The sequence below is a fragment of the Halichoerus grypus genome, chromosome 8, assembly GCF_964656455.1.
Source record: "Halichoerus grypus chromosome 8, mHalGry1.hap1.1, whole genome shotgun sequence".
NCBI classification, from domain to species: Eukaryota; Metazoa; Chordata; class Mammalia; order Carnivora; family Phocidae; genus Halichoerus; species Halichoerus grypus.
In genome coordinates, this window is record NC_135719.1 from 126821924 (window position 1) to 127110281 (window position 288358).

At 47.2% G+C, this 288358-nt stretch overlaps 3 protein-coding genes and 1 long non-coding RNA gene across 5 annotated transcripts; 2 read left to right on the forward strand and 2 right to left on the reverse strand.

Moving 5' to 3' along the window:
- Positions 1-106386: 106386 nt before the first annotated feature.
- LOC118530699 (uncharacterized) lies at positions 106387-191771 on the reverse strand. The gene is made up of 5 exons (XR_004914777.2): positions 191320-191771; positions 189735-190019; positions 173078-173210; positions 118909-119030; positions 106387-106542 (listed from the first exon to the last, which is right to left on the reverse strand). It is a non-coding gene; the product is annotated as an uncharacterized LOC118530699 (long non-coding RNA).
- A 64-nt stretch (positions 191772-191835) lies between these two features.
- On the forward strand, positions 191836-211468 carry VASH1 (vasohibin 1). Of its 2 annotated transcripts, none has more exons than XM_036084333.2 (7): positions 191836-193407; positions 199086-199174; positions 200316-200375; positions 201824-201898; positions 204586-204967; positions 206538-206650; positions 207548-211468. In XM_036084333.2, the coding sequence occupies exons 1-7, from the start codon at positions 193105-193107 to the stop codon at positions 207618-207620; spliced, it is 1095 nt and encodes a 364-aa protein (XP_035940226.1). In that variant the 5' UTR covers positions 191836-193104; the 3' UTR covers positions 207621-211468. The 2 variants fall into 2 exon arrangements, with proteins under 2 accessions (XP_035940226.1, XP_035940227.1); XM_036084334.2 differs by having other exon boundaries at positions 200319-200375.
- Positions 211469-214019: 2551 nt separating this feature from the next.
- On the reverse strand, positions 214020-239261 carry ANGEL1 (angel homolog 1). Its single transcript, XM_036084331.2, has 10 exons — positions 239122-239261; positions 235540-236115; positions 234419-234645; positions 233888-233957; positions 232835-233268; positions 230497-230623; positions 230077-230187; positions 218454-218523; positions 217779-217942; positions 214020-217018 (listed from the first exon to the last, which is right to left on the reverse strand). The coding sequence occupies exons 1-10, from the start codon at positions 239183-239185 to the stop codon at positions 216858-216860; spliced, it is 2004 nt and encodes a 667-aa protein (XP_035940224.1). The 5' UTR covers positions 239186-239261; the 3' UTR covers positions 214020-216857.
- A 12375-nt stretch (positions 239262-251636) lies between these two features.
- LRRC74A (leucine rich repeat containing 74A) lies at positions 251637-282136 on the forward strand. Its single transcript, XM_078054336.1, has 14 exons — positions 251637-251785; positions 253338-253466; positions 256333-256505; positions 258964-259071; positions 260064-260160; positions 264886-264935; positions 265310-265391; positions 270683-270768; positions 271217-271411; positions 274691-274786; positions 277784-277930; positions 281421-281528; positions 281914-281996; positions 282088-282136. Exons 1-14 carry the CDS (start codon positions 251749-251751, stop codon positions 282134-282136), a joined length of 1440 nt encoding a protein of 479 aa, XP_077910462.1. The 5' UTR covers positions 251637-251748.
- The last annotated feature ends 6222 nt before the right edge of the window (positions 282137-288358 follow it).

The following is a 288358-nucleotide window of genomic DNA, read 5'->3' on the forward strand; positions in this document are numbered from 1 at the left end:
AGTGAGAATGTTATATGTAACAGTAAGGTGAAGAAAGTGAGGGCCACGTGGGTGTCTGGAGAAAAAGGTCTCCAAGCAGCAGGACCGGCATGTGCAAAGGCCCTGAGGTAGCAGTATGCCATGTGTGTTCAGTGAACATCAAGGAAACAAGTGTGGCTGAAGTGGAATGGGTGAGGCAAGCGGGGAGTGGGGCAAGTCATGCAGGGAACATGAGGCCATAGTAAGTGAGGCTTTCACTTAGAGTGAAGTGGAAGTGGAAGTGGGAGTGGAAGATTTTGAATAGAGGAGCGCCATGATCACACATCTCAACAGGAGCCTTTGCTGTATGGATATCAAGCTGTAGGAGGACCTGGGTGGAAGACCAACTAGGAGACCACTGATGAGGTGACTGGCTTGGACCAGAGTCAGAGCAGAGCAGGTATGAAGAAGCATTTGGGTCCTGGGTCTAATTTGAAGCCACCAGGGTTGTCATCCATTGAGGTGGAAAGACGCGGAGAAGGCAAGCCTGGGGGCTAGGTGGGAGAATCAACCACGTTAAGTTAGAGATGCTGTTGAATGTCCAGGCAGAGATGCCAGGAAGGCAGCAGGCCACAGGGACAGCGTAATAGGGAGCAGCGAACGAACTTCATTGGTAACAGATGTTCAGACAGGCTCTTCACCAGCCCTGAATTCCTTCTCACACCCAGCCAACGCCCTCCGTTGCTCTCTAGCCTCAAAAGCAGTAAAGTAAAACTCATCTTAGAAACACAGGTTTCCAGGGGCGCCTGGGTGGCTCAGTTGTTGGGCGTCTGCCTTTGGCTCAGGTCATGATCCCAGGGTCCTGGGGTCAAGCCCCGCATCGGGCTCCCCGCTTGGCGGGAAGCCTGCTTCTCCCTCTCCCGCTCCCCCTGCTTGTGTTCCCTCTCTCACTATCTGTCTGTCAAATAAGTAAAATCGAAAGGAAGGAAGGAAGGAGAAAGAAAGAAAGAAGAAAGAAACACAGGTTTCTGGAGCAGAAGGGGCTTAGGGATCGTCTTTTTATGCCATTATTTGACAGTTGCGAGAACTGAGCCTGGACTCTAGCCTTGCCCTCAATTCTCGAAAACAGTGCAGGGTGTGGACTGGGAGGTGCACAGCTGCTTTCTTGGTTTGGACCAGCAGTTCTCAAATGGGGTGACTGTGCCCCCAAGGGCATGCTTGGCAATGTCTAAAGATGTCTTTCGTTGTCCTGCTAGAGGTGCTGCGGGCATTTAGTGGGTAAGGCCAGGGGATGCTGCTATAGCCCACAGGACGGCCCCACACACAGGCTCACCTGACCCACAGCGTCAACAGGGCTGAGGCAGAGACACCCTGATTTACACCTATTCTGGGCATCATCAAGGTAAAAACACTCAGGATTCCACAGAACAGAATTTGGGGGTGTCAACTCATTACTAAGCTCTTCCTGGTACTAGATGCCACCTCTACCCTGCCTGGTCTGGCTCTGACCCCAAAACATGTGTCCAGGGCAAACCCCCATGCTCTCCATGAGTGGCTCCTGTTCAGATCCAAGCGAAGGAAGGGAAGGGCAGGGGAGGGGAGGGGAGGGAAGTGCCCGGGTCCTACCATCCTTAAGCGGTCAGGTCACGACCAGTTTCCTTTTGCTCAGAAACTTGAGGTTGGGGGAAACACCCATGGCTTCCTATCTGGAAGAAGGGGGGACCCCTCTGGCAGACCTATGTGCTCCCTGTTTAAGGGTGCTCAGAACAGAGGTGACCACATCCGCCTCCTCTTAGCCCCACATGGCTCGCACCCATGACTGTCCCCACATTCTGCTCCATCTGTGGGTTTTCTCTTGTTACTCTCTTCCCTCGCCTGGGCTGGGCAGAGAGCCTGTGTCCAGTGGTCAGAAGCCAGCCTTCTTCTCTACAGGGGGCTGAGAGGCGGGGGAGAGATGGGGTTAGGAATCTTCAGAGACCTTTTCTCTGGGAAACTGGCCTCACTTCTGCAGACATCCCTCCCTTGTCAGCCAAATGCCCAGCCCATCTGTGCCAAGAGCCCTTCGGCAGCTGTCACAAGGCAAAGCGAAGGCCCTGGGGCTCTCACTTGGGTCCTGAAGAGTCTCTCCCCACGTCCCCTGTGGAGAATAGGGACAACCAGACCCTCCCGTCCCCTCTTCCCACAGGCAGACATGACAAGCCCCCACAATCAAGCTTGGAGCGAGGCCAAAATAGGGTGTGAAGGAGGGGGCCAGCCAGGCTCCCCAGCTGGCCCAGGATGACTTGAGAATGGACTGCACTTCCACCCCCGGGGCTCATCCTCAAGACCCCTCATTAAACACAAGTCCTAGACAAAGCCCCAATGCCCAGCCAGTCACTGCCAAAGAAACAACAATCCAGCAAGCCACAAAATAACCCGAAGTGACCCAAATCTCTACCCTAAGCATTGTCCACACCGTTCATGGGATGTTGCATTATTAATGCACTGCAAAACCCCATCAGAGACTTCTTTTCTTCATCTCCCTGCCCCACGCAAAGCCGCTCCTGCAAATCTCTCTTGCGCACCTCCGAACTGCCCCCAGCTTCCCCAGCTCAGCCTCCTGGGCGCCCCTCCTCAGACCTTCATCGGCTCTTCATTACCTAGGCCAGCTAAGCCTCTCGAGCTTCCTTCCACTCTCGTGCGTGAGCTGAAGGAGAGCCAGAAGCTGATCCAGGGAGCAAAACCTCCTCGCTCGCAGAGGGTGTGGGGTGGGGGCAGCGGAGGAAGACTGAAAACCTAGCCACCTCACATACTTTATTCTGCCTCTGTCGCAAATTCACTTTGCTCCCAAAGAACAGAAGCCCCCGGAATCCCAGAGAGCTATCCTTCCCCTGCCCGCAGGCTTGGCCACACACATGGGAGCTGCACAGAACCGGGATGTGCCCTTCCGGGGACCCACCTCCAGGCTCACAGGCTGGCAGACGTGTCTTCTTTCAGCAAACACCCAGAAAGGAAAATCTTTTCCGATCCAGGGTGTGCTGCCCTCATTTTTCCTGAGTGATTCTGGTCACTTTGGCCTGCTCTCTTTGCTCATTCATTCATCACGTGGCAGAGAGCGAGATCTGGGGAGCATGGTGGGGGCTCCTGCTCTGGCAGAAAAGACAAACTTCAAACTAGTGGTTCACAAGGGTATCTTATGCAGGAGACTTTCGGCGACATGTGGGAGCAGGAGTGGGTAACAAGGGGACCAGTGCAGCCTTTTGATGGGGGAGGGCTGGCCAAGGAAACCATATTGCAGAAGCGGGCGGCGGCTGAGATCTGAAGTGGAGGGAGCTAGGGGAGGCCACGGGGGGTGTTTCAGGGAGAGGGGGAGCTGTCCAGGCCGAGACAAGAGAAAGAGGGGCTGATGTGTTCCAGGCTTGCTCAAGAGACCGGAAGAAAAGACCATCTGATTGGTTGGTGGGTGGCAGAAGAGAGGCAAAGAAGAGGGGCCAGATTGCACGGGACTTGGTTAGCCTTGTTCAGGACATTGTTGTCTACCTCAGAACAAAGGGGGAAACCCTGGCAAGTTTTAAGCAAGGGAGGAACATCATCAGATCTGTCTCTCCCACTGAGAGTGGGTCAAGCTTTCTGTCCTCAATGGATTGGCCCCCTGGCGAAGCATGAGCTTTGGATTCAAACTGGCCTCAGCTCAGAAGTCCCTGGTCTGCTCTTACTGGTGGTGTGGCCCTGGTCCTGCCAACTCCCTCCACATCTGTGCAGTGAAGCTGATCAGACCCTGTAACGATGCTAACAGGCTACATGAATGGGATGTTAGCTGTATCCCAGACACTTTACACATATTGTCCCCTTCATTCCCAAGTGACATAAATGCTGCTGTCTTCATTTTATGGGAACTTAAAGCTTCAGAAAGCTTAACCAACTTGCTTATGGTCATAGAGCCCAGATTTGAATCCAGATCTGTATAGGCTCAGTTCAAGTCCCTTCTCTTAACTGCCATGCTGAGTTTCAGACTAACCATTTAAAGGGGCAGACATACAGTAGGCACTCAACACGTGTCGATTCCTTTCGCCCTCTCCTCCCAAGGCAGGGAAGCACCCAGCCTCACAGACGCCACCCCCAGCTATAGATGTCTACCCCCACCCCCGCCAAGGACAGCTTGCCGCCCATCCAGCTCAGCTCCCTCATATTTGCAGCTGGATAGGAAGGGAAGGAGGGGACACGAACAAGCATTCTCGGCAGGCTTCTGTGCCCTGCTGCTTATGCCCTATGCCCCTTAGTCGTTAGACTTTCCCCCAAGTCATGCCCCTTGTAAGTAACTGAGCCGGGATGACGCTGCTGGGCCTGGGACCACATTACTGGGGACAAAATTCCAGGGACTTCCTACCTTATTCTTTCCTGCTTGTCTTTGGAGAGAAAAAAAAATTCAGCCTAACATTATGGACCAATATTATGGTGACATTTTTATCATCAACATTAAAAGTCCCTAGGGGGAAGGCTTAGACTTGTGAAGAGGAAAAGTCTCAGCTGTGTGGAATCAGAGGTCAGAGCTTCGAGAAGGAATCCAGTGCTCCCAGACAGAATACTGAGGACATTAGGGGCGACCGCTGGCTTGCATCTTGGGAGGGGGAGGTGGACATGGATGTCTGGAGGGAGTATTTTGTGTCCTCCCAACCATGTTGCGCAGGTGGTTGGCCCTGGCTAAGGTTACTCTTCTAGGGACGGGTCTCCTGCAGGGTGGGCTTGGGAGAGGGTGCCGATGTCAGGCACAGATGAGGGGGCCAGGCGATCCCTGCTTGGCCCTGGCCAGGGACCTATGTCCTTCTTCATGCGATGGGACATGCAACCCATCCCTGCTCCACACCGGGGTCCCTGCTGGGGATGGGGTGGGATGTGGAGAGTGAGCAGGAGGCCAGTAGAGGAGAGGGACTGGGGACAGATGCGGTAGAAAATGCCGGAGATTTTGGCTCAGAGGAAATATTCCTGGAAGGAGACAAAGCTCCCCCAGCTTCCTCTGGAAATTGCTTTGTTTAAAATGCAAAGTGCAGATGTGTTTAGATGACATCTCTGCATCCATCACCCTATGCAAATGCCGACCCTGGGGAAGAGGAGCCCCTGTAAGTCACTTGGATCCCCCTAATCGAGTGTGTGTGGTGACGGCAGGCCGAGAGGGCAGCGCAGGGGCGGGTGACAGCTCGCCACCCAGGAGAAGCGCTTGATAAGGGGTGGGGGGAGGGAGCCAAGCCCTGGGGAGTGGGTCGGTGGGGCCCCATCTGTGCCCAGCCCAGCAGTAGGAATGAGCTCGGCCCCCTGCACCACCACCCCCTCCCCAGGCTAGCTGCTCATGGGTGCGGACGCAGAGGTGGATGCGGGATGGGGGGTGGGGGATGCAAGCCACTGAAGGACAGAGCTCTAAACAAGGAACTGCCAGGCTCAGAGACAGTGAATTAAGTCCTCTGGGGGAGCCCAGGATGCCCCTTGCCTGAACACTCTGCCCCAGGGAGAGAGACTGCAGAAATTGAATCCTGGTTGGGGGTGGGGTGGGGCTCTTCAACTTAAGCTCGGCATCTGATATCTCAATCAATCACCATACCAGAGGCTTCCGTGCGGTGTTCCAGACTCGGCTTGTATGCCTTCAGTGACAGAACCGTACCGTCCTGGTAGGATTCCCAGAGAAAATCCACGATGCCCAGTTACGTCTGAATGTCAGATAAACAAGGAATGATCTTGTAGTCTAAGCATGTCCCAGATATTGCATGGGATTATTTGTTGTTTGTCTGACATTTAAATGTAACTGGGTGCCCCATATTTTCTTTTGCTAAATCTGGCAAGCCTACATTCCTGGACAATCCATCCCATTTTCTGCAAACATCTGATCACTAACTCGTGGGTTGAGCTTACCTCTGCTTTTCTTTTGTTTCTACCCAGCTCCCCACGCCCCCGCTCCCCCCACCAAATACCCCCGCCTCACCCCCCTGCATCCCCCCACTCCATCCCAGTTCTGCCTTCTGGGCCACATGCTATGATTTTGCCTCCTTTTATCTGTCACAGATTATCTCCTAACTCCCATCACCCATAAATTTCTTGCACTCCCATCTCCTTCTTAGCTTCTGCCTACAGCCCTCAACCCTGGGGAGCTCTGCTCAGCCTGGCTGCTAGCTCCCCTAGCAACACACGTTCTTCAATATGCATTCCTGGACTCAACAGGTATTCGTTGAGTTCCTGCTATGTGTCTGACCCGTGGCTAGACACTGAGGATACAGTAGTAAACCAGACAGGAGGGTCTCTGCTCCCCTGGGGCTTCCATACTAGTTGGGTGAAAAAGAGGCAGCAGCTAATGAAGTAATTACAAGTGTGAGCGCTAGAAAGGACAAAAGGAACTGAGATGGAGAATAATGGGATGGGGAGGCAACATTAAAACCAAGATCTGAAAGAGGAGACAATGCTAACCATGTAAAGAGTGGGTGGCAGCATGCTCCCAGTAGAGGAAGCAGCATGTGCAAAGGCCCAGGGGGCGAGAATGAATCTCTGCAGCAGTCTTAATGTTAAACAGCTCTTTTATTCCTCAGACTTTTAAATTTTGTATTCTCACCTATATTTTTATTTTATCCTCCGTGGATATTCCAATTTCCAGCATTCTTAAGGTCTCAAATCAATCCTGTCCTTTAGCAGGTGACATCACTTCCTGATTCACCTTGAAGATGGAGCCAATACAGCTCCCTTCTATCACCCAGTTTTCCCCCCACGATCACAGACCAGTGTCTTCCTTTCCTTTGCTCTTGAAATAAGATGTTTTGTTATTTCTTTAAATAAGGTGTTTCCCTCCGTAGCCAGCCTGACTTGGCCCGCCTCACCAGCCCCTTTTGGGTCTTTGCGCCATCGATGATGTCCTCTCTCTTGTCTCCTCAACCTTGCCCATTCCACCGGCCCCTCCTCCCCCACCTTCAAACCAGCTCAGCTATGACAGCTCATCTTCCGGCTGTGACTTGATCTTTTTCTTTGTGTTCTCAGCCATCTTTTGCTGAAGATCTCCCCACTCAGTCTTTATCCACGCCTTCTGTCTTCCACCGTCTTCCACCCAGCTGCCTTCCACCGTCTTCCACCCAGCTGCCTCTGCTCTTTAAAAGGCTCTTGGTGCCACCTTTCCCAGACTCTCCGGATGTGTGATCCTTCTCCCTCACTCCCCGTGCATGCCTGTGTTTTGCTGCCAGGGCCTTCATAGTTATTTCCTTACTGGAATGCAAGGTACCTGAAGTCAGTGTCTTTTACCATCCAAAGCACAGTAGTTTGCCCACAGGAATTGCTCAGCAAATGTTTGAGTTGAATTCAATTGGGGTGTCTCTTGGGCTTCTGGAAACCAATGTGGGAGCATTCTCCCTAGGGTGAAATACGAGAGGGCTCCCCTCAGTGGCAGGGGATACAGGCAGGATGGGGAGGTTGGATTGGAGGTGGGGATTAGGAGACGGCGAGAAGGAAGCGGGGACAGGTGGAGGGTGCCAGCTTTTACAAAAGGATGATAAATGATAACAGCACTGGGAACAAAACCAAACATCCTTCATGTTGTCAGAGCGATGAAACCAGCACATTCCAAGACGCGGGCACCAGGCAGTGCCTTGTTTTGGAAGAGGCATAGGCTCTCGGTCTCCTTCTGCTCAGAGTCAACAGCCCAATTCATCTTCCTTGGGGTGTCTTCTGGAACTTGGGGGGGAAATGGGTACCCTGGGGTTAGTGAGAAGGAGGGAAGTCAACCTGAGCCATCTGTCCTCTTCAATGTCCCCTTGCTGGGTCAGTAGTGGTCTCAAGTCACCCTACTGGACCATTTGATGCCTGGGGTCAACTAGATGGTGTTGGCTTCTAGTTGTGGGGCCTTTGTCCTGCCCTCTTTTATGGAGCACTGAAATATTAAAGTAAAGATGCTCTAAGAATAAGCAAATGGAAATACACCTGCTGGGAGTGATGAGACGATCCCAGCAACTTAACTGTCACACATTTTCTTTCTTTGTCCACAGACAGAGAGTGTGAAGTAGAAGAAACCCTGCACTGAGAGTCAGGGAACCTGCCTGGATTTGGGGCCCAGCTTTGCCGTGGAAGAACCAGGGACCCCAGACAATTATTTTACCTCTCTGCGTCTGATTTCTTAATCTCCAACTTGTTGGGTTGAGTAAAGGAGCCCTACATTACCTTCCAGTTTTCTCATTCTGTTATTCCTTGTGCAACTCAGCAGCAGACATCTGGGTTTTCTCAAACTTAGCATTCCTTTTTTCTTTTTATGATAACAGCATCCCACTTCTCTGTTCCCTTTCCAGAGTCCTGTCAACCATACTGTCCTCCCCCCATAAGGGGTGGGGCCACGATCTGAGCTCAGCCAATCAGACTCTGAGATGGGGTCACATGATGGCAGCCCCCTAAGGATCCTGCTATGGTTTCCAACAACCTGTCTGCTCAGGTTCCTGCCTACCTGCAGTCGTATTGCCCATCTCCTCCCTAGTTCTGCAAACTCTCCAGTGTTGCTTTAATAAAATCCCCCTTTCTCCAGGGTCAGTGCCTGGTGCTTGCAATCAACGACCTTAACGACATATTGTTAGACTCCTGAATCCAGGATCAGAAAGTGACTGCAGAAGACGTGGGCCAATTTGTCAGTGAAGCCGCCTCCTGACTAAGAAGGCTTTTAGTAAAGAAACGGAGTAACCTGGCTGAGCTTCACTGCCTACCTCCTGGGAGAAAAAGGCCCATGTCCAGCAATCGGGGAGCTCTTGGAGAAGAGAACTTCGAGGCCCCAAGAACATGCCGTATATGTCAGTTATTCCTGGCATTTCACACCAAGTGAATTCCTCCATACCCATGCCCAAACGGGGGCACCCCTGCGATCTGAATGATGCTTCCTGTCTCAGCATGGGGCCGGGTAAATCAACAGTGTGCAAAACCTCAGCAACTGCCCTTGACCAGACACTGTCCAGTAGCACTTAACAAGTCAGCAAGGAAGTAGCCACTGGCACCCTCCATGGGCTTATAGAGTGGGCCTTGCCCACAGGAAGCCCTTAACACATGTACTATTGAATGTCTAAAGCTTGGGCCCCTGGAAAGAGGTTGAGCAAGAGCAGAGGTCAGGGACTGCATCTTTGCCAAAAGGACTTGAGTCTAAAAATGCTGAATAAAGGTCATTTGGCCACCTAAGGAGTAAGCCTAAAAAAAACCCGTAACCTTAGACTTATCTAGGTCCTTCCTTATAGGACAGTGTTTCTCAAAGTGTGGTTGCAAGATATTTTCTGGTGGCACTTGGACATTTAAAAAATTTTATTTTTAAATTTCTTTTGTTTTATTTTATTTCAATGTGTATTACATAAAATATCACTAGTGTATCCAAACATATTATCTACAGATATTTTGCTTAGGAAGAAGCTAAAGTAGATACATAAGGCTAAAAAGGCGAGTTGGTTTCAATAAAGATATTCAGGAAATAACAATATAAGGGGGAGATGGGTTTGGTGAACTTCATGAAGGTGGAACTAGAAGAAATGAATTTGGACAGCAGCTGGGCAAGGGAAGTCTAGCACCCCCGGCCCCACTCCTGCCTCCAGCCAGCCCTGTCCCCCCGCAGCATGGCTGGGTGAGGATCCTATCACAAGACTGTGAGATGCTCCAAGCACGGGCCGGGCTCCTTCACGTTGAATCCTCTGTGTCTAGTGCACCGCCAGCAAATAGGAAGTACTGACAGATTGAATAATAGTTTTATGCTCTGCCTTATTCTAGAAAACAGTTAAAGCAGACAACACAGAACAGACTTGCACAGAAGGAAAACAGGACACAACTCCTGGCCCCTCTTTCACAACAGGTGTACCCTGTCCAACTGGTCAACCAATCCTATCCATTTGATAGGCAGCTTTAAGCTACGCACTTCTGTCTGCTACCGTCCATCCTCATTTGCTACTGCCTGGGTCAGGCCACCACCATCACTCACCGGACTTACTATCTGCTACCATCTCCCAACTGTTCTTCCTGACTTTATTCTCGTCCCAGTAAGTGATTTTTTTTTTCATACAACAGCCGAAGAGTTGTCCAAAATGCAGCTCAACATCTGATGTCTTCTTGTTACACACAGGGTGAAGGCCACAGTCTTCAGGAAGGCAGGAAATGCCTTTCATGGCCTGGCCTCTGCTTACCCCTCCGACGTCATCTCTCACCAATTGTATTCCATACCCCACGTGCCAGCCATATTTTAGTTTTTCCGGAAAGCATCTTACCTCTAGGCTTTTGCATATACCATTCCCACTGCTTGAAATGCCCTTCCCTTTCTTCTTCTGCCTCACTCCTCCTTAATCCTCAGGATCCGCTCAAGCATCATCTCCTTTAAGAAGCCAGCTCAGACTTCTCAGTGTAGATCTTATGTTCCCATAGCAGCTGCATTTACTTATAGCACTTACAATAATGGGTCCCAGTTGTTTGTTCGCCTGTCTACCTGCCACATAAAGTCCTTATGGTCTTTGAAGGCAGAGGCCATACTTACTCACCTTTGTATTCCCAGAACCTAGCCCAGCAATGGATTGAGAATAGGCTCTCAGCAAATATTTGATGACTGAGTAGCTGATGGCTACAGGTCTGGGAAACTGCCTGGGCAATGGGTTTGGGACCATGGGCCTCTTAAACTCATTCGTGCTGTTCACCATATATTTCTAACTCCCCACCTGCTTGGCACACAGTAGGTTTGCACTCTCTGGCCTCCTTGTGGTTGGGTAGGGACCATGTGATCATTCTGGTCAATGAGTTATGAGCAGAATTACCATGTGTCACTTCTAGGCTGAAGCATTTAATTGCTAGCGTTCTCTTTCCTTCTGCTTTGACAACCTGCAATAACCCAGATGGCAGCTTCTCTATCAATCGGGGTCCTGGAGTGATGACAACACTGAGTAGAGCCCCCAGCTGACCTGTGAATAACATGTAAGATAAATGAGAATAAGCCTTTGTTATAGGAAACTCCTGAATTTTTTTAACCGACATAACTTAAGCTGTCCCAGCTGGCACACCCATGCAGCCCGCAGGGCTCAAAGGACCTAATCTAAACTATATTCTACCCTTCTGTCCTCATTCTGGTCTGGATCATGGCCTATGTTGCCCTCAGTCTGAATAGTCCCCTTTTCACCCCAAACAAGAAGGAAGGCCTTCATACTAGTAACCAGGAATCCAGCTGAACAGCTCTTGGGAGACATGGCCTCAAAAACCTCAAAGTCCATGGTGAGTTCATTATCATGAAGGCAGACCAGCCCTACCTCAGACAGCAAAGGGAGGGCTGGGTAGATTTCCCCTCTGTCTTCTCTGTAGCCAGTTATTTGGGGATCCTGAAACCTCCCACTAAATGTGACCCTTGCTCCATTCCTAACTCATATGTATCCTGAGATACCCTTTATACATAGGTATATGGGGGGAGGGGGTCACAACTCACACAGTATCACACCTGTGCCACCTATCCCTGCCTTCTATAGCAAGGGTGCTGTTGAGCTACATTAACACATGTACTATTGAATGTCTAAAGCTTGGGCCCCTGGAAAGAGGTTGAGCAAGAGCAGAGGTCAGGGACTGCATCTTTGCCAAAAGGACTTGAGTCTAAAAATGCTGAATAGAGGTCATTTGGCCACCTAAGGAGTAAGCCTAAAAAAAACCCATAACCTTAGACTTATCTAGGTCCTCCCTTATAGGACAGTGTTTCTCAAAGTGTGGTTGCAAGATATTTTCTGGCACCAGTTATGGAACATGGCATCAAATGTTGCCAATGGAGATGGGCATCAAACAGAGAGGAGGAGAATAACCATGATGGGGTGTATACATTGGGAGGTGCTCCCCTGGATGTTTGCTCACTTAATGTTTCACCCAAGTTTCCATACTACTCACAGCTCACAAAGTGTCCTTCTGCTAGTCCCCACCCCTCACCTGCCAAGGGCTGTCTATTCTTTGACATACTGAGTGAACATGGTTCCCTGAATACCAATCCTGTCAACCACACCCACTAGAAGTTATGGATGGACACTAGCTGGCCTAGGTTGCATCTTGCTCTAGCCTCTGAGTCCTTGGGTCCTGATATAGGGTCCTTGTGCTTCCCTGCTGGGGGATGGGGGGAGTCGTACGTATACCACATAAAACTATGTATGTTCCAGGCCTTCTCTCACACCCATTTCTCTTCATTAAGCCTAATTAGAATGCCACTGAATAATCATATTATTCTAATGCGCCATGTAATGATTAAGAATAATGGCAATTTCCATTTCTCTTCCCATCTCTCCCCCTACCTCCTTTTTCTCTCCTCCCACAGAAAAGCTACATGTTTGCTTCTTTATGATGTTTTCCTTGACTATTTCTTCCACTGGGGACTGGGAGAATGTTGGCTAGGTAAAACCATAATGGTCATCCCATTCTGGCATTTTTGTCACTGGATTCTTAGGACCAGTTATGGAACATGGCATCAAATGTTGCCAATGGAGATGGGCATCAAACAGAGAGGAGGAGAATAACCATGATGGGGTGTATACATTGGGAGGTGCTCCCCTGGATGTTTGCTCACTTAATGTTTTCATGACAACCATGCAGGGTAAATGATGACAACTATCATGGAAGGATTGTCCAAACTAGAGAACATGGAGCATGCAAGTTCAGGGTGGGTGTAAGAGGACAAAGCAGAGGAAAGAAAAGGCAGGAGAATGGATTAGGTTGCTCTTCCCAGAACCCTGGCCCCATGGCACCGTGCAGGACATCACCACATGTAGAAAGCTCCTCCTCCCCAAACCCTGATCCCTTGTTTGCACGGTTTTATCCAGATTTGCTGGATGGAAGTGGTAAACTCTTGAGATCTGGGAGTTTGAAGCTACCTCTCCTCAAATATGGAGGCTTGTCTTCAAAATGTGCATCCTGAATCCAGCCTTGAAATAGGATCCTGGAAAAACCACTGTCAATCTAAGATGCATCTCCTTGATATAGGGTAAAGGGCATGGACCCTGGAATCAGAGGGATCTGGGCAAGTCTCTTAGTTTCTCTGAGCCTCAGTTTTCCCATACATAAAATGGGAATTATGATGCTTACCTCATAAGACTGTGATGGTTCATACAGCATGCTCAGCCTATAGCAGGCACTTAATAAAATATTTACTGGAAGTAAACTTAGTCTTTAATCATGAGAAAATGTATTACTTAACTTTAGATCTGAAAAGATAGTTTCACTGGGTATAGATTTTAGGTTGACATATTGAAGATAGTATCATCACTGTCTTCTAACTTCCATTATTGCTACTGGTAAGTGAACCATCACCCAGTTGCTGTCCTTCTGTAAGTGATCTGTCTTCTTGCTGGCTTTTTGAAAAAATCTCTTTTTCGCTGATGTTTTGCAATTTTATTGTGCTGCATTTTATATGAATTTCTTTTAATTTATTGTACTTAGAATTTGTTGGACCTCCAGTATGTAGGATTGATGTCTTTCAACAGCTTTGGGAAGTCCTTCAAACATAATCTCTTCAAACATTGTTTCTTCCTCCTTCCCTTCTCTCCTTTTTTGACTCCAAGTCAGGCTTATCTTAGACCCTCTCACTCTGCCCTCCATGCCTCTGTAACATCTATTTTCCATTTCTGTCTTTTTGAGCTAAATTCTAGGAAATGTTTGAATCTGTCTTACTAGTATTTTTCTCCACAGTTGTATCTAATCTGCTGTTTAATCCTTTCATTGAGACTTTAATTATTATGTCTTCCATGTTTACAACTTCCACTTGTTTTCTCTTGGTCTTATTTTTTTATTATTTTTATTTTTAAAGAAAGGCAGACTGCCATATGCAATGCCTCATTTGGATGTGTCTGGAGTCTTGGAAGCTTGACTAGCCTACATTCTCCTACAAATGGACCTTGAGAGCCTGTTTGCAGATTCTAGCAGGGGAGCTCAGCTATTCATACACGCTTGACCTAAGATGGTCCTCCTCTCTATTGGGGAAGGTTGTCCTTTTCGACCAAGCACGCTTCAGGAGGGACGCACATGGAGCAATGAGGGAGGAAGGGGATACCTGACGAGTCAACCAGATCAGCCGAATCAACCCTGGCGATCAATGGGGTGACAGATGTCGCAGCCAGATGGCCCTTACATCCTCCTTGGTCTTATTTTAAAACTTTGATTTCCTTGGATATATTTGTGGCAGGTGGAATAATGGCCTTTCAAAGATGTCTATGTCCTAATCCTTGGAGCCTAGAATATGTTAGAAATCATAACAAAGGGGAATTAAGGTTGGGCATGTTTGTTTGGAGTTCTATTTCTGGGTTTTTCTGTTCTTGTCTCTTGATCTATGTGTTGGTCCCTCTGCCATTTCCACAGTTTTGATTACGACAGAATTGGTACTAATTTCTCTTTAAACATTTGGTAGAATTCTCCAGTGAAACTATCTGGGCCTAGAGCGTTCTGTTTTGGGAGTTTTTAAATTAGTGTCAATTTTCTCAAAAGTTATAGGGCTATTCATATCTTGAGTGTTTTAAATAATGCTGCAATAAACATATGGATGCATACATCTTTTTGAATTAGCACTTTTGTTTTCTTTGGGTAAAACCCCAGTAGTAGAATTACTGGATATGCAATAATTCTATTTTTAATTTTGCCATTTGCAACAACATGGATGGACTTAGAGGGTATAATGCTAAGTCAAATAAGTCAGACAGAAAAAGACAAATACCATATGATCTCACTCATATGTGGAATTTAAGAAATAAAACAAACAAAGGAAAAAAGACAAAACAACAGGCACTTAACTACAGAGAACAAACTGGTGGTTGCCAGAAGGGAGATGGGTGGAGGAATGGGTGAAATAGATAAAGGGGATTAAGAGCACACTGAGGAAATGTATAGAATCATTGAATCATTATATTGTACACCTGAAAGTAATGTAACACTGTATGTTAATATATTTCAATAAAAAATAAGAGAAAAAAGGTATATGGCCATTCAAATTATTTCATATTAGGTGATTTGTGGTGGTTTGTGTTTTTTAAGGAACAGGTGCATTTCATCTAAGTTGTCAAATTTATGTGCATAGAATTGCTTGTCCTATTCTTTACTTATTCTGTTGATATCCACAGCATCCATAGTGGTATTCCTTGTTTCATTCCTGTATTAGTCATATGCATTTTCTCTTTTTTTCTTTGTCAGCCTTGTTAGATGTTTGTCAATTTTGTTGATATTTTCAAAGAATTAGCTCTTTTTCCCATTGATTAATTTTTTTTTCTGTTTTTAATTTCACTAATTTCTGTTCTTACCTTTCTGAATTCCTTCTTTATGCTTACTTTGGGTTTATTTTGATCTTATTTTTCTAAGATCTTGAGGTGGGAGCTTAGATGGTTAAGACTTTTCCTCTTCTCTTTTTTAAAGATTTTATTTATTTATTTAACAGAGAGAGAGTTAGCGAGAGCAGGAACACAAGCAGGGGAAGTGGGAGAAGGAGAAGCAGGCTTCCCGCTGAGCAGGGAGCCTGATGCGGGGCTCAATCCCAGGACCCTGGGATCATGACCTGAGGCGAAGGCAGACGCTTAACGACTGAGCCACCCAGGTGCCCCTTCCTCTTTTCTAATATAAGCATTAATGTTACACATTTCCCTGTTGGCATGGCTTTAGCAACAAAATCACAAATTTTAATATGCTATATTTTCATTTTAATTCAGTTCAATATATTTTTTAAAATTTCCCATGGAAATTTCCTCTTTGACCCATAGATTATGTGGAAGTGTACTGTTTAGTTTCCAAATTAGTTGGAGACTTTTCTGTTATGCTTCTGTTTTGATTTCTACCTTGATTCCATTTTTGTCAGATACCTTCTGAATGATCCCAACTTTTGTCAATTTGTTGAGATTTATTTTATGGTCCAGGATGATCTGTCTTGGTATATGTTCCATGGGCACTTGAGAAGAATGTGTTTTCTGCTTTGTGGAGTATTCTATAAATGTTGGTCAGATTCTGATGGTTTAGATTTCTGTTTATAGTTGTTCTATCAATTGTTGAGAGAGGGGTATTGAAGTCTCCAAGCATATTATGAATTTCCCTATTCCTCTGCTCATTTTTGTCAGATTTTGCTTTATGTGTTTTGCAGCTCTGTTGTCTGGTCTGTACACATTGAGGATTGCCATGTCTTCTTGGTGGGTTGACATTTGTCATTTTGTAATGTACCACTTTTTGTCTGGTAATTTTCTTTGCTCTGAAATCTAATTTATCTGATATTAATATAGATACTTCTGTTTTCTTCAGATTAATATTTGCAAGGCACATCTTTTTCACCCTTTTACTTTCAACCTTCTTGTACTGTTATATATAAAGTGAATTTCTTGTAGCTAGCACACAGTTGGTGTTATGGGCTGAATGTTTGTGTCCCCTCCCAATGATATTTGTTTTTTGTTTCTTTGTCTGTTTTGTTTTGTGTTTTTTTTAAGTAGGCTCAAAGTCCAGCATGGAGCCCAACACGGGTCTTGAACTCATGACCCTGAGATCAAAACTGGAGCTGAGATCAAGAGCTGTACACTTAACCAACTGAGCCGCCCAGGTGCCCCCAGAGTGTTGGTATTTGCAGGGCGTAATCACCTTTGGAGGTGATTAGGTCATGAGGGTGGAGCCTCATGAATTTGATTAGTATCCTTAGGAGAAGAAGCCAGAGAGCCAGCTAGCTCTGTTTCCATCATGTGAAAATATAAAAAGTCAGTTGTCTGCAACTCATAAGAGGGTTGTCACCAGAACCAGACCATGCTGGCACCTAATCTGGGATTTCCAACCTCCAGAACTGTGAGAAATAAATTTCTGTTGTTTAAGCTGCCTGGGTTATGTCATTTTGTTATAGTAGCCTGAGCTAAGATAGTTGGGTCATTTTTAAAAATCTATTCTCTGTCTTTTAAATGGTGCTGTGGGCCATTTACATTTAATGTTATTATTGACGTGTGAGGCCTTAAGTTTTAGTTTTGTTTGTTCTCTCTCTGTTTTGTTTCTCTGTTCTCTTTTTCCTGCCCTCCTTCTCTGTTCTCTTTTTCCTGCCCTCCTCTGGGTTATTGACATATTTTAGAATCTCACTTTTAGGGGCACCTGGGTGGCTCAGTTGGTTGGGCAGCTGCCTTCGGCTTGGGTCGTGATCCCAGGGTCTTGGGGTTGAGCTCAGCGTTGGGCTTCCTGCTCAGCGGGGAGCCTGCTTCTCCCTCTCCCTCTCCCTCTGGTGCTCCCCCTGCTTGTTCTCTCTCTCTCTGTGTCAAATAAATAAATAAATAAATAAATAAATAAATAAATAAAAGAATTTCATCTGTAATTTTTTATTCATCCATAGTTTTTTTTTAGTGTATCTCTTGGTATAGCTTTGTTAGTGGTTGCTCTAGTTATTACATTATATATACATAACTTATCACAGTTTACTGGTGTCATCATTTTATCGGTATAAAAACTTTACCTCCCTTTATGTTCCTTTACCTTCCTCTATTTATTATATAATTGTCTTAAATATTTTTTTCTATACACATTTAGAGCCACATCAGAACATGTTATAATTTTTGTTTCAACTATCAAACATAATTTAGAAAACCCAAGAGGAGAAATAAAGTCTATGGTATTTACCCATAATTCTGCATACCATGTTTTTTCTTCATGGTGTTCCAGAATTCCTTCTTTTATTCTTTCCTTTTCTGTTTAGAGAACTTTTCTTAGCCATTCTTTTAGGTTAGGTCTAATGGCAACAAGATATCTCAGTTTTCCTTCATCTTCAAATGCCTTGACTGCCCCTCTTATTTTTGCTGGAAATAGGATTCTTGGTCAGTGGTTCTTTGAGCACTTTGAAAACTATTGTGTTATCTCCTCTGGCCCCGTGGTTTCTGATGAGAAATCTGCTGTCATTTAAGCTGGTTTTCCCCTATAGATGCCATTTCTCTATTGTTGCTTGCAAGTTTTTTCTTTGTCTTTAGGTTTCAGAAGTTGACTATGTTGTATTGATGTGAATTTCTTTAGGTTCATCCCATTTGTGGTTCGGTCAACTTTTGAATCTGTAGGTTTATGTCTTTTGCCAAATTTGGGGAGCTTTCTGTCTTTATTTCTTTGAGTACTTTTTCAGTCCCACCCCCCTTCTTCTCTCCTTCTAGAACTCTGATGACACACGTTAGCTCTTTCGTTATGGTCACCAAAGTCCTTGAGGCTCTGTTCCTTTTTTTTTTTTTTTTTTAGGCATATTGTTCAGATTGGGTGATTTTCACTGTTTTATCTTCAAGTTTATTGGTTCTTTCCTTTGTCCCCCCCATTCTGCTATGTCCCTTCCCATCTCTTGAGTGGTTTGTTGTTGTTGCTGCTGTTATTGTACATTTTGGTTCTAAAATTTCTACTTTTTTTCCTTGCTATTTTTACTATTACTTTATTGAGACTTTCTATTTCTTAGCTGAGACTTTCTTTCTTTCTTTTTTTTTTCCATTTGTTTCAAGCAGGTTTGTTGCTTGTTGCGGCTTTTTTTTTTTTTCTGATGGTTCCTTTAAAATCTTTGTCAGCTAATTCTAACATCTCTGTCATTTTGGTGCTGGCATCTGTTGACTATCTTTTTCTATCCAGTTTGAGATCTTCCTGGATCTTGGTATGATAAATTTTAAAAATCTTTAAAAAACAAAAAAGTATTTTAGGGGCACCTGGGTGGCTCAGTCGGTTAAGCATCTGCTTTCACTCAGGTCATGATCCCGGGGTCCTGGGATCGAGTCCCATGTTGGGCTCCCTGCTCAGCGGAGAGCCTGCTTCTCCCTCTCCCTCTGCCACTTCCCAGCCCCCCTCCCCCGATCCTGCTCTCTCTCAAATAAATAAATAAAAATTTTTAAAGAAAAGTATTTTAGATAGAAAGAGAGCAAGAGAGCGAGCGGTGGGAGGGTGGGGAGGAGCAGAGGGAGAGGGACAAGCAGACACCACACTGAATGTGGAGCCCAATGTGGGGCTTGATCTCAGGACTCTGAGATTATGACCTGAGCCAAAATTGAGAGCTCAACCAACTAAGCCACCCAGGCACCCATGTATGATAACTTTTTATTGAAACCTGGACATTGTTGGTCTTATAAGACTCTGGATCTTGTTTGTGACTTCTTTTAACTACTTTTTTCTCAAACTCCTCTGGCAGGGGAAGAGGGGGTGTTGCCTTACACTGCCAGATGTGGGTAGAAGATGGTGTTCTTCATCACTTCTGAGTGGGGATGAGAGCTTGGTGTCCCAACAGTCCTCCACTGATACCTCCCTGGCTGGGAGGAGTAGGTGTACCTCACTACTGCTCTTCACCTTGACTCTATGGCATGAGGGGTCTCATTACAACTGGGGATGAAAGTCCTAGCTCCCTATGTGCCTTTTCTGACACCACCCGGCTGGAGGGGTTAGGGTGCCTTGTCATAACCTGGCAGGGATAGAAATCTAGGCTCCCCACTTGGTCTTCATTGCTGGGGTTGGGGGGGTGGCCTCAGCTTTTTCTATAGCATTTGGCTAGAATAGAGTAGTTATAGTCTAAAAGCTTTCTGTCTTGCTAGGCTCCCCTTTCCTGATCCTTTCGCTGGAAAGAGCAGGCTTTTGTTTGGGCTTTTTAAAATCCATGCCCATTGGCGTTTCCAGTTGCCAGCCATTTCAGCTTCAAGTCTGGGGGATGAGGCAAATAGAAAACATAGTGAACTCACCACTATGTCATTCTTTGGGTCTTAACATCCCTACCTAGTCTGGTCTGCCTTCTTCTTCCACATTTCAGGATCTTTTTATGTTTTATATATACTGTCCAGAATTTCTAGTTATTGTTGGAAGTACTACGGAAATGTATGTCTAGCCCATCTTCCCAGAAGCAAATGTCCTACTATAACTTGTATAATTAGGAAAAAAGTATGAGAGTGTGTTTGTGTGTGTGTGAGCATTAAGATATAGGCACATCATGGCTGTCAGCCTTCAGGTTAGGTGCCAGGCACTGTACTGGAACAGCAGAGACAAAATAAAATAAGGCACAAATCCAGCCTCAGGAGGCTCACCCTGGAGAGATAATGCAGGTAAATAAGTGCAATTATATTTATTTTACCTGTTACATTTGTAATGCCTGGTCAGATGCTCCTGGAGCCCAGCTTCATGGAGAAGGAGATGAGTCCACGGGAGTTCCCAATCCATCCCCAGAAAAGGTCCTTTTTTAGTGTGTCAAGGTGAGGACATCAAGGTGGTAGGAATGGGGAGTGGAAAAGAATAGAGCATGCTGGTTTAGAGTAGCACTTCTTAAACTTGACTCTGTTCAAGAATCACCTGGGTCTCTCATTAAAAAATGCAGATTTGATTCAGCAGGTCTGAGCTGGAGCCCAAGATTCTGTATTTCCAAGGAGCTCCCAGGTGATGCCCATGATGTTACTGGTCCGGGGACCACACTTTGAGTAGCAAGAGTAGAGTGTGTGTGTGTGTGTGTGTGGACTTTGGAGTCAGGCAGTGCTCCAGTGCCAGGGGAGGCACAAATGACTGGGAAAGTCACTTAACCACCCTTGGTTCTACATTTGTAAAATGAAGACATTAATGGTTCCTGCCCCATCAGGGTGTAGAGAGGACAGACGAGGCAATGTATGAAAGGTGCCTGGCACACAAGCAGCACACCGTGAAGTCCTGCCTCTCTCTGCCTTTCTCCAGCTGCTCCCTGGCCCCGATCACGGACTGCACGTGGCTGCAAGGAACGTATGGGCCTGGCGACGGCACACGCAGGGTTAACGCTCCTGCTCTTGCCCAGAGACAAATGTTTTGTGTTGAGAAGTTGCTGCTGGGAAGGAAAAGGAGGGGGAAGAAGGCCCCTTTTTTATTATTCTGAGGTGCATTTTAATTTGCACAAGCGACGTTGTGTCTGTGATGGATGATACAGAGGGAAAAATTACAGCCCAGGAAGCCCAGCAAAGGGGGAAAAAAATAAAAGAGATCTAGCAAGGATTAAAAACAGCCCATTGTGATGCTGCCTCCTGGTCAGGGGCTGGGGGCTGGGAGGCTGGGGAGGCTGGGGAGGGGCTGCCTGGAAAGGAAGGTGCAAGCAGAGCCAATCTTTAGCAAACAGAATTTGTGGGAAGTTTGCTTTCTTGCATCCGCTTCCTCTTTCTGCATTTGATCCTCCCCTCCATGGCATCACCACCGTCGCTGGGTTGCCCAACTGGGAACCTTTTTGGGAACTCCTTTGATCTCTTCTCCCATTAACAAAACTCAGGAACCTTGGAGCTCCTGCTCTCCTGGGGCTTCCTACATCATAACCATCACAAAAGGGCAGAATCAGAGTAGCCAAGAGTTAGGGATCTCAGAGCGGAAGCTCAGGTCCTGATTGCTCAGGAGCAGATCACTGATGGCCGCTGAGGGCATCACAGACATTCTTCTCTTTGGCTACTGATTAGCAGGAGTTCAGAGCATGGGTTCTGGAACTGGATGCACAGACCTGGGTTTGCTTCCTGACTTTTCTATTTAATAGCTGTGTGACCTTGGGCAAGTTACTTAACTTCTCTGTGTTTCTGTTTCTTTAACTCTAGAATGGAGATAAAATAGTACCCACCTCAGGACGGCTATTGTAAAGATCAAATAAAGTAGCGAGATTCTTCTGCCCTGAAAGAAAATAGGCCAAGCAAGATTCAGAAGGATGGGTAGAGATAGGAAGAGCGATGACCCCCCAAATATAACTGGCTGGCCCCAGTGGAGATGGGTGGCCTCCATGCTTATCCTCAAGACTCTCAGGGAAGGAGACTTCAAAACATGCCTGACCAATAGCTAACCTAAGTCCTGCCCTCAGCTCAGAGCACTTTCCTCTCCACAAGTTCTTGGAGGTAGAAGAATAGGGGCTGTCGTCTGCTGTCCAATGAGCCCAGCCAAACTACAGGAGGCTGCCCACCCTCTTTCCTTTTGGGGGTGAAATGTAAGCAAATCTAAAACTTCTCTACACAAGACACTCACTCCACAGCCTGGCATCTCTTAGCCACAGCTGGGCAGGGAAACTGCAATGAAATGATACAGCACTGCGGCCAGTTCACCAAATGTTGATGGAATACAATCAACCAATGAGTCTCAAGGGGCCTCTCCTCTAGAGCTGGGCACCTTTCACACAATCTCTCGTTAATCATCCACATAGCTAACATTTATGGACTACTTCCTATGCGCCAGTTTTAAGGACTTTATATATATTCATTTAATTCTCAAAACCATCCAAGAGATAGGTACTGTTATTATTTGCTTTCTACAGATGAGTAAGCAAAGGCACAAGGGAGGTTAAGAGTCTTGTCCAAGATCATAAAACCTGGGGGCGCCTGGGTGGCTCAGATGGTTAAGCGTCTGCCTTCGGCTCGGGTCATGATCCCGGGGTCCTGGGATCAAGCCCCGCATCGGCTCCTGGCTCGGCAGGGAGCCTGCTTCTCCCTCTCCCTCTGCCTCTCTCCCTGCTCATGCTCTCTCTCTCTCTCTCTCTCAAATGAATAAATAAAAAATCTTAAAAAAAAAAAAAAAAAAGATCATAAAACCTGGGTGTCCCAGAGCCAGGACTCATACTCAGATAGCCTGACTTCCGAGCCAGACTTCACTGGCCACTGTGAACGCACACAAGGAGATCGCAGCCCCTCATGGGCACGGACAGGTGTTCTGAGTCCTTTCTCTCCCCTTGGGTGCGGCTATCCTCTGGACAGCAACACTGGAGAATTGACTGGAGCTGACTGGGTGGTGTGTTTGAGGGTGACGCACAGTTTGCCAGCATGAGTGCCCAGAGGTGCAGTGACCCAGAAAGATCCTGTTTTCTGGGACGTGTGGGACCTTTACCTTGTGCATATATAAGAGGGCACAGAGGGGGCAGACATACTCTATCAAGTGGCTGCCAAGTCAACAATGAGATGCTTTTAGAGACTGAGATACTTGTGGTCCTGTTTCCCTAGTGACTGCTTGGCCATTATTACTAGTAGTGTTCTTTTGAACTTGGCTTCTGGGACCCCATGCTTTCCTCTCACTCTGCCCCTTACCGTTTTGACAGCGGCCCCTGGGTGGGATCTGGATTTAAGGGAAGGCTTAGGGCCACAGTAAAGTCTTAAAGGAATGTGCTCTGAGTTGGAGGGATTAAGTCCCACCACGCAGTACTCTCCTGCCAAAGCCTTTTGTCACATGTGGGATGACAACAGGGGAATCTCGCTGCAGTTAAATAAGCCAGATTCAAGGCTTGTTCTGCTGTGTGACCACTTTGAACCTCAAACAAAGTGGGATGATACTTATTCATCCTGCCTTACAGATTATTTATTAAAAGATCTAAAGTTGGCAATGTTTCTTATTAGCTGTGGTCCCATCATCTTATATGTCATTGGTCATAGAGGATGACTCTCTGTAGGATATCAAAGCCAGGTAAGGTCCCTCTTCCCAAGAATCTCTACCCTGTGAACACCTCTTGCGGAGCCTGCGATTCTACCATTAGTGATTAGTGACCAGTGTTTGGCTCTATCATCATTCCTTATTAGTATGAGTCCTTCCATTTTATCCGGTCATTCCTTAGAGAAATGGTTCTTAATATTTCCGGAACTAAGATCCAATCTTGTTTGAGTGTCCAATGAAGCCTCTAGATACTCTGTTCAGAAACATGCACAAATTTGGGGGGTGGGGTCAGAAATCAGCTTCCCCGTCTGGTCCAGGTGCATTCTGTCAGGAGCTTGGCGGCCGTAGACGTCAGTTCTTCACGCCTGCCCTGCATTCCTGCCCTCTGCTTTTGGTAATCACCTCTTATTTTCCCTTGGGGACTATCTACAGCAGGAGCGCATCAATGGCCTGCCCGTTTTCCCTCAGCACTCAGTCTCGAAGCACATCGGCGACTTCCTATGGTGCACAGCTGCCAGAAGGCTCTCTCTGGCCACAGGAGCATGCTTGGTCCCTGGCCCATCATGAGGCCTTAATAAATCCTAGCTATCACTATTACTATGATTATTTCCATGGCCCTCTTTGGGTCAGGTCCTGTTCACTCTTACTTGGACTTTGGCAACAGCCTTCTGAATTTATCTGGGCACCTGTATTCCCTCTGCTTCACATGCCAACGGTACTGGAGAGCCACTGTCCCTCGCTGGCGGGCCCTGCTCTTCTTCCCAGCAATTTTTTCCTCATTCACAGCCACGTCTTTCCCAGAACAGGCTGTCCCCACATCTCTCGCTCATGCAGTTCTGCCCGCCTGGACTGTCACTCGTACCTTCCTGTCAAAATACTGCCATCCCTCCAGATCACACAGTGATCTGTGTATTAGTCAGGGAGGCCTGAGTAACAACCAGCCCCCGGATCTCAGTGGTACCTGGATACGGAGGAAGGGATCCTTTCTCGCTCACGTTGCACGTTTACCACAGAGGCTGGTAGGCTCCACCCCACCTCACCGTCACAGGGGACGCGGGCCGTGAAGCTCCGCTACCTGCAGGGTAACCACAGGCTGCCGGGTGATGAGTGGAAGCCACGCAATGGGGTCTCCACCCCCTTGCTCGTGACGGATTTGGGGGCAAGGCTGGGCTAATGTTAGTCAATGAGATGTGACTAGAGGCTTACTTGGGGCTTATGGGAAAGTAAATCCTTCACTCTTACCAGAGAGCCACACAACGCTGGTCTGCCTGAGCGTGAGGAAGCACACAGCTCCCTAGCAGACATTGTATTCATTTCCTGAAACTTCTGTGACAAATTACCACAGGCGGGTTAAAAGAACAGAAACTTACTCTCTTACAGTGCCAAGGCCCGAAGTCCAAAATCAAGGTATTGGCGGGTTATGCTACCTCCGAAGGCTCTGGGAGAAGAGCCTTCTTGCCCCTTGAGCTTCTGGCAGCTCCAGGTGCCCCTCAGCTGCATGACTCCAGTGTCTGCCTCTGCCCTCATGTCGTCTCCTCCTCTGTCTTCTCCTCGTCCGTCTGTCTTAAGGACAGTTGTCACTGACCAGGATGATCTCATCTCAAGATCCTTACCTTCATTACATCTGCAAAGACCCTTTTTCCAAATAAGATCATATTCACAGGTCCCAGGACAGGGACATATCTTTTTGGGAACCGCCACTCACCCCTTGCAATCTTGAGCAAAGCCAGCCTGAGGACAACACTAACGTGGGAGAGGGCAGAGTCAGCAAATGGCAAGGAAACTAAGTCAGAGCCCTGATCATTCTGTGCCTGAAGCCAACCCCATGTCTCTAATTTCTACATGTGAGACACATTTCTTCATTGTTCAGGCAGATTTGCTGTGACTTGTACCCCCTTCCAGCATGGACTACTTGTGTGTGTCCTCATCCCTTGAAGATCTTACTAGAAACTTACCTGGACTCAATTTCTCCTGCCAGGCGGACCTTGGGTCTTCAGGTCTCAGGCACCTGCTACATAGCACACCCCATTCCTGGAAATAATTCTGTCCTTTTCGTGTCGCTCAGGGCTCCCTTCCTCCACCTCGCCAACCCCGTTTGTGTCACCCTGGTTAAATTATACATGCAGATTTAATTGATCAGTCATTAACCTCATCTTCAGGGAGACCATCAGTGTGATGGGGTACCTGCTTCTGCTCAACTGAAGCTGCCCATGGCAGCCGGGCCCGCCCCTTCGCCCCTTCAGTTTGTGACTCCCATTCATCACACCTTTGTTTATAGCCTTTCAGCCAAACCCCATCCCTGAGACGGTCCCTGTCCATGCCAATTTAAATTAATTTTGCCAGTCAGATTTCATGAGACACTGAATCAAAGGCTTTTCTAAAAATCAAAAAGCACTAAATCTTCGGTGGACCCTCTTCCCACTAATATTACAAATTAGTTAGAATAAAACAGCATTATGGTTTCCCGGCATGACTTCTGCGTAAACCTGCCAGTTCAGTTTATGGCTCAGGCCTCTGTTGCCCTCCAGCCGCTTACTGGATTTTCTACTCATAAGATTTATCGTAAATTTTTAATCATAAAATTTGTTCTATGGCTTGCCTACAAACGGAACTTATGGCTTCCCTGGGGGGAAATTGCTGGAATCGGTTTTCTTCCTGTTTTTCAAGTCCAGTCCCGCGTTTTCCTTCTCTGTGCCGCCCCCCGTGGTTCACTCTCACTTCTGAAAGTAGACGTCAAGGGTCCCTAAAGTTCATTAGCTAATTCTGTCCAGACCTTTCAGTTTGCACGCCATAGGACCCCCTGATTTATGTATCTCCCTAGCATTTAATTTTTCTAAGTGACCCTTTACCTGTTTTTTATTATGACTTACTAATTGCACCCATTTCCTAACTTTATTTTTCTTATTAAAGACAGGTTTTAATAGGTAGTTAATTTCTTGGCCACTTAAGGACCCTGATTAATGTCACTCACCTCCTAGTCATTCAGGAATGGATCACCTTTCTCGTTAATACTTCTTTGTCCCTGACCTGACGGGTCTGGCGTCTGAACTTGAGAGGCAGGTGAATGCCTGGTTAAGCGCACAGGTTTTGGTTCAGATCCTGCCTCTGCCATGTCCTGGTTGCATGACGTTACTTAAATTGCCTGTGCCTTAGTTTCCTCATCTAGAGGGAGGATGATAGAACCTACTCTCACACCTTACGGCGGGACTCAGTGAGACAGTGCAAGCAGGTCAGGTTCTGGCATGTAGCAAGTGCTCACGGGACATTTCCCATGCTTGGTAAGCGCTAACTATGCTTGGAGAAAGGCTCTTTTCCATCCAAATGCTCTCGTGTAATTGATTATTTTCCTGAGCAACTTCAATGTTCATAGCATTGAGCCAGGTCAAAGGGGATGGTTACAGGGCTGAGTACTATTATCTGGTCCCCAACCCATGGAACTCTCTTCTTGGTGAGAGACAGCGAGCAAACAATGGCCTATGATTCCAGGCAGAATGAAAGAAATGCTAGAACAGATGAAAGCAAGGTGCTGGTGGAAAGAATATTTCATTCTCAGGAGAAGTAGGAGAACAGATCACAGAAAAGAAGGCTGAGCTTTCAAGGACAAGTAGCATTTGGCTGCAGAAGAACAGGAAGAAGGGGCATTGCAAGGTGAGGGACTGGCCTGGGCAAAGGCTTGGAAGGGTGAGCAAGTGTGGGTGCCTGGGGGAATTTTCCAGCCTGGTGTGGCTGGGGAATAGGGCACTTTGGGGACTGAGGCGGGGAGCCAGAGAGACAGTGCTGGAGGAGCAGTTGGGGTCAGATTGATAAGGGCCCTAAAGTGACAGTTTAAGCCCCATTCTGTATGGTGGTGATTCTCAAAGTGTGGTCCCCACACCGGTAGCCTCGGCATTGCCTGGGGGCTTGTTAGCAATGCAACGCCAATTCCCAGGCCCCGCGCCAGTCCTATGGAATCAGAATCTCTCGGGGTAGGGCCCAGCAACCAAGTTCTTATAAGCCCTCCGGGTGATTCTGCTGCACACTCACATTTAAGGACACTGCTGTTGGTAATAGTGAACTATTATGACCGACCATTAAGGTGAACCTATAAGGATGCATGATCCTCTGTGTTTATTGGTACAGCATTTGGCTGCATATAACAGAAGCCAAAATGCAGTTGCTCAGCTAATTAAGGCTTTTATCTTCCTCTTGTAACAAGAAGCCCAGAGGAAGGTAATCCAGGGCTAGTGCAGCTACCAAGGACATCATCAAAACCCAGGCTATAATTCTCTTAATGTGTGACTTTCATCCTCATGGTTGTAAAATGGCTGCCACACCTCCAGATTTCTCTACCATGTTCCAGGGAGAAAGAATGAAAAAGAGCAAAGGCAGAAAGGCTTGTGCTTAGCTGACTCTGTTCCCATTTAGTCTTGCTGGGCATCTTTCTGGATAGAAAAAGTCTCCCTCAAAGCCCTATCCCGTAGCTTATATCTCATTACGTAGAACCTGGTCACCATGCCCCATTCCAAGCAAGCCACCTGGCAGAAACAAAAGGATGGTTGAAGGAGGTTTAGTAGAGTGGTTAAAAACTAAGCTTCAAAGCCAGACAGTCTGAATTTGAATCTCTGATCTGCCCAGCTATGAAATCCTGGGCAGTTATTTAATCTTTCTTTGTCTCAGTTTCCTTATCTATAAAATGGACATAATAACAGTCCCTATGCACAAAGGTTTGTAAGGATTGAACAAATTAATACCTGTAAAGCCAATAGAACAGAACCAGGCTTGTGGTGAATTCATACAGCACAGAGATGATACTCATGAAGGCTATAAATAGGTCATTCAATGAATGATGAGAGCCTGAACTTGACATCGGAAATGGGAACGGACAGAAGGGGACAGGGAGTGTAAGGCTCTCCTAACATTTCCCTTGGAAAAGCACTTAGAAATGTCAATGGCCTGACCCTTTCCCCCAGGTTCCACTGCCCTGAGCACAGGGGGCCTGTGTGAGGGGGCTCAGCCTCCCGGAGCACCCCCTGAACCAGCAGGTCCCCTGTGGCTTGCCTGCCCATTTCCGGCTTGCCTCCCATCTCGGAGAGAGAGCAGTTCCCTCCTGGATCACCCAAGACCCGGCACCTCCATCCTTTCCCAGCCCTCACTTACACCCGCCAGGTTCAGAATAATTTTCACTGACTCTAATGAATTGTAATGACTCACTTGGCAATTTGTATCCACATCCTATGGTCTAGTTTTACAAGGGTTTTTGGGAAATACCAAGGAACAGCCCAAGAAAGAGTCAAGAAATCCTCCTGGTGGAAGTGAAGTTCGAGCAGACTCTTTAAGATGGCAGGAGTCAATTGGAAGAAGAGGAAGGAAGTAATGCATGGGGTGGGAAGGCATACCATATGGCTGAGACATCCCAAACCAAGGCATAGAGATGGGAAGAGCATGGAATGGGCCAAGAACCCCAGGAAGTCTGGGGACCGGACTGTGACTTCCAAGGCGAATGGTGGGAGAGGATGGAGGTGGGCTTGTGAGCCATGGGAAAGAGCTGGGCTCACAGTCACTGCGCATGTTCGTGGCTCAGCCAGCTCTTACAGCATGGAGGAGGCTCTGGAGTGGGCCCCAGCTGGTCAGGGAGAAAGTGTCTGGAGCCAGAACACCAGCTCAGGACCAGACTGGCAGCAGGACTATCTGTTGGGCTGCAGCTGACCATCTGACCATCTGACCATCTGAGCTGTGAGCACCTGACATTGGCCCTGCCCAAACACAGTCTTGATCCCAGAGCCCAGGGCACAGCTAAGTGGCCCCAGCAGGGGTGAGACAGCCAGGGGTGCAGTCAGCTAGGAAGCACTTTAGGCATACCACTGCCCTTGGTGCTTTATCGATAGCGGTGGAAGCAGGTGTTAATCCCACTATTTTGCAGATCAGAAACAGGCTGGCAGGGGTCACATAGCTAATCAGTGGTGAATGTAGGGTTTGCATTAGGCTCCAAAGTCTTTCCAATTCCAGATTCTTTTCTTGATAGCATACTACCTCCTTACTCCCAGTCCCTTAACTCTAAACCTTCAAGCTGAGAAGAATTTCAGAGCCAAGAGACAACTTCGAACGCTTGAGACCATGGGAGCCCCCCATATCCTGTCACTGGGGGGCACCAATCCGGGGTGAAGTCTAGGGTCCTCTGACCGCTAAACCAGGGCTTTTCAATCTTGGCAGCACTCTAGAATCACCCGGGGAACTTAAAAAAACTCCCTCGTGGGAGCTCTCCCCCGACAGCTCCATGCAACCCAAATACACAGGAAGAGCGGACTTTAATAAACTGGGGACATGAAGAAATTCTGCCTTCCATCAACAAGGTTGATTATGAAATAAAAGGGCAGGGGGTGAAACAGTGAATTAACAATGTTTGTATCGCTTATTTAATATTTCCCTTCAGTAGTTAGAGGTGATTTTCCTCCTGTGACCAGCAGATGGATAGAATTGACAGATGAATTGTAATGACTCACTTGGCAATTTGTATCCACATCCTATGGTCTAGTTTTACAAGGGTTCTTGGGAAATGCCAAGGAACAGCCCAAGAAAGAGTCTGTGAGCCCTATCTGTGACCAGATAGATGGAGCGGCCAAGGGAGACTGGCCACTTTGGAAAAACCTGCTTTCCATCCCACCTGCCACTTCTGACCATAGGATCGTGGCCAAGTTGCTGGATGGCTCAGTTTCCCACTCTTACAGGGTTACAATAATGCTCATAGTGTAACTGTGAGGATTCGATTAGGTCACATTTGGAAGTACCTATTCAATAAATGGTAGCTATTATTATTACTACTTTATTATTGTTTTTGGCTTTGCTGCTCTCAATGTCCCCTATGTAAAGATTCTCAGCCCTAGCTAATTTTGTCTCCCAACTGGCTTCTCAGGTCCCCAAAAAGAAGCTTCCACAATTTTCTGTGTCTGCATGGATGCCTACTCGGTCCTGTTCAATGGGCGGATGGAGGTGAGGGGTCTAAATGAGCACCAGTGATCTAAAACCCTATTGGGCAGTGAGTGATTTAGAAGTGGTAAATTATTAAATGCAGAGAAAACATGAGGGGTCTGGGTCTTGTCTGCCTCATCTGTGAGGTGGAATCAATTCAATTTTAACTAACACGGGGTGAGAAAGGGAAAGTCGAAAGAACATAGGCAGTTCTGAGTTCGAATTCCAGATCTATCAGTTCCTTCCTTCCTCTCCTTTTACTGGGCAGGTTCTTCCACCTCGCTAAGACCCGAGGTCCTCGGGTGTAACATGAAGTAATGATGCCGCCCCAGAGACCAAAGGCTCTGATGTGCACCTGGCATAGTTCAGTTCGCTATGGGTTCTTTCTCCTGACTTCACCCTGCCTTGCAAGGACTCACATCAGCAACACTGTGGCTTCTGCAAAGGCAGGCAGACACCAGGGCACAGCATTTAAAGAAGGCTTCACCTTGGATTTGTGCAAGAGCAGGGCCGGCCCCTGAGAGTGGGTGCCTCTTTAAATGTCGCTCACTAGATCCTTGTATGGCAGCACTCTGGTGCCCAGCCTGGGCTTCCGGGTGGTTTTCGATATCTCCATACCCCATACACAACTGGACTTAAATGACCATCATGAAACTGGCTTGGAATCCACTTTTGGGGTTCTCAAGCCTGCGGGAATCTGTGGTTTTCAAAGCCGATGAACACAGATGGCCACGTGGGGATGCGAGGCCAGCACGCAGAAGCCCAGGGCAGGCAGGGCTGGGTCTGGTCCCGATGCAGCTGCAGCCGCTGTAGGAAGCAAGCCATGCCTCCCTATCCCACCTGAGCAGAGCTGGGCACCTTTCAAAATCCATCCTGTACTTAGTTTGTCCAGCTGGGGTCTTCTCTGACCTCCATACGGTAGGAAGGACAGCTAGGGTTCTCCCAGCTGAAGCAATTAGGATATGGAGAAAGAAGTGATTTTCCTAAGGTCACAAAGCAAATTAGGCTTGAAGTACAGCTAGACTCGTATTTCTTAAAAGCAGGGGCAAAGGCTCCCAGGGGAACTTTTCCAACTCCAGGTTTCTGGACCTGTGCCATGCCTCCTGATTCGGTCCCTAGAGGTGGGCCTGAAATGGGCAGTGACATTCTCGGAGGCCCAAGCTGCTCTGACTTCTGTGTCTTGGTCACGGCACGTATCTGAGCGAACAGGAGAGGGTGAAGCTCTAATGTGTAGTATGCGGGCAGGTGCTGCTTGATAGAGTGACGTTCGTTGGTTAGTAGCTAAGCATTTATTTTCATAGGTACTGGGGAAAATAGACCTATCACTTCAAACACACGAGTTCGTGAATTTTTGCTTAGGTCAAAGTTAGGTTTCAAAATCAATGGACAGTTGATTTTAAGAACACACGGTCCATGTGGCAAAGAACGAGAAAGTGCCCCAGTCATAGTGAAGCCTGGGGGTCGCAGTGCTGGGTCGTTCTGGGTTAGGAGCGGAAGCTGAGCTAGAAGGCAGAGCCTCTTCTAAGGGATTTCGGAGCCCTGCAGAGACTTCACCTCTGTGCCCCCACATAGCTGGCAGCCAACACAGATCACAGTAAATATTCACAGTGACCATTGTCCTCACTGGCAGGTGCCGGGATGGGGGGGTGGCGGGGTGTAAAGCGGCCCGTAGGGACAATTGAAAGCCCTTTCCAACAGGTTGTCAGAATCAAAGACTCAAACTCCATCCGGGTCTGCAGACCAAGAAGCAGGCCGGGGATGGATGCGACATGTCCCCCTCCCACGCCTTCCCCAGGCCTTCCAGGGGCCACTGTTACCCAAGGTGGCTTTCCCTCCCTTCCCAAGTGACCACTGCAGATGGCCAGGTGGGCAGGGGCCCCGGGAGGAGGGGAGGAGGGGCCTTATGCAAGTAAGAGATGACAGAGGACAGGGAGAGGAGGAGAGGGGGAGAGAATGGTAGGCTGGGGGAGGGGAGAGACTAGAGGAGAAAGAAGAAAGAGAAAGTGGGGGGAAGAAAGGCATTTGTAAAATTAAAAGGCAGGGCCCCATCAGATGGTGTTGGGCAAGGAATGCGTGTTACAGGCAGGAGTAATTGGTAATCGGAGCTGATGTGAAGAAGGGATGATTTATGGGAGCATGCAGACAGGGGTGGAATAATTTTTGGAGCAGAACGGGGAACTTACTGAACGCCTGAAACTCAGCTACTTATCCACTCGTTCTTGTGATGAATTAGCTCTTGTTTAAAGTAACCACGGCTCCATTTTTCATTCTGATTACTACACTTGATATCTTTCTCTCCCTCTGTTTCCCTCTGACCACTGCCCCCGTACCAGGCTCTGGGTGCAGAGGCACTGGGTTTGCAGGAACTCATCACCCCTCCTCACACCCTCCCTCCCCCCAGAGCAACATTAACTCTCAAGAGCCAAGCCTAAAACCCAGCTGCTTGAAATATTGCTAAGATTAGGAACATGCAGAATTAGTGAAGACTGTGGATGCAAGACCGGCAGGCTTATGCATATCCAGAATGGCTGCGATGCGTTTGCCAATGTGATGAGGGAACTCCCTCTCCAAGCCTGCCTCTGCATTCTTAAAGGTGGGAAGTAGGGAACGCACTTCCTACCAGGTTGTAGCACTCCTTTTGGAGATGGAGAGACTCTTGAGGACCCTGGCAAGCATGATGAAAGGTAAATTGAGGATAAATGATACCCTATACCATGCACCCCTCCTTAGCAACATTTTAAAAAATCAGTTTTACATTTACATTATGCAGAGAGGGAGCTCTAGTAGTATTACGTCCTTTTATTCTCTTCGATTTTTTTTTCTTGATTTCAAATACAGCCCTTAAAAATTCAAGCTCCCGTGTGGTCTAGTCTCAACATAAATTTCCATTAAAAAAAAAAAAAAAAAAGTCTGACAAAAATGTGATCAATACAAGTTAAATATTTACAACAGTTGGGGAAATAACAGAGAGAAAATATTTATCTGGCGCTAAGAAAAGACCTCTGAGATGCTCTGGACATCTTCTTCCTTCCCAACTCTCACCTGGAAACCAAGAAGCCCTCCAAGCCCCCCAGCACGCAAGACTCCAGCTGGCCGTGCGACGAAGCGCCCCCCACTTTTTCTCCCGTAGTAACTAGGACACACGCCTCCTTTCACCACCGGGCCTTGCTGCCCCCAAACCTCTGCCTTTGCCCTGTCGCCGGCACCTTTTTCCTTGGGCGGTTCTAACTCAAGCCCGTTGGGATCTTTCCTGCCTCAGCAAACCCTGGGCCCTGTCAGCTTCTGTTCCAAAGTGTCCTCAACCCGTGGGCCCGATGGCCGCTGCCTTCACCAATTTCTTGAAGCCTGACCTCCCTGGGCCCTCGGGTCCCTGTACACTCCCTTTGTCCCGCTGCTCTTTTGGCTCCGCAAACCAGCTTCCTGGAGCTCCCAGGGGCTCCGGGCAATGCCTGCTGGTTTGTTTGGCAACATTTTGTTCATATCCCGACCCCAGCTCTCCTGGCTCTGGGTTCTCTCTCTGCCTTCATGATCCCCCTCGGCCTGGGAGGGACAGGGGAGGGGAAGGGAGAGCCATTCCTAGTGAACAGGGGGCGCAGTAGAGAAAAGCTTTGGATTTGGAATTAGGGTACTCAGAATCCAGTCCCTGCCCTGCCAGGTTCTAGGCAATGGGTTTCCCTCTCTGGAGAGTAAGGACATAAAAGTTCCCTTGTGTAAGAGATGGAGTGGCTAGTCACGAAGATCCTTCCCACAGTAATGCTTAAGAGACTCGGGATCAGACCCCATTTCTGCCTCTCACCGCTGATCCCTCTGAGCCTCTGTAACCAGCTTCCTGGGTTTTTATGAAGATTTAAACGAGAGACTGAACACAAAATGCCTATCACAGTGCCTGGCACATAGTGGACACTCCGTGTTAGCTGCTCTTCTAATCCTGTGATGATGATTTATTATAACTCTATCATTGAGCTAATCTTAGAGGGCGTTTCTTTTCACTTCACTTTACACAATCTTCTTTTTAGAGCAGCATCTCAGCCTTTATTCTGCCTCGTCACACTTGTGGAATAAGACCCACTCTCAGCAGTGTGCGGCAATGACTCTGTGTGACCAACAGAGTATGTCGCATGGGGAAGAAGAGAAAACAGCTCGCAACAGGGGCTGGGAGTCCCCGGTTCAGACTTGTGTTTCCCCGGATAAGAAAACCCCCATCGAGAAGGAGCTCGTTCAGCCTGGCAACTAAATCCTCAAAGAAGCCAGACAGGTGCTGGCAGTCTTGGAAATGCCCCAAGTTCATCCAACGTCAGGGGCCAGGCATCCTTCCTGGACTCTGGGAAGCGTGGCTGGGTGCAGGGGTGCGGCTGGTCCTGGTTGGCACGGAATGGAATTGGGAGACTTGGAAGGACAGCCAGCAAGGCTGAAGCCAAAAATGAGAAGCAGTCAGATAGTCCCACCCAAGTTCAAGTGTGCAGGCTAGGGACCCGGAGAGACTGGAGAGGTGCCGGCCAGGTTAGTAGAGCGAGACTACTCCTCCAGCACCCACCTGGCCTCTGCAATGGGCCACCTCCCAGGCCTCCTCCGGCACCCACCTGGCCTCTGCAATGGGCCACCTCCCAGGCCTCCTCCGGCACCCACCTGGCCTCTGCAATGGGCCACCTCCCAGGCCTCCTCCGGCACCCACCTGGCCTCTGCAATGGGTCACCTCCCAGGCCTCCTCCGGCACCCACCGGGCCTCTGCAATGGGTCACCTCCCAGGCCTCCTCCGGCACCCACCGGGCCTCTGCAATGGGCCACCTCCCAGGCCTCCTCCGGCACCCACCTGGCCTCTGCAATGGGCCACCTCCCAGGCCTCCTCCGGCACCCACCGGGCCTCTGCAATGGGCCACCTCCCAGGCCTCCTCCGGCACCCACCGGGCCTCTGCAATGGGCCACCTCCCAGGCCTCCTCCGGCACCCACCTGGCCTCTGCAATGGGCCACCTCCCAGGCCTCCTCCGGCACCCACCGGGCCTCTGCAATGGGCCACCTCCCAGGCCTCCTCCGGCACCCACCGGGCCTCTGCAATGGGCCACCTCCCAGGCCTCCTCCGGCACCCACCTGGCCTCTGCAATGGGCCACCTCCCAGGCCTCCTCCGGCACCCACCTGGCCTCTGCAATGGGCCACCTCCCAGGCCTCCTCCGGCACCCACCTGGCCTCTGCAATGGGCCACCTCCCAGGCCTCCTCCGGCACCCACCGGGCCTCTGCAATGGGCCACCTCCCAGGCCTCCTCCGGCACCCACCGGGCCTCTGCAATGGGCCACCTCCCAGGCCTCCTCCGGCACCCACCTGGCCTCTGCAATGGGCCACCTCCCAGGCCTCCTCCGGCACCCACCTGGCCTCTGCAATGGGCCACCTCCCAGGCCTCCTCCGGCACCCACCGGGCCTCTGCAATGGGCCACCTCCCAGACTGAGTGGGAAGCTGGGCCCAGAGGGAGTGTGTGTCCTGGGGTGACTTTCCCCTCCCCCTCCTGCTGGGTGGTAGGTACCATGGACGTCTGGTCACCAGGCAGAAATTCCAGAAAGAAGACAATCTCTCTGACTCCATAGGCAGCAGTAGGGACTGCAGTGCCTGGCTTACACCCGGCAACCATGGGCGATCTCCTTCTCGCTAGAGGTCGTTTTGCCTGCCTGGGGCTCTGAGATGGCCCACTGCCCTGAGCTGAGCTGGCAGCGTTTGCTAGAAAGCAGAGCTGACTATACCTTGGGCCCAGTGAGACCCAGCCAGCCTATGCCTGTCCCCCCGGGGGTTGGCACTGGCCACTCTGGCCATCCATCGTCCATTCCAAAGACAGTGAGCACTGACTGTGTGCTGCGCACTTGATGAGGCCGACAGACCCAGGCCTGGGAGGCCAGCGGGCCAGCCTACCCCTGGGGACAAAATCATCCCGAGCACTTGCTTTTCCCCTCTGGAGAACAGCGGGCCAATTCCGTCAGATGTAAACAGCTGAAGAGCAGGAGCTCGGTCTGTTATGTTCATTCTTTTTTTTTTTTTTTAAAGATTTTATTTATTTATTTATTTATTAGAGGTTGAGCAAGAGAGAAACAGCGTGAGAGGGGAGAGGGTCAGAGGGAGCTGAGCCGGGAGCCCGATGTGGGGCTCGATCCCAGGACTCCGGGATCATGACCTGAGCCAAAGGCAGTCGTTTAACCAACTGAGCCACCCAGGCGCCCCTGTTATGTTCATTCTTGTCTAGTCAGCACTTAGCACAGTGCCTGGAAGACAAAGGCACTTGGCAAACATTTCTAGAAGGAAGGTTTTTTCCAAAAGGGAAAGTGGGTGGATGACCCCTGAGTGCTCCAAACCAAATGGCCCATATCGGCAGCTGATACTCCGCGTGGCATGGCGTCCGCCACGTATGTCACCCCACAACCTCGCACACAGCACCCACAAGGCCCCACACCGACGCCCAGCCAGCCCTGCCGTGACCCTTTATAACGGCGACCCCGGGAGGTCAGCGGTACTGTTACACTCCTGCTTCGGCTGAGGCCACGGCGACTCGGAACGTTTAAATGACTTGCCTACAGTCAACCCGCATTTCCTGGAACTGTTAGCACAGACGACTCTACGAAGGAGTCTGGGGTGAGGGTGTGGAGGTCGGAAAGGGGGAAGGAAGGGCGGAGCAGAGATTACCAGCTCGGGAACTCCGCAGCCAGAGGCAGTGGCTTCTGAGGATGAACCTTTGCTGCGTCTGTTTTGGGAAGGGGCTGCAGGTGAGGACCTCCAGGCCTCCGTCCCTTCCCACAGCCAACACTCAGCAACAACTCTGATTGGTTGCCTGCTGTCGGAATGGGTGGGGAGGGCTCTGGGGAGCCTGGCACTGGCTGTTCTGATTTCCTCCCAGTGACGTGGGCAGGACACCAGGTGGGACCACGGTAGGTCCGCCGCCCCTCCCCCACCTCGTGATTGTTCAATAACCCAGCCTCCCTCTTCCCCAGGAGCCCCTGCCCCTTTTAAGGTGAAGTGTGTATCTCTAGTTAATAATTAACTTGTCACAGGCCCACCAATCCCCCCGCGAGGGAAAGCCAGAGGGAGAGGGAGGAGGGGTGGGGGAGGGAAAGGGGGTCCAGCCCACACCCCTGCCCGCACCCTTGCTGGCCGCAATCCCATGCTCACCTGGCCCATAATAAATAAGATGAAAGGCACTCCTGATAAATGCCCGTGTCAGGGAGAGATTTTACCTTCACTCAGAAACAATGTAATATCTCGGCTATTACCCCAAATAATTTATCAATGTGTAATAGCTTTGTGCAGACCTCAGATAGGAGGGGAGCTGCGCTATCAGAGATGGATGTAGCCTACCTTCGGCTTTTAATTTTTAATGTTCGCAGCCAGCTTTGCATTAAAGGCCAGGTGTCATATAAAGACTTAATGTGAGAAAGGAGTTCATGAATTCTAATCAAGGGAGGAGCACTCCCCAGCTCCCCGGCTGGTGGCTGTCACTTCCTGATGGTCCTTATTGATCTTTTGTTTTCTCCCCTCCTGTTCTTCCTGCTCTTCCGTCTCCTCTCCACCCCCTCCGCCTCACCCCACCCCATCCCACCGCACCCTCCGAACCTTCTGGCCCAGCCCAACCCTCCCCCACCCCACCCTGGGCTCTCCCCTTCCCAAGACACGTCCTTTTCTTCCCGCCAGCAGAGGGAGGGTCTCTGCCTGGCTGGGCCGGGGCGATGCACGCAGAGACTCTCTAACATCTGGCCTAGACGCCCAAATTCAAGACAGCGGGACACCAGGGCCCTTTTTCTATTTCTTTCATTCATTCATTCCATTTTTGTTTATGTATTCATTTCTTTTTAATTTGCTCATCCAGAAAGTATTTTTGAATACTCATGAAGGGCCCAAACCTGTGCTAGGTCCTGTGGACAATGTCAGAGACAAGATAGTCGCTGCCCCTGGAGGAGTTTACGGTGGGAAAAAACCCACTCATACAAGCAATGAAAAAACTCATACAAACATACACGTGTAAACACGACTTGAGACAGGTATGTGAGATTTCAAAGAGAAGCCTTCCCTGACAACCTTTTAAAATTCGTGCAGCTAAGCACGCACCCTCATGCACGCACACTTAGCGACATTCATTGTCACCCTCTAGACTAGGCTCTCCTCCAGTGGACTTACCACCTTCTGCTACACTATGTAAACTGCCTGTTGATTTTGCGTATGATCTTTCTCCTACAAGAATGTAGGCATCAGGAGGGCAGGAATTTTGGTCTGTTTCGTTCCCTGATGTGGTCCTGGCACATAGAGCAATGCTCAACACATAGTAGACTCTCAATAGATACTGACTTCAGCTGCCAAGAGTCATGCTCCGAGGACAAGAACAGCGGAACGGGAAGGGACGGTTGTGGCTTCCGGTGGCAGGCCGCTCTAACCCTCCCGCCCATTGTCTGTTCTCTGCTCTGGAGGCCTCCTGAAAATGCCCATGTCGCTCCCCCAGCCACCCATCCTATCCTGTCCCCACCTGGCCCCAGACTGCCTCTCTTTGCCAGGCTCCTCCTAGCATCCTCCACCTGCCTTCCCCACCTGCCCCCAACTGACTCATATCAAAGGTTTCCACAGGGTGGGGAGGAAGACTGGGGACATGCATCGGGCCCTGAGCTCCTTCAGGATGGGGCAGGGCCTTATGCTTCTCTGGAACCCAGAGCAGGGGTGGGGGGCTGCGTGCCGCAGGTGCTCACTTCCAAGCAGGCCAGGTTTTATATGAGAGATGCATTCCTGAAAACCTCTCCTAATTCCAAACTCACAGAATTCAAGACTAATTTTCCTATAGAAATAGATACAAAGCAGGATCTGCATTATTTCAAATTTTGGACAAACGAGACTTCACGCATATTGCTTGCATTACCCAGTTTCAAAGATGCTTGAAAATGCAGCTATGCCGTGCAGCTATATCGAATGCTGAGTCAGGGGAGGGCAAGTTCCCTCCCATCCTCTTTCTGGACCTGCTGCCTCTTCTGTCTGCCAAGAGACCTCCTTCTACTGTTTTGTGCAGTCAAGAATGCAGGTTTTCCTCCCTCCGGTTCAGTCTCCTCCTTTAAGACCCACTTCGGAAGTCAGCCTCCTCCTTGAAGCCCTCAGGCACAGTGGGTCCCTCCCTCCTCTGTGCTCTCAAAGAATTTTGCTCCTACCTTTGTCACAGGCAGTTGAATTGCTAATGAGTTGTTAGTAACCCTGCAGGTGGACTCTGTGTCTATCTCATCTCTTTAATGCTAGCGACTCGAATATAAATGAACGAATGAATGAATGAATGAGTGCCCAGGCAACTCCCACAGATAGCTCCCAGGCAGAATCACTTTTGGAGCTTCAACAAACAACAAAACTACCCAGATTCCAGGACCTTACCCCCAACCTTACTTAGAAAGCCCCTGGGGGATTCTGATAGTGAGCTAGTAAGACCCCCCACCCCCCCCACCTTAGTTTTCATTAGACTCACTTTGTGCACTTGTCTGGGCCCCGCCCTGAACCCACTGGGCAGGACTCTCCTGGGAGAGTCTGTGGTTAACAAGTATCCCTAGCCATTGGAGGAGTCAGAACGGTTAACAAAGACCCTCTGTGCTCTGGCCTATCCTCCTCACGGGCTCCCAAGGTGGGGTGAGGACCCCTCCTCCAAAACTGTTCAAACAGTTAGTCGCTCCAGAAGTCTCCAGGAATCTTCAGGGCCCAAAGGCACATTAGTGATCATTCTATTCCAGGGTTTCTAATCTCCCACTACTGACATTTTGGATCCTGAAAATTCTCTGTTGTGGGGGCTGTCCTGGGTATAATAGGATGTTTAGCAGCATCCTTGGTTTCTACCCACTGGGTGCCTGCAGCAGCCTCTCTCCCTCCTCCAGTTGTGACAGCCAAAAATGTCTCCAGACTTTGCCAGATGGTCCCTGAGGGACAAAATCGCCCCTGGTTAGAACGGATTCCAACCCTGCCTGGGGCTCAGAAAGGCTAAAGTCTTTGCCCGAGGGAAGTTACACAGCTAAGATTTCAGGACATAATTGTGGGGCAGGCAAGTGTTACCTTTACTTTGGGTTCTTTTTGGCCAGGCTTGAGAATTAAGTTGACATAAGACAGGTCAAGAGGAGAAACGCATACAGAGTTATTTAATGCACATTTTACGTGAGGTGGGAGCCTTCATAAGGAGTGAAGGCCCCAAGAAATGGCAAAACCTACTTGCTTTTATATTAGGTTGAACAAAGAGAGGCGAGTGTGGAAAAGTGACTTAACTATGTGGGCAGGTGAATGAAAGCTAAGAGTTATTTTAACAAGAATGTTTCCTTCCTACTGGTTCGGCTCAGGTCATGATCTCAGGGTCCTGGGATGGGGCTCTGCACTCAGCGGGGAGTCTGCTTGTCCCTCTCCCTCCACACACTCATACACACTCTCTCTCTCTCTCAAATAGATAAAATCTTAAAAAAAAAAAACAATACAGAGAAAGTGAAAGCTTCCCCTATACATTCTACTCCCCAGGCAAAGGTGTAAGGGCTCCCCGGTCAGAGAAAGATATCTTTCATATGAGAATACATCTCCTGCTTTTAAGAAAAGAGGGAAAGTTAGAATGTTTTTCTCGTATTTGCTGTTTTTCAAGTGCCTTTAATTTAAAATAGTTGACATGCCAGAGTAGCATATTTTGCAGTGCTAACTCCTTCATAATCAAAAGTCAAGATGACCTATGTACAACCGAGATGTATCACAATATTGTTTATAATAGCAAAACACTGGAAGCAGCCAAAGTGAATAAAAACACAAGAACGATTTTTCAAAACTTACAACACTTTGTATAGTGGAATATTAAGTAGCCAGGGAAATAGTGATATTGAAAATTAACTAATGACGCAGAAAAAATCATTCAGGGTCTAATGAGAAATATCAGTCTCCACAGTGAAATGATGAGTATGGTCTCAATACTATTTTAAAAGTGAAAATAGACATAACTTTTTTCTGTTTTCCAGTGGAAACATAAATTTAATTTTTTTCCCGATAAAACATTACTATCGTAAAAAGTTAAAAGGATGCAGACAGTGGCCCCCGGCTGGCTCAGTCGGTAGAGCATGTGACTTGACTTCAGGGTCACGAGTTGGAGCCCCATTTGGGGCGTAGAGTTTAATTTAAAAAACATACACACACAAGGCGCTTGGGTGGCTCAGTTGGTTAAGCGTCTGACTTCTTTCGGCTCAGGTCATGATCTCAGGGTCCTGGGATGGGGCTCTGCACTCAGCGGGGAGTCTGCTTGTCCCTCTCCCTCCATCCACTTATACACACTCTCTCTCTCAAATAAATAGATAAAATCTTTTAAAAAACCATACAGAGAAAGTGAAAGCTTCCCCTATACATCCTACTCCTCAATTGTATGGCCAGGCAAAGGTGTAAGGGCTCCCCAGTCGGAGAAAGAATAACACAGGTTATGCTGACAGTCTTTAAGTACACATTTAACCCTGATTTAGTGTGAGCAGGGAGCAACTGGTACTTATGGAACAAAATTATCCACCTCTATTCTGAAATAAATCATGTATTGAAAAGAAGAAAGATTTTTTGTTTTCTATTGCAAAATATTTGAAACATACAGAGAATTATGGAAAACAATATAAACAAATTCTTATGCCCTTTAACTCATTTGCTTTAGAACTTTCAGTTTTTAAGAAATTTTGTAACATTATAGAGTATAAACCTCACTCTTAGGTTTTTCTCTCTTACTTGTACTCAGAGAAGTCTCTGTCTTGAAGGTGATGTAAATCATTCCCATGCATTTGTTTTGAAGTAGGCTCCATGCCCAACATGGGGCTCGAACTCATGACCCTGAGATCAAGAGTCACATGCTCTACCACCTGAGTCGGTCAGATGCACCACCCATGCTTTTTTTTTTTTTTTGAGAGAGAGAGAGAGACAGAAAAAGCTCCTGCATGGGTGGGGGGAGGGGCTGAGGGAGAGGGAGAGAGAAAATCCCAATCAGGTTCCACACCCAGCGTGGAGCCCCACGGGAGGCTCGATCTCACCACCCTGAGATCATGACCTGAGCCGAAATCAAGAGTCAGCTGCTTAACCAACTGAGCCACCCAGGAGCACCCCCCCCCCATATTTTTAATACATTTATTACATATGTCTCCACCAATAATTTTGTCTTGCAATTAAAAATTATATAAATAGTATCAAAGTGTTTTGATAGTCTCTTGCAACTCCCTTTTTAAACCTTGTGATTTTTTTTAACTTGTCCATGTTTATATATACAGATTTAATTCATTCGTTTCAGCTGCTAATTCATATGCTATTATATCACTGGACCACAGTTTATCCATTCTCCTACCGGAAGACGGTTCTTTCCAAGTTTTCCACTATTTCACACATTGCCACATGAACTTCCTTCTACACTTTTCCTTGTACTTGTAGAAGCGACTGATTTCTAGGGTAGCACTTCTCAAATTTTTTGATCTCAGAATGCCTTTATATTCTTAATAATTACTGAGGACCCCAAAGACCTTTTGCTTAAGGGGATTATATCTATCAATAAGTATCATAGTTACCATTTTATAAATGAAAACTGAATTTGAAAAATCATTATTTATTAATTAATTTAAAACAATAATAACAAACCCATTGCATGTTAATATAAATAACATATTTTTATGAAAAATACTGTTTTCCATGATAAATATGGTAAGATAAATAATGTTCATTTTTGCAAATCTCTTTAGCATCTGCTGCACTACATTGTTTTGGTAGAAATCTATGAGGAAAACTTGTCCTCTTATAAACACATAATTGGAAAAGGGGTTAGTAATGTTCAGATAATTGTGGGTATTCTCTGATAATACACCAAAACTCAACAAGTGATTATTTCTTAAAGATCAGCTGCAATGTGAAATCTCAAACCCTATCAGTGAACTTTCTGTACTCTTATGTTAAGATGCATTGATCTTTCTTGTACTTTGAATGGATCTTTAACTCATAATTTTTGTAACATCTTACACTAACCATTTGGGAGAATATTGGTTCACCGAGTCCTATAGCTCTTCCAGGTGTTAGTACACTTCATTAGACAACATCAAAACTTTTCGTTCACTGATATCACCTCTGATCTTGGAAAAGCCTGAGTAGTGGGCAGCTGGGCCACTCACAGTGGCAGACATAAGTGCCCTAACTTTTGAAAGTTAAAATATTATTGGCAACAAATATTATCAGTTGTTTCTCCTTGACGTGACAGTCTCCCTTCAGTTTGGTGAAAAGAGCTGCTAGAGATCCCAAAACCCACACAACCATCGTTTGTGGGTTGTTCTTTCAAGGAAGAATTATGTTCTGTGGACAAAGCGGCCAGTTCATCTTTTAGCTGAGACAGTGACACACGTGCGTTCCCTGGAGACCCTCGTGCCTGAGCATTCGGCAGGAGGGCTTTATGCGCAATTCCCACTTCATCACACGGACTATCATAAAGACAGGGACTCTGGGTCAAGATTTTTAAAAATTTTACTGTCCATTGAGAGTATTCTTCAGGAGAACCGGTCTTCTCCCTACGAAGTGCATGGCAGTGGGAATACAAGGACGCTGGTAGAGTTTAGGGCCCCCGCCTTGCTTTGTGCTAAGGTACCAGCACTTTTATCCACCATTGCTTCTATGCCACCGGTACCAATGTCAACACAGCAGAACAGACGAATAGCGTCTCAGTATCGTTCTGAAAATACCTTTGACCTTGCAGGTGCCCTGGCAGCCCCTCAAGGATCCCCAGGAGTCTGGGACCCCACTTTGAGAACTGCTGCTCTGGGGTGTCTAGCCACAAGACAAATTGCTGGGTAACCGGTTGCGTGGGCACATTTCATCTTTACTGGTCACTCCCAAATCGCTCCTCAGGGCGTTTATTAACTTTAATCCCACCAGCGATGGATTAGCATTCTCGACTCCTCATATCCTGGTCATCACGCATAATCCAACTTATATTGTGCCAATCCAATGGGTGTGAAATAGTGCCTCGTCCCTGTATTAATCGGGGCGTGGAATTTCAAACATATTTGGAATGGTCTTTCAAATCAGTTTTCTAATCACTCATAGTTAGATGGTGTTTATTGCGCTCACTAATAATTGAGGTAATTTGCAAAGACACAGATATAAAATATAACGTCTCTTTCAACATATGTTCAAGAGGGCTTTTTTTTCTAGCTAAAATGTTGGCAAAACATTTTCCACTTCTCTTCAATTTCCTTTTGCAATTTTCCAAATGAGAGCGCTTCTGGGGAATGCTATTCTAGGGTTTTTAATCATTTATTCCCTGTAAACACTGCCAGCCCCTATGTGATTTGGTTTCAGAATGGCAGCTGATTACGCTGCAGATTCGAGCCTGCTGGGCTCAGGGCTGGCGATGCTGCCGAGAGCAGCTCCATGCACCTTGCGGCGTATTCGTTGTCCAAATGTTCCACGCGGATTTGTAGATGCTGGTGTCTGTGCTGGACTTCATGAGCAAGAGGGGATCAGTCTCCAACATGGCAACTTTCGGGAGCCTTTCCAGGGTGAGTTTGACTGTGTGTGTGATTTTCACTTTACATGTTGACTTCACAAGCTGTCTCCCGTGGAAGAAGCAAGGCTCTTCTAAGCATTCGCATGTGGGAGCCCGAATTCATAGGCATTGAGGTCCTCATTTATTTCAGCAATGTTTAGCTCTTCTTATTGGTTTGGATTCTCAACATCTGTTCATCTAGACGAGGGGCTGGCAAACATTTTTTGTAGAAACCCAGATAGTAAGTATTTGAAGCTTTGTGGGCCACACAGCCTGTTGTAACTACTCTACTCCATGGAGCAGGGTGAAAGCGGCCACCAATAATAGGTAACCCGACAAGTATGGCTGTATTCAATAAAACTTTACTTACAAAAACAGGAGAAGGTTGTAGTTTGCTGACCCCCTGCTCTAGACTGCTTCTTCATCTGGTTCTCTGGAGGAAGACTTTGCTAATCCTTCAGTGTCTATTCTTGCAGTATGATGGTCTGTGGTTTACATTTCATATCATTGTGTGTGTGTGTGTTTGAATCTTTAACAAAGAAAGTAAACACAAGAAGTCAAAAATGAAAATAATGTAGATAATAAATAAGATGATTATTATTACTATATATTATTAAACCACAAATGCCATGAGAGAGCTTAATACAACACATGCCAACTGGACCACGGTGACAATGACAGATGCATGACAGTGGTTCTTTTGAGGTCCACCATTGCTCTTCAGATAAGTGAACTCGAACGGGGCCTGGAAGCCTCCTTGGAGAAAAAGCTGATTCCAGCTGTGGAACAAGGGAAGTACCAGAAGGGCCCAAAACATCTGGTTGTACCAGACCATAAGGAGTGCTCGAAGAATAATGGAGACACAGAAACCATCTTGAAGGGCTGGCCAAATCTGGGACAATCTGATCATCAAAATTAATAATTGCAATGAATCATAGCTCAATGAATAAAATAAGAATCCCCCAACCCATACTGATTTAAATAGATAAACAAGTAAATGAGAAAGAAAGAAAGAAAAGTGTTTCCCCGTAGTGGCAAGCCAAGTAATAACCACGGAAGGGATGATGGAGTTAGAAACCATCAGTGAATGCTAAAACCCGTTGGTGAAAGTTTGAGGAGGAACAGGATATTTTCATAACCTCAAAGCGCCTTCCCATAGATTACTGATTCATTCCAGAGGGAATTGTAGTGACTTTGCAATGGTGTAACCTGGGGGACATCCCCTTACCAAATGATCAGTCAATATCGCTAACATTGGGGCAAATCAACATCACGTGCCTAGTGGATGCACTAGAAGAAGGTGGTACCACTTCAGTGAAGTTCTTGTCCAAATGCATCCACTACATCTAATCATGAAAAAACATCAGACAAACCCAAAATGAGGCACTACAAAATAACTGGTCTACTCTCTTAAAAAATAGTGTTAAGATCAAGAAATGCAAGGAAAGGCTGAAGAAGATCAGCCTTTTAGTTACAGATCAAAGGAGAGGGAAAGAAACATGACAGTTGAATGCACTATGTAATCCTAGAGTCCTGGGTCCTGGGCCAAGGAGACAGATAGCTAGAAAGGTACTGAAGGGACCACTGATGAAATGCGAATATGAACTGGGAATTAGAGACTGGTGTCATATCAATGTTAAATGAATTGATAATTATGATGTTATTTAATTTTAATAATTATACTAAGGTTATGTAAGAGAATGTCTTTGTTCTTAGAAAAAAAAACACAACAGTATTTAGGATTAAAGAAAAAAAATGGTTCTGGTAATAGGAAATACCTCATAAGCCAAAGTTGGGCTTTAAAATCAAGCTCTCCATAGGGCTGAATTCTAAAGTGAGGTTATATGGGGCTGTGGGGGCATTTTCTGGGTAATATCATGCCTTGGATTAATAGACCCCACATATTTTATTGGCCATTTACTATAATTTCTATATATTTTATAATCAGAAAAAAAATTAACTTTTTTAAAGCTTGGGAGGGTATTCCAGGTAGAAAGGGGAAAAAATGAATAAACATACAGAGGTGAGATATGCAAGTGGTTTGAGGTTTAAACGTGTCAAGGTTGTAGCAAATAAGTCGTGGAAAATAAGACTTAAAAGGTAGTTATGGTCAGATTACAAAGGACCTTAAATGCCATAGTAAGGAGTGTCAATTTTGTTCAAGGGCAAAGGGAAGCCATTGAGAGCTATTGAGCAGGAAAGTGACATAGAGCTGAACTTTGGGACGATGACTCTGGCTACATGTTCAGGTTGTATTAGAAGGTACGGAACCTAGATTTGGAGAGATTTTTGCAAAAGTAGGGTGGCAACACACATATTTTGTGAATCTGGAACCAGGAAAATAGGAAGAGATGGACATAGAGTCATCTGCTTTGAGTTGCTCTTTGAAGCTATGGGAGCAAGTGGACTTACGTTATGAACTGAATGTTTGTGCCCCCCGCCTGAAATTCAAATGTTGAAGCCCAAATCCCCAAAGCAATGGTATGAGCAGGTAGAGCCTTTGGGAGGTAATTAGGGTTAGATGAGGTCATGAAAGTACAGCCCCCAGGATGGGATTAGTGTCCTTATAAGAAGAGGATGAGCCCTCTCTCTCTGCACAGGTGAGGACACAACAAGAAGGCAGCCATCTGCAAACCAGGAAGAGAACCCTCACCCAATGCCGAATCTGTTGGCATCTCGATCCTGAACTTCCAGCCTCCAGAACTGTGAGAAATAAGTGTTTATTGTTGAAGCCCCCAGTCTACGGTACTTTGTTATCTCAGCCCCAGCAGATTAAGAAAACTCGTCAAGGGGAAGAAGTAGAAATGGTCAGGAAACAGATGAACTTTGGTAAGTACCTGAATTTAGGGGGCAGGAGGAGAAAGAAGAGCCGGGGCAGGAGACATGAGTGATTAGGGATGGAGGAGGAGAGCTAGAAGGGGGCAAGGTCCTAGAGACCTGTGGGGAGAAGCATCACAAATGAGGAGCAGGAAGTGGCCAGCAGGTGTGGGTGCTGCTGGGAGGCTGGGTCCGGTTTTTGGGACATGGTAGTCATGTTCTTACTGATGCTGTAGCATCCCGTTCCGTGGAGCAGGGGAGGGGAAGCCAAGCTGGAAGGAAGAAATCGAGGTAGTGGGTGAAGGCTACTGGAGAAGTTTGGAGAGGTTTGGTGGAATGATGAGAGGAAGGTGAGGAAGTAAAACTTGAGGAAAATGGGGCCGAGGGATATTTTAATTCCCTTTTGGGGCTGGAGCAGACCCTTTCCTTGCTGCTCTGTAAGACTTTCAGAGGACAGGCACACTGCCCTGGGTCGGGGGGGTCCCCAGGTGCGCACAGCCGTCCTACTGTCTGGCCCCCACAGCAGCTGCATTCTGCCTGAGGGAATGGCGGGGTGGTGCTATGGGCATGGCCAATGTCTCCTTGTACTTGGTCACCAATATGGATACTTGAACTCACCAGAGCTCTAGATTATGGACAAAGAGATGATGTCTTTACAAGAAGACATTAATGAGAGAAGAAAATAACAGGTATCTCAGCCAGAAGCAGAAAAATAGTGACAAATACGCATCATACATAGGCAGTGACAAGGAACAAGTTGTTTCCTCATCTCCTCACCCAGGACTCTGTTGGTCAAAGATGTCTTCCATTAGTCTCGAATTCTATGTTCCTTTAAAAATCCCACGACCTGATTGTGATAATAATGACAATGTACTGAGGGTGTGAGGCCTGCCTGGCTGTGCCTGCAGGTCCCTGGAACTACCAAGAGGAAAAAGAAAGGTCTTCATGACATAAGAAGCAGCACAATGTAGAGCTGGGGAGCACTTGGAGTCCCACAGACCTGGGCTCAAGTTCCAGCTCTACCACTTATTAGCCTTGTGACTGTGGGCACCATGCATGGGTAACATCTATAGCCTCAGTATCTCCACCTGTGAAATGGGAATGACAACGATAGAATCCATTTTACAGGGTTGTTGAAAATGAGATAAAGTGTCCAAAAATACTTAGCAATGTGCCCAGCCCACTGTACATGACTTAGAGCAATTATTCTACATAATAAGTGATTATTGTTATTCCCAAATCCCGATGAGGAGGAAAAGCCCTAAGGAAGATTCTTGAATGTAAGGCACTGGACTCTTTCTTCCCTTTGAAAGCCAGAAGGTGTAGCTAGAGGGAATGAGGTGCTCTTCTGGGGTGATGAGAAAGGTTTGAAGCTGGAGAGAGGTGGTGACTGTAGAATATCATAACTGTGCTACACGCCACTTTCAAATGGCCAATTGTGTGTTGTATGAGTTTCACCTCAATTAAAAATAAAAAAAGAAAGAATCCTCGCTAACCTATGGAGGGAGCGGGGGGACTTCTGTCCTTCCCTGGTGCCCTAGGGTTTCCCTGAGCAGACCCAGGAAGAATGCCTCCTTGAGACCCGGCCCCACTGCAGCTAAATGAGTCTATAGGAATTCCTGTTTGCAGAGAGAGAGAGGGAACAAGGCCTCCCCACCCCTGCCAGCTCCTGGCTCCCCAGCCTCTGGGCTGGCTGTGTGCCAGCCGGGGTCCTCCTCCGCCGGGGGCGGATAGTGCAGCCCTGGACAGTTGACAGGCTGCGTGGGCCCGAGCTCAACGAAGGTCCTTCCCAGGTCAGGCCCCCGAGGAAGACACCTCCCAGGGACCCACAAGGTGCGCCCTGGTCCCGGCTCCTCTAATCAGGGTCTCTGGCTGCGGAGTCCGTTGCTAACATGGTGACTCTAACTGCCGTGTACTACAAATTAATTCATTCCTTTAGGCCTTGCTGTTCGGTAACTGCTGTCACAGCGATCGCCCCGGGAGCTAATTGAGAGTCGCGATCCGTGGCAGTATTTCCATTAGCAGCATAATGACAGCAACCACCGCGCACACACAAATACACATGGAAGCAAAAAACATAGGTACGTGTACACGCACACACACACGGAAGCGGAACACCTACACACGCGCACACAAGTGTCAGGTACACAGACACGCGTTCACCTGCTCTGCCCCAGCTTGTTAGCACGGAAACAACCAGCAGATCGGGCTGCCGGGGCTGCCCACAGCTTGGGAGCCCCTGGAAGAGGATGTGGACGCGAAATCCCGGGGGTGGGCCCGCAGGCCACTGCCAAGGACACAAGAGCCCTGCTCTACTGGCCCCAGCCCCCGCTGCTGGGCCCAGTGCGGAGGTGCTCCGTGGGCCACGGGGACCTGGTTCCTCAGTTGGATTCCTTTGAAGGTCATCAGGGAGAGTCAAGGGTTGGTCCCAGGGGAGTCAGCTCCCTGGTACTTCCAGCCTAACCCAGTGCCGACCAAGCATGCTTCCTCGGCCAATCAGGTCCTCAGCAAGTACCCGCGGGGTGAGCACAAAGGGGGCGCAGAGGGTAGGCCACACCAGCATCCTTCTCCTCAGGAGTGCACAAGACAGACCCGGTCCTTTTCGCTAAGAAGCTTATTTCAGATGAGTAAGACCAGGGAGTCAAGGGGAGGAGTCAGGACAGTAGCCGCTCAGAGCCAGCCCTCCATCCGGTGGAGCAGGGTAGGGCATGGCTCTGGCTGTGAGCCCCTCCTCCTGCTGGTGCTCTTGCAAGGCCCCACCCAACCCAAGGCCTCTGTGTCTCATTCTGTAGCATCTCCAGCCACTCCCCTGCACCCCGAGCTTCGGCTGCATCCGTAGGTCAGAGCCTGACCACTCAGGTAACTCTAGCCCAGCCTCTCTTCCACGCCCCAGTGTTGGGTGTCTGGCTCCTTTTTTTTTTTTTTAAAGATTTTATTTATTTATTTGACAGAGAGAGAGATAGCGAGAGCAGGAACACAAGCAGGGGGAGTGGGAGAGGGAGAAGCAGGCTTCCCGCCGAACAGGGAGCCCGATGTGGGACTCGATCCCAGGACCCTGGGATCATGACCTGAGCCGAAGGCAGACGCTTAACGACTGAGCCACCCAGGCGCCCGGGTGTCTGGCTCCTTATCCGACACCGCTACTTGGAAGTTGGGAAGGCATGAGACACTAAACACGGTTGAAACCACCCTCGTCCCCAGACACCTGGTCATCTGTAACGTCCCCCATCTCAGACCAAGGCAGCCATTCCATTCGCAAACCGGAAGCCTAAGACCCAGCCAGGACACCTCCTTTCCCACATCACTGATGGCCAATCTAGACCAAATTCTGTTGGTTTTATCTACCACTGCCCTCTGTTGTATCTCCACCGCCACCACCCTAATCTAAGCCCCTCCCCAGCCGAATACAAGATGGGCACTCAAAAAATATCTGATGAAGGCATCATGCAGACGGGCTTGCCCTTCTTTAAGGACTCTTGAGACTAGCTACTCTGCCAGGGGCCTGCAGGGACACTCCCCCATCCATGGCCATTTTGAGGGTCAGAGCAGATGGACATATTGTGGGATCTCAAGAGTCCATCTCGTGAGGAAACAGAGGCCCAAGAGGAGGGGGACTTGCCTGGGGCCACCCAGCAGATGGCAAAGCAGCTGAGACCAGAACAGGGTCTCTTGCCTCTTCCAGCCCCATCTGCAGTGGTGAGACTCGGGAGGGGGTATAGCAGACCCTGCTTACAGCACCGAGCATGCCGTCCGGCTGTTCAAAAGCACTTTCTTTGCCTGTTTGCTAAGGTTTTCACAAAATTCCCCATTTAAACTTGATCTCAGACTGTCTCCAGTGGGCTCTGGTTAAAATGGACACACAGTGCCTCAAAGGTAGCATACTGTCAGCATTTGGCAATATAATAATAATACTTCCTTACAAGAAGGACACCTTACACATTTAGATTTACAGAATGCTTTTCCATATAACTCAACCAGCACCGATTTCGTCCCCCAGAGGATGGCAATGTCTGAAAACACTTTTTGATTATCACAACTGGGAGTTGCTACTGGCATCTAGTGGGTAGAAGCCAGAGACACTGCTAAACATTGTACAAAGTCTAGAACAATACCCACGACAAAGAACTTTCTAGCTTAAAAATGTCAGTAGTGCAGCAGTTAAGAGACACGACCTTGGATCATGTCTTTCTAGTCCGGGTGCCAGGGGCACAAATGGGTTACAGACAGTGAAACCTCTGCTTCCCCCTTGAGGTAGACATGGAGGTCTGGGAAGGCCCCTGGGCTCACTTACCCCTGGCTGTTTACAGATCCCTCCTGGGCTCTTGCCAAAGTGGCCGGAGCTGAGCATAAAAGTGTTTAGCAAGCGTTCCTTCAGTCTCTAAAATCTCTCCTGCTGGGAGTGATATCCCTATTACAAAGATAGGTAAACTGAGACCCAGGAGGTCTGGCAGTTACAAAGCCCACAATTAAGTGCTGGTTCCAGGATTAGGGAATAATTAAAGCAGATTGATGCTCACCATGTAATAGAAAGAATTAATGACAATTACTATTTTATGAATGAAGAAATTATCATTGAGATTAATTTTCCCAGGGTCATATAGCTAGTAAGTAGAAAAAGTGGATTCAGACTCAATGCCTGTCCTATTCCAAAGCTTGTGCCTCTTTTCCAACGTATAGTATGCGCCTTCCAGGAGGCTCTCCCCTAGGTGGGTGTTGGGTCTTACTCCTCTCGTGGCTGAGCTCAGCACAACACTCAGTACACACGAGGTATTCAATAAATATTTGTAAACTGAACAGAACCATCACTCCTTCCGTCCTTGGCTTTGGTATACAGATGGAGGACTATTTGGAAACTCCTTAGTGAACTGGTATTTCCCACTGCTCCTCCTGCTAAGACTCTGTCCCTACCAAGCATTGCCCCTCCTTTCCAGGGTAGTAGGTAGGATGGAAAGAGGATGAGGCTGCATGCCAGGAGACCTCTTTGAACCTCTGTCTTCTCTTTTTCTATAATGTTAAGAAAGCTGAAAAGATTATTTATTTATAATTATTTATAAGATCCCTTCTGAGGTAGGCTGAATAATGGTACCCCAAAGATGTCCTGTCTTAATCCCCAGAGGATGACTAATTCCTCTAAGAGCTACTTATTGGACACCCACCAAGGCTGGCACTGATATAAACACAGGAGGAACAGTGGTGAACAAGGTAAGATAAACTCCTGCTCTGGGCAGCTTGTACCCTAGTGCGGAGGTGGCATCGGTACTGCTGACAATGCACACAAGGCTTCGTGGTCTTTGGCATTCCTCAATAACCACGTGGGGTGGATGGGGGACCCAGGCAGGGGAACCACCGATTCCCTCACTGGACCCTGTGGGTCGGGTTCCCCTCTGAAGGGATACACCCTCTATCCACTCGATAGAGGATTTTCACACATAAAGCCTCACGAAAGATAAGCTCACAATCCAAAATCACAAAACGCATGTGGAAATAATCCACCATGCAGGAATGATGGCAGATATAAGACAAGATCAGATCAGATCCTCAAGAAATTCAGGTAAAGAGACTATAGGCACAACTTTGTGAATATACTAAAATCCACTGAATTGTACTCTTCAAAAGGGTGAATTTTAGGGCATGTGAATTAGATCTCAATAAAGCTGTTATGAAAGAAAAAGTCTACAGTTTGGAGACTATAATCTACATATGTTTAAAATGATTAAAGTCACATTATCTTCTTGTGGGGATTATTTAAGAATTAGAGAAAATGTATAATTGGCATAAAATAAGCACCCCAGTAAGTAGTATCAATTATGATTATTCAGTGCTTATTAATTTATCCTCATTTCCACATTTCCTAAGCTCCTGACCATCTATCAAAATGTACCTGTGCTGTGTGTGTCCCATTCTAGTAGAGCCTTAATGCCATATTCTCTCAACTCCAAGATGCCATCAATTGTAACATGCACCATCAATTCAATACAAGTTTTTAAAAATAAAAACAATACATCAAAGTTACTTACCTTTTGTAAGTTGCACTCTAATTTTGGAAATACTAAAATGAGAAAAACACATTTAAATATACAGTACTTGATAGAGTTATTTGTGGTAATATAATAATGGATGCTATTGAGTAGCTGATGTAATGTTTTTTGGCTCTAAATCCTACATCATCGAAAGGCTGGCAGCCAGAGGCTGGCAATGGTAGAGGTTGGAGCATGAGACTAGTGTCACAGCCGTGCATGTTTGCCCCCAAGGCAGTGGGGCCCACAAGCCTGAGCAGAAAAGGAGAGACAACACCCAGGTTCAACAACGGAAATTGTTTTTGTAGCATGTAGGCATTATCTAGCCCAACACCGCATCTTCCTATCAAGGACCTGATACCACCCAGTGTTTGGTGTCATCAGTTTATATGGGGCCTCTCCTCCCTCCCGGGCCTCAGTTTCCCAAACTATATGACTCTATTTTTCAATGAACCACAATAAGTAAAGACTTATTTGACTCAAAGTTTGGCAGGATAGAGTTCTCTTTTTTCCTCACTCTCTTTGTTCTTCCCCATGAGAGGGGATCAACTCTTCAAGAGAGTATCATGGCCAAGGACAGTGCCCAATCTGAAGGTTTCAAGGATCCATTATTGGCCAGGACTACAAAGCTGGGACCTGTAGGGAGGGCAGAGGGAGAAAAAGTAAAGGGGCAGGGAAACAAAGAAAGGATTTGCAGGTGCCCATCCATGGCTGATTCAGACCACCTCAAACAATCATATAATGGTGGTGATTTAACAATGGGATTTAATGATGCATGGCATAAAGCAGTATCGCAGAAGTAAATGTGAAATTCAACCTCCCTTCACCCATGATGATGAAGCAAGAAAGCTTGGGTCATCAAGACAAAGGGTCTTATATATATGCCAATGTCTCTCAAACTTTGGTATGCATATGAATCACCTGGGGAGCTTGTTGAAATGCACATTCTGATTCAGGAGGTCTGGGGTGATACCTGAGATTCTGCATTCCTAATAAGCTCCCAGCTGATGCCAATGCTACTGGTCTATGAACCATACTTTAGGTACCATATTGGACTGGACCAATAGTCATTCATTCATTCAACCATTGAACAAATATATTTTCTTTAAGATTTTATTTATTTATTTTTCAGAGAGAAAGAGCATACAAGCAGGGGGAGCGTCAGGCAGAGGGAGAAGCAGGCTTCTCACTGAGCAAGGAGCCTGATGAGGGACTCGATCCCAGGACCTCAGGATCATGACCTGAGCTGAAGGCAGATGCTTAACAGACTGAGCCACCCAGGCATCCCTCAACAAATATTTATTGAGCACCTATTATATGCCAGGCAATGAATGTTCCAAGTGCTAGAGATACCGAATAGAAAAAAACGAACAGAACATAGAGCTTACATTCTAAATGAAACAATATAGGACTGAATTAATGATGGCCGCTTATGGTTTGGTGCAACATAGTAATGAAGATGCAACAAAACCAAATTTCTCCTGCGACAATTTATCTTGCCAACCGAAACTCCAATACTTGTTCATTGAAAGAGAGGGCAGGAAGGGGTTGGTGGAGAGAGGGGATCCTGGCCACTCACCAGCAGGGTGACCCGAGGCATGTTTCTTAACCCCTCTGGCCTTCAGGTTCTTTTAAAGAAGGAGACTGTTCGAACTTTACATGATCATCATGAGGCATTTGATATATGGTGGCTGCTCTCATTATATTATTACTGGCCAAATTGTGAAAGTGCAGCTGCCGGGGCCTGTGTCTCCCCCTTCCACCCCCACCTGGAGCTCTCCATCCCCCACCCACCACCACCACCACCCTTGCCTCCTGGAGCCACAAGGCTACCCTGATGAGCTGTGCAGCTTACTGTGAAATGCGTTGCATTTTCTCCCCAGCTGCCTCCTGATTGCAGTATTTACTTTTAATCTCCTGTGCCTCAATGCCCGATAAAAACTTTGTCACATTAGATGGTGACAGATGGGGGAGAGAAGGGGGGGAGCCCTGCGAGGGAGCGTCGGGGCTGCGCGACAATCCTTCACCACGCCAATTACGTCCTTCGGTGCTCCCCGGCGTGGGCACCCATGTCAGTGCAGAGGGAAATGGAAAAGCATAAATAAAGACAAAACCAGGCTCGGCGAGGCTTTAATCTGCAGAATAACATTTCTCATTTGTGTGAAATATCACTGGATCCTCTCCCTATGCTCCGGGGGCACACATGAGTGCACACGCACACACCCGGAGGGAGACAGGGGTTCCCAGCCCCCTGCAGGGAGTGGTAACTGTGCGCCGCCTGCCTCGGAGCTGGGTTAACCCGTCCCGTGTCCCTAACTGGGCTGTCAGGGACGATTGCGTCTTCCTGCTTGCGAGGCATTCAAGAGGAAGAAGGGAGACAGAAACAGGCAGAGAGAGGAATGTCAATGGTTAAGAAATTATCAGAAGCCTGTGCACAGGGAGAAAAGGCCAGTAATCAGAATCGGTTCTGCTTTCACAATAACAGGATAATTATTTCATAATAATATCTGTGATCGGTGCTTAACACTTTCCAAATCTCCTCTTTCACAGGTAAAAACTTCTCAGTCCTCAACAATGCCATGAAGCAATTAAAAACAACCTCCCCCCCCCCCCCCCCCCCGTGTGTGGAGAACTTTTCTATTTTCAAAATACGTCCATTTTCTCTCTCTTTATGGAGGTGTAGTGTGGAGGAGGGCATAGGTTGTCCTAGGGTTGGGGGAGCCACGGAGGGTTCCTTGGACTGGGCCCCTCTTTGTTCTCCATAACCTGGGTGTCTGCATGAGAAGATGAGGGGCAGCTATGGAAAGAGACAGAGACAAAGAGGGAGACTGGCTGACTATTCAGCTAGTTGGCAAGACTTCAAGTGAGTTGAGGTGACTCCATAATATTATTCTTAATTCACTACATATTTCTACGTTTAACAAAACTAACCACAGTTTATTCTCATGGAGATTCGAGTTTTCTCAAATAATTCTTTTCTTGCCTTCATAAGATCCTGAGTTAAAAGCCATCCCCAGGACTGGACCATGCATGAGATTCAGGTTGAGATTCCAACAAACGACACCCATGTGGTGTTTCTTGAAGTGGGACCGGTAGACGTACAATGCTGGAGTACTTGCTCCAAATTCAGGTTCCCGCATCTCCCGTGAGAAGAATATCTCTTTCTCATTGGTTGTCCTCCCACCAAGGTCCAAGACTTGGGTCCCACTGGTTCCAGTTTTTCTGGCTGAGTCGTGTGCCATCCCGAACCAGCCCCTATGGCCAGGGGTGGGGGCAGGGACGGGCCGCTCTGTCGGGCAAGACAACTGGAGCGCAAGGGAAGGTGTTTCCCAAGACCAACTGAGAGCTATGGGAGAGAGATCTTGAGTCCACAAAGGAAGCTTTTTCCGAAAGGATAGCTGACCAGTATCCGACAGGCTATGTGCTAAGGAGTGAGCTCCTGGTTCCTGGAAGAGGCTGGATGACCAGAAATCAGGTTTGCTGCAGAGAGGTAAGGAGTCAGAATAAACAAGGGACCTGCATTAGTTCCGCACGACTGCTGGACCAAATGCCCACAAGCTTCGTGGCTTTGAACAACAGGGACGTGTTATTTTACAGTTCCAGAGGTTAGAGATCTAACATGAACCTCACTAGTCTGAAACCCAGGTGGCCGAGGGCTGTGTTCCTTTCTGGAGGCTCTGGGGAGAATCTGCTGCTTTGATTTTTCCCCTTCTCGAGGCCACTTGCATTCCTTGACCTGTGGTCTCCTCCCTCCCTCTTTAAAGCCAGCATGGTGGGCTGAATCCGTGTCCCACCACCTCTCTCTGACCATCTCTTCTGCCTCCCACTTCCACATGGAAGGATCCTTGTGAGTATATTGGGCCATTCTGGATAATCCAGGATGATCTTCCTTATTTTAAGGTCAGCAACCTTCATTTCATCTATAGCCTCAATTCTGTTTTGCTATGTAACATAACATGTTCTGAGGTTCAGGGGATTCGGACATGAACATCTTTGGGTTATATTTCTCTGCTTACCATCGGACCTCCACTCCCTTCCCGGCCAGAGATGCAATGGTCCTATAACTGATTGGATCACGGGTCTTTTCAAGCAGGGCAGAACCTGGGGCACAGCCGGATACAACAGTAACGCCCTTTAGATCCCCCCAGAGCACACCAGCACAGGTGACTGTTTGCTTTGAAACCAGAAGGCAGGTTACACACTAATTATCTCTTTCCCCACTAGCAGCAGTTATACTCAAGTCGGTAGGGGGTCTAGAATGACTCGTGGACACAATCTCTTTTTCAGGAAATTCTATTAAGTGTCTTTGTAACTAAAAAGTTATTATACAGCACTTGAAATTATAGTGTCACCTGCCTTTAAAAAAATCCCTGCCGGGGCGCCTGGATGGCTCAGTCGTTAAGCATCTGCCTTCGGCTCAGGTCATGATCCCAGGGTCCTGGGATCGAGCCCCACATCGGGCTCCCTGCTCCGCGGGGAGCCTGCTTCTCCCTCTGCCACTCCCCCTGCTTGTGTTCCCTCTCTCGCTGTGTCTCTCTCTGTCAAATAAATAAATAAAATCTTTAAAAAAAAAAAAAATCCCTGCCATCTCCCAGAGAGGGGAGAGGGGGTGAGGCAGCAGGTGGGTAGTGAAGGAAGAGTCTTCTCCCCTTGAATCCTCATGGTCCCATGGAAGTTGGAGCAATCTGGGCTTTGGCAGAGGTGGTGATATATAATAGTAGCTATTCATTGCTATTTCTTGGGTAACAGGCAGAGAGTTGGGATTCTATTCACCCCAGAGCCAAGTTCCTGAGTGATGCTCCCTCCTTAGGGTCTTCCCAGGCTGAGAGGAGCACACTGAATCCGTATTTCAAGGACAGAGGAGCTGTGGCCTCCAGGGATGGGGCCAAAGAGGTCTAAGTGTGAGCTGGGAAAGGTGCTCTGGCTTCAGCCTGCCAGAACCATCCCAAGCCAGCCTCGTGTCCTTGGCAAGTGCACAGAGCGAGAAACGGCACTGAGCAAGGGGCGTGCAAGAAAGAAGCTTGTTTTCTAAAGCATGCGGTTTGGAGAAGAGTGAGGCTGGCTGGTGGCCGCGGCCAGGCTGTGCAGGGCTTTGCCTTCAGTGTTAAAGGTTTTCCTCTGTCAACATCAGGAACCACTGAAGGGTTGGGTAGGGACAGGACTGCACCCTTTAGACAGATCTTTCTGTTGACTGTAGCGACCAGGGGTCAGCAAACTTCTCTGGTAAAGGACTAGAAAATAAATATTTTAGGCTTTGCAGGCCATCTGCTCTCTGTCACCATCAATGAACTCTACTGCTGTTGTGCAAAAACAACCAAGACACAATATAACTGAATGAGTATGGCTTTGTTTTGATAAAACTTTATTTAAAAGAGCAGGCTGTGGGCCGGATTCTCGCCATAGGCCATGGTTTGTCAACCCCTGGTCTAGGTGACAGATTTGAAGAGCATGTGTTGTCTGTGTTCCTGTAATTCATGTGGATTCCCAACGACTGCTCTTTTATTCGTTGGCATATTTTTTTCATTTGAAGATTTTATTTATTTATTTACTTTAGAGAGAGAGAAAAAATGAGAGTGAGGAGAGGGGCAGGGGGAGAGGGGGAGGGAAAGAATCTCAAGCAGACTCCATGCTGAGCCCAACGCGGGGCTCAATCTCACGACCCTGAGATCATGACCTGAGCCCAAACCAAGAGTCGGATACTTAATGACTGTGCTACCCAGGCGCCCCATTTCATTGGCATATTCAAATGGGTCATTGGACTGGTGCAAATAAGAATTAACAGTGATAGCTATTTATTGTATTAATATAACTTTTACAGTTTGCAGAGCTCTTTCATATAAACTCCTTCATGTGATGGTACATAATTTGAGCACATAAAGACTCAGAGATGTTAAATGACTTGCTTAGAGTTGCACAGCTCATAAGCAGTTTTGGTTTTGTTTGAGATCAGTTTTGCCAAGGGTAGCATATCCCAGCTCTGCACTTTCCTTTTATTAGTAAGAAAATGTGAAGCCTGATTGGACGGTTCCTTCTTTGAGGATGTATTAGGATGGCAGGAAGTCCTACCCAGTTTCTAGATCCCAGAAAGCTAACTGGAGAGCTGGGGTGTGTGTCAGGCATGGGGCTGGGCTGCACAGTGGGGAAGGTCTTTGGGATTGTGGCTAGGCCTCCTCTCTTCCTGCACCAAGCCCAGAGGATGATTGCTGTCTCAGGGAGGTGGTGGCTGTATCCAAGAGTTCAGCTCCCTGGCTTCAGAAGGATGATGTTATTGACACGGGCCAGACTAAAGGAAAACAGAGTTGAAGAAACATATGCAGGGAGGGGGTTGCGAGTCATTTCCTGGAGTGGCAGGGACAAGGGAGGCCTGGCATTATAGGCCCAAATTCAAGACAATTAATATTAAATGAGCCTCCTTCCCCTACCCCATGTTAGGAACCCCGTTCATGATAATGATAATGGTTCTTTGCATATGAGGGGGAAGGGTTGGTTCTTCCAGTGATCGGCTTTCCACATTGGTATCATGAGGGTACGTCCAGGGACATCGGCATCCAAAAACACACAGCATAACCCTGCACAACAAAGATGGTCTCCTGTCCCATGTGAATTTTGGACATTCCACTGGATCATCATGTATGTGAAAACCCTAATTTGAGTGATCTGAGTCTGGACCTAACAGTTTTTTACATGGAAACACAAAGTAAGTTTTTGCAAAGTTTTAATATCGCCAAATTTTCCAGCAATTCATCTCTTGTAAATCAAGGTGAAACTGGACTTTGTTTTGTTCAGGACCTTGCCAAGAATTGCTCACCATTTCAGAAAATGAAATCACAGAAGGGGAACAGCACTCACAGCATTTCGCTTGTCTGGCAGGATGGATCTGTCTGTATTTGAAGCTGTCAAATTCACAGGGAATCTACAAATAGGTGCAACCTTCCAATTTCTTTTTAACATTTTTAGCTCAAATTTTGACATAATTATGGACTCACGATAAGCTGCAAAAATAGTACAGGGAAATGCCATAGACCCATCACCCAGCTTCCCCAATGGAAACATCTCACCTAACTATAGTTCATTATCAAAATCAGAAAACTGACTGGCACAATGTGATTAACTAGACTACAGACCTTACTCAGATTTCTCCAAATGACTCTTCCTTTATGTCGGCTGGTGTCATTGAACCTGATCACAATATAAATGGTTTTGTTATAAATCACTCATATTCTTTTTTTTCTTTAAATTATACCTAAAGTCACATTATTTTTTACATAAATGACTTTCATTTTATTTCTTCTTTATATTATGCTCAGAACCTGCAATATTATTTTTTAATTATGCATTTAGGTAGGTTATATTATTTATGGAGTTCATGTTAAGAGTGCTAAAGGAAACACTAAAATATTTGGTGGAAGCGAGGACTTGGGTCAAGAGCTGATAGGTTGAATGTCAACCACAGCTCCCTAAGCATCCCCACGCTCTCGCCTCGCACTGCTGGGGTGTTAGCCAGATTTGTCCAGAAGTATTTTAGCCCTTTGGCCTCTCCCTTTCTACTGAGTCAGCTCAGGCTGCTAGAACAGATACCATAGATTGAGTGGTTTAAATGACAGACATTTATTTCTCATAGTTCTGGAGGCGGGAAGTCCAAGTGCAGGTTCCGATGAGGGCCCTCCTCTTCCTAGCTCATAGGCAGCTGCCTCCTCATTGTGTCTTTGCACGCATGGAGGAGAGTGTGTGAGCTTTGCTCTCTTCCTTTCCTTATAAGGACAATAATCCCACCATGGGGGCCCACCCTCAAGACCTCATCTAAACCTAATTACCTCCTACAGGCCCCACCTCCAAATACCACCACACTGGGGATTAGGCTTCAAGGTATGAATCGGTGCGGGGAGGGGGAGGGTGGGCACAAACATTCAGTCCATTAGCACTTTCATACCTTGCTTTAGATTAATTTATTCAATAAGCAGAGGAGCCACATTAATTGTAAGGCAGTGTGGTCCTTCTTGTGGAGAACACAGAAATGAATGGATTATGGTTCCTGTCCTCCAGGAATTCACAACCTAACTGGGGTGTGCAAAGACCCGCTCCCTCCCATCCCCACAATCTGGACATAAAAATGCAGTAGCATCACCAGCAATGAGCAGTACTTTCCTGGCTCTCCTCTCTACCTATTATTGGCCGAAGTCCCTCCTGGAGGTTTCTGGGAGTTCCTAGCAGATATGTCTTATGGTCTCATGAACAAGCCCTCTGGCCAGCAGGCACCACCTGGCTGCCTCCCTGGCTGGGTGCAGCCCAGGGACCACGGAAGCACTCACCCTCACCACCACTGCCTGGTGGCGGCTGAGAGCGTGCCACGTGGGCACAGAACCCACCTTTAGAGAGGCTGGCATTGGTGGCCGACCACACCCAGGCGTCCCAAAGCATCCGGCACCCTTCCTGCACCACGAGCTCCCACCAACTGCTATAGCCAACACATCCTGCACCAGAGGCCCCCTCCTGTGGTGGGTGCTGCCCACACACTGTGCCCCGGGGACTCCCACAGGCTGGAGCCACCTCTGCCTGCCACGCAGAGGAGGAAGGAGAAGTCCCCTGTTAGCTTCCACCCACCCCACCCCCAACCGTGCGGACTCGGAGTGAAACAGCTAGCGTCAGAATGCCCGCTTTCCCATCCCACACCTGCTACTTACTCCGTGACCTTGGGCAACAAACTTAAGCTCTGAGCCTCAGTTTACACATCAGTAACACAGGTGAGACAATAGTAACTATCTCAGAGGTCTCTTAAAAAGACTAGTAACAATAAGACTTACACCAGAACTATTCTAAGAGATTTAATCCTCGCAACAGCTATTATCATTCCCTTTCTACAGATGGGGAAACTAAGGCACGCAGTAACAAGCTTCAACTGCCAGAGGTCACACAGCTAATAAATAGCACAGCTGGGCCTTCTACTTCCAGAGGACATGTGCTTAACCTCTGTGCCACATTGTCACTCATAGGGACCCCTGTTCTAAGGGCTTTGCTTTAAGAACTCACTTCATCCTCACACAATCCTAGGACATAAGAACCGTTATTATACCCATTTTACAGAGGTGGCCACTGAGGCAAAGGACACATGAGAAAATGCACTTTGAATGTGTAGCACTCACCACATGTTAGCTCGGGTAGAGAGGAGAGCCAGGATTCAGACATGCAAATGTGGTTAGTATATCAGGAGTGACTCGGAACACAAGTTTTTATTTATTCATACAAACAAGTTTTTATTTATTCATACTTTTCAGATCCCAAACAGGTTTCTTCAGGGTCCTGTGGAGTCAAAATGCCTTTGTTTGAATCCCAGTTCTATCATTTAGTCTTAGTCAAGAGGTGCAAGGAGCATGACCGTTTTGAAATTCCATTTGCCCATCAATTATGGAGGTAAAATAATGCCTTGCTACTCAAAGTGTGGTCCATGGACCAGCAGCAGCAGCTCCTAGAAGCTGGACAGGGATGCAGAAATCTCAGACTCCTCAGAACTGCTGAGTGGGAAACTCATTTTAGCAAGATCCCTGGGAATTCATGTACGTTGCCACACTCATCCCATCATGCTTGGGAGGGTGGTGATAATGATGAATCCCACATACTTAGATGGGGTTCCAGATGCCTAACAGAGAATCATAACTTACTTTGTCTACACACTCACCACGTGCTAACCTTAACATGCATTACCCCCCTTAATTTGTATAATGTCTTATGAGGTGATCTCCTTTTTGCAAATAGGAAACCAAGGCACGGGAAGGTTATGTGGTTTGAACAAAATCCCCCAGCAAGTAATAGGTCGAGAAACAGGTGCCTCCTGAGTCTGCAATATCAACTACAAGCCTGGATGTTTCCAAAGCACTGTCATTAGGTCTCCTAATAATGCTGCCACTCATACACTAATAATCACGTCTACTAATTGAATCCCTACTATGTGTCAGAGAGTGGGCTCTGTGCGTTACACATGTTACCTAACTCTTAACAGTCCTATGAGGAAACAATTTCTATCCCAATCATAAAACCAAACCACTGAGACCAGAGAGGTTAAGTAATTTGCCCATAGTTGCACAGCCAGAAAGTGGTCGAGTCAGGATTCCAACCAAGCAGTCCTGCTTCAAAGCCCAGGCACTCCACCCACACATTACGCTGCCTCCTTGGCTTCACCTGTCCTCCTTCTGGTTTCAAGTTGTGTTTCCATCATAATCTCATAAGATATGCCCTTATATCCAAGCAACAGGGTCCCTATCCATCCCATCTCCCCACCCCCGCCCCCGCCCCCGCCCAGTGTCACTTTTCTCTAGCCGTGCTCCTCCCCATGAGACAAGGAGTCCTGGAACCAAGTCTATGCCCCTTTGTAGACCATACTCTGCATCCTCAGAATTCCCTGTCCACATGGGCCTGAGTGGCTTCCTGTGTCTGTGTGGGCCTCCTTCCTGGGTCCAACCTGGGGAGGTGGGTTGAGCCAACAACATGTTCACCCTGGCCTGCTGGAAGGTCAATAGGCAGCTGTGTGGCACAGAGGGTCAAAGCATGGGGTGGAGGCTGGGGTGTCTTGTGGGAAAAGGAGTGGGAGAACTGTAGGTTGGGGACCCCCCCAAAGCACTCTTGTTCCAGCCCACAAAGGTGAGGGGTGGGCCTGGTCTTAGGCTGTGCCCTCTATTTGTATCCTGCATATAGGTCCTATCTCTCTTAAATTCCTGCTTTAGGAGCACTTTGATTTGAAGTCCTCTTGGCTACTGGCACCCAGAGCTTAGGGAGCATGTTGAGCCAAGGGGTCTTTTGATTAGCTCCAGCTTCAATCCCGGTAATTAACAGGGTGGGAGACAAAAGGATCCTTGATTGGCCGCAGGCCCCCAGTCCCAGTGGATGGGCCAATGGGCAGAGACCCACTGAGGCCGGCTCTCAGCCCTCCGGGGGCCCTGCCTAGGTGGGAGGGGAGGAGAGGGCACAGTTTGTCAGGATGCATGAACAATGCAGGGTGGGCACAGGGGGGGCACTCAGAAAGATTATCTCACAGTTCAAACTCGTTAATGAAAGAAATAAATTAACCAAGCTCATTTTTCAGGGAATTCTTGTGTAAACTGGAAATTTTCCAGTCTGTGAGCCCTGTGCCAGGTCCTCCCATAAATCACAGCAAGTAGGCTGTCTGCTTGGCAGACAGGGAAGGGGCCGAGGGGGAGAGCAGCCAAACAGAGGGGAAGCAAGCCACTAGCCAGGCGGCTGCGCTGGGAGGACCACGTTCTCCCTGCGCCTTCTCCCTCCACAAAGCGCTGGGAAAAGAGAAAGGAAAAGAAAGAGCACCCTCCACCACAGGGCTTGTGCCAGCATGTGTGCAAACACCCCCAGTCCCCCATGCCCCCAACGTGGGAGAAGCCCCTGAAACAGGTCATTTTTTAATTGAATACGATATTAATTACTGCGTGCACCATTAACGGTTTGTGGGATTTGACTAATTAATGTAATAGTTTTTGAGTCACGCTCATTAAATATGAAAATTACGCTGGTGAAAGGTATTGGTTTCATTATCAATCTTGTATGGACAGGATGGGGGCAGGGAGCGGCAGAAGGGACGGACCCCTGCCTGGCTCTTCCTGCCTGGAAGCTGGCAGGGCTGTTCCACAATTGAGGGGAGCGTGCAAGGGGCCCAGGCAGAGGAGGGAGGGAAGACGGGCCTGGGGGAAAGTTGCAAGCAAACTCTCATCAAGTGTAACCCAGTGACCACCAGATCTGAAAGCCAGATCCCTGATTTCCTTTCCATCCTGCACTTGTCTGGGTGGGAGCTCCGTCTTAGATCCACCATTCATTCGTTCACTCATGGAGAGTGCAGCAAGCACTGGTGCCTGGCTCTCTGATACGAGGCCCAGCCCCAGCCCCCCATTCCTAGTGGCCTCCACCTCAGAGGCCGAAAAAGGGAAATACTTAGATTCCCAACCTCCTTTGCAGCTGACGGTGGTCATGTGACACCGTGTGGCCAATAAGGGGGGGGGCAAGATTGAAAAAGACTGGTAGCCGCTGAGGACACTGGCAGCTATTTCTAGAAGATGAGGGGAAAGCCAAGGGATGTATAAAGAGGCTGGCGATGGTGAACCACTGAACCAGCCCCCAGAGTCATCCACTCCCAGACTCCTTGTTTTTTTTGGGGAAAATAACCCTTTATTTCTCTAAAACACAGAGAAATAACACACATGTTATTTGCATCTAATACACAACGATAAAGGCTCTAAGCCAGGTGCTGTGAGAAATTCAAACAAGCTTACAATTTAGTCACAGAGAAAGAGCAAAGAGGTGAAAAAGTTTAAAATACCTACCATCCAAGGCAGCCAGCGTCCGCACCAGCCGAGTGGCCTCCAACCATTGCTTTTCAGCTGGGAGGGAGGGGGTGGGCGGTTGGGAGGCCCATAGAGCCTTATGATTACTTACAGCTGGGGGGCATCCTGACCCACCGATGCCCATGACATGCCGTTCTCAAATATTTAGACCATCACCCGTGGATACAGCAGCCTGAGTTGTTCAAAGAAAGATCCATGGGGCTGTCCAGGAAGACTTTGTGGTCACGGGTGGGGGCTGGGTGGGTGTGGGGAGTAGCTGATTTGAGCTTTGAAGGATGGATGGGATTTCCAAAGGCAGAAATGGAAGAGGGGAGGAGAGGAAGTGCCTCCGAGGGTGGGTAAGGAAGTGGCAGCAAGCAAGGCCTAGGGGTGAGAAAGGGAAAGTCTGTTTCCAGAGATGAGAACCAGCCCAGATAGGTTACCATGGAGGCAAGAGAGTGGGACCCCTGCCGTGTGACCTGCAGCCCCCCATCCCTACCCCTGCGGATAGGCCACTATTGTCATTGAGTTATAGAAACAGTGGTTGAAGAAGACAGATCAACTGTATTCTTCCTTCTTGGCACAGGATTTGACACAAAAGTAGCCGGCCCTCAATAAATGTTAATGGAATAATCAGCCAGACATCCAGGTAGTAGAAATAGTGAGAGTTACCATTTAATGAGAAGCTGTTCTGTGCCAGCCAGTTTCAGGTACTTGACCTGCGTGGTTTCCTTTGACTTAACTGGAGGGATTTGAGTTCCAAGCCTAACTGCACCCTCCCTAACTCTGTACTCTCAAGCAAGTTTGTTGACCTCTTCGAACATCAGTTCCCTCAATAGCAAAATGGTGAGAGGAACACCCGTCAATACATTTCCTATGGTGAATAATAATACCATACCACCACCAAGAATAGTGAGTGATATGTATTGAGCCTGTGCTGTATGTCTGATACGGTGCTCGGTATTTATGGCTCACTCTCTCATGTATTCCTTATACAAAGCCTATAAAGTAGGTACTTTATTTTCTGCTTATTATGGACAAATAACACGAGGCTCAGAGAGGCTAAGTAACTTGTCCAAGGCCACACAGCTCGGGGGAGACTGCTAGAAAAAGCTGATTCACGCACTGGATGGTGTGGGGAGATATAAGGAAAAGAGAAGACAGGGTTCCTTGCCCTAAAAGGTTTAGCTTGTGGTTGGAGAAACTCAAAGGGAGCAGCCGACAAACAGGGCCAACACCCTAGAGTGCCAGTTGTATAGTCCCGCAGAGGAGGAACATGGCGAGGGAGTGATGGATCACCCCCGGGAGGGGTAGGCTTGGAACCCAAGCTGGGCAGGACCAGAACAGGCCTAGAGCACTGTGGTACAGCACCTCTCCACTCCCTCCTTCCCGGAGATGAACTGAACGTCCAGGGGATAAGCTGGCATTCCCAAGTGAATGTTAGGGGTGCTTTGGGCTGCAAGTACCTGGAAAAAACCTGAACTCACAGTGGCTGTGTTCATTCCTGTGACCGCTGTTAACAAACTACCACGGGCTTAGCGGTTTGACGAGTATGGATCCTCATACGGCTCTGGAGGCCAGAAGTCCCAAATGGGTCTTATCAGGTGTCACAAGGCCACATTGCTGTCTGGAAGTTCTAGAGGAGAACCCATTTCTCGCCTTTTTGGTTTCCAGAGGCTGCCCGCATCCCCTGGCACATTCCTTGGAAGCTCTCAAGGCCCCCCTCCGTCTTTAAAGCCAGCAATGGCCAGTCATATCTTTATCACATGGAATCACTCTGACGCTCACCCTTTGGCCTCTCTTCCACAGTTTAAGGAACCTGGTGATTACTGATATAACTACCAGTATGTGCCAGCTTGACCAGGCCATGAGGCCCAGTTCTCTGGTTAAACACCAGTGTAGATGTTGCTGGGAAGGTTTGATCTATCTATCTATCTATCTATCTATCTATCTATCATCTATTTTAGATTTTATTTATTGATTTGACAGAGAAAAAGGGAGAGCGCACAAGCAGGGGGAGTGGCAGGCAGAGGGAGAGGGAGAAGTAGGCTCTCTGCTGAGCAGGGAGCCCAACGCGGGGCTCGATCCCAGGACCCTGGGATCATGACCTGAGCCGAAGGCAGACGCTTAACCGACTGAGCCACCCAGGCGCCCCAGAAAAGCCCTCTATTTTAATCCAACAAGACAACAAACTTTCCTTGGAGCTTTCTACAAACTTCTCTTTGTAGGCACCAGTGAGACTTGAGTTACATGGCCATCTCTTGCTGGGAAACACACCGCGAATGTGGGTATGTGGCTTTCTGTCTTGTATAAAGACAGGCAGTTGAAACATGGCTCCCCAAAGCCATTTCCAAAGCCACACAAGTTCACACGGCTTTGCTCGGCAGAGCTGGGCCTGAACAGTCCTGCCTCAGGCTGGTGGCCACTTCTGTCCTCCCTAGTCCTGCTGAACCAGCGCAAGGCAGGGCAGCCTTGTGGTAGGAGCGTGGCCCTCACTGTTGTTTGAACTGGGGTGTTGCCTCATCCGTGAAGAGGGGTCACTCGGACGATGCAGAAGATAAGCTGCACTGATCTGTTCGGTGGCAGAGCCAGTTACTTTTACACAGAAAGCACAGCCTCGGGCTTGGAGGAGGTACGGGGGGAACAGGAGACCCAGGCCCGGGGGCCAGCCCCCCATCACAGAATGGGCAGCCCTCCATTCCCCAAGTGCAGTCTCCACCCCACAAGCTCTTTATTGGTTCTATTGACTATTCTTGTTAATTAATTAGTGTTTGCTGAGTGAAGGAGAGAGGCCCATTTGGGCCCCAGGCTCTTTCAAGCCGCCAGTGGGCCTGGAGCCGGGCAGAAAGAATCGCAGCAGCAACGTGGAAGGCAGAGCTCCCTCGGAGGAAAATCAAAGTCCCCTTCACTCTGAGCTCTCTCCTCCCAAGTCCCCTTCACTCCGGGCTCTCTCCTCCCAAGTCCCCTTCACTCCGGGCTCTCTCCTCCCAAGTCCCCTTCACTCCGGGCTCTCTCCTCCCAAGCACCGTGAAGGGAGCTGGGGATGTGGGCCTGTTAGCCTCAGCGAGTGACTGCCGGCCCTGGGGAGGGGGCCGTGCCAGCTCTATTATGTTTATGGCCCTAGCTTGGCAGCGATGGCTCTGGGCCTACTCCCTGGGTGAGCTCAGGGGATGGCTGTGTGCCAGGTGCGGGCTGGGGGAGGCAGTGTCTGTGGGGGGATGAGGGGAGAGAGGAGGGAGGAGAAAGGTGGGGAAGCAGGGAGCAGGGCAGTGGGAGGGTATAAAAACTAAGCCTTGGCTGCAAGACTGTTTCTTTCATTTTAAAGAAAGGATTAAGGATTTTTTTTTTTTTTTAAAGATTTTATTTATTTATTTGACAGAGAGAGACACAGCGAGAGAGGGAACAGAAGCAGGGGCAGTGGGAGAGGGAGAAGCAGGCTTCCCGTGGAGCAGGGAGCCCAATGCCAATGCGGGGCTAGGGGCTCGATCCCAAGACCCTGGGATCATGACCTGAGCTGAAGGCAGACGCTTAACGACTGAGCCACCCAGGCGCCCCTAAGGATTATTTTTTTTTTTAAAGATTTTATTTATTTGACAGAGAGAGACACAGTGAGAGAGGGAACACAAGCAGGGGGAGTGGGAGAGGGAGAAGCAGGCCTCCCGCCAAGCAGGGACCCCGATGCGGGGCCCGATCCCAGGACCCTGGGATCATGACCTGAGCCTAAGGCAGATGCTTAACGACTGAGCCACCCGGGCGCCCCCCTAAGGATTATTTTAAAGAAAGGATGTTGTTTGAGCAAAACAGAAGGGGAGAACAAAAATAGAGGGGAACAGAGAACAATAGAAAGAGGGACAGGGGAGGACAGAAGGGACAAGATAAGGGACAAGGAAGTAACAAGGCTGGGCATGGGATAAGGAGGGGCAATGAGCCTCAGAGGTGGGGGAACTCACTCAGGTCTCTAAGAGCCTGGACTTGGCCTCTCTGACCCCAAAGGCCAAGCTCTTGCACCAGATCGCAGTCTGTGGTGATGGGGGTTGGAGATGGGGCTTCTGGGAACCTGAAATAAAGCAGGGTCATACTGACTGGCTCAAACTGTGGGCAAAGGGGCCCAGGCAGAAAACAGCCTGAGTGAGGAGAAGCCTGGTGCCCTGTTCTCTCTGATCTTGTGGCAGCACCTGCCATGTCTCGGGGAATTAGGCTGCCTCCCCTGCTTCCTTAAGGCTAATGGTTAGCCTCTTACTTACATCATTATGCCTCAGTTTCCCCTTATGGAAAATAAGAGTAATAATGGTTTTCATCTTACTGAGTTGTTATGAGTATTCAATGAGGTAATGTATGTAAAGTGCTTAGAATGAGTACAAAATAAGTGCCCAGTAAGGGTTAGGTGTTAGATAATTCTTTACTGGCAAAATCCTCATGTTGTTGAAGATGGCAATGTGCCCAGCTTAAACACTACATTTCCTAGCTTCCCTTGAGGTTGGACAGCCCATGAGATAGATGTTAGAGGAAGTCATTGTGTGGGGTTTCCAGGAAATCTCTTTAACAGGGACTGACTCTTCTCAAAAACTCATCCTTTCCCCCCTTCTTTAAGCCAGAAAGGTGGACATAATGACCTGAGCTGCAGCAGCCATTTTGCAGCCCTGAGGTCTCTTGAGGATGGAAGCCATGCTCTGAGGGTGGTGGAGTAGAAAGTCAAAGGAGTCAGGGACATTGACCATGTCCAGGGGCTGGACATCCTATCTCCACAAGCCCTTTGCCTGAGAGAAAAACAAACCCCTAACTTGTTTAAACTACTGTCATTTCAGGTTTCTGTTAATTGTTTCCAAATAAATCCTACCTGACATAGATTGAAAAGTGAAATAGATTCTTGGAGAGTTAGAGAAATATATACTGATCGATCCAAAATGGGTGACCTGTGGAAGGTAGGGTCTGGTGGGGGCATGTTTGAGAGAAGTCAGGTAACCTCAGAGGTCCCACGACCTGTCCCCTGGACTAGATTGTGAGTCCAAGTCAGGTAGTGATTGTCTTATTACTGTTCTCATCAAAGCAACGAGGACAAAGGTCTTCTAGAAACCAGTGCAGGACACAGGCTCCCAGACATCCCATCGTCAGGAAAGGTGGGAAGCCCTCTGTTTATCAGCATGAGGTCACATGGACAAACACTGATGTTACCCATCTGCATGGCTCAATTCATGCTTCTGAGGATAGTACAAATGTTTCTGGCCCACACAGTAGCCCTCCAGAAAGCCTCAAAAGGTCACTATCAGGTTGGGATGGGGTTGAAGGAGGACCCTGGGATGACTCCTATCAGCAGTTCTCCCCTAAGTGTCCAGCAGGGGCTCTAGGCCTGTGATGAACCATGGTCCTTGGGCTGCAGTGGGCCCCACCTTGCCAGTACAGCCCAGAGCAAGATCCAGGTTCTCATCTCCTCCTGTTCTGGTCCTTCAGCTGGATAGTGGCCCCTTCTTGCAGGCAATGAGGAAGGGCTATTTTTCTCCCTGAACTCTCCCAGGGAAAGAGATGGAGGAACAAAGATAGAAGAACAAAAAATCCATCGCAACATCTACAACAAAATTGGCACAGAGAAATCCTATGAACCCCCAAATATGAGTGGGTGATGCCAAGCCTCCAACAACAGTAAGACCTGCGAGGTATCAGTGACTGAGCCAGAGGCAGCAGAGATGAGGCCAAGCTGCTCTACTGGCCATGAGAACTAGACGCCCTCCAAGCCACTGGCAGGTGCTGGCCCCAAAGCATGATGGGCCTATGGGAAAATAGCATCCAGGCTGGAAGGGATCTTGGCAGGCCCGGGAATGCAGGTGAGAGCATGCTGGAGCAGTCTGGACCTCGTAACTGTTGAAACTAACACACAGGAGCTCTGTTTCAGATTAGAACTGCACACAGAGGAGGGACCACTGGTTTTCCAACTGGGGAGGGCTGGGATAGTAGGGGCAAAGGAGAGAGAAGATCTGGAATTCTGTGCTGTCCAATGTGGAAGCCCCTAGCCACATAGGGATTCTGACATTTAAGCTAATTTAAACTTTAATATTTAATTATTTTGTTGTGTTCATCACATTCCAAATTCTTGATAGCCATGGGAGGCTAGTGGTTTCCATTGTATGGCTACTGTATTGGACGGTGCAGCCACAGAACATTTCCATCATCCTAGAGAGTTCTATAGGACAGTGTTGGAGGTAAAGGTGTGGGAGGGAAGCAGAGGGCTCAGAAAGAAAAAGGTCATAATTTTTATCATTTCAATCAAACAACAACCGAGAGAGGTCTTGAACAGAAATCTAGGAAAGCTGTCTTGGCCATATCCCCTTCCTAACAGTACAGGAACACAAATCTCCTTAAAATGAGAGCAAGGGGAAAGGACCGGAGTCAGATGCCCTGCAAAAGGCCAAGTCATTTATAAAGGAGAGAAAATCAAACTGTCATCAGACTTTTCAATAGCAATGCTTTGTGCCCCCCAAATTTTAAAAAATAGATCAGTATATTAATGCTGTCCCAGGAAAGTAAAATAAGTGAAGGATGTTATGTCCATACAAACTGATAGCCAAATATAGAAGCTGCAGACAAACTTGTGAATGGTCAAGAAATCCTCAGGTCAAGAATCCTAAGGACTTCACTAAAAATGAACTAAGACAATTAAAATGACTGGAACACTACTGACCAAGACTAGAGATGAGCATTAAAAATGTAAATGTATTTAATATATAAACATATATATATATATTTAATATATAAATGTATTTTTATGTTTACATAAACAAATATATGTCTATAAATTATCCAAAAAAGGGGAGAATTTATGAAGAGTATTTGAAATCTAAAATAAGCTTTCTGGTTGCCTGGTAGGTGTTAATCAGGAGTGAAAGGCTATTGCAAGGAATGACTAATGGGTCACTCTGCCTGCCCATATGTGACCTTGGCCATGTAACTTCCCTGACGCTCAATTATCCTAGCTGGAAGATAGGTGAATAAAACCTTCTTGCCTATCCTATAGGGTATGAAGAAGTGGCCAGCTCTCTGTAAACATCAAATTGTAGTCTTCTGAGACCCAGTAAAAACGCTCCATTCTAGAGCTGAGGAGCCTGCGGGTTTTAGCCAAGGTGTGCGAGCAGAAGGAGGTGGGGACACAGTCGACCTACTTAAGTCTTTTGCTTTTCTCTGGAAGAGGTGAGCTGTGGCCACCCCCTAGGCCGGGCTGGGAAGCAGGAGGTAACCAGACTGCACCAGAAATTTGGGGCCATATATTAGGGAAGTGAGCCCCCCAGGAACCTCCAAGGAAGTTCACTGCTCTGAAAGGACAGAAAACAAGGCAATGGGGGCCAGGGAGAGGGAGAGGAGAAAAGCAAAGTTGGAAGGTTGGAGACCCGCTTCACACCAGAGACTGGAAAAGCTTGGCTGCAAGGGGAAAAATCAAGTAGAGGAGGAGTTATTTGTTGAAGGGCATACATAGGAGTCACAAGGTCAAGTAGCCCCCACAGGGACAGAGGAGCCAAATCTAGCTTTGTGCCGATCTCAAAGAGACACCCCGCCTGCTTCCCTAGCAGGAGGGGACAGATGACCCTCTTACACTGCAGCCAAGTCTCAGTCGCCTAATGCACACCTAAGCCCTCCAGAGAAGGTTGGAAGCCGGGTTCCCACCCTCCGGGATCTGGTGTATTCTGGGAACCTCTCTGAGGCTGAGTGGTCCCTGACACTTGGTCAAATAAAGTTTGCCCGTGGTCCCATCACTGCTGCTGTGTCCCTGACTCCCTCTCCAAGGAACCCTGCTCTCCATTTGTCAATTTTAAGTGATAATTTCTATTCAATCTGATACATATTATAAGAATATAAACAAATGCCTCTCCCCCTATCGGCGCCATAATCACTTTCTTTTATAGCTATCATTTATTACGGGACGACAGATGGCCAGTTCGCAGAATTCCAAAGAGGCTACCCGCCGGCCAGTCACCTGGGAACACGGGCGCATTTACATTTCTCCAAAACAGATGGGAAAGGGAGGGGAGAAGGAGGCCGATTCCTGTCAAAACTTTGGCGCTTTCCAAAATGTGTTTCTTTTGCTTCTCCCTCCATCCCTTTGCCTTTCTCACAGATGGCACTCCTGTCCTGTCACCCCTTCCAAACCTCTTCATGCCCCCATTCATCCATTTCCCATCAGCAGCAACTGATACCACCAATATGGCGGCCTTGATGGGTGGAGACTGGTGGGCCTTTGGCAGGCCACCTTCTGGGAATTTTCAAGGCCTGCAGTTCAGTATTCCAGCATTCCCTCCTGACTTGTTATTTGGGACTGGGGCTGAGGTAGGAAGCCAGAGGACAGAGAGATGGGAGTCTGCTTCACAGAGGGCAGATGCTGGAGACTGTATTTTTCACAAAACTCCAAAGCAGAGGTTCTCAGATCTGACAGCACATGAGATTATTTAAAAAATTAATGCCAGGGTCCCACCCAGAACAATTAAGCCTGAGGGAGGGGCTGGGCAAGATGCATAACAATGGCTGAGAACCCAACTGTGAAGGAGGGACAGTCAGGGTGACATGGCCGACAACCCACCTGTGAGGGCCTCAGGGACATCTTCCCCTAAGATGGCATCCCTAGTGAAGAAAATAAAGGAAATAAGAGAGTATCTCTATGTCCCCAATATAAGGCATGATTTCTTATGACATGGGAGTGTAAACCATAAAGGAAATTTTTATTACATCTGCCTACATTAAAATCAAGATGTTTTGTTCACCAAAGGATATCATAATGAGAATGAAAAGATAAGCCACCAAGTAGAAGATATTTGTTACACAACTAATCGCTGTAACTAATAGAGTATTAATATCTAGACTACATAAAGAAGGCATATGAATAGGAAAAAACACAATAAAAATTGTCAAAGGATATGAAGAAGAAACACCCACTAAAAGAAATAAATAGCCAATAAGCATAAGAAGGAAAAAAGAAACTTAAGACATTCATAATCTGCAAAATGCAAATTATAACCATTCAGAGATACCATTTCACACCCACTAGATTGGCCAAAACTTGAGGGCGACATTAAACGCTATGAGGATGCTAATGGATGTGAAAGTTGGCACAGTCACCGAGTCAAAGCAGCTCAGTTATAACTACTCAGGCTGAACACATACACACTGCATCCGCAGCCTTCTCCTCTCAGTACGTATTGTAAGAAACTTGCACTTGTGCCCCAGAGATGCACCTAATAAGAATCTTCATACCAACACTGATCATAACAGCAGAAACTGGAAACCATCCAAACGTCCTCTGACAGCAATATGGATAAGTAAATGTTGGTGTAATCATGCAACGGAAAACCACTCAATTGTGAAGTCAGACAAACAACAGCCCAACACACCAATGAGGATAAAACTCAAAAAAGCATAATGTTCAGTGAACACAGCAGATTGTGGAAGAATACACTGAATAAGGTTCTCTATATATTTATGTGTACGCAGTTCAAAACATGTACAACTAAATAACATACTGTTCAGGGACGCACACAGATGTGGCAAAACTATAAAGAAAGGCAAGGAATGATTAATAAACTTCTACAAGTTGGATGCTATGGACTGAATTGTATCCCTCCCCGCCCCCCACCACATTCTGTGTTGAAATTCTGACCACCGGGGTGGTGACATGAGGACGCAAGGCACTGAGAGGTGGTTAGGTCATGAAGGTGGAGGCTTCCTAAATGGGATTAGGGCCTTTATACCAGGGACCCCAGAGAGATCCCTCACCCCTTCTGCCAAATCCTCCAGGGCCTTGATCTAGGACTTCCCAAATTCCAAAAGTATGGGAAAAAAGTTTCTGTTGTTTAGAAGCCACCCATTTATTATATTTTGTTACAGCAACCAGAACAGACTAAGGTAGTGGGAGGGCTCAGATGGCACTGAGCATTCCACACACACACAGGGATTTCAAAGATACTCGTGAGGCTATTTCTTAAGCTGAATAAGAGATAGAGATGTCCATTTTATTATTATTCTTGAAACACTGTTACATGTATGATAGAGGAAAAAAATTCTACTGAAAACGAAGTGGAAATCACAATGAAAAGTTCATATCATAAATGTTATTCCTTATCCCAAAGTTTATCCAAGGGAGTGGCCCAGCTTGGCCTATTTTTCTTCCACAGGAAACATCCATTCTCCCTGAGCTTATGGGAATAGCTTACTGGACCCATATCAAACACTGTGAGGACAGTTTCCAGCTGAGACGCAGGGCTCTCGGATTTGGAAATAGCCCGTGCCCTGCAGGCCCCTCGACACCAGGCCCCTTGACACCATCTACGAATCAGCTGGAGAGTCAATAAGCGTCCATCCTCTGAAAAATCCCTGGACTAGGCCCTGGGGAAGGATTGATGGCCAGCCCTTGTCCCAGTGCATATTACCATCTAGCGATGAGGTGGGACAAATGACCAGTCAAAAGAGCCATTAACATAAACACGAATGAGTGACAAACACATTGTACTCTGTTTGTGTTGGGGCAGGCAGTGGGGGGTGGGGAGTGGAGGTGTGTCCATGGGCGGACAGTCTAGAAGCTGGAAGAAGTCTTGGAGTCCTGGGATGATGACTGTGGCATTATGGACAACATTCTTATTTCCCTGGGCCTCAAGTCCCTCATCTGTCAAGTAAACAGAATGCCCCTTCCAACTCTAGACTTTTTGATCCTATGCATATTTGGGGCTAAATACCCCAGATATGTATTAGCAAATTATCGGTTTATACCTAGGCTGATAGTTTGGTTCTCAAGTTAATTGCATGCGTATTTGCATGACTCTGAGGGCCCAGAAAGTAAGGAGAGAGTCCATGTGCCCTCATCATCTGTTCTTGTCTGAGATGGGTATAGGCCAAGACTGGGACTCTGGCCTTGGTCAGCATCCGGGCAAAAGTGAGATCTTGGGGGTGGTCGCATCTGAGGGGATGTGGAGGGATGAAGATTCAAGAGATGGTCTGTGGAGCACTGCACATGTAGGAAGACTGTAGGAAAAGTGGGATGCAGGTCTCCATGCTGACATTAGGGTATGAGGCGAGGGCAGTGCAATGTTGAAACCCCCCTCACTGAGGATCTCTCACACTCTCGAGCAGGATTTCCATTCCAGGGGTCCTGATCTACTTGTCACTAGAGGAGTATTTTGAGAAAGAGGGCTGGGTCTTGAGGAAAGGGGACTCCTGCTGTCCAGTAGAGGACAGAGCTGGAGGGAGAAGGAGGGGAGCATGGGAGCTGTCAGAAGGGCCGGCGGGGGGGGGTGCGGGTAGGGTGGCAGCGGAGAGAAGGTGGCTGACCCAAGAGCCACCACAAAGAGGACCTCTCAGGACACAGCCTGGCTCTTCACCACCATACACACGGCCCAGAGCCTGGCATGTGGTCAGTGCTCAACAAATAGTCACTGAACTAATGGGATAATGATCATGGCGAACGTGTTATCTGGAGTTTACTCTTAGACGCCAGGCTAAGCCCGGGCTGCTAGGTAGGAGATACACCGGGTGAGTTCAGGTATTTGGCCGGCATGCCCGGAGGCCCCTCACACAAGGTCACTGCCCTGGCAGGGTCCACGGTAAGAGAGAAGGGTCTGGTACCAATGGCAGCTTCTGCTTTGTGCTCTCCAGGGAGCTCAGCCCCGCACCTCTCATTTTAACCCTCCAGGAGCTGCAGAATGACATATTCTCACCTCCCTTACAAAGGAAGAACCCACGGCAGAGAGAGGCCGTGGTCTGGGCAGTGGCCGCCGGTCTGACTTTGGAACGCATGTCCTCCATGGCCCCAGAGCTCCTTCTTCTGCAGCTTTGGACCCAGCATGGAAGGCAGGACTAGGGAAGTGGTAAGCTTGCAGATCTCTTCCTTACACCTGTGACATCAGTTTGCTTTCTCTGTTTTGCATGGTACGTTTAATTCTAAACAAGCATGATTTGGGGAGGGGGGGACTGGAGGGGGGCAGAACATCTGGGTGCATGCATCCGAGGCCAGTGATGTAGACTTGAGGAAAACTTGGCTGTGGACCCTCTTGGTCCACACCTGCAGATGGTGCCTAGAGGGTGGAAGGTAAAGGATGAGGCCATTGCTCCGGGAGCCACGCGATACAAGGAACAGAGGCTGCGAGGTGGCACGGCTCAGCAAAACTGAGTTCTCTCAAAATTTTCCTCTGATTTTTCTATCCCCATTTCTAGGTCCATTTTCTTCCTCCAGCCCCATCTCCTTCACCGCTTCCTGCCAACCTCAGGTCTGTTACATGGCCCAGGATGACTTACACTCTCAACCTCCAGCTTCCTGGGTGTAAGATGCAAATAATAACAGCACCCTCCTCTGTGAGTGTGAACGTCAATGACATACAGGACGTCACCTGCTTGCCCAGGGTTGGCAGAGCCGAAGTGCTCTCTAAATGCTGGTCCGTGCTAAGTAATAGCCTTTCCACTAAAGGATGAAGCCTAAGGAGTGACTTCTTCCAGAGCTCGTTAGGCCCAAAGACTGAATTTCTATCTGTGGGATTTCAGGCATCAGTCAGCAGGCAAGTGAGAGGCAAGAAGAGCTTTTTGGTGACACTACTCAGTTCACATCACTTAGCAGCCCCGCCAGCAGATGCATAACGACCAATACTAACAATGGTTAGCGTTTTAGAAGCATATCCTCTATGCCAAGACAGGGCTCAGCAAACCAGCCCATGGGCCAAGGGGGGCCACCGCCTGCTTTTGTAACTCAGGCTTTCCTAGAACACAGCGGCTCTCATGGGTGTCCATATTGTCTGTCGCTGCTTTTCCACGACACCAGCAGTGCGGAGTCTCTGTGACACAGGCCGTCTGGGCTACGAGGCCCAAATACTTGTGATCTGATCCTTCCCAGAAAAAGTCTGCTGACCTCTCTTCTAAGTACTTGGCACACTTAATTTAATCCTTATCCTATTCCTAGTCATAGGTAATGTTGCTGTCCCCATTTAATAGATGAAGAAACTGAGGTCAGAGAGGCAAAATTAATAGCAATTCAGTTCTGAATGTAGGTAATGCAGAAGAACCAGGATCTGGGATCATAACCACTCCCCTAGGTAGGGATCCTTTCCCAGGTATGGTTGCCAAACTTAACAAATAAAAATACAGGAAACCAGATAAATTTGAATTTCAGATAAACAACAAATACTTTTTTTAGTATAAATATGTCCCATGAGCTATCTGGGACATACTTAAAAAGCGTTCATTGTTTACCTAAAATTCAAAATAACTGGATGCTCTGTATTTTAACTGGTGATCCTACTGAGGACCCTAGGAAGAAAGAGAGCTCAGCCAGGCAAGGGGTCCCCACCAGTCCTGGGAGTCAGTGTCCCTGGAGCCTGTCCCCAGGAAGGTCTCTTCCCATGGCCAAATCTCCTCCTGAGAGGCTCAGGATGGGTTCTCCTATACATCGTAAGCCCTTCATCCCACTAAGGTGACTTTCACGAGGTTCTCTGGGGATCTTGGGGGCCGCTGCCATGCTGCCTCAGACCTAAGCAGCCAGGAGCAGAGAGCAAGGCTCTGGGGGAAGCACAAAGCTCCTGTCTCCAGTCCAAGGCTAAGTATCCACCTCCCTCCTTAGCAACCTCTGCATCCTCCTCTCCTCCTTTTCTCCTCTGTTCTCCTGGGCAAACACCCGGCCCGGCCCTCTCTCAAGATTGCAAAGGAGTTTAGGAAAGAGGGAAAGATAGGGCAAGCCAGAATGACAGCAATCCAGGGCCAGAGCGGGGCGGGGGGAATGGGAACAGAGAGAGAGAGACAGACAGAGAGACAGAGAGAGGAGAGGTGGGGGATGGGAGAGGGCCATCTAATTTTTAATAGACTGAGACATAAATGCAACATGATTCACTTTGAACAGGCCACCTGGATTAGATGGAAGTTAATTAAAACAATCCCTCATTTCTCAGCGTTTAAAACTTCTTAAGTCTCACTTGGGGAAGGGTGCGGCAGGACTTTTTATTACTCTTAGATGGTGTTCAGAAGGCCCATAAATACATCTCCTCTTCCTGTGATCCCATTAATCTTGCCGCCTCTCCTGCTCCTCTCTGCCAACAATCAGATCCCAGTAAACAACCTCAAGTGAAATTTGCAACTGTCAGATAAACATTAAAAATGCTTCTCTTGTCCTTTCCCATTGATAGTCCCATTAATATTGTAATGGAACAAAAAGTTATGAAAATGAATGCATGCTGGTTTTGGAAATGAATGATGCCGGCCGCTGCTGGGATACAGACACACATGCATATGGATGGGCTAGGAAGATCGCGGATGCTGCCCGCGTCGACAGCGGGGCAATGTGCACACCAAGGACCAAGGACAGCAGCATGCAGTGCTGGGTACACACGTGTTCATATGTGTCAGGGCGGGGAGGGCTTGTAAATGGAATAAAGGAATTCCGCCTCAGAAACTATTGTAGACACACACTCAACAGAGTAAAATATTATAACGTTTTCTATTTTATCATTGTTTCTCTCCTCCCTTATCTGTCTGCAGTCAGTGGTTGGGATTTTCTCTAAAAGATACTAAGATAACCCACTTGATAAGGCTCTCTTGACATTTCTTCCTCATTTGTTTTCCATGCAGTGGCTTTTTTAATACACATGCATGCTCTTGTGTGTGTGTTTATCTATCTGACGAATGAGGCCTTAAAATCTGAAGTATAATACATGGGAACTTTATAAGAAGAAACTTCTTAAGGAGTATTTTAGGTCAAAGAACCACATCTGATGTAGGAAATGGGTTCAGGTTTTAATGTATATTTAAGCTCACTAGGAGAGGACACAATAAAACAACAAAACAAACAAAAAACCTCTGCACTGAAATCTTTTGTAGAGGGATAGGAATAACCATCTCATCAAGGCCTGGACGTGGGCTCCTGGTGGACAAGGACCACTTTTATTTTTGCTTATGTCACCCAGCACCTAGCATAGGACCTGGTACTTGGTAGAAGCCCAGGAAAGGTGAGGTAGAAGAGAGAGGAAAGAGAAAGAAAGGAAGAGAGGACCAATGTCCACTGTGCTCTTCCTCCGTACGGAAGTCTAGCCAACCAGAGGCAGGAGGTGGGTTTTAGCATTTTAACATCTGAGGTCAACCCACAGGTGGAATTGAGGACATCAGGACCTGGCCCATCTCTGGCAGGGGAATGAGCACAGGAAAAAGGATTTGCCATTTGACTGGGCTCTCTCTGTGTCTTTGGTTTTCACACTCTTTCTTCTAAACTTTCTTTTTCATGATCTTAACTGTCATATCAATATAGTTCCTAAAAACTACAAAAGGGTCATTGAGCACAAAGCTTCCACGCCCATCCCAGTGATGCTTGGCCTTCATACTTTGACCTAGTGAATGTTCACCCTCCTTCAGGTCCACTCTGGGAAGCCCCCCTGACCCCTCAGGGTAGGTTAAATCACCCCCTATGACCTCCCAGGCCACCTCTTCCTTACTCTTTGCCAGCAGCTGACATGGGTTTCCTTCAGGCTATGAGCTCTACTGTGGCAGGAGCCTGACTCACAGCATGAGCTCAATATTGTTGATTGACTGGTAGAGTAATTATTCTGAAAGGAGTTCTATAAACTCTCTACTCTAACCTGTGAATGCCTGACTTACACCATTTGCAATGAGGTAGTAGAGACCACTAGCACCTAAGTTCCATAGACCAAATCCTGGCCATGTCCCTGATTCACAGTGAGAACCAAAAGAATTCATTTAAGATTTCCGTGCCTCAGTTTCTTTATCTGGGTCAGTAAAATGACCTCACATAATATAATTGCAAAGCAGACAAACAAAGTGAGATATCCAAAATACTGAACATTCATTTTGATATTATATTAATATAAATGAGTTGTATATTAATATTGTATATTAAAATGATAGGAGGGATATAAAGACGATGCAGAATTTCATTCAGTTCTCGCCTAGGAAAGAAGACATATATAAAACTTGGGAGGAGGAAAAAAAAAGGAAGAGGCAATCCTCTGACACCTAATTGGAAGTTGCTGGCTTTCTGGAATGCACGTAACGTGGATATATGGGTAGCGAACTTCACCACCACCCACTTTGAGTTGTGGAGGCATCAACATTATAGCAACCATAAATAAGATTTAGTGCATCCCAGAAGAGGCATGGACTGGAATCCAGGCACAATCCTGGTAAAATCTCAATCATCAGTAACCTCAGCTAACTGGTGTCATTGCTTTCCAAGGACCATAGATCATTTAACCCCAGGAAAATTTAGAATCTAGGAAATATAACTAAAGAAATCAAAGTTATATTTTAATATTTTTGCATTAGGGAATCTTTAAAAATTGGACATCCTCTATACTTGCAATGTTTAAGAGATTCTGGCATTTAGAGTAACAGCTTTCTACTCCAGTTTAAAATGCGTAATTACATAATTGATTTAAGACTTGAGATTTTGCATTGTACATGCTAGAACATTTAAAAGAAACTTAATTTCACTTTATTAGTATAATTCTATAGATTTTTGAGAATTACATGAGTACTTGGGAAGACTTTGTTAAGTAGGGAAACGGAAGTACTTAAGGAAATAAACTATATTTACAAATGCAGTTTTAAGTTCTCAAAAATATTTGATGAACTAGGTTTTAAAATGGGGCAAAATTAGAATTCAAGGGCCCCTCAAAATGACTGCTAAAGTAAGAATAGCAAGATTTGTAAACTGACTTAGAAATAGAATAATAAGATGCATAAGGTGATCTTAAAAGCCTGCAGAGAAATCCTGCCACTTACCACAACATGGATGAACCTTGAGGACACTATGTTAAGTGAAATAAGCCAGTCACAAAAAGACAAAAATTATATGATTTCTCTTTTATGAGGTCCCTGGAGTAGTCAAATTCCTAGAAGCAGAAAGCAGAATGGTGGTGGCCTGGGGCTGGGGGAAGGTGGGAAAGAGGAGTCCTTTAATGGGTACAGAGTTTCAGATTTGCAAGACGAGAAAGTCTGGAGCCCCATTTTACAGCAATGTGAATATACTTAATACTAATGAACTGTACCCTTTAATACGGTTCAGAGGGTAAATTTTATGTTATGTGAGAGGTTTTTTTTTTTTTTAAAATTTTATTTCTTTATTTGACAGAGAGACAGTGAGAGAAGGAACACAAGCACGGGGAGTGGGAGAGGGAGAAGCAGGCTTCCCGCAGAGCAGGGAGCCCGATGCGGGGCTGGATCCCAGGACCCTGGGATCATGACCTGAGCTGAAGGCAGACGCTTAACGACTGAGCCACCCAGGCGCCCCTTATGTGAGAGGTTTTTTTTTTTTGTTTTTTTGTTTTTAAAGATTTTATTTATTTATTTGACAGAGAGAGACACAGCGAGAGAGGGAACACAAGCAGAGGGAGTGGGAGAGGGAGAAGCAGGCTTCCCGCAGAGCAGGGAGCCTGATGCGGGGCTCAATCCCAGGACCCTGGGATCATGACCTGAGCCAAAGGCAGATGCTTAACGACTGAGCCACCCAGCCGCCCCTTATGTGAGAGTTTTTTTAATCACAATGAAAACAATGGGGGGAAAAGCCTATGGAGGAATTGGGGCTTTTAATGTATAATTTTGGTTTATTGCACATTAATGTTTAAAACCCTAAAGAACTACTTCCTTCATACAAAAGCCACCCTCAAAGGCATAAAAAACCCACCCACCAACAATTACATAACAGGGATAATCATGCAAGACAAAACTGCTGTGAGGCCTAACGGAGATACTATTCAGAACACAAGACAAGGGAGGTTCTTTTTTAGAGGTTCCTACACACCAACCTAAACAAAAGTGAGTCTCTTGGATGAACCTGAGTCGCATGCCTGTCCCCGAGCCAGTCGCCATGATCAGCAAGATGCAGTATACTGATTACCTATTATGAGTCATTTGCCTCTCTTTCCACTGGAGCTGGTGGGGGGAGGGGTGGTTCCCCAGAGGAAAATCAGGGTGCTGTTACCAGAATGGACGAAGCCTGCAGGGAGGGCAAATGCAAGTGACCCTATGGCTATGCCCTTCTCTATCCCTCTTGTACTCAGCGTTTATAACACAGAGTTCATCAGACCTCCTGGAGCAACCTCCCTCATGTCTTTTAGTAATTCCTGCCTTTCTTCCCCACTGGAACCCTCTCCCACTTCACACACAAATGAGCAACTGAAAAGATGCGTTTGTCCAGGCCTGAACACCTACAAAACATCTCCAGGATTGGCAGCACTCAAGCCTCAGCTTGCAGGCTGTTAATTTACCACCTTCACTCTCAATGCAAAAAAGACCAATATTCTGAGCCTATAGGAGCTTCCAAGACCAATTGAGCAAAGATTTCCATATCCATAGATTTTTGTTTATAAACGTATATTTATTGCCTATTTGAACAATTGACCAAATGAAAGATGGGAGCCCAGGGAAAGGAAATGCTCTTTCTCCGAGCATGTTGGGACATGGGGGGACGGAGCTGTATGCAGGAAATTCTAGCAGCAATTAGGGGGACCACAACTGGGCGGACTGGCTAACACTTTGTATGGGCCAGTTATTATTCTAAGTGCTTCACATGTAATAATCTACTTAATCCTCACAATCACCCTCTGAGTTTTATTATCCCCATTTTACAGATGAGAAAAGCCAGTCTCAGAGTGGTTAAGAGATTTGTCCAGTGACATGGCTTGTCAGTGGCAACGCAGCCTGGCTCCAGGATTCACAGATGCTCTCACCTACCGGGCTAGACACCACCATGACCCTCTGTTTGCTGCTGAAAGTGCAGCCAAGAGAGATTAAGTGAGGTGACTGGGCTACACGGCTGACAAATGAAAATGCTGAGACTTCAGCCTGGGCTGAGCTCTTGGCAAGAATGCAAACCTGGCCTAGTAGTGGGGTCTTCAGGGAGGACCAGCCATAAAAACACCTTCTTTCCACTCAGTCTTGAGTGATGAGTCACTCTGCTCCATTCATGAACCCACATTTTGCCAGAGGGTTCAGCTGTGGCTGGTTTTCAGATCCCACGGGGACAAAAAGAAAACAATACTACCATTTGGTGTAGTGGTTCCCGGAAATGGCTACAATTAGAATCATCTGGGGTGCTTTATAAACTATTGATGCCGAGGCTCCATCTCAGACCAATCAATCAGAATATCTGGGGAGCATTGGTATTTCATAAAAGCTATCTAGGTGAATTTAATGTATAGTCAGTGCCGAGAACCACTGACTTAGCCAAATGCATAGGGGACCCTGAGGACTTCTTCACTTTCTCCATCAGCTTGCCTTTCCTCCCACACAAATTCTGCCCTCGTTGGGCTCCTCGGAGTCTTATTCCTGGCTTTTGTCTTCCCTCTTTTCTCTTCTCTTCCCCACCTCACCTCTGTCACTTCCCACCAGAGTTCCTGGCTTTGTCTTGGGTGGCTAAAGTGGATCCTCACAGAAGGAGATGAATTCACCTTTTAAAGTCTTCAGAGTGGAATGCTGGAAGGCAGAAAAGCTTCTTTTGCTAATCCTGGCAGGTGAAGACAGGCAGGGAGGAAGAGGGTAAAAGAGGCAGAGGACAACATTCTGCTACAATTACAAACTGAGAAGGGCTGTGATGGAAAAGTGGAGAACATCATGAGCAATGATAACAGAGAAGAGGCCTTCAGCTCTCCTCTTAGTTCTTATTTCTACCTATTAAACCAGACTGTGGCACTCAGTCACATACCATAACTTCATGGCACCACCAAAGTCACTGAACATTTCATCAGTTCCTTTCCTCTGCCCCATCTGTTCACAAGCTCATTACCACATGTTGATGCTGGTTCCTTCCCCAGCTGTGGAGAAGTTTCCATACTATCTCTAAAAGGCTACGATTTAGGGGAAAAGTTTTAGAACACTGTCATCTTTAAGATAACATAGGCAAGAAGTACACCACAAGGGGGAGATGTAAAAAATAATTCAATATGCATTTTCTAAGCCTTTATTTGGGGTCAGGCCTTATGATGGAAGGAAGACACTGGATCTGTGCCTCAGAACATATCCTATAGAGCAACAGTTCTCAAATACCATCTGAGGGGCTGCCAGTGATCCAGGAGAGTCTTCCAGATAGAATAATCCCCTGACACTGCAAGGACTATGAAATGATAGTACCTACACTTCTGTTTCTGGCATGGATGACAACACAGCACTTCATGGGAAAGAGTGCCTTTCTCCCCGTCTCTCCTTTTAAGTTCTTTTAGCAGTAACTAGAAACATGAATAGAGTAGACAGAGGGGCCATACAATCTCTTGTCAACTAAAGTAGTGAGGGAATTGAAGAAATTGAGATAATTTCTGCATTATATCTTCAAGCTAGGGCATTCACAACCCTCATGAACCTACAGTGGTTTCTGTCACGTTGCCAGTCTCTCACTTCTAATCCTTTAAGAGATGAAGCTGGAGAGGATGCAGTGCTGACCTTGGACAGCTTTAGGAAGTCAGGAGGTTAGAAAAGGAGCATCCAAGTTGTGATTGTTCCTGAAGAGCGTTCTAAGATTCACAACAACTTTCTGCTATTTTACAGATGGCAAAGGCAGGCTTAATGACCTTAATGGCCATGAGAAATAACTTACATACAACTTGTCCTCTGCTAAAAACAACTAAAAAAACTAAAAAATAGGTGAAACAGTTGATTTCAGACTTTAGACAACTACTCTGACTGAGAAAGGAAACAATCATTCCAGTTTTCTGCCTGGAGGTATTTTCTAGACCACAGTTCAAAGAAGGAGAACCCAAACAGAGAACAACAACCTTGTCAAATTGAGGCAGCTGAGATTGGAACTGAAGGAGGCTGGAGTGGCTGGAATTTGAAGGGCAGAGCACTATAGATAGAGGAACTATACAGAGAAAGAGCTCCAGATATCTGCTTGAGCATCCTCCTTGAGGCTGTTGATCACAACATGTGCAGGGAGATGTTAACTGAATGCCAGGGACATTGAGTAAAGATCCCAGAAGGGTAATGCTTTAATAATATGGGCTAAGATGGCCCTAGAGTAAAGGCTACTTTAGCTCCATCTTAGCAAGGCTTAAAAACAAGCCTAGAAAGCATCAAGTTTATCCACAAGTAACTTGACAATCTACCAAAACAAACTTCTCTTTAAAGGAAGACAACAAAATCCAGACACTCAATAATGTAAAAGCCAAAATGTTCAGCACCCATTCAGAAATTACTAGGCATTCAAAGAAGCAAGAATGAGACGCATAACCAAGAGAAAGAAAAAAGCCAACAGAAACAGATACAGAAATGAAGAGATGATGATGGGGTGCCTGGATAGTTAAGTCAGCTGAGTGTCTGACTCTTGATTTCAGGGTTGTGAGTTGAAGCCCTCTGTTGGGCTCCATGCTGGGTGTAGAGCCTACTTTAAAAAAAAAAAAAAGGAAACGAAGAGATGATGGATTAACAGACAAAAATTTTTCAACTGCTACTATAAAAATTTTAAGTATCCTCAAATACTTGAAAACATGTATGTGATGGAGAGAGAGATGGAAGATATGAAAAAGAACTAAGTGGAATTTCTAAAACTAAACAATATAATATTTAAAATTTAAAAACCCACTGGGTGGTCTATTTGGCAGAGGAGACACTTGAAGAGAAAAAAACATTAAAAGATATAGTAATTAAAGAATTAAAGATAGAGCAATAGAAGCTATTCAAACAGAAGCACAGAAAGATTAAAGTTTCCAAATATATCTTTATATATACAAAGCCTTAGTGCCTGTGGGAAAATATCAGTTGCTGTTTAATATGTATGTAATTGAAATCCAGAAGTGTGAAGAAGGAGAAAATATATTTGAAGAGATAGTGGTCAAAATTTTTCTAAACTTGATGGGAATTATACACTCATAAATCCAAGAAGCTTGGTGTCTTAGTCAGCTTGGGCTGCTATAACAAGGCATCATAGACTGGGTGGTTTAAACAACAGACACTTAACTCTCCCTGTTCCAGAGGCTGGGAAGACCAAAATCAAGGTGCTGGCAGATTCGGTTCTTGTGAGGGCTCACTTGTTGGCTCGAAGACAGCTGCCTTCTTGCTCTGTGCTCACATGCCTTTTCCGTGGTGCTTGTGTGTGCAGAGAGAAGCTCTGGTGTCCTTATCTACTCTTAAAAGGGCACTAATCCCATCACAGGGGCTCCATCCTCATGAACTCATCTAAACTTAATTACCTCTCAAATGCCCCATTCCCTAATATCACATTGGGGGTTAAGGCTTCAACATATGGATTTGGGGGAGATATAAGCATTCTGCTCATAACACTCAGTAAACCCCAAGCAAGATAAACACAATGAATAGCACACTAAGACAAATCATAATCAAATACCTGAAAACCTGTTATAAAGAGAAAATCTTAAAGCAGTCAGACAAAAATGATTTATTACATACAGGGATATAGAGATAAGAATTACTATAGACTTTTTGTAAGAAACACTGAAAATCAGAAGGCAATGGTATGACATATTTAAGTGTTGAAAGAAAAAAATGTATCAATTTAGAATTTAAATTCTACATCCAGTGAAAATATCCTTCAAAAATGAAGAAGAAATACATTTTGATCCAAATAAAAGCTGATCTGCACTGCAAGAACAGTCAAAGGAATTTGTACAAGCTGAGGGAAAATGATACTAGATGAAAACTCAGAACTACATAGAAAAATGAAGATTGCTGGGGATGGTAAATATTTAGGTAAATATGAAACTGTTTTATCTACTTTTATTTTAGTTATTTAAAAGATAATTCATTTTTTACAAGAGGAATAATCCCTTCTTGGGAAGTAAAGAAAATAAGAAAGACTGCAAATATTGACAATTTAATTATCTCTTTTATTCTTGTCACATTACTTTCTGCTTACCATAGACTACTAGGTAGTACCCTTCTTTGTCCCTACCTACCCACCATGGATGTGGTCAACAGATTATCTTCCCGAAGCCCGTCCCTTAGCATTACACTCCACCCCCAAGCACTATTCAATCTTTATTATCTCCCATTATGGTGGTAAAGTCCATAGTCCTTAACCTATCATTCAAAACCTTCTATAATCTGGACCAAAACTGCCCACCCTTGTCTAATGCCTCTGCCCTGCAGAAATAATGTGAGTGGTTCTCACCTTCCACTCACCAGATAAACCTCCCAGATTCTTATTTCTAAGCCTCTATTCACTCTCTTTTCTCCCTGGCATGTTCCCTGTGTGCTTCCTGCCCAACACACACACATACAGTTTTTTCTAACCTATCTCTCCTTCAAGACCAGGCTTAAGTCTAACATCTTCTTACCTTCCCTTAGCCTGGAAGTGATCTTTCTCTTTTGTCTACAGAAACACCACGGGCTCTGGAGTCCTGGCTCCACCGCCAAATGGGGGAGGAACCTGGGGGAATGGTGTAACTTCAGTTTCCCCATCTGTAAAATGAGGGGTAATTGTCTTAGATTATGGAGTTGTTGACAGGATGAAAGTGAAATAGTGGGTGTAAAGTGTCAAATACCTAATTCTTAAATCATACCCACCCTTCTCTTTTAAAATGTGGGATTCAGAAATGAATATGGTATTCTAGGGGCAGTCAAAGTTGCATAGGAGATCAAACGACTTTTGTTTCCTTCATACTGGATGCTATTTCTATTAGTGCAAGTTAAGATCCCAGTGGCTTCCTCCTGAGCTGACAACTAACCGCAGCCCCTAAATCTTTTTTCACATAAGCTGTCTAAGCCATAGTTTCTCCAGTTCTACTTGCCCCATTGATTTTTTTTTTTTTTTTTGAAACTGACTAACTTGTTCCAAAGTTCACTTTGTACATGGAACTCCCTCACATGCCTATCCTTCACCTCTGAGTATGGACAAAGGAGGCTGCCCACTGATTTGGAGTGTTCTTTCCCAAGTGGTGAAGGTGCTGTCTTGTCTGGGTGTGATCGAAGTTCTTTGCCATCTCTCTGCTCTGCAATCCCCAGATGTCTCCCCATCTCTCTGCCCACATAACTCCTATCTGCTTGGCGTTCTAACCACTGGAGATTTGGGTGTTAGATGAGATGCTGGGTCTTCAGTTTGCTCTTCAGATACAGAGTTTTGAACTTAGATGGAAAGAACCACAGAAGTAATATAGCTCAACCTTCTCATTTTATACATGAGGAAACTGACACCAGTCAAGTGCATGGTTCAAGTAGTAGGATTTCTGATTCCAGGTGAGTGATCGTCTCACTAGGTCAGGAAGACACAAAAGTTTATTCCCGGGCTATAAGACTGTCTCTGTTGTCCACCAGTGTATATCCAAGCACCAAGCTTGGCACTAATAGGTACTCATTTACTGAATAAATGAGTAAATATTGAAGTGCCAACTCTGATCAACTGGAGTGCTGGACTCTCACAGGCTTAGCAGAAAAGTATGTTGTGACCTCTTACTGATGTCTGCCATGGTACAGCAGGGGAGAGTGGTGAGATCCCTGAGTCACGCTCTGCAGGGAGACTCAGGGAGCCACCGATACCCTGGCAAGAATTAGTTTACAAGCCATAAAGAGTTCATTTATGTTCCAAGAGTCTGAGAGAAAAGCACACAGAACAGGTGCCCTGGAATTATTGGCCCAGGAAAAGACCCAGGTTTGGGGAGCAGGTGTCCCAGCAGTCATGGTGAGGGCTGCCCCAGGCAAGCTTGGGCCCATGTGACACTCAGCATCAGTTGCATTGGCCCTGTGTGACCCCAAGAGGTGCCACGCATCACAACCTCCTTGCACTTATCTGCCTTTGACAGCTGGCAGCCTAAAGAACATTTTCTGTAACTTCCCAGGGTTCAAAATCCTAAGCTAAAGAAGCATCAGCCTGCAAGTAAAAGCCAGTCAAGTTTTGCAGGTGAATTTCTTTGTTTCCTGGGCTGTCATAACAAATGACCACAAACTGGGTGGTTTAAAACATCGTAAATTTATTCTCTCAGAGTTCTGGAGGCTAGAAGTCCAAAGTTAAGGTGTCAGCAAGGCCAGGCTCCCTCTGAAGGCTCTACGGGGCGGGGTGGGGTGGGGGGCTTCCTCATCCCATCCAGCTGCCTCTAGCCCCAAGCATTACTTGGCCTATGGCAGCATCACCTCAATGTCTTCATCCCCTTCACATAGCCTTCTTCCCTATGTGTCTGGGTCCTATCTCTTCTTCCTATGAGCACACTAATCATATGGATTAGAGCCCACTCTAATTCAGGATGACCTCAACTTAATAACATCTGCCAAGACCGCATCACCAAATGAGGTCATGTTCACAGGTTCTGGGCCTGGGACTTCAATATACCTTTCTGGGAGACACACCTCAATCCATAACACCAGGCCTCTTGGTTCTGGGACAACTTGGAAGACAAGGGGAGGGATTCTGGTAGAGGTGTCTCAGGAAAACTCAACCTGTGTCTGTTTTCTCCAGAGGAAGGTCCTTTCCAAAGGGGCTGGTGCAGGATATCACAGTTCTTCCCTAGAACTGAAGTCACCATGATCAGACAGAGGTGTGCCTGATCCCAAAGCTTTCTCCCTGTAAATGAGAATTAAATTGTAAGGAAAATGGCTTGCTCTCCTTGTGAACCTCACTGGCACAGGCGTCAGGGTCCTGGCTGGAATCCTGGATCTGCAGCTCTCAAGCTGTGAAACCTTGGACAAGTGACTGAACATCTCTGAGCCTCAACTTCCTCCTCTGTAAAAGGGGACCTCATCATGTTACAAGGATTAACTGGGAAGGTGCATTTCAGTTGCAGCAGAGTCTGGACTAAAGTACATGAATCTATTATTCCTAACAGCATCAGGTCGAGGCCCCAGGCCCATCGGTCTGCTTCTTCATCAACAAATCAAGAGAGCCCAGAAATGGAAAAGCCCTTTGAGGTGATGTGTCCAATTTCATCCCCACCACTAGGGGAAAAAAAGGAAGACAAATAAAATGGCCATTTGAACTTCTATCCTCTGCATTAATTTTCACAGTTAACTGCTGAACTGAATAAATTCTTTTCTTTTCTTAAGGACCTTTATAAATTCCATCATTAATAAAATCAGACATTCAATTAGCTGGAAACTTTGATTGGTAAGTGATCATTTCCTTGATACCTTTCTTTTCCCTCTCTCTGTGCAGATTGCCTGGCTTGTCCCAGGCTTGGCCCTGCTGACGTTTCATTCCCCATTCTCCCCTTTTTTTCCCCCCTGCCTGTCAGAGCCCCCAACAAAAGCCAGAGAAGAACATGGGCTGATTCCATTAACCTCTGTCATTGCTTAACTCTCTCTCTTAATTAACATGAGTTAATATGATTAATCAAAATAATGAGACAAACCTATTAAATTAGGGGGATTTAAATGACAGAAGTTGGCAGGGAAAGTAAAAGAAGAGGCATCAGAAGGGCCAGGTGGGGGGCGGTGAGCCCAGGGGTGAGGAGGGCAGGAAGCCAGTGGCCAGCCCAGTCCTGCCCAGTTCAGCCTGGGGCTGGGGGTGGGAGGGTAGGAAGGTGGAAGACGTGGGCAGTGGCTTCTGAGGACATGTTCAGTGTTTGTGCCCATCTCAGCTAATTATTAGCAGTCCCCATATTTTTCTGGGGCCTTTCTGGCTCCTTCATAGCCTTCCCCAGCTTCTTGATTCTTGGTATCCCTGCTGGGGTGTTACATCTATCTCCTCTCCCTCCAGAGGCCAGGATGGCTGGCAGAATGACTGACACCCCAGCTCTGTGCCACTCAGGGCATGAGTTTGGGGAAAGTTACTTTACCTCTCTGAGGCCCAGTGAACTCACCCGCCAGGATGGGAATAATCTTCCTGAGCAGGAATAACCTCTGGAAGAAGGCAGAAAGGGGCTCCGTAAAAATGCCTGGTATGCCAGGTCCACCCACAGCAGCCTCCAGTGAACGTTCTTTCCTTCCTCCTTCTCCTGGAATGACTCAGATAACACCTTGAGATTCTATAGTGCTTTGTCATTCTAACCATATTTCCATTTATATTGTTTTAAGAAAGACCTAGGAGATAAGCAAGACAGGTATGATTTTGCAGATCAGTGAGGTTTTGCCAGCATGACTGAGCCCCTGTTCAGTGTCAATCCCTGTATTATGTCACTCAGGGCCAACAAGGTGAAGTGACTTCTCTGGGCTCCTTCTAGAGCTCGGTCTCCTAACTCCTAGGCCAATGGGGTTGCCACTGCTCCTAATGCAAGTGACTGGGAGCGCCCCCAGTGCCCCCAGGAGCTCCTTTTCCTCCTCCTTATCCCTGTGCTGTGCCAGAGTCTCCCACAGGCCTGGGGCTCCGTGGCCACCAGCTGCTGGGTTACTCAGCAGGAAGTCTATTCAAAGAGAATGGTGGCTCTCCAAAGCAGGACATCCGACATCTGACAGATGGCTTGGGCTGATGGTTAGAATTTCTTATTCCCATGAAACTGGGCCCCTAGAGCCTTTTCTGTGCTCTGTTCAGTGGCCATCCAGGCAGTAGAGGTGGCCCACAGCCCTAGACCTCTACATACAGGTTGCTCAGAGAGAAAGCCCTTATGGAAAACCCAGAAGGAGAACCTCATTTTGGGCCTGAGACACCCCCAAGGGCCCCATGGAATGGTTTCTCCTTTTCTCTGGAAGCATACTTGATGGGGTCTCACCAAGATCTATGGGTGTCTTCCCAGAGATGGACTGAATATTTGCAAAAAAGGAGAAAATATAGTGTCTGAAAACCCCCTGCTAGAAGTCCTGCTTTCTGTAGGATTCATATTCACTTCTTTTTTATGTTTCTATAAAAGAATAGATAGAAAACTGTCCCTCCACACCCCAAATGAGGTAAGAGCCATGATCAGATATCCTTATAAGCCCCCAGTCTGCCCTGAAAACACACACACACACACACAAGATCAGAACAACCATGCCTCCCGACCTCCCAGGCCTGACACTTTGCAGTTTCCGGTTGTTCCTGAAGGATGCAGTGGATGTGCCTCATCTACCTCATCCCTCAGTGAGCCGGCCTCACTCTGGGTCCGGGAGTGTTCAGATAGCTGAATGACCCACCTCCAGACTCAGGGCTACAAACTACTAGTCATTCTAAAGCAATAGCAGTTGGCATTTGCACTTCCTAGGGAATGAATGGCAAGCAGAGGTTATAGATGCAAGTGTCCCTCCAAAATTCACAAGTTGAAACCCTAAGCCTCAATGTTACTGTGATTATTTAGGGAGAGCCTGTAGGGAGGGAATTCAGGTTAAGTGAGGTCATAAGGGTGAGGCCCTGATGCCATAGGATTGGTGCCCTTATACAAAGAGGAAGAGATACCACAGTGCTCTCCCTCACCAGACATGCACAGAGGAAAGGCCATGTGAAGACACAGAAAGAAGGGGGCCATCTGCAAGCCAGAAAGAGAAGTCTCACCAGACACCAAGCCTGATGGCACCATGGGGCGCCTGGGTGGCTCAGTCTGTTAAGCGTCTGACTCTTGATTTTGGCTCAGGTCATGATCTCAAGGTCATGAGTTCGAGCCCCACACTGGGCTCTGAGCTGAGCATGGACCCTGCTTAAGATTCTCTCTCTCCATCTCCTTTTGTCCCTCTTCCCCAACCCCACACATGTGTGTGCTCACTTGCTCTCTCTCTCACAAAAAAAAAGGAAAAGAAAAAGAAAAAGAAACCAAGCCTGATAGCACCTTGATCATGGACTTCTAGTCCCAGAACTGTGAGAAAATAAATTTCTGTTGTGTAAGCCACCTGGTCAGTGGTATTTTGTAATGGTAGCCTGAGCACACTAATAGAGTGGGTGAGACAGTGGAACTGGGTTCCGTCTCCTGCTATCCCATGATACCTCTTCCCTATGGGTAAGAATAATAGCACTAACACATTTAAAATAACAGTAATAATAACAAATATATGATCTCATGCAGGGACCATTGACAGCCTTAAGACCACCGCCAAGTTTCTGTACTCTGATATGTGTTTCAGCCTTCCTCAGCCCTCCACCCAACCTCCCCTTCACAGAGTCAAGTGAGGGTCTCTCTATTATATAGTTCCCCCAAACCTTTACTTTGTCTCCATAGCATGTATTAGTCCTCTTCCTGACAATATATCCCAAGTGCCCAGTGCCATACCTGGCACTAATGTATACTGAGTCCATACCTGCAGTGTGTGAAGATGCTGGATTCTGCCTCCCCAATGGGCTCAATCCTCATGATTCAAAGACAGGAAACTACACACAAGATAAGAAAGTCTTCCATGAAGAATCTAGACACTCCTAAAACCTTAGTGCAACACAGCGATGTGCTAGTAAGCCCCTAGCTAAATCCTTCAAAGGCAGGGGCTGTGTGTGTGTGTGTGTGTGTGTGTGTGTGTGTGTGTGTCCTTCCCTGGTCCTCCCCTCCCCCAGAGCATTTACTATATGTTCTATGCTGGTAAGTGCTTTCCAAACACTAGTGACTGGAATTGTGAGTAGCTGCTTCAGCCAGATTGCTAAGATTGGGTGTCTGGGTGCTAAGGATTCCACAGACATACCCATAGAGGTTCTACAAATCTCACTGAGATTGTCTTCATTGGCATGAAAAAGTCATTCCCATGCCTCCACTCTGATCCCCTTGCTGTCTTCTGCTATACAGTCTGGAAAGCCAGGCACTACGTTCCCCAATCTCTCTGGTAGTTAGAGGTGGCCATGTGATCAAGTTTTGGCTATGGAAATGATGACCTGCTACAACGATCTGAAACTTTCTTAATCAGAGATAGGTGAGTCTGGAGCTGCCTCTTCCCACTTATTTTTGATGTGAATGACCACACAATGGAGAGGCAGCTGCAGTTTTGTGACCTTGAGGTAATATACACCAGGCTAAAAAGCTAACACTCCTGGATGGATGATAAAGATAGAAGAACCTGGATCCTCGATGTTATTTTGACATTTGCAGACCCATCTGAAGTCTGTCTACTATAGGACTTCTTAGTAAATAAGCAATAAATGTCTAAAATTTAAGCCACTCCTGGCTGGGTGCTCAGTTACCTGCAGCTGGAGCATTTCTAACGGATAGAAATTCTTAAATTTGTGCTTAAACTTCAGTGATTATCTAAAAATTAATGTAAGCACATCCTGAATCATCTGGAAGCCCACCTTACATAACTGAATATGATCTTGATATTTCAGTACTCGTGTTGACATTTAATTAACAATTTTTTTTTCATGCCAAAGAGTACGACAGGTATCTTTGCTAACTAAATATTTGCTATTTGAACTCAGGAATTGAATAAAACCCACATTTTAAAAAATAGGGCTATTACCCCTTGCTATCTGAACTCTCGGTATTTGTTACCCAAAACTGGGGAACCAAATAGTTTGGAATAATTTGGCACCCCTTACCATATAAAATCTCACTGTATGGATTTTGAAAGTGAATCACTTTGGATAGTGAGGAATACTTGCATTTTGTCTTAGGTTGACCGATAAGGTATAATAGTGACTACTTTAATACGTAAAGGATACACTCATCAAAGTAAAGATCAAATTATGTTACCTCACTGAGCCCAAGCAAACACAGACGTTATAGGAATGGGAACAGAAGGGGAGGGACAACTGAGTTAGTACAGCACACACGGAAAAACAGGCACAGTGAGTTCAAAAGAACCTATAAATTGGGGCGCCTAGGTGGCTCAGTCAGTTAAGCATCTGCCTTTGGCTTAGGTCATGATCCCAGGGTCCTGGGATCGAGTCCTGCATCAGGCTGCTTGTTCAGTGAGGAGCCTGCTTCTCCCTCTGCCTGCAGCTCCCCCTACTTGTGCTCTCTCTCTGACAAATAAATAAAATCTTAAAAAAAAAAAAAAAAGAACCTATACCACAATACTGTGCTGGAACTAGTTTGTTCTGGCTCACAAGACCTAACTGTTAAATTTTCAGGTATTTTGAGAACCAGTTGTTAAACACAGCGATTCTGATGGGAGCCATGGTAAGAATATTTACACCATGGAAATCAGCAAACACTCAGAAACAGGCTTTCTTTTTTTCTGGAGAGCCAATTTATCAGGACATCGCTGTCACTAACAGTCAATGCCATTATTTGCCCTGTGAGTGGCGATTTCATTTCAGCAAACATCATCTAGTCCACTAAATTAATGTGGAAGTGTATTAGTTTCATCCCATTTTGTATTTAATTTGTAAATTAGGTTTGGTTTTATGATTCATGTAAGAGATAGAAGCATAAGGCGTGTATACCTAGTTTTATATCTGTATATATCTAGGTATTTTTATATTAATAAGAATTTTAAGTCAAAACTGGTGTTAACAAGACATTGTTTACCCACTTAAGTTTGAGAAACCCTGATCAAAGCTCATCTAAGTGAATAACTGCAGCCTGGCACATCAGGTCCTCTATGTTCTGATTCCAATGTGACTTTCCCCACCTCTAACTCCCTACTGCAGCCAAGCTGGTCTCTCCCTGTGGCTTCAATGGGTTCCTCAGGGATGTGGCATTTAAATGAGGTAAGAGAAAGGGAAGCACAGCACGGACCCTCTACCCCGCCCCCCTCCATGCCACATCCGTACATCCTTGGAAGCCCGACTCAGAACCTCCTCCCCTGCAGAGATGCCGCTCATGACCCTCCTTCTCTCTCTGCACATACCACCTGGGGTGTCGGGTTTTGTCTACTGATGCCACTCACTTCCTCAACTAGAAGGGAAGCACTTGCAGGCAGTAAAGTTCTAAGGGTCTTTAGAGATCCCTCTGTCAACTTTCCGTCGCCTCCACGTTTACTCATAATCTCATACCACTTTCCCTTCTATACCACGAGGAAGGACTTTGCCTGGGTCTTTCCAAGTCAGCTCCTCCACCAGGGCTCTTGCACACAATCCCTGCCATCCGACTCTCTCGCCCATCAGCTCTCTGCTCTGTTCTGTGTCTTTCATTTCTTTCTCTTCTCTGAACTCTCTCCCTTAACCCTGAGTATCCTCCATTTTAGATAAAATAAAATCCATGGATATTCATCAGTGATGCCGTCAGCTGCATATAACAGAAAACTCAACTAACATGGTTTAAACAATCCTAAAATGTATTCTTTCACATTAACGAGAAACCTGGATGTAGGGCAGTCTCCAGGCATCATTTGGATCAGGGTCCAGCTCTCTGTCCTCAGATGGGCTTCTCTCCTGGTGGTTATCTGGTTGCCAGTAGCAGCCATGGCCACTCTTGATTAGTCTGGTGGGACAACAAGGTCAAGTGCCCATCCCTGGACAATAAATAACAGTTGCCAGGGGGATGCCCTGCACTGATGGACTTAAGCTCATGTTCTTTTTCTTTTTTAATGATTTTTTTAAGATTTTATTTATTTATTTGATAGAGAGAGACACAGCGAGAGAGGGAACACAAGCAGGGGGAGTGGGAGAGAGAGAAGCAGGCTCCCCGCAGAGCAGGGAGCCCGATGTGAGGCTCGATCCCAGGACCCCGAGATCATGACCTGAGCCGAAGGCAGACGCTTAACGACTGAGCCACCCAGGCACCCTACATGTTCTTGAGTCAATCAATGGCAAAGAGGAATGGGATTACCATGACTGACTTAGATTAATCAGTATCCATCTGTGCGACTCTGAGTCAAAAGGGTTTCATCGACGTGGGATGGAAGTCTTAACCCAACTGGTATTCTGTTAGGAAGCAAGAAGTGAGAGGACAGAGCTTGGAAGATAATCAACAAGTCTACTGTTCCACTCTCCCAGCTACCACTCTCTCTCCTTTTCTCTGCCTCTTCTCTCCTCTAAGTAGCCACTACATTTGCTGTCTTCACTACTCGGGATGTGGCAATTCAGTTTCCCACGCCACCACTCTATGAAAATTGTCTTGCTAAAGTCGCTAGAGTCCTAATTTGGCTTCTTTTCAGCCTTTGACACCTCCAACCAACTCCCTTCTTTACCCTCTTCCACCCACCACCCTACTCATAACCCTCAGATCATCAATCCATCCTTTCCCACAACATGCTCCTCATCACTCAGCAATGTTTATTCCACAAACATTTTTTGAGCACCTACCATATGCCAATTCAGTACATCCAGCACATAACACTTTGCAAATTACCCGTGAATGCATGGTTTAGTCTCATCATTTTTCACCTCCACCACTGCAATCACTTCCCAACTGGTCCCTCTGCTTCAGCTCTCTCTCCATCAGCAATCTGTCTTTCTTGCTCACAAATGTGATCTTACCAAATGCAAATCTGATCATCACATTCCCCCCACTTCCATTTCTCCTGCAAGAAAAAGCCCCAAATCCCCAACAGAGCATTCAGGGCCATGGCAACCAGGTCCCACTGACCTCTCCTCATCTGGAGACCATCCCTTTCCCTCTCATATTTTAAGCTCTGGGCATAATGAACTCTTATTTCCCAAACACAACATGAACTTTCTTAATTTGGAGTTTTGCTCACATTCTTTACCTAAAATGCTCTCTCCTGCTTTTTCTGCTAGGAAAAACCTTACTCATTTTTTAAGACCCAGGTTCCGTGTCACTTCCTCAGTGGAGTCTTCTCCAAGGCCAAATCAAGCACATCCTCTGTGATCCCAGAGCACTTTGTCCATAGTAGTAATAAGCCATTCTCGAGGTGTATTACAGATAGGTTTATGCTCACAAATTCTTGCAGGGGTAGGACTAGATCTGAATCATCATTCTGTACTAAGCACAAACACAAGGCAATACATGCTCAATATATGTTTGAAGAATTAATTGAACTAATTATTTCAACCTCCTCATTTTACAGATGGGGAAACTGAGGACTAGAGAGAAAGTGACTTGCAATGGCCATTCTATGTATTTAATCAGAATTCTTTTGCTGCAAGTAGAAAAAAAAGAAAGGATTTTTTTTTTTGGCGGGGGAGGGGGACTCAACAAATTGAAAACTCTCTCTTCAAGCACAAGTTTTGTCAAGGATTCAAAAAGTCTTATCAAGAGCTGATTTTTCAGCTCTGCTTACCTCTCTGTTGGCTCCATTCTCTGGCTCAATAGCCACATGTTGCTGCTACAAGCCAAGGAATGCCAGCAGCCACCAGAAGCTGGAAGAGGCAAGGAAAGAGTCTTTCCTAGAGCCTTCAGAGACTAGAGTCCTTCTGATTCTTTGATTTCAGAGCTCTGGCCTCCAAAACTAGGAGAGTAAATTCTGTTGTTTTAAGCCACTGAGTTTGTAATTTGTTCCAGAAGTTGCTAGGAGCTAGTGCAACAAGGGATCCACATGGTGCTGGAACTCCTCTATATCTGACTATCAAGGTCAATACCCCAGTTGTGATATTGTACTGTCGTTCTGCAAGATGTTACTCTTGGGGGAAACTGGGTGAAGGGCTCATGCGATCTCTATTTATTTCCTACAACTGTATATGAGTCCACAGTTATCTCAAAATAAAGTTTAATTACAAAAATTTTCCTCTGAAAGACATGTGGTAAACAGATGGGAGGGTGACTAGAGAGGAGGCCGATAGACTCGTTGGGTGTCATTGAAGCAGTTCAGCACAGAGCTGATGGCCCGTGGACCAGGTGGTAGCCAGGGAGACGGAGAGACAGGGATGGATGGGGGAGAAAATTGGAAGGTAAATGGGACAGCATCAGTCAGGGATTTATTGTGGATGGGAGTTGAGGAGTAGTGATGTCCATGATGACTCCAACCTTGTTTGACTAAGAGAATGGCCAAGGCTTTACCAGGGACCTCTTGGTAAAAGAGCACATTTGGAAAAGAAAGAATAGGAAGCCCAGCATGTCAGGACAGAACAGCTCGAAGGAACAGGTTGCCAGTTTTTTCTTCAGAATTGACAATGCATTGCTCCCTAACCCTACCTTTGTCTGCATTTCACACCCTTACTCCCCAAGAGAGATTCTGATTGGGTCAGTTTGTCATAATCCAACGCAAAGCGTCTCTACTGGGCAGTCATGTGCCAAGCTACTCATGGGCCTTCCCTGTGATCACTGTATACTGATCATCTTCTCCTTGGACACCAATTCCTGCTCATGAGGCACAAGACAGGCACGTCATTAAAACAGATTAGGACTGTGGTACAACAAGAACTTAGGGTTTCAGGTGTCTCTAGAACAGCCACTGGAACTAAGCAGAGATGGCTGAGGATGGAGGAAGATGGCTTCCAGAGATTCTCTCCAGTCACTGACCAGGCAAACAAGGAAAACCAGAACTTTCCACACCTACTCCAGCTTTGTTTCCTGATGAGAAGGAAGAAAAGTCTTTCAGAAGAATAAAGGTGTGAGATTTCAAGACTCACCATAAAGCTACAGTAATCAAGATGTGTGATATTGGCATCAGTATAGACAAATAGATCAATGAAACAGAATAGAGAATCCATAAATAGATCCAAACACGTGAACACCTGATTTTTGAAAAAGGTATAAATACCATTCAGAGAACAGTCTTTTCAACAAATGGCACTGGAACACCTGATTTTTGAAAAAGGTATAAATACCATTCAGAGAACAGTCTTTTCAACAAATGGCACTGGAACATATATTCATATGGAAAACAATTGAACCTCAATCCATACCTTACACCATATACAAAAATTAACTCAAAATAAAACCTAAATCTATGAAATTCCTAAAGGAAAACGTAGGTGAAGACTTTTTAGATAAGATGCCAAAAGTATGATCCACTAAAACAATGGTTAAGTTAGACTTTGTCAAAATAAAAAGTGCCAGGGGCACCTGAGTGGCTCAGTTGTTAAGCATCTGCCTTCGGCTCAGGTCATGATCCCAGGGTCCTGGGATCGAGCCCCACATCAGGCTCTCTGCTCAGCGGGAAGCCTGCTTCTCCCTCTCCCATACCCCCTGATTGTGTTCCCTCTCTCGCTGTGTCTCTCTCTGTCAAATAAATAAATAAAATCTTTAAAAAATAAATAAATAAAAATAAATAAAAAGTGCCAGTCTTTGAAAGATGCTGTTAAAAGAAAGAAAAAACAAGCAACAGACTGGGAGGAAATATTTGTAACCATATATCTGATAAAGGACATGTATGCAGAATAAAGACCTTTCAAAATAATGAGAAAATGAGCAAAAGATTTGAGCAGACACTAGCAAAAAAGATGTACAGATGGCAAGTAAGCACATGAAAAGCTGTTCAATTACTTTTAGTTGGAAACTAAACTATCATTATTCATTAATGGTAATTAATGAAGCCTAAGCTCTCATTAGTCATTAGGAAAATGCAAGTTAAAAACCACACACCTATTAGAATATCTAAATTTAAAGGAATAACTGCATCAAATGTTGGCAAAAATGTGGAGCAAATGGAATTTTCGACTAGTTTGGGAAACAGCTTGGCAGTTTCCAAAACAAAAACACACAAATGAACAGAAAGTCATATACCTAATATATGATCCAGCTATTCTACTCCTAGATATTTATACAAGAGAAATGAAAACATATGTTCATACAAAGACTTGTACATGAATGTTCCTAGAAGCTTTATTTATAATACCCCAAAACTGGAAACAAACCAAAAGTCATCAACAAGTGAAGGAATAAACAAATTGATATATCCATACAATGGAATACTACTTGGCAATGAAAAGGAATGGACTTTTCATACATACTACAGTGAATTACAAAATAATTATGCTGAGTGAAAGAGTAAGACAAAAAAGAATATGTAATGTATGTTATCATCTATGTAGAATTCTAGAAAATGCAAACTAATACGGAGTGACAAAAAGGGGATCACTGGTTGCCTGGATATGGGGAGGGTGGAGAGGGGCAGAAGGGGGTTATTACAAAAGGGCATAAGGAGACTTTGGTGGAGGGGACAACTGATATGTTAATTATCTTGATTGTGGTGATGGTTTCATTGGTGTATAAATATGTCAAAACATCCAACTGTACACTTTAAATACGCACCATTTTTGTGTGTTGATTATACCTGAATACAATTGTCTTTTTAAAAAAGAATCTAGGAAAGAAAACAAAACAGAGCCTTTCTCCCCTGTTTGCTCTCTGTTGCTATCCTCATCCATCACAGAACTAACTTGCTCCTGAAAAATGGGGGCCATGTTTTCTGTCCCCACAAGCCAGTCACTTATAATTAAAGAGCAGCCTTTTGGGGGATAAGCTTGGGTGCAGGAGAAAGAAGACAGGCAAAAGATTCTTTATCAAAGTCAAGGCAATTCCTTAGCAAAGTGCCTGGAACCAAATAGATCTAGGTTTAAATTATGGCTCCATGATTCAGCAGTGTTTTAATTCCTAGCCTCTCTACATCTCTGTTTCTCTACCCGCAACAATGGGGTCATGATACCACACAAAGGATGCTGGGAAGATGAAGTAAGATTCTATTTACATAGAGACCGATATCACAGAGTAAATGTGTCCTCCATCCAGAGGCAGCGTCTAGAAAGGGGACAGGCCCAGAGTTCAAAATGGAAAAATCTGGGTTCTAGTTCTAACTCTGCTGCCGACCCCTTATACGAACTTGTTGCTGGTCTGAGAAGCCATCCACAGTGGACAGAACATATCAACTCTCCACTCCAGTAGGTTCTCGAAGCCCCTGTTGAGAATTCAGTTAGATCAGCAGTCATGTTCATCATCACTAGCCGTCAGGGAAATTCAAATCAAAACTACATTGAGATACCACCTCACACAAGTCAGAATGGCAAAAATTGACAAGGCAAGAAACAGCAAATGTTGGAGAGGTTGTAGAGAAAGGGGAACCCTCTTACACTGTTGGTGGGAATGCAAGTTGGGGCAGCCACTTTGGAAAACAGTGTGGAGGTTCCTCAAGAAGTTAAAAATAGAGTTACCCTATGACCCGGCAATTGCACTACTAGGTATTTACCCCAAAGACACAGATGTAGTGAAAAGAAGGGCCATATGCACCCCAATGTTCATAGCAGCAATGTCCACAATAGCCAAACTGTGGAAAGAGCCAAGATGCCCTTCAACAGATGAATGGATAAAGAAGATGTGGTCCATATATACAATGGAATATTACTCAGCCATCAGAAAGGATGAATACCCAACATTTACATCAACATGGATGGGACTGGGGGAGATTATGCTAAGTGAAATAAGTCAAGCAGAGAAAGTAAATTATCACATGGTTTCACTTATTTGTGGAACATAAGGAATAGCAGGGAGGACATTAGGAGAATGAAGGGAAAAATGAAGGGGGGTAAATTGAAGGGGGAGACAAACCATGAGGACTATGGACTCTGAGAAACAAACTGAGGGTTCTAGAGGGGAGGGGGGAGGGGGGATGGGTTAGCCCGGTGATGGGTATTAAGGAGGGCACCTATTGCATGGAGCACTGGGTATTATACGCAAACAATGATTTATGGAACACTACATCAAAAACTAATGATGTACTGCATGGTGACTAACATAACATAATAAAAAATAATAATAAATAAATAAATCCTTAACATATTAAAAAAAAAAAAAGATCAGCAGTCAGCAAACTATAGCCCTCAGGCCAAATCCAGCCCATGACTGTTTTTGTAAGGCTACAAGCTAAAGAGGTTTTTAACATTTTAAATGGTTGAAAAAATTTTTTTAAAGAATAATATTCTGTAACACGGGAAAATTATACAAAAGTCAAATTCCATTGTCCGTGAATAAAGTTGATTGAAATATCCCCACTCCCATTTGCTTACATGGCCGTGGCTGCTTCAAGATACCAATTCAGAATAGAGGAGTGGCAGTTGAGAGCATATGGCCTGCAGAGCCTAACTCTATATGACCTGTCCCTTGCACAGAGAAAGTTTGCAAACTCCTGAGTTAGATCTTCAGAAACAATGTGCTTGTCTTGCTATTGACTCACCTCCCCACAGAAAAGCATTCAGTGTGTTGAGAGTTAATGTTATGCCCTTAACTTTTATAGGGTTCATAAGAAACATCCATTTGAATGGAACTTCTGTGTCTTTTGCAATAAATATTTCCTTGAATTTTAAGCCAAGAAAGAAGTTTGTCCACAATTGACCTTATATATATCATTTTATTACCCCAGTGTAGCTGGAGCATTTTAAGTGGCAGACAGAATAACTTCAGATTATTTTAAATTATATTAGCAGACAACTCCTTATTTTAATGATTATGCATTTATTATGTATGTGTTTATCCTCTATCTGGAGCTAGTGATGGTGGTTTTCCAGTTATAAAAATATCAAGCTTTCTTTTTAGGTAAGTGAAATAATTGTATTAATTTTTTTTAAAAAAGCAAGTAAGTAACAATTTGGGTAGATCCACAGGAAAGGCACAGTGGGGACACAGTGGGTTGACCTGTTCCATTTTTTGTTCTCCAGATCCTCTTGAATCCATTGACATCTGACTCCCACTTCTTTCCTAAAATGAGGCCATTTTGACCTTTAATGACCTTCAAATGGCCAACTGCAAAGACCTCCCTTTCAGCCCTCAATCCGCGGGACCTCGGCTCAGCATGGGACCACATGTACACATGTTATTACATATTGTAACCTAATGACAACCCCACCACCCAAGAGCACGAGCCAACGGTTCAGGGATCCTTGACTCCTTGCTCTGCCCTACCCTTCCTGTCCAAGTTCTTCTCCAGTCTGCCCTTTACTCCAACGAAGCACCTCTTAACATTCTGGGCCCCTCTGAAAGTTCTATAGTCCTAACTCAACACTCTCCTCACTTCTGCCCACCCCCAGTCCTTCTCCACTCGGCTGATGGGTAGCTGCCTAAACCAGGAGCCAACAAACTATGCTCAGGCTAAGGGAGGCCAAGTCCACCCACCACCAGTTTTTCTATTTTTAAATAGTCATCAGTACCTACAGAGTACCCTCAATTTTCCTCTTAGCCCACAAGGCCTGAAATATTTACTCTGTGGCCCTTTCTGGAAGAAGTTTGCTGGCCTCTGTTATAAACCCAGCACTGGTTGCTGCCCTGCTTCTCCTCACCCATGCCAAACTTCAGTTCAGACCAGAGTCCCCCAAGGCACTGGCTGAAATGCAGATTTCTGGGCCCTGCCTCCTAAAGATACTGGTTCAGTGGGCCTGGTGTGGAGCCTGGAATCTATATTCTAACAAACACTTGCTGCACATATCCCAGATGGTTCTCATGTAGGTTCTAATCATAGGTCCAAGTCCACACCTTGTGAAATTCTACTCCACTTGTAGAGACAACCAGAAGGTCCTGAGACCCTCCAGGCATCTTCGTGCCTTTGCTCTCACAGTCGTGCCTGCCCAGAAAGCCTTGGCAAACGTCTTTCCCTTTCAAGGCCCAACACCAAAGCCACAACTTCCCACACACCCCCACCCCTGTCCCCTACAGTCATTGTCACCCCTTCCCCTGTCTTGCTCCACAAAGCACCTGACCCTCTGCAACCCAGCTGATGTGCTTATGTGTCTGTCGCAGCTGCCACGTGTGAACTGTCCCAGCCCTGGAAGAGGAGGCACTTGATCAATATTCAATGAATCAATGAATGAGCAAATGGACTGGTTCCAAATCGCCACAGGACGCAGTGCCAAGTCAGGACTGGAGTCTGAACACCGGCCCCCCGCTCCGGTGACCTCCGTGCCCTTCCATTGGCCACTAGAGCAGAGGGGTTCAGAGCCAAGACTGGCCTGCGTGTGAATCCCGCTCCCTACCGCGCTTGCTCTGTGACCTTGAGCCACTTGTGCAAGCTCACCGAGCCTCATTACCTCATCTCTGAGATGAGAAAGATGATACTAATAGCACTGACCTCATAGAGTTGCTCTGAGGCTTCAGTGAATAATCCACAGAAAGCTCTTCAGCGCGTGGGAAGCATTCAGCGCCTGCGCACTGGGGTCCTTATTCCATCATCTTCCTTTGTCCACGCCAGGCATTTGTCCCAGGGGAGCCCGACAGGAAGCCGCGGCTTTCTCTAGGGAGGAAACAGCAGGGACTGTTCAGACTCGGGTCGTAGGGTCAGCCGACCCCATCCCTCTTGTCACGGAAATCCCACAGGAAATTGTCATTCAGGGGAAGCCCTGTCGAAGTGACCCAGAACCCTAGGAGTGCACAGAGCCCCAAGCTCCGAAAGCTCCTGGAACCCAGCCCCCAGCCCATCTCAAGAAATGCACCCCACAAATACCCTCTTCCCTGGAGGGTTAAGGCAGAGTCGCTTCTGGAGGCAGAGATCACGCGGCGGGCCTGGGGAAGCGGCGCTGGCAGCGTGCCCACCCAGGACAGCAGTCTGCAACACCGCACGTTTGCTGAGCTCTGTCAGGACGCACACACCGGGGCAGATGCTGCCAGCCCCAGGGAGCGGGCTTCATGGAGATGCAGCAGGAGCCCCACTTACCCGCAGTGTGGACCTGCCCCGCACACCGTGCAACCTGGCACATCCTTGTGTGGGGGTCCAGGAGAGGGACTTCCCATGCAGGGTGGTCTCTGGGATGCAGGGACCAGGTTACAGACCCACCTGCAGCTGCTGACACTGCCATGGAGCCCATAGGGCGACAGAATCAGAGACTTGGGTCAAGTTCGGTCTAGTACACTCTCTAGCAACCCTTCTTCAGTTGCACAAACCAGAAATCTAGGAGTTGACCTTGATGCTTCTCTGTCCCTTAACCCCCCAACCTCCATCATAGAACGCTGTCATTTTTACCTCCTAAGGATCTCTGTCATCGGCTACCCCCATTCCCAATCTCACTTACTTTGGTCAATTTATTTTTCTTTTTCCTTTGCACATAAGGCTTCCCAACATCCCCGCTTCCTTACTTATTATGTTTACTGTTTGTCTCCCCACTCCCTAAAACCTCAGCTCTGTGAGGACAAGGTTCTTTGCCTGTTTGGTTCACTGAAAAGCACCTGACACATAGTAGGTGTTCAGAAAATATTCATGGACTGATCCTCCATGAGCACCACGTCCTCTCTGAACCACTACACTAACCTCCTGTGTGGCCCATGGTTGCCCACTCTGGTCCATTTCCAGTAGACTCCCCGTGTAGTGTCTTCTCTAACGCAAAACAATCTCATGTCTGCTCTACCCTGCTCACACCTGCGCTTGAAGACCCAGGCACATCTATGGTTTCCCACAGCTCTCAGGATAAAGTCCAGGCCCCCTGACATGGTCCCCTGGGTGGCCTATTCCTGGCCTCTGTGCTCCCCACCCTCCCTGCTCTCCCTGCTCCAGCCCCACTGGCCTCCCTTCGGCTCTACCTGTTTACTACAGGGCCTGAGCCCGATGATTCCGTGCTTGGAACAGTCCTCCCTCCCTTCTTCACCCCATCTCATCCTTCAGCTTCTGACTCTGGGTGGTCTTCTCTGCACGGTATGCCATTCTGCACTAGGTTAGACCCTCCATCATTAGGATCTCATACACCATCAGGGACTTCCCCTTCACAGCACTTGTCATGGTCTCATTTAAACACCTCTCCGTGAGTTGTTTGGTAACATCTTTCTTCTTGACTATCCTGTAAGCTCCAGGAGGGCAAGACTGCTCTCATTGCTCACTATTCTACCCCCAGGGCTTAGCCGTGTGCCAGGCACCTAGTAGGCACTCAGTAAAGATTTGCCGAATGAACAAAGTGAGAAATCCAAGGCCCAAAGAACAGATGTGACTTGCTCACCCTGGAACAGCCTGAAGATGACTGTCCCCGGCTGGGAACACAGATGTCAAGACTCTGCCCAGAAGTCATCCACTTCTCTTCCACAGGGCAGTGACAAGGGGCCCCCCTAGCAGGGAACATAGCTGGCCAGCACAACCAGACAGGGGATGGCACTCAGGCATGCCTTAAGCCCTTTCTGGAACAAGATCTCCAAGCAGTCAAGACAAAGGGTCAATGTTTTGGAGAATATCCCACCGTAAATTCTCCTCTTGGAGATTACAGTTCACATCTGCATATGGAAAGCTCTGAAAAATCTACAGATCAAAAAGAAATGGTTTACAATAAGCAGAAGATTTTCTTTGTACAAAGGGGAGCGTTTCTGCACATAACCAGTCAACAGGTTCTGGAAGCAGGTCCCCCAGAAGGTCAGCTCTGGGCACAACCAAGTGGACACTCATTGTTTCAAAGAAAATTTATCAGATCCTACTCAGTTTCAGGCTCCAGGGCAACAGCAGAGGGAAAACCAAGCAAGGCCCCTACCCTCCAGGAGCTTACATTCTATGAGGGAATATGCCAAACACAAACCCAATGAAATGATGAAAAAACCCAGCTGGCCACAGATAGAAATCATAGTAAGTGATGAAGAAGAAGCACAGGCCAAGGCTGACTATGGGGTGCAGCTCTGAGGGGGTGACCACACAGGTGACCATGGGAGTCACTGCACCCGTTTGACAGGAAGGCCAGGCCCACACCCTCCACGCTCCTAGGAATCCCATCCTTTTCCTGTGAATCAGCTTGAGACAGATTCTAGTCCCTTCTGATGTATTTCCACATGCCTCCCTGCCACCACCCAAAAGAGAAACCACAGGTCTCTCCAGGTTATGACTTAGGCAGAGTGACGTGGAGGCCCTGTGTTGTCACATTTCAAACACATCGTTCCTGAATGAAAAAACCACATACAGAAAGGAATGTGCCTCTTCCGAGGCATAATCTTGAAAACCAAGCAAGCTTAAGGTATAATATCCCACTGAATGCACTGAAATGTTTCTGGCGAGCAAAGGAATTGCTTAAATGGAAAATAATTGTTGAGGAGCCATTACTACTAATTCAAGATGTGTCAAATGACATTGAGGTGTTCTATTTAATGTTCTGTCATTACTACCATCTTTTAGAGAATATAAAAATAAGCGTTCATTTGATGACCTGAATGCCCATACCTATTTTCCTCATAATATCTTATGACCATCCACCTGGAATTCTCCAACCTTGGGAGTTGTCAAGAACATAGCCCTCACTGCTGAGGAGGGGAAAGCCTGCGACATCCGGGTCCTAGATGGGCCTGAGGCTTTTGGAATGTTAGCTAATTTTCCCAGTGGTTTGGCAGCGTCAGCTGCACAAACGGACGGGCTGCCCATCACACGCTCGCCTTGCATGCAGTTCTTTTGTTCCGCGTGAGGCGGTAGGAAGGAAACTGGCTGTTGGGTCAGGGATCCCAGCCCCATAGCCTGCCCTGGTTGACCCTCGCAGTGGAGGGTTTCCCCTGACTTTGAAAGGACTCCTGGGTGCTGCAAGGAACTAGCTGCAGAAAAATAAGGCTAGCCTGACCCCTTGTGGCATGTGGCTTGCAAAGTCCACTCTTGGCTGTCCAGAGAGGACAGGCAGAAGACTGGGTTCAGTGTGAATGTGGGCCTGCAGTGGATGGCATAGCGGACCCCAGAAAGATATGTTCTCCCAATGTGACCCTCTTTGGATAAAGGGTCTTTGCAGATGAATTAATATTACGGATTTGAAAAATAAAATCAGGGCACCTTGGTGTCTCAGTTGGTTAAGCGTCCAACTCTTGATCTCAGCTCAGGTCTTGATCTCAGGGTGGTGAGTTTGGGCCCCATGTTGTGCTCCACCTTGGAGCCCACTTAAAAAAAAAAAGAAAGAAATCATTGTGGATTACTCAAGTGCCCTTATAACAGAACACATAGACACACAGAGAAGGCCATGTGGAGATGGAGGAAGAAATTGGAATCCTACGGTATAATCCAGCGAATGTCAAGGATTGCCAGTAGCCACCAGAAGCTAGAAGAAAGACATGGAACAGATTGTCCCCCAGAGCCTCCAGAAAGAACCAACCCTGCTGACAAACGTTGATTTTGGACTTCTGGCTCCCAGAACTGTGAGAGATTACATTTCTGCTATTTGGAGCCACCCAGTTTGGGGTGATTTGTTGAGGTGTTCCTGGGAAATAAAGACAGGGCCTTGTAAATTCAAGATGGGGTTAAAGGACAGGAAGCCTCAAAGCCAAAATGCTGGTCTGTGGAGCGGGTGCCTCAGGACCCCTTAGGGCATTTATTAAAACAGATTCCTGATTCTGGATTAGATCCCAGGGGTAGGGGCTCTGAGATGTGGACATTTAACAAGCTGTCCTTAAACAGTTAGCTCTCCTGCACGACCACTTCTGGGAGCTGCTGTTCCGAACAACTCAGGGATAAGTTTTGTGGTCATTATTAGTGCTGGGCACTGAATATTTATGGCTCCTTCCCCTGCAAGCACAGGGTAAGATTGCGCTTCCTGCCCCTGCGCCCCATGGTCAGGTGGTGTCAGGTGACTAGTTTGGACCAAATGATTTGTGAGTCAAAGTGTGGTCCGTCACTCCCAGTGGAAGACCCTCCAGAGCTCTTTCCCTACAGTGTCTGGGATGGTAGCAGCCCCGTCAGCCTGGGTTCCTGAGTGATGGAGCAGAGCCCTGAAACCTCTGGGATTTTAAAGCCATTGAAAGGTCAGGTTGTTTACTACTGCAGCATAAGTCAGCCTACCCTAACTGGTTTAAATATGAAATGTTTTATTTCAACTTCAATTCGAGCTCCCTAAGGCATAACTGGGATACAGAGACATTTTTTGAGCTTTGCAAACAATTTGCTTAGCACGCCGCAGGCTTATCATAGGGGATGCTTCTATTCTGGGGGACACTGAACTGAACTAGCTCAGTATTAACTCCCAAACCAATTCCATAACCTGCTTTTGTTGCTATTAATTCATTAAACTATTCATTTTCTAGCTAGCGTCCAACCTTACTAGGCATACGAATCGTCTCAGGATCTTGTTAAAATACACACAACTATAGTTCAGTGGTCTACGATGAGTTACGTTCTGTATTTCTAACAAACTCTCAGGTGATGCCAATTCTGCTCATCTGCGGACCGCTCTGAGTAGCAAGGTTTCAGGGAAGGCTTCTGTACAAAGGTAATTACTGAACTAACAGTTAAATTAATTTCATAACATCCATAATGATGATAGCGCTTCTCTGTAAAACTAGCTAGAGTTTCACACGTGTCCAGCTTCAGCCTCATCGTGGCCTTGTCTGTGAGGGAGACCAAGCAGATATTCTTACACTGAGAGAGATGAAGAGACTTTCTCAGGGTCATACAGCTAGGAAATACCAAAGGTCAGACTAGGGCACAAGCCATGTTTATTCTCTAGCAATGCCTAAGTAACATCAAGTAACAATTCCTGATTCTGGATTAGATCCCAGGGGTAGGGGCTCTGAGATGTGGACATTTAACAAGCTGTCCTTAATCAGTTAGTTCTCCTGCACGACCACTTCTGGGAGCTGCTGTTCCGAACAACTCAGGGATAAGTTTTGTGGTCATTATTAGTGCTGGGCACTGAATATTTATGGCTCCTTCCCCTGTAAGCACAGGGTAAGATTGCGCTTCCTGCCCCTGCGCCCCATGGTCAGGTGGTGTCAGGTGACTAGTTTGGACCAAATGATTTGTGAGTCAAAATGTGGTACGTCATCAAGGAACATCAAGATTTCATCCGTGTTTAGCATATCCAGCAAGTTTCTAAACATAGCAGGTGTGCGCATGTGTGACTGGAAACCACTGTGAATTCAAATTCTTTGGTAAGTTCAAATGAGCCTCTCAGTTACACGGTGCACCAGCTTCAGGGTGTCCTCTTTCATGGAGAAAGCACTGCCCTCTGGCGGACTTCCACAGCATTAATGCTAACAGCCTGGGTTCCATCCTTGCAACTTGGGCTCCAGTTGAATCAACACAAGTGCTAGACTCTGTGTAAGAGATCCAGGCATGGCCTAAGTCATGGCCCTTACCTTGTCAGGGCTCTTGAAGCAGGGGCAACGATGTAACATCTTACATGAAGCAATTTGTTCAGAGTGCAAAGTTTGTGATCAGAAGATGTGCATACATTTTAGCCTTTATTAGTTGCGTGGCCTTGAGCAAGGCACTTGGCCTCTCCAATCTTTAGTCTCCTCATTTATGAGAAGAGGACACAAACAGGCTTGCCTAGCCGGGTCACTGGAATGCAGCCGAGAGACTTGTCTTAAAAACCAGCAGGACTTGGGGCACCTGGGGAGGGGGGGTCAGTTGGTTAAGCGTCTGCCTTCGGCTCAGGTCCTGATCTCAGGGTCCTGGGATCAAGTCCCACATCAGGACCCCTGCTCAACAGAGAGTCTACTTCTCCCTCTCCCTCTGCCCCTCCTCCCTGCTCGTGCTCTCTCTTTCTCTCTCCCTAATAAATAAATAAAATCTTTAAAAAAAAAAAAGCAGCAGGACTTGAGAATGAAGATGTAGGGAAGGAAGGAGAAGGTCATGACTTCACAACGGTACCAACACGTTGAGTCTGGTTCATAGCGGGGTGGGGGGACAGCCAGTGTGGATGGGGAGGGGAGATGACATTACCTGTGTGCCCGAAAAGACACAGGGATTCCGTGTGGCAATATCCAAGACAGTGGGAAGGACATGTGTGGTTAGGGCGCACATTGAAAAGGCAGGGGAATGCAGGGGCAGGTGTCCTTAACTCTCAACTCCACTCCTTCCTCACCGCCACCTGAGCAAGTGATCGAACCTCTCAGTGTCTCAGACTGTGCCCCAGGAAACTGAAAATAACCGCACTCGGTGCGAGAATAAAATGAGTTAGTGCAGGCACGTGGGTTATAACATCTACTGAGTGCTTTCTGTTCACTAGACTATTACTTCCATCGGGGCAGGAGGCTTTGATTGTTTGTTTCTCTGTCTCCTGGTGAGGAGGAGGCATTCAAGAAATAGTCCTTGAACAAAAGAGTGAATGAATGAATGGAGGGCTTGTCACAGGACTGATGGACTGAGAGGCTTTTGGCGGGAGAGGCCACAGGGGAAGCCAGAAGGCTGAGCCTCAGACGTTGCCAGAGTTAGGGACCCAGGGTCACCCTCCAACCAGGCTCTTTTTAGAAGCATGAAATGCAGGTTTTCCCATGGAAAGGACTAGGGCAGCGTCAACCAGGACAATGTCTAAAGGGAGACATTTTGGGGTTGTGCAGTTGGGGAAGATGGAGAACGTGCTCCTGGCATCTGGTGGGGAGAAGTCAGGGATGCTGCTCAATACACAGGACAGTCCCCACAATGTCAGCAGTCCAAGGCTGAGAGAGCCTAGACTAGACGTAGGTGTCCAAAGGATCCTACCTAATCCCAGCTGTGTTTCCCACTAGCTCTGTGGCCTCAGCAGTCAAATCCTTGCTCCAAGTTTCCTTCTTTACTTGTAAAATGGGAACATTAATACCAGTGAGGGTTGTGGGGAGGCATGGAATAGTGTGTTCACAGCATCTGCCATGTGGCCGGCTCATGTTAAATCCAATTATGACTCGCGTGAAGGGAGGCCTGACACAAATGAAGCCTCATCTCCTGGACAAATTACTGAGGCCGAATCCTGCTTACAGAGCTTGATACGTGTCACTATGAAGAGGTCAAATTCATTCACTCTTAGCTGCCACCATCCCACACACAACTGCAATCATGCTCATCTTGGTCTGGCTCCTCCTTTCATCTTGACCGGGGATGTGGAAGGTGGTGTGGGGCCGGGAATGACTCTGGACTGGCCACCAGAGCAAAAGAGGAGGCTCCTCTGCTCATAGCCAACTCATAACACCTCATAACCTTGACCCAAGCAAAAGTTAGCTGGCCTGAGTCCCCCATTTCGATGGCCTGGCCACCGGAGCATGCCTTGAATGTTACAGAAACTGCCAAATGCCACTAAAAGCTTATAAAACAGCTGCCTCTGCAGCAAAGAAAAGAAGGCATCTGGGTAAATTCTGGTGAAGGTTACGTTCACTTCCACGTTAGCGTTAATAAGTGTGCAGATGGATGGCCTGGTGTGCATGTGACATACACTGAATGCCCTCCTTGCTGAACACACCCACATAAACCCCCCTAACACGGGGGCCAGACCCTGGCTGGCCTTTCTCTGGCCTGCTCCGGCTGTGGCTTACAGATGACTCTGGCCTGACCGACCGCCCCTTTATTTCCTGAGGACAGAGATTCAAACATCAGTGCTTTCCTCTGCCCTGAATGTCTCCTAGAGAATGGACAGGGAACGGGGGCGGGGGGCGGGGGGGGAAGGGCAGGAATCAGAGAAAGAGAGAGGGGGGAAGAAATAAGGAATAGATAAGAAATAAGATTCCTGAGCCCCTCAACCAGAAATATAGCTAACATTTTTCTGAGCCATTCCTTGATATCAGACACTGTACTACCTTTGTGTTCGATATTCAATCCTTCAGCACAACTGTGAGTTCAGTTTAAGGATGTCCCTTTTACAGAAGTCAAGTGTGCTCCAAGAATTATGTTCCCTCAGCTCAGCTCATTCTCAGTCTAATCGGCAACTATGACCCTGCGATCGAATGGGAAGTGGCCTTACACAAGATCCTTCCCACCCAGCACCTGTGTGAGTGCGGAGGGAGGAGGAGGACATTTTTTGCCCATTCGGACAAGGACTAGGGGAGAGGGGAAGGCCACTGGTATTTAGTTGGGGAAGACAAAGATGCTAAACATCCTACGTTATAAAGAATAACACTCTGGTTGAGAAACACTGCAACCTCTGACCCTCAGCTCCCCCCACTCTATAGTGTGGACCCTATCACCGGCACTATCAGGTTATAATGAGGATCGAATGACCTGTCATCTGGAGGGCACCAGCCCCCCCCAGTGCATCACTGCCATACCCTTGGTCTATGTACCATTTCTGAGCAGGCTGGCCTCACCTCTACCTAAAGGCATCTGCAGCTCTTTTTCCAAGAGCTTCTGTGGCCATGACAGTTTGCTGTGCCCTCCCATGACAAGGCAAGCTTGAGGCATGCCACGCCCTCAACCAAGACCGCTGGAAGCTGGTGTTTAAGAGGCTCGTGTGCCACACTGTTTCCAGAGTTCTCCAGCAGGACTAAGCTCCAGTGTCCTACAGTGGTAACCAGCTTCCTTCCCTTCTCTGTGTCACTGGCCCTCTCCTTCTCATGCTTCCTGGCATAACCTCCCAATTAAGCCATTTGCTCCTAAACCCTGTCTCTGGGTTGCTTCTTGGGAAACCCGATTTAAGGCACTCACTGAACAGTTGAATGTTAATCTCCTTTCCTCTGTACCCTTGTTGGTTTATATGTTTTTTCAATCTAAATCTTCTAGCATGAAAGGGTATGTGTCTTCTTGCATGGGTCCTGCTAATTTTAATAACTGTGTACGGTGAATTATGTTAGTTCTTCTCTCTGGCTCGTTAGCAACATTATGAAAAATTGGGTGGGGAGGGCAGTCCATTAAACCCCACAAACTGAAAAGAATTCCTTCCCGGACTTTTCCGCTTTAGGACTGAGAGCCCCACAACCCACTGCTAAGCCAAGGAGAAGGAGAGGGGAGCCCTTGTGGGGCAACAGCGAGAGATCCGTGCAGGTCCCCGGGCGTGAGGGGCCATGTTGGGGAGGCCTCCGCTGCCCTCCTGTAAACCACAGAGCTGCACTGGCCAAACGGTGCCTCAGGAGCACAGACAGTAGGGGAAACTTCAGGAAGGTGAGCAGCCCTGCCCTTTCTCAAGGGCTAAAGGGACGGCCAAACAACGATGCCATCCAGAGCCCAGCAGTCCTCTGAAAGCTCCAAGCAGGCGGCACAAGCTGCATTAAAGGAAAGGCTGGTTTTGAATCTGGCCCTTTGCCCCTTGCATGAGTTCCGAATTCACTCTTACTCCTTCCCCAGGGCAGTTCTATTTCTTCCAAGTTTATGGCCCTTCCGGGAAGTGAAGTCATGCCCAAACGGCTTGGGAAATGTCCCGAAGACGCACACTTTTGCCACCTCGTCGACTTCTCTCTCATGCTGATGGCAAGGCCACCGTCACTCCAAAGCCACCCCTGGGGACCTCTCAGCCCTGTTGCCTGTGACGTGTGACAGGCCCCCGAAGGCGATGGCTGAGGGACAAACCTGGTCATCCTATATTGATGTGTTTTGCTGAGTACCCATCAGGCGCTTTAATCTCGCCCTGCACTCACCCCTCTGTGCCTCTGGGAGCGAGGCCTTCAACGGTTTGTGTCCGGTGCCACACGGCCGAGTACCCGAGATCATGCACATCGGGAGCGCACCGGAGTTCCCGACGTGTAGTGTCCGATTCGTCAATCTTAGCTAGGAGTACGAAATGTTGTTAGCCCCAGCAGAACCGTCGGAGCGGTGATGGGCTCGGGGTGGAATGCTTTCTCATGTCCTCCCTTGCAGCTGGCACAAAACGCTGCCCATAGTAGCTGCCTGATAAATGTTGGCAGGAAAGCACGAGTCAGCCAAGCCAGGCTGAAGATATTGTTTAAAGCGGTAATTTACTGCGCACTTGCCAGATCCCGGTTCCTGTGCCGAGCATGTCATATAGATCCCCTGATTTTATCTGTTTAGATTATTCCCTACTTTTGAGGTTTCTCCCACATGGGAGGGAGCTCCCCCGCCCCCCCCCCCCGGGAAACATCCCGGCTCGCTCTCTCCCTCACGCCTTTACAGGGCGACTCATCTGATTGGTGAGTTGGGAGGAGGAACTGAGCATGCGCAGCAGAGCCTCTGCCCACCTGCCTCCTTTCGGGAGCTAGCGCCTGTGCTCCCCTGCATGTTCCTGTGGTGGTGCAGGTCCAGGGCTGCTGGTGGCCAGGTAAGCGGTCCGTTCTAGGGCTCAGGATCAGGATATCCCAATACAAGCTACACGTTATGAGCTGGCCTTTATCAATAGGAAAGATGATCTGGGGCCTCCATACACGGACTCATTAATTCAAGAACTGGTTCAGGCCCTCGTGGGGAAGGGCAGTACTATTTTTTGACTCCCTATTCAACATTAATATAATCTCTGCACCAATCCCATGATGTAGACGTCACTAACATTATCCTTTTTTTTTCTTAAGCACAGAGACATTAGGGGATTTGCCCAAGGTCACACAGGTGAGCTAGGATTCAGACTTGGGTGTTTTTCACTCCAAAGAATGGCTCTTACCCTAGCTGTATGCCTCACTGGAAAGCTTCTGACTCCACCACACAAAGAGTGCATTTTCAGTCTTCAGAGAAGAGAGCAAAGAGGACCTTCTGGATTACCTGCTCAGGGGCCTGCCCCATGTGCCTCCCAAGGAAGGCCTCGGCAATCATCATTTCAGGGGGCCTATTCACCAGCCGGGGCCTTGCCTGGAGCCTTCGTCTCTTGCAGGAGCTCCCCCACCTTCACGTTTTCTTCTCTCCACTCTTTTCATCACCTGGCAAAAATATCCCAAACCCTGAAGGACCTGAAACTTCAACATATCCCTCCATGAGCATGTTCAAGTTTCTCCTGATTGGCTCCCTTAGTGTTTCTTTTATTTATTCCTGGGTGCTCTCATGACAGCTTGAGCTTCAGACCACATTCATTTCTCAAACGACGTGTTGATGCTGCTGTGTGGCACCATGGTCAGGAACAGAGCGTGCACTTACTTTCCTATGCAATCTCCCCTTCGCGGTCTTGGCAATGCTCCTCACATGCTCCCATGTGCTGGTGTCTACAGAGGCGAGGAGCTAGAGTCTGGTAGGGACTCTGCCTCCTCTTCATTTTTCTCTCCCTCCTCTTCTTCCTCCTTCATTTCTTTCTCAAACAACAACCTAGCTTTTTGCATCTGAAATATAGTGCTTGGTTGTAAACTCCAAGGATTTGGAACCTAAGGGGACCCTACTTTTCTAATATTATTGATGAAGAATGAAGGCACAGAGAGGTTAAGGGACTTGCCTTACTTAAGGTCCCACAGCAAAGGAGTAGCTGAGCCAGACTAACTAGCAATCTTTTGACTCTTGGTCCAGTGCTCATCCTAGAATGCTGTGTGGTTAAACTGGGTTTATAGTCTTGACTGAAGGACCTCATAATTAAGTGAAGCAAGCACAAGTTCTGCTGGAACTAAGTGTACTTAGTTCTACTAAGTGTAGAAAGCCAGGTTCTGCTGGATCCACTCCATCAGGGTCAGACCCCATCTCCTCCCTCCCTGGCCCTTCCTCGCTTTTCTCACCATTGTGCACTGACCCAGGGCCTTGACACTGGCTCTCCCTTTAGACTGAACACCCTTCACAGGTCTTTGCATAGCTCCCTGATTGTTCAGCTCCCTATGAATATATTATTGATTGGTAGTTGTTAGGACTGAGGTGGTTTCTAGCACGGAGCATAGGGTGGCAGGCTCTCTGGATGGCGGCCTGCAGGCCCAGAAGGACCAAGGCATGGCAAGCTGTCCGCGTGTACCTGCATTCAAACACTCTTTGGAACATAGCACATCTGACTCCTGAGGGAGGAGGAGCCTCCACAGGACAGTGGGGCCACGTCTCCTCCAATACCATGTTGATGAATTAAAATGCAGGAAATTGGATGGACCTTGGAGCAGTCTAGGTAGGACCAAGGCACTCTCTCTAGCACCCTGTTCTTACCAGATAACAGATTCTGTCCATGATAAGATGCCTCCTGCCTGGGGATCCACTCCCTCGCTAGGGCCCCACACTTTCAGACCACCTTAGGAATGCATGTTGTTGGTGGTTACTCCAGTTTCCATCTGCAAAGATAAGGAGGTAGCTGTTAAGATAAGAACGCAGCCTGGTTAACCCAGAAGTCAGCAAAGAATGATCTGCCTTCTAATCATGGAATTTGGGATATCAGTAGTGAGGGGGAGTGAGGGTATGTATTTCCAGGCCCAGCAGTCCCCTCTCTGTGACCTCCAGCATCACAAACCCCTGGGATCCCTAGAAATCCTTCTCCCACCATATGAACCCCTCAGTCAGGTGAGGAGGAGGTCACCACATCAAGACAGCCTCGTGTTTATCTTTCCCACACTCACGCTGAGATGCTCAGGTGGCAGCCCAGATGGCAGCCCAGGCCATTCCCTGTCCTCAACCCAAGCCAGGAACAGCTCTGTCTGTGAAGAGAGGAGCAGCCAGCCACGTGCTAGGTTGCACTGCCTTTATTCTATAGGGGAAAATGCCCTTGAGGCTGCCCAGTGCTGCCCAATCCCAAAAGATGGCTCCAGTGTGCATGTTTCATTATACACTACATATTATTATATTATTATTATTTGAATCAATGGCTAGCATTAATAATATTATGTGCTAGGCACTATTTGAAATATATTCCTTGTATAAATTAATTCTCACAATAGGACCCCATGAGATAAGTACTGTTATTATATCCATTTTCAGATGTGGAAACTGAGGCACAAAGTGATAATTTTGCACAGAAGTATGAAGCTAGTGGATGGTAGAAAGGGGATTTTAACCAGGCATTTGGCTACAGAGCCCTGTACTCTAAGTTGTTGAGCTATGAATTTTCCTCTTAGCATAGCTTTAGCTATAGCCTTGAGTTTGCTGTTTGTACAATTTTCATTGTAATAACTGTCTAAATACTCTAAAGCTTCTGTTTTTACTTCACTGTTGAAGTGAGAGCTGTTTAGAAGAGAGGGTTGAAATTTTCAAGTGGTTTGAGGTTTGTGCTTTTTGTTCATTTGCTTGTTTGCTTTTATGAGTTAGAACTCTCTGATTGTAAGGAAAATAACTCCAGCTGACTTAAGTAAAAGAGAATTGGTTATAAGGATATAAGAGCTTTGTGTACTTCAAGGGCAAGAGTGGAGGTAAAAAAGATACATAGTGATTCGAAGGGGCACCTGCACCCCAATGTTTATAGCAGTAATGTCCACAATAGCCAAACTACGGAAAGAGCCTAGATCTCCATCGACAGATGACTGGATAAAGAAGATGTGGCATATAAATAAAATGGAATATTACTCAGCCATCAAAAAGAATGAAATCTTGCCATTTGCAACAACATGGATGGAAAGAGAGGGTATTATGCTACGCAAAATAAGTCAGAGAAAGACAAATAACATGTGATTTCACTCATATGTGGAATTTAAGAACAAAACAGAGGATCATAGGAGAAGGGAGGAAAAAAGAAAATAAGATGAAATCAGAGAGGGAGGCAGACCATAAGAGACTCTTAACCATAGGAAACAAACTGAGGGTTGCTGGAGGGGAGGTGGGTAGGGAGATGGGGTAACTGGGTGATGGGCATTAAGGAGGGCACTTGATGTAATGAGCACTGGGTGTTATATGCCACTGATGAATCACTAAACTCTACCACTGAAACTAATAATACAGTATATGGTAACTAAATTGAATTTAAATAAAGAATTTTTAAAAAATAAATGTAAAAAAAATGATAATAATAAAAGAAAAAAGAGTGAAGGTGAGATTCTTAGATGGACATATATCAGTGACTGGAAAGTCATCAGGAGCCTCTCTCCTGATCTAATCTCTGTTCCCTCCTATGTGTCTATTTTATTCTCTCTCTCTCTCTTTTTCCCCAACCCATTTCTTCTGTCTTCAGTTCATATGGCAGATGGTGATCACTGATAATTCCCAAGTTTGTATACTATAAGCCCAGCCATCTGAGAGAAGATATTCCTCTCTCTGTGTCTTGATTCGAAATTCCCAGGGAAGGAATTCTGGCCCATCTGGCTCAAGTGTCCAATCCTAAATCAGTCAATCAAGGCCAGGAATGTGGGGTCAAATTGTATTACATGGTTGCTGGAATCCCAAAGTGGGGAGATATACTTATACAAAGTTATGTGACTCAACTGGACACACAAAAAGTTGCCCACTAACTGTTTATTTTTTATTGTATTATTTATTTCTCAGTTTACAACATTGTGAACACAAAGTACACTCTGTTTTGTTTTTGCCTTTAGGAACTTACAGAGATTTCCTCAATTATGGCTTTTTTCTCATTTGCTTTCATACAAAGATGTGGTAAAGTTTCCTACCTCTATTGTTTCTGTCAATTTTTTACTATATTTTAATGCTATCTTGTTTGGCACATAAAGTTTCGAGTATATTGCATTCAGTTTAAGAATGATATTTTGGGGACTCCTGGGTGGCTCAGTTGGTTAAGCATCTGCCTTCGGCTCAGGTCATGATCCCAGGGTCCTGGGACTGAGTCCTGCATTGGGCTCCCTGCTCAGTGGGGAGCCTGCTTCTCCCTCAAATAAATAAATAAATAAATAAATAAATAAATCTTTTAAAAAAATAAAGCCAAAAAAAAAAAAAAAAGAATGATATTCTGTTCTGTGGGATGTTTAGTAAAATCATAGACTTTCGGGGTTGGAGGAGACCTCAAAGACATTTAGTTCATGCCCCCTTCAGAAACTTGACTGTCCTCTCTAGCCTTTCCCCAAGTGGCCATTCAGCCATGTTTGAACTCTTATAGTGATAATGAACATATGTCCTTCCTCCTATCTGAGAAGCCCACTCCATTACTGGACTCCTCTGACAACCAGAAAGTTCTTTCTCAATGGACTGGATGGACTCTGCCTTCTTGTCACTTCTCCATCTTGGTTCTCACATTGAGCATCTTCTCCGCTGTAGCAGCCCTTCACATTTTTCAGATAAGTTTCTAGAAACTGGTCTGAAACACAAAACCAGAGCCCCTCTTTCTGGATGTCTTTCCTGGTGGCTTCAAACGTAACAAACATAGCACAGACTCTGAAATGCCAGTTGGGAAAGAAATCCTTTAATCCTGAAAGTCTTCTTGTTTCTGTTCCTCACTTTATGAGGGATCCTTTTAAAAGTTAGGCTGTGTTTTCCTTGCCTCCATTTTCTCTAATTTCATCACAGGTTCTAGAAAAAAGATTATAAATAACTATTCTGCATGGGGCAGGGTAAAAGAGAAGCAAAAAAAGAGAGAGAGCAAGGGAGAAGAGAGAGGAGTGTGGTGTTTATGTGTAGGAGGATGCCTTTAGAGCTCCGGTGGGCAGGCAGTGTTCTGGAAAACAGAGCCACCTGGAGAGACTGCTGACCACTGGTAGAAAATTGCCTATGCCTTGTCAGTGGATGAAGCTTTTGGAGTCAGAAGTAGATGTCATAGAGAGGATTGCTGCTGTCCGGGTTGCCCATCTGAGCATCACCATCAGAGGTGGACATTCATTTTGGGTGTGCATGTCTCCTCCAACTACGATGTAAGCTCCACATAACCAAGGATTCCCCACCCCCCTTATTTACTGCAACATCCTCAGTGCCTAGAATAGGATCTGGCACATAGGAAGCACTTAATAAACATCCTTGAATAAATGAATGAATTCACACAGCTCAGCTTTCTTAATTATTGTCCCCCCTCCTCTCCACCTTTGTCAATAAGTCATCTATTCTTTCTCTTCCCTCTGATGCAAGAGGAAAACCCACTTTAACCACCCATCCCTCTGGATTCTTCTCTCAGACACATCATCAGACTTTGTCAGTGGCTTCACAGAGGGAGGGCACTATTTATAGAGAAAGAATGGAAACAGAATTAGAGAATATTGAGCTTCCTTGGTTCCACCCTTGAAAAATGTAACTTTCTGGTCCCTAAAATTCCCATGTTACTACTTTGGCTAAAAACAGTTGTATTAGTTTCCTATGGCTAATGGAACAAATCACCTCAACCTGGTGGCTTAAAACAACAGAAATTAATTTTTCTCACAGTTCTGAAGACCAGAAGTCCAAAACCAAGGTGTCAGCGGGCCCCCACTCTCTCTAGGGACTCTATGAGAGAATCCAGATTCTGATGGCGACCAGCATTGCTTAGCTGGTGGTCACATCACTCCATCACTTAAAGGACAGCATCTTCAAATTTCTCTCTGCTGTCTTCACATAGCCTTTTCCTCTGTGTGTATAGTCAAGTCTCCCTCTGCCCCCTCTTGTGAGGACACATGTGAGTGCCTTTAGGGCCGATCCAGATAATCCAGGATAATCTCCCCATCTCAAGATCTTTAAACTAAGCATATCTGCAAAGACTGTCTTTTATGAGGTAATATTTACAGGTTCTAGGGATTAGAACCTGACATCTTTGGGGGCCATTATTCAGCCTCCTACAACACTGAAGGCCCCTAGTTAAATATTGGTTCATTTGACATTCTTTCGGTATCTACTCTATGCCAGACACTGAGCTGGTCTCTGGGTACAGACAGTGGCAAACAAGGATGACGTGAGTCCTCCTCAAACCCACACTCTGGAGAAAGACAGAGCACAACAAGCAAGCCCATAGGCCCTGAGTGCTAATCAGCTAGTCAGTCACCTAGCAAGGCCTTGCCTCAGTAGAACCCAGGACAGGTACATTTTGATGAGTCAGGAGGACTGGTGCATTAGGGAATGGGAAGAGGGGAACCATCAGTAATAATTATAATCTACTTAGCACTTACAATGCATTAGGCCTTATGCCAAATGCTCTAACACATTGTCCAATCTAGTCCTTACACTAAACCCACGACGTAGGTCCAATTATGCCCAGTTTACAGATTGGGCAAACTGAGGCTCAGAATCGAAATGGTTTGTCTAGGGTCTCACAACATAAATGACCAAGCTGAAGTTTGAACCCAGGTCTGTCACACTGTAGTGTTACTAACTAGTCATGACTCTACCTGAGTCGTCTGAGGATACTGGGCACCAGTTAGGTTGTGGGTACTGAGAGAGGGGGAGAGGCAATTTGGGCATGGGAAGAGCTGAATTCTGGTCCTGATTGCTCAACCATCCATTTGTGTGTCCTTGAGTACATCACTTTACCACTCCAGCCTCAGTTTCCCACCTATCACATGAAGGGATGGGACTAGATGAACTCAAAGTTCCCATCTAACTCATATCCCCTGCATCCAGAATGGAGAGCCAGTATAAAAACTCCATTATCCTCACACTTTGGCCTTGGACAGGAGCTCACATCAGACACCCAGGATCCCCAAAAGCTGAAAACAGTAGAAGACAGTGAGCCACAGAGCCACTAGAGTAGAATTACATTATGATTTAGCTGTCACACAAAACCAACGATCCAGGGGACTGGGGTGAGGGATTTGGAAAGGACTCTGCAGGCCATTCACTTGAGCCCAGCCTGGGTTCTGAGGACACAGAAACCCCATGGTTTCCCTAAGCACACAGGAGATACACAGATGGATTCTCCACCTGCCTCTCCAGGGGGTGAGAGTCCCCAGAGGGAGAGCTCCATAAGATATTCCAGGACCCAAGGTAGACCCAGACTCTCAGCTCTGATGTCCACTGATGATAGTATGTGGACCAGCGGTCTGACCCTTACAGAGGGTCACGATCTCTTTGACAATTTGATTAAACCTTAGAATGTTCTCCCTAGAAAAATTCTCACAGGTGTGTAGACCATGGCATACTGTAAAGTCCATTCATGGTCACCAGTTGGAGAATCCTTGATGAAGAGGGTGAACCCTCTGATTGGACTTGTTCCAGGAATAAATGGAGGGCTGAGGAAAGGGTCAAGGCCACTCAGAAGTCACTTTATTTTCAGAGCATCTCACATAATTCCAAAGATGATATCTTTGGGGAGCCTGGGTGGCTCAATCAGTTAGGCATCCGACTCTTGATTTCGGCTCAGGTCATGATCTCAGGGTCCTGGGATCGAGCCCCACATTGGGCTCCACACTCAGTGGGGAGGCTGCTTGAGATTTTCTCCCTCTCCCTCTGCCCCTCCCCCCACTCATGTGCATTCTCTCTCTCTCAAATAAATAAATAAATCTTAAAAAAAAAAACAACAAAAGCTGATGTCTTTGGAAGGAGGGAGTCTGAGAGAGAGAGACAGCAGGGTAACACTTAAAACATATCTGCATATAATTCTCAACCAGCTACTTTATTTTCTTTACATGTGTTTTGGGATTTGGAAAATCCAACAGTATTTCCATTTCCTTGGTGATCTGGAAGTTCATCCAGAAACGTAGATCCAGGAATAATACTAGTCGGCAAATAGCAAAGACTGTCCCTCTCTCCTATGATGGTTTTCCTTGCCTTTCGGCAGACCTGGGCTGTCCCTTCCTCCATCTGGCAACATGCTTTCTGACCCACATACATTGGGATAAGCTATCTGGAATCAGAGCCAGCCAGAATTTTGGAAGTCTATGGTCAGGGTACCCCACCCAGCACTGCAATGGCAAGTTTAGATATCACAGGATTCATCTCTGAGAAATCTGACATTTTTCTGTCAATTCTTCTGGGGTCACTAATGCTTCTGAAAATTGGATAAAGCTACACACCCCTCATAAAAAATACAGTGTGCTCAGAGACAGACATTTGCAACCAAAAGTTTCACAATCTCCCTAAAGCTTACCCATGAATGCTGTAAAACTGTACCATCCAAGATGGTATGTAGCCACAAACTATGTGTGGATCCCTTGAAATGTGGCCAGTCACAGCTGAGATATGCTGTAGGTATAAAATACACACTGGGTTTCAAAGACTTAGTATGAGAAAGAGAATGTAAACTATCTCATTAATAATTTTTATATAATTACAAGTTGAAATGATAATATTTGACTCTACTGACTTAAATAAAGTACATTATTAAAATTAATTTCACTTAGGGGCGCCTGGGTGGCTCAGTCAGTTAAGTGTCTGCCTTCAGCTCAGGTCATGATCCCAGGGTCCTGGGATCGAGTCTGCCTGCTCAGTGGGGAGCCTGCTTCTCCCTCTCCCTCTGCCCCTCCCCCTGCTTGTGCGCTCTCTCTCTTCCTCTCTCAAATAAATAAACAAAATCTTTTTTAAAAATTAATTTCACTTATTCCATAGCCTTAGGAAACCCTGGATTTACAAATTACAAGTACGTGCTTAGATCCTATTCCCCACTGCCCACTTCCTAATGTAGTCAAGGTGACAGCACTAGGCAGGGCTTCCCATGATATACTTCTCCCTCTTCTCTTCCCCAGCAACCACTCAGGGCTGAAAAGAGGCTTGAGACCAGGGAGAAACCTTCCTAAGACAGAAGGCCCCTGGTCAGGTACTAGGAAGATGTGGCAGCCCTCTCGGCAGAGACAGAGCACCGAGACTTCAGGGTGAGTTTTTGCTCTTCCTGCTGGTCAACCAGCCTCACATGGAAATCCCCAGGGCCAGGCTCTGGGGTCTGTAGCACCTAAGGACCTAGGCCCAGCTGGCCATACAAAGAGTGATGCTCCCACATCTCCTAGGAAACATGAAGACCATGTGGTGGCTTCCATCACAGCCCCCTGGATATATTCTAGTTCTCGGCAACATCAGCTAAAAGGACCCAGAAATGACATCTAGTCTAACCCCTCATCTTCCAGGTGGAGAAACTGAGATTCAGATGGGTCAAGTGACTTGCCTGGTCAAACAGCTGCTTAGTAATATCAGCAGGATCTAGCCCATAGCCTGGCTCAGTAAATACATGCAGCATAAATGAGCAAACAGTTGACCCAGGGAAGGAATGCAGATCTCTCCTGGCACAGACCAGTGCCCCTCTTGCGATGCTCACAGACATCCTATCCTCACCCCCCCTCAAAAAGTGGGGGATATCTTTACCCTATTGGTGACCACAGGGAAGGATGTGAGAGAACAAGAAGCAGAACAGGATCTGAAAGGAGAGATTTGACTTGAGAGCGATCATTAGCTGTCATCATCCTTCCTTCCCCCACGGGGGTTTTAGGATCTCTACAAACCCCAGGTACTCTCACTTCTGGAGACCCCATCCCACTGCTTATCAAACATATTCATATAGCCCCACAGCTTACACGAAATAGAATTTAAATCTAACTATTTGAGAGTTGATTTGAAATTAGCTGATGACATGTTCGGGTTTATAGATATTTAATGAAAACATTATTAACTTTAACACGTGGCTTTTTTGTCATTGCTGTTAAGTCTCAAGCATTATGATAGGAGTTTGCAAAACTCAGAGCCCAGGGGCGGGGCAGATATTCAGCTGGTGCTCTCTGGTATTCCTCTGCCTATTGTAGGCCTCTGCTGCCCACTCCAATTGGTCAATGGCCATGTCCTGCAGATGTTAAGTCTTTGATCATTACCCCCGCCTGAGGGATAAAATGGCCCTGTCTTCCGTAGGCTTCCTGTGTCATGTTGGATGAGCAACAACCTTAATGCACACTCTCCATTGGTTCTTTGGCAGAAAGAGGGAACAAGTCATAGTGAGTAAATATCAGAGGTCCACCTGAGCCCCGTCCTCCCTGTGGATGCCTCACATGGCAGGAGCAGGATCCCACAGCCACTGACCACACAAATGTTGACACTGTTACTAAACATGATCATCAGCGGACACATACAGAGCACTGAGAGTTTGCAGTTTCACACCTGTTTTTGCTAACAGGGGGATAGAGAACATGACGGTGCAGCTGCCGTCACCTGCCCCTCCTGCACCCAGAAATCTGAGTCCTGGTGTAAACCTCTGGGCCCCTCAGCAGGTGCAGGGAAGACCATATAATCCCTGCCTGCTGCAGATGCACACGTCTGGTTCATCGGAGGCATGGGGCTGTGGAAGGGAGGTGTGCTCTGAGAGGCCATGGAGAACCCCTCCCCATCAGAATGGTGTGTCCAGCTGGTACCTTCACGTCCTCCAGGGGCACGTTACTAGATCTCTAGCTCCTCATCTCTAAAATGGGGAGACTCCTCCTACCTGAAAGGGTTGTTGTGAGGATTAAGAGGGGTGTTGCTTGTAAAGCACTAATCCCATGGTAGCCAATCAAATCACCTGCTTTCCCGTTCCATGTCACGTGCTCCCAGTCCAGGTCAGGAGGGAAGTCACCTGGCCGGGGGGGTTGAGACCCTGGAGTCAGGGGGCCTGGATTTGAATCCAGCCTCTGCCACTTACTACCTGTGGAACTTTGGGCCAGTTACTTCATCACACTAGGCCTCCTCACAGGTAAAAAAAAAAAAAAAAAAAAAGGAAATAAAAATACTACACATGTGTAAGGGTTGTTGTGAGGATGAAATGAATTAATAGATGAAAGTGTTTGAAACAGTGCCAAACAGGAAATCCTCATTAGCTCCCGATTGTTGTTGCTACTAGAGTAGGTGCTTGATAAATGCTAACCGAATTCAAGTTTATCTACAAGACGTCCTGGGAAAAAGATGGACCCTCCTAAGGTTTCTAAGGTTCCCAGAGTATCATTATTTTTTTCAATATCCATGTTTCCCTAAAGAAAACCCATAGGAGGGTAGAGGCCAGACCCCCTGCGTGGATTGTACTGAGCTGGACACTTCTTTTTTTTTTTTTTTTTTTTAAGATTTTATTTATTTATTTGAGAGAGAGAATGAGAGAGTGAGAGAGAGCACATGAGAGGGGGGAGCATCAGAGGGAGAAGCAGACTCCCTGCTGAGCAGGGAGCCCGATGCGGGACTCGATCCGGAGACTCCAGGATCATGACCTGAGCCGAAGGCAGTCGCTTAACCAACTGAGCCACCCAGGCGCCCTGAGCTGGACACTTCTGAGGTGCTTTTCTCATTTATATTTCTTTTCTCCAGTGTCCCTGAAAGCAACGTGCAAGATGGTGTGGTAGATGAGGAACTGGCATCAAAACAAGAAGCAATCCTCCTTACCTTTCCTAATTCTTGTCCACTAAGCTCTCATCCCCATCCTACTCCAGAAGAAGCCCCCATACAGGAAAACAGAGAGAGGCTAGGGGGGCTCTGGAGGAGTGTGACAACATCAGGGCATCTGTCACACTAGAAGAGTTTTTTTTTGTTTTGTTTTGTTTTGTTTTAAGATTTTATTTATTTATTTGACAGAGAGAGGCACAGCGAGAGAGGGAACACAAGCAGGGGGAGTGAGAGAGGGAGAAGCAGGCTTCCCGCCGAGCAGGGAGCCCGATGTGGGGCTCGATCCCAGGACCCTGGGATCATGACCTGAGCTGAAGGCAGACGCTTAACGACTGAGCCACCCAGGCGCCCCACTAGAAGAGTTTTGCTACTCAAAGTGCGGCCCACGGACCAGCAACAGGAGCACCAGACAGAGCTCATCAGAAATGCAAAATCCCAGACCCCCCACCCCCAGATCTAGTGAATCTGCACTTTAATAAGATGCTCCGGTGATTCATGTACACTTTAAAGTTTTGACAATCATCTTCATCTGAACAACAAAGTACAAGTATAATGGCCCACTCGATCTGTTGTGAGGATTACCGGAGCGTTCAAATGGAATTGTTTTGTGGAAGAGCCCAGAGGCTACACCCAGAGCTGCTCCTTCTCAGGCAGGGTCCTTGTCACTTTTCCCCAACGCTCCTCTGTGGACTACCTCGGACCAGGACCCCTCAGTGTGAAGGGAGGTCAAGCTGTCCACACGATTCCTGGGAGACCTGCCAGACTAACATTTATCAAGCCATAAAGAGGGACACCCTGGAATAGGGCAAAGAACAGGGCTTCAGAGACTAACAGATAAGACTTACTATTCTGGCTTTTCTACCTCCTAGCTGTGACTGTGAGCAAGTCAGCTCAGCTTTCTGAGCCTCAGTTTCTTCATCTGTACAATGGAGATCCTCACCCAGACTCTTCCAGACTGTTGTGAGATAATGTATGTAAAGCATCTAATATAGGACCTGGTTCATAGGTGCTCAATAAAGGATGCTAATAGCACTAGTTACTGTTATAACCAGTAAGAATTATAATAATGCCCGTGATAGATGTCTGGTTTCCCAGTGAGCATGAGGAGCCTGATCTAGGCAAGTATTTTGGGTCTACAATAACTCAGGGGAAATAACCAGTCATTGACTCATTATTCAAGTATCTATTAAGCTCCATCTGTATGCAAGGAAGCTTTATGTATCAGAAAGAGCATAGATTCTGCTGTCAGAAGAGTTGGTTTGAATCTGCAAGCCTCTTCCCTGCTCTAGTTTCTAGGATGTGTCAGCTTTCAGTGGAGGGAGAGAAAAGTACCTCAGCAGGATCCAGTCTGAGTGTCACCAAGTCAGGGAGGATTGTCTCTTTGCTGAGGGAAAAACATACGACTGGGACAAAAAGGATGAAAGAAGAGAGTGCAGCGTGGATCCCCCCTATCACAGGGAGTCAGGGACAATCCGACTTCCACAACAGAGCTCACAGAGGAGGATCCCTTCCCTCCAAATGGGGGTAATGTTTGATTTTCTATTCTTTGCGGAAGTTGGGATAATGCTCTAGAGCCACAGTTCTCAAACTTAATATGCATTAGTGTCACCCAGAGAGCTTGTTAAATATGCAGATTACTGAGCTCCAGCCCCCAGAATAAAATCAGTAGGTCTTAGAATCCATACATTTTACAGATGTTTCTGATGCAAGTGAGAGAAATTCTGCCTGAGGAACTGAAACACACTTCTTCTGATTCCAAAGTCTATTCTTTCTCTATCATGCTAAGGTCTCCTGGAAGGATGGATGGACACATGGATTGGTAGATGGATGGATGGTCAGACCAAATGAATGACAGCTACCCTCAGCTGGGTCCATAAGGCTGTGGACAGGTAATAGAAGCTGGGTCCCTGCTCTGGTTTGTCTCTACTTGTCTCCTTATGGTTCCTGGGAAGGAGCTGAGCTCTGGAGTGCTGGCCTGATGATTCTGGGACACTGCTCAATGCCGGCTCAGTATGGTAGAAAGGGTAGGAGCTATGGAATTAGAACACATGTTCAAGTCTAAGCTCTGGGACTCCCTAGTTGTATGACCACATGGAATTCACACCTTGGAACCTTGAGTTTCTCATTTGTAAAAAGAGGGTCAAAGTTGCCCAACCCACAAGACTGTTAACTACTAAAGAAGAATGAATGCTAGCTAATTTCCCCAGATAAGGACACAACTACTAGTCCCCACTGCCTTTTCCCTCCTGATCTGAAATCCTTAAGGAGGATCTAGTAAACTCTCACATTTATGTACACCTCTCTTTCAGGGACAGAGGTCCCATCTGAGTCTCACAACAGTGTGGCACCTCTTGTGATGCTGGTGGGGGTTATGATTCCCAACTGACAGGTAACTGGGTGGATCGGAAGGCAGAAAAGCATAGCCACTTACCCCAGGTCACCTGGCAGCTGTGGAGGAGCTATAGATCTCAAGGGTATCATTTGGTTCTAAGTCCAGGGGGCCTTTCAACTGCTCCTCACTGCCTCCTCCTAAAGAGGGAGCTCTCATGTTAAACCCTAAAATCGCCTTTGCAGTAGCTTGGGAGTGGGGCAGGATCACAGCTAAATTTACACTGGTCCCTTAACTTTGTCACTAGATTGTAATTGGAAGCATTTGAATGTTCAATGCCCACGCGTCTCCATCTTGCTGTTTTAGACTGGTCACACTGAAGGCACTTGTGGAAACTCTTAGAATCTTTTCTTCAAGTCTGTTTGGTAGCCTTTTTACACCTCTGGCCTTCAGAAGGCATCTGGGTCCTGGTTTCAGATAGAGGAGGCTCTGCGAGGGGACAGAGTCTATTTATTCTAACTTGCTATGTCGCCTCTAATGACTGTCACACAAGTGACTTGCTGTGCGATGCTAGAGAGGAAACAATAAAATGCACGATTAAGAGTGTGGCTAATGCCTCCCAGGGAATGGGGTTCTCTGGAGGTCACATTTCCCCAGGAATTCATTGCCTATGGAAGGCTTCCCCATGGCCTTCATGGGGAGGGGCCCTCTGTTGTGGGAGGTCTGTGTTGCCCTTTTCCACATGGAGTTAGGGGTTAGGTGGGAAGTGGGGTGTGGGGAATAGACAAGGCAGCTGGGGCCAACTCCACCCAGTGCCCCTCCAAGGTGAGAAGAGACCTGTCCGCCTCTTCCGTGGAGGTTGTCTTCCCTTGCTCTTGAGTCCAACTCTTGCTTGAAAGAGACATACAGCTCTGGCTTTTATGACTCAGATGACCTACAACAAAACAGCTCCTACTGTGCTATTGTTTCTCTGATTTTTTAGGTGAAGTCCAAGTCTTCCTAGTTCTCTCCTTTTTGGGGAGGCTAAAGGATTAGGGTCCTTTTTGGATTCTTTTAACAAAGACAATTGATAAGAATGACACTTCCTTCCAACCACACAGGCCCAGATATTAGGGCAATATTACCCCCATATTTTCAATAGATGGGGGTTGCAGGGACTCAGGAAAAAGCCACAAGAAGGGAACCAATGTGCATGGCATATAATCAGGCACTGGACTTTTATATGGCTATCTCCAACCTCACACAGCCAGATGTAGTAGATCTCTAGTCTGGCTAACTTGAAGGCAATATTCTTCCTTGGATGATGCTAAATGTGGCCTTCTCTCAGAGACCCTGGAGGTAGGAGAAAAGTCTAATGGCACCATTTGCAACAGCAGGATGTGACACAGCCCTGCTGGGACTGTAGCAGGAAAATTAGATCTCACTCAAGAAGCTGCATCCAAGTACCTATCCAGTGGTCCTTGACCCCACTCTTGGGGGAACCCATTCACAGAAGGACACAATAAGGGCACACTAGGAAAAAGAAGGTACTGGGTAAGTTGTGAAGCAGAAAAGTTGGGTTTTAGTTCTTTTGTTCTCTCAAGGCTGGGAGTCTCATGCTCCCTCCTGCCCCACTTGCGCCCCGTTGCCATGCCTGCCTTTCCTTCAAGGATACTAAGGATATACCAGCATACTAAGTGCCACATGGCCCAACTGATAAATTCATCTGAGTTCCTGGATATCAGCAAGAAAGTCAAGGAAGCAGCATTAACGGCAGCCTTCTGGAGGTGACATGCAACCTCCAGTGACTTCCACCCTGGACCCTTCAAGCTAACAGGGATGAAGACCAGCCCATAGGGAGAAGGGGCCATGTGCCATCCTTCAAATCACATCCGGGTAGGATGGGGAACCACGCTTCAGGCTCCTGGGACTCCAACCTATTGGCGTATGCCCTAACAGAATTCCCTTACCACCTCTCACCCTCTGACACACCTCCATTGAGCTTTAACAGAGGTCTCGTGTTGCTATGTCCTCCACACAGCCAGTGCAAGGTGCCGGGACGACTGCCTCCAAGACTCGGCCTCTTCTGAGCCTCACCTTCTCTCTTACCCCCAGCCCTTGCTACTTCCACCATATCCAGCCACGGGGACAGGGGGGTGAAAATTCAGCCTCACTTACCCTCCCACCCTCCCAGCCAAGGAAGATCTCCAGGAGCTCACTGGCCTCAATGGTTGAATGCCTCATTATAAAGGGGATCCATCCCTGGGGAAGGCTAATGAGTGGAGCCAAGGCCCAAGCTCCTTGTGGGATAGAAGAGAATGGGGTCTCAGGGTAAAAAGAATCCCAGGAGAGCGCTGCTTAGCCTGGAGCTAGAGAAGTGATCAGGAGGCCAGAGCTTCAGAAAGGGGGCATAGCCTGCATGGACATCGCAGGCATCCCTTGCTTTAAGAGAGAGATCAATTAGGCGCTTATGTGTAATAAAAGGAACCAGTGCTTGATTTAAAAAAAAAAAAGAGTGACCATGGGGTTCTCTGACTAGTGACCACGCCCACCGAGCACTCTCAAGTTTGGGGTCAGCTCTGCGGGCATCCGTGCACCCATACTGCTCTGTCCCAGGAATCCAAGGACACCAAGAAGGCTTCAAGGCAGGCCAGGCTAGGTGGATCTCAAGACATGGCTCTGCTAAACAAACCCGAAGGCTCTTTCCGGAAGTGACAGCTGAAGTGCCCTGATGCAAATGGTGACAAATCAGACCAGCTAGTGTAGGACTAGGCACAGCACATTGCCCTTCCCTTCATGTATTTAATTTGGGGTCGTCTCAGGCAACCCAGGATGGGTTGGAGCTGCCAGTGGGGTGGGGGAGATGCACCCAGAGCTCAGAGCAGAATGCAGAAAGGCCAGGGAAAGGAGCTGGAGGAGAGACAGCCGGGGGAAGACAAAAAGCAGGGGGCTCTGTGGGACATGCCGCTCCAGAGCTGAACTTACAGCTTCGCCAAAGCTGACTTTAAGCCGACCTTCAGCAGCGCTTCTTAGCAATGTACACCGGGCAATCGCTGGTAAATCTTTATTAATTTTAATTGGCGGCACCCATTTATAAGAACCATTAAAAAGGATAAATTGAGCCCATCCGGCGTAATGTCTTTTGTTAATTAGTTTGTCAGCACTGTTTTAATATCCCCTAATGACTTCATATTTCAGACCTGACATTAAAGGAGACGCTGTGAGAAAGGAAATGGTCTTATCACAGTGTATGGTAACGTTTTTCTTTTTTGAACAAAAAGTGTCCTTCCAAACGCTGACCAAGGTTAGATGTCATTTAATTCTCAAAGGTGGGTGCCTGAGGACTTCTGAGAACCCCTATTCTGTATCTAAGTCCCAAAAGCCCATCATTTCTCAATGTGCCTTTCTTCCAACCATCTCAGGCATCCCCCAAACACTCATTCATTTCTTCCCTCCTTCCTTCTTTCATTTATTCCACAAACATTTATTGAGCTCCTCAGAATCAGGGAAATAGGTGGGGATGAAGTCAAGCAAGATACAGATACTTTCTAGAAAAAAAGACCTAAAAGCTCATTCTCCATCCTGTGGAAAGACTTTTATGACAAATTCAAGGCCATCGGTTTTGTTTGGGTATGAAACAAAATATGGAAGGGAAGAGAAAGAAAGACAAATAGTTCAGATGGGCCTTAACTATTGATACCAAACAGTTATGCTCTAACATCAAGTGGAAAGCAAAACTGGTGCCAAGGTGGTCTCCCATGGAAGGGGCACAGGGTTTGGAGACAGAGAGACAGAGAGACACATTTGGATCTTAGCACCACCACTTAACCCACTTCTGCCATGGGGCTCAGAGGAGAAGGGACAAGATGAAGCACTGAAATGTTGGAAGCTTTTAGAACTATTTACACACTTCTAAAATCTAAACAAAAGAAAGAAATTAAGCTTTCTAATGTGCGATGAAAGGTTTCGAGCCCTCCCTCTGCCCTGGTCCTTGTGCCTGGGTGGTGGTGGGGGGCCACTGTGACTCTGGGCGCGGGGTGAGGTGTGTTGGCCGCGTGTTGTCCCTCTGCAGCTTACCTTTGCCTCGTGCAGCGATCTCATAGGTAATATCATCGGGGTTGAACCGAATTACTCTCACAAAAGCACAGTTAGAAATCATAGCCTAAAGCGCAAGTTGACATGAAAAACGACTGGGGAAACTTCTCCCAATCCTGGTACAAGCTCTTTGTCAACCATATGATGAGTTAAAAATAATGTTGATCTAATTGCATCTGACAAGCAATTGGCCAAAAAAAAAAAAAAAAAAAAAAGGTATGAAAAATTATCAAGAAGACTCTATGAAATGTGGATTTACATCCACTATTATTCACAGTAAACTGCTCTAGGTATTATTCTGTGCCTAGAGATATTACCTAATGACCACAGGACTAATTTATGCCTTATGGGTAAATAAATGGACATGGATGGAGGCCCATGCATGTTCAAAAACCTTACTGACAGGGTTTGCAGCCATAAAAGTCTGGAGACCACCCAAGTGTGGAACTCTAGGCAAGTAATTAGCCTTCTGGATCCTCAGTTTCCTCATCTGTAAAATGGCAGTAATTTTTTGTAGGCTTGTTTTAATGATTAGAAATGAAACATTTAAAGGGTCCGTCACAGAGTCTGATGTAACCACATCATGGAAGAAGCTATCCTCCTCCTCCTAAACATCCTCATCCACATCATCACACCAGTGAGCAAGACTCTATAATTCCTTTCTACACAATCTACGGTGACTATTGAATTAATGAAGATTAAAAAAAGAAAAGCAAAAAACCCCAAAGAGGTTAAAAGAGGCAATAAGAGTTTCTTGCAGGGCTTGATTCTCTAGAGATACTTTCTCAGAACTTTCTCCTCTCCTACATCTTATGGACCCCATAGAGGGGCTCCAGCAACCCCAACACACAGATCATGCATATGAATGAAAAGAACTTCAGGGGGACCACTGTCTAAGGGAATGGATACTTCTCAGCACCATAAGGAGTAGTTGCTTTGTAGGAAGGTGGGCAGAAATCAGATATGTAGATAACTTTAGGTGAAATTTTGTATCCGTGTGTTACTGTACCTAAAAATAGCACTTTGGAGCTGCATTTCTTGGGTTTTTGTAGGGTTTTCTGCCTTAAGGGGTCCTCTGATGAAAAGCAAATGTTCATGAGGGAGCGAACCATTAGGTCTCAACTAACATCTAAAAGGAAATTTGCAAGTCAGCCTTTTGAGAGTGAAATCACAGCCAAGAGAGGAGGGTGGGGAGCAGGAGTCAAGGGGCAGCAGGGAGAAAGGGGCTGAAAGATAAAGTGGGGGGATCCCAGGACTCTGTTTGACATTACCTATACCCAACTTTGCTGGGACTAGCCCTTAGTCTTGAGGAGGGGATTATTTGCTTTTGAATATCTACACCTTCCCCTCTTCCTATCTCCTTTCTACTCCCCCACTCTCTCCAGTCTCCTCTCCCAGCACACACAGACACAGACAGACAGACACAGACAGGCAGGCGTGCACACACGCGTGCGCGTGCACACACACACATACACACACACTCACACCAAAGCTACCAAAGCTCTGAATTTTAAAAAAATTAGGATGAAAACAAAGTTTGAAAAACTGCTAGACTCTAATATAGGTCAAAAGTGAAAGAAAAATAAGTTGTGTATGTGTGCATGTGGATGTGTATAGTTTACAACTTTCAGCAACAGTTAATCCCCTCGTTCCCCCAAAAACAAACTCTATTTGCACATACTATGAACTAGACCTTGTGCTAAGTACCAAGGATACTAAAATGATTAAGAAAAATAATCTTTGCCTTCAAGGAGCTCACCATTTAGGTGGCAACACCAACATGTACATCATAATAGATAATTTGTCACACATTTTAAAAAAGGTGGATCTGTGGCAACATAGAGGAGAGGGGGACTCACCTGATCCTTTGGGGAAGTTGGTTTGGGGAAGGCTTCATAATAGGAGTGTCCCATAAATTACATAGTTCTTAAAACATTTTTTTTACTGTTCAATGTATCATAGAGAAGAGTATAAAATGATATACAGGGGGATTAACGAGTACACTCCTTTTGATGAGCACCAGGTGATGTATGGAACTGTTGAATCACTGTAATGTATGCCTAAAACTAATATAACACTGTATGTTAATTATACTGGAATTAAAATTAAAAATAAAAGGGTGGCTCGATGATAGACATTGGGGAGGGTATGTGCTATGGTGAGTACTGTGAATTGTGTAAGACTGTTGAATCACAGATCTGTACCTCTGAAACAAATAATACATTATATGTTAAAAAAAAAAAAAAGAAGAAGAAGATAGCAGAGGGAGGAAGAGTGAAGGCGGGGAAATCGGAGGGGGAGACAAACCATGAGAGACTATGGACTCTGAGAAACAAACTGAGGGTTCTAGAGGGGAGGGGGGTGGGGGATGGGTTAGCCTGGTGATGGGTATTAAAGAGGGCACGTTCTGCATGGAGCACTGGGTGTTATACGCAAACAATGAATCATGGAATACTACATCAAAAACTAATGATGTAATGTATGGTGATTAACATAACATAATAAAAATAAATAAATAAAAAATTAAATTAAATTAAAAAAATAAAATAACCTATTTCTTATTAAAAAAAAGGATAAAAATAATCAATGAACATCTGTGAACCCAATACCCAGCCTAAGAAATAGAAACAGTTTCTGTATCTCTGAAGTCCCTCTGAGTGTCCCTTTCTGATCCCCTCTGTATGTTTTATTTATCAGCCCTTTATTTTCACTAATAAGTTTACCATATATATATATGCAGCACTAAACTATATACTTTTGTGCTTTGCTTGGTTTTAAATTTTATGTAAATGGAATAATACAGTATTATTATTCTAAGACATGGTATTTTTTACTCTACCTTTTGTTCTTTTGAGAATTATCTATATTCATGAATGTAGCCACAACTCGTTTCTATTGGTGTATAGTATTCTGTTGCATGAACAGATTTTTGTTTACTGATCCATTTCACTACTGATAACTATTCTGTTGTTTCCAGTTTTTTTTGCTATTATAAACAGGGATACTATGAATGTTCTTCTGTAAGTCCCCCGGTACATATATATCCTCTAAAGAGGAACTATTGATCTCTTGCTGGTACATAGGAATGCAGTTGGCTTAAACATTGACTTTGTATCCAATAACTTTGCTAAATGCTCTCACTAAATGGGCTAAATGTTATCTGTAGATCGTTTGATATTTGTTCATAGACAACCATATCATCTGAAAACGATGTTAGTTTCTTTCTTTCAAATTGTTATATATTCTTTTCTTATCTTACAATTGTTAAGACCTCTAATATGATGTATGGAAGTGATGACAGCTAACATCTATATCTAGCTTCTGACCTTAAAGAGAATGTTTTCAACATTTACCAGTAGTTATGTTGTTGTAAGCTTTTAAAATATATTAAGTTTTCTTGATGAGGTTAAGGAAGTTTCTTCCTATTCATAATTTGCTGCGTTTTGATCATGATTAATTTTTTTAGCTTTCTTTTTTATTTAAATTTATTTAATTAACATACAGTGCAATATTGGTTTCTGGAGTAGAAGTCAGCAATTCATCACTTACATACAACACTCATTGCTCATCACAACAAGTACCCTCTTTATTACCCATTACCCATCTAGCCTGTCCCCCACCCACCTCCCTTCATCAACTCTCAGTTTGTTCTCTATTCTTAAGAGTCTCTTATGGTTTGTTTCCCTCTCTCCTTCCACCCCCCCCATATGTTCATCTGTTTTGTTTCTTAAATTCCACATATGAGTGAAATCATATGGTATTTGTCTTTCTCTGACTGACTTATTTCACTTAGCATAATACATTCTAGTTCCATCCATGTTGTTGCAAATGGCAAGATTTCATTCTTTTTGATGGCTGAGTAATATTCCTCTGTGTGTGTGTGTGTGTGTGTGTGTGTGTGTGTGTGTGTGTGTGTGTATACCACATCTTCTTTATCCATTCATTAGCCAATGGACCTTTGGGCTCTTTCCATAGTTTGGCTATTGTTGATACTGCTGCTATAAACACATGATTGAGTTTTTAATTTTGCCAAAAGTCCTTCTGCCTAAAAGAAAAAAAAAAGTATGTTTTTTTTTCACCTCTGATCTATTAATGTGGTGAATTACCTTATTCAGTTATCTAATATTAAACCAACCTTGCATTCTTAGGATAAACCCAATTGGCCATTACCTATGTCATTAATGTATGTAGCCACAATTCATTAGTTTTTTTTAATGTATAGTATTTTGAACTGTCTCAGTGCCTTTCAGTCCTAGCGGGCTTTTGTCAATACAACTCTCATAAAGACTTTGTGGGTTTACAGTTTATCTAATTCTGGTCTGCTTCATGCTATGGAGCCACATTCAGAATCCTTTTTTAGATAGGACTCTCACTATTTTTGGTAACTTAAAACCCTTTTGTCTGGCTGAGAGGGTCTAGTAGGAACCAACACAAAACTTCAGAGGTCTTATTTAAGGATCCTATGGCCACACTCTTGCCTTGATCTTTACCCTGAGGCCACTATTTACTTGGAAAATAATTTACTGGCTTGGGGGACTGGAATTAAGATGGGGTTTGTTCTCCAGCATATTAAGTCCTGCCTTTTCCACAGTCACTTTAAATTCTTCTTGCAGGCTGAACAATTCTTTCTTTAGCCCATCTCTCTCTTCCCACACCTTATCATACACAGCCAAAAGAAATGAACACTTTCAGCCTTCTGCCTGGAAATGGTCTTACCGAGTCTGGTTTCTTTGCATCCTCACCAGCATTTGATATTGTCACTAATTTGTATTTTAGCTGTTCTGATACATGTGTAGTAGTTTCTCATTATAGTTTTCATTTGCATTTCCTTGAGGCTCATGTTACTGAACATCTTTTCATGTGCCGATTTTCCATCTGTATAGATTTTTCAGTGCAATGTCTCTTCATGGCTTTTATCCATTTTCTAATTGAATTGTTGGCTTTTTTATTGTTGTGTATTGAGAGTTTTGCTTTTTTTAAAATACAGTTGACCCTTGAATAACATGGGTTTGAAATGCACAGGTCCATTTGTCTGTGGATTTTTTATATAGTTACAGCACTGTAAATGTATTTTCTCTTCCTAATTATTTTCTCTTTTTTCCTTATTATTTTCTTAATAACATTTTTTTCCTCCAGCTTACTTTATTGTAGAGTACAGTATATAATACACACAACATGCAAAATATGGGTTGATTGATTGTTTATGTTAGCAGTAAGGCTTCCTCCAGTCAACAGTAGGCTATTGGTTAAGGTTTGGGGCAGTCAAAAGTTATACATGGATTTTCCACTGTGTGAGGTGTTGGCACCCCAACCCCCATGTTGTTCAAGGGTCAACTGTATATTCTAATTGCTAGTCCTTTGTGTAATATGTAGTTTGCAAATATTTTCTTCCTGTCTGTAGCTGTTGACAAGGTCAAAAAGAAATATTTTTGCAGAGAAAAGATTTTTTATTTTTATGAAGTCCGATTTATTGACTATTTCTTTAATGGATCATGCTATTGGTATCATATCTAAGAACTTTTGACCAAGTCCTAGGTCCCAAAGATTTTCTCCTATGTTATCATCTAAAAGTTTTGTAACTTTACATTTAAATATATGATCCATTTTGAGTTAATTTTATAAGGTATGAAATAAGGCAAGCTTCATTTTTTGGCCTATGAATGTCCAATTTCTCCAGAACCATTTTTTTAATGTTAAGAGTCCCTGAATCTTATTCAAATCCTCTGTTTTAGGAACGCTTTCCCACCACTCCAGGGGAGGAAAAAGGGGTACTAGGGTACGACCTCATTATGACCAGATGGGAGTAGAAATTCAAGTTCCTCACTCTGCCTTCTCTGACACCTGGAAGTGAAACACCTCCTTGTTACTGCTGGGTGGGGATAGGAGTCCCCTGCCACCCCACTGGATATCACAACCTGTGGTCATGGAATATACACATTTGGTTATGGCATATTATCATGCATAGGAGATTTTATAGAGAGATGATAGAAGAGATGATAGATAGATAGATAGATAGATAGATAGATAGATAGATAATCTGTATCCCACAAATTTTTATGTATTTTTATTTCCATTTACTTCATTATAATTTTCAAATTTCCCTTATGATTTCTACTTTGACTTTTGGTTGGCTAAAAAGTATATTGTTGGGATGCCTGGGTGGCTCAGTCAATTAAGTGTCTGCCTTCGGCTCAGGTCATGATCCTGAAGTCCTGGGATCGAGCCCCGCATCAGTCTCCCCGCTCAGCGGGGAGTCTGATTCTCCCTCTGCCCTTCACCCTGCTCATGCTGTCTCTCACTCTCTGTCTCAAATAAATAAATAAAAATCTTTTTTAAAAAAGTATATTGATTAATTTCTGCATATTTGGGGATTTTAAGATATCTTTCTATTTTTAATTTCTAATTAATTTCCATTGTGATCAGAAAACAAACTGTATAATTCCAATTATTTTATATTTATTGAAGTTTGTTTTATGGCAGCATATGTCTACCTTGGTGATGTTCCATGTGTACATGAAAAGAATGGGTATTCTTTTCTATAAACAGCAATGAGGTCAAGTTGATTGATAATATTGATTACATTTCCTATATCCCTATTGATTTTCTGCCTATTTGTTGTATTAATTACTGAAATAAATCTTCAGTAGAAATGTAGATTTGTTTATTTATTCTTTCAGTTCTGTCATTCCTGCTTTATGTATTTGGAAGCTCTGTTATTAAATGTACACTCAATTAGGGGCACCTGGGTGGCTCAGTCCATAAAGCATGTGACTCTTGATCTTGGGGTTGTGAATTCAAGTCCCACATTAGGCATAAAGCTTACTTTAAAAAAATGCACACTCATTTAGTATTGTCCTGTCTTCTTGATGACTTGACCGCTTTATCATTATGAACTGTCCCTCTTTATGCCTGGCAATATTCTTTGTTCTGAACTCTACTTTGATATGTAATATAGGCACTCCAACTTTCATATGATTAATATTTTCATGGTATATGTTTTTCCATCTTTTACTTTTAATAATCTGTATTTTCATATTTTTTTAAGATTTTATTTATTTATTTGAGAGAGAGAGAGCACAAGCAGTGGGGAGGGACAGAGGGAGAGGGGGAGAGAGAAGTAGACTCCCCGCTAAGCAGGGAGCCCAATGCAGGGCTTGATCCCAGGACCCCAAGATCACAACTCAAGCCAAAGGCAGATGCTCAATCAACTGAGCCACCCAAGTGCCCCTGTATCTTTATATTTAAAGTGAGTTTCAGGTACTGGGTGGCTCAGTCAGTTAAGCATCTGCCTTTAGCTCAGGTCCTGATCCCAGGGTCCTGCTTCTCCCTGCTCAGCAGGGAGTCTGCTTCTCCCTCTCCTCCCCACTTGTGCACTCTCTCTCTCTCAAATAAATAAATAAAATCTTTTTTAAAAATAAAGTGAGTTTCATATAGAGGGAAAACAGTTAGATCTTGTGTTTTATCTAGTCTGACAATCACTGCTTTTTAATTGGAGGGTTTATATCATCTACATTTAATGTGATAATCTATACCATTGGGTTTAAATTACTATATTGCTATTTGTTTTCTGAGTAACCCTTGTTCTTTATTCCTTTTCCCTTTTTCATGTGTTCTTTTGGATTAAATTTTTTTTAGTATTCCTTTTTATCTCTTCAATTGGATTGGTAGCTACAACTTTTTTTCTTACTAGTAACTGAGGTATTTACAGTATGCATCTTTAATTTATTATAGTAAATTTTAAATAATATTTTGCCATTTTGTGTGGAATGTACTAATCTCACAAAAGTATTCTTCCATTTCTCACTTCTATTCTCTGTCCTACTGTTTTTATTTTCACATTATTATTGGTTTTGCTTTAAACAGACAATTGCCTTTTAAAGCAATTTAATAAATAAAATTAATATGAGATAATAATATATAACATGTATTAGTATGTATTATAATACTAGGTAAGTATTATATAATAATAAAAGAGAAAAATGTATTTTATATTTCACATATTTACCATTCTACATTTCTTAATTTATTTGTGTAGATCCAAGTTTCTGCCTGGTATCATTTTCCTTTCAAGAACTTCCTTTAGCATTTCTTATGTACACATCTAATGGCAACATTTTCAGTTTTTGTCTGAAAGTGTCCTTATTTCACCTGTATTTTGAAGGATAATTTTGGGTAATATGGAATTTTTGTTTTTCAGCACTATAGTTCTGGCTTGTGTAGTTTCTGACAAGAAGTCTGTTGTCGTTTTTAATCTTCATTTATTAACATAATGTGTACCCTTTTCTCCAGCTAGTTTTAAGATTTTCATTTGTCACTGATTTTCAGTCATTTGATTATGCCTTTGTGTTTATCCTGTTTGGGTTTTGTTAATATTCATGGATATGTTGGTTTATAATTGTCATATTTGGCAAGTTCTCAACCATTTTTTTCAAATGCTTTCTACCTCCTCTTCCTTTCTCTTTATTGTGAGTTTCCAACTACACATCAGTAATATAGCTTGATATTGTCAAATAAGTTACTAAGGTTCTGTTCATTTTCTTCAGTCTTTGTTGCTTCATTTTGGATGGTTTCTATTGCTTTGTCTTCAAGTTTACTGATCTTTTCTTCTTTAGTGACTACTCTGGTGTTAAACTCATTCAGTGATATTTGAATTTCAGTAATTGTAACTATTTGGGGAGTCATGATACCTGCCCCACCTCTCTCACAAAATTGTAGAGATGCAACAAAGAAAGGAATTTTGTATCAGTCAGGGTCTCAGGAGGAAAGAGAAACCAATCTGAGTATTTACAACAGAAAGAAGTTAATGCACAAAGTGAGGAAATACTGAGGAGCCAACAGAGGAAAGTGAGGCAGCTGGGAACTAGGAGAGCAGGAAGCACCATCACCCCTAGGCTGTAAGAACAAAGGGGAAAAGTAGTGTTCCACAGTTTAGGAGCTGGGGCCTTCTAAGAGAGCAGAAAACCAATCATGTGGGAGTTGGAGCTATGGGGGAGACACAGATGCTGCTGGGGATGCATCTTGGGGCAAAGAGGGAGAGGAATACCTTGGCTTCTCTTTTTCTCCCACCTTCCAACCTCTCACCAGTGGCCTGGGGGCTTGGGAAACATAGCAGAGATCAGCTCCCAGTGTAAAGAGCAGAGTAATGGACCAGAGGACTCCCAGGCTCAACACCTACCCAGTGTTACACTTAAAAATACTAATGCCTTATATAAATGTTAGCTATAATATTAAAATATCTGGGGTGAAGCACACATTCCCCATCCCTTAAAAGATCACTCATTCTAAAATCTGTTTTATAGATGAGCCCATTGGGGCTCAAAAGAGACTGAAATGAATGCCAGATATACTCATGAAATATAAAAAAAAAATTTTTTTTTTAAGTATGCGGTTATAACTCATAAATCATTGCAGGGAGAAACAAGGTGTAATGGTTATGAGCCAATCACCAGTGAGCAATGTGATTCTGAACCCAGGGTCATATAAGGCATTGGGACTTCCTCCTTGTTTTCTCTCTTCAACCACTCACTCTGAGGGAAATCAACTACGATGTTGTAAAGATACACCAGGTGGCTCTAAGGAGGGGCCCACAAAGGCAAGGTAATGAAGCAGCCCACCACAGCCAGCAAAGAGCCGAGAATTCCTACCAGTGGCCCTGAGATGAAAGCAGCTCCTCCCTCCCCACTCAGGCCTTTAAGGGACACAGCCCCAGTTGGCACATTGACCATGGCCTCATAAGAGACCATAAGTCAAAACCACCCAGCTAAGCAGACCCACAGAAACTAAGATAGTAAATACCTGTCATCTTAGGTCATTATGTTTTGGAAGCATTTGTTACCCAGAGATAGATAATAATACAGTGATTATCATGGGACCTTTTAAAATCTTTTCCCAATTTGTTTCTTGCCACCTTGGTGATCATGGCTGCCCCGGTCCATTCCAATGTGATTCAAAATCTCAAAGTAAAAAGGGCTGAGTCTTCATTCCTTCTTTTCCAACTTTGTCACACCTAAGCCAGCATTTGCTAAGCTCTACCTATCCGTGCATACTTGGGAGTGGCAACAGGGCCCCATGCCCTACATACTTGGACCTCAGGCCCTGGTTAAGTAAAATTATTTGGCTATCCTGCTTCCACAGAGCAATGACATAGTTATGTGCTTTATATTTGTGAGTCTTGAGGGTCTAAGTTAGATTTTTGCAGAACAAGCAGATTCCTTCCTGGGACAGAAAACTGGCCCTCTGGCATGACTGATGTACACACCGATTGCTCCCCACCCGACACACAGACACAGAGGTAACACGCAATGTACCACTTACCACTGAATAACAGAGCTTCTGCTATAAATATGATGGCTGTTCTTGGGGGAAACAGGGTTCATCTCCCATCATGGAAGGTGGGACAAGGATATCTGACTTAATCTTGGAACCCCTGAAGATGCCAAGAGGTGGGGACCATGGAGATCCCACTTGGGTGACAACGCCCAGTTTCCAGGGCCAGCAGGTAACTGCGCCTGCAGCTCCGTGCCCATGTCTGATGGTGAGGCCAGGCAAACAGAGAAGTGGTGACAGCTCTGTTGTCACCGGGGCTAGTCTGCGGTGCCAACCCTGCACTTCTGGGTGCCTCATTCCATATCTGCCCAAACTGATTCCTCAGCCTTCCCAGAGAGCTGAGGGCTTCCCAACAACCTTTCCAAAAGAGCTACTTTCTGTAGCTTGGAACTAAAATCTCAGATGAGAACACATTCCCTCCCTAAATCAGACCAACAAAACTTTGATGTAAATTCAAGGCTGACTGAGCAAATTCATGAGAATCAAAAATCCCCAAATATACTGTCATCATCACAATTAGTGATTGTTTTCCATGGACCTGTGTGTCGCTGTAAGCAATGCATTACACCAGAAACAATTTTTTTTAAGTGTAACCTTTTTCAGGAAAGAAAAAAAGGTACAAGAGTGAAAGCTTAGGGGGACAAAAAAAACAGAAAACCAAAGCAAAAAATGAAATGTGATTTGTGAACTGAGTACATAAAGGCACAGAAAAACAGTCTTCAAAGATACTGAAAAAAAAAAAAAAAGAGGAGAATAGGAGAATAAAGGGAAATGTTGCTCCTTTATTAGATGGGGACAGGGAGAAACAGAAAAAAATACAAAATAACATTTTGAGCTGGTTTGATCTTGATCAATATAAAAAAAATGATAAGGTGCAGAAAAGTCTAGTTAACACATGGAGAAAGGAAGGACAAAGTTGCAGACAGCTTGAAACCAGGTTAGAAGCAAAGAAAATTCATTTGAATGAGCTGAGGTCCTATAGAAAGGGATCTTAGGAAACTGAGAGGGGTCATCACCAGCTTGCAAACTCAACAAACATGTATAGGATAGTAGTATGTTCATGGTGCTGGTCATTTCAGACATCCCACTTTATCTGCACAGCTATGCTTTCCAGTAAGAATTCTTATCCCTAATCTATAGGTAAAGATCTAGGTCCAAAAGTCATGTGATAGGAGTGGCAGAGTTGGGGCTAAAATGCCCATTCCGAGTGCATCCTTCCCACAGCTACCATCCTAAGTGGGGAGACGGAGAGATGGGGAGAGAGAGAAAGATCCCAGGACCAAATCCAGAGTAGCAGGTGCTGGAGGGTAGGTAGTGTGCTAACTGCTGGCAGAGACAGAGGAGGCAAAAGTACACTGGGCCACAAATCAGAACTAGGTCCTGGCCCAACTCTGCAGCCTACTAGCTGTGTGACCTTGGGAACGTTAATCTCCTGCTTTGGACCTCGGTTTCTTAGTAAAATGAAGAGATTGGTCCAGGTGACCTTTGCCATTGCTTCAAATCTAAGTCCATGATCCTGGATATGATTTGAACATATACATAGAGGGATTCTGAGAAAGCTCATGAAATTTGAGAAATAGTATAGTTCTCCATTTACAGAGCAAATGCATATTTATCTGGATTTCTGTTGCTTTGCCCAGCGTCCTTTCATCATCTTTCTGAGGCTAGCACTCTTCTCCCACCTTCCTGTCTTTCTTTTGATGCACTATCCTTCCCACATTCCATGGGATTTTGGTGGGGCTGCCAGTAACAGCACGGAGCCCCACCCTTGGCCTCCGTGATTGGCCCAAAGGTTGGGCAACTAACCCAAGACCAATCAGAATCTCTCTGAATGTTTCTATGTGGATATATAGAGAAAAAAAAGGTACTCACTCCTGGGATGTGGGACTGATATAAACCTAGAAATATCCTCTCTCCACCCCTACTCCCACCACCCTGCCATATAGATATTGCCTCACTTTTCCACCTCACTGACAAGGCTTATCTAGGGCAGAAGGGAGAAGCAGGGGCAGGGATACCGGGAAGAAGGGAGGACACGCACTGTGGGACGTACTGCTTGAGCACCTCAGCTCCATTCACGGCTTCCTAGCATGTGATCCCCCTAATTCCACATATTTGGAGGGTATTAGTTTCCTATGGCTGTTGTAACAAAGTACCACAAACTTGGTGGCTTGAAATAACAGAAATGTATTCTCTCACAACTCTGGAAGCCAGTAGTCTGAAATCAGTATCCCTGGGCCAAAATCAAGGGGTCCGCAGGGCAGTGCTCCTCGCCGAGGTTCACAGGAGACTCTGTTCCTGGCCTTTTCTAGATTCTGGTGGCTGCCAGCATTCCTTGGCTGGTGGTCTCATCACTCCAGTCTACCTCCGTGCTCACATTGTCCCCTCTTCTGTCCACGTCAAATCTCCCCATCCCCCACTTAGTAAGACAAGTGTGATGGCATTTAGGGCCCAGCAGGACACTCCAGGATAATCTCCGCCTCACAAGATCCTTAATTTAATCACATCTGCAAAGGCCCTTTTCCCAAATAAGATGATATTTACAGGTTCCAAGAAATAGGGCCTGATATCTTTGGATGGTCACGATTCAGCCCTTTGTAGGGTGTAAACTAGCTTGAGTTCCATTTCTATTATTTGTTACAGAAAGTGTTGTAACACAATGTTTATTGCTTAAAATTAGGGAAACACCAGATATAAAGAAAAAAACAAAATCCTACCCCACTCCATCATTCAACTGATGAATGCCTAATGTGGGACAGGGGCCTGACTTCCGCCCACTCCCTGCCCTCACAGTATGATGAAAGAAAGGAAAAACAAGTAAACAAGCGAATATAAATGGCTCTGAACAAAAATGTCTTAATGCTTTCCATCCTTTTTCTAGGCACATTTTTCACTATTGACATATGCCCTGTTTTATCTCACTTTCTTCACTTCACTATAATTAGTATTTCCCATGTCATCATTCTGCAAAAGCAAGATTTTCATAGCGTACATACTCCTTATCTGGATGTGCTAAGATATATTTAGTCATTCTCTGATACTGTTTTCAATCTTTTAACCATCAAAAAAAACACGATGGACATCTTCACTTGACTGGCACATCACTTCCTTAGGAAAGACTCCAAGACAGTTACTAGGTTAGAAGCCCTTTTTTAAAAGGCTCTAGATGAATACTGCCAGGCGTCTTTCCAGAAAGAACACAAGTTCACATTCCTACAAACTTGTCTCAGAGTGCCTCTCCTGCTGCACATCTCATGTTTTATTTAAAACTTCTGTCTAGTTGATGAACAAAAATTATATCTTTTCTCAATATACATTTTTCTGATTATTAGGGGTGATTTTTATCTTTTTTTTTTTTAAAGATTTTATTTATTTTTTTGAGAGAGAGAGAATGAGAGACAGAGAGCATGAGAGGGAGGAGGGTCAGAGGGAGAAGCAGACTCCCCGCTGAGCAGGGAGCCCGATGCGGGACTCGATCCCGGGACTCCAGGATCATGACCTGAGCCGAAGGCAGTCGCTTAACCAACTGAGCCACCCAGGCGCCCCGGTGATTTTTATCTTAACAGCCATCTCTATTTCTTCTTCTATTTATTATTTTTTCATGTCCTTTGCCATTTTTCTTATTAGATTTTAGCATTTTTCTCATGGATTGGGAACCACATTGTCATCTTGGTGGCAAATAGTTTTCCTGGTTTTGCCATTTGCCATTATTCTGTTTAGGATGCTGATTTCACGTTTCTGGCATCCAGAACTATGACAGGCCACTGAGCTTGTGGTAATTTGTTATAACAGTCATAAGACACAAATACCTCCCTGATGGAACCCCTAAATGGGAACTCTTTAGCTTTGCCTCCAGAGTTGATTTTGAGCCTGATGTAGTGGCCTTATTGGGAGGAGAGGATTGGCCCTCCAGGGGTCCCGAATCAGCCTTTCAAAACACAAAACTGAAATGTGATCATGTTCTTTTTGGAAAAAAATGAAAAATGCTCTTTGGCCTGGCCTTTATCTCCATTTTATTATTTATTGTTTTTGTTAGCTTGTTTTAGGTATACATATGGTTCATCCTCAGGATTTACAAAGTCCAAAATCAGTTTTTAAGAAAATCCCCAGAAATACACATAAGTTCTCCTCTAAATTGACACATTTCTGACAAATCTACCCCATGTGGAAAGAATGGTCTTGCAAATCAGTGCAAGACCCAGCCGGGAGCATGCAGAGATGTCCGAGAACATGTCCCCACTCCCCAGCCCCCCCACCCCCTAAGAGTCTGTAGGTTTTGTTGTCACTATTTTTGTTCATTTGGGTTTTTTTTTTTTTCTAAGTTTTGGTAAAACATTTTATACCTCACATGTCTAAGTATACAAAGATGGTCCCTAACCTGCATCCAAAAGTGGTGGGGCCAGTAACAGTCTGGCTTCTGAGGTAGCCCGCTGAGGCCCAGAGTTTGACTGCTCAGGGGAAGGAAAAAGATTTTAGAGGCCATTAAGTCCAAGAGGAAAAAACAGAGGAAAGGGGTGCCTGGTTCCTGAGGGAAAGTGAGAAAGGAATGGAGATGTTTAAAGGAGATTTTGTGAGTTTTATCACAAGGAATGTGATGCAAACTTTCTTCCTAATCTCTTGATGAAAACTTGGGGGAAATATACACACCCCCACAGGTGTGCTGGAACTGAGCCATCAGGTGAGATGAAATGGTGAGAACAGCCTCAAGTTGGATGCTGGATGAGTACCCAGGTGAAGGGCAAAGGGCCAGCCAAGTCCAGATTACAGAGGCATGGGGCACTCGCTGGCAGAGAGACGGTCACTCCCTGTGACATGGCCAAGGGGAAGGTAGTCCTCTGGTTCACCAGCCCACACTGGGCTAGAGGGCATGAGGACACTCTGTTGCTCTTTCAGCTACGATGACCAGAGTGAGCTCATGCCTTTGCTACTTCTCACCTGGAACATTCCAGCAGCCTCTCGCCTGTCCTGCCCCCAGCCACCGATGTGATCTCTCTAACTCACAAATCTGAACCATTTCCCCTTGATTATAATCTTTAGTGGCTTCCACTAGCCATCGCTACTTTCCTGTGCATGCAAGGGCTGGAGACACGGCCCCGTGTGAGTTCCCGTGTGAGTTCCCATCCTTGTCACTTCTTCCCTTGCATGCACAGACACTCCATTGCCATGCCAGTCTCTCTCCAACCTCACGCTCCTACATGTGCTCTTCCCCCTTGCTGCCTCAGGAATTCTTACTTGTTCTTCACATCCCATCTGAAATACCCATTCCCTAACTCCTGGGTCTCCCCTGACAGGCTCATGCACTCCCTTCTCCGGGCTCCCAAAGCACATCAAACCCACATGGATTCTTCTCAAAGCCACATGTTAAGTCTCCGAGGACTCATTCCACACCAGGACTTCGAAGTGCTCTACTGTATTAGCTCGTTGCATCTACAACCCTGTGAGATCTGTCTTGCTGTTACCCACATTATGGATGAGGAAACTGAGGCCCAGAGGGGTTACCTGCCTTGCCCAAGGGTATACAGCTAGCGAGCAGCAGATCTGAGATTTAAGCCCTGGCCTCTCAACCACCACATTAGGTGCCTTGAAGCACTTCCCATGTTGTGTTTTAATCGTGTGCGCACATCAGTAGCTCCCAAACCTGGCTATCATCTGGATCACCAGCACCTAGCCCCACTGAGTCAGAATCTCGTAGAGTAGGACCCAGAAGTCTGTCATTCTCAAAAGCCATCCAGGTGGTGCAGGTGCCCAGCGGGTGACCAACCATCCCGGATGTGGGACAGTCCTGGGAAAGCCAGGACAATTTGGTCACCACGAGGAAGTTCAGGTGTGCCTGAAGGTCTCCTCTCATGACCTGTGGGCTCCCTGAGGCTGGGTACAGCATGTCATTCACCCGCCCTAGCAGGCACCCAACAGTGGCTGGCTCAGAGTAGGTGCTCAGTAAATGGAAAGAAATGTGTTATATGTGTAGAACTTATCAATGAACTTGAACAGCTTTCTTCAGCTTCAGGTTCAGCTGAAAGATAGTTTTCAAGGGACATCAGTGTGTGGAGGGGGCAAGTTAGAGTCACCTGGGCACAGCTCTGATCTTGTTCCACACCCACACTGCCCCACTTTACCACCCCTCAGAGACCACTCCGAGGTGGGGATACCCAAGTGGTTGGGGTCAACTAGCAGGCAGCTCCCTGGGATACCCCTAAGGGATTCCTGCTTTTCCCAGCCATGCCTGAGCAACGCAGGACTCCCAAGAAGACTCAGAGAGGGAAGGCAGGGGTCTTGGCGAACACTGGTCCAATCCCCTGTGTTTCAGATGAGGAAACGGAGTCCCCTCCAAGGTGATTTGTGTGTGTTCTTTGTAAAAGAAGGAAACTGGCTCCTTGCCCATATATATATATGGGTGGGGGGCAAGTATATTTTCTAGGCAAGTGTATTTTCTCAGCTTGTCCCTTGTCTTGGGGCTATGTTTATAGTATTTTTTCCCATGGTGATTTTAATTTCTCTGTAATCATGTAGTATCAATCTCTTCCTTTATGGTTTTGGAGTTTTATGCTGTATTGAGAATGGCTCCCCACTTCTTAATTTCTTCTAGAATTTATAAAATGTTTTTGAGTATGAAGAGTGTGTTAGGGATCCAACTTCTCTTTCCCCAGATTAGACCCAGACAGGAGAAATAACCCTTCCAAAGTCACAGAGTGGGTCTGGGGTCTGCTTCTATTATGGGGTCTCACTTAGAGCTCATGCTGTCACTACCCCAGTTTGTATAAAGGTCTCTTCTTTAACTAGTCTCCTTGGAAGGCTGCAAAAGAATAACTTGTTTTCATTGTATTCTGTCCTGCATTATAGACATCTGTAAGCTTGGCTTTCCTCATATTCATTTTGCCACTATATTCTGTTCACCTTTGTGGCTTCCACCAACCCATGATACCTGGCCCAATCCTCTGCATACAATAAATATTTGGGAATTAAACTGAGTAATATGCTCCAACTGACTGTGTGAAGACCCATTTCCTAAATGCAGAAATAAAGGGATTTGGTGGGCTAACTGTCCTGAAGGCCCTTCTATCCTAAGACCTCATGACCACATGGCAGGAGTTGCCAAAGAGGGAGATGCACCCAAGGGTGACCTCTGTCTTCTCTTCTCATTTGCCATGATAGGGAACCTTTAAGCCAGAGGGCTCTGGAGCAGTTGCTAGGTTCACAGAGTAGAGGGGCTTGATGAATGGAGGGACACAAAGAAGGGATTTGGCAGGAAGGGAGATTGCAGCTCCTGTGACTGATCTTGGGTCTTCTCCTGTCACCCCACCTCTTGGATGTGAGTATTTCTTAGAACACGAGGGCCAGAACAGCAGAAACTGAAGAAAAGTGACAGGTGACTAGGGCAGAGGACACTCTCCATTTCGTGAGGCTTCAGAAAGAACTGCCCAGTGTCCTCTGGGGTTACCATATCCCACCTATTGAGGCCAATACAACTGTCTCCCGATACTGTAGAATGCTTGGGGAATGTAGTGTCCTGACAAATCAAAGACCCTTATGCACAGAGTGGCCAGTATTACTAAAGATGCCTGGTTCATTTATCCACTCAACAGCTGCAGAATGCCTTCTGAGTGCCTGACTCTGTGTGCTGTTCTAGGTGCCAAGAGAAACAGTGAAAGAGGGAGAGAGTTGGCTGTTCTCATGAAATTTACTTTCTGGTTGAGAAAGACAGATAACAAATAAATCAACCCAAAATGCACCAAATAATACCAGATATTGATAAAAGCTACTAAAAAGGTCCAAGGGATATGTGCTGAGGAGTATGTTAGTCAGTGGTCAGGAAAGGAGGGGACATTTCCTCTGAGACCTGAGTGATGCAGAGGACCCGCCTACCTCATGAAGACAGGGAGGAAGAGCATCTCAGGCAGGTGCACAGCTGGGGCAAAGATCCAGAGGCAGGAACAAGTGAACAGAAAGGAGGGCAGCTGGGGTGCCTGGGTGGCTGGGTCAGTTAAGTGTCTGACTCTTGGTTTTGGCTCATGTCATGAAGTCATGGGCTGTGAGATGGAGCTCCGTGTCAGGCCCCGTACTCAGCAGGGAATCTGCTTGAGATTCTCTGTCTCTGCCCCTCCCCTGGCCCCACTCGTGCTCTCTCTCTCTCAAATAAATAAATAAAATCTTGAAAGAAAGAAAGAAAAGAAAGAAAGAAAGAAAGAAAGAAAGAAAGAAAGAAAGAAAGAAAGAAAGAAAGAAAGAAAGAAAGAAAGAAAGAAAGTTGGAACATGATGAGGGGGAAGGAGAATCTAAAGTATTAGAAAACATTGCACCCATGATGGCCGAACTTGTCGACAGTGATTTTGAGGGATCTTTCTGACCTATGCCCAGAGGAGCTTCCCACATCACAGGTAAGAGGACCTTCAGCCACCCTCTGGTCCAGTGTGTCTCAAATTGAGGCACTCCCTCTGGCAGAGAAGAATAAAAGCATATCCCCAGAGTTTCTAGAAATTTTGACTAAATTTTGTTTTTGGAAGACTTGTGTTTCATTTTTAAAACGAAAGCAAATTTTGCATTCTCTTCCCCAAGATAAACATATTATATGTTTTTATATTAAAAATGATATTCCAAATAATCAAATAAAATCTATGCTCCAAGAGGTTAGCCATATATGTTCTGTGTGCCTTATCAATCCCTGGGATATTACCAGGCACCCCAGTTTGAGAAACACCAATCACTTACCAGAGGAGGGGACAAAAGCCCAGAAAGACAGGATGAAGTGATTTTTCCCAAGTCTGTCCAAGTGTTTGTAGAAATAAAACATGCTAATGTTTTTGTGCTTTCTGAGCATTAGGATTCTAATGGACAGCTTTTCCTGTTGATTTGAGTATATTTTGAAGGTTTGTTTTATACCCTGCCTGACAGGCTCCTCTCTTTCCCAGATAGCCCTGTTGGTTTCATCCTAATCATGGCACTCTTCTTTCAGGCTGTGGGACATGAAGGGCCTGCCAACCCCGTGAAGGGGATGCCGTAGGGTCAAGGACACTGCACAAAGTCACCCCCTGCCCCCATGACCAGCTTTCCCCACAGACCAAGTGAAGCATCTGCAAAACTTTTCTGGGTTCACCACCCACAAGGTGAGAGAAGCCATTTCTCCAGCAAAGAGAACTATGTCCCATTGCTTTAAAATCCCTGCATCAGCTGCGTGCAAGATTATTGTGCCACTATTTAGAATGTGACTTACAGAGAAGTTGAAATGAAGGGAGAAAAACTTACGTTCTAGTGTTAAAGAAACAAGTGGCAAAATTAAACATGCTGGATGAACTCAACTACCTTAGCAGGGGGATGCATAAAGAAAAAAGACTAGAAGTAATTAAACTAAACGGTTAATAGTAGTCCCAGGAAAGTGGAATTGTGGGTAATGTGGCAATGGGGTGGGGGGTTGTGGCTATTGTGGGGATGGGGGGTTGTGGGTAATGTGGGGATGCGGCATTGAGAGTATTGTAGGGATGGGGGAGTTGTGGGTATTGTGGGGATGCGGGCGTTGTGGGTAACGTGAGGAGGCAGCATTGTAGGCTATTTTTATGTTTTTTACATTTTCCAAATTTCATGCGTGTGTGTGTGTGGCAGTGATAGGCATTAAAGGGAAGATGTCTTTTTCTCAAATTCCCAATTCAGGAAAACACCAATGTGAACATAGAATGTTTTTAAACCCTTTAAGATGAGTATTCAATGTGGTTATAGAGAGAGCTGTGTGGAACTTACTAGGCTATTGTCGCTACCAATTAATAGTGATAAAAATAATAGTGATAAGAGTAATTTATAATTAGCAAGTTGATTATTCTGAAGAGTGCTTCTAAAATTTTTGAACTACTTTCAAATGAACTAACAGTTCCCATAGAATCCTGCTTATATTCCTTATCATTCTGGGGGTTCCTTTGATAGTTTAAAAGGAAAAGCAACCTAACCCTTACCTAAGTTATCACAAATTCAATGAATCCATGTACTACGATGGATCCTTCCATCCTGTCTGCAACAGAGGGGAGATTGCCCTGAAGGAAATGACCAGGAGGCTCTCATCTCAGCTGTCCCCTATCCCTAAACCCCTGGGGGCATCAGTCCCCAGGTCCTCCCTCAGGACTCAGTTTTCTGTAATATGAGGAACATGCTCAGACATATCAAAGGTCTCTCCAAGTCATTTATTTATTCACTTCTATTTATTGAGCGCCCACAGGTGCCAGGCATGGCTCCAGGCACTGGGGACAGCATTGAATGAAGCAAAATCCTGGTTTTCTTGGCATTTCGTCTTCTTACCACCCATTTGGACCTCTGAGCTTCTCTAACATCGGTTATAGAAAGGGCTCCTTTCTGTACTTAAACGTACGCTGCCTTGTATCATGCAAATTTAACTGGCCTACCAACTCAATTATAAACCCCAGGGAGCAGAGACCAGGATTCCCTCTACTGCATTCCCACAGTCCTTAGCACAACCCTAGGCCTCCTAATTTTTCAATTAGGAAAGCACAGTATCTGCACATAGTAAAGACTTGATAAATGTTTGTTGGATGAATAAAGATCTTCCAATATATTGGACATTTACAGACATCTTTTTCTGTAGTCCTCGTAAGAGCCCTGAAAGGTAACAATTCACTAATGGGGAAAGAGAGTTTAAGTGACTTGCTCGAGACACATAGTAAGTGGTGATCCTGGGTGCAAGCCCAGGTCTCTACATTCATGAAATAAAATATAATGTGAAACAAGACTGTTTCTGAGCTATGCACATGCATACTGGGGACAATAAGCTCTTCAGAGAAGGGAAGGATTTGTGCTGGCAGAGTGGTCTGGGTAGAAATTATGGCAGAAGCAGGGCTTCCGCTGGACTTTGGAGGATGGAGGAGGGGAGAAGGATAGCAAAAATGACAGCACATGAATTGTGAGGCTCAGTCCCCAAGCAAAGACCGGGGATTGGGATCAGCTGACTCAGGGCACCTTAGCCAACTGATGAGTCTGAAGCACGTTTCTCTAACAGCTGGAAAGTGATGGGAAAATAATTGTTCAATATGTGCCAAAGACCACTAGCCTAACAAAGCATGTGGGAGAGCTGGAAAAGAAGCCAGATGCCCTTCCTGCTGTGAACTCCAGACTGCAGGGCAGAGCGGCTGGTGCAGCACCGGGGCCTGCCCTGAGCAAAGCACTGTGGGACAGGGGAATTGGGTGCCCTCATGGGTCTTCAGTGAGGGAAGGAGAGCCCTTCGTATACTGCTTCTGCAAAGCCTTGACCTCTGCCCTGTGCACTCTGACCCACTGGCCTCCCCCCAAAAAGGTTATTTCACACTCACAGGATGTACCAGAGACCTCCCAGGATGATACAGGGAAAACATCCTGGACTTTGATCCTGGTGACCAGGGTTCTAGACCCAGCTCTGCCATGTATGGATCTGTGACTTTGAACATGACACCACTCATGGTCTCTGCATGGTAGTATGGTAGAGTGCCTTCCTCACATAGGGCAGGGTCTTCAAATGAGTTGAGATTAGTTTAGTGCATCAAGACCAGGACTTATTGGAAAGGTATGAATTGGAATAGCATGGACATACCAATGTGCATCACATGTTGGGTGAAACTTGTATTTCAGTTGTTTATGCATAGCGGATGATCATGTTAAAATGATTTCTCATCGTGCACCATGCTCAGAAGAGTCTGAAAGCCCCTGGCATAGCCTCCCAGGGTGAAAGGTGTGAAGTCAGACAGTCTGAGTTTGAACCCAGCTCAGCTACTTGCTAGCTATGTGACTTTGAACAAATTGTTTCACCTCTCTGAGCCTTGGTTTCAACATCTATAAACTCAATACGATATATTAATAACTTCATAAGGTTGTTGAAAGAATCAAATCCTTCAATCAACAAATCAACATAAAGTCCTTAGGACAGTGGCTGGCATTCAATAAGGGAACAGTACCTGCTACAGTGTCTGCATTTGTCATTGAGGCACTGGACCAGAAAACAACTAAGGTCCCGTGGCTCTAACCATAGGCCCTGCTTTTTGAGTTGAGAAAGACTCAGAGAGGTCCTAAGACTGGCCCAAGATCACTTGGCTATTGCTCAGTTCCAAGAGCCCAGTTTGACTTTTCTGAAGCCTTAGCCTTAGCTCTGATCCAGACAGGCCCAGAGAGCAAGGTGATGAGGCACAGCATTGCAAGGGCTTAAGGTTCCTTTGCCCAGGCCCTGAGATTTCTTTACTCAGAGGTGAAAAGCACCGGAACCCTCTGACAGCAGGCATGTCCTGAAGCATCAAAATGGACTAACCACACTGCAATAGAAACTGGAAGAATGCCAGAGGATTACACCTCCCAGGGACCAGAGACCCAGTTTTGTAAGATGTACAGCCAGCTACCTTGTGTTTTGTTTTTGCCTATTCGTTCCCCCAAAGTAACTCATTTATTTCACAAAATATAAAAAATACAGATCACAGTTTATCAACAGCTTCACAGCATGAATTAAACATGGTTAAACTGTTCTTCTACTAATATACAATATGCACAGCATTATATATATGCCTATTTGGTACATATGTAATACAAATGGTAATTTCCAAGTACGGTGAGTAAACCTATTTCCTCATAACTTCACCAGCATTGGATTTTACTATTTTACATTTGCAAATTTAAGAAGCATGTAAGGACACCTATTCTAAATTACTTATCTTTAAATAGAGTATAATGAGGCTGACGTTTTTTTCCCAGGTATTTACTTCCTGCTATCTTTTTTTTTTTTTCCCTAACATGCAAGTCTTCCTGATCTTTCCATAAGCAATACTTATTACGTGACTGATATGGATTGAGTTATATTAGGTAGTAGAAGAGCAATGTTTATCAAAGAAATTACAAAAAAAAAAAAAAACTGAATATACTTGCATTGTGAGTGAAGGGAGTGAAGCTTAAGTTCCTAGCAGACAACACCCCACAGTCCTGGGAAATCTATTACAAGGCGAGCTAGATACCTTTTCATCATCATGTTACCACACTTCACCCGGTGGTAAGTCCAAGTCCAAACTCTAGAGAATGGTTGGCAACATCTAACTTGGGTGGGACAGGAACCCTCCTCAGAGGGTTGTTCCCTACACCCTTCGCTCCTGAGATCCTGTTCAACACATATTATCAACAGGTTTGTTCATGAACCCCAGAACCACAACTCAAGGCCATGAACACCCTAACCCAAGCAACCTAGATATCTGGGTCCCTGAGAACTCTGAGCTATGGCCATGCCTTTTCTCTCCAGTGGTCACATCACCTAGTCAGATCGTCTCCTCATCAGATGACTCCTATTAACTAGATTGTGTCCTCCCAAAATGTGTATGCTGAAGCCCTAATCCCTAATACCTTAGAATATGACTTATTTGGAAATAGGGCCTGTAAGAGGTAATTAATATTAAATGAGTTCATATGGGTGGGACCCAATCTAATATGACTGTTGTCCTTATAAGAAGAAGAAACCCCAGGGATGCACACACGCAGAGGAAAAGCTGTGTGAAGACAGCTGGAAGGCAGCCATCTGCAAGCCAAGAAGAAAGTCCTCAGAGGAACCAAACCAAACTGATACCTTGATATTGGACCTCCAGTACCCAGAACTGCGAGAAAATAAGTTCCTGTCGTTTAAGCCACCCAGTCTGTGGTATTTAGTTACGGCAGCCTAAGCAGATTAATACAATGACCCAACAAGAGCCCAACGTTTGGGAACCCCAAAGAATGGGCACCCTTAAAATAAAGTTTTGAGGTTTCCCCTCTCAAAGTTTTATCCACCCAAGATAGAGAGGTCACTGGCCAGCTTCTTTCCTTCCATCAGTCCTTCCCCAACACCTTTAGAACATTTGCTATGGGCCAGCACTGTGTCTGCAGCTAGGCATGATGTCTGCAGATCCATTCCTTTCACACCCCCAGCTTTCTGGGCCAATGGAGGCATCACTCGCCTCAGCCAGCCTTTTGTTCTCCACATCATCCCATCAAAAATGGAGGTTGGGCGGGGGAAGGACCTCTACCTGGAACCAGGCCAGAAGGCATTGGATTAGAGCATTATACATTCATCCCCTGTCGTCCTTAGACATTCTATATACAAAGATGACGCCAAATTAAAACAGCTCAGTGCTGTCATTTCCACAGGCCTGTTAATTCAGGAACTTGGCTCTGGAATGGTCACGACAAGAACCAGCTTTACTACAACGGTATCAACAACAACATGTGCGGGGCAATGTCACTTCAAATAAGGTCTAAACCAGTCTACTTCCAATTGCAGCTTGTAACAACTGTTTTGCCTATAGTTCTTCCTTCTATGAAGATTTCTCTATGTCTATGAAGACATCTCTACCAAAGACACAGGCCTTGGCGCCCTATATGAAACTGAGGAAACCAGAGGTAATATCATCTTGGTCAAAGTCAACAAGACCACCTTCCAACCATCCCTGTTCTGGGAAAACAGCCTGTTTTGCCCAGAGGCCAGCAATGCCTTCAGGGCATGTGGTATGCTATATGTGACCACGTTGTGGTCCACAAAACTGAAGAAATATTCTATATGTATGACACCAAAACCCACATGGAAACGTCCATTTGCCTCCAGTTCCCAAGGAAGTGGTGAAATGTGACGAACCTGCACAATGGCCCAACTGTCCCAAAACTCTACATGTACAGTGGCGGCTACTGGACCCACCACAATGTTTACTTTTATCATGATGGATGAGGAAGACAACCAGAGAGTCAGGCCACGCCACAGGATAATTCCTTGGAACTGTTCATAGGGAAAGTAGACATACCTGTATTTGTTTGTTTGTTTGCTGCCTGTGTGTTTCTTGTGTCAATCTTACACAGGAGGCTTTCCTCAGACGTTTGGTAACCTTGGCTATCTGTTTCACGTCTAGGAATAAGACATAAAAAGTTGATTGGTACCCTGCAACCTAGAAATTCCACTCCTAGGTATATACTCAACAGACATGCACACAGATATGCACCAAAAGATACATACAAGACTATCATAGCAAATCTATTTGCAATAGCCCAAAACTCGAAACTACCTAGAAGTCCATCAGTAGTAGAAAGGATTAATAAGTTGTGGTATATAAACACAAAAAAATCTATAATGATATACAACAATATGGATGAATCTTACAAACATAATGTTGAATAAAAGAAACCAGAACCAAAAGCACACATGCTATATGGCTCCATTAATTTAAGGACAAAACTATTAATTATTAATAGGCAAAATTATTAATCTATGGTATCAGAGGTAAAGATAGTGATTATCCTTGGGTGGGAATAGTGAATGTTCCACCTATCTAAAGCAGAAAAGCAAAGAAAAACAAAAATACACTACAGGGAGAATTTAACACACCGTTCTCAGTATAAGACAGATTAAATGGACAAAAATTAAGCAAAGACACAGAAACATGCAAACTTGGGATTCTGATTAGAAGAGCATTAAATTTATATATTAACTTTACTTTTTTAAAGATTTCATTTATTTGACAGAGAGCACGAGCATGGGGAGCAGCAGAGGGAGAGGGAGAAGCAGACTCCCTGCTGAGCAGAGAGCCCGATATAGGGCTCCATCCCAGGGTCCTGGGATCATGACCTGAGCTAAAGACAGAAGCTTAACCGACAGAGCCACCCAGGCACCCCTATATATTAACTTTAAAAGGATTTATATTTTTATAGTAAGTTGTCTCATCCACGAATATGGAACGTCTCTATGTTTGTTAGCATAGAGTAAAGCTATTGATTGTATACTTATCTTCCACATAGCCACCTTTCAAAATTCCATTAATTGTAATCACTTGCTATTAGGCTGGATTTGCAATCCAACCTGACAAAAAAGATAATTTTCTTTAGTAATATTCATAGAGACTATTTCTTTTCTTCATTTATTAGTGAGAACCTCCAAAATATGTTCAATATTAGCAATGATAACAGCCTTGTCTTATTGATATTAAATGGACAACTCTCTCAGGCACTGTTCAGAATCACAAGGAGTCTGTGCCCCTTGGCCCCCATGCTCAGAAGTTACCACGGTCCTGACAATCATTGCCCTTCACTCCAGGAGCAAACGAAATCCCGGAGCTGCGGTCCCCGGGCAGGCCCCGCAATCCCAGTTCAATCTCCACTCCTTTCTCTTCTCTCTAACTAGCTCAGGCCGCCATCACCTGGCTCTGGAGTGATTACAGCAGCCTCCCAACTAACTTCCCTTTGTCTCCTCCTGTCCCCTTCTGTGCTGTCATGCAGTCTGTCCAGCACACCGCCACCAGAATGAGCTTTCAAAATGCAAATCTGGTCAGGCCCCTCTTCTTTTTTCCCCACTGTCTGAGGACAAGGATGGTGTGTGGCCATGTGAGTTGGTCTCTGCCTGGCTCTCCAGCTCCCTCTCATCCACTCTTCCACATTGTGAGGGAGAACCAGCTGCCTCTCAGTCCTCTAGAGGCACCCTGCCCCTTCCTGTCTCCACATTTTCACACCTTTTATTACTGCCTGGAACACCCTACACACATGCACATGTGTGCATACACACACACACACACACACACACACACACACACACACATTCTCTTTCTCTCTCCCTAACTCATATATATCACCAATGTCATTGACTCCCTGGGTGTATACTATATAATTATTTGTTCAATGTCTTCATCTCTAGCCTGTATATCCTACCAGGGTAGGAACTGTGCATTTTTGCCACCCTTAACCCAGCACCCAGCACAGGGTCTGGCCTAATAATTTTTTTTTAAAGATTTTATTCATTTATTTTGAGAGAGAGTGAGCGCGCACAAGTGGGGAGAGGGGCGGAAGGGGAGAGAGAAAAACTCAAGCAGACTCCACAAGGAGCACAGAGCCCGACGTGGGGCTTGATCCCATGACCCTGAGATCATGACCTGAGCTGAAATCAAGAGTTGGCCACTTAACCGAGTGAGCCACCCAGGCGCCCCTAAATTAATAATTAGTTAGCAGGCCAGCGATTATCAGCCTTTTATATTTCACAACCCACCAATTTCGGTTTTATCCCCATAAAAGGTGGCTGGACACAAAAGTGCCTTTTATTCTTATTTTTAAAAATGCTTTTGGCTAGGCACTTAGTATTACAAGGTTGGTTTCCTTCTAGTCTCAAGACTGGGCACCACTTGGTCACGTCATGCAGTTTCCTATCCTCTTTACCAGCCAGGGATGGGTTGTGTGTTGAGATTGTCATCCTTCCCTGATTCACCATGACAAGGCTTTGTGTGGGGAAACGTGAAGGACATAGAAGTCTCAGGATGCCAGGGAATGCCCACATTGCTTCCCCCGTCTGCACGCACTTGCCCCCAGCATTCCAGCCCCTTCCATTGAAACCCAGCCCTCAGTGCTGCTGCCTAACTCCGACCTGCCTGTGCTAGAGCCTCTGCCCAGGGTTTTGTTCTGTATTGTGTCCCATTCTCACAAGTAAACACCCAAGAGTTAACTGGCTGGAGTGGGGGGGTGTCCAAATCCCCCCCCCCCCCCTTAATGATGTGCTCTAAGAAAGAACTCAAAGCTGGCGTCCCTCCCTGGAGCCTGAAGTCTTGAGGCAGAGACAGCATCTTATGGATACCTATCATTTTAGCCTCCCTGTTGGCCTGCCCAAAGTGCATGCGGAGGGCATGGCAAGGCCTGCGGGCAGAATTTCAGAGCAATTAACTACAAATGCAAGAGGCCTCCCCTCTCATGTTGTCAGCCAAACCACAAGTATATTCCCTTCACTTGTTATAATGTAGCCAAGACAGTTAAGTATTGTAACTGTGGCACAAAGAAAACCCCTGTAATTAAGGGCGATGTGGTGAGGAGAAAAGGCCTCTGGTTCTGGAAGCTCAGCCTCAGGTTGAGCAATAGAGCAATATATATATTCCCCACTAGATGGCAGGCTTCCTGCTTTATTCCCCAATCAGCTCAATTTCAAGTTGAGAAATGATTCCAAAGAGCACTCCAACAATCCAATCCCCCAAAGTACCTAAACACGCTCAGATTCATAGAATGTTAAGGGTGGGCAAAAATTTGGTTAATTTTTTTTTAGCCAAACCATTCATTTATAGAAGAAGAAAAGTGAGAACCCAAGAGGTCAGTAGACCCTGGGTTCACAAATTCTCCCAGGCCATCTTGCTTTTCTGTTATTCCACCCTGCCTCTTGACAAAAGCTATCCAAAAATTGTCCTGAGAAGAGGTATGACACGGGTGTGTTCAGTTTCTGTAGAGCAGCGTTATGATACGTGCACTTTAATGTGTATACCTCATACTGACAGAGAAAACAACTCTTCCATAAACAGTGGGATATTTAACTAGTTTGGGTCTTATAATTATTCGTGAACTTGGCTAGTCCTTGGCTAGTGAGCAACTTGAAGTCTGGGATCCCTTATGCAGCTCTGTGCTCCCACAAGCCTTATACAACACCTAGCAAAAGGACACATCAAACATCAGAGGTGGTTGAAGTAAATTAAAAGCAGAGTGTCTGAAACCAGCTGGGTGACTTTATCTAAGGGACTTGCTTACTAGGACCTTGACTTCAAAAGAAGAGAGTGTTGGGCGCCTGGGTGGCTCAGTTGGTTAAGCGACTGCCTTCGGCTCAGGTCATGATCCTGGAGTCCCTGGATCGAGTCCCGCATCGGGCTCCCTGCTCGGCAGGGAGCCTGCTTCTCCCTATGACCCTCACCCCTCTCATGTGCTCTCTCTCTCTCTCTCATTCTCTCTGTCTCAAATAAATAAATAAAATCTAAAAAAAACAAAACAAAAAAAAAAAACAAAAGAAGAGAGTGTTAAATTTATACTATCATCTAAATCTCTAATTGCAAAATATAGAAGAGAAATGCTTAGGGCAGTGCCAAGAAGGTTGTAGGAAAACGGTTCTCAAACTGTGGTCCAAGGTCCCCTAAGGTTTCCCTTTCCCTTTTCCAACCACATGTCTGTGTGAGGGCAGACTTTCTTTTCTTTTTTTTTTTAATTTTAAGTAGGCTCCATGCCTAACATGGGGCTCGAACTCATGACCCCAAGATCAAGAATCACACGCTCTACTAACTGAGCCAACCAGGTGCCCGGCGCCGGTTTTCTTTAGAAACTTCAATCAAAACAATATATCATAAAAGACTGGATGCACAAGTGCATATGAGAATCTATAAACTAAACATTAAAAAGATTTGTAAAAATGCCATTCTCAAAAATTTCTTTGTTTTGGAAAATACGGTTACTGTTTATAAAAATATGTAATGTATGTTAATATGCTCTGGGTTTTTATAGTTATTTTAAATAAGTATTTTTAATTTCTCAGTTATAATTTCTAATATAGTAAGGCAAATATCAAATACCTCATATAAACAAAAGCTCTTTGGGGTTCTCAATCACTTGGAGAAGTATAAAGGCTGACCCAAAAATTTGGGAACCACTATGCTGGGAGCTTCATTAACCCCTTCATTAGCTCTCTCTTATTTATCTTTCATTCTTCAAAATCAGAAAGCTAAATATCTGATGATGTTAATTTTGGCATTCGCTACAATAACAACAACAAAAAAAGATAAAAGAGACATCCTGAATGTCTAATATCAGGGGAAAGGATTAACAATAATAAATATGTTCCACAAACCCAACGGAATTAAATATTATAGTTATTATGTAATAATAAAATGATTAAATGACATAACATTAAGAGTAAAAAAACATGATTCAGGATGGCCACTAACCATAAAAGTGTGAGAGTGGAACCTAATACATAAAAATGAAAACACTAAACACCCATCATATTGTGTTTGGATGTGAGGTTATGGATGTTGTTTTTCTTTAATTAAACTAGTGGCTGTTACCACGTCACTACGTATCTTTTAAATCAGCATTTTTTTTAAAGATTTTATTTATTTATTTGACAGAGAGAGAGACAGCGAGAGAGGGAACACAAGCAGGGGGAGAGGGAGAGGGAGAAGCAGGCCTCCCACTGAGCAGGGAGTCCAATGCGGGGCTCGATCCCAGGACCCTGGGATCATGACCTGAGCCGAAGGCAGACGCTTAACCGACTGAGCCACCCAGGCACCCCTAAAGCAGCATTTTCAAGTAGCATTTTCAGACCGGCTCCCCCCACCCCCATGTCTCCTATAGTAGGGCAGAGAGGCCGTCATCTTTTTCCACTTGACAAGCCAAAAAGCTTCCCAATTTTGAAAGCTAACTTCCTCCAGAAGTTGTTGTCTGAACAACCCCTGCCAAGTGGCCAGTCTGTACCACCAGGGCCCGGCCACGGCAGCCACGGTGCCACGTAGGAGGGTAGGCGCTCAACGGGAAGTCGTCGGTGCTTCCCAGCTGTCAGCGAGCAACAAGGGGTCTTTGTGAATGGAACAAAACTGCATCTCCCCCTCCCTCGCTGGCTGTCCTGCACACCCCCCTCCTGCACTGCCCCCAACACACACACACACGCATGCACGCACACACACGCACAATGTGGATTTCTGGTTTGCTTCTTAGCGTATTAATAAACTCCCTCTTAAGTGAATGGCTTCTGAGGTTTCGAAGTGAAACACATTGTCAGAAGGAGGATGCAGGCTTCGAGGAATCCTTCCTTTCAGTCCATTCACTGGGTCCTGTGCGCATTTTGCCCAAGACCCCCTAGGGTCATTCTTCCTCTTAACTCCAAATATGCTTAGGGTGCTATTTCAGACTCCCCGGACAGGGCAGCAGGTGTGAAAAAAATCCACCGGAGAATGAAGGAGATGATTTTATTCGGGCTATTGCAACTGGGTGGACATTCATTAACACAGAGGAACATCTCAGAGAAAAGGAAGGTGGGCCTGAGATTTTGCAGAGGCAAGACAGTGGGGGGTGGAGGAGATGACAAGTCTTGTGGCCGGGGGGGGGGGGGGGGTAGGAAATAGGCTGAATCTGTGCCAGCAGGGAGGGAGGTCCTCTGCAGTTTCTCTCGTGTCTCAGCTCTCTGGCTCTCTGTGAGCACAGGGCTCAGATCAACTTCAGCATAGTCAACAGGTCACCAAAAATCTGGCCTGTCTTGTAGCTGAGAGGGAAGCAATGAACAGTGAGAGTGTGGTCCCAGACGCCTCTGGGCGGGGAGGGCACCACAGGCAGAGACCCATGAACGAGTGGACATATCTCCAGGCGCTGTTGGCAGCTGAAATTTTGCTCCCTAAATTCAGAAGTCTTCTTCTCCCATCCTAATCCTCTCTCCCTTGCCTTCTCATTTGGCAGGTGGGTGAGGATACTGTTGAACAAAAACCAGTTCAACTGCTTTTAATTCCTCTAAACACACACACACACACACACACACACACACACACACAGGCACACACACAGGGGGCTTGGTTCCAACTTCCTGGAAGAAAGCTGGCCATCACCAGAAGATTCTAACCAAATATTTGGGGTTCCTGAACGATGTCTTTTGAAGAGAAAAAAAAAGCTGAGATGTTTGAATCACTCCAGTCACAACCTGAAGTTACAATTTTCCTTGACAGTGAGAATAGCCTTTCCCTTAACATCTTCTGTGATAAAGGCCGGGCCCCCCCACCCAGCTTCTCTGCCCCAGAGCACCTCATTTCAACGAGTCTGGCCAGATGTGGGCACATGTTCCGTTCACACAGCACAGGGTTTAAGGACGGAAGAAAAGATGAGCTGTTTCCCCCCGTTAGCGGGTCTTTCCACCCCTGCAGAGAGGGTTTGTGGAGGATTTGTGCGGTTGGCTGCAGATAAAACAATAGGGGTGGGAGCCGCTTTGGAAATAGGGGGAGGGATGGGGATTTTTCCATCTGGAATCACAAGGCTCTTGGTGGCAGGGCCAGATGGAGCCACAGTCTGTCTGTGGAGACAAAGCTTCTCTGTAAACTGGTCATACAAACAAGAATATGAGGTTTTTGACAACACAATGGCCAAGAGAAAGGAAGCTGAGCTTGGCTATGAAATGCCAAGGGCAGATCGCTCCAACTTTGGTGGATTAAGCCCTGAATGTTAGTCAGCTAGGAGCTTCCTTGAGCTGATGAAAACAAGATTGTAAAGCTCTGCATTCAAACCAACTCTGTCAGCCAGTCCCCATTCTCTGAACTTAAGTCATCTTTCAGCTGGGAGCGAACACACTTCCTTAACACACCGGAACAGTGTTGGGACTTAAATTACTGCAAAGAATTTTATAAATGCTGAGTGTCCCTGTCCACACTCTTAATGAACATCCTCTAAGCTGCACTTAAGCCAAATTCCAAGGTATAATTAGGGCTACTAAACAATGATATAATGTAGATTCCAAGTTTGCTCGAAGCTCCCAACATCCGATTAGAGGGATGGCAGCAGATTTCCCAGAGCACAGGAGATGAAAACCATCTGTCACAGCCTGCTTCCTAAGCCCTTCCTTCCAGGAAAGCTCTTTGTGTCACCGAATAATGCCAAAAGGAAGGCCTTCTTGGCCCTTAAAGCCCGTCTTCCAACCAGAGATCACTTATCCAGCTGTGTGCACTCGAGAAAGTCACTTCCCCCTCTGAGTCTTCATTTTCTCTTCCGTAATATGCAGCAGTTGGACATGTTTGGGTGTTTTTAAACTTTTTTGAAGCAATGGAACATTGGGTTTTTCCCCAAAAGAAAACTTCAGGATGGAAGTCTGTTTGTAAATATCCTATGTCGCTTGGTGGAGGATATAATCAGCATGCCAGCGATCAGACTGAGGGAGGGAGATAGCTCAGCTCTAGGTGCCTTAAACCCCCACGAGACTCTCAGTTCTAATGCAGTGGATCCCTCCCTGCAAATATTAAGCACTTTATAAATGTTGTATGGGAAAAACTATGCGCCTCGGTGGAAAACTACACATCATTTAGAGCACGCTCTTCCAGGTTATCTCACTATGATGCTAGGGGACCCTTTCATTGCCTTTGAGCTGTTTTACAACTCTGTAAATTGTGGACAACCGATAGCAATGCAAATAATTCTTGTTTACAGACGTACAAATAAATTCCATCCTGTGTGGAGGCTTAATTAACTTCCCTCCCTAACTCCCAAGAGAAAACAAGTGTCAACATGCTTTTACTCCATATAAATTTGTGCTTCTTTGACTTCTCATTTGACATCTCAGCTGCACTCCTTAATAATGAGCTAAATAGGGGTGCCTGGGTGGCTCAGTCAGTTGAGCATCTGCCTTCTGCTCAGGTCATGATCTCAGGGTCCTGGGATTGAACCCCGCGTCAGGCTCCCTGCTCACGGGGGAGTCTGCTTCTTCTTCTCCCTCTGAGCCTCCCCGCTGCTTGTGCTCTCACTCTCTCTCCCTCTCAAAAGAATAAATTAAAAATCTTTAAAAAATAATGATCTAAATGAAGTCTTTAACATGTGTTCATCTATATCTATGTGAGAGTCATGGCTTTAGCTTTCTTTTCTAGTTCTTAGTTTAGCTACTGATCCCCAATAGCATTTATACTCTCCACACAATTGCCTTTAGAAAACAGGTGACAAAACTAAAAGGCAAACTATGGAATGGGAGAAGATATTTGCAAATGCCTTATCAGATAAAGGGCTAGTATCCAAAATCTATAAAGAACTTACCACACTCAACACCCAAAAACAAAAAAATCCAGTCAAGAAATGGGCAGGGGGCACCTGGGTGGCTCAGTTGGTTAAGCGCCTGCCTTCGGCTCAGGTCATGATCCCAGGGGCCTAGGATGGAGCCTCACATCAGGCTCCCTGCTCAGTGGGGAGTCTGCTTCTCCCCCTGCCCCTCCCCCTGCTCATGCTCCCTCTCTCTCTCTCTCTCTCTCAAATAAATAAATAAAAATCTTAAAAAGAAAGAAAGAAATGGGCAGAAGACATGAACAGACATTTCTGCAAAGAAGGCATCCAAATGGCCAACAGGCTCATGAAAAAATGTTCAACATCACTCAGCATCAGGGAAATCCAAATCAAAACCACAATAAGATTCTACCTCACACCGGTCAGAATGGCTAAAATTAACAAGTCAGGAAGTGACAGATGTTGGCGAGGATGTGGAGAAAGGGGAACCCTCTTAAGCTGTTGGTGGGAATGCAAGCTGGTACAGCCACTCTGGAAAACAGTATGGAGGTTCCTCAAAAAGTTAAAAATAGAGCTACCCTATGACCCAGCAATTGCACTACCAGGTATTTATCCAAAGGATACAAAAATAGTGATTAAAAGGGGCACTTGCACCCCAGTGTTTATAGCAGAAATAGCCAAACTATGGAAAGAGCCTAGATGTCCATCAACAGATGAATGGATAAAGAAGATGTGGTATATATATACAATGGAATATTACTCAGCCATCAAAAAATGAAATCTTACCATTTGCAACGACATGGATGGAACTAGAAGGTATTATGCAAAGTGAAATAAGTCAGACAAAGACAAATACCATATGATTTCAGTCATATGTAGAATTTAAGAAACAAAACAGATGAATATAGCGGAAGGGAAGGAAAAATAAAATAAGATGAAATCAGAGAGAGACAAACCATTAGAGACTCTTAACTCTAGGAAACAAGCTGAGGGTTGCTGGAGGGGAGGTGTGTGGGGGGATGGGTAACTGCCTGATGGGCAATAAGGAGGGCACTTGATGTAATGAGCACTTGGTGTTATATAAGACTGATGAATCACTGAACTCTACCTCTGAAACTAATAATACACTCTGTTAATTAAATTGAATTTAAATTGTAAAAAATAGATAAATAATTAATTAATTAAACAACAAAGTGTTGTGTTGGGGCACCTGGTGGCGCAGTCCATTAAGTGTCTGACTCTTGGTTTCGGCTCAGGTTGTGATCTCAGTGTTGTGAGATTGAGCCCCTTATTAGACTCCACTCTCAGCAAGAAGCCTGCTTAAGATTCTCTCTCCCTCTCCCTCTACCTCTCCCCACAACCCCTGCTCTCTCTCTCTCAAATAAGTAAATCTTGGAGTGGCTGCGTGATGGACATTGGGGAGCGTATGTGTTGTGGGGAGCGCTGTGTGTTGTGTAAGACCAATGAATCACAGACTTGTACCCCTGAAACAAATAATACATTATATGTTAATAAAATAATAATAATAATTAAAAATATAAAGTGTTGTAGAAGTGCCCTCAGAAAAGTAACATATGAGCCTTAGGAATAAGAAATAAGAGGCAAAACAATAGGGTTAATAGTAGCCTGGCTCCTGCAGGTCGGAGAGGACCGGCAGGGGGAGCAGTTACGCCAATTCAACAGGGTGGGGGACTGAGAAGGCTGCCTGATGGGAGCTGGGAGCTCAAAGAGGAAACAACCAACCCGACAAGGAGAGAACAGAAATGAGTATTCTGATCTCGCTATCCTCCCCTCTCCCCATTGGCCTGGGCCAACTGGATGCAAGAAAGTAAGAAAGAATGGATCTAGTCATACATGCTGGCAGCCTCCAGGGTCCGGCACGGTGGAGGGCACATCCCTGTCATTCAGACAGCCAACAAAGGCGGTTTGGGGTGAGAGTCAAACCACTCACAGCTCTATATTAACACGACCTTACTATTCCCTTGTCTTTAACAAAATAACTTTACTATTACTCCAGAAGATTCTTGCCCAGAAAGACAAAAGTTGCAAATGACTTTACTGTTCATCCCAGAAACTTCCTGAAAGACTGATCATCTCTCTCATAGGAAGCATCAAAAGACAGTTTACACCCCAAGACTCTTTGAACCCCTAGGCTGGAAATCCACACTTTGCTGTGTCCACCAACCCAACTATTTATTATATCATGATCCTTAACATTCTTAATTAAACATGTCACATCCACCTTGAAAGAGCCACCTGAAACCAGGCTTAAAAGTCTCAATAAATACCCCAACTCTGCCCTCCCTTGTGAGCCACACTGAGGCCCTGTGGAGTGGTGCTCTCCCTTACCACAGTGAGCAATAGGCTCAGTCCTGCCTTCTCATCCCACCGTTTGTGATGTAGAAGAGACGGCATTCAACAGCAGGGAAAAACATTTGGAGGCAGCTGTGTATGTGAGCCTGAACTATTCAGGAAGGTTTCCTTCCTGCTCCAGTTCCGTGGGATGGTGGCATAAATATTCTTTTTCTTTTTCCTATGTGGATATACAATCTAGAGTTTGGGGGCTGGCAGGAGCTCAGGAGATGATCTAATCCCTTCCCTCCCTTAGGGATGAGGTCGCTGGGACACACAGAGACGGTCAGCCAGGACAGGGTCTGAATCCAAGTCTGGCAGCTCTAGGCCAGGGCCCAGCACACGCGCCTTCTCTCACTTGCTCATTCACTTCGAACAACCATTTCCTGCAATCTGGGCTCTGTGCCTTGGGACAAGTGCTCAGAGACTGGGTCATAGTTTCAGATATCTGCCCCCTTTGCCACCTGCCCTTGTGAAGCAGATCCTGAGCTCCACATTCTTTCCTCAAGAAAGCATGAAAGGGCAGAAAGCTGAGACCAGTCTGAGAACTCCCAGTTTCCGACCTCTGACGTCTCAACACTTGGGAAGAACACAGAAACCTGTAGGTGACAACCAAAACATCGAGCAGAGAGGTTTTCTCTGGATGGGTGTTGGAGGGGAGAGGATGAGAACAAAATGGGACATGGGTCCCAAGAAGGGCAAAGCTCCGGGGATGCCCATGGCAGACCCCTGAGAGGGAGTGTCTGTGTGGACAGATCTTGAGAGGGGCTCGAGGTCCCTATGCCACAGAGCAGCAGAGAGCCCCCACACCTCCCCAGGGCCACATGGGAAAGACTAAGGGATGGCCCAGGAGTGAGTTGTAGGACCATTACCTGGACCAAATGCCCTGGCATAAGTAGGTCTTGGCACCATTAAGACCCCAAAACTTAAAAAAAAAGTGGGAAGTGGGTGCTGTAGATAGAGGGGCAAGACAGTCAGAGCTAATGAGGCTCCAGGCTTTCTCCCCAGAACTGGGTCAAGAGGACAGTGTCTCTTCTCTCTCAGCCTAGACTGATCAAACTCCCGACCAGCACTGAGGGTGACCACTCCATAGGGTGACTTCCTACCCTGGGGTTGTAAGGAACCCTTCCGCAAAGAGCAGTCCCGAGCAAAATGATGCAGGAATGATGGGTGCCCTCTTTGCTTTTAAAATAAGCCCTGATCTTCCCAGCAAATGGAGGGGGTTAAAGTGAGGGGGGGTCTTCTGGAGGGAGTGGGGCAGGGAGCATATGCAGCCTCACTGCCCCCCCCCCGGGGGAGGGGGGAGGGCAGCAGATGTGACCCTGGTCTGACCCCACAGGAGCTCCCTGTCCCCTGCTGGCTGCCGGCCAGATCTCAGACTCCAGTCTTTCCCACTGCCCAGACTTTCAAAGGAGGGAAGGAAGGAAGGGAAAGGGGGGTAGGGAAAGAAGGGATCTAAGAGAATGGAGGTGGGAACTGGTGGGGAAATGAAAACCCAAGAAGAGGAAACATAATGAGTAACTAATTATGAACTCGTGGCACCTGTGTCCTCAGTGCTTTGGGTCAACTCTTGCCTGGCTGGGCCTCTCACGGGGGCTCAGGAGGGCTATGTGCTGGATCCCCTCAAATTTAGAGCTCCAAATGAAATGCTGAGAAATGCTGAGAAGCACAGACCTGTGTTTTGAAGACAATGCTCCACCTTCAACTTGAAGTGTGTCCCCATCCTGAATGACTCCAGCCGCAATGCACTTGAACTGGTACCGTTCACAACTTCACTGATGACTGTGGCCAGTTTTAATGGGCTAATCTGTGGAAGGCAAACATTTAAAATAAATCACAAATTTTATAATGCTGTTTGGGTTCTGCTCTTTGTTTTTTAATTTACAGGGGACCTTTAAAAACAGAGGTGACCCCAAGTCTCCCTCAATCCCTGAGCAGCCCTGCCGTAGGCCCAGGCCTCAGACCCTGGAGGACACCCACACGAACAAGGAAGGCCCCACCAAAATATTCAGGAAGGAAGTCATGGCACCGTAACTGCTCCAGAAAAAGTTATTCTGACACTTGTTCAAATGGTAAGGAAGATTTTATTTAAGGTTATTCCAATAGGTATCAAGACTGTTACAACAGGGGAGAGAGATGGGACTCAGCTCCAAACCCAACAAGAACAGGTGGGGATTTATAGCCAAGGAGCAGGTTGGAGGGTGGGCATTTCTAGGAGGAAACCTCAAGGCCAGGGTGTTCTTGTTCAACCCACTTCATAGGATCCTTGCTGAAGGCAACCAGGGTGATCGAACCTCAAGGGTGGGGGGATTCTCTCTAAACTGATCTGGCAGGGTTCCTGCTTCTGTAACTGGGCTCTGCAGGCCCAGCAAGGATAGGGCCAAGGTCAAGGCCAGGTCAAGAAGAGCGCTCAGAGAAACCTGACTCAAATATGATCACAGAGAGCCTTTGTCTCAAAGGGTCCCCCAGCTACCGTGACACCCCAAGAACTCGTCTTCCTTCATGAGAGCCTACAAGGAGGTGAGAAAGGAGACAATCTGAATCCCAGCTCAGGGAATATTTTGAGTCCTGGCACTGTACCCCCATTTGTTGGTAACCGGCCCTGACTCCCTCCTCCCATGAGCTTGCCTCTCAAGGGAGGGGACAAAATGCCAAAGACTTGCCTTCCCAGCCTTCTTTGCAGCTGGAAGCAGCCTTGTGACCCAGTTCTGGCCACCAAAAGAGAGGCACAATTCTCCCAACTGGCTTTTAGGAAATGTTTTCCCGTCTGGATGCAGAGTGGGAAGACACCACGCCTGTTACTGAGGCGGTCATCCCCCACCATGAGGTGGCAAGCCTGATGTCAGGAAGCATGCTGACGATGGAAGGAGGGGAGCCCAGGCCCTGGGTGACATCGCTGAGCTCTTCCACCAACCCCCAAACTGTCTACACCCAGACTTCTTCATGAAGTGAGATCATTAAGTGGCTTTTTGATGTAAGCTACTCTTTTGCAGGTTAGAGTTCTACAACTTGCAGCCCAAAGCATTTCTAATATCCCCCACCCCCGCAATGCTGGAATTTGTAAAGGATACAGAGACATCTAAGCCTAGGTTTCATCCTTCTATTCTAGAAGTTTATAGTCAAGTTGGGGAAACTAGCCATATATACATGTGCTCAATGTCCTTTAAAATTAAACGACTTAGAATATAAACAAGTTTTAAACTAAAACTAACAGCAACTCCACTCCTGGGAATTTTTCCTCAGAAAATCCAAAGATATCTACCGAATTACAACACATGATAGAGAAAATGCAGACATACCCCAAACATTCCACAATAGGGTTGACATTATAACCCGTACATATATATATATTGTGAAGTCATTAAATATGGCACTACACTTAATGAAGGAATTCTCTAGGTGATAATCAGAAAAAAAAAAACGGTTATTATCTTGATATTACATAAATCCTGTCTTGTGCAGAAAAGCATCTCTGAGTCTAGGTTATGTGTGAAGCTGTCAGCAGTGATTATTGCTATATGGTGGAATTATTATTGATTTTTATTTTCTTTCTTTACACTTTTCTGTACCTTTTGTATTTGGTGCAATGAACACATATTTCTTTTTTAACAGTTCCACTAAGAATGTCTCGAAAGGCAATGGATTGGGAAGACTATATATCTAACGGAGCACTGTGGAGAGCTTTTAAAAATCTACCAACTATTTGCAGAACAGTATAGTATGAGGAGGTAGGGTAGAGAGTACAAAAAATAGATCCATAGTCCCACACACAGGTCGTGGCTTCAAAGACCAAGTGCCTATTTGGGGAACTAAGACATAAACAGGTGAAATGGCCCCATCCATTTCTGCGGGCTGTAGAATATTTGTCATTAGCCCATCCTTCCCAATGATATGATATATATTGAAGTGAAACTGAACTGTAAGTACTTGCCTTTTATAAAAAAAACTCTACACAAAATTTTTGTATTATATCTGGTATGGACAGAATGTAATTCAGGCATTGCGAACAGCTTCCAGGAAATGCTTTCAGGGCTTTTAGGTTTGGGGCTTTTTTAAAGATTTTTTTTTAATTAACGTATTTGACAGAGAGAGAAAGAGTGCACACAAGCAGGCGGAGTGGCAGACAGAGGGAGAAGCAGGCTCTCTGCTGAGCAGAGAGCCCAGTGTGGATCCCAGGACCTTGGGATCATGACGTGAGCCGAAAGCAGACTGACCCACCCAGGTGCCCCAGGCCTTTTAAGGTTTGCCTAAGAATTGTTTGCAAAGTCTTTATTTAAATACTCTGTCTATAACATAGAACCTAATTCACAACAAAGACTTTTGTATTTCTTAGAGGCATAAATACATCAGAGGATCTCTCAATTTCTGGAATACTTCCAAATCCTAGTGTTATCAGCTTAAAGTCTATGATACTCTGATCAGCTCATCGCTTACTTGATGTGATTCTGATGCTCCCAGCAACATAGTTTACTTCCCGGGTTTGACCCTCTTTCCCAGTTTCCCAGTATATTCTAGCAAAATAGGTAGCTTTCCAGCACCCTTTAGAACAGCATTAAAACAATCAAGATTACATTTAACATTTGAGTACAGAACAAGATGGTGAAGGCTGGCAAAATACATCACCCCAAAATATGCCACGTTGGTGTAAGGACTATTTTGAGCTAAAGACACCTTAAGAACAGCAGATGCAAAAAGGTCATTCTGACCTCCCCTTTCCCTGGAAGCAGAAGTTAAGGCTTTCATGTGAAAGATGCCCTCCCTATCCCGGGAGGAAAGAAACATTATCATCCCCAGAGACAGGGATGGAGGCAGAAAGAAATCTGTACAAACGGACCTTTTTAAAATAACTTATCTTCCTCTAGTCTCCCCGTGTATTTTAGGTACTTTTCCACAATTGCTAGTCTTTGTTCAATCTAGTATATAAGCACCAGGTCCAATCTGCCCTTTGGGTCTTCATTTTCCTCTGGGGGCTCCCACATACATGCAAAACTCTGTATGCTTCTCTCCTGTTAATCTCTTTTATGTCAATTTAATTCTTAGGAGCAGCCAGAAACCCTAAGAAAGTAGAGGTAAAGTTATGCCCCCCCCCCACTACGCGCTCTACGTTTATTTACTAAAACTGTTGGTTGGGTTCACTGAGCCACCCAAGATCCAAATAATATTGATTCATCCCACCCTTGGGGTCACCTCTGGCTCTGAACTGCTTCTGCTGAATTACTTGACGTTAGGAATCATCCTGCCATCCTGTTCCTGTGGCCATTGCTCTGCATACCAACCTAGGCATTGGCCTCAGACCATTTCCCCCATGCACACAGGGGCGGGTGTGTTTGTGTGAGTGCGCACACATGGGCACACCTGTGTGGTGAAGGCTGTACTAAAAATTGATGCATGGCCCTCTCACTTCTTTCCTCCCACCCCCAAATGTGGGAACTGGGTTCTCTGTTTGGTCGCTTTGGCCCCTGTTGCCCAGTACCGTTGGCATCTCAACTTCCTCTTTATTCATTCGGTCAACAAATATTTATTGAAGGCCTACTGTGTGCCAGGCACTATGCTAGGGAAGAAAAACAGTCATGATCCCTAACTTGAGAGCTCATAGTCTCTGGTCAAAGACATACCTTATTTGAGGAATGACACCATCAAATATAGTTCCTCTAAGTGCTTTTTCCTAACTTGATATTTTGAAATACTTTAGACTCACAGAGAAATACTATAGAATTCCTATGTACCCTTTGCCTTCAATAACATCCTACATAATCATGGTACAATGATCAAAACCAAGAAATTTACATGGATACAATACTATTAAGTAAGCGATGACGCTTACTAGATTTCTCTAAGTGTTGTTTATTACATTAATTCTTCAATCATTGTAGCAATCATAGGAAGTAAATACTATCATTGCTCATTTTATAGATGCAGAAACTGAGATTCAGAACAGTTAACGTAGTTTGCTGAAGATTTCAGCTTGGAAGTGGCCAAGTGAGCAACGCAAACACAGGCAGCCCCCTGTAAGGGACCTGCTCCTCCCACTGAACTATATACCGCCTCTTAACATGGCCCCGGCCAGCCAAAGCAGCTTTCCTTGTTCAAACCTGAAGAAACGTACTATCATCACACTGCAATAAAATGGCTAAGGAGCCAGAAGAAGTTGTAACCCTTGGATGCCATCTTTAGAGCCCAAACATTTGCTTCCAACATCAAAGTTGGCTTCAATAGCTAAGGCTTCCCAAAGGAAATTACTATTGCAACCACTGTTGATGAAACAATGTTCTTTAGGCTAACAAAGGCTGACTTTCAAACATTTCCCTCGGGGGGGGGGGGGGGGGGGGAGGGGGGGGGAATAACTTCAGTTGATACATTTTAACTCTCAAAAGGAAGTTTCTTTGTAAGAAACTGCAAGAAATGCAGATGCAGGTCAAGGACCGCCAAAACAAAGGCTTCAGGAAAACCCTGGCTTCCTCTCAAAACCAAACCATTTCCAATAGTCCCACTCCCGCTAACTCAAACCCAAATGCAATATGCCTTCACGAGTCCATCAACAGCAGAGTCATTCGAGATTAACTTGGGTTTGCTCTCCTCTGCTTTCAAGCAGATAGCCAGGCCCTTTGGAACTGCTTAGCTTCTGGATTTTGCAAAGCAGAAGGCACAAGAACTTGTAGTCAATGCCTCCTTCACTATTTTTGGGGTGGGGCACGGGGGTGGGGCAAGAAGTAAGGGAATATAGTGAAGAGCGGTGTGCTACATCAGGTGGGGAGTGAGAATAGCAAAGGGCAGAAGAGAATCCCCCAGCCTGTGATGGGGAGCCATGCACCTCTTTCTGTCAAGATCTGAAGCAACAGTTGGCTGTCTGGTGCACCTAAGTGGGCTGAGCCCCAGGCACCAAAGCTTCAAGTCTTCTCAAGAGTCCTGGCCCCAAATGTGGCATAGCGGCAGGGGCCTAAGTCTAGAACATGAAACTGAGACACAGGGATCTCAGAGTGGTCAGTGGGATTGAGGCTGGCAGAGTATTTCAGATGAGGCTTTAATGCTTAATGTTTTAAGATCTTTGTATAACCTGGAGAAGGCAGAGTGCTATGGGGAAGAGCCAATAACCACTGAAACGTAACTTCCCATCAATTCAACTGGCAAGATAAACCCAAGTTGATTTAAAGAATACAAAGAAATGTAATAGTCTTGAACATCTGAGTTCGTAGACTAACATTCACACCAACTATACATTCATCCATTTGTTCATCTGACAAGTAGTTATTGAGCTTCCACAGAGGTCTCGTACACAGAGACAAGACCTGAGGTCATGGTGGTTTCCAAGACTACCAGTGCTCATGCACTCAGAGACATTCACCCTAAACCAAGGAGAGGCCACTACAGTGTCGCTGATGGTAAGAGAAGGCGCCAGGACATGTTATAGGCATCATAAATGACCCATATTGCGTTGCTACTCTTTCACTGTTAAGTTATGCATAATGTATCAAGTTTCACAATTATCTATGGATTTATTCCAATGAAAGAATCACAGATGAATGCAATGACTTTGCTAAAATAATGTTCATCTTACTGTTACAATAGCAAAACCCTAAAAACAGCAAAAAAGATTAAATATATTACAATATATCCACTCTTTGGAACACTACACAGGCATTAAGAATGTTGTTAGGGGTCCTACTTTTTTTTCAAAAGATTTATTTATTTATTCATTGGAGAGAGAGAGAGCACGAGCCGGAGGGGTAGAGGGAGAGGGAGAGAGAATCTGAAGCAGACTCCGTGCTGAGTGCAGAGCCCCAGAGCTGAGAGCATGACCTGAGCTGAAACCAAGAGTCGGCTGCTCAACCGACTGCACCACCCAGGCGCCCTATAGGTGCTACTTTTATAATTAAAAATAAAACACTGAAGAGTCCTGGAGAAGAATATCTGATAACACAGAAAAACATGAGCAATGTATTGTTAAAAAAATGAGCAAATATGCTCACATTTTTGTAATAATGACACAAATATGTATATCTGGGCAAATATGCTCACATTTTTGCAATAATGACATAAATATGTATATGCATAGACGTGTGTTGCATGTACAGGATACGGGAACACTGGGAAGATATACAAGAAACTATTAAAAGTGGTTATTTCTGCCAGGGTTGCTTTATGATTTTTATGGGCCGTAGGCACTTTTGTCTTCATGGACCCCTTCCCCCATAAAAAATGTTAAAAATTATATTTCATAGTGGCATTGGTATGAAGATAATACAACCCAGGCTGGATTCATTGTTAAATGTTCATTATTATTCATTTTTTTCTTCTCATTTTAGGAGAAATTAAAATGAAAATATTCATGGGCGCCAGGCTCTGTGCCTCCAGGGGCTATCAGATGACTTGGCCCTCATTTCTGAGTAATGGGATTACTTGATTTTTATTTCCTTTTTGCTTATGTGCGTTTTCTAAATTTTCAATACCCTAAGATTTATTCTATTACTGTAACGAAAAACCATTTGAACAAGAGATTGGTAAACTAAAGAAATGGCCCATTTTACGCACTGCTTACACACAATACTGAGAGTGGATACAGCTTCTGGGGGCAACACCCTCCAGGGACTTTAAAACATCCCCACCGGATACAGCCTGGCATCTGCAGCACTGCTGATCTAGCCCATCCAAGGAGTTCCTGCCAGAACCAACCAAGAAGACGAAACCTCTAGTTTTCAGGACAAAGTAGCTCTCTGGCTTACCAAAGAGAACGGGTTCATGCCTTGTCCTTTTCACCCAGAGAGGGCTCCACCAACCCACACTGGCTTTAGTTCTCCAGGAGCACGGATGGTTGGCCATGTTCCAGCCACGCTCTCTGGGCCACTCTGAGAAGCATTTAGACAAGGAGGGCAGGCTTGGCAAATAGGCAATGGCACTAACCTTCTACGGCCTCATCCATGGCACTGGGCATCATAAGCTGGCACTCTTTGCCAAACTGTGAAGTTTGCCAAAACTTAATGGATTTGATTTTATAAAGTCAGCCTTTCAAGTATGGATTTTTAATTTATACATTCATTTATTTGTTCACATGCTTAATAAATATTGATTAGGCATCTACTCTGTACCAGGGATTATTCTAGGAGCAGGCAACACAATGGTGAGCCAAGACAGACACAGTCCCTGTTCTCACGCTGCTAGAAGGAGAGATTCTGAACAAGGTGCAGAGTGGCTTGAAAAGGGAGAAGCAGTGGGTGTGTTGAGAATGTATGGCCAGGGGATGGCACCCAGTCCAAGGAGTTGAGGATCCAGCCTTCCCAAGGAATGAAAGTTTAAACCCAGACATGGAAGATAAGTAGAAGTGGGCCAAGCAGGGAAAGGGGAGGATCAGGAGGAAGAACAATGGGCAGACTGATGCCCACAATCTAAGTCTAGAGTCTATGAGACCTAACGAACTGAAGACATCCAAAAGCGTTGATGAGTATGGCAGAAGGCTGGGTTATAGTGGCAGGCAGGGGCCAGATATGAAGGACCATTTTATATAAGTCCGGGTTGGGAGCTGGGATACGTCCTTACTCCAAAGGGAAGCCATCCCAGAGCCTTAAGCAAAGGAGTGCTTTGGTGCTGGGTGGAGAATGGATTGCCTGAAACTCCTGCAGTGGCCCTTGGGTCACTGCTGATGGCTATTATATAGCATGAACCCCACAATAAGACTTACTCCAGCCTACTTTAAACAACTGAAAGAAACAAACAAACATACTTTATTAAGCATGTGAACAAATAAATGAATGTACACTGCACCTCTGTGCTTCCCACTGTCTCTATCCCAGCCTTCAGAACCATACAAGGAAAACTTAAAGTGGGGCCATAGGAGGAATACCTCACTGTCCTATGTACTAGAGCTTTGTAATAGTGATTCTTCCAGCATACATCTTCCAGTGTTTTCTTCTTCTAGATTATCTTTACTCTTCTTAGCTGTTTGAATTTCCGTATGAATTTTAGAATCAGCTTGTCAATTTCCACAAAATATAACCTGCTAGTATTTTTATTGGGATTACACTGAATCAAAAAATTGATTTGGAGACAACTGACATCTTTGCAGTACTGAGTTTTCTGATCTATGAACATGGTCTAGCCCTCCCTGCATTTAGGTTTTCTTTAATTTCTTTCAATAATGATATGTCGTTTCCAGGGAAGAGGTCTTGCACATGTTTCATTAAATCTAGCCCTGGATATGCGATGTCTTTAGGTGATTATATGTGTAAATACTAAAGATATTAATTAAAGGAAATAATGTCTGGGGAAAGTACTTTGCAAAATGTAAAACGTTATACAAACTTGAGATATTCTTTCCCACCAACATTACTGAACACATCCTTTTGGAAAGCCAGTCAACACACCCCCTTAAGGAATTTTTCTCAGTATCTATTGATTAACCAAGATGCTGAGGCTATCCAACCCAAACGGCCAAAAAACAGTGACATCAGAGGCCAAGAGGAGAGTTACCGGCCTGGAATAAACTCTAAGGGAAAAAAAAAAAAAAAAAAAAAACGAGTTCTCAATCTGAATTTTAATTTTACCCAACAGCCACCAGATGGCCTGTGGGGGCGGGTAGTTTTTCAAAAAGCACATCATTCAATCAAAACTCAGGGACTGGACACACTCCATACAATATCTCACTCAATCTATGAGCTCCTGACACCATCGCCGAAAATTAGCCTAGACCAGCCTTCAGTGGGAGCTGAGTGCTACCTCCCATCTTCAAAGAAATTCTCATCTGCAGAACAGACAAAGGCCAAGCCTGGCCTCTTCCTGGGGCCAGTCCCTGGTAATGCTGATGCCCTCACTGTCAGTGCCTCTGAGTCTGAACTAGTGACTCACACCCCCTTCTCTGAGCCCAGCCTCAGAGACACCCTCCTTCACCTGCCAAGCCCTGCCTGCCACCAACACAGCTCTGGTGCTCACCTCTTTCCATCAGTCTAGAGGAGAAAATGGCCAGAATGAACCAGAATGAAGCCTCCAGGACATGAAGACTGTTTATAAAACACAAAAAAAGAGAAAGACTTTGCTGTGATTTACCCCCACATCATTCCACTCCAGTCTCTTGGATCCCCCCTCGATCAATGTAGCAACAATCGGTACTTGCTGAGTCAGCAAATATTTATTGAACACCCACCATGTGCCAGGCACTATTTTAAACACCAGAGACACAGCAATGAACAGCACAACAAAAGGTCCTGTCTTCTTGCAGCTTACATTACTGAGGGGAGAGGTGTCTGTGCCCTCAGGGATGATGGAGAACAGCAGGTAACAGGACCAACAGCTACAAATCAAAAGGATCTTAGAAGCCTGGGGTCTTAGTTTGGGTTCCCCCAAAAGGACGTCCCAAGATAAGGATTTGGGAGTAGGTTGCTTATTGGGGAAGTGATCCCAGGAAGCATAGGTGAGCAAATGGGGAAGTGACAGTGAAGAAGGAAGACCATAAATAGTTTGTTAATTTCCACCGTGGGCAACTGAGGCTCAGTCCTGGGGGACCCTCGTAGAGACTGTATAGAATGTGCCTCACAAGTACCCCCCTGAGGGGCAAGGAAGCTCAAGGGTGTACCCACCCACTCCCAACCTCATTAGCCGAAGGTCCCACCAGGGTCTTAACGCCCTGGCACCCCAGGCAGAGACAAAAGGAGGCCATATGCAGGCACGGAAGTATCTAGAGGCGACCTCTGAGATGAGCGACAGGGATGGAGGAGGCACTGGAGACATCTTGTTCCCTGTGATAGGCCCAGAACCCAGTGGGCTTTCAGGGACATAGTAGGCACTCAATAAATATTTGTTGAGTAATTAGATGTTTTATTATCTGGAGATGTCTTTAAAGCTATTCCAAAGTCTGCAGGAGAAAGGGCCCTGGATGTGAACCTATAAACAGTGGGCTCAAAGCACATTAAGCTGTGTTATCCTGGGCAAGTCCCTTCCCCTTCCTGATCAGTCTTCACAGTCATAAAGCAGAGACAGACACCTGCCTTGCCTGCTCCGTCAGATTGGGATGAGGAGCCAACAAGAGAAACTCTGCCAAGGTACTTGGGAAAACCGGACTATGTTAGAACAATTTTTGTTGTGTAAAGAGCCTGGAATATGCAATGAGATCTGCAAAAGGAGATTCTGGTCAAGTAAATTCTGAGTCTGTTTCCTCACTTATAAAAGAGGCACTGTGATAACCAGGCCACAGCACGGCCCAGAGTGCTGTTCGGGGGCTCAGGAGGCAAGATAATGGATGTGGTGTGCTCCATCCCCTTCTGAAACTACACTAAAATGACAATAAAGGGATGTGGATTTTTAAAGGGGGGGGGGATCATAAACCCATGATGACAAAGCAACAGGAGAGGAAATGATATCCACAAAATTTTGGAAGCAGAATAGATGGTCAATTAGCAAATGGCTTAGCTAGTAGGGAAAATGAAATACCAAAATCACTAAAATCCAAGAAGAAAGGCAGCTTGCCCCAAACACAAGGCACCAGCACCTCGGGAAGTTAGGGTGCAGATGGGCAGAAACAGGAAGACTGGCTGAAAGGCTTTTTAAAAAGTTAGAGCTCCAAATCCCCTGCTCAACCCTGGTGGAAACTCTGAGGGGTGGGTCTAACTGTTTGTGCGTGAGGAGCCCCCTGGTCCTGATACACACTCAAGTTTGAGAAGCACTGCTTTAGGACATCCAGCAAATGCTATCAAGACAGTGCTCTATTCCTGACTCTGTTGAAACCTTGGACCCTGACCTCTTCATATGGTCTGTCTGTGATGGATGAGAGCAGGCCAGGTCACCCTTCTCTCTCCTCTCCAGGGACGCTTCAGCTATCCCATCACTCCCTCCTTGCAGCACAAAGGGATGGAACAAGGGTCCTTTGTGAACCAGAAAGAACATGAATGTCAAGATATCTTTAAGAGTTTCATCTAGGGTCTGTTTGTGCCCGCTGGTCTGACTCCGTGGCAGCTAAAACGCCCAAGCTTCAGAACTAATGGTGCCAAAGGGACATGACCCCCAAGAGAAGGGAGGACACAGATAAAATGACCTCAGAACCCAGCCCCAAATATTGTGCTTATTTATTCTATGCCTCCTACAAAATAGAATGTTATTTCATTGCTGGCCGATGCAAAATAATGAGTCCCTTGTGTGCTGATCTGGAGTCCATATGTCACCCATTTGTCTTGCAGCCTGACTGCGGGTTCTGCCCCGCTCATAGGAAGCCCTCCTGCTAGCCAAGCACCACGCAGACCCGATAATTGCCCTTTACTGGGGGAGGATCCACCAGCACCACCAGAAACACTGTCTTCCCTCCCACAGCCTTCACAGCCCTCACCATCCCCCTCCCCAACCACCATCAAGCCTGCTGGGGCCCGCTGCTGCCTGTGGTTCTCCTGGGAACTCATCCAAGGGGCGCATAAAGCCCAGTGGGCTGCCAAATGAGGGAAGGACACTCTTAAGAGACAGTAGCATACTGAGGTTAAGAGAGGCGAATCAACAAGGCCTGGGTTCAAATCCTGCCTCTGCCACTTTGCATAGGCATGAACTGGGGCATGTTGCTTCCCCCTCTTCTGGCTGGCTGCCATCTCCCTCCCCACCACCATGGAATGGGGATAGTAAGAACCCCTTCCTCTTGGGGTGCTGTGAGGGCTAAATGAGTTAACCATTATAAAGCCCTTAACACAGCCACACTCCAAGTGAGTGCTGGAGGAGCGTACTTGGTGGTAGCGATGGTAAACAGATTCTCTAAGAGCACCCCCGGAAAGGGAATAGGGGCCAGAAGACAAAAACGAGGCATTAACTGCAGGCTGAACGAACAGAGGCCAGGAAGGACCTGGCTCCCGAGGACGCCTGCAATCCATGCAGGGCCCCTTCGTGCACGGCAGTCCCATGGTGACTTGATGCGGCTGTTTGTTTTGTGTGCTGACACAAGCACGTCACGGGGCCAGGGGGAAGACCAAAGTGGAAACTCTTTGTCCAGTGGAAAAACAGTAAGCAAGTGACTGTTTTCCTCCTGTCTTCAATTGCCCAAATCCTTGTCTTATTTACAGGATTCTCACAGGCCCAGGTGGAAGACCATTTCTTTCCTACCACCTGTGATTCTATGCCAGGAGTCACAATGGGGCAATGCTACCAGCATCTCGTGGGTAGAGGCCCTGGAGGTTGTTTAGCCTCCTGCCAGGCACAGGGCGCTCCCCACAACACAGGATCATGCAGCCCCAAGTATCAACAGTGCCTAAAGCCAAACACTGTTGCCAAGATTAAAACGAAGCTCTCCCTTCTCTATGCTCTGCAAATACCTTGTTTGAGCCTGTGTTGGGGTATTGGCCTGACTCCCCGAGATATGCTAGTTAGCTGGTTGCATCCTGGTACAGCGGGAAGGGCCCGGGTCCTGGCTCAGCCACCCGCTGGCTAAAACCCAGAAACAGTCATTTAGCTTCTCTGAGACCATTTCCTCATTTGAAAAATGGAGAATTAGAATCCTAATTTACAAGCTTACGGGCAGGGTTACATAGAATGTTGTGCAGAACCCCTGGCACGTGGCAGGTTCCCACCAAGTTATCGGGACACATCTCACTAGATATAACCCAGAAGGTCAAGTAATGTCCTGCATACGTCTGCATCTTAGGCTATGCCATGCATGTAGTAGGCGCTCGGAAATTGTTGAACTAAAGTGAAGTGTTCCCTGGAAGCCAAGGATTAAGAAATAAACCCAGCCCATCTCGGGGACCTATACATGGCCCCACACCTTTAAATGGTTTTGATTTAGTCTTCAGGATACACCAACATCTCAGCCTCTGTGTCTCCCTGTCACCAAGTCCCAGGCCCTTCCAGTGAGCGGGGACGCTGACACTGGCCTTTCCATTCTTTCTGGGACTGCCAGAGTCTTGGCCACTGCTTCGGGCCATTCCTGGCTGAGCAACTCAATAACCCGCCACCAGCCAAACACCTGCTCTAGTGGAGGCAGAAGAAAGTCAAAGGAAATGCCAGTTTCCTAACAGGAGGGATGCAAGCCTGGAGAAGTGTGATCTGCCTGGAAAATGAGAGTGGTCAGCCTCCAGTCCTTCAGATTGAATGGAGACTTCCTAAACACATACCCAGTCCACACCCAACTGCTGACATAGCTCGGCTACACCCGGGAGCAAATGTGAACATACCATCTCTACCTCTTGCCACCGCAAAGCTTTCCGCGGCTCATCTACCACCCCTTTTCTCCTGCTGATGAAGACATCAGGGAAGGCCTACTGGGCCAGGAGGGAGACCTGACTGCAAGTGTGAACCCTGTCTCTAACAGGCTGTAATTCAAAGGAAGTCCTGTTAGCTCACTGAGCCTCAGTTTCCCATCTGTGAAACGAAACCTGCAAAGATCTCTACGGTTCTTTCTGGCTGTGATAGTCTATGCTCTTTCTATGGCCAGTAGTGGCTTGGCTCCCACAGAGACCTGCTAAATGCCATACAGACAAGCCCTGATGCAGTCCAAGGGCAGCCCTTCTGTTCTCCAAGGCCAGAATCTCCTATTACTGTACGAGGTGGCCCACAGAGAATGGCAGGGGACACATATCTCCCCCACTGTTCAAGTTGTTTGGAATGGACACAATGAGCCCTGTCCCTTCACAGCCCCCCGAGGCCAGGCCAGGCTGCCCAGGAAGTATCAGGCAGGGACTCAGATTGCAAAGATACATGGTGACACAGACATTCTGCAAGCCCACAGGAATCCAGGCCAAGAATAGATAATGCTTCTACCAAGCATATATCATAATTGCTAGGTATCTAAGAGCTCAGTGTTCCAGGTACAACACTATTCTTAGCTGCTTCCCCCAAATCCCTTGGTAAAAGGAATCCAGACACAACCATTACGTAAAAGAACTCCACTCCCAATCCCCTCATCTGTTTTATCCCTGAATCCCCCTTCCCTCCAGGCCCCCAGTACTCTCACTGAACTCACATCAGCTCCAGGGTGATCCCTGACACACGAAGGACTGCATGTCACCTCCACAGAGCTTTCTTCCCTCCACAGATCGAGCACCATGCCCCTGTCTGCTGGCTGCCCTGCACTCTTGACTATGGATAGGTGCTGGGTGGCGAAGGGGAAAGAGTCAGAAATCTGGAGCTGGAATCCCAGATGTACCAACCTGGACAAGTTTTAATCCTTATCCTCTTTGCATCTCAGTTTGCTTCTCTATAAACTGGTGTCACCAAACTCACTTCATAACAGTGTCCTAAGGATTAAATAACACTGCCTAGGAAGTGCCTGACCTACACTAGGTACTCAGAACAGGCAGTCTTTTTATAAGGATTTCCCCGGCTTGCTGAATAAGGCAGGTCCAGGCACAAAACATGCAAACAGTTTGAGAAAGAAGTGATTTAAAACCAAAAGTTCTTTTGGTTTTGGATTGGATTCTCTTTGGGTTAAGGAAGAGTTGACTTGTTCTTCCTTAAGAATTTTGCATTTGATCAGCTAGATGCCACATCCATGGAGAGTTCTGATGTTACCATAAGGACCCTGAGGTCAGAAACACACACACACACACACACACACAGATTCAGGTTTTCAGGTTGTCTGAAGCAAATCACTTCCCTAGCCAGACCAGACTGTCATGGTTCTCCAGCCCAGCAACACATTAACATCACCTGGGGAGGTCTTCCACCCTAAGGGGCTGCCAGCCCCATCCCAAACCACTTTCACCAGCGTCTCTGAAAGTGGAGCCTGGATATCAGTACTTCTAACAGCTCTCAAATGATTCTAACATGAGATCCACTGGACAGGATCTCTCCAAAGTCCCTCTCAGCATCCTAGTACCTACAGCAATGTATGATTCAAAAGTAGACACTTAGTATATGTTTGATGAATAAGTTAGTGAAGATTTTGACTCAGGTTTTTTGCTATTTCCCTATTGACGATGTATGAGGTAAAAGAACAAACAGTTGAATTGCAAATAAGAATCCTGGAGCGGTGGTATCCAATAGAAATTTCTGCAATGATGGAAATGTTCTATAATCTGTGCTGTTCAACCCAGTAGCTATAAGCCACATGTGGTTCTTGAGCCCTTGAAATGTGGCTAGTGTGACTGAGAACTAGATTTTTAATTTTATGTCATGTGAATCACATAGCCATGTGTGACTTCTGGCCACCTTACTGGACAGTGCAGACATAGAGTGTCTGCCTTTCACAAACATACCTAGAGCTGTGCCCCTCTATGCCCCTCTTTGACTAACGGTGCCCTGTTTTCATTTAGGGCAGCCCCCTGCCCCTACTGACTTTTTGGTCTTTTGCGGGCAGCTCATGAAATTGCCCTGCCCTCTTCCAGCCAAGGGGTGGGCCCAGAACCCCAACTCAGTCAACCAGACTCTCCTTTCCAGGAATCTGACTATAGCTTCAGTGTTGCAAGAAAATGAGTCGGAGCAGATTAATACCAATGTTGATTCCCTAAGACACTGTGTATTAGTTTCCAGAACATTACTCCCTAGTGTGACAGTAATAAGTGAGATATGATGTGACCCAGGCATCATTATCATCATCATCGCTATCATCATCCAAGCACATCAGCAGTACCTAGCAGCCCTGCATGCCGGCTCCTAAACCACGTACTTAAGCTGCCTACCTTCCCTGTGCATCATTTCTCCATCTGTAAAATGGAAATTAACTCATCCAAATTTCTTCCAGAGTTTTTGTAAAGGTGGCAAAAGAATTAGTCATAAGAGCTTTGAGCCAAATGAGGGAGTGACCAAAGTGTCACCAGAGGTGTTGTTTCCTGGGTATACGTATGGGGAACCGTGGGAGGGTTTGATGCAGGACCCGAGATCTGGGCCCCGTTCACAAGCTCTGTGACCCAGGCAAGATACGTGTCCTTGCTCAGCTTTCTGCTAAAATGAGATTAAGGCACATCCCTCTCTAGTTTCACCATTTTCTCATCTATTTGTATGCCTCTCCCACCTTGCCGGACATCTGTCTCCTCCTCCTTCTACGAATATATCCCAGAAAACTCTAGGCTAGATCATGCTGGCCTTGTATCCAATTCATTTCTTCTTTCCCCAGCAACCCACTTAACTGGCAAGTTGCCCTGGGTATGCACTCTCATAGCTTCCTGGACTAAGCCTCTGGCAAAGCACTTTACTAGAATCATGTTTAACCATCTCTTCCAGTAGTAGACCATAAGCCTCACCAGGGCAAAGCTCACGTTCCTCTTGTTCACCACCGTTTCCCCAGTGCCTCGTACAGAGCCAGGCACATGCTCAGTAACTATTTCCTGTTAGAATGTTTGAATAAAGACTCCAAATCCATTTTATTATTTGTCATTTCAGGAAGTGTCGTTTCACAGAATTAATCATCTAATGCTGCATAACAAAATACCCCAAAACTTACTGGCTTAAAGCAACAATGATCGCTTCTTATCTCTTGTTTTCTGTGGGAGAGAAATTCAGACAGGGCACAGCGAGGTTGGCTTTATCTCTGCTCCTTGTCTACGACCTCGGCTGGAAGACTCAAAGACTGGTGGTGGAATAATCTCAGTTCACCACTTATCCGATGAGTGATGCTGGTTGTGAGCTGAGAGCCTAGCTGGGGATGTCAGCCAGAGCACCTCCTGTCCTCTCTCCATGTGGTGTGGGCTTCCTTACAGCAGGGTGGCTAGGTTCAAGGGTGGCTGTCCTGGGAAAGTAAGAAAGAGACAGGAGGAACGTCTCCTTTTTATGACTTGAGCTTGAGAGTTAGATAGCATCACCTCCACCACGTCCTGTTCATTAGAACATCAGTCGCTAAGCCCAGCCCACAGTCAAGGGGAGGGGAATTAGCCAACACCTTTTGAAAAGAGAGGTGGTGAAGAACTTGCAAACATGTTTAAACTACCACAACCACTTAGCTAGGGCAAGAGGCCAAGTGCAGGGTGAAAAGTAAGTGTCTAAAGAAGGCTTCAGTTCAAATTATTATCTGTTTATATCTGTATATATTATCTGTTTATATCAAATTATATCTGTATATAATCAAATTGATTATATAATCAATTATTATAGCTTGAAGGAATTGCTCTCTGAGAATCAATTTTCCCATCTGTACGATGAGTAGGTTGCAATTGTTGGTGCTTGGTGGTTTTCCTGCTCGGAGTCTTCTTGCCTCAGTGAGCTTAAGAGGATCGCCTCTTACCTAGCTTTCTTGAAGTCCCATGACCCTTCCCATCACTCATCACCCTTGGTTTCTGACCTTGGAGGCAGCAAGAGGTAGCTACTGGAGCTCAGGGGACCTAGGAAGTTCAACACCAGGGATAACTTTAGGGAACAGAGGAGGAACCACTGAGCACCTCCTGATTCTCCAGGGCCTTCTCTGTCCCAGCCCAGGTGTAGAAACCTCAGCTTGTCAAAGACGGGGTGGTGAGAAATGCAGCAGTTACAGACCTAAACAATCCACATATGCGGGTTGGCAGGCCAGAGCCCAGGAATCTGCATTACCCCACCCCCCACCCCCACAAGACTGTCATTCATACTAACTCCTGGTGGGAGAGAGGACAGAAGTCTTAAAGCGCCCATGGCTGTCTCCTTTAAAGTTCTTTCCCTCCGCTCCCTGTTCGCGCCTTTTCCGCGTTACTGCTCCGTGGAGGGGGAAGAAAAGGTTGCCTTGGGTCTCCGCAGTCCTGGGCCCACACACAGCAATGGGCTGTCCTTTCCCCTTCTTCTGAGCCGGCTGGACCCTGCAGGACCGTCGCCTCACACTCCCGCGGGACGTGCGGTTCCCAAACCCTGGGGCGCAGCGGCCCCTCTGCCCGCGGCGCGAGAGCGCCCACCGCCGGGTCCAGGGAAGCCAACTAGGGGCGAACCCCGCGCCTGCCCCTCCCACTGGTGGAGGTCTTGGGGTGGAACTGGGTGGCTTTTAACCCTTTCGCTTCCAGAAGTCGTGACCCTAACCCCCAGATGTCCTCCTTTAAGGAGCCCGCATGCCAGGAGGACTCTGCGCTCACCCGGGGTGACGAGCTCGGCTGATAGATGGGGAAACCGAGGCCCACTGAGGGAAGCGATCTGTAGAATGTCCCGCAGGAAACTAGACTCTTAACTCCTGTCTAGAACCCGGTCCTCCAGGCCGGAGCTCTCGCTCCTACCCCCTGAGGGCCCCTGCGAGGTGCTTCCTTTAGGAAATTCCCGACCGCGGGCCTCCCGAGCCCGGAATCTCCGTGCCGTTTGCGCTCCGTGCAGCACGCTGCGAACTTCCTCCGCGGCTCCGCGCCGGCTTCGCCGCGCCCTGACAGAGAGGTGAGAGCCGAGCGGGCGACACCTTGCCTCCTAGAGATAACTTGGGGCGCAGGGCCGGCCGCGGGAGGCGGAGGGCCCGGCGGGAACGCGCTGGCCCTTTAAGGGGGGGACGGAGCGCATGCGCGGCGCGGGCCGGAGCCGAGCCCGGTGGGCGGCGGGCGGGCAGGCAGGGGACGCGCGCGGCCGGCGCAAGCTGGGCCCTGGGGCGGCGGGGGCGGCGGGGGCGGTGGTGGCCCGAGCCTCGCGGAGCAGCCGAGCCGCGACCTGCGCGTGGACCCTGCGCTCGGCCGGCTGCTCTCCCGGGACTAGCGCAGCCCGCGCTCGCCGGGGCTTTGTCACTCGGCTTCAGCTCCATCCGCGGGCTGTGGCTGCGCGAGCCTCGAGCCCTCCCCGCCCCGCTCAGCCCGGGCAGCGGGAGCGCGAGCGGACCGCCGCGGAGCATCCTTCGCCCGGCCCGGCCGCGCCACCGCCCATGCCGCAGCCACTCCGAGGCTGCGACCGCGCGGCCGGAGCCCGCCGCTCGGTGACCTCAGCCTGGCCCCTGCGCGCCGCCCGAGTCGGCCCCGCTGAGCCCCGGGCCCGGGAGCGGGACCCGCGCCCCACGATGGCTCGGCCGGCGCTGCGCGGCGCCGGGTGCCCGCTGTCCGCCCGCTGAGACGCGCCGGGCTGGGGACCGGCGGGGCCTTGGCGCTCCCCGCCGCGCCCTTCCCCCTTCTGAGAGCTGCGCTGCTGTTTCCCGGGGGCGAGGGGACGGGGGCCGAGACAAAGCCCACTTTGTGCGGGGAGTTGGCCGCGGGCGTGGAATGAGCGCGTCGGCGCGCGCCGCTTCCCCGCGCCCCGCCAGCTGCGAGTCTCGGCTCCCAGGCTCGTCGCGTCGAAGAAATCGCGGCCCCTCGCCACCCTCCGGTCCGGGGGTCCCGGCTCCGAGCTGATGCGGCCGGGAGTCGCCTCGGTACCCCCCGGAGCGCACGCCGGCGTGAGCGTGCGGTATTTTGGAGAGGAATCTGTTTTCTCCAGAACTGGGACTTGGGGCGCCCGGTCGGCCTGGGCACCGGTGCCTTGACCCTCTGTGGCTGCAGGTCGGAGCTGTCTGGCCTCAGTTTCCCTCCGACTTTTCTCCTTTCTGCAAGCCCAGACTGCTGCCGTCATTGTTCTCGCTGTCAAATGGGGGAGCTTTGTGAATGAAGGCTGCCAATTTGGGGTGTGTTCTCTTTATCCAGTTTCAGAAAAAGAACAAAGCCTCTAAGGCTGACCCCGGACAACCACCTCTCTACCCCCTACTTCACGTTGAGGCACTGATTTTTTTTTTTTTTTTTTTTCTTCTTATGGAGTAGTATTTTATTGTACAGGAGCCACGCCCTGGTTTCTTAAAGGCGCCTTGCACTCTGTTTGGCCATGTGTTATCTCTGCAGCTGGTGTGTGGGAGGCCTCCTGTGAGCCACCTATTTTTTTTCTGCCTCCTGATACATACTCCCACCCCCGTCAAAGATTCGGGGATGCCAGGGGGGAAGAAGGTGGCCGGGGGTGGCAGCGGTGGTGCTGCCCCCACTGTCGCTGCCGCCCCCTCTGGGGTCAGACGTCTGGAGACCAGCGAAGGGGCCTCAGCCCAGAGAGATGATGAGCCAGAAGAGGAAGGGGAAGAGGACCTGCGAGATGGAGGCATCCCCTTCTTTGTCAACCGGGGTGGGCTGCCTGTGGACGAGGCCACCTGGGAAAGGATGTGGAAGCACGTGGCCAAGATCCACCCCGATGGAGAGAAGGTGGCCCAGCGGATCCGTGGGGCCACAGACCTGCCCAAGGTGAGGGATGTGTATGTGTGTGGATTGGGGGGGTATTCAGGGTTTTAGTGATGTTGGGGCTGGGAGAACAAAACCACACCTTCCTTGGTGGGCTAGGGGACCACTGGCATGGTAACACTTTAAAAATACAGACAGGTTGTACCTGTCCAGAAGAATTTTCTCTCAATTGCCACTGAGGTTCTGTGAGGTCCACATACCCTGTTTCCAGTAGGTGCTCCTCCATCTCTTTTTATTTATTTTTTTAAGTTTATTTACTTAAGTAATCTCTACACACCAGTGGGGCTTGAACCCATGACCCAGAGATCAAGAGTCTCATGCTCTTCTGACTGAGCCAGCCAAGCGCCCCCTCTTCCATCTCTTTTTAAATACCCATGTTTTGTGGGCAGGGCAGTGGATTAACTAACGAGTACACCAGCGTGGCTTACATCTTATTTGCTAAGCCAATGAACTGTGGGCAGAGAGGTAATGAAAGACTAAGGAGGACACAGGGCTTCAAGTGTAGAGAAAATATTTTCATGCCTCATCCCACTGAGTTCTCAGACAGCCTTGCAGAACGAGCGGGGCTTGGGGTCCCATTTTACAGATGGAAACTCAGGTAGGACCCCAGGGTCCCACAGCCAATAAGTTGCCATAGAGCCAGGACTCAACCACAGGTCTTCGGGTTCCACGTCCTCTGCTCTGCTGGATGCAAGATGCGGGGCAGTACGAAAAGGGCCTGTGGAGAGGAGTAAAGTTAAATCATCTTTCCGTGTAGGGCTGGCTCCATGATGGCTGTCCTTTGGTTGCGTCCCCCATGAAGGCTGAGGCTGTGTCTCATTCATCTTTGCCTTTCCAGGGCCTTCTGTGCGCCTCGCACAGGACAGGCACTGGTGTGTGTTTGCTGGATGAAAGTGCTTGAAGTTTTCGCATGCATAATTTTTGGGGTATTTTAGCAATATGGTTGAGACTAAGGAAACACTCTCCCCGATGCAGAAATGCCCAAAGAAAAGCACTTGGGACAAAGATCAGAGCCCAGTGCTTAGTCGTGCCTGCTCAGGTGAGAAGGGGACCAGGGACAACGGCCCTTCATGTGGAATAGACATGGACACAGCCTGTTTTGTTTCATTTTTACCAAGTTATTGGTGGAGCCATCAGAAACTGTCTTCCGGGAAAAGGGAATTCAGAGGTTGAAGGTTGAGCAATGGCCTAATATTTCCTGGGGAAATAAAATACGGATTGATTTTGCATGGCTACATAATTGCCCTATGTAGAAACTTGGAACTTATGAAGCTAATCCCTTATGATTGGACATTATTTCTAATATTTTATTCTTAAGATGAACACGGTAGCGAACATTCTAAGACATACATTTGGGGATCCGTCTCTGATTATTTCCTTGGCATAAATTCCTGGAAAGGAAGCATTGCGTCAAAGGATACGGATGATGGTTTTGATTGCCCGCCTCTCCGTGTGAACTCAAGCAGGCCCTCGACCTATTTGAGCCAGTTTTCTCACCTGTGCGATGGAGTGGAGTGTGGGGAAAATTCAGTGAGAGACTACGTGTCAAAGCCCGTAGTTGTTACTGGAGGTTTGTTACCTCTCTTCACATCTTCCGTCAGGAGGGGAGGCTAGGTTTCACACGGTGTCGGCGCCAAGAGGGCCAGAGCCCCACGCTTCTCCCAAACAGCAGCGAGTTGGGGGTTAGCAGACAGCTCTCCAGCACCTTGCTTATGTCTGAATCGGGCTGTGGGAGAGTGTGAATGGTTCCCTGCAAAACTGTCACCACTCCCCAAGACTAAAAAAAATCTGCCAACTCATTAGCGACTGGTCTGTAATGTCATCCTGTCATCTTCAACCTTCACGTCTAGGAAGGACACCCATGAAAAATGAAGCTCTTGGTTGGGTGTGGAGGGGATGTCATGACTGACAGTCTGGTGGGGTGGAAGGGGTCTTGTGAGCAGACTGGAAAAATTCCGAACTCTCCCTCCTTAAACCATGAGACAAAGGTCACAGATAGAGAAGCTGGACATCTCTATGGGATTCCTCTTGGACCTTAGCCCAGAATAGAAAGGAGCCCTAGAGTCTGGGAGGCACCGGTGGTGGGATCCCAGAGTGCCAGCAGCAGAGACGACCAAGCCCTGGGCTGGCCCCTCCTGGGTGGCCGTGCCCTTGGAGGCATTCTCTGCAGAGGTCACATCATGGCGGGCCCGAGAGCTGTTTTGTTGGGTTGGCATACTGTTTTAAAAGATCACTAGAGCCAAAATGTAAAATTGGGAGATTTCACATAAAGATCCAGATTGTGGGCATCTTTTCAGAAAATGAGAAGATCCGGGAACAGAGAATCTGTGATCCCACATAGCAGCTGGCTGCTGGAGCTGAGGAGTTGTTCCCTCTCTCCCAACTGGCCACAGTCCCCGCCACGCCCTCCCCGCCTGCCTTCCCCCTTTGTGCTACCTGCCCAGCCCCTGCCCGGGGCTCAGCCTGGGAGCCCTGTAGTGTAGTGTGATACAAAGAGCTCGGCAGAAGAATCTAGCATATTCAAATCCTGATTCTCTCATAACTGTTTTTGTGTGAGGAAGGCATGCAACCTCCTTGTGCCTCAGTGTCCTCAGCTGTAAAATGGGGATAGTAGCAACACCAGTGTCCGAGGGATTTGGGGAGGGATTGATGAAGTCAAGCATGTGAAACCAGGGGAGCACATAATGTGTGCCCAGCAAATGGAGCAAGGCCTGAAGGTGCGGCGGCCACGCGCCAGGTGCTTTGGGGGAGCATCCTTTAGAGGATGATACAGTTCGTTGAAGGGCAGCCTGCTTCCAAAAGGATCTCAGGTCCGGGAACAGTTCGTGTCCTTTCATAAGAATCGCTCCTTGATGTTCCAAGCTGCCACCACCTTTAAAAGCTCAGGGGCCACTTCTCCGAGACCAGCTGCTGCTGGCCTTCTTACGGTGGCTCTGGCCACAGAGCTCCTGCAGAATGGGAATTGGACATCTCCTCAATGTGCCGGCATCCGCACACGCTGACCAGCCGCCTTGGCCCACACTGTAGTGACGCTGAGCAGGAATCGAACCTTTGCCCTGTGCCAGGCCCTGTTCTAAGGCCTCGACGTGTAGCACCTCCTTTATGCTGTGAGGTTGGTTCTGTTACGGTGCCCATTTCACAAATGAGGCATCTGAGGCACAGAGAGACCTTCAGGAACTTGATGCCAGACAGTAAATGGCAGAGCTGGGATTTGGATTGAGATGGTCTGGTTCTGACCGGCTCTATCAACCTCCAGGCTGTCCTGCCTCTTGCCCCCACCTTCAGCTGCGGGCTGATCCACCTCCCCGAAAAGCCTCCTTGTTGTGCCGGTTGAAATGGACTCCACCAGGGAGACTGTCTTAGTAGAGTTCAGGACTTCAGGGGGTCGTGGACCAAGGGTAACCCTTGGCCTTGGTAGTGGAGGAGGAGCTGTCCCTGAAGAGATCTGGGTAGTAGATATCACTTACTGCCACGTACCCCACTTAACTACCCCTTGACACTTCCTGGCTCCTGGTTTGTAGCTGGGGGTCAGGGGGCAAATCCAGGCTACCAGTCCTAAAGCGGGCCTGGCCATTTGGATGTACAGAATCCTGCGTATTTGTCTTTGAGCGAATGAGTGTGTACGTGGACGTTCAGAAGAACAGCGTCGGCACTGTGCACTGGTTAATACACATAACGTGAGTCATGCAGCTGGCCAGGCAGCTCCTTCCAGCTAAGCCTCAGTGGTGGGGGCCTTTGAGGCTCCACTTGCGAATCCCACATCTCTTTTTATTTTTGCCTCTCTTAGAGTCCTTGCCTCCTCCCAGAGTAATCAATCCCTAGGTTCTCTGGATGGCAGGCGATGCCCTGACCCAAGGCTGGCTCTGGTAAGTGTCCGTGAAGGACCCTCTGACTGGAGCTCCCTCCTTGTCTGGAGTGTCTCAAAGGAGGACATATTTTCAGTCTCTATCCAAAGCTCCTGGAAGTCCCTGGATGGCCTCACTCGAGAAGGGGACGACCCACTTTGCCTCTCAGGGACCTTCCACCTGAGGAGGTCAGGCGCCATGCTGTTCACAGCACATTGCGAGGGAATTTTTCCAATTCCTCTCTCCCCTCCCCCTCACCCCATATCCCTACACGGGGAAGGCTAGGCCAGGCCCTCAGAGAGTTCTGGAGCTCATCTGGCCCACGGTGGTCAAGCAGGAAGTGGAAGAGCGCCCCTCCCCCCAATCCTGGGACTTTTATCCCCCTGGTGACTGTACGTGGCTGCGTCAGTTTGGGCCGCAGTGTGATGTGAAAGGGGAAATAGCTTCCTCCAGAGAGAGGTGTCCGCTGCTCAGGACTGCCCAGACAGGAAGGAGGGGACCAGCAAGGAAGAGAGGAAGTTCACACAGAGCTCTTGCTCTGGACTCTCCCAACCGGGCCTTCCCTCCTGCATCTTCACCCTTCAGCGTGAGTAGGGGTCTGTCTGAGCCTGTCCTTTGTCTCCCTGTTAGCAGTGGCACCCACACGTGAGTGTACAGTGATCACTGGTGTGTCACCTCCCTCCACATTAGAGCCCCAGACATGGTAGCCCTGTCATTTAAAAGGCTGTGCCCTGTGGGCTCAGTATCTCACGACAGGGAGAACCTCTCCCACCCGAGCCCTACCCCAAGGTCACACAGACGGAGCTCCTGCTTTACCCTTTGGCTCACACATACCCCTATCCATGCAGCCTGAGACTCTCAGCAGCCCCAGCCCTGCTGGGTGGGCTCCATGTGGGCTGGCGGTGGGCGGGGGGGGGGGGGGTGGTTAGGTGGGTAGAGACCTCAGGGGGAGAGGGGGAGACCTCTCTGTGAGGAGCCTGAGGCCACCTCCCAGCAAGATGTCCTGGTGGCCGAGGGGGAGCCCAGACAGGTGGGCCTTGTTCCTGGAAGTCCGGTTCTTCTACCTAAAGAAGTCTGTTTTGTAACCCCAGAGAACCCTAGCTGGTGCTCCGCTTGGCCACCTCAGCCTCACTGACTTGTTGCAGCCAACTGCTAGAATTCAGGACCCCTGGCCTGAGAAGGGGACTCCCGTGCCTCCACGAAACCCCTCCAAAGTGGCTAGGCCATGGCAAATAGATGCCCGGCAAGGCCTGTCCCAAAACCTGTTTCTCCAGCCAGTGACCACTGACCGACTCCTCAGCAGTTCGGGCTGCAGGTGGAAAGCCTGTGCCTTCCCACGCTCTGTGATACTGGGGTGCATTCACCCTCATGGAAGGAGCACTCCCCCAGCCCAGGCAGGGCCCTGGGGGGAAGGGGACACCGGGTAGATCCATTTTGATCCAACACTTGAACCAGAGCAAACCCAGAACACAAATGAAATTAACCCCAATACTGACATTCTTGTTGAGCCAGGAAGTTAATGGATATTTAAGATTCAAAACAGCTGGTGAGCCAACCTGTGTTTTTCTAAAATTATGGAAGAAGCATAAAATCGAAACATCAACATAAGCTCCAAATTAGGAATGCTGTCGAGTGCCAGGAGGGAGAGAAATGGCCTTGGTGGGGGGCCTGACCAGAACCTCTGGGAGCAGTTGCCGAGGACAGAGGGTCAGGACAGGAGGGAAGGGGGAGGCCTTCAGGCAGCGGCTTCTCTGGGGGAGAATCCTGGGTGTCGGGTGGGTGGAAGCTCCAGGGTGAGCTTCCCTCTTATGACCAGAGCTCTTTCTCCGCCCCTAGATTCCCATACCGAGTGTGCCTACGTTCCAGTCCTCTACGCCTGTCCCTGAGCGCCTGGAAGCCGTGCAGCGCTACATCAGGGAGCTGCAGTATCCTTCCAGGTTCGGGGTCATGGCCACCATCTGGCTGGCCTGCTGGTCCAAAGACCAAGGGGGGCCCATCTCCAGATGGGGCTGGAGAGGCATCAGCAGAGCGGCCCAGTTCCACAAGGCCCAAGAGCGCTGTTCACAGCGCATCTCTGTGGCCCTCGAGTGTGCTAGCAGGGCCTGGCCGGGGGAGGGTTTTCTTGGACAAGTGCCCGCCCCACGCGGGCCTCTCTGCCACCCACTTCCTTGTCCTCCGTGTGACAGGGTAAATGTCTCCTGAGGGGCCCGCTGGTGAGATTGTCAAGCCTGGGTCCCCCAGCCCAGACCTCCTCCTCTGCTGTCCATCCAGACCCAGCAGGAGAGAGGGGGAGCTCCCTTGGGGCTGTTTAACAGCTGTTTGAAAGGGATAGGGGGGAGGCAGGTGGAGAAGAAAAAGGATTTTACACTCCAGGAAGTAACTTCTACATCTTGGAACGTTCTCCTAGTTCTCTGCCTCTTTCTTCCCTTGTAGGAGGCCAGCTGCCTCGCATGGAAAGACCTGACCCCCCTTAAGCCCGATTCCCCAGTATCCCTGCTCTGGGCCTCTGCACCCCCTGTGCCTGCCCAGAGCTGTGTGTCCTGAGTCCTCTCGCTAGGCCCTTCCAGCTGTAGATGTGACAGGGATGGAAGGACCAGGCATGGGGCCTGAGCAGGAGAAAAGACAAGACTCATTACCGGAAATCAGGTCCAGCCCTTCCATTGTCCCAGTGGGGACGTTGTGGCCCGAACTGGGGAAGGCGGTTGGCTCAGGAGCAGCACCTGGTAGTTTAGCTGCGCTGGATGCAGCTCCCCAGCTCCAGCCTCCTGTCCATGCACATTGCTTCTCGGCTGGTTGGAAAACGACGTGCTGCCGAGAGCTGTCCGCTCCGTCTCTCCCAGCCCTGGCCGGCCTGGCTGCCCGCTCCACAGCTCACAGCCTGGAGGGGAGAGCTGTGCTGGCCTCTCCTTTCTGGTGTTCCAGTCTCGAGTGCCTTGTGGCAGCACTCTGTGGGGTTCTTACCGAGTCTGCACCCCGGGAGTGCTGGGCCCGGGGTCTGGCGGATGGGTGGGGGCAGAGGGACGCAGCACTTCCAGACCCAGCTAGGAAGCCCTTAACTGGCACCCGCAGGTACAATCACACAGGGACACAGTTCTTTGAAATTAAGAAGAGCAGACCTCTGACAGGGTAAGTTTGGGGAGCACCCTGTCTCTCTGCACCCAGGCTAACAGTGCCCCCAGCCAGGTTGGAGCACCTGGGGAGAGGCAGACAGGGACACTTCCCAGGGGAGCCAGCCAGTGGGGGCAAGTACCACCATGGGGCTCTTAGGTTGTCCTAAAGGGGGAACTCTTGCCCAAGATGAATATTCAGGGCTCCCTTGATGGAACATCCATGCTGAGCTGGGAGAGTGATGGGCAGCCCCCCAGCCTGCCTTGGTGATGACAGAGGGTGTCCCAGGTAGATGTCTAGCCTCATCTCTCTCTCTTTTTTTTTTAATTGATGAGCCTAGCAGGAGAGAGCCAGGCCTCCCACTCTCTCCGGTCCCTGAAGCTGCCCGCATATTCCCCATTGCAGGGGACCTGTCTGCTGCCCCATTTGCCTTATTGGACACTCTTCTAGTCACTTAGTACAAGGCCCAGTGTCTGCAAAACAGGGACCCCGCAGGAGAGAACACTGCATCTCTCACTTCCCATTCCGCCAGCCCCTGTAGACCCCTGGCAGGCTTCACCCCAAAGAAGCCCCAGAGGCAGAGGAGAGTGGAGGGTGAATGCCACTGCTGGGTCTGGGGGCTCAGCCCAAAGTTTAAAACCCTGTGTTTTAAAAATTAATGTGAATTTTACATCTTTCTCCACACACGACCTGTCCATGTTTGCTTTCTTATGAAAAATACTTACATGGTCTGCTTGCTCAATGGCTTAATTACCCCTTCTCAAAAGCCCTGGGTCGAATCCAGCCTCTCTAGCCGAGAAGCTTTGCTCTCACCGTCCTGCGGCTGCTGGGTGCTGGGGGCCCCGCTCCAGCCTCAGTGCGATGGAGGAATCCAGCACCTTCCTGGGCAGAGCCAGTGGCCAGGCTGCGTTCCCAGGCCTGGGAGCAGCATCTGATGAGGAGGAAGGAACCAGGCCTCGGGGATAGGCTGTCTCAAAGTGGCCTGAATTGCAAGTTCAGGAACAGGCTGGGTTGTCGCTGGGCAGCTAACTGCCTGAGAGCCTGTGTCTAGGCCCCGGGCAGCCAGCCAGCTGCGGGGGGAGCAGTTGTAATTAATTACAAGCTCTTTGGAGAAGCCATGGTTGAGTCAGGGGTGTTCACTGTGCTCCGAAAGGGACAAGAGCACTGCCAGGGTCCCCAGCATCCTTGGCAGGCTTTCCCACTGGCCCCCGCAACACCGTCTTCATAGAAGGCCCCCAGCCCCGTGGGTGTCCAAGACCTGCCTTCCAGGGCATGCCCCGCCCCCCCCCCCCCCGCCTCTTTTCCCACCATTCAGGCTCAGGACAGATTGGTAGGGGTCAGGGGGGTGCTGGCCCTGAGCTGGAAGGGAGGGGGCACTTCTAGACCACCTGCTCCCTCCTGCTGACCCTGCCCCACTGGAAGGGCCTGGAGGCTGTGTCCTCATGGTTCTGCCTCCCTTCCCCCAGGCTGATGGACCTGGCCAAGGAAATGACCAAAGAGGCTCTGCCAATCAAATGCCTGGAAGCCGTGATCCTGGGAATGTATCCTTCCTTGGCCCTTGGAGACTAGGGGCAGGTGGGCTCACCCTCTCTGGGCTCCAGCTTTCTCCTCTGGAAAGGGAGGGCTGAATGAGCTCCAAGGTCCTCCCAGCAGTCATGAACTTGGTCCCAAAGTGAAAGAGCTCTTGGCAGACTCAGTCCCCAGCACCTCAGTTGCTAACTTTCCAGGCTTTTTAGGCAGATCTTTTTTTTAAGATTTTATTTATTTGAGAGTGAGAGCGAGAGCGAGAGAGAGAGAGAGAGCGCATGAGCAGTGGGGAGGGGCAGGGGCAGAGGGAGAAACAGGCTCCCCGCTGAGCAGGGGCCCCAACACCAGGCTCTATCCCTTCCTGGGATCATGACCTGAGCAGAAGGCAGATGCTTAACTGACTGAGCCCCCCAGGCGCCCTTAGGCGGATCTTTTTTGAGTCGTGTAGACACAGTGACTGTGTTCTCTGAACCCCCAAATCAGGGCATATTGTCTCACAAAGGCTGTCGTGCCATTTCGGAGAAGCAGACAGTCTGGGAGAAGCCATTTAAATGCCCAAACGTTGGCATCTCCAGGACCCATTGCTTTGTGGAAATGATGAATGGGGTCTTTGAAACAAAACTGCCTCTTTAACAAAGCAGAGTTTCTGGTCACCCCCCATCCAATGGGCAGAACTGAGGCCTATAGCTGGGCCACCAGGGTAGCGAGGTGGGACAGATCAGCCCCAAGTCAGAGCAGGAGGCAGACAGGTGTTTATGGCCTGTTCTCTGTTCTGACTCGTCTGTGCCTTAGCTATAGCCTTTTGTTTCACGACAGAGAATGTTAGGCTTGTACACACAGAATAATACAGTGACTCCCATGTGCCCGTCACTCAGTCTTACCAGTCCAAGGCCAGTCTTGATTCATCTCTGCCCACCCCTCCCATCTCCCGCTTCCCAAGTACCTCCCAGCTCTTAAGTATTCCGTCTGCCCCCCAACCCCCGGTATAGGTGCCTGGCTCAGTGCTGCAGAGAGGGCAGGGGGCAAGCTGCCGAACAGACCTGGGACAGATCGGGGACGAGAACGTGATGGTCAGGCCAGGAGCTCAGCTTCTCCAGGAGGACCGTGATCCAAGGGGGCACTCCCCTCACCCCTCATGGACAGGGGCTACACACACAGGTGGAGGCTCCTGCCCACACTGCAGGAGGGAGGGGGGACACTCTGCTTCCTCCCCGCAGAGCTCACCTGAAGCTGGCCCAGGCAGGATCACGTGGTCCCACAGGCCTTTCAGAGGTTACCTGGGGACTGCTGGACAGGGAGATGACAAGAGCCGCTCCCATCTGGGCTGGGGCCCCTCCCCGTGGTCCCCACAGAACTGCCACAGCCCCCTTGTTTGCTGCACGCACAGCGGACGCTGTACCGAGTTTTCTCCTGTGCCGTTCCTTGCTGAGCCCTGAGCGTGTGCCCTGTTCATCTCTGTGTCCTCAGGCACTTGCAAGGAGTCGGGCTCAGTAAGTAGCCTAGCGACCCAAAGCACAGACTTCGGGGGCAGGCTGACCTGGACCTGAATCCTAGCTCTGCAGCTTACTGGCTGTGTGACCCCAAGCAAGTCCCTTAACATCTCTGAGCCTTGGGTCCTCCTCTGCCAAAGGGCCCGCTGGTCGTGCCTGTCGCGCAAGGTTGTTAGGACAGCTGAACAAGTCACTGCGTAGAGGACACTTGGCGCAGTGCCTGTTCAGGGTATCTGCTCCAAGCTCTTACCTGTTCATCCCCTTCTACGCGTGTGTTCAAGGACAGTTCACTGAGTAACTCTTAGGTGCCTGGCTCTGGGCTGAGCCCCAGACAGGCATCAAGGAACGTAGTCAGACAAGGTCCCTGCTCTCAGAAGTTTGCGTTCTGGCAGGGGACACAAAAATAAGCAAGCGGACAAAGAAATGAGTAAAACTGTTGCAGTTTGTGGTGAGCGTGTCAGGGAGGAAAGAAGCAGGAGAGCCGAGTTGCATTAGAAGGGGAGGTCAGCTGTGACGGCTGAGCCTGGGGCGTGAGAGGGGCCGGCTAAGGTGGACACCAACGGCCCCCTGGTGAAAGGGAAGAGCTGGTGCAGAAGGTCCTGGGTGGGAACTCCAGGATGGAGAGACCGAAGGAGCGCAGCAGGCGGCATGAGAGGTCGGAGCCGGCAGGCGGCCCAGGCCGTGTGGGCCTCCCGGGCCCGGGGAGCTTGGCCGGGTGTGAGGGGCAGTGGCCAAGCGCGGCTGTGCACTGGGGGGCAGCAGTGCGAGAAAGCGAACAGAACTGCCTGTGCATCTGGGAGGAAGTGTATGCGTGAGAGAGAGAGAACGTGACAGCACGTGTCTGCGAGCGAGTGGGGGGCGGGTGAGGGGACAGAAGGAGGGAGGGCGGGAGACAGGGCTGCGGGCGGCGGGCCTCTCTCGTCCCTCCTCCAGCCACGAGGGCTTCTGGAAAGCCCTGCAGTTTGCAGCGGGGAACTCACGGTTAGCTATTAATAGTTCGCCAGCCCTGCTTGACATCCCCGCAGCGGCCGCGAATGACTGAGAGCCCTGACCCTACAGGTTACTTTATTGAGCACCTACTGCATGCCAGGCTCCAGGCGGGAGGACGGGATGCGGGTGGGGCCAGCTGGGGGTCGGCCCTCGGGAGCCAGGGCGGGGGGTCCCCCCTGCGCCTCTGCCGGCCCTTTCCTTAGCAAGGCCGGCGGGCCCAGTTACCTCACCAACAGCATGCCCACCCTGGAGCGCTTCCCCATCAGCTTCAAGACCTACTTCTCAGGGAACTACTTCCGCCACATCGTGTTGGGGGTGAACTTCGGCGGCCGCTACGGGGCGCTGGGCATGAGCCGGCGCGAGGACCTGATGTACAAGCCGCCCGCCTTCCGCACGCTCAGCGAGCTCGTGCTGGACTACGAGGCCGCCTACGGCCGCTGCTGGCACGTGCTGAAGAAGGTGAAGCTGGGCCAGTGCGTGTCCCACGACCCGCACAGCGTGGAGCAGATCGAGTGGAAGCACTCCGTGCTGGACGTGGAGAGGCTGGGCCGCGAGGACTTCCGCAAGGAGCTGGAGCGCCACGCCCGCGACATGCGGCTCAAGGTCAGTGCGGCCGCCCACCCTGGGCCCGGCCACCGCTTCCTAGTGCGCCACTTCTCGGGGGAGCGCCACCCGGCCCCCTCACCTTGGCCTCCACCCCAGCAGAGGTGGAGCGAGGCTCAAGGGAGGTGATGGGGGTGAAGAGTCTCCGCGGCGGGGCGGGGCTTGCCTCCAGGTCCCCTCAGGCGGGCAGGCCAGGGAAGGCTCTGGAAGGAAGCAGCAGGTGAGCTGGGTGTGGGTGGAGGGCGAGTCTGCCACCCCGGGGAGAAGTGCAGGGGTGCGACCCTCTCTGGTGGAGCCCTTGGTTGGGAAATCAGGGGCTGTCTGGAGGGAAAGGTAGGGCCAGGTGCAAGGAGCCTCCGTCAGTCCTGCATATCCTGATCCTTGACCTCCCAAACCCTGCATTCAGTAGAGGACCAGGAGGAAGTCAGAAACAAGAAGGAAGGCATACCATGGGAAGACGAAGAGGGTGGTGGTTCCTTCTCCCTCTTGCCCACCTGCAATGAGCAGGAGGGCGAGGGGCTGTTGTACCCTAGCAGGTGGGCTGAGCTGCTGAGAAGCTTGCCCACCCCCAGCCTTACAGTGGGCAGAATCTTGGCCTCTCTTTGGGTGCCCCTGGGACTGGGGAGCCTCCCCTGGTGCCTGCCTGGCCCCTCCTGGGTGCTCAGCCCTTCTCCACTGGTCAGTCACTATGAGCCCAGGAGGCAGCTGGTGGCAGGGAGGAGCTCTATTTTCAGGGCAGGAAACAGGTACAAGGAGCCCAGGCGCTTGCTCACAGGCGATGAGGAGCTCGGACAGGCACTCGCTCAGTCTCGAGATGGGGGACACGGGCATGTCACAGGTGCCGGCAGTGCCCCAGCAGGGCCAGTCCGAGCTCGGCTGCCCTGCCTTGCCAGGCCCCACGCACGACCTTTTGCAGTGACAGCACCTTCCCTGTGCAGTGACCCTGCGCGGCTCTGGGGGGCTGGCCCTCCCCTGCGTACACCAGTTGCCCTGGCTCCGGCTGCTGGGGTCGTACGGGGTCTTCAAGGGAGCAGGTTAGACCCAGAATTGGAGCCAAGAGTTACCTATTCTTTAGCACTGTGATTCCCAATCTGTATGGTGCTAAGGATCCCCACGTTATTTGCCCCTCTCCGGCACCCCCACCGTATACCCCATGTTTTGAAAATTCAGGTCAAGCTGATCATGACATATAAAAGATGTTTCATTTGCTTTTCTCATGTTTGCTTAATCATACATAGCTGCCAGTCTGAGCTTCTGCTTGGCTCAAGATTACCAGTGTCCCCCTTGGGACTGGTAGGATCCCAACCCAGAACACAGACGTAGGCTGCTTCCCCAGCTGTGGCATTCACGTGGTATGGGTAATGGCCCTGTTCTCAAGGGCTTCTTACGGGCTCACAGAGCTCAGCGGCTTCCCCGTGATGCAGGCTGCCCGGCTGAGGAACCCTTGCTCCGGCAGCTTTAGTTCCTAGGAAACGGGTTTGGGATGACCCTGGGAACAGGGCAGCCTCAGGGCGGGAGGGGCTCTGGGGAAAAGCCCTAAGGGTGTCTTTGTTTCTTCCTCCACACCAAGATTGGCAAAGGGACCGGCCCTCCCTCCCCGACCAAGGACCGGAAGAAGGATGTTTCCTCCCCGCAGCGGGGCCAGTCCAGCCCCCACCGCCGGAACAGCCGCAGCGAAAGGCGGTGAGGGATGGGGTGATGGGGTCGTGCCTGGGGGAGCCTGAAGGCAGCTTTCCCCTCTCATCTTCTAGATCCCTGTGTTTTTCTCACCCTTTTCCCACCCTTCCCTATTTTGCCGCCCCCCTTCCCCCCCCCCGCCCCCCTGGCCAGAGGGAGGTGATGTGGGTTGGTGGGTTGCTGTCCCATTTCCCCGGGGCAAAAACCACACTCACTGGCCCCCTGGCTGCCCCGTGTGAGGCCCTGGTGCCAGAGCAAGGGGCCCACACAGAGGGTCGGAGGCAGCTTATGTGGGAGGGAGGCGGGGAGGGGTGGGCTCCTGCCAGACAATGAGTTCTCCCAGGAACACCGCTGGGAAAGGTTAACCTCAGATGTCAGCTGGTGGGCGGCTTTGAACCTAGCTTTTGCCCCTGCAAGTCTGGTGTTTGCCTCCATCTAGATGGCAGAAACATCCCATTAAAATACCAGGCCGCCTCCGCTCCTTTGTCTCCTCCCCAGCGGTCTGGCTCTTGCGTTAATATCATTGTCATTCAGGAGCCAAAGCTCCGGGATGATTAAGGGGCACAAGCAGGCCTCCATGGGCAGTGTCATTCCCTTCGACCCCGGGGGGCTTTGGTAGGGAACAGGCTCCCAGTGCGGCGACAGGGTTGAGCTGTCACAACCAGCCGCGGGGGGGGGGCCTCCAGCAAAGAGCAGGGGCCTGTAAGAGAGTGTCGGGACCACACGCAGGACAGCACAGGCAGGTCGGGGTTCCAGGAACACAGTCCCACATGGACTTTGCTGCTGCCTTTGGGGCACCTTGAAGAATGGAGGGGGAGCTACGGGGAGCAGCCGCTGTTTGTTCCCCCCCGCCCCCACCAAGCCACTCACCCCTACCCCTTCTCCATTCTCTTTTCCCTGCAGGCCATCGGGTGAAAAGAAGCCTTCTGAGCCCAAAGCCATGCCAGACCTCAATGGGTACCAGATCCGGGTGTGAGGCACGTGGCAGTACCCCAGCCTCGCCACTTCTGGGGGCCAGGATCCATCTGCCAGGACCAGCCTCGTTCGTGGGGAGGGAGGGGCTGGTGATGGGGGGCAGGGCAAGAGGCAGCAGGAAGGGCCTGTCTCAGCTCAGCCACCCAAGCTGCTGCCCCTCCCACTGGGCCAAGACCCCTAACTTTGGGCCAAGAAGCAGTTAGTATTTTATTTGGAATTTTTAACCTGATAACTGAAGTTTAAAGTGTTTGGGGAAAACTTAAAAAACTAATGGATCTGCCCACCGCCAGAAGGCCGGTGCTTAGGAGATCTAAGTCCCACGAGGCTGGGCCAGGAGGGGTGGCTGGCTCTGCTGGCGTCTCTCTGGGACTTGAGTCCCTCCTGTCTGTGGGAAATCTCCCAGCCCCACTAAGCCTGTGGCAGGATGGGGGTGGGGTCTGGGGAGGGATGGAGGTGTTTGTCCGGTTCTGCCTGCCCTGGCAGAACCTTGACCCAGGGAACGGGAAGCAGGGTAGAAATCATCCTGGGAAAGGTGTGTGTGGCCAGTATCAGGAGCCTGGCACAAGGCCACATCTGCCCCAAGAGCAGAGCCCACGGCCCAGGAGAGCCCTCGTGCCCTTGTGGCCCCCGGACAATGCTATGCGGGCTGGAGGAGAGCCCAGGACAGACCACTGGGGGAAGAGATCGCAGGCCCCTACCTGGTCTCCTTGCTTAGTCCAGCTCTGCCTGGTGCTGAAGCTGGGGGGCTCCCTGCAGAGGGGCTGGGCTTTGCCGAAGGCCCAGAGCTGCACTGGGTTCAGCGTGACCGTAGGGACTGAGCAGGCCTGGTGGGTCCAGGAACCGTGGCTGGGGACAGAGTGGGACACTCAGGCCTGGGGCTATCCCCTGGCAGTCCCCAAGGGTTGGGGGGAGGCACTGCTACTCCCCCCTTTCCGTTACCTCAGTCCTTGCTGTGAAAAGGAAGACCTGATCAGGATGCTTGTGCCTCAGGCCTGTCTCCCCTCCTTTAGCAGCCCATCTAGGTTTGGGGGTACCAGTGGCGATCAGGCCTCTGGCGTGTGGCTTGTCAGGGAAGAATCTGAACAGCTAGAGTCTGCACAGTCTGCCTGTCAAGTGTGAGATACCTGGCAGGCGAGTGAGAAGTGGAAAGAAGTTGGCAGGGTTGGGGGAAGGTTCTAGAGGCTCAAGCAACAAGGAGGTGGCAGGGCAAGGATGCAGCTGGCCACCACGGAGGAGCAGAGCCTGGGAACTGGGGAGTGTACGTGAGAAAAGGATGTGGGGGAGAGTTTAGAATCGGGCTGCTTGGGGAATAGTGAGTTCTCTGCTGCTGGAAGTATCCAAGCAAAGCCTGGATGGCTACTTGTCGGGAAGCTGTAGAGAGGATTCAGGTTATGGGAGGGTAGCTAGATAAGATGACCGGTAAGGGTTCTTTTCACCGAGAGGCTATGATTCAGCCAGGGCCTGGGCCCTGGAGAAGGGAGGATCAGAACTAGAGTGGTAAGCTCGCTCGCCCCCAGGGCCAGGCAGGGCATTAACAGGAGGGCTGCAGGGCTGGGTGGGCGCTACTGCTGCTCAGCTCTGCTCAGAGAGGGGCCCTGCATCGCCAGATTGTCTGATTTTTTTTTTCAGAAGCCAGAACTCTGGATTTTTATGTGAAATATCCTGACCTTTAAATGTTGGCAATCAGTTCAGAAAATGTAAAAACCCAAAATGAAAGAGAATGCCAGTTTGTAATCTCTGAAGTAGAGAGAGCTGGTGCTGGGTAGAAGTTCACTGAGATGCTTTGAGGTGGAAATCGCGAAAGTTCTAGGCTTCCCAGGGCGGGCTCGCCGCTGAAGCGGGCCCATGTTTGTCTTCCTCACTCTCCTAGCAGACCAGAGACCCACCCGGTCACCAGCAGGGGTGGAGTGGAGATTGTGCAACTCCCAGCCTGCTAGGGAGATGGATGGGGAGATGCGTGGGGCGAAAGAGGGAGGGAGGGAGACAGGATGCCTTTGCAAATGTGAGTGCCCATCAGGGAAGCACCAGAGGCTGGCAGCTCTTCACACCAGCAGCTTTGGGCCCAGAGCCAGGCCCAGCAGGAAGCCAGATGGGCAGTCCCTTGGGTTCCTCAGGGGTCACCAGGCCCTGGGGAGGCACCTAACCTGCACCTGGACTGTACCCCAGCCAGGTCAATTCAAGGGCCACTGTGACCCCTGACTCACCATCCCATCCCATCCCAGTTCTCAGGGAGTGGAGTGGTGGTCCCCACGTTCCCCACATTGGCCTGAGGCAGAGATGGCTCCCTTTGGGAGGTGTGCAGCTGAAAAGGAACGAGGCCTTTTCCAGGTCTGTGGTTGCCTCGTGCAAGCCACTCATCAGCAGGAGAGGGGACTCAGACACCCCTGTAGAGCCCAGGGTTTGAGGGAAGGCGTGTGAGAGGGGGTTGGGGTCAGGGAGACGGGAGGAAACTGCTCAACCCACAGGCTCCTTTGCCAAAGCCGTCTGGGGAGAAGGAAGTGGAATGAGGCCCACCCCTGTTGCTGCCTGCAAGAGGGAGCTGATCACCCTGAGCTGATAGCCCCCCGCACTCCCTTTCCTCGCTGAGCCCTCGGCCAGTGGAGGCCACCACAGGATACAGCGGTGCTTTGTAATTTCTGTTTAACATTTTCTCATATGTAGCAACCCCTCCTCCCCTCCTGAGCGTGTTTACACGGGCTCTGCTCCCTGGGGCCGGCCTGACTGCAGAGGTTCTGGGGAGCAGAGGCAAGGACTTTGGGGCCTTAGTCACCATCCCTGGTTTCACCTCATCTCACTTCCTGTGAGGAACAGGGGCCTGGCTCCTGACTCAGGACTGCCTTCCAGCACTCAGTGGGGGCTCCTCTGCCCCCAGCAGTGGGGGGGGGGGGCGCTGCTGGCCTTGGAGGCCCCAAGGTGAGGTCAGAAAAAGCTGCTTAATGAAGGTGGGTCGGGGTGGCAGCGACTGTTCCCCAAAGCCCAGCTCCCTGTGCTCAGTGCTAGCTCAGAACACTGGGAAACTGGCTTCAGAGCCTTCCCGCCCACCTGCCAGTCCTCTCCCTCCCATGGCCTCCACGCAGTCATGTTCCCTCACCCATGGCGCCAGGCCCCATCCTTCCTGGCCGTGGCCACATGGGGAGGGTAGCAGCCCCGTGGCCTGGGTGCCATGAAGCCTAGGGCCAGGGTTCCAAGGAGCAGAAAGGGCCATAGGTCAGCTGTGTCTGGTTTCGGGTCCTGTCAGCACACGCCCCATTCCTTCCATCTCAAACTTGACCTTCTGGCTCTGAGATGGGGTCCAGTTCTGGTCAGCAGCGTGCCCAGAGGCCCATGTGTCTGTGTGCACCTGGGTCTCCTGCCTGGGTGGCTTTCTGGCTTCGATGCACCAACATCCTAGGGCCCACCTTCTGGCCTCGGAGTACAGGAGAGTGCAAGCTGGGCCGGCATACTGTGTTCTTTGTGCCGGAGCAGCCCTGCGCAGAAAGCTCCATTCGTGCCCGCTGAGAAGCCAGCTGAAGGGTGGGAGGGGCCCGCCCCAAGCCAGGCAGGGCTGCTGCGGTGCTAGCTGCAAGCCCGTCAGTGTTGACCCTCTTGCCACATCCTGGTGCTCCTGAGTCCCAAGTTCCCCTTTCTCTCGGGTGTGCTTGGCCCAGGGGCCTGGTGATGGGGGCCGCCCCTCCCTTAAGCTTTGTGTTGGGCTGCCTGTGGGACCAGACTTTGTCCTTCCTGCTCTTCCTGTGTCAGTATTGCCCCTCCTCTCTCACTTTTACACCCCTCTCATTGCTGTGCTCACTTTTTTCCTGAAATGAATAAAGGCTCCCCGGCTCCGGTTGCACGGGCTGGGCAGAAACCACATGGAAGCCTTGTCTCCTTCCCCCTGGGAGCTGGGGCTAGAGCCCACCCCACCCACCAGTGTCAGCCTCGGTGGCTGCAGGAAGAACCTGACCAGAAATGAGGGGAGCCCCAAACCAGCCAACAGGAAAACCTGAGGCCCCTGCAGTCGTGAAACTTCTGGGGTTCCAGACTATCACCCTCAGCCTGACTAAGCCACTCTGCTCTTGTTAATCCTAGCCTGGGAGATCTTTCCTGCTGGCTGGAAATGAACCCTTCTCCTTCACACAGCCAGCCTGAGCCCCGCAGGCCGGCATCTGCTCCTCCCATCCCAGTTCCCAGCAGCCCCCCGGGAACTGAGGAGGAAGGAGTATTCCCCTAGGAGGAAAGGTTATTTCAGAAAACCACAGCAACAGGGATCTGAAGTCCCTGCTCAGCACAGTTACCCACAGTCTCAGCACAGAATCTATGGTGGCTAAAGCCACCGCCTTGGAGAACATCTCTGGTTCCACCCATCACCCTTGCTCCCTCCGGCTCTGGGCCCCTTCCCATGCTTTAAGATTAGCCCAACCGTGGCAACCAGACTTGTACAGAAATAGCTTTTAGACCCCACAGCTTTAGTTTTCACCTGTACCCTTCTTTCCTCTGCTCTCCTTTCATTCAGCTGAGAGTAAAACCTGGACTTGTAAGAAGAGGTAGGGTATTTCCTCCTCCTTATTCGTCAATCCTCATAAGGTCCTATGCTAAACAGCAAGACTCGCTGACTTTCAGGGGTGTGGTTGTAAAGCATGGCAGCTCAGAAGAGAGGCAGCCTGCTGGAATCCACGAACGTCTTAGACTATAGAGCATCCAGAGAGAGGCAGTTTTGCTACTTACAGGCTCATTTAAGTCCAATTTAAATGATACCCAAAAAAGACCTTTCAGTAAAGATAACCAGAATCTGTGAATAATGTGGATTGTACACCTTTACCCAAAGGCAACATAACGTACACATTCAAGTCCAGCTAAAATACCCAGTCAAGGGCCTGCGGGTAGACTTCAGTGACATGGGCTCATTCATAGCGGGGCCCCTGGATCGCTGGTGTACAAGTGAGGGCTGGGTCAGTGCTGGGACCAGAGTCCATCATGAGTTCAGCAGGCTCATTGTGGACACTGCTTAGAATTGGCAGAGACGTAAATATCATTGTGGACTTCCGGGAAGATCAGGACCCAACTTATGGGGGAGAGGGGTTACCTCATTTCCTGCTGCTCTGTTTCTTCCTGGCTCTCAGCATGTCCCGGCCTCATTTAGGCACACGAGTAATTTGTGTTGGACTTTTGGATGCAGGTGGCACTTCTTGGATCCCTGAACATGAAGAGGTTGAAAGCCCTGTCACCCCCATCTGCCAGGATCTGACCTCTTGACCACCACTCTGGAGGGCAGTGGTGACAAGAAAAAGTGGTCATAGCAAAGACCAAAACAACTGGCCCTGATGTGGACTGCCTGGTAACCCTTAGTGTTTGCCAAGGGGATGAGGGGACCAGCTGCTGAGGCTTGGCAGGTGGTGGAGATGGGCCACCTCAGGTCGGCTGGAGGGACAGCTCTCTGGGGATATGCATTTCCTCCAACCCCCAACAAGAAAGGCTTGGTCGTGGAAAAGATGAAACCTCCCAGAATTTAAGTGTAGAGACTCCAGTCTTCTCTCCACAGCTGTGTGTGGCCTCAGCAGCAGAGGACCTGAGGAGGGATGGGGCCGAAGGCAGAGTCGCCTTGGAAACACATTCAGTTCACATTCTCCTAACCGGGGTGAGAGCTGACCTTACCAGGCTCTCATCTGGCTGGTCCTTGCCTAGAACAGTTTTGCTTTGCGCATTTGCTCAGGAGGGGGGAGGCGCACCAGGATGAGGCTGGAAGTGTCGGGCCGCAGGTCCACCCTCTCCTCAGGTGGAAACTACAAGAGGGGGCTGCCTCCGACTCCTGGGAGAAGAGAGGCCACACTGTGCATTACATAACCAATCAAACAACAACCCTCCGGTTAGTTGCTACACCAGGGCAGGAACTGGGGGAAAAAACAAAGTTTAAAGACAAAAGCCAGCAGCAGGCTGGTTGGTCATTTCCCTTCTCCCAGGCCCACCCCCCATGGGTCTGCCTTACAAGAGAACCTGTCTCTCCTACTCCAGGAAAGGCTATGTTCTGAGGAGGGTGGAGTGTCAAGGAATAAAGCAAAGGAGATACTCAATTTACCTCTTTGGGAATTGTGTTTCCTCAGATATAAATAGAGGTAATATATGAACACCTGCACTGCCACGTCCTAGTGTTGTCAAATGATAATGGACGTGGAAGTACTGTTTCAATTTAGTAAAAGTCTGTGCCAATGTCACGTGACTCAGGAAACCCTCCAGGCCAGGAAGGGGTCTCTGGGGACACACCTCAAAGCTTAGAGCTGCAAAATAATGCCTCGCCCATGGGCAAACTACGCAGCCAGGCTGGGGGGAACTACCCACCCTCAATGCCTACCGATGATACTCTGCAAGTCTTAGCATCCCTTGCTTGCCAAAGCCCAAACGACACAATTTCAGATCTGGAAAATTCCTCACAAGTGGAAAAGATTATTACTTTAATTCCTATTTCACCAAGATATAAAACACAACAAGGAATGAACTTACCCACAGTCACCAAATGACCAGGCCAATATGACCAAGCGGTGTTCCTTATCTCTGGCTGTTTTCTTTCGGCTGAATCCCAACCCAGGTGGTTCAACAGAAGCACCAGGTAACTTTAAATAATTCAGATTCTCAGAGGCTGATTCAGAGGTATGGGGTCTGAGATTCTACTCAGGCAAGGCAGGAAGCCACACCTAGTTTCAGGGCTTCCCAGGGGCATGTGGGCTTCATGGACCTGCTGCAGAAGGAGACTGGAGGAAGACGAAAGTACCAGCAGAATGAGGCCCAGAAGGGAAACCTTCCCAGCAACAGATGGCCCACAGTCCAGCTCTGACTCCAGCATGCAAAAGAGATTATCAGAAATAGGCACTGAGCAAGAGGCAACTGCCACGCGCACATCATGCCTCACGCAGCTGCCATAGCTTTGACCAAGAAAATGCTTCTCACCCTACGTTCCATTCAGACTCTCCTGAAATGCATGTGGACCAGGGGAAGATATGGTGGCAGCAGACGGAATGGGAATGAAAGCAGCTGAAGGAGCTGTCCTCTAGCTTGGTGAGGAGGGAGAAGAGAGCTGGACCCCAACAAAAGGCAAGCGAGGAGGCTTCTTCAGGCCCTGTTCCTCGCAGGCCTCAGAGCAGCAGGGACATGTGCCAATTATCACAGGGCCATTATACCTTTCTCAGGTCAAGCTTTAGCACCTGAGAGCCCAGCCCAAGATCGGTCTCTTCCTCTCGCCCACCTCACTCTCCAGGCCTTCTCTCCCCCATGCCTTTCAGGATCCTAACAAAATGATCAGCAGTAGGGGGCAAATGTTAAACCTTTATTTGGAAAAGAGAGCTTAAATGACCACTTAAAACCCCCATTTCATTTCCAAAACAGAAACAAATAAGAAAACAAGGAAAAAGATCATCTATAAAACTCCTGCCCTCTGCCATCTTGAGGCATTTTAAACTGCATTTCCTGGCAGAAGAGAACAGTGATGGGCCATAGTCCTGAAAACCAAAAGGGCACTGACTTGAGACCATCTCAGGAGGTGCCCGGGGAGAGAGAAACACAACGATGGGTAGGGTGTGGACAGGTGGGCCTGGGGCTCAGACAGGCACATGCCCAGTACCCAGGATACAATGTTCAAAAATACACACGCACAGATAAATTCCCCAGTACCTGGGTATGGAAAGCTTATAACCATGAACACAGCAGCAGAATTCAGGCGGGGTCTTTGGCTTTCAAAACAAGGGGGAGAGAACCTCTGGCTAACTGTCCCTAATCTAGCCTCTCCGCCATTCCCTTCAGTCCCATTCCGGAGGCCGAGCGGGGCAGCAGCAAGGCTAATCTGCAGAGACCAGCAGCTGTTCTGAGTTGAGGGAGGTGTGAGGAGCTGCCGGCCCAGGAGCACCCAGGCTGCACCCCAGCTATGAAAGATTAAGGCATGCAGGTGATACATGTGGGCAAGGGGCCCCCCGAACGGGCCAGGGTGGCCCTGTGCTAGGAAGAAAAGCCCTGGCAATGAGCAGCTGAGGCCTTGCTGGCCAGAACAAATCCTAAAGCACCGCCCCCTCGAGTTCTTGGACAGGTCTTGCCCGAGGCCACCTTCTGCAGAGAGGGTTTGGCCCCACCTAAGTATCAGGCTTTTTTAGGAGAAAATGGACAGGAATGGGGGAAGCAGCGAGGTAAAAAGTCTTGGGAGGAAAGGAACAGAAGACAGCTGCGGAGGTGTGCAGAGGAAAGAGAACAAGTCCCTGAGGTCTTGGGTCCCAGCTGAAGTGGCCGCACAGCCTGCCTGCTCTCACCACTGCCAGGACTCCCACCCTTGCCCCAGTTCTGCAGGGGGCAGAGTCCAGTAAGACAAGAGTTTCCTGAAGGTTCTTTCTAGTCCTTTAAACCTCAAACTCTTATTCCAGTCCACTCACCCCACACAGGGGCTCACACTGGCACCTCTCTCACAGCGGCCTGGGGAAAGGGACGAGCCCTAGAGAAAGCGTGCCAGGGCTGTGGGAGCTCTGGGTCCGAGGCTCAGAGGCTGCTGCGGCAGGCAGGGCAGCCCTGAATCTGCTGTTTCAGGCTAGGAGGCCCATTCATTCCCAGCGGCCGGATGAGGAATATACGCCCTGGGTGGCATGAGGAGCGCCTCATGAGACACAGGGGATAAAAGCGGAGAAGGGCCCATGCCCCTGCTGCTGCGTGGCAGCACACAGCTACCAGGTCATGCCCCCAACCTGTCAGGAGGGCGACAGCCCCGGTGTGGAAAGTGGGCTGGTCAGAGGCAGGCACGGCCGTACAGAGGAGTCCCACCCCGAGAGGACACATGCACGCTGCACACCTCACATGTGTGTGCCTGGCAAGACGGCTGGGCCCAGAGGTCATGAAAGCAGAAAGAAGATTGGGTTAGAAGATACCATCAAGAAACGGCCTGAAACCAAATAACCAATGAGATCAATAGCTCCCACAACCCTGGTAATTAAAAATTAAGGGGGAACGCTGGATACATGGAAGGAAAGGGGAAACCACCCCCCTTCGGCCTCTCCCAGGGCCACTGCGTATGTGGCACAGGATTAGGAAGAGGTTGGGGCGGGGCAGGGACCACAGGCAGAGAACGTGGACAGGCCTGGAGAAAATCTAACCATGGGAAAAGGGAAATGGGAAGGGGAGAGGAGGAGAGGGGACGTAAGTTTCTTGGATCTAAGTTGCCAGAAGCATGGGGTATTTCCACAGTCTCTGATCCAGTGAGCTCTTCTGGAAGAGAAGCTCTCTTCCCCTGGGAGCCCCATCATGGGGCGGTGACTTCCATCCCAAAGCTGGCCAGCAGGCAGAGGTGGTCTGAAGAGCAGAAGGGGTTGGGTAAGCCGTTGGCAGCCCAGAGAATCTCTTCAGAGAGGAGGGAGAGACGGCCCAGAAGCTTGAGAGTCCCATCTTGATACAGCCTGCGATCTGGGGCACAAAGCAGAAGCCAGTGGGGAAAGTAGCCACGGCCACTACAAGGGGTGGCTGGGGCCTGTGGGAGCTATGCTTTATGGAGGCTGCATCCCCTTGGCTCCCCCGACCTCCCTCACCTCCCCCTGCTGCCTCTGGCTGAGGCCTCACTTTCTCAGATACTCTGTGATATATCAATGAATGAAGCAAGGTGTTTTCAGGGAGAATGTGGCAACCGGAGAATGTGTGCCCAGGCCCAGCATCTATGAAAACTTCGGATTTTCCGAGAAAAGCTGGAAATCCAGATTTTCTACATAAAATCTGATTTTTTAAACATAGGGAATCAATTCAAACATTTTAAAAGACATGCTTTAAATAAAACAGGCATGTGGCTGGTAGGCTGCCACACTGTGACTGCCGGTAGAGGGTGAAGAAACAAGAAATAGGGTCTCTAACCTAACCAAGTCCCTCACTAAATGGCTGCCATGTTCAAAATCCACTTGCCTCCTGGTGCCCTATTTTTACCTCTTAAATAGAGGTAGGGCTGGTTCTGCCCACCTCTCTCTAATGCTGCAAAGGTAAAAAGAGAAGGCAGGCAAGTGGCCTAAGGGAATTATGATGAGGATGACCAGTGCCAGGAAGGTATGAAATTTGCTCTTTTGCGAGTCTGCTCTTTTGCCAGCAGCCCAAGCCATGTGACCAAATGCCTGCCCTACCATCAGCTGTTCCCAAGGACTTCTGAGGACGGCTTCTATGAACCCAGGATCCACAGGCTTACCAGTTCTGTTCCCATTCTCGCAGGACTCAGCTGAGAAGAAGATGTAATCCACTGTCGTTCCAAGACCCAAGGGCATTGTGGTGACCTCTGGGCGGCCATGCTGGGGCAGGAAATGAGTATATACTGAGGTCAGGTGAAGGCAGTGCTGGATGGTGCCTACAGTCCTGCAGGGATGAAGGGGAAGAGGTCAGTCAACAAACACTGAAATTTTCTCAAAGTCACTTCCTCTATGGGTTTTATAGTTTTTAAGGGACAATCCCAAATAACTCTATCTCAGCAGATTCCTTCCCATGCTAGTAAGACGCAAATGGTCTTAGCTAAAATTAGCCTAGAAACAGACACATTTATATGCAGTCCCCCTGACCTTCCTCACCCCACCCCCACCCCACTCTCCTCTCATTACCTGGTAAAGTATACCTAATGTACCCTGTCCAGGGGTCAGCAGGTTCTTCTGTGAAGCCTTACTCCCTGAGGAAAAGTGCATGGGCTCTTCATCTGCAAGAACCTGGGTGGGTCACCTCTGGCCTCTGCACACCAGCCCTTCCAAAAGCTTAGCACGTATTAGGGGAAGAGAGACCTCAGCAAAAAGTGCCTCAGGAAAGCCAATGAGAATCTCTCTCATTCACCCAGATGGGGGCTGGAAAGCAAGCTGCAGGGAACTGGAAGGAAGATCACCTGGGGAAGACAGGCTCAGGCTCCAAAGTGTCTTCCTCAAGGACAGACTGGGCCCAGCCAGCAGGTCGCTCTGTAGAAGACCAGAGAGAAAAGGTTTTATTATTCCCAGACAGTGAAGCAGGGTCAGAACTTTGCACCCTGGAATCCCTCTCAGATCCTTGACCAGATTGCTCCAAAAGGGGAAAGGGGAAGAGAAGAGGTGATGGGACGAAGAAAACAACAGATCAAAGTTGTAGGAAGGCAGATAGAGACCTTGAAATGCAGCCATTTCTTCCTTGGCTCAGCACCTTTTCAAATAATTTATTTAAATTTATTCTTTAGAAATAAATTTATTTAAATTTATTCTTTAGGTAATAGAGTCACACGGTACAAAAATCAAAATGTAGAGAAAAATATCAGTGAAAAGTCTCCCTCCCGCTCCGGGGCTCCTGCCACTCAATTTCCCTCTCCAGAGGCAACCAATGATACCGAATCCCTGTTATATTCCTTCAGAGATTTTCTATCACATACCATCTGCTGTGTGTGTATACATGTATGTGTGCATATACATATGTATGCACACTATGTAACATGTATGTATACATTCTTAAATACACATAAATAAGTACACACACATACATGAAGAAAAAAATACACATTTCCGGTGACCTTATTATGGACTGAATGTTTGTGTCTCCCCCAAGTATGTTGAAATCCCACCCCCCAGTGAAATGGTATTTGGAGGTGGGCCTTTGGGAGGTAATTAGGTACCCTTGTGTACTGGATTAATGCCCTTATAATAGGTTTGGATCCCAGAGAGCTCCCTCACCCTCTTTCTGCCACATGAGGACACAAGAAGTTAGCACTCAGCAACCCAAAAGAGGGCCCTCACCAGAACTGGATCATTCTGGCACCCTGATCTTAGACTTCCAGCCCCAGAACTGTGAGAAATAAATTTCTGTGGTTTATAAACCATCTAGGCTGTGGTATTTTGTTATAATAGCCCAAACTGACTATGACAACAGGGTAACAAGGATCAACAAAATTGACAAACCCTTAGCTAGACTGACCAAGAAAAAAAAAAAGACTCAAGTTACTAAAACTAAGAATGAAAGAAGGGCCACCACTACCAACCCTATAGAAATTTTTAAATTATGAGAATAATATAAACAACTGTGAACAGGGTGAATAGGTGGAGATTTGGGGAGAATAGCATACCTAGAGAGGGCATGGAAGCTTCCCAAATACCTTGCCCTATGCATCTCTTCCATATGGCTTGTTCCTGAGTTTTATCCTTTTATAATAAATGGGTAATCTGGTGAGTAAAATGTTTCCCTGAATTTTGTGAGCCATTACAGCAAATTAATTAAACCCAAGGAAGGAGAGAGTCATGGGAACCTCTGATTTATAACAGCCAGTTGGTCAGAAAGTACAGTTAACAACCTGGACTTATGACTGGTATCTGAAGTCCAAGAAGAGGGTTGTTGGAAGCACAGGCTGGGCTTGTGACTGGTGTCTGAAGTTGGGGAATGGGGAAGTCTTACAGGACTGAGCCTTTATTTCATCTGTGGAATCTGGTGCTATCTCTGGGTAGATGGTGTCAGAATTGAATTGAGTTTAACTCCCCCTCTTCTCCATGTTGAATATTAAGTCTCAGAACACCAAAAGAACAATATAATAGCAAACCAAATCCAGCAAAATATAAAAATGATTATATACTATGACCAAGTACAATTTATCCTAGGAATATAAGGTTGGTTTAACATCTGAAAATCAATTAATGTAATATATTATATTAATAGAATACTGAAGGATAAAAACCACATGATCATCTGAACACACACAGAAAAACCATTTGACAAAATTCAACACTGCTTTACGGAGGGCAAAAAGCAACATAAAAAACTAGACACAGAAGAGAACTTCTCCAACAGGATAAAGGGAATCCACAAAAACCCCAGGGCTCACATCATACTTAACTCACAACACACTTAAAAGCTCTACCCCTGGGGCGCCTGGGTGGCTCAGTCGTTAAGCGTCTGCCTTCGGCTCAGGTCATGATCCTAGTGTCCTGGGATCGAGCCCCGCATCGGGCTCCCTGCTCGGCGGGAAGCCTGCTTCTCCCTCTCCCACTCCCCCTGCTTGTGTTCCCTCTCTCGCTGTGTCTCTCTCTGTCAAACAAATAAAATCTTTAAAAAAAAAAAAAAAAAAAAAAAAAAAAGCTCTACCCCTAAGATCAGGAAAACAAGGATGTCCACCCTCACCACTCAACTTTAGAGAGGCCTAGCCAGAGCAATCATGGAAGAAGAAGAAATAAAAGGCATCCAGATTAGAATGGAAGAAGTAATGCTAGTTCTGTTTGCAAGATGACATGATCTTTTATACAGAAATCCTAAGAAATCCACTAAAAAACTATTAGAATAAATGAGTTCTCAAGACTGCAACATATAAGAATATACAAAAATTGCATTTCTATACACTAGCAGTAAAAATCCAAAAATGAAATTAAGAAAACATTTCCATTTACAATATCATCAAAATGAATAAAATAGTAATAAAGTTCATAAAAGTGTAAGACTTACACACTGGAAACAAAACATGGGAAGAAATTAAAGATCTAAATAAATGGAAAGACATTCATGTTCACTGATCATAAGATATTATTATTAAAATGGTAATACCTCCCAAACTGATCTATAGATTTCTAGATCCCTATCAAAATCCCAACTAGTTTCTTTGCAGAATTGACATGCTGATCCTAAAATTCACATAGAAATAAAAGGGACTTAGAATAAACAAAATAATCTTGAAACCCCACAAAGTTATAGAATGTATACTTCTCTATCTCAAACTTATACAAAGCTGAAATAAGACACTGTGGTACTAGCATAAGGATAGACATATAGTGAACGGAATAGAACTGAGTGTCCAGAAACCTGTATTGCCATGTTCAATTAATGTTTCACAAGGGGAGGGGTGAATGGACAATGACTGCTAATAGATACAGGGTTCCCTTTCGGGAGGGATGAAAATGTTCTACAGTTTGATTCTGGTGATGTACACACAATTCTGAATAGAATAAAAGCCACTGGCTTACACACTTTAAGTGGGTAGATTTTATGGCATATGAATTTCATCACAATAAAGCTGTTTTTTTAAATAAAGGGTAAAGGAATGTTATGGACAACTTCATGCCAACAAATTTAATAATTCAGATTAAATGGAAGATTCCTTTATATACATTTTCCCTGTTGATTTTTTTGTTGTTGGTATTATAAATAGGGTCTTTTCTTCATTATTATCTTTTAACAAATATATCCTTATTTTTATATATGAATACTATTGTATTTCTGTATATTCATATTGTACCAGCTACTTTGCAGAATTATCTTAATGCTTGTAATAGTTGTTAGTTGATTGGATCACCAGTTATCTAACAACCTGAGCAAGTAATTAACCCTTCCCCTCCATTTTGTTACTTCTGTTTTCTGACCCACATTTCTGTTTCTAAATCTGTTGGCTGGCATCTTTGAATATGGCTGAATAATGACAGTGGTCATCCTTGTTTTATTCCTGACTTTGACAGGAATGCTACTACAGTGTCTTCTTTAAGCCAGATGCTAATATGTGGAGCTGAGATAAATGTGGTTTGGTTTTGGTTTTTAATCTACAGGCCTGCAGCGGCTCCACTCCCCTCCTCCTGCTCCTCACTTCTCCTGTACATTGTTGCCACCATGCACTCTGACTGACCAAGATCATTTTAATGGTGTAAGGGATTAAGGGCAAACCTCAAAGACAAGGTGGGTTCAATCCCAGACCATGGCAATAAAGTAAATATCCCAATAAAGCCAGTCAACTGAATTTTTTCGTTTCCCAGTGCATATAAAAGTTATGTTTATACCATACTGTAGTCTTTTAAGTGTGTAATAGCATTGTGTCTAAAAAAAATGTACATACCTTAATTTAAAAATATTCTATTGCTAAAAAATGCTAACCATCACCCGAACTTTCAGCAAGTCATAATCTTTTTGCTGGTGGAGGGTCTTGCCTCAATGTGGATGGCTGCTGACTAATGAGGGTGGTGGTTATTAACGATTTCTCTGTAGCATGCAATGCTGTTTGATAGCATTTTGTCCAGAGAACTACTTTCAACATTGGCGTCAATCCTCTCACACCCTGACACTGCCTTATCAACTAAGTTTATGTAATATTCTAAATCCTTTGGGGGCGCCTGGGTGGTTCAGTTAAGTGTCTGACTCTTGGTTTCAGCTCAGGTCATGATCTCAGGGTCCTGGGAATCCGCTTGGCGGGGAGTTGGCTTGTCCCTCTCCCCCCTCCCCCCCACCTCGCTCATGCTCTCTCTCCCTAATAAATAAATAAAATCTTAAAAGAAAAAGAAGCAACTCCTCATAAATTAAAGTTTTATCCTGCGTTGCAGCAATTCAGTCCCATCTCCAGGCTCCTCTGCTCATTCCAGTTCTCTTCCTGTTTCCACCACATCTGCAGTTACATCCTCCATTGACGTCTTGAACCCCTCATAGTCATCCCTGAGGGCTGGAATCAACTTCTTCCAAACTCTTGTTAATTAATGTTGGTATTTTGACCTCTTCTCAGGAGTCACAGATGCTCTTAGCGGCATCTGGAACAAGGAATCCTTTCCAAAAGGTTTCAATTTACTCTGCCCAGATCCATCAGAGGAACCACTATCTGTGGGAGCTATAGCCTTACAAAATGTATTTCTTCAATAATAAAACTTGAAAGTCAAAATCATTCCTTGATCCATGGCCTTCACAATGTATACTATGTTAACAGGCATGAAAACATTAATTTTGTACATGTCCATCAGAGTCTTGGGTGACCAGGTGCACTGTCAATGAACGATAATATTTTGAAAGGAATCTTTTTTTCTGGGCAGTAGGTTTCAACAGTGGGCTTAAAATATTTAGTACATCATGTTGCAAACGGATGTGCTCTCATCCAGGCTTTGCTGTTCCATTTGGAGAGCACAGACAGCATAGATTTAGCCTAATTCTTATGGCCCTAGGATTTTTGGAATGGTAAGTGAGCACTGGCTTCAGCTCGAAGTCACCAGCTGTGTTAGGCCCTAACAAGAGAGTCAGCCTATCCTGTGAAGCTTTGAAACCAGGCACTGACTTCTCTTAAGCTATGAAAGTCCCAGATGGCATCTTCTACTAATAGAAGGCTGTTTCGTCTACATTGAAAATCCATTAAGTGTAGCCACCTTCATTAATTATTTTAGCTGGATCTTCTGGATAACTTGCTGCTTCACCTTGTACTTTTATGTCATGGAGATGGCTTCTTGCCTTAAACACTATGAACCAACCGCTGCTAGCTTCAGACTTTTCTTCTGCACTTCCCTCACTTCTCAGCCTTCACAGAATTGAGGAGAATTAGGGCCTTGCTCTGGACTAGGCTTTGGCTTAAGGAAATGTTATGGCTAGGCTGATCTTCCACCCAGACCACTAGAAGTTTCTCCACATCAGCAGTAGGGCTGTTGCTTTCTTATCATCCACATGCTCACTGGAGTAGCACTTTTCATTTCCTTCAAGAACTTCTCCTTTGCATTCACAGCTTGTCTTACTGTTTGGAGCAAGAGGCCTAGCTTTTGGCTTTCAACATGCCCTCCTCACTAAACTTAATCATTTCTAGCTTTTGATTTAGTGGGAGACATGCGACTCTTCCTTTCACTTGAACACTTAAGAGGCCGTTGTAGGGTTACTAGTCGGCCTAACTTCAATACTGTTTTGTCTCAGGGAACAGGGAGGCCTAAGGAGAGGGAGAGAGAAAGACAGGGGAATGGCTGGTCGGGAGAACAGTCAGAACACACAAAGTATTGACCGATTAAGTTTGCCATCTTATATGGGTGTGGTTCATGACCCTCCAAAACAATTCCAATAATAATATCAAAGATCACTGATCACCATAACAAATATAATAATAATGAAAAAGTCTGAAATATTACAAGAATAACCAGAATGTGACAGATACAAAGTGAACAAATGGTATCGGAAAAATTGTGCTAATAGACTTGCTCAATGTAAGGTTGCCACAAACCTTCAATTTGTAAAAAATACAATGTCTGCAAAGCACAATAAAGTGAAGCACAATAAAACCAGGTATGCCTGTATCTAGTTTTTCCTTAATATAAGGGGGGTCTTTTAAAAAGAATCTAGAATAGATGTTGAATTTTAACAGTCTCTTGGACATCTATAGGATGCACTTCGATAATTTTAATAGATTTTATATATATTAGTATGTTAAGTTATATTAATAGATTTCCCAGTATCAAACAATCTTTGTATTTCTGATACACTCCATTTGGTCACGGTATACTGCTCTTTCAATGTGCTGCTAGATTATTTCCTGATCTTCTATTTAAATTTTTTTTGCATCAGTATTCGTAAGTGGAAAATTTTAGCGTTGACAGTTTTTTCTGTATAATTATTATCAGGTATCGGTGTCAAAATACTTGCTGCGTAAAAATAACCAGCTCCTTTCTTCCTCTGTGCACTGTAATAATTTAAATAGTAATGGAATTACAAGTTCTTTAAAGGTCTGATTACATTCTCCAATCAACCTGAGCCTGGTGTTTTTGTGGTACTACATCTCTGAGAACTTTATGTATTTCTTCCCTACTTAGATTCTCTCTCTCCTCTGTAACCAACTTTACTAAAATACATTTTCTAAAATTAATATATGCCATCTAAGTTTTTGATTTCTTTTGCACTTAGCTGGGCCAAGAACCCCCTTATAATCCTATTAATTATTCTACATCTGGATACTTTCACTTGTTCCTTCCCTGCCCTTCTAAATGGGTTGGCTAATGGGCCTACCTAATTGACAGCTGTTTTTTTGCCCAAACAACAAACTCCTAGAGTTTATTAGTTCCACTATTTTTCTGTTTTCTAAATTATTCCCATTTGTATCTTCTGTTTTCTTTCAGCTTATTTGTTATTTTTTTCTAACTTAAGTTGAACGTGTAATTTAGTTACTTTTGTCTTTTCTTATCTACAAATGTAATTCTGTGCCTCTAAATATTCTGTATAATTCCATGAACTTTTCACTGAACAGTTTTAGCTATATCCCACAAATATATGGTACTTTCATTATTATTTTCTAGATACTCTGCAATTTTAGCTTAAATTTCACCTTTGACTCAAAAGTTGTTTGAAATTTTCCAGATGATAATGTTTTCTTTTTTGTTTCTCATTTCTATTTTTACTGCATGTGTGATCAGAGAAAGACTGTATGACTTCTATGTTTGAGATTTACTGAGGTTTTGTTTTTTTTTTGTGGTCTAATTCTTAAGAATTTCCTACGAATACTTAAAAAGATGTCTTTGCTTTCAATTTTCAGAGTTTGATATTCATCAATCAGATTTACCATATACAACATGTTAACTGAAGTCTTCCATATTCTTGGTTATCTTTTTTCTACTTGACCTATCGTGGGCTAAGACAGATAAATTAGAACACTTTACCATTAGTTATTTTCTGACTACTGTTCCTTGTTAAGCCTGCACTTTCACTTTATGATTGTTGATGTAATGTTATTTGGAGCTTAAATATTTATAATGCTAATATCTTCATTTTGAGTTGTATCCTTTACCATAACAATACACCAGAAAACTCTCAGTGAGCAGCAGGACACTACAAATGGTTTCCGTCAACAGCAGGTTCTGTCCACGCAGCACTGTGCCCAGACAGCACTGTTCTGGCAGCCACACGGGACTAGAGGCCTCTGCATGCCCCACAGGCCAGATGAGCACATGGACCACGGCTGCCCCTCCCGGAGCTGCAGCGTCTTCCTGACCCAGTCAGCACTGGGAGCAGTCAAACAAGTAAGCTCTTCTGCAAATACTTGGGAAGAGGGTAAGTTGTGTCCAGGCATAGGCCAGTGGAGAAGCTGGATTCAGAACTTTCCTGGCTAGAAAACTGATCAGACAGCTTTCGGTCTATGGCCATCTGGTCAGTTTGTAAATAGTGGTTACAAAAACCATCTATTAGCCATTGCTTTTTCTATAATGTACTGTATTGGGCATATGGTTTGTTATTTGTTAAAAGACCTAAGGGTCCAGAGTTCAGTGGAAACAGGCAAGTGGTCATGAGAAAGAAAATCAGTAACCCCCTTTCGGTGTCTTTAAGACCATACTGGAAAGAAATCATTAGTAATTGAAAATGTTTACAAGAAGGGGACTTAAAATTTAGATTCTCTTCTCATGAATTATTCCCCAACAAAGGGAGTTGGGGAGAGTGAGAATCACAATGTTTTTATTGCACAACTTGGGTAATGCAGAATTCTCTGGTGCATTGCAGTGTCAGCCAATGGGAAGGTTAGACCACCACTCCTAGCACTGCAGCTCCTTTTGCAACTCACATGCTGCCTAGTAAAACCAGTGTCACAGTCAAGTCAGCAAGTTCTGATGTGCACTGGTGGGCTGCATGACTCCAGTATTAGAGTGGAAATATTCTTTGTTAGCATATCTAAACACATCTTCTAGAAAAAAGACCACATATTATGATCTCCTTATTGCACTTAAGTCTTTCTACTCATGGTGGGAATATAAACTGGTCACTATGGAAAATAGTATGGAAGGTCCTCAAAAAATTAAAAATAGAAATACCATATGACCTAGTAACTCCACTTCTGGGTATTTACCCAAAGAAAACAAAAACACTAATTCAAAAAGATACATGCACCCCTATGCTTACTGCAGCCTCATTTACGATAGCCAAGATATGGAAGCAACCCAAGTGTCCATCAACAGATAAATGGATAAAGAACATATAGTGTATACACACACACACACACACACACACCCGGAATATTATTCAGCCCTAAGAAAGAATGAAATCTTGCCATATGTGACAACATGGGTGGACCTAGAGGGCATTATGAGTGAAATAACTTAGACAAAGAAAGACAAATACCTTATGTGGAATCTAAAAACCAAAACAAAGAACAAAATAGAAACAGACTCATAAACACAGAGAACAAACCAGTGGTTGACAGAGGGGAGAGGGTGAGGGAGAGGCAAAATAGGTGAAGATTAAGAGGTACAAAATTCCAGTTATAAAGTAAATCATAGGGATGAAAAGTACAAGGTTAGGGAACAGAGTCAATATTGTAATAACTTTGTATGGTGATAGATGGTAACTACACTTACGGTGGATGGGTGTGTTTACTCAAATTTAATCTCAATTTTGAAAATACTGCTATTATTTTACAGTTAGTGAATTGGATATTTTCCCCCTACATAATGATTCTACTTACAAAGTGATCATCAGTATGTGTTTTAAAGGTTTAATTTTGTTATTGAATTGAAATGCTTGTTTTATGTTTCAAGTACAATACTGTTTTGTTTTGGTTTTTAATAATATATTCTTAACATGAAATGTGGGGTCCTACTACTGTTTTAACTTTAGGATTTTGTAATTATAAAACACTGAGCCACTGCTTCCCTGCCTGAGCCCACTTAATACCAGCAGTCATCTCAGTTCCTGGAATATGCTAGCTGCTTCATGCATGGGGGCCATCATTATCATTATCGTGATTGCTACAGCTATATAATAGATTTAGTTTTGCAATTAAATAAAAAAACAAACAGAGCCACTGAAATGTTCATTACTTTGTGCAAAATGCTAATTCAAATTAAATTCCTACAAGAAAAAATAAATTCATTGCTTATCACCAGTCCTTCTAATATAGTTTTTCCAGCCATTGCTTGGTTGTTTTAGGTTGTTCTAGCAGTTTGGTCAAGAAAAGCTTTTGGTTGAGTATGAAATTCTTGAATCATACCTTCTTTCCTCGAAGCCTTGTTCTCCGGTCTTCTAGAGTTGAATGATAACGTTAAGTCTGAAGCCAACCTGGTTATTTTTACCCTTAAGAGCAGCCCAATCTTTTTGGTTCAACTGCCCAAAGGATTCTTTTGTCTCTGGCTTCTAGTAACTTCAGTAAGATGTCTTATTGTTGATTCTCCTATGTCATTTTTTTACTGAAACATGGTACATTCTCTCAATTTGAAGACTCAAATCTTTTAATTTGGGGAAAATCTTCCTTGAATCATACCTTTACATATTTCTTTTGTACCATTATATTGGTTTTCTTCTTTGTGAACTCCAATTATGTGTATGTTGACAGTCTCCTTATCTTCCACTACTATCATTTCTCTCTAATCCCTTTTATCCTTTTACTTCCTTTTTATTTCGCTTTTTCTTTCATAGCCTCTGTCTCTTGGCCTGTTTTCAGCAGGATCTATTCCTATTCCTTTTTATGCTGCACCCAATTTTGTCTTCATTTTATGTGATTTTTAAATTTTTTATTCTTTCCTGGCTCTGCAGCTTCCATTTCATCTTCTGATGTCTTGCAATGTGCCTGAACTTATTTTATAAAGGCAATTATTTTTGGACCTTATTTCATAAAGGCAATTGCTTCATTTTTTTATTCATGGGAAAATAATCATAATCTTTCATATGCTTCATGACAATAATTTTTATCTTTGAGGTAAGCATTCTTTATCTGCCTTTTGTTTTTCCTGTTCCTCCTTCTTTCTTTCTTGCAGTATTCTAACACAATTTGCATGCTGGTTCCTTTTAAGCAGCCTGGCTTTGATTTAGTTGAGGTTTTTCTATACCAGCTATCTGTACAGCTTCTCTAAGGGAAGAACTGGGTATGCATTCCAAGTAACAGGAATATTCCTGATGACACAGGGTTGTATATGAGTCCTTTTAATCTTTACTTCTCCCCAGCCAAAAGCAATATGCAGCTCTATAAGTATCTCATTGCTTTTCCTGCCACTCAGATTGCTTAATGCAAATAGGGCTTGATTCCTTGATCAGGCTTTTCTCCAGTGCCTATTAAGACCAAAACAGGTTCAGACAATCCCCTATCACAACCTGTGCATCCTATTCTTGCTGATGAAATACGGGATTTTAATTTTGTGCCTTGAGGTACACTCCTCACCTTGGAGAAATGCACTGTGCTGGTTCTTTGTTGAGATCTACATAGTCCCCAGAGAAGTTCTTGCATACTTCCTCCAGCACCCCTGCACGATCTCCAGTGCTTCCTGCAGCCATTCTTCTTATGTTGTGATTCATGGTTTCAGATATCTTCAGGTCTCCTAGTTTTCCCAAAGATGGAGTTTGCATTGCTTTTTTCCATTCTCCTTGTTGCTTTGGAATGGTTTCAGAGACAAGAAGGGGAGAATGTCAAGTGTACTCCACCATGTTTGATCTGGTAGTTCTCAGTAGGAGTAACTTTCTATCACAAGCAGGGCTACCGTCACCTTATGATTTTCAAACCCTGTCATGTGCATCTTCCCTATATGCTGCACACACATTGGTTATTAGCAACTTAAGCCTAAAAAGGTTACATGGCTCATCCAAGGTCTCAGACATGATTGGAACTCAAGTCTCTTGATTCCTGGTCCATGTTCTCACTGTGCTGCACATCTATGCGTGTATATGGCCACAGAACTCCACTGACCTTCTTTCTAAGCAGGCTTATTGCCAGAAGCTGACCTTAAGATTATTATACCTACAAAAAGACTAAGAAACCACATAACTGACAAGTATCAGGGGTGAAGAGGAAAGAAGACCAAGAAAACAAGCTTAGTTTCCATTACCTGGCTTAGTATCTGTCACTCGTTCCACAAGAACCAGTCCTACTGGTCGCTGACAGGCGATGTCACAGAAACGGAATCGCAGCAGGAAGTCTCGGCTATACTTTAGTCTCTCTGCAAACCAGAAAAAGCCATACAGTGAGAGAAAGGAAGAGAAGCCACATGCTGACACCGCCTTAATACCGAGAAGCTTCCAGTGTAGGGACACAGAGGAAGCCTGGCTCTGAAGACAAGTTGATTTTCCAACAGATAGGATTTAAAGTTGTCCATTTCGCCGGGAGGTCATGACGAGGACAGTGGAAAAAACAAAGGAACTTGCTAAGAGAATTGAGGGAATTACATTTTCTCTTGTTACTGAAATACCAGCTGTCTCCCAAAATGGGCACAGAGGCCCAGCCAACCAAGAATGTGGCACAGGCTCACCTGCTCTCGTGGGGTGACAGGAGGTGAAATACTGACAGCAGTCAGTGATGCCCAGGGAGCTGGGCCAGAGTGGCGCCTGCAGCTTCCTCTGGTAAAGCTGATGAGAGAAGTCTTCCTGTCCAGACACCTAGAAGGAAATAGCAGGTGGGAATGAGGATACCGAGATGGAAAAAGAAAACAGCCCGTGATGTGGGACACGCAGACACACACGAACACAATCACACACTGTATACATAACATAAGCAAAACACGTCAGTCTCAGGGGAAGGTTAAAAATAAGGAGCTAATTAAAACCATATTTTTTTTTTAAACCAGAAGCACTGAAATATCCACAAAGCAGAAACAAGGGCTAAGAGAATAAGGTACATGAGTCAAACAGAATAGAACTGTATGAACATACAGTTCCCTAAATTTCACCTCAGAAAAATCTACATGAGTCTCCATGGGGAATATCAACTTTCAGGGGGCTTTAATTTGCAGAGGGAAAAGGTTTTATCCTGATCTTCAGATCTTCTGTATCAAGGTTTAGCATCTTAAGTCCATCACGAGGAAAACACAGGGTCAAACCAAATGGGAAATGCACCAAAGAACTTTACTGTATCTATGTCACCAACCTTGGTCAAAGCCAATGAGCAGCCTGGCAATGGACAGAATGTAGTAGGGAAACATTGGGTAACATCAGTCATCTGCATATCTCCACCATGTGTAGCAAAATTCCCTTTATTTCATTTAACAACAATAAATATTTGAATGCCAGCTATGTGCAAGACACTAGCTAAGTGTTGGGGAGAGCACAATGACAGATACAATCTCTCTGCCCTTGAAGGACATAAATTTTCAATATGCCATCTCAAGTAAGACAGATCTAAAATTTAATGGTCACTTTCTTACTGTGTAACTTAGGGCAAGTTAGTTAACTCTCTAGGGTTCAATATCCTCTACTATAAAATGGGATAATAATATCACCTACAATTAAGAATCTTGATAATAACAACTGATGGCTGACTGCTTCCTCTGAAGCAGGAAATGGAAAACACTTTACCATGTGTTCTTGTATTCGATCCACGAAACAACAACAAAAAAACCCCTCTAAAGTGGGTCCCATTGTATCCCTAGTGTATAGATGAGGCATGGGGCTTAAGGAAGTTAACTTGCACAAGGTAGCAGAGCAGGGACTGGAACTCAGGACTGTCTGGCTCTTAATCGCTATGCTTAATGGCATGGTCACATGGTAGGCACTTAGTAAATTCTTTTTCCCATTCTCCGAGCTCCTTGATTATAGCAGCTTTCCGGCAGGATAAGACCTTTCTCTGCACACATGGGAACCAGGACATTGCTGGCATTTGAGTAACCTCATTAAAATAAAAGCCCAAAGTGCTCAACTATTCAGCCATTTTGTGTCCTTTCTCCACTGCGCCTCGCCAAAAGCTAAGCAATAAGTCGGACAGCAGTGGCCAAACAGAGGAACAGGGAGATTAAGTGACATATAAAGAAATCAGCACAAGCTGAATGTCCATCAGCAGGGCTAAATGGGATAAAACTATGAATCTATGCTATCAACATTCAGCAGTTAAAAGGAATGAGATAGACCCATATATACATTGTTGAGTGAAAAAACCAAGCTACAGAATGAAACATACAGTAATAGGTTTATAAACACACATACAACAGATCATGTATCAGCTGTCAGAAGCAATCATAGCACAGTATCGGAGGGCAAGAGCTCTGGGATCCTGGCTCCACCACTAGCTACCTGCAGAGCCTAGAGCCAGCAAACTGCCGAACTTCTCTACGCCTTAGTTTCCTCACTTAAAAAATGGAAGCGATGATAGAAACTGTCAAAGTTGAGTGAGTTAACACATGTAAAGTGCTTAAAATAGCACCTGGAACCCAGTAAGGGCCTAATAAATGTAAATTATCATTACAATATCACAGGAACATAGATATCACTGTAAATGCATACAGAATATTCTGGAAGACCACCACCAAACTTCAAACAGTTACTACTTCACTCGAAAGGGAAAGGTAAGGAATGTAGGTGATAAAGAGGGTTTTGTCTTATTTTACAATGTTTGAATTCTTGCCAGGATGCACTTCTGTATTACTTATAAACTAAAAATTAATGATAAAAACTGAAAGGATTTCAAGATGCCAAAGGCACCCAGGAATTTCTAACTTCCAGGCTTGAGTACAGCCTATTCAACAGAACAAGAAAAAGCCGGAGGGAGCCAGAAAAGGTGTAACTGAGGTCCCTGCCACAGAAGCAGCACTAGCTGCCCATACCTGAATCTCTCCCTTGGCCGTATTCCCACCCCCGCAGTGGCCTCTCCCATTTCACCTTCCAGGCTGGCATCCCATGGTACTGGAGCTCTCCATCCCTGATGAAGTTGTAGAGAGGTGAATCAGGAACAGAATTCAGATCCCCACACAAGATGATGGGGCAATGGCTGCCATCAGACAACCTGGCTACTTTGTCCACTTCGGCCAAGAGAATGGCCATCTGGGCCAGCTTGACATCACCCCGGCGTGGGTTGTATAGGACATGAGTATTTGCCACACAGAGGGGGGCCACCGACACTTGCCCCAGGCCTTCTGGGACTAGTGGCTGCAGCAGCAACACTAAGCCCACGTTGTCCCGATTGAGGAGCTCCAAGCCAGGCCGGAAGTACTCCACAGGGCTGGCACAGAGCAGACGGAATCTCGTGGGCTTGTAGCAGACAGCACAGCCATCTGTTTTACACCCGGTCCTCCTCTTGTAGAAACAGGTAAAACCTGCAAGGAACACCCAGCCAAGGAGATGGGTCAGAGTCCTCCAAGCTTGAATCCCTCCAACCAGTGGCAGTAGCCGGGGCGTGTGTGCCTATGGCACTGCTCCTGCTGCTCAGGAAGGGGGTTCCTGTCCTTACCAATTCCTTGGTTCTGCAGACGTTCCCTTACAGTTATAACCAGGTGACCGAGTGGCTAAAGGGGAAGTAGGACAGAAGGGTGTGAAGCAATATAACTGGATAGGAAAAGCATGGTGGATAGGAAAAGCATCGATTCTAGAGTCAGATAAATTAGAGTCCTAGCTCCACAACCTCCTAGCTTTGTAGCTTGGGTGACCTTGAGCAAGTCACACACATTTTCAGAACCTCAGTCTCCTCATTGTAGAAATGGGGATAACAATAACTCAGCCTCACAGGGTGGGTTACTTCAAGGACTAAATGGCAGTAAATGTCAGAATTGCTTTAAAACTGCAGAACTCTTTCTTTCTCACCCATACGGAGGAGGGGCTAGTGCACAGGTGAGACTGAGGATTTACTGAAGCAAAAGAAAAAGATGGTGCCTTCAGGAGAGAGCAGACAGGGCTGGAGGAAGCAAGACCGGTGAACATGCCAGGGAGCTGCATTACCCATCATTCGCAGAGAAGGCTCCAGCTGCTCCCAGTAATGATCTTCCTGGACTTCCTGGAGACACAGGATCTGGGAAAGTGACAAGGAAACCAATCACTCCAAAGTACCAACAGTGCTAGAAAGTGACTCCCACCCTAGGAGCAGGCACAGAGGCCAGGTGGGAAACTGCTGCCTGTCTCACGCAGGGTCACACTGGAACTTTCCACAGGGCTGACTCTTCCCACACAGCCACCAGCAGCAAGGACAGGCCTAGAGTTAAGCTGAGTAGACCAGATGCATGCGCTGGATTTTCCCACTTCTTGAATCCCTCAAGTCTCCCTCCCTGCATAAAGGTGCTGGAAAGTGTGTACCCACAGAGTCTTCTCAGCACCTGCCAAAAACTCATTTACTCCAGGCAGGAAAGCTCTAGCCCTAGGCAGAACTCCAATCCTATAAACAACTATGGGGTTGAACTCATTTTCTAAGAGCACTGGGAAATAGCCCACGTTCAAAGCAAATACAAGATGGCACTTCCTCCCCTCTTCACTCACATCGGGGTCCCAGTGCTGGAATTCCTGCAGGAGATTCGCAAAGCGATAGTTCCAATTGAGGATATCCGGATGGCAATGCAGGTAGAGCTCTGAGCTCTGCTGCATCAGGTCCTGGGCCAGGATGTTATAGGACATCAGAGTGAACTGGAACTGAGGGCCATCCCCCGCCTCCAGGCCCTGAGCATCTGGCTGAGCGGAGAAATCCTCCCATTCTCGCCACAAGATTTCTGCAAAGGGGTGGAAAGAAGAGGTCCACAACAAGTACCTGTTATCCTCAGGGCCCGCCATCTCCACTCCTGACTCAGAGATACTATGCCTGAAGTTCCTTTTTTCATCTTCCCTGCCACCCAACCCTCTCTATGGCTAGTTGAGCAGCACTCTTAGGACATTTGCAGACTAGCTGGTAAGCTCCACAAAGCCAGAGACAACCTTGGCCTGTTCACCACTGCACCTAGCATAGTACCCGGTACATGTTCAATAAAACTAGGCTGACAATTTCTCGCTTTTGATAAATCTATGGATCTCTGGAGAATCACAGATCAATGTGCTTCATAGTCACCTGAGCTTAAAGACATTTCTAGAGTAATCTCAGCCTTGGGTGTTTCCTATCCTTTAAACTCAAAAAAGCCTGTGGGGCTATAAACCACATGTCCCCACCTCCCCTAGAGCATGGAGCTGCAAAGTGGATTTCAAAGCTATTTGAGCCACAGAACTCATTCTTCAAATTTTAATGGAAGCCAAATATATAACACAGATAAAACCAGAAGATAAAATTCTGGTTGAGGCAGAGAGTGGAGGCCCTGAGATCTCTCCACCACTACTCCTAGAAACAATATCGTGGAGAATCAGAACAAGGGTGTGCTTTCAGTTCTGCCTCTACCTGGCTATGTGACTTCAGGCACGTCCTGCCACCGCTCTGCACCGTGGCTATTTCATTTGAAAGACATGGGGCTGGATGAGACGATCTCTAAGGCCCCTCTAGATCTGATACTGTAAGATTCTCAGAAAAACAGAACGCAGCAACAGAGCTCGCTGCCAGAGAATCTTCTCTCTAGCAATGGCTCTGCTCACACTGGAGACAAGCTGCTGCCCAGGCTCCCTCAGCCAGTTGTCAGACTCACCATGATATGGGATTTCCATTGGGGGAGGCTGCAACTGCCCCAGGCCATCAAAAGGCCAGATGGGAGCCTCTTCCTGGGGCATAGGCTCGGGTGCTATGCTCCAGGCCACCACTGCGGGGTCCTCTTCCCACTGCTCTGCAGCCAGGGCACCCATTGGGAGGACAGCACAGTCTGCATACTGGGGGCCGGTCTGCATGGGGACAGCTGCCCACATTGGGACCTCGACCTCTGGCAGTGGCTCCTCTCCTAGCACCTCGGGGAAAGGCTCCTCCAGGTTCTCTGCTGCCCGCAGGTCACTCAGCTGCCTGCTGGACCACTTGTCCTCTGAAGCAGCATCCTGTTCTCCGGGATTATCCATCAGGAGCGCCAGGCTGCTCTGGGCTAGTCCCTTATCTACAAGGGGACCCTCACTCGAAGTTGAGAGCACCTGGCTCGACCCTTCTTCTCGCCACTGCTGTAGCAGGCCCTCACACTCCTCCTGGTCGGGCCCCCGAGGGGCCATGGCAAAGTTGCCCTCTACCTGGGTGGACGAGCTCTTCGCCAGGAGGGCATTTTTTCGACATGTGAAGAAAGCATCTACGAAGCAAGCCAAAATATCATGTTATAAGATGACAATGTCCCCCAATCCATACTCTTCTCCCAGTTAGAACAAAAGTCCCATACAAGCAAGAATCACATGCACCTTGATCATCGTGGTACCATCCATCACTGAGCCTGCCCATTTTAGTGCCTGGAACGCCATCATCATTAGCATAAAGTGCTTACTATGTGCCAGGCACTATTCTAAGTGCTTAACAAGTATGAACTAATTTGTATGGTAGGGATCTGATATATATTCAGTGCTTGAATGAAAGAATGGCCGTCCCAGGGCACCTGAGTGGCTCAGTCGTTAAGTGTCTGCCTTCGGCTCAGGTCATGATCCCAGAGTCCTGGGATCGAGCCCTGCATCGGGCTCCCTGCTCGGCGGGAGGCCTGCTTCTCCCTCTCCCACTCCCCCTGCTTGTGTTCCCTCTCTCGCTGTATCTCTCTCTGTCAAATAAATAAATAAAATCTTTAAAAAAAAAAAAAAATGGCCGTCCCACATAATCTAGGACAGAGATGGTAACATATAACCACCACCCCCCTTTTATCTAGAGGTTACAACTCCTATTAAGCATCAACTCTCTGGTTCTAAGGGCCACATTACCTTGGAACCAGAACTTGACCATGAATCAGAACTGTGGATTATAATCTAGCACTGAAACTAACAAACCATGTGACCTTGGACAATGCCCCTAGTAAGAGGGGCTCACTCTTGACTGTAAAGGGGGACAGGGGAAGTTTGAACTACATAATCTCCAAGAGCCTTTCTAGTTCTATAAATCCCCTAATCTATAAATACATTCCAAAAGAAAAAGTCCTGAGGTAGACAAAAAGGGCGTCTCAAAATCTATACAATTTACTTCTTGGCAAAGGCCCTTGCTCTTTTTCTCGAAGGTATATATTCTATTCATAAATCTTCACAAACTTCATTATCAGCCTTCCCATTCCATAACACGCCAGAAGCTGTAAATCGGAAGGTGCCAACAAGTGACAGCAAGAGACAGCTGTCATCTCTCTGCCACAGCGGCCACAAATGACAGCCAACAGGCAAGAAAGCAAGTGGGAAAACTCTAATATTAGAGCCCCCAAACTCCAAGCACAGTATTTTGGTGCAAACACCCACACTCACTAACTCACTTATTTACAGCACAAGACAAGGGACACGCTCACCCTCAATCACCAGAGATTCATTTTATCAGCTCTATTTTTTAAAAGGCAAGAAAAGCTTCAAAATGGTTCAAATGTTGAAAGATACTATCTTATTTATAGTCAATGTGGATTTATGTCCCTCTAACCCAGTGGTTTTCAACCAGGGGTAATTTTGCCCTCAGGGGACATGTGGTATTATCTGGAAACACAGTGGATGTCAAAACTGTGGGGCTGCTACTGGCATCTAGAGGTTAGTGGAGAAGGATACTACTGGACATCCTACAGTGCAAAGGACAGCCCCACAACAAATCATCCAGACCCAAATGTCAATAGTGCTGAGATTGGGAAACCCTGCTTTAAATCCATGAACTTCATTGCTGGCTTTAATCTCAGATTTGCTAATTCCCTGTCCCTTGAAACATCCTCTGCATACCAGATGGCAGAGGTTCTCTGGTTTATGTGTGTGAGGGCACTTGTTTTCAAATTTCGCAGATTTGTGGTGGTGGTGGTGGTGGTTGGTTTTTCAAAAGAATTGTTTTATAGGAAGGAAGGAGGGAAAGAAGGAGGGAGGGAGGGAGGAAGGAAGGAAGGAAGGAAGGAAGGAAGGAAGGAAGGAAAAGAAAGAAAACCTTCTGTAAAAACCAAATACACAAAGTTTAAAAAAAGTGGCACTACTTTAATGGGGGAGAGAGGGAGGTGGTCCCTCCTCTGAGATCTCTAAATTCTGACTACGGGCCTAGAAACCTGTAGACTAGTATACATCACTAAGGCTACCAGGTTGGACATCCGAAGAGCTCCAGAAATGACAGCAACATGGATAAAGGAATATGCTTTCATTCTCTGAAAACAATTACTTCCGTGGAGTTTCTCATCCGGAATTGAGTGTCTACTACATTCTGGGCAGTGTGCTAGCACTGGAGATACAGGGAGCAAAACAGACATGGCCCTGCCCTCCTGGAGTTTGCATTCCAGCGGCAGACACACAGAAATAAACAGATAAATGAATTTACACACTCACACACATTGTGTAAAGTTCCAGAAAGGAAAAGCACAGAATGCTGTTGACCGCTTATTTCTATAAGAAAGCAGCTCTTGGTCTGTCCCGCCCTCTAAATTGCCAGAGAACATTCTGGGCGTTCTGTGGGAAGTGATTCTCCTAAGAGCCTCGGGAATTTCAAAGACCAGGAATGGCAGCGCAGGCAGATCATGAAAAAGTGAAAGAATAACTCTCTTCTCGCTCTAAAGTACCAACTGGGCATTGGCCCCACCCCGCCGCATCCCTAAACGCACGGGAGACTGCTTCAAAGCTGGGGTTTATGTGCTCTCCGGGTTGTGAGCACCAGTTTTGCAACCAAAGACTCGGCTGGAAACTGGAGAGGCGGCTGTGAAAGGCGAGTGTGGAGTAACCTGGGGGAAGGCAGGTACGTGCGGGTCTTCGGCCCACAGACCCCCCGCCCCCGACAATTCGGGGCGTTCGCCTCGACCCGAGTTGCCAACCCTCGCCGACCCCCTCAGGGCAGTGACTCTGCGGACCCCTGAAAGCTGTGCACCCCCGGGGCCCGGGAAGGGCGGCTCCCGCCCCTTCGCCGGCCCCCTCCCACGTTAACTGTGGCCGGACGCCACCAGGCCACAGGCGCGGGGAGAGGAGGGGCGCCCGCGAGGGTCGCCGGCCAGGCCCGGGCCTCGTGGGGCCCAGGACGGACACCGGGGGCCGAGGGCCGCCTCCCCACACCTTGGTCGGGGAAAAGTGGTCGTGAGGCCCGACGCGCCGCACGCCGCCCCAGGCCCCGCGGGGCCCAGCCGACGTGGGCCCGGGCCTGGCACCCGCCTGCCAGGACGCGGGGCCGGTACCTGAGAGCGCACGGAAGAGGCGCGCGGCCGGCAGCAGCAGGTAACACAGGCACGACGCGGTCATGGCCGGCCGCCGCGCTCGCGCTCGCGCCCGCCTCCCCTCCTCACCGCCGCCCGCGGGGTCTCTCTCGGCTCGGCCCCGCCCCCGGCCCCGCCCCCGCCCCCCGGGCCGGCTCACGTGGTACCGCTGCGCTTCAACAACAACTTTATTGGGAGCGCAGTGCCACGCGGGGGCCCGCGGGGGCGGGGAGCCTGTTCCCGTGGTAACGGCCCGGCCTAGCTCCCCGAAGCCATCCAGGGGCCCAGTTTGAAAATTAAGCGCCTCGCTGGAGGCTGCATAGTATCATTCCAGGGCCACAGTTTCATTCCCACTTTTGCCACCTAACTAGGGGTCCCCTTGGGGTACACTATAACCTCTCCGTCCCGCAGTTTCCTCACCTGTAAAATGAGGGGCTGGACTTTCTCTAAAGCCTCACACAGCCCTGACTTCTATAATCTCTCTCTTCTCATCCCAGAGAAGAGAGCGCGTTCTTCCCCATATGTTTTCTTTTCCTGACTGCTCAGTCTTCCCCAGCTCAGATTCTAGGTCACAAATTAAGTCCACACCTTTGTCTCCTCTCCCATCCTATTCCAAACGAGCCCTCTTTTTACCCAATCTGGAAAAAAGGGGGTGTCCCATTGGTAAGGGAGTCAAAGGCAGGGGGAAAAGCTCCCCAAGGCAGGGACCGAGTCTGGTTGGTTGGTTTTCATTGAGGTGTCTCTCCAGGGCTTACAACAGTGCCAGGCACATAGAAGGGACCAAATCTTTGTTGACCGAACAAAGCAGGGATCGCTAAATGAAGGCCGGGTCTTCTGTCAATTCTGTGCTACCCGAAGACCTCTTTGAGTCTCTCTTCCCCATCCCTCACCCTCAGTCTACCCCAGCCACATTGGGAAGCAAGGACTGTGTCATACTCCCAAGTTCAGTACCTAGTGTCTGAGCTGTGTGATTTCCGATTTGTGGCTGGAGCCTCGGTTGCTCGGGGAAGCCCTCTGGGGAGTCACCAGACCCAGGACCAGCTGGGTACATCATAACACTGAAAGGCTAAAAGGAAGAAGAAGGAGAAAGTCAGTCTGGCTTCGACTAACAGCACTCACCCGTTGCCTGAGATGAAGCAGCGGCCCCAAGGGCAGTCTGAAGATTGGGAAGCCTCTTAGAAACTAGCACACAAATGTCAGCTCTGCCTAAGGAGCCCCCAAAGCCAGGCCCACTCCTTTTAGGTGGCTGAAATAAACCTTCCTTGTAACTTCCTTCCATTTTGTCCCAATGGTTACCCAGAAGTCCAAGTTCTAAATCAGATCCTAAATCAAGGTACTTACCTAGAGCCTATGTTTATCATTTTGGGAAACGAGGGTTCCCTTATCCACTTGGAAATATTTTAAAAATACAAATTGCTAGGCCCTACTCCCAGGGTTCTGATTTAACAGGTCTGGAACGGGGCCCTTAACACAGACCAAGTTATTCTGGTGTACAGTTTGGGAACCTCTGCTAAAGGACCTGCCCTCAACTGTACTGTTCAATGCATGCGTGAGCAAAATGTGTCAGGCCAACCGATGCCATCCTCCTTCAGAGGCTTTTCCCCAAGGCCAAGTAAGTGAGACTGCCCTCTTTCTGTTTCCCAATCCATAATCAGCTATGCTGAAAAGCGTAGGGGGATGTGAGCATCACAAGGTTTGGAGTTAGACCACCTGAGTTCAGATCTGGCTCAACCAACTTCACACCTGTGGAACCTCTCAGGTCACTGAACCTCTTGGAGCCTCAGTTTCCTCCAACCTAGGGTAAGCTCTTAGTGTTTCCTATTTCTTTTTTTTTTTAATTTAAGCCTAAACCAGCTCTGGCTACTGCTAATGTAGGGTCATCTTCTACCATCCCTGGCAGAAATAGAGCCTTCCAAACTGTAATGCTAAACTAGCCCTCCCTGCAGATTCCAAGGAGACTTGTCCTGGAGAAGAGCAGCCTCGGGCTTCCCCAGTCAAAGGAAAAGTCTAAGTACAGTCTGCACCATCTGCAGCCTCACTGTGTCAGAAGTATTCCAAGAAGAGGGGCGCCTGGGTGGCTCAGTTGGTTAAGCAACTGCCTTCGGCTCAGGTCATGATCCTGGAGTCCCGGGATCGAGTCCCGCATCGGACTCCCTGCTCAGCGGGGAGTCTGCTTCTCCCTCTGATCCTCCCCCTCTCATGCTCTCTGTCTCCCATTCTCTCTCTCAGATAAATAAATAAAAAATAAATTAAAAAAAAAAAATATTCCAAGAAGAGAGACTGGATGAGTCCCTCAATTTATCCCAACTGTGATAACAGTGGAGGTGATGATAAACCACTGGGTGGTTGCAAGGATGCAGACCCTATCTAGTAGGGCCAGTGGAAGGTTTTGCAATACTTGGAGGGATACAAAATGTTCTTTTACAGGGGAATTTCCTGAATACAAGAAATGAAAGCCCTTGCGGGTTCAAATTTTACTTCTGCCACCAGGGATGTATGGAAGTTCAAGATGGCTGCCTTTATTCATTTACTGGTAGAACGTGTGCATCATACAGGCTGGTATAATCCTTCCTTTCAGGATTGCAGAAGCTGCTGACCAAGACCTAGAGCAAAGCTGCTTAGGAGAAATGCAATGTCAACTGCATATGTAATTTAAAAATTTTTAGTAGCCTCATATAAAAAGGAAAAAAAAAAGCAGGTGAAATTCATTTTAATAATATGTTTTATTTAAACACATCTGTCCAAAAAATTGGCATTTCAACTCATCAGTACTTTAAAATGAGATATTTTGTGTTCCTTTTTTTGTGTGTGTATACTAAATCTTTGAAATCCAGTGTGTGTTTTACGTGGACAGCACATCTCAATTTAGATTAGCCACAATTCAAGTGCTCAATAGCTACAGGGGCTAGTAGCTATCGGATTGGACCTGTGCAGGTCTAGAGGGCTCAAACAGCCTCTCAGATAGGATAGGCTGAAAAGAATTGCTTACCTTCAACTCTTATGATAACCTGAGACCCGTATACTCCTCCTAACCTGGCCTCTGTAATCCTAGTGTTTCCTCTGGGATCTTGGTATTTATGGCTTGATATTCCCAGAATGTGCCAGATTGGTCTGAGTTGATGCATTCATTTATTCACTGATTCCTGCATTCATGTATTCATCAAATGTTTATCAAGCGCTCATCAGTGTTTACCCCAACCTCACCCTGACTTTTCTTGACCTCAAATCCCCTCCTTCTCTTTCATTGCAGACTCTAGTCCTGACTCAGTTTTTCCTACCTCAAGTCCTCCCACGCCCAATGTTAATGAGCCATCCCAAATCGTAGAAGCTCACTGTCACCACCTCCTCAGTGGCTTCATTCCCACTATAATTCAGATACCCTTGGAGTATCATGGCTAAGTACTGCTCCACCTCTGAAATCATAAGTTCAGACACCCACCCCAGTGGATCACATCATGGCTTTCTGCCTCTCCCACTCTCACTTCTGCTTCAGCTGTTAACTCCATCAAACCCTAGCATTCTCTCTTCTGTCCTCACACTTCCCCTCAGTCACCATTTCTTTTTCTATCCAATATGGAATCCCCGTGAACCATCTTTTATCACTCTTCCCAATATCAACTCTCCTGCCCACTGTTCTTAAATGACACCTGTTGAGGTCAGTAAAACCATTCTCCTTCCTGGCTCTGACATCTGGTCTGCTGAGCACTGGTAAAGTTACCAACCCCTTGGACTGGAGCTATTAGTGTGCTGGTCTCCAACCTCATACTTCAGCCCTCAACCCACCGCAGCAATCCTTTGTTCTTAATTAGCTTTCTCTTCCATTTCCATGATGACCATTCTTTCCTAACTTGTTGTCCTATGATCCCCCTTCTTGTTCTCTGGAGATCATCTCCCTGCCAACTTTAGAGAAAATATAGAACCACCAAGGTGAAAACTCTCTACTCCTTGTTGCCACACCAACACACTGGCCAGCATCCAAAACCAACTTTCTTCCTTCCCTCCCAACACAGTGGCTGACCACTCCACTATGCTTGGGATCCCTTCTTCCTGCCTCCTCAGAGATTATGCTTCTTCTGCTCACCCCTCTCCTTTTCTTTCCTGACTCCTTCCCATAAACATTTAAACATGCTTCACATCTCTCCTATATGAAACTCTTCCCCAGCCCAAGGCCCCCTCCAGCCATCTGTCCATCTCCCCACCTCTCCTTCACAGTCAAGCTTCTTGAGTTGTCTGCTCCTGATATCCATACTTCCTTACCTTTCATTCATCTTCATTCCACTGAAATGTACCTTCTACGCTTATCACTCCACTGAAACTCCCACCAAAGTTCCTAGTGCCTTCCTTGTTGCCAAATTTAATGGGCACGCTCCAGGCTTTATTATTTCTTAAGTGTTCTATAATTTTCATAACTCCCCCCTTCTTGTAAGATTCTCTTCCCTTGGTTTCTGTGACATTCTTGTTTTCCTTCTGATTCTGTGGACATTTGTCCTAGTGTCTTTCATTTCTGTTCCTCTGAACACCCCCCCTTCAATGATGGTGTCCCTAGGATTTCATCCTTGGTCTCTTTCCTCTTCTTACTTTAAAGTCCCTCCTTGAGAAAATTTCACCCCTCCAATGGCTTTAGATACCATCCACATACTGACAACTCACACATCTATGTTTTTATTCCTTTTCCTGGGCCATAGACTCATAAATCCTTTCGCCTGTGGACCTATTCAATGGATGTCCCAGAGGCAAAGACTCAACACACCCAAAGTTGCATTCAGCACCTTCCGCCACCATCCTCCCAAAAATGACAGCCCCTCTGTCCCCTCGGCTCCTCTGTCCTCTTCTTTTTGAACGGCACAATCACCTACCAAGTTATCCTGGCCTCCGGCTTTTTCTTCTCCCTTTTACTTACATATCTGATCTGTCCCAAGTCCAAGGGGTTTGGCTTTCTTTATGTTTATTCAGTGAGTCCACGTCACTCCTGCAGCCACTTCTAACTGGTGTTGATCCTCTTCCTGTCCTCAATCTGCTTTCCCCACTGCAGCCAGAGCAGTATTTCTACTCTGCAAATTATGGCCGGTCACACTGCGGCTTCAAATCTCTCTGCAAACCCCCACTACCCTCAAAATGCAGGCCAAACTCCTTAGCATAGCCCTGAAGGCCCTCTGTTGTTGGCCTCCGCCCACATCCTTCAGCTCTTCCCTTCCATCACCACTGCCCGCAGTGAGAATCCCACTCCAGCAAGCTGCAGGGACTTTGTGGATGCTTCCTTCCCAGCCTCAACTCCCTCTCCTCCTCCCCTGGGTCTGCCCCTCCCTCTGCCGTCACTGGTTACTGCCTAATGGACCTTCAAGTCTCAACTTCGACATTTCTTCCTCAAGGAAGCTTTTCCGAATCCCTAGCACCTACCCACACACAAACGCGCCACCGCCCCCAGTCTGGACCAGAAGCTTTCTCCTATTTGCTTCTCTCACACCTTGCTTCCTCTGGGCCCAACACTGTCACTGTCTCTTTACTCATCAGTACCCCTCAGTAAACTGTATACTTCATGAGGTTCACCACTCTGTTCCCGTCGCCTAAGCCAGCACAAGGGCATCCAACACAGACAATGAACAAATGAATGAATGAATAAAAAGTCCTTCTTTCTGAAGAGCTTCAGTTTCATGAGGAAACTGAGCATAATAAAACTCAAACTTGCAAAAGTGGACACATAATGAGGAATTTCTTGCTTTATAATTCTGCAAGTGCCTTTCTTTCAAAGACCCCCCCCATATCTGAAATCCCACTTGATTTACAACTATCATTTATTTTAAAAAGCTCTTGCAAAAAAATGGGATATTATTACATCTAATAATAATGGTATCTGTTTCTTTGGTTGCACTTCCTCATCTTGCCTCCTAATGTGGTTTCTGCCAACTTTCTTGGATTCTCTTCTCTCCATTCTTTCCTTGGAGAACTAGAATCTTCATCATCTTATGCTAATGGCAGTCAAATTCAATGGCAAACTTTTCCCTAAAGGACCAGAAAGGAAATAGTTTTGGCTTTGCAGGCTATGGGTCTCAGTAGCAACTTGACTTTGCCATGTGGCTGCATGAAACCAGCCACAGAAATACCTAAATGAGTGATAATGACTGTATTTTAAGAAACCTTTACTTACAAAGCAAGCAATGGGCCAGATTTGGTCCTCAGACTATAGTTTGCCAGCTCCTGAAATCTATCACCTGAGCCCAGACCCTTCTGAGCCATGAATGGAGAACCACCTTGTCATGTTAAACCAACAGCAAGGGGGCAGTGTAGAGAGGCAGTATGGGCTCTGCAACCAGACTGACTTCATTTATGTCCCAGCTCTGCCACTTTCTAGCTGGCAGACTTTGACTCATTTCAAGTCAAAACCATGCCTCCCCTCTTCCCCTGGGACTGTCTCTTTTGTCGCTGCTCTATGGATTAACTAGAGAGTCAGTTTACCTCCTACCCCCTATGTGCCTTATGCCTACCTCCCAGCACCACAGGAGCTCGTCTTTCAAATTAGTAGTTTAAAAGTACATTTTGATTAGGTGGGACATCACACCATGGTTATATGGTTTCTGAAATGCTAGCCCCACAAATAACCCCAAAGGATACATATGGCCAACAGACTTTTGACAGTGGTAAAAAGGCAATTAAATGGAGAAAGAACAGTATTTTCAACGAATGGTGCTGGAGCATTTGAACATCCACAAGCAGAATGAAGCTCAACCCATACCTCAACAAAGGTACCTGTTATACCTTATACAAAGATTAACTCAAAATGAATCCTAGAGAAAGCTCTGGAAACAGATTGTGGTGATGGTTATACAACACTGTTAATGTACTTAATGCCACTGAATTGTACACTTTAAAAGGGTTAAAATGATAAATTTTATGTTGGCATATTTTACCACAATAGAAAAAATTTAATGGATCGTAGACCTAAATGTAAAAGCTAAAACTATAAAACTTCTAGGATAAAACATAGGAGAAAATCTACATGACCTTGGGTTAGGCAGAAAGTTTAGATATGACACCAAAAACATGATCCATAAAAGAAAAAAATGGTAATTTTGATCAATTTTGAAAATTTTTCAATTATGAATTTTGAGGGGCACCTGGGTGGCTCAGATGGTTAAGCATCTGCCTTAAGCTCAGGTCACAGTCTCTGGGTCCTGGGATCGAGCCCCACATCCAGCTCCCTACTCTGCAGGAAGCTTGCTTCTCCCTCTCCTGCTTACCCTGCTTGTGCACTCTCTCTCTCTCTCTCTCTCTGTCAAATAAATAAATAAATAATAAGTTCTTAAAAAAAAAAAAAAGAATAAGAAGCTAAACCATAGACTGGGAGAAAATATTTGCAAACCACATTTCTGACAAAGGACTTCTGCCCAGAATATATCAAGAACTCTCAAAACTCAGTAAGAAAGTAAACCACCCAGCTTAAAATAGGCAAAAAATCTGAACAATAAGAATGATATATGAATGGCCAAAAAGCATATGAAAGGATGTTCAACATCACTGGTCATTAGGGAAATGCAGATTAAAACCACCAGGAGATACCACTACACAATTAGCATGGCAAAACAAAAACAGAACTGGCAATATCAAGGGCTGTCAAGAATGTGGAACTGATGCTACCATATATTTCTAGGGGGAATTCAAATTAGTGCAGCTCTTTGCACTTTGGGTAACAACATGGCGGTTTCTCACAAGGTGAAACATACACCTGCTACATACATGAGCGATCCCACTCCTAGTATTTACTCAAGAGAATCTCTGTTCACACAAAAACCTGTATGTGATTGTTTATAGCTGCTTTATTCAAAATCACCAAGAAAGGGAACATATGAAGATTTAGCAGGTAAATGGATAATGTGTACATGCTACAATGGAATATTATTCTGAAATACAAAGGAACAAACTACTGCTTCATGCAATAACATAGATAAATCTTAAATGCATTTTACTAAGTGAAAGAAGCCAGACCCCTCCAAAAAACTACACATTGTATGATTTCATTTATATGACTCTGGAGAACGTGAAGCTATAAGGATGGAAACGGAACAGTGATTGCCAGGGGTTAGGCTGGGAAGGGGTTAATCATAAAGGGGCAGCATGAGAGAAATTTTCAGGTGATGGAACTGTTTTGAGTGGAACCATGGTAGTAAATACATGACTCTCTGCATTTGTCAAAACCTACAGAACTGTGCTGTACAAAGTGAATGTTGCTGTATATAAATTAAATAAAATCAACCAGGATATGGGGGGGGGATCAAATACAGGCTGTGACCAGTGAACCCATGTTACAAATGAATCAAATAGGGCTCCTGGGTGGCTCATTCGTTAAGCGTCTGCTTTCGGCTCAGGTCATGATCCCAGGGTCCTGGGATCGAGTCCCGCATCAGGCTTCTTGCTCAGTGGGGAGCCTGCTTCTCCCTCTCCCACTCCCCCTGCTTGTGTTCCCTTTCTTGCTGTCTCTCTCTCTGTCAAATAAATAAATAAAATCTTAAACAAAAAAACAAAAAAAAAAACACAAATGAATCAAATAATCACATTGAAGGGGCTAGGAAGAAAAAGGGTGGACCTAGATAATTTGGGGGGGAATGTTTTAACTGGATACATAAGGATAAACACACACACACACAAACTATATAATAACACTGTATTCTAGTTGGTAAATTTGTTTCCCCTGTTATGGTTTAGCAATTCTGAAACTACTTTATATGTATCCTAGAGATGAGCAAATAAGTAAATATATTGTAGAAAATGAGAGCCAGGTTTCTTGAGGAGAGAGAAATGACAAATATGAAAAGGGAGAAGACATGAATGTCTCCTGTGGTGCTGGATTGGAATCAGAGGTATTGGTGTGCTCATGGCTTTTGTTTAATATATATACAGATAGATGGGTATGGAAATAAATACAGATGTCTGTTATGTGTGAGTTAGTGTATGTACCTACCTACCTACATACATACATAATACATATATACATACAGATGTGCATTTCCTAGCTCTGTCCACTGGGAAGGACTAGGAGCAGTGCCAACCCAACAGTGATGAGCATGCCAGCACCCAGACCTAGGGTTTCACTCTCCTTGGAAAAGTGCTTGATGCCTGTGGCGCCAGAAAGGAAGGAGGGGATCAAACAAATAAAAATAAAAGGTGGGGTGCATGTCAAAAGGGCACAGGAGCCAACCTGAATGAGCTCCCACAGCCAAAGCTGGAACTTGAACAGCAAAATAATGATAGTGCTGTATCCATGATCAGCACTATCCATGTTAAGCATCCATGATCCCTGTTAATATAAACAACTGAATAAACAAATAAATAGGGGAGAGAGACCACTCTCTCCCACAAAAGAATTCCAATTAACAAACATAGAAGGATTGTGGGAAACAGAAAATCACCATTAAAACATGACAGTAGTAAAGGTTGAGTCAAGACCTCAGTAAGATCAATGGATGCTAAAATTATTGGGCAAAATAAAGTATTGGGCAAAAAGTTTAAGCAGAAACATCTTCTCCAAAATATATAATAACTACAAAGGGGAAAACAGTAACTTTACAGTAGATAAACCTGGCAGATACCACCTTGACCAAGACATCAACGTAATACATATTGACATCATGTGTCCCTGATAAGCACTGAAAAGGGCACATCAGCTCTGGCACCTTTCCCAGTAATCATGACAAAACATCAGACAAACCCACATTGAGGGACATTCCACAAAATATCTGACCAGTACTCTTTAAAATTGTCAAGGTCATAAAAGACAAACACTGAAGAAAGGTCATATTTTGGGAGAGACTGAGAGAGACATGGTAACACAATGTGGATCCTGGATTGGACCCCAGAACAAAGAGTGGGCATTAGTGAAAGAATGGGTAAAATACAAATACGATCTGTAGTGGAGTTAATAGCATTGTACCAATGTTAATTTCTTACTTTTTAACAATTTTGCTATGCAAGATGTAAATACAAGGGGAAGCTGAGTGAAGAGTGTATGGGAACTCTATTATTTTTGTAACTCTACTACAGTCTAAAATATTTCAAAATTAAAATTTTAATTAAAAAAAACGATACCCCTGGGGCACTTGGATGGCTCAGTCGGTTAAGCGTCTGCCTTCAACTCAGGTCATGATCCCAGGGTCCTGAGATGAAGCCCTTCATCCCAGCTGCTCCCTCCTCCTCTGCCCCTCCCCCCCACTCGTGTGCTCTCTCTCTCTCTCTCTCTCTCAAATAAATAAAATCTTTATTTTTTTATTTTTTTTAAAGATTTTATTTATTTATTTGACAGAGAGACAGCGAGAGAGGGAACACAAGCAGGGGGAGTGGGAGAGGGAGAAGCAGGCTTCCTGCCGAGCAGGGAGCCTGATGCAGAGCCTGATGCTGGGCTCGATCCCAGGACCCTGAGATCATGACCTGAGCCGAAGGCAGACACTTAACAACTGAGCCACCCAGGCGCCCCTGATAAAATCTTTAAAAAATAAAAAGGATACCCCTCAGTAATAAACTTTTAAAATAACATATAAAAAGAAGTTGCAAATACATTTTATGATGTTAAAAAGATATAAAATTTTAAAATTATGGTTCTTGAACATTTTTATTTCTCCAGAATAGATTCTTTCCCCCAAATAAATAAATAATTGCTCTCCATCATCATAAAGAGAAGTTCTGATTAAATCATGCTCCTGTTCAAAAATCTTCAGTGGCTTCCTATTGACTTTTCATTGCATTGAATCTATTCCTGAAATTACTCTGGTCCCTGTTGCCTCCCTTTTCCCTACTATTCCCTGCACCCTATATTCCCCCAAACCCACCTGGGGCTCTGTAGCCTTCCTTTATTCTACATTCCTGGAAATGCCTTTTGTCAGGACGATACTTGTCCAGAGCCCACAAACGCTCCTCAGCATGAAGAAACCTCACCTTCCCTTGGACTCCCAGAGAATCTCCCTCATGACCCTTATCAATTTCCAGTAACTGCCTGGTGCCTCTGCCCAGTGGCTATTTAGGGTGCTCTCCTCCAAATTTTCTAATTCTCCCTTTGTGCCTGAGACCACGTGGTGCTGTCCAGAGCACCTAGAGTTTAGACCAGGACCAACATACTCTCCAGTCCCCGTTTTTTCTCCTTTAGGGACACTTTCTTATCCTCTGCACCAGCATGGAGTATATCAGATGCCCAAAGGATCTCCAGGACTCATGCTTACCAAATCATCCTAGGAGACAAGCACAGCCCCGGTCTGCTTGGTGTTTCTTTCAAGGAACCACAGGAGATTGGACCAGTAGAATGGTGTTGCCATGCTGATTTAGGGTGACCCAAATTCATTTTATGAATGGGAGCTCTGCCAAAAATATTTGCCCACAACCCTCACACCCTAGAGGTGGCTGTGTCAATTTCTATCTTGTATGATACATGCCCTGAAAGGTCCATGCCATAATCATGTCTGCATCCCCTCCCCACAGTGGTTGACTATCTCAGTGCCTTATACATAATAGATGCTCCATAAATATTTTACAGAACAAATGCCTGAAGGAGTGAGTAACATCTCAGATTTCTAACTATGGTTTCCCTTCACAAATTCCTAGATCGTCATCATTCTTCTGAGTGGCAAAGAGGGATTTCCACGTGCCCAAGCCCTCCAGTCACTGACCTGACCGTTGATGTGCTGAAAGTTTATCAAGAAGGAACAAACACGCCTCCAGATTCTCTTGAGAGTAAACTGCAAGTGAACTTCAACTCCAAGACATGTGAAAACAGCCCAGCGTGTGAATGATGGTTGAGTGGTTTCAAGTTAGGCAGCCCGGTAATTTGGATTGAACAATGCTTTGGCTGCAACAAATTGTAGTGATAGAACATATGTTTGTCGGGCTTTGCTTTTGATCTTCTGCTCCAAGGTTGAGGATACTCTCCCGAGGGGGAAAGAAAAAAGGAAAGAGAACTGGGTAGAAGAAAATGGACTTCACCCATCACTGAAATATTTCGTACCTGAAGCACAACCACCTTGAGAGAAGAACATGGTGGCCGTTCTTCACAGTCACCTGACTAATGGGCTTGGGTTTGCTCCTGCCTCAGAGGGAAATACAAGACCACCGAGAGGACCCCCCACAGCACCTGCACACTCACAGCCAAGCCTGGGCTCGGCCCCCGCGGACATATGAGAAAAGAGGACCTGCCAGAGCCACCAAGAGGGTGGGAGGCTGGCTGTTGCCAGGTCCACCCATGTGGATCACAATGACTGCATGAGGTCATGGAATGTTGAAGAGGTGAAATGATAGTGGGTCCTAAGTCACAAAGTCGCAGGCGGGTGGGCATCCTTTCGACAGGGCTCCCAGGAATCGAGCTGTACCACTTTCCCTGATGATCCGGGGAAGGAGCTACTTCTCCCAGACAGAGTTGGAGTCCAATCCATGCCTATCCTCTTCCCACCAAAGCCCCCTCTCCCCAGGGCTTTCTGGGACGAAAGGATAACTCCAGGCCCCCGCCCCGGGATTTATCTGTGTGAGGGCAGGGTGCACAAACTTTGAGACAGAAGGGAATGGACAGGTGTGCTTCTTAGGGGAGCAGCAGAAAGGTGGCAAGAAGCTGGCAGCAGCCCCCGAGAGGGCCCTGACACCATGGACAATGATGAGCCTCTTGAGCCTGAGACAAAAGGTGAACAGGCATCCCATCTCTCACCTCCGGGGCCCTTCTGGGCTGCCTCAGTATAATACCCAGTGATCACATGGACCCTGAAACCCCCTCCCCTCCTCATGTGGGACCCTCTAGAACTGGGACAGTGTGTCACAGTGACTTGGCTTCAGGGCTTCCCAAACAGGGAGTGAGAGAGTTGGATGCGAGATGCGATGCTGTGCTGGAACTGGCTTGGACTAGCTCTGGCTGACTTTAATTTTCATTTTGTGGGTGGCCTATGTCATGTTGGTAGTTTGAAATCAGCCATGTTGGGAATATTTACGCCACCTGAATTGGCTAACACTCCAAATCAGGATTTTTTTTTTTTTTCCTAGAGAGACAGTTAAACATTTAACAGCATTCTACGGAATTCTGAAATTGTAGGACTAATGAGGATATTAAGACTCAGAAAGTCATCACTTTTTGATGGCTGAGTTCGATGGCTAAGCCACTGTATGTCTTCTAACTGCTGGGGTACTGCTCCTTCCACCTCTTATCATGCAGACCTTGTCTTACCCTCTTGGAAATAAACATTGGAGCTTGGGTTTATGGATAAGGACTAAGAAAACACAGACCTGCATGGACTCGTTAGGAACCCCACTATCTTAGAACCTGGGTGGTTAAAACTTGGGACCACCACCACAAATGCTCAGCCCACCCAAAGAGTAGATTGGCCAAGTTCTGATGGGCTACCCGGTGGTTGAGCATGGCTTCCCCAAACATTGCATCCCACAGAGGTGGGATGACTAGCTCTGGAACCTTGTGTGAGGTTTTCAGGAACCCATGCTGGTTCCAGATCAGTGGTCCAATGGCAGAAAACCCATGTCCAGCGAGTATAGGGACTGGTGGGAGAGAAGCGTAGGGCATGGATATTTAATCATAGCAATTAATTTCAACCCCAGCAAGATTTTGCAAGCCCTTCCTTCTTCATGGTCCCAAAATGTTGGATTGGAAAGGAGAGAAGCTAGGTCAAATTCTTAGGAATCAAGTTATCCTTCTTTCTCCTTGGGACTGTTCCTGTTCCACTTCATTTCACATTTGACCCAAGTCGCCTGCCCTGCCCTGCCCTGCCCCGGGCCATCCGCAGCATGGCTTATGCCCGCCAATGAGGAAGCCTAGGCATCGGCACACATCCTCTCCCTGAAAGAGTGAAGCAGACCCTGAACCCCACCCAAGCCAATGAGCAGGAAAAGAGTGAGCCAAAAGAGCAGGAAAAAGCCAGTCTCTGAGATAAGCTCAAAGCAGGGAACAGGGCAGGAGCAGGGAGTCCCCAGAGGACACAGGGGGCATTTAGCACAAGACCCTACAGACAATCAGGAGGCAGCACTGTCCTGGAGGGAGGGCTTGTAGAATGCAGTCCCCCTGGGGGACTGAACACACACTGCAGCTCCTCGGCACCCTGAGCCCCATGAGGCTGGGGCGTCCCAGGCTGTGGCCGGGACCACCTTGCAGAGCCAGGGAGTATAGGTCGGGCTCCATGTGAAAGGCCAGCAGGTTTCATTTCCAGCATCAAGGGGATGAGTTTTTCTTCCAGATGAACCCGAAACCGCACCAGCGCCACAGAACAGTGATGAAACCCTCTACTGTGAGGCCGAGGCCTCCGGGGCTGTGGAAAAAGAGAAGGCAGCCCGGGAGAGCTCAGAAACCGACCTGGAGATCGAAGGTGAGGGTGGGCCCTCAGTGGGCGGGGTGGTGGTGCACCTCCTTCCTCAGAAGCTGGACAGCTCTGCTCCGCTGGCGCGGCCGTGGCTCTGGCCCGTGGGCCGTCCGTCCTGCAGGAGAGTGGCTGCAGCCTGGGGCGGCTTTATGCCCGTCCTCCTCAAGGCTGGCCCGGTGGTGGCAGCTGCAGCAGCCCTGTGCTCGTGGCCTACCTGCTGAGCAGAGTGGTCACATCAGCTTGTTGGAAGCTAAACCAATACATGAACGGGGATTTCTGGTTTTCTCAATGTTTCCACATGTCATCTTTGCAAGTGTCCCGGGAGGTAGTCATCATCACCCGCCTTTTAAAGAGGAGGAAACTGAGGCTTACGGGGATTGTGTGAGTTGCCCAAGGCCACAGAGAGCTGCCAATGTTCGCCAATCCCCTGTTCACCCCACCCTGCCGATCTGCTCTGTATTGTGGGGGCCCCCGGAGTGTCTGTGGCCCATCTTGCATCCTGGTGACTTCCCTCTCTACTCACATTCGAGTTCTTGGTTCTCCTACTTGAGAGTTCGCCCTGGACAAAGCAAGTGTGCCCTGGGAGGCGGGAGGGCGGGGGAGGAGGGGCTGGCTGAGCTGCAGCAAAGACTCTGTTACTGCAAACAAGGCTTCACCCTCTTCTCCCTCTCTGTTTCCCCGAGGAGGGAGGTGCCCAGAACCCCTGTGAAGCAAGGTGAGCACAAGGCTCGCCCCGCCTGATGGGCCAGCCTAGGTCAGTCAGTGCATAAACCTCCACACCCGTGGTCAACACACAACCTCGCCTCCACGCATGCTTCCTTCCTGCCCGCCCACCCCGCATCTTGTTGCTCTTTTTCTGACTTCTTTTCCATGCCAAGACTGCTAATGTACTAATGTTTTCAACACGGAATTTTACCTGGTTGGAGGGGGTAGCAGATGGAAACTGGATGTTTTCTGCCAGATTCCTGCTTCCATCCCATTCCTCCCCCACACCCCAACTCCCCACAAAAGATAATAGTGTTGCAAGCTGCCTCTAAAATACAACCAGAGTGGGGTGCCTGGGTGGTAGTCAGTTAAGCATCTGCCAGGATCCTGGGATGGAGCCCCACATCGGGCTCCCTGCTCAGCGGGGAGCCTGCTTCTCCCTCTGCCTCTGCCACTCCCCTAGCTCGTGCCCTCTCTCTCTCTCTCTCTCTCTCTCTCTCTCTCAAATAAATAAATAATAAAATCTTTTTTAAAAGTAAAATAAAATACAACCATAGTGACTACAGCTAGAAAGGGTCAGCAGAACAAAACAGAGCAGAATTAGTGCCAAGGACAAAGGTGGGGGTTACCGACCCTGCCTTGGCGAACAGGACTCTCTAACGGCACCTATGCCATGCTGGGACAGAAACCCAGGGCCCAGCTGCTCCAGCTTCTCGTGCCCCTGCCGCTGGTACTGAGGTGCTGGGAATGGGGCAGAGACGGCTTCCTGGGCAGGCGTGAGACCTGAGCCCAGGTGCAATAGCAAGCTGCAATGAAGCTACAGAGGAGGGAGAGAAGACAGGACAAGCTGCTCACCTGCCACATGCTGTCCGTCCTATGCAGCAGTGGTTCTCACTCGGAGGCGATTTTGCACCCCAGGGGACATTGGGCAACCTGGGCTGGGGTGGGGTGGAGGATGCTACTGGCATCTCACTGGCAGAGGCCAGGAATCCTGCTAAATATCCTTCACGGCACAAGACAGCTCCTCGCAACCGAGAATTATCCAACTCAAAATGTCAGTAGTGCCAGGATTGAGAGACTCTGCTCTACGACCATCCTAAGGAGAAGGCCGATTAGTAGCTGTGCCTGCAAAGTCAACTTCCTTGTAAAGTTGTCCTTTCACAGACAAAGCTCTCACTGTCTGCCTCAGAAATGTCCGGGCTGGGTTGGCCAAAGGCCCTGGCATCCGAAGGAAAAACAGATGCAGGCTTTAGACCCCAGCTGGCCATGGGAAGCCATGGAAGGGACTCACTTAATGAGGAGACAGCTGTGAGGGCATAGGGAACCCAGGGAGGCCCACTGCCCATTGACCACGAGCCAGGCAGGTCTAAAGCCCGAGGAACAAATGCCCGAAGAGGAATGGAGAGATTAAAGTCCCCTATTCTGTTAGCTGGTTTTAGCGCTGATCAGCTGTGTGTGATTTGGGGCTAGATTTGTCATTGGTAAAGGAGGCATGACCGTCCTTTTTGTGAGGAAAATGACATGCAAGTCTTTGAAAGAGGAAAGCCCACTCAAATACAAGTTTCTTTGTTTCATGCTGATTTGAGGGGGGGGGGAGTGTCTCTCCATCTTGCATTGATTGGCCACCTTGAGAAGCCCACTCAGTCCTACTTGGGTACTTTAAAGTTGGAACCTCTCTAAATCTTTAGTAAAGCTTCCCTTGTGACTCTCATTTTAACAGTGGCCATGAAACTAAAACTAAATGGAGGCTCCCCTCAACTATCACAAATGAGCTTCTTGTCTGTTTGGCCTTTCGGAGCTGCCCCATGGTGGGCAAGAGAGCAGGGCCTTTATGCATTCTTGATAATTAATCCTGGATGTGGGCAACCCGGGCAGGTGGGCATGGGCACACTGCTCCTTCTCCTAGGAAAGCTTGGGGCCTAAAACTAGGGGCCTTGTCTCTTACCCAAAGGGAGACGTCCATCTGGGGCTTTCTGAAATTTGGGTCTCCCTCTCCCACCTCCGGCTGCCTTCCTGATTGGAGTCACCCTCCAGTGCACACACCCACAGGGACATCCTCAGGCAGAGGGGACACCAGGCAGAAGCGCACCTGACCTGGGGTTAGAGGGGAAATAAGGCAAAGGGAGAAGAGAAACCCCACTTCATCCATTTGCATCTTTTTGTGTAGATACAGAGAAATTTTTCACCACTGGACAAAGGGAGCTATACCTGGAGGCCTGCAAACTGATGGGCGTAGTGCCTGTCTCCTACTTTCTTCGGAATATGGAGGAGTCCTACGTGAACCTCAACCACCATGGGCTGGGCCCCAACGGTACCAAGGCTATTGCTACAGCCCTGGTGGTGAGCATGCCAATGGGAGCACGTGAAGACAGAAGTGGGGGTTGATGGAGTGGTAGGCCCGACACTCAGAGCCTCCATGGGACCCTAAATTTCAAGCTTTGTGCCCACCCTGCCCTAGGCTCTGCTTGACTACCAGTTGATTTACCTAACAGGCAGGGATGCCCCATTAGCTCCTGGGAAGGGGGCTGCTAGGGACCTTGGCCTTGGAAGCCTATGCTCTTTCTGATTCAGGAAGCAAAGGCAACAGCCCTGGGTAAGTGGCTGGGCTGGGCACTAATGCAAGTGCATAATACAAAACGTCAGCCTGGGTCTCAATTCCAAAGCTCACCTTTGCTATAAATAGGTTCACTACTGAGCTATTTTATTCAATATTTGCCTTTTGCAATGTTATAATTCTTAAAAGATCACACTGTAGAGTAGATCATGTTTTCCCATAGGAATAATTCTCTCTCTCTCTCTCTCGGCTTGGCATGAGCAACCAAGGACTTGACCTTGAATTCATCATGGCTTTATATAATTATAATTGATTGTATACAAACCAACTTCCATCCCAGAAAAACAGAACACGTGACAACTGTAGGTCAGCACAATACTGTTCATTTAGGATGGTAAAGGGAAAGTTTGATTTTTTTAAAAAAGTACTCACTTATTTTGGGAAATAGAACAGCATTTGCATTTAGCACATGCCCATTAAGAGGCTACATGAAATGTGAGATTGTGCTGCTTTCTGGCGGGGAGGGAAGAGGGGAAGAGCAGAGAGGGAACAAAGCCATCTTGAAATTTATTGAGTGTTGAAAGACTGATTAATGAGGTGTTAGGAATGCACCATTACCTCATGAGTTTCATGAAAAAAAAAAACTGGATAATAATGCAATTCTCTCAGGACTTGGGCCACTTGTCTCTTAGTAACAACAGTTTCTGTTTGGGGGGAGTTTTCTCTTCTCTGATTCTCTGTGTCACTAATTTGACAATTAATCACTGTGACATGTCAGCGGACTGAACTGTTATTTATCTTTTGTACTGTTCAACTTTGCACATGTTGTGTTTCCCTGGCTTAGCTTAAAAGCACCCTGATAGTTGTGGTCGTATTTCATGCATCTCATCCCTCCCTCACCTGCCCGCGTCTGCGCCCTTGCACTTGGTGGGGTGCTCGGGTCTTCCCTGCTCATTCTTGTTTCCCCAGCAGTGGGCACAAAGGGTAACCACTGGCTACTGGCCTGTGTGAGATGAATGTGGATAGGCCTGGGGGGAGGGGTTGCCCACTGCCCCCCACACCGTGCTGGTCACCAGGGTGACTCCGGAACTGGCCATCCGACCCCCTGATCCTGGACACTGTTAAATGACACCTGGCCACCTGAGCCAGGACCATGGCCTTTGAGCACGATGGAATTTTGCCCGCCCCAGAAAGCTGAGACCAGAAGGCCCCGAGCGGACCATTTCGCATCGCAGTAGCTGAACTTACATTTGCCCTTTGCCTGGAGCTAGAGCTCCTTACCGCTGGCTACCTCTCTCGCTGCTTGGCACACTTTGAAAATGCTCAAGTCCAGCCATGTATCTGCTCTTTCCATACCGGGACCCCCGAGGTGCGAAAGGGTTGAATAGCAAACAGTGCTGCTTGGAGCAGACCCCTGGCCGTCTTGCTGCAAGTCACTTCCTCTGACCTTGCTGCCTGTGGGCATGCCAACTAGCTTGGATGTAGATATTTAAGACTGAAGCCCGGGTCCTTCCAAGCAGCCTTGGGGCCATGTCCTGACTAAAGAAACGTACCAGATAAGCCAGAGCCTAAACTAGAAGCAAGACGTCTGGAGAAAGCCAGTGCCAGTAGATGTTTTATGTTTAAATACCCTGATTAAATGCAGCAAGTTCTCCTTAATCTTAGAGTAGGTCACAGCTTCTCTCCTCCAGGCTAAATAGCTACAGTCTGTTTTAGATCATCCCTGTTCCTCGCAGTTTTCAGGGACTTCATCATTTTATTTATTTTTTATTTTTTTAAAGATTTTATTTATTTGACAGAGAGAGACACAGCGAGAGAGGGAACACAAGCAGGGGGAGTGGGAAAGGGAGACGCAGGCTTCCCGCTGAGCAGGGAGCCCGATGTGGGGCTCAGTCCCAGGGCCCTGGGATCATGACCTGAGCTGAAGGCAGACAGCCAATGACTGAGCCAACCAGGCGCCCCGACTTCATCGTTTTAATGTCCCCATTCTAAATTCCCCTGCAGAGCCCCATTTGGTGGAAGTGCCCAGAATAAGCATATTGTCCCAGCACACCTCAGCAGGATGGCTTGTCCCTGGGCTTTCTCCTGCTCCTCTCCATTCTCCAGAAGTGCTAGCCTGCATCTCCGTACCCTCCAAAAAGGCTGGAATGTTAAGGAAGAGGACAGGCTCTGGGCAAGGGCGGGGAACTGGCCGGATCACAGACTCCCTCTGTCTTTCTCCCCCTCCCCTGGTGACGGCCGAAGTCCAACACGAGTGTCGTCACCCTGGAGCTGGCAGACAACTGTCTCATGGAGGAGGGCCTCCTGAGCCTGGTGGAGATGCTTCAAGAGAATTACTACCTGCAGGAGATGGTACTGTGCCCTGCTCTGCCGGCTCCCTCCCCCGCACCAAGGCTCTCAGAACCCACCTGGGACGGGCCAGAGGGCCCCACCCCGGCCCCGGCCAGCCTCCAGCCTTCTGCGAGTGGCCTGGAGGCCCTTCTCCTCCAGAGGTGACCTCTCAGAGGAGGGCCGTGCGCGTCGGAGGCTGGCCAGGGGGCTGTGTTCCCTGTGGCCCAAGGAAACCCTGAGAAACCAGTTCTGTCTGGACCTTATAAGCCCTTCCACAGAGTCGCTTTAAAGTGAACTTAGTGAAAATAAAGGCATGACATGCTTTCATCAAACACAATGTGTCTGGAGACAGATGACGGTGAGGGTTGCATAAGTATGTGAATATACTTCAGACCCCTGAATGGTACCCTTAGGAAGAGTTACAGCTGTAAATGTTGTGTTATGTCTAGTTTACCATAATTTAAAAATGGGGGGAAAAAAGAGAAGAGAAACAATTAAGATAATAAGGGCTGGTTTATATAAAGGTCCCTCCTGCTAGCCCAAAAGGACTATGTCCATTTGTATCCTTATGTGTTCCCGGCAGAGTCCATGCTTCACGAATCAATGAATGGAATTTACAATGATGAGTTACTCTAAATGAATCTTTCAGTTGCTTTATGCCAAACTCTCCAAATAAAGCTGTCTTAGGTTTAAAAAAAATAATAATAATAGTACAGTGTGCTTATCTAAAGTACTAGGGCTAAACCAGAGAAGTGGGGAGTCACCAAAACCAACTTCAGAGAAAACGGAGACCAGTGAGAGGGCCTCACAGCTGGGCATTAGGAAAGCTGAATTCCCATTGTCCTCTGCTCCTTTGCTCTTCCCAATGCTTCCTACCCTTTCACCCCTGCCCCTCTCCTCTCCCAGCCCTACTCCCTGGTGCCAGCCTCCTGTAAGCCCCACCCCGACACCGTTTGTTAATGAGGGCCCTTGGCTGGGATTTTCACACACATAAGTGTGTTCTTGCCTTTTAGAATATTTCCGACAATGATCTTGGCTTGAAGGGGGCCAGAATAATCTCAGAATTCCTTCAGAGAAATACCTCTTCGCTCTGGAACCTCCAGCTTTCAGGTGAGCCCATGGAAGAGGCAGGAGAGGACAAGGGGCTGAAAAGGAGAGAAGGGGAAGAGCAGAGAGAATCCAGGCTCTAACTGAGCCAGACCAGGCACCCTCTGCGATCCAAGATCAGAACACTGCATCCGCACCCTGCTAAGCCCTCTGGCCATCCTTTCCCCCTCCCCATGGCCACACTGGCTTCCTGGCTGTCCTGGACAAGAGACTTCTGACCCACTTGGCAGCACGCCTGCCTCTGCTTGAAAGTCTCTCCCCCAGATATCTGCATGGTTCCCTCTGTTGCTTTATTCATGCCTCTGCTCAAATGTCATCTCCTGAGGGGGGACTTCCCGGACCTCCCCTCCATCACCATCACTATCTTTTTTCTTAACAGCATTTATTGCTACCTGACACCCAGTTGTACACTCAGTTTTTAATTAGTCTGTTATCTGTCTCTCTCACAGAAAAAAAAAAGTCACTTGAGAACTCTAGCACCCACAGACTTGTCCTCACTCAGGTTTGTGGTTTGAGTTTATATTATCTTCAGGGTCCTGGAACCCCTAAGAAATTAACCTAAGTGGTCCTATGCTGGTAATGCCCTGGGGCATGCAACAGGAACAAATAGAACACCTCATTGGAGGAACAGTCCCTCGACCCAGGCTCCAGGCTGCTTGAGATTCCCACAGATAAAGCTCCACTAAAGATGAGCTCACAGTCCAAAATTGCAAAACAAGGAAACAAAACACCATGAGAGCTGTCAGATTCTAACAAGTGGCCCCATCAAGAACTTGAGAAAATAGAATTATTAGAAATAGGGGTACCTGGGTGGCAGTCAGTTAAGCGTCTGCCTTTGGCTAGGGTCAAGGTCCTGGGGTCCTGGTATCAAGCCCCACATCAGGCTCCCTGCTTCTCCCTCTCCCTCTGCCCCTCCCCCCACTCACATGCACACACACTCTCTCTCTCTCTCTCTCTCTCTCAAATAAATAAATAAATAAATCTTCAAAAAGAAGAAGAAGTAGAAGATCATGCCAGGGGTGCTTAGCTGGATCAGTCAATAGAGTATGCAACTCTTGATCTCATGGTTGCGAGTTAGAGCCCCACATTGGGGGTAAAGATTACTTACCAAAAAAAAGTCTAAAAAAAAAAAAAAGAGAGGACTATACCAGCTTACAATTCCACCAATGGAATATCTATCTGTTTCCTCTGGTTATTAGCAAGTTTTTTGTGAATCAGAATAGTTAAGTGTGTGGCTGTTGAAGTCACAGTATGTGGGTGCAAATCCCGGCTTTGACACAAGGCAAGTTATCTAGCCCTTCTGTGACTCATTTTTCTCATTTATAAACTAGGGAGAATCATATTACCTACTTCAGACAGTGACTGCTGAGATGAAGTGAATTAAAATCTGTAACACCTAGAACAATACCTAGGACCTAAGTATTCAATAAGTGTTCATCACTATTACTATCTTTATTATATTCCCACTACTGAAATAAAACATCTTTTCCAGATGCTTATTTCCTTTTTTATTTCCTCCTCTATGAAATGTCAATTGTTCTATGGGATTGTTTATATTATTGAGTGTTAGAAACTCTTTATATATTATACATATTCACACTTCAATGTTGGAATGTTACATATGGCTTTGCTTATGGTGTTTTCTTATACATAAGTTTGTATTATTTACCATTGTCAAGTTCATCATTCTTTTTTATGGATTTGATTTTTGTAGTCCTGCTCAAAAAACTGTTTTCTACTTCAGATTATAAAAAGTTTTCCTTAATTTTCTTCAAATATTTTTGTGATTTTGTTTTTTCATCCCTAATCTTCAATATATCTGGAGTTTATTGTTGTTCATGGCATGAGGTAGAGAAAGAATCAAACACTGTATTTACAAAATGAATAGCCAGGTGCCCAGCATCATTAACTGAATAAACTATTCTTTTTTTTTTTAAAGATTTTATTTATTTATTTGACAGAGAGAGACACAGCGAAAGAGGGAACACAAGCAGGGGGAGTGGGAGAGGGAGAAGCAGGCTTCCCGCGGAGCTGGGAGCCCGATGCAAGGCTCAATCCCAGGACCCTGGGATCATGACCTGAGCTGAAGGCAGACGCTTAACGTCTGAGCCACCCAGGCGCCCCCTGAATAAACTACTCTTTCCTGACTAACTTGAAATGTCACCTTTATTGTATATTAAACTTCCATATAAATACAAGTTTCTTTCTAGATTTTCTTTTCCATTTTATTAATCTCTGTGTCTATGTCTATGTCAACACCACACTGTTTTAATATTTGTTTAGAATATTAAAATTATATGCCATGTGTTATAATTTAATGATTAGTTGTAATTAATGAAATATATCAAGTATATAATATGTAATATATTAGCTATATAATTATATGACACAATATGTTTTATATTTGAGTGGACAAAATCTGACCTTCTTTTTCAAAGTAATCTTGGCTATTCTTGTGCAATTTCTCCTCTAACTGAATTTTAGAATCATCCTGTCAAGTTCCATCCAAAAAACCCCCAAAACTGTTGGAATTTTGCTTGGAGTTATATTTAATGTTCTAGATTAATTTAGGAAAGAATTGACATATTCAAAATATTTAATGTCTTCATATAAGAAGACAGTAGCAGGTTACAATTCTACCAGGGGAAAATCTGTTTCCCTATACGGTCTCCATTTTGGCTCTCAGCAAGTTATCTGTAAATCAGAATGATTAAATGTGTGGATGTTGAAGTCAATGCCTGGGTCCAAATCCCAAGCACTAGGTTTTTCTCTATTTTTTCAAGTCTTTTTTTATCTTCTTCAATAAAGTATTATGCTTTTATTCCATTAGAAGTCTTGTCCATTTCATATTAGGTCCAGGTGTTTTATCATTTTATTCCTGCGTGAACAGAATGTTTTTTCTATCATATATTCTTAAGTGGTCATTACTGATATGTCTGAGAGCTATTAATTTCTGCACATTGACCCTATGTTCAGTCACTTTATTTATTTATTCATTCATTCATTCATTTACTTAGAGAGTGCAAGTGGGGGGTGGGGAGGGGCAGAGAGAGAGGGAGAGAGAATCTCAAGCAGGCTCCACACTTAGTGCAGAGCCCAATATGGGGCTCAGTACCCCGAGATCATGACCTGAGCCGAAATCAAGAGTCAGATGCTAAACGGACTAAGCCAGCCAGGCACACCCGCCCCAGTCACTTTACTGAGTTATCTTACTAGTTCTAACATTTTGTCAGTTAATTTTCTTGGATTATTTAGGTAGGTGATCTTTCTGCAAATAATGGGAGTTTTGTCTCTTCTTTCCAGTATTTATAGCTACCAGTGATTTTTCTAGTTGCATTGGCTAAGACCTCTAATATAACATTAGCATAATACAGAAAGCTCTGTAAAAATACAAATTACCCAGTCCCATCCTAGGCTGCTGAATCAGAATCTTTAAAGGAGGGATCTAGGAATCTGTATTTTATCAAACTTACAGCCAGCTCTACTATTTGTAACCACTGATGTAAACACAATTTGAGTAGCTAGAAACCTAATTTTATACCTTGCCTAGCTTATTATCTCATTTTATTGCACTGGTACAGATGCAACCAAGAAGCATTTGTGTCTCAGTGGATTTGTTCATTCATTCAGTAAACGTTTATGGAGCACTGTTAGATGCCAAGCACTATTTAGGTGCTAAAGATACAATTATTAAGGGTTTAAAGGAGAAATTTGGGGATAAGTCTCTATATCATTTATTTTCCAGAAATCTTTTTTTAAAAAGATTTATTTATTTTAGAGAGAGAGAGCACGAGAATGGAGGAAGAGGGAGAAGAGGGAGCGAATCCTCAAGCAGACTCCCCGCTGAGCACAGAGCCTGACACGGAGCTTGATGCAGGGCTCGATCCCAGAACCCCAAGTTCATGACCAGAGCCAAAATCAAGAGTCAGACGCTAAACCGATTGAGCCACCCAAGCACCCCAATTTTCCAGAAATCTTTTAAACTGTCCAGCAGGGCTGGGACAAGAGTAAGATAAGGAAGGCACACGCCTCAGTCCCAGAATTTAAGGGGCACAAAAAAGCTCAGTAACCAAGTAAATACTATTGTGTTGCAATGATTGTAAAAGTCAAAAATAATGTAAAAACAAAAAAAGTCTGTGGTGAACAAAATATCAATACTTCAAATATAAAACAGGATCCAAAAGGGACAGATTGTGGTGAGGTGAGTGAGGTCTAGCCATGCAAGTGTAGGGGCTGATCCTGCATTTAAAATTTTTAAATTTTGTTCAACATAGAAGTGTTGCATTAATTTTGATTTTTGCAAATATTGTATTAAGATACTGCTCATTGTGCTTACTGAGCTGAGATTTTGCACGCAAAAGGCATGCCTCACTTGTTCCCCTCTGGTCCTGGCCTTGCTGCTATAGTCTTATTTTTTATCACGTGACAGACTTTAGGCACTAAGCTAGGGGATGACACCACCAGGGGGCGCAGAGGGGACCGCGCGCGGGCTCCTGGACCTCCCTGCCCTATCATGGCAGAGAGAGCAGGGAATGTTAAAGCGAAAGGCAAATAGTTGCCCTCTTTTCTCCTGTTTTCTTCCATGTCCGTATATTTGCTTTAAGTACTTGCCACCTTTCCTATGGCTGATTGTTCCAAAGGGAAGAGCCTGGCAGGGCCAGGACGCGGGAGAGGAAGGGAGCCCTAGTCTGGACAACATTGCAAACACCTCCCCACCCTTCACTGCAGGAAATAACTTCAGGGATGAATCCGCAGAATTGTTGTGCCAAGCCCTGTCGGTAAGAAGTGAGGGGCAGGGGCCACTGAGAGCCCTGTGGGGGATGGCCCTGGGTGATGTGGGGGGCCTGGCGGGTGGCTCCAGGCAGAGAGAGGTGAGGTCCCCCGAATGTCTAGGGAGCTGGTGAGGGTCTGGACTCTGCCGAGCCTGACAACAGCCACAGCAGTAGCAGGGCCCTTTGGATGGGACAAGACCCTCCCAAGGGTCATCAACAGTTACACAAAAATGCACAGGAGAATGTCTTCTGTCTAAAAACGCGCGTCCACCCGATTTTTGGTGCGTGGGAGCCCTCCATCACATGGCCCTGAGATGAAAGAGGTATTCGCAGCCATAGAGAAGCCAAAACTCACCTCTCTCTACCCTTTCTTTCTCCAGGCCAATTACCAAATCAAGACGCTGGATCTCAGCCACAACCAGTTCTCTGATAAGGGAGGAGAGCACGTGGGCCAGATGCTGGGTGAGTCCCCCCGCGGAGGGAAGGGGCCAGCAAAGGAGAGGCACTTGGCAGACGGTTGCCTGTCAGGGCTGTATCTCCTGATTTTTATTGTTACTGACTGTTCAGATCATAAAGGGATGGAAGCCATGCCCCAAACACATCTTAAGTGGAACCAACACCTGGATATGGGAAGTAAAACTTTACAAAGATTAGAAAAACAGATGAAGAAATAACTTGCTGACCTCAGGGAGGCTAAGGATGAGTAAATATGCACAGCAGGCGTAAACTGTAACAAAAACCATTCATCTGTTTGACAACAATAAGTTTAAAACTTGCCTATGATAAAAGATGTTATGGGGCAATGTTAAAAGACAAGCAACAGATAGAGAGTACATACTTACAGCATCTTTATCATATACGAGATTTGTGTTCAGAATGTTGATAAAAGAGCCTATAGATCCATTGGACAATGATAAATACTCCCAATAAAACAATGGTCAAGGCATATGGATAGCGCAAAAAGAAAGCCAAATGCCTAAACTCTCTAGCAATTAGAGAAATGCAAAATAAAACATTGAAAAGCTCCCCCTTGTCATCTACCAAAGCTACAGAAATTTCAAGTGAGAGAATATCCAGTGCATTGAACCCAAGGGAGAAATAAGAATCCTCTGAAGCTGCCAGGTAAAGGCACTTTGGAGAGCAATTCGACAGTATTTAGTAAAATTGAAAATGTATATATTCTATGATAGAGCAATTCACCTGTGCATGTCTCAGAGAAGCTCTCACACGTACACAGAGAAAGTCTGAGGAGGCTCACTGTAGATTTGTTATAAGAGGAAAAAAAAGAGGGGTGCCTGGGTGGCTCAGTCATTAAGCGTCTGCCTTCGGCTCAGGTCATGATCCCAGGGTCCTGGGATCGAGCCCCACATTGGGCTCCCTGCTCAGTGGGGAGTCTGCTTCTCCCTCTCCCACTCCCCCTGCTTGTGTTCCCTCTCTCGCTGTGTCTCTCTCTGTTAAATAAATAAATAAAATCATTAAAAAAAGAGAGAGAGAGAAAAGAAAGAACCCTAAACGTTCATTCCTGGGGAAATGAGTAGAAGAGGGGATCACTATTAGTGGGGGAGCTGCTGCTTTAGGTGGGGTGGTGAGAAAAAGCCCCACAGGGAAGGTGGCTTCTTGTTGAAACCTGAATATCAAAGAAGAATCAGCCATGCCAGGTTCTGGAAGCACAGCATTCCAAGCTGAAGGAGCAGAGCCTGGCATGTCTGAGGAGGGGGACAGCTTGGCTGCAGCAGAGCAGGCAGGGGAGTGGGGAGGGGAGCAGGCAGGGGAGGGGAATGGAAGGAGGAGGTCACCGAGGTGGCCTGCAGCCACTCAGGTGGGGCTTGGTGGGCCATGACATGCATGAAGTCTGAATTTCATTCCCCACCCGATGAGAGGTCAGCGCAGGGTGTTAAATGTCGGGGAGTGACACGGTTTGATTTGCAGTTTTAGATGAACCGTTTTGTGAAGTTTTATGTAGTTTCATGAAGAACACAGCTGAGCACAACCAGACTCTTAAATACACAGAACAACCTGGTGGCTGCTGGGGCAGGGGTGGGGGGCATGGGTGAAATAGGTGGAGGGAATTGAGAGGTACAAACGTCCAGTTATAAAACAAGTAAGTCATGGAGATGAGAAGTATAGCATAGAGAATACTGTCAATAATATTGTAATAGTGTTGTTTGGTGACAGATAGTGACTACAGTTGCCATAGTGAGTGCTAAGTAATGTATAGAATGGTCGGATTGATATGTCATACACCTGAAACTAACATAACATTGTATATTAATTACACTTTAATTAAAAAAAAAAAAGAATGGAAGAAGGAAGGCCAGTTAGGAGGCTAATGCAGCAGTCCAGGCAAGACAGGACCATAGCTGGAGCTGAGGGAGGAGGTGGTGATAGAGAGGAGTGGATGGATCCAGAATGGACTTTGGAAGTAAAGCCAAAAGGACTTGCTGATGTGGAGAATGAAGGAAAGGAAGAGAGGAAGATACACGCCTGGTTATTTTGTTTCAGGAACTGGTTGGATGGTGGTGCCATTTACTTAGATGGGGAAAAACTCGGGGAGTAACCGGTACGGAGGGACAGGGGTCAGGAGCCAAGATTTCCATTTTGGTCATGTGATGTTTGCCTTGTCCGTTTGACATCTACGGGGAGACGTCTGGTTTGCTATATGGATTTAGAGCTTGGTGAACAGGTCAGGACTGGAGATAGGCATCTGGGAGTTAGAGGCATTGCGACGTATTTAAAACCATGGGGCAAGAGGAGATCATCTAGGCAAGGAGTGTGGATGGAGTTAAGAAGGTGGCCATTGGACCACTCTGACACCTTTAGGTGTCCCAGAGGGGGAGGAGGAGCCTGAGCAGGAGTAGGTGGGGGAAGGTGAGGTATCAAGGAGCCAAGTAAGGGATGCTTTCAAGAAGGAGTCAGGTCTTGGCTGGGTCAAGTGCTGCTTAGAGGTCAAATAAGATGAGGTCAGAAAAGTGACCACAGGACTCAGCAACATGAAGATAATTGGTGACCTTGACAAGAGCTGTGTTAGTGAAGGAGGTGAGTGTGGAGACCTGACTGGAGGGAGCAGAATTGAAAATGGGATGCAAAGAAGTGAATGGCAATGTGGGCACCTCCAGGAGCCCTTCGGAGAGGAGGCTGGGGCAGAAAGATGGGTGACATGGAGGCAGGAAGGTTCGTAAAGATGGAAAATGCTGATAGGAAGAACAGAAGAAGAAACGGGTCGTGAGGAAGGAAGAGGAGATAATTGCGGGACAAAGTCCTTGAAAAGGTGGACAAAACAGAGGAGCATGGGGAAGGGAGGGAAAAATAAAACAAGACGAAATCAGAGAGGGAGAGAAAACATAAGACACTCTTAATCATAGGAAGCAAACAGGGTTGCTGGAGGGGAGGTGGGGGGGGATGGGGTAACAGGGTGATGGGCAGTAAGGAGGGCACCTGATGCAGTGAGCACGGGGTGTTATATACAACTGATGACTCACTGGCCTCTACCTCTGACACTAATAATACACTATATGTTAACTAATTGAATTTAAATTTAAAAAAAAAACAAAGGCTGGCAGCCATGGAGTGAGGAGCGAAGGGGCAGGGGTGGCCTCTGGGAGCAGTGCTGAGAGAGGGAGGGGCTGGAGGTGTGTGCCAGAGGCCGCAGGTAGGCTGGCGGGGGGTGGGGGGTGGGCCGGTGAGGGGGTGGGGGGCAGAGCTCTCCCATCTCACTGCTGAGCAACATCTTCCCTGAGAGAGAGGGTCCAGGCTGACAGGTCAGAGGGGAGGAGCAAAGTGTACAAGCCTTGTGGGGCAATTTGAGTCCATCTGAAAACTGATTTTCAAATACTTTAAAACTAAATTTTAGGGGCACCTGGCCGGCTCACTTGGTGGAGCCTGCGACTCTTGATCTTGGGGTTGTAGGTTCGAGCCCCATGTTGGGTATAGAGATTACTTAAAAATAAAATCTTTTTTAAAAACCCTAAATTTTGGGTGCCAGGGTGGCTCAGTCAGTTAAGCGTCTGCCTTCAGCTCAGGTCATGATCCCAGGGTCCTGGGACTGAGTCCTGCATCGGGCTCCCTGCTCAGCGAGGAGTCTGCTTCTCCCTCTCCCTCTACCCCTCCCCCCTGCTTGTGCTCTCTCTCCCTCTCTCTCTCTCTCTCTCTCTCAAATAAATAAATAAAATCTTTTTAAATAAATAAATAACCCTAAATTTTAAAACAACTTTAAAGTGAGACAGACTACCTCCTGTTTTAATGTGGTTATCATCATATTGTATGTGAGCTTTAAAAATATTTATTATTATTAAAGCTGCCAGTTATTAAATGGTTGCCACGTGATAGGCATCATCCTAGACATTTCACATCAGTTCCCTCCCAAAACCTTGTATGGGTTAATACCTCCATTTTTACAGATAAGAAAGCAGAAGTAAGGGAAGAGTAAGTAGCTTGCCCAAGGTCACACAGCTAGTCAGGGGCGAGAACAGAACTAACATTTAAATTTTGCAGCCCTTGAAGAGATGCAAGTGTGCGTGGCATATTAAGGGAATTGGCAGAGAAGAGGGAGTAGGGGTAAGAAGAGAATGAAGGCGGGGGGAAGTTTGTTCTCAAAACAATATAAGGTGTTGTGCACTTTAGTGAAAGTACATCCTGGTAGTTGACTCAAGAGACATACAATCATACACAGCGCACTGAAAAGAAAATCGAGTAAAACATTTCCCTGGGTCTGAGGGCTGAAGTCACTGCCTCCCGCCCAGTAAAGTTTCAAGAGTTCTTCAGCCTCTTCCCAACAGTGTCCTCAGCATATCTGCCCTCCCTCCGTAAAAATAAGCATGATAATGTGTTTCAACAGGATGTTTTCCCCAACCCTATGTAGCACGTAAGCAAAAATATTTTTTTAATATTTATTTATTTATATATTTTAGAGCGAGAAAGAGCAGGGGGAAGGGCAGAGGGAGAGGGAGAGAGTCCTAAGCAGACTCTCTGCTGAGCGCAGAGCCCAAACCAGGGCTCAAACTCGCACCCTGAGATCACGACCTGAGCTGAAACCAAGAGTCAGACACTTAAGGGACTACGCCACCCAGGGGCCCCCAAAATATTTTTAAGTTAAAAAAAATACAACTTCTATGCAAACCAGCTTCTAGATAAGCCTGATGCCTCACCACTTAGAACTGATGATGTCCCTAAAGCTTTCGGAGCCACCTCTGTTCCCATAGTTCTCCAAGAAAAACACATCACATGATGTAATACCCCTTCACAGCCTCCCCGTGTAAATACAACCCCTGTGTTCCCCGCTATCTCTATTAGTTTATTGGTTGCATCATATTCTGCCAGATGGATGTTTATTATATACTTTACCCTTCCCCGGTGAGTCACGAATGTTGCTTTTATAAGTAAGGCCATGATAAACACCTCAAGCATGGAACTCTTCTCGTGTCCTGCACTGTCTCCTTAGGAAGCGTCTCAGAGGTGATGTTGCTTGTGGGATAGCAAAATATCTGTGACCAGATCACGTTTGCCCAACAGACTGTAGCAATTTGCTTGCCCCCTGCAATACAAGAGTAGGATTGTTTTAATACATTGTCGCCAGCACGGGGAATCCTCTTAAAATTTTGTGTTTAAATGAATAACTGAAAAATTATTGTCCCAGTGTCTTACTTCGCATGAACATTGAGTAGTCCTTATTCCCCAGTGCCATGGACATCTGTCAACTCTGAGAATGGGTTCTCTGGGATTTGGGGAACACTAAGATGACTCCCTCCCTCCCCCAGCCCTCAATATAGGGCTCCAGTCACTGGATCTGAGCTGGAATCACTTCTACATACGGGGAGCTGTGGCCTTGTGCAATGGTCTCCGGGTAAGGCGCTCTCTGGCAGTGGTGTGTTGAGTCCAGTGAGGACGTCCAGGGCCTCCCATCCTGCCATCTTGAACCTCTTCCTCATGACCCCATGGATGAGCGTACATGGAGCTCTCATCAAATGCTTTCCAGTTGTTAGCATCCCTCCCATAATTTCTGCATGTGCTTTATTCTTTAGTATCAATCCTACTTCAGCAAATTCACCTTGCTGGGGCCTCGGTGGCATCTTTGGGGATACTTCAAGAGGGCAATTTCCTTAGGGGGTAGGGAATGACCAGGTTCTGACTCCCTCCACTGGGAGGGATCTGGAAAGGTCTGGTGGAGCTCTCCCTCCGGGAGACCACTGAGCACCCAGCGGGATGGCAGCAGGGGAGAGAAACCAGGGCCTGGTGGCTGGAAGAGTCACACGCAGCCCTGATGCTGGTGCTATTCTCTCCCCCCCCCGGAGGCTAATATGACCCTGCAGAAACTGGATCTCTCTATGAACGGCTTTGGGAACGAGGGGGCTACGGCCCTAGGGGAGGTCCTCAGACTCAACAACTCCCTGGTCTACCTAGACGTCAGCAGCAATGGCATCAGCAACGACGGAGTCTCCAAAATCAGCAAAGGGCTGGAGGTCAATGAGAGCCTCAAGGTTCTGAAGGTAAAGTCTTTACTTAAGCTGGGAATGGGCCGTTTTATGTGTGTGTCCGTGTGCATGTGTGCACTCATGTGTGTGTGCATGCATCCGTGTGCCTGCATCCATGTATGTATCTCTGTGTGTGTCCATGTGTGTTCATCTGTGTGTGTGCATCCACGCGTCCATGCGTGTTCATCTGTGTGTGTGCACCCACGTGTGTGTCTATGCATCCTTGTGTTTGTGTCCATGTGTGCGCATCTGTGTGTGTGTGCATCAGTGGGTGTGTCCCTGTGTCTGTGTGTGTCTGTGCATCCGTGTGTGTGTGTGTGTGTGTGTGTGTATTTGTGTGTGTTGGGGTGGGGGCAGCAGGGTGATGGGGCTGCATATTGCTGGAGAGAATTGTTGGGAAAATTCACCTTGTGCGTCACATGTGCATAGGTTCTTGACTATCTCTCTGCTCTAACCTTAGTGTCACCCTCTACGGTCACTGGGTGCCTGGTGTCATCTTCTAACCGGTCTTCCTTCCTCCCGCCTGGGTCTCCTCCAGACTCTGCTCCGCACTGAAGCCAGAGTGTGCGTTTTGAGCATAAGTCTGACTTTCACCCCCACCCCCATCTAGTCTCCTCCGGCTTAGACCCCCACATGGTTTCCTGTGGTTCAAACCCAGTTCTCTCGTCCTGGTGTGCTTCTCCAGCCTCAGTTTACCCCACACTCTCCCTCGCTGTCCAGCCATGGCCTCGGGGGCTTCTTTCATCTCCCCCATCCCAGGGCCCGACTCTCCCTGTGGCTTCGGACTCAGCCTCTCCTGTAGTGCTCTCCCCCACTCCTCCCTGCACCTAACTGAGTCCCTGCCCCAGCTCAGCACGGCACTCCAGCAGCTGTCCTCACGGACTCTCAGATCTCAGCTCACCCCTTCACGCAGAACTTGCCAGGTTCCTTCTTAGACTCTGACTTCAGTGACTCGCTGACTGTCTGGTCACCCCCACTGGTGTGAGCTGCATGAGAGTAAAGACTGTGTTTGCTTCTGCCCATTATTATACCCCTTGTACCTATTGGCATATAGTAGATGCCCAATGAATGTCCATTAATGAATGAATGAATACATCTTTCATTTTAAATTGATTGATAGGGGCACCTGGGTGGCTCAGTGGGTTAAGCGTCTGCCTTTGGCTCAGGTCATGATCTCAGGGTCCTGGGATCGAGCCCCGCATCGGGCCCCCTGCCCTGCAGGGAGCCTGTTTCTCCCTCTCCCTGCCGCTCCCCCTGCTTGTGTGCTCTCTCTCTCTGTCAAATAAATACATAAAATCTTCAAAAATAAATAAATAGATTGGCTTATAGATGTCTCACATAGAAGCTCTTGGGCAGTTGGAAAACAGATGAAAGAGGAGGCCTCCCATTACCAGCTTCCCTTCCTGGGGCTCCCGCAGTGAGACAGGTGCATATCAGGTGGCTTGCTTCTTGCTCACGGCACAGCCCTCCAGCTCGGGCTTCACTCGCTCCACCTGTCAGATGAGAAAGCCGAGCCTACGTGACCAGCTCAGGCCCTGCAGCTCCAGAGAGGCCAAGAAGTCAGCCCTCCCTGGCTTCCTACTGCAACTCCAAATTCCTCAAGATGTGGGGGCGATTCGGGGGGAGGCCACAGATGTGGGGGTGCTGGTGGAGAAGGATGGGAGTTAGAAATCAGTGACAATGAGCTGCCATCTGAGAGGACGAGCACCTTAGAGCTGCAGAGAAGAAGCCAGCTTCCCAGCAGTAGAGGGAGCACGGCGACCTGCTGGCTAGTGACCGCGAGAGCTGGGAGCAAGGTCTGGCCAGAGTGGGACGAAGAATAACTCAGAGAGACTGACTGATGCAGCCTGCCTGTGACTCAGCCTCCGTGGAACCATGAAGCCAAGGAAAGTTCAGAGCACCTGAATCGTAAAAGATTGAAACACTGCCTCAACAACATGGCTACGGGGGTTTTCTCTAACCGATGGGGGCACTCGTGATTTTCACACTTTTTCTACCTCTTTTTGAATTTCTTGTATAATGACCATGTGTCATTGCTTAAATGTTTAATTAAACCCATTGTCATGTGTTTAAATATATTTTAAATTTTTTAAATGTTTTAAAATGAAAGAAAAAAGTTTTAAACGCAATTTAAAACATACCTCTCAGTTTGGTCGCAGGTGGAAGCTGCATCAGTTTTGCCACTGGAATGATCTCTTGTTCTCCACGTGGAGCACAGCCCTCCTTCCCCTACTCTTGGAAAAAATAAGGATCCCCCCAGGGAAGTGTGTCCATCAAAGGCTTCTTAGAAGCTAAGCCCTGTGAAGTCTGTGTTTTCTCTCTCGAGTCTGTCAGAGCCCGGGAAACACCTGACACGCAGTAGGTGCTCAATGGAAGTTCTGGCTGCCTCATCAAGCACCACCTGGCGGAAAGCCTTCGCTAATAATAACTAGCATTCATTTGCTGCTTACTATGTACCAAGCACTCCTTTGAATGTTTTGCTTGAATTAATTTATTGGATCCTCAGAGTGGCCCTAAGCGATAGGTCCCCAGTGGTCAGGGAATTGACCCAAGGCCAGAAAACTAGTAAGCAGAGCCACTGGGCTCCATGGTCTTTGCTGTTAACCTCTAGCCCAAGCTTCAGTGGCTCTCAGCTACATTAGGATAGTACCCTGGGTGCGCAGCTAGGCCCGCACGGTCCCTGTGATCTGGCCCGTCCCAGCTCTGTGGCCTCGTTCTTTCTGCTCCTGTTCATGAAATGTTTGCTATTGCCCAAACACCTCTGCACCTTTGCACTTGCCTGCCCTTTTCTACTTTGGTGCATCTCACTCCCTCCTCTGGTCCTGCCCCCTGCTTCTTCCAGACCAGAAGAATCCCCATTAGTTCAGCAAGGCTTAGCTCAAGTGTCCCCTCCACTGTGCTGGATGTCCTTTTCCTGGCTCCTGCAGTACCAGTATGTGCCTCTGTCATTGCCCTCACCGCACTTCTGATGCCATTTACTCCTTTGCCTGTGGCCCCCTCTAGAGTGTAAGCTACATGAGGGCAGAGACCTTGTCCTGTCTGCCTGTGCAACCCTTAGCACGTTTCCCAGTAACCAGCACATGGTAGGTTTGCTGGACGGATGGATGGATGGATGGATGAGCAGTGATAGACAAGCAGATGGATGACTGGACAAACAGGGAGACAGGTGCTTACAGAGAAATCTGGGTGGAAGATAGAGACGATGATTTGATGGGAAGAAATGGAAGCCATGCTCTGAGCCAGGCTCTCCTGTCCCCATCTCATCCTCCTCCGGTCTTGCCCCTCCTCCCACAGCTTTTCCTGAACCCTATGAGTATGGATGGGGCTATTTTACTTATCCTGTCCATCAAGAGGAACCCCAAATCCAAGATGGAAGAGATCGACATTTCCGTGAGTGATCAGACGGTGGTTGCTCACACCAGGGCCCACACCAGTTACCACAGCCACGCATGCCATGTGGGCAGTTACCACAGCCACGCTGGGTGGGCAGGCACCAATAGCTCTGTCCCTTACACCAATGCTCCATGATAGGGTCACTCCTTTTGGAGTACAACTTGGCCCTCTCTTGGGGTCCGTTTCGCAGGAGTAGCCCTTCCGTTGATAACTTTATGGTGTGAAATCCCAGACCGGAGCCCGAGTGGGTCTGGGAGCAGAAACAGCAGAGCAGAGATGGGATCCCCCGAGCAGCATTCGTTCACTGCCAGCCCTGCTCATGGACAGCCCTGGGTCCCAGAATGGTTCCAGAATCACAGAACTTTTAGAATCTGCATATTAACACACGTACAAATTTTGTATTCCATGACGTGGCCTCTTGAGAGTAGAATGTAAGGGTAAACTCCCTGATGGAGGAGGAAGGCCCAAGGAGGGGACTTCACTGGGCCAGGTGTTCTTGCCTGGATCATCAGACAGGTGGTAGCTGGCCCACCACTTTATACTGGTTTTCCCCCCAAAGTGATCTCTGCTCCGCTTATCTGGCCCCACTCTGGGAGGTAGGTAGAATGGACTCATGCCCCAGAGCTATCGTGAACAAAGTACCACACTCTGGGGTGGGGGTGGGGGGCTCAAACAATAGAAGTATAATATCTCACAGTTCTGTAAACTAAAGCCCAAGATCAAGGTGTTGGCAGGATTGGTTCCTTTGGAGGACTGCAAGGAAGAATGGGTTCCATGCTTCTCCCAGCTTCTGGTCGTTTGCTGGCAATCTTGGATGTTCCTTGGCTTGTAGGAGCATCACCCTGAGTTCTGCCTTCAGCTTCAGATGGCGTTCTCCTTGTGTGCATGTCTGTCTCTGTATCCAAATGCCCCTTTTTAGAAGGACACCAGTCATAGCAGATTAGGGCCCACCCCAATGACCTCATCTTAACTCAATCATCTAAAAAGACCCTATTTCCAAATAAGGTCACCTTCACAGGTACGGGGGATTAGGACTTCAATATCTTTTTGGTGGGAACACAGTTCAACCCATAACAAGAACTCTTCCTCATTTTCCCCTTTTATATATAAGGAAACTGAACCAGAGAGGTTAGATGACTTGCCCAGGACCACATAGGCAAGCGAGAAACACGACAAAGGGTAAACCCAGGGCTTCTGCCTCCTACTCTAGAGTTCTATAAAGGGACAGTGTTAAAGTCATGTTACATAATTTTAATGCCACACAAATATGATATTTTGCCAAGATCTTAAAGCCTTGCAATAATATCAATGATGGCATTTTTTTTTTTAAGATTTTATTTATTTTTTTGACAGAGAGAGACATAGCGAGAGCAGGAACACAAGCAGGGGGAGTGGGAGAGGGAGAAGCAGGCTTCCCGCCGAGCAGGGAGCCCGATGTGGGACTCGATCCCAGGACCCTGGGATCATGACCTGAGCCGAAGGCAGACGCTTAACGACTGAGCCACCCAGGCGCCCTCAGTGATGGTATTTTGAATATTTAAGCCCAAACTCCTTGGAACTAAATAATAAGTAAAATTTGGACTTAGGTTTGCCACAGATTATAAAACATTAGAAAAACATACCTGCTTTTCTTTTCATTTTGTTCTCTTCCCCTTGCTCCCTGCCCCCAGGCTCCTCTTTTTGCTCATGGTCTTTCTCCTCAGGGGCCTTCTGTCCGCCCTCATCCTACAGCTCTGGCCTTGCACCCCTCATGCGGCCTTAACTCCCACCCCACCCCGCCTCTGGGGCTCAATTACACATCCAGATTTTGTTGGCATCTGCTCTCCCCCCGCCCAGTGCAGGTTGGAAGGCATGCCCTCAGGCACTGTCTTGGTGTCTGAGGGAACGTTAGAAGCGGTGCTGTTTGGCTAACCCCAGGGGGTGCACGTCCCCATGAGCTGGGATCACAATGCCACCTTACAAGCCTACCAGCACAGGGCGCCTGGGTGGCTCAGTCGTTAAGCATCTGCCTTCAGCTCAGGTCATGGTCCCAGGGTCCTGGGATTGAGCCCCACATCAGGCTCCCTGCTCGGCTGGAAGCCTGCTTCTCCTTCTCCCACTCCCCCCTGCTTGTGTTCCCTCTCTCGCTGTGTCTCTCTCTGTCAAATAAATAAAATCTTAAAAAAAAAAAAAAAAAGAAAAAGAAAAACAAGCCTACCAGCACAGACAGGTCTGAATTAGACTTTTCCTTCCCTTTTGTCATCTCTCCTGATGTAACTCTAAACAGTGTTGGAATCCCTTCATTGTAGATGAACTTTCTCTAGAACTTTCTCTAGAATATCTACAAATCGGGATGAGGTAAGCCTGCAGCCCTTAAGCATGGGTTTAATTATTTGAAGTGGCAAATAATTCCTCACAGCCACATCTGAGGAATGAAGCAGGCTGACCAAACCAGGGAAGGCCAGCTTTGGTCAAACACTGCTTCACAGAACACGTCTTCTCCTGTGGCCTATAACCCAGCTCTGAGGGCACTTCCAAAAGGCGCATTCCCAGTGGGTTTTGAACCAGGACAGGGTGGTTGGGATGAGGAATCCTCTTCCAGGGCACCTGCTCCAAAGACCAATATGGTGTAGAAATGGACATTTCAGGGCATTTGCCTGGAGACCAGTCTCCTAACCCCATAGCTGTGTCTCATCTGCCACACACAGAAACTGATGCTCACCATCTGAGAGCTGAACTGATAGTATGTGACAGGCTACCAGCCCTCAGCTAGAACATCTGATCAAAATCACGTGCAAACCTTACAAGTCAAATTGCAAGCTCTAAGAAAGGTGAACTACCCCAGTCTAGGAGCAGCACTGCAGAACAAGCTGGAAAAGACAAAAAAAAGCTCTGCCTTTGGCTTGGATGGGCCTGCTGGTCTGCAGGGGGAGGTGCGGGAGGGGGCGGGGGGTGGAGATGGTACAACAGCGGCGATGTCTTCCTCATGACGGGTCCCTTCTCTCCCCACCTCAGAATGTGCTGGTGTCTGAGCAGTTCCTAAAAATATTGGATGGGGTGTGTGCCATCCACCCCCAGCTGGACGTGATATACAAGTCGGTGCAAGGCTTCTCTGCCAAGAAAGCGCTCCTCCAGTGGACGAACCCCATGAAATTGATCCAGGTGAGCCCTTGCCTTCCTCTTGCAGACCCCAAAGACCAAGAGTCGCCCCTCCCCCAAAGCGTCTGCACAATCCTCTCCAACAAGGAATGTCTCTCGGACGTGGAATATTCCTTGTGGATGTTGGATCCCCTCAGCAGGGCTCCCCAGCTCCCAGAGGAAGGGGAGATCTGGGAAAGGGCTGAAGTGGGAGGGGCTTGGAACAGGATGGTTTCTACCAGCTTGCTAATGTACGACCAAAGGCAAGTCACTGTGCTCTCTGGGCCCCAGTCTCTTCACTTGGAAAATGGGTAGAACAACAGGACTCACCCCGGGAGGGCTGCTGTGGAGATCCAATTCTGTTACACACAAATGCCTGGCCAATAATAAGCACCCAACAAACGCAAGCTCTTGCCAGTAGCTGATAAGGATGCCAAGACACCCCTGTGGTGAGGACAGCTATTTGGTGGCTTCAGCTAAAGAGGGACCCTCAGGTCCTTTCTGTCTTGTGGTCACCTACTCCCAGCTCAAGTCTCAGATCACAGGAGGCAGATGTAACCATGGAAATGAAAAATCAGATAGTTTTAGAGCTGCAAGGGCGCTCATCTGGTCTGATCACCTCACAGAGTAGTGCCCAGGCCAGGCTGGTGTTCCTATTCCTGGCTCTCACCGGTGGCAGGGTTGACCAGCCTCTGCTGGATGCACACTGTGGTGATACCATGCAGATGTGGGTTCTACAGGGTGTGTACTGCTGGGGCTGCTTCCCGCTCCTTGGTTGGTCTGCTCTGTGCCTTAGCTTCCAGGACTAAATAAAAGAGCTCTGCATGAATATTATTGTTGTGTGGAAAGTTCTAGAAGGCAAGGGGGTTATCAAGTATCTGCACGAGTCAGATGACATCAGATGGAACCAAGAGGAAACCTGTTTCGCAAGGGGAGCGGGATGCTCCAGGGAACAGGAATGGAGTTCTCAGATGCAAAGTGGGGGTCCCACCCTGTGTTTAAAACAGCATAGAAATCTCTAGGAATCTCATAAGAATCTCAGATTAGAGACCAAACCAGATGTGCAATGCAAAACACAGTCCTTCCCCTCAGGGGGGCCAACAATCTGGTTGGGAAGATGGGACAGCTGCAGTAACTTCTCAAAGATATATGATAAATAATAAATGAGTGACAAACGCAGCAGATATCATCAAAATCCAGAGTAGAGGCCACTGTGGGATTAGGCAAAGAAAAAAGGACACGTCCTGGGGAAGGGCCTTGAAGAGCAGAAAGGATTCAGGTGAGCGACAGCAACAGGGAGGGAGCTCTGGGGATAGGATTCCCACCAGCAAAGGAGCAGGGGGGTGGTACACACAGTGTGCTTGGGGGATGGGCAGGACCATGTGGTTCCAGCAGGAGAACCACACGGTTCCAGGTTCCTGCAAAGCCTGGAAGTCGAGGCTGCACAGGGAGGCTGGGGCTGGATATGGCTCAGTGTTGGGTTTTGATTCCACAGGGAGCAGGGAGCCAGCGATAGTGGCTGAGAAGTGGGTAATGTGAATCCAGCAGGACTGAGGAATAATTTTTCAGGCAATGGAGAGAAAATGAACTGAAGGGGGTAAAGATGAGAGTGGGAACGCCAACGAGGACACTATGGTAGTATTCTAGGTATGATAGCTAGTATTCTAGAATGGTGCCTTGCCTGAGAGTGGGAATGGAAGTGGAGAGACAGATGTAGGCGATACCATTATGGAGCGCCTCCAGGATTTGGTGAATGGTTGGGTACATGGTGCATGTGTGGGAGTGTGCGTGTGTGTGTGTGTGTGTGTGTGTGTGTGTGTGTGCTGGGAGAAGGAAGGCCTGTGATGATAGGAGAGAACCAAAGATAATCCCAAAAGTTCAAGCCCAAGGGACTAAAATAAAGGTGATGACATTGGCAGGGGTAGGGAAGTCCTCTCTAGCCCCACCCTCTCTGTCCACCCCTCCCAGCTGGTTATCCAACATTTGAGCCCCCCTGGATTTCTCCCTGTTTCTCTACACCATTTCTCGCTCAACCCCAGGCCTGTGCACACGCACATTCCTCTGCCTGGAACACCCTTCCTCCTGCCTTCTGTGTCTCACTCATTCCTACTCTTCCTCTAGGTCTCTACTCAAGTTCATGTCCTTGGGCAACCCTTCCAGACTCCCTAGTCAGGAGTAGCTAGGCCGTCTCTGAACTCCTCCAGGGCAGGAGCGATGATGGGTCTTATCACTAGCACCTACCGAAGCAACAAGCCCTTCTTGCGCTGGTCAAAGTTCTTGTTGCTGAGCACACAATCCACTCCGGCTGGGTTAAACAAAGAGGGATATATGACCAGAGACAGACCCCAGAAACATTGACGGGGGCTGAAGAAACAGATTCTTGGTTTAGGTTCCAGAAATGGCTCCCCAAATCCCCCATGTGGGCTGCCAGGGTGATGGCTGCTTCTGCTATGATCGGGAGGCTGCCCAGCGGGGATCACCCGCTGAATCAGGACCGGCCCCCAGCTGCATCCGGCCTGCTCCCTCCAAATCAGATCTCCCACACAAGCCTCCCCTGGGTGCTTGGTGAAACGCATCCCATTCCGACGCCTAGCTGAAAGGGGGTTTGGGGAATGTCGACGTTTGGCTCTGCAGCATCTGCACTGTACAGGGGCGTGCTGTGGAGGGAGGGGAGGCGTGTCGGCTCACCCGTGGGGTCCGCCACGGCGCTTACAACCGCCCACAGGGTCGAGCTGCCGGAGCGTCACCTGGGACGTGTTGGATTGAGGTGCCAGTGGGTGTCAGCACGGACTTGTGAGCAGCTGTTGAGGATGCAGAAGTAGGGTCCCCCTGGGGGGAGAGGCAGTGCACCCCAGAGGGCAAAGTGTGGGGAAAGAAGAGCAGGGGACCGAGGACTGGTCCCTGAGGAGTTCCTCAGTGAGCACGGTTATCTGCAGGAATATCTATCAATCTGGCTGGGCCTTGAGGGCCTTTTGAGAGCGGGAGGGGAAGAGAAACATAAAGATACTTAGAAAGGACCCCAAAAGAATGTTTTAATGATACTGAAAAGGTGTTCACAATGTATTAGTACAGTGCATTTTATAAAAGAGTATGTACGATAGAAAGATGATGGATGGATGGAAAGATAGGTAATAGATGATAGATGAAAGATATAGATAGATAGATAGATAGATAGATAGATAGATAGATAGATAGATAGGCAGACAGACAGAACAAACAGCAGAGACTCTAATCCTTCCTTCTTTGGAGCCGCATGGCGATCCTGCTCCGTGGAGTGGGGGCCCCCGGACACTGAGCAAACCCCAGAGCCATCACGGCATGCAGCTCCGTGCAGGGCTCTTGGGCTCAGGCGACTGCTAACACACAGGAGACTCGGGCCCCCCAGGCTGCCCCCTACAGCTCCCCTGCACTTGCCAGGCCGCCCTTTGGCGGAAGGTGGCGGTGGGGGGTGGGGGGTGGTTAATAGATGTTATAAAGTCAAGTGCGTGCTCCTGGTGTCTCCTGCTTCTCCCAGAGCTACGCCGACCAGCACAGAATCACAGTCGTGGACTTCTTCAGGAGCTTGAACCCTAAAGGAATGATGACGATGCCTGTGGGCGACTTCCGGAAAGCTATGATACAGGTGTCCTGACCCTGTGGCTCCAGCCAGGGTGTGCGTGTGTGTCTGTCTGTCTGTCCGTGTGTCTGTGTGTGTGTGTCCGTGTGTCCGTGTGTGTGTCCGTGTGTCTGTGTCCATGTGTCCGTGTGTGTGTCCGTGTGTCCGTGTGTGCGTATGTGTCTCTGTGTGTGTGTCCGTGTGTCTGTGTGTGTGTGTGTCCGTGTGTCTGAGTGTGTGTCCGTGTGTCTGTGTCTGTGTGTGTGTGTATCTGTGTGTGTGTCCGTGTGTCTGTGTGTGTGTGTGTGTGTGTGTGTGTGTCCGTGTGTCCGTGTGTCTGTCTGGGGGCAGGGGCTGCAGAGGGGTGGGCAGAGAGCTTGGCTGACCTTGCCCGGCCCCCCCACCCCTTCAGCAGGACAAGGTCCCCGTAGACCTGTACCAAGTCAGGGAGCTGGTAAAGAAGCTGGATGACAAGAGAGGCGGGGTGAACTTCAGGTCAGTCCGCCCCACCCCATCTCCCACCTCCCCCGAAGCAGCGCTCCCCGGGGGCTCCCACGGGCTGCCCTCTGCCTCAGCTTCCCCTCAGCCATGGGCTGCTGGCTGCGGGGCCAGACTCTGGGGACACAGTGGGGTGACCCAGGGGTGCACGTGGCTAGGCCCCGGTGCGGTGAGAGGGGTCTGCAGGTCCCCGGGGAGCCCAGAGGGGAGGACGGCAGGGCCGGGAGCCACACTGGGAAGCCACGGGCCACTCAGCTCCGCGGGGGGGACGTGGGCTCCGCCCCTTAAAGAGACAGGCAAGCGCCGGGGTAACCGTCCCTAGGGAGCCCTTGCCACGGCCTCTCAGGGCCCAATAGCCGCTGTCCTCGCCCGCACACGGCGACGGACACTGAGCTTTGGAGGAGGGCAGCACAGAAGCTCAGTGCGCCCACAGAACAGGGCACCTGGTCTGTGTGGTTCCGGAAGCTGCTCCACCGAGCTGCACCTCCTCCCCAAGGCCTATGGGTTGGGCCCCCATCTGGCCCTGCGGCTTTGTGTCTTGCAGTGTCCTTAGGGAGCTCTGTCTGAGGGCTCCCCTCTGACCCTGCCCCACGAGCCTTCCCCGGGTACCTCTGTCCTGTGCCCCGATCAGCGTGCGTGCGTGTGATAGAGGGGTTTAAACGTGGGCTCCAAGGCTAGACCACCCGAGTCCCAAGCCCAGCTCCACTCCTGGGCAAGTTACCCAATCTCCCTGGGCTTCAGTTTCCCCATCTGTACTATGAAGCTAATAATAGTCCCCATGGCAGCAGAGTTTTTGAGGACTAAGTGGGTGAACGCCTGTAAAACATTTAGAACATTACCTGGCATGTGGTAGGCTCAGAGGACACATGTTTTCTTATATATTATTTTACCCTCACAAACACACAGGTTCTTATTTATCATAAATAGAAGCATGTTATCACGTTCCTCTGAACTTGCTTTGCCTTCCAGGATGTCTTGGCAATCTTTCCATGTCTGTACATTTAGATCCATCTCCATCTTTTTTAAATGCCATGTGCTATAGCACAGAAGTCTCATTATTGAGTCTCATTTTTATGGACGTTTAAGTTATTTCCATTGTTTTGCTACTACAAATAATACTGTAACCGGCATCCTTTTGTATACGGTGTTTGCACGCATGAGTCTCTCTAACAAGGGCTCAGTGGAGCAAATCCTGTGCGATCGCTGGGCCAAAAGGTATGCATATTCTAAATTTCAGTCTACTGCCAAACGCTTGCCAACAATGTAAACCAGCTCACTGCCCCATCCCCCAAGCCGGCACGGAAACTTACCCGTGTTCAACCCTCTGCCACCATGAGGGGTGGGTTGACAAATGGTCTCGCTTGGATTTGAGCCTGCCTAACATTCCCGCCAGTCAGCCACGAGGCTTCACCGACACCCAGTGTTATCCCCTTACCTTTCAAACCAGTTTCTTGAAAACGGCGAAGCCATAGCAACAAGTCTGGTCTGGAAAGAAGTCCTGGCGACAGAGAAGTCCTGGCAAGTCAGATGGTGGCAGGGAGGAGGCGGCGATCTGTCTGAAATCTCCGTAGACAAACATCAAGGCCAGACTGTGAGCGAGCCAATAAAGTCTGGCTGGGTCTTGACGCCTCTGGGCTGCTGGTGGTGTGCCCTTCCCCGGGGCAGCACCTCCTGGTTTTAGTGGCCAGCAAGGGGGCACATCCTCGGCAGCCTTGGTGGGAGCCGGGGGAAGACAAATGGGAAATGCAACGGGGTTGCTAGGCTGCAAGAGAAAAGCGGGGAGTGGAAGGGGGGAGATCAGTACACAAAAGCGGTCATCATAGTAAATGTAAACTGTGTCCAGGAGAGAGATTTCTGAGATGCTGGAGGCAGTGGCTGAGGGAACAGATGCTCAGGAAACGAGAACAGGGACCTTTAGAAGCAAATGCTGAGGGGCCACGTGGACAGAGCCCAGGATGGGAGACAGAGATGTGGCAGGTGGTCGCAGCCCAGGACTACCTAGCCACCTGATCTTGAAGCCTTGTGCTTCCAGCTGAAAAGTAGGACAGCTGAACTAAAGGCTTCCCAATCTGTTCTGGGGAATCTACTATTCTGCATTTCTTTTTAAAATTCTTTGGGAGCCAGGGAGATAAGAGTTGCTTAGCATAACAGCAGGGAGGGTCAAGAACAGCATGCGCTGCCCAGGTAAGGGGGGTGGGCACCTTGAAGGGTTCTGATCAACCTTGACAGTTGTCTTTGTGGGTCAACAAGGGAAGGGACTGAAGCGCGCATCTCTGTAGCACTTCAGAGTGCCTGGCACAAAGTAGATGCTCAATAAATACCTTTGGCATCAACAAATACATTCACCTGGCAATTGTTTTGGGCAAATGGTGGAGAACTAGGAAAATTTGGAGGTAACCAAGAACCAACACTTTTGAGCCAGTGGAGTGCTGGACCGGCATCTAGGCATCCTGTTACCACCCTGGGTTTCACTTTGTTTCACCAGGGGGTGGATCTGACACCGAGGCCCCTCTGCACATGGGGCAGAATCATTATTCGAAATAATTTATGCCCCCTCCCCACAGTGCATTTCCCCCTTTCCTTTCCTTAATTGAGGTCTTAGCCTGAAGTTGAATTTCCATTGATTGGGTGGTATAGGAGCTCAGAGTCAAAATTAGGATAATAAAAGAAAATAAAGAAATGCAATAAGGGATTTGAAGGCTGAAGCTCACATCTACCATACTCACCAGGGTATGTGGATGTCTTTTGCTCTGACTCCACAAATAAATCGAATCCCCTTGAAGTCAGCCTATGTCTTTTAAGTTTATTATAATCTATAAATTTCCCCATCAAGTCTCCTGCCCATACTGAGCATCCAATAACTGCTGGTATCTGGGTGGAACCCTGAGGATTATGAAGCCACAAAGTATCAGAATTTGTGGACTGTAGGCCATGGATCCATAAAAACAGCAAAGTTTTCTCAAGATGCTTTTAATCCATCTCTTGCATAAAAATGAAAAGGCAGCAATCTTCTGATCAAATGTTATTTTTTGTTTGGGTAGGTTTGGGGAAATTATGGAGATATAAGGAAGCTAAAATCCACCCCTACCACCACCCCCGACCATCTGGGCCATCCCTTGCTACTGCCACCCCCAAGTGGGTGAAGGATTGCCAAGCCAAAAAAACCTGCCTTGTAACAGCCCGGGAGCCTTCCCAAAGTTGGAGTAATTCCTACAAGTGGCCACTAGGTGTCAGGGCAGCTCCAAAAGTCCGGGTGAGCACATCTCCTCCAGACTTTACAGACTGGTTTGCAGCTTTTGCCTTGCACTTTCTGTGAGCTCCCAAACTTCTGCCCCCTCAAGAGCCCGACGTGAAATCTGAGCCCTGAAGGGTCCAGCAGCCTGATACTTGGGCAAACCTCTCCAAGGCTCAGTGTCCTCATGGTGAACTGAGGTTTCTAACAGCTACATTTGCACCCTTTGGGGAAGAAAATCAGGGGCTGGTAAAAACCATAAACATTCAGTCCCTCCCCCAGTCAGCCCACCCTGGAGCTGGGCAAGACCGCAGGAGGAGACAGTGCTTCATTTGGGGGCGGGGGGGGGGCGGGCTGCACAAAGAACTCATCCTCTGACAATCGGCTTGGCAAGTTGGGAGGCTGGCGGGCAGGAGGACCCAGGCGGGAGCGGCAAGCCCAAGGCGGGGCTAGACGATGCTTGCAGGGCTGGTGGGTGGAAATGGCCCAAAGACCCTGGCCCGGCCCTGGAGGGGGTCAGGCCGCAGCCCCGGGAAACAGCACCCTGGGAGTGCCCCTCCTTCCATGCCCTAACTCGGTTAGCTTTCTTTGTGCGCTTTTTGCTCCTCCCAGAAACCCTGTACAGGAGGTCTGTTCTTAACCCCATTTTACAGGTGGGGAAATGAAGGCATGGAGAAGTTAAGCATCTCACTCAAGGTTTCTTGCTAGTAAGTGGCGAGGCTGAGATTCAGACCCTAACAATACAGCTCTGGCTCCCTGGGGTCTTAACCACTATACTTCCCGCCCCTCGGTGGCTTCCAAGTGGCAGCTTCAGATCAAGACAGGGAAGTTGGTGGGCACTTACTCTGTTTATACTCTTTCTGCAACAAAGTGAGGAATAACTAAATTCATAAGCAGGCATGAGCTCCAGGCCAGGCTGGACTAGCCAATGGGAGGGATGGTAATGTTGTATTGCAGCTGATTTCTCAAGGTCAGGTTGATAGGCTCTCCCTGTCCCCTGCATTACTCAGGAATTGCACCAGGGGAGGTAGGATGGGAGAACAGAAGGAAGCGTCTGGAAAGTTCTCTGTGCCAGCATCACAGATTCTGGCATGTGACATTTCTGGGTTTGAAATTCTGCCTGGCTTTACCACTTGCCAGCTCTGTAACTTTGAGCAAGTCATTCAACCTCTCTGAATCTCAATTTCCTCATCTGTAAACAGAAACAATGGTATCCTCCGCCCCACAGGATTGCTGTGAAGATTTAATGAACTCATGCATGTGAAACACTGAGCCCAAGGCCTAGCACACAGTAAGTGCTTCTTATAAGGACGACCTCAGTACAGTGGGCGTTCCTTTCCGGGGGGGGGGGGGCGGGATGAGAGGGGCCCTAGGTCCCACAGGCACAAGAGCAGCCCAAACCAAGCAGCCTCCTTTGAAATATCCAAGTACCGGGCCTCTGAAACACCATGAAAGCATTCTAATCTCAGGCTTTGGTTTAAGACTTGCATAAAGATCAAAAGGATTTGTCCAGAGTCTGTTTTTTTTGAAAGATTTTATTTATTTGTGAGAGAGAGAGAGAGTACAAGCCGGAGGAGGGGCAGAGGGAGAGGGAGAAGCAGGCTCGATCCCAGGACCCTGAGACCTGAGCTGAAGTCAGACGCTTAACAGACGGAGCCCCCCAGGCGCCCCTATCCAGAATCTTAAGAATTGGAGGGATGTGGGAGGGAGCAGCGGCACTGTGCGGACAGTGCGGGGGACACAGTAGACATCTAGCATTTTTAGACATCTCGCTGCTGAGGTCTGAACCCCTCTTCCTGGGCTGAGAATGCCTCGCCTTGGGGGAGGGGCAGCTGAGACTTGCCGCTGGGACGCTGGAGCATGCCTGCACCTGACCCCGACTCCCTGCGCTAGATTCAGGAGCAGGCGCCCCAAAGCACCGAGGGCCACAGCGAATGCTCCCTAAGAGCCGAAGCCCTGCAGCCGGACGAGCCCCCGCAGCGGGGGCGATGCTGCTGGGGACCCTGGAGGACACAGAGCCGGCAGGTCAGCAGTGTGAGCGGCAGCCTCGGCCGGCCGTAGTGACAGCTGCCGTGTCCTCGGGGGACCAGGCTGCCTCGCCAAGCGGGGGCTCGGGACTGGTTTTGTTTTGATGTGTTTTGTGTTCAACAAAATCAAACAATAATTGGCAAGGCAAGCTTGCATCCTAAACACTGGCTGCAGACCAATGGCCTTGAACCACAGGAAGGGAACATTTCACCTTCAGCAAGCAGCCGTCCTGGAGGGGGAGGGACACCAGGGGGCTGGGAGGCCCACCTTGAGGCCCAGTGGTTTGCCTTTTAAGGAGGGTTGGTGGTGTGGCCCTTGGAGGGCTACTTTGGCTGTTCGGCCCCCACCTTAGGGAGTCCGTGGGTGAGCTGGAGTGGGGCTCGCTAGCCGGCTGCCGTGGTGGCCAGGATGGAGAGGACGGAACTCTTGTGTGTACAAGTGTTGCGGTATCATCAAGAACATACTGGGTCTTTCTCCCAGTTCCTGCTACCAACTTTAAAAAAACCCTTGGGGGGCACATGGGAGGCGCAGTGGGTTGAACATCCAACTCTTGGCTTTGGCTCAGGTTGTGATCTCAGGATCAGGATCGTGATCCAGCCCCGTGTTAGACTCTGCGCTCAGCACAGAATCCACTTGAGACTCCCTCTCCCTCTCCCTCTGCCCCTCCCTCCATCTCTCTCTCTAAAATAAATAAATAAATCTTTTTTTTTTTTTTAAAGCCTTGGAATTTCCTGAGAGGCCGGAGTGTCCTTGTTATGCTAATGGAGCAACCCGGGGTGGGCCCCTAGATAGCTTCGGGATGCTGGTAGCCAGAACGACAACCAGGGAGTAGAGGTTGGGACTTGGAGCCAATGCGAGAGGGCTTTGAGATTGAGTTCAGTGACCCAGCCAGTGTTCAATCATTCCTACCTAATGAAACTCCAGTGAAAACTCTGGACAGTGGGGCTCAGAGGAGCTTCCTGGGAGGGGAAGCTTTGCACTCCCTTTTAGATCTTGCCCTGCACACATCTTCATTTGCCTGCTGCTGAGCCAGAGCCTTTATGATAAAACTGTAATCATAAGTATAGCACTTCCAGTGAGTTCTGCGAGTTGTTCCAGT

Excerpts from the sequence above, each read along its gene's own strand:
- VASH1 (XM_036084333.2), top strand. The coding sequence starts at position 193,105 with ATGCCAGGGGGGAAGAAGGTGGCCGGGGGTGGCAGCGGTGGTGCTGCC. Across the intron at positions 193,408-199,085 it reads GGGCCACAGACCTGCCCAAG|ATTCCCATACCGAGTGTGCC; the intron begins GTGAGGGATGTG and ends CTCCGCCCCTAG. Across the intron at positions 201,899-204,585 it reads GAAGCCGTGATCCTGGGAAT|TTACCTCACCAACAGCATGC; the intron begins GTATCCTTCCTT and ends CGGCGGGCCCAG.
- ANGEL1 (XM_036084331.2), bottom strand. The coding sequence starts at position 239,185 with ATGACCGCGTCGTGCCTGTGTTACCTGCTGCTGCCGGCCGCGCGCCTC. Across the intron at positions 234,646-235,539 it reads AATGGAAATCCCATATCATG|AAATCTTGTGGCGAGAATGG; the intron begins GTGAGTCTGACA and ends ACCCCTTTGCAG. Across the intron at positions 217,019-217,778 it reads CGAGAATGGGAACAGAACTG|ATCGCAGGCTGTATCAAGAT; the intron begins GTAAGCCTGTGG and ends TTTGTGCCCCAG.
- LRRC74A (XM_078054336.1), top strand. The coding sequence starts at position 251,749 with ATGGACAATGATGAGCCTCTTGAGCCTGAGACAAAAG. Across the intron at positions 251,786-253,337 it reads TCTTGAGCCTGAGACAAAAG|ATGAACCCGAAACCGCACCA; the intron begins GTGAACAGGCAT and ends TTTTTCTTCCAG. Across the intron at positions 271,412-274,690 it reads AGAGCCTCAAGGTTCTGAAG|CTTTTCCTGAACCCTATGAG; the intron begins GTAAAGTCTTTA and ends CTCCTCCCACAG.